The 288,358-nt window shown below is 38.6% G+C and overlaps 7 protein-coding genes across 10 annotated transcripts; 1 reads left to right on the forward strand and 6 right to left on the reverse strand.

Moving 5' to 3' along the window:
• Positions 1–212: 212 nt before the first annotated feature.
• On the reverse strand, positions 213–1,274 carry LOC307123028 (5-hydroxytryptamine receptor 4; the record flags this gene model as incomplete). Its single annotated transcript, XM_079811399.1, has 1 exon — positions 213–1,274. One exon carries the CDS (start codon positions 1,272–1,274, stop codon positions 213–215), a length of 1,062 nt encoding a protein of 353 aa, XP_079667525.1.
• A 21,616-nt stretch (positions 1,275–22,890) lies between these two features.
• LOC307123805 (atrial natriuretic peptide receptor 1) lies at positions 22,891–48,102 on the reverse strand. Its single transcript, XM_079812523.1, has 27 exons — positions 47,884–48,102; positions 47,492–47,686; positions 47,283–47,404; positions 46,881–46,970; positions 46,647–46,792; positions 44,762–44,883; positions 44,515–44,661; positions 44,251–44,405; positions 44,015–44,150; positions 43,666–43,757; positions 43,444–43,573; positions 40,021–40,099; positions 39,519–39,618; positions 37,825–37,917; positions 37,603–37,680; positions 37,409–37,513; positions 36,670–36,741; positions 36,427–36,589; positions 35,371–35,523; positions 35,066–35,240; positions 28,151–28,294; positions 26,324–26,447; positions 25,604–25,672; positions 25,357–25,531; positions 23,629–23,727; positions 23,354–23,445; positions 22,891–23,005 (listed from the first exon to the last, which is right to left on the reverse strand). Exons 1-27 carry the CDS (start codon positions 47,888–47,890, stop codon positions 22,958–22,960), a joined length of 3,111 nt encoding a protein of 1,036 aa, XP_079668649.1. The 5' UTR covers positions 47,891–48,102; the 3' UTR covers positions 22,891–22,957.
• A 5,515-nt stretch (positions 48,103–53,617) lies between these two features.
• Positions 53,618–78,891, reverse strand: smox (spermine oxidase). 2 transcript variants are annotated; one of them, XM_079813404.1, is made up of 7 exons: positions 78,617–78,891; positions 70,250–70,484; positions 69,917–70,143; positions 68,302–68,475; positions 65,833–66,532; positions 61,630–61,790; positions 53,618–56,566 (listed from the first exon to the last, which is right to left on the reverse strand). In XM_079813404.1, exons 2-7 carry the CDS (start codon positions 70,455–70,457, stop codon positions 56,414–56,416), a joined length of 1,623 nt encoding a protein of 540 aa, XP_079669530.1. In that variant the 5' UTR covers positions 70,458–70,484; positions 78,617–78,891; the 3' UTR covers positions 53,618–56,413. The 2 variants fall into 2 exon arrangements, with proteins under 2 accessions (XP_079669530.1, XP_079669531.1); XM_079813405.1 differs by lacking the exon at positions 68,302–68,475 and having other exon boundaries at positions 55,760–56,566; positions 78,617–78,792.
• A 25,097-nt stretch (positions 78,892–103,988) lies between these two features.
• On the forward strand, positions 103,989–138,426 carry rnf24 (ring finger protein 24). Of its 3 annotated transcripts, XM_079812285.1 has the most exons (7): positions 104,005–104,394; positions 108,233–108,286; positions 119,947–120,096; positions 126,156–126,198; positions 126,386–126,427; positions 134,421–134,500; positions 137,274–138,426. In XM_079812285.1, exons 2-7 carry the CDS (start codon positions 108,270–108,272, stop codon positions 137,413–137,415), a joined length of 474 nt encoding a protein of 157 aa, XP_079668411.1. In that variant the 5' UTR covers positions 104,005–104,394; positions 108,233–108,269; the 3' UTR covers positions 137,416–138,426. The 3 variants fall into 3 exon arrangements, with proteins under 3 accessions (XP_079668413.1, XP_079668411.1, XP_079668412.1); XM_079812287.1 differs by lacking the exon at positions 108,233–108,286 and having other exon boundaries at positions 103,989–104,394; XM_079812286.1 differs by lacking the exons at positions 104,005–104,394; positions 108,233–108,286 and adding an exon at positions 105,860–106,018.
• A 14,124-nt stretch (positions 138,427–152,550) lies between these two features.
• On the reverse strand, positions 152,551–229,548 carry fbxo41 (F-box protein 41). The gene is made up of 13 exons (XM_079813001.1): positions 229,454–229,548; positions 212,224–213,211; positions 185,702–185,909; positions 181,856–181,929; positions 174,468–174,835; positions 169,163–169,398; positions 167,293–167,408; positions 165,627–165,779; positions 164,465–164,560; positions 164,183–164,301; positions 161,269–161,427; positions 159,527–159,642; positions 152,551–153,993 (listed from the first exon to the last, which is right to left on the reverse strand). Exons 2-13 carry the CDS (start codon positions 212,940–212,942, stop codon positions 153,931–153,933), a joined length of 2,427 nt encoding a protein of 808 aa, XP_079669127.1. The 5' UTR covers positions 212,943–213,211; positions 229,454–229,548; the 3' UTR covers positions 152,551–153,930.
• A 30,142-nt stretch (positions 229,549–259,690) lies between these two features.
• On the reverse strand, positions 259,691–261,283 carry LOC307123534 (uncharacterized protein; the record flags this gene model as incomplete). The annotated part of the gene is made up of 2 exons (XM_079812085.1): positions 259,691–260,949; positions 261,127–261,283. The coding sequence occupies 2 exons, from the start codon at positions 261,281–261,283 to the stop codon at positions 259,691–259,693; spliced, it is 1,416 nt and encodes a 471-aa protein (XP_079668211.1).
• An 8,316-nt stretch (positions 261,284–269,599) lies between these two features.
• Positions 269,600–277,797, reverse strand: mogs (mannosyl-oligosaccharide glucosidase). Its single transcript, XM_079813649.1, has 5 exons — positions 277,712–277,797; positions 275,991–276,392; positions 275,644–275,867; positions 273,370–273,563; positions 269,600–273,042 (listed from the first exon to the last, which is right to left on the reverse strand). Exons 2-5 carry the CDS (start codon positions 276,337–276,339, stop codon positions 271,278–271,280), a joined length of 2,532 nt encoding a protein of 843 aa, XP_079669775.1. The 5' UTR covers positions 276,340–276,392; positions 277,712–277,797; the 3' UTR covers positions 269,600–271,277.
• Between the last annotated feature and the right edge of the window lie 10,561 nt (positions 277,798–288,358).

Here is a 288,358-nt window from a genome sequence, read left to right on the forward strand (position 1 = left end):
AATAAAAAAAATTATATATATATATATATATATATATATATATATATATATATATATATATATATATATATATATATATATATATATATATATATATATATATATATATATATATTTTTTATTTTTTATTTATTTTTTTTCTTGCTGTGTGGGCTGGACAATAACAAGTTTGGAGCATTTTATTAAAACAAATATACTGCCGCTACAGTCTACTAATTGTCTGTGCGCTCACTAGCATCTCTTTTTGAGTGAGAGAGGTCTGTTCCTTGAGCTGTGCCATACAGACATATCCTGCAACCCATGATCATGAGGAAAGCCCTCCGGAATGAACGGTTGAAGAAACCGTAGAGAAAAGGGTTTAGGGAGGAGTTGACGTACCCCAACCACAGGAACACATCCCATATCACACCAGCAGTCCCGTATTCAATGAACGGATCAACGATATTGACAGTAAAGAAGGGCAGCCAGAAGAGAAGGAAAACCCCCATGATGATGCCTAGAGTTTTGGCTGCTTTTCTTTCCCTCCTTATAGAGTTGCGATGTTTTTGTTTCTTACTCGAGTCCTTGCCCACACCAGCCGCCATCTGCGCTTCCATTGCGCTTATTTGCATGGCTTGCCGCTTGGCTGCTTTGTAGATCTTCCAGTAGGCCACCAACATGGTCACCATAGGGAGGTAAAACGCAACAAGGGATGCCATGACAGCATAAACGCGGTTTACTAAGAAGATGCACACGTTCTCAGGCAAAGGAATGTCCACGCCAAGCTTGTGCAGCCCGAGCAGGATTGGGCCGAAGGAGATGAGGAAAGGAATGGCCCAGCAAACCACAATCAGCAGACCAACACGTTTAAGGGACATCTTAAACGAATACACCAAGGGGTTGCAGACGGCGTAATAACGGTCAAAAGCGATGCAGCTCAAATGGAAGATAGAGGCCGTGCAGAGCATAACATCCAAGCTGGAGTGAAGATGGCAGAAGGTTGGACCGAAATACCAACATCCTTCAACTGTTCTGACCATACTGTACGGCATAACCACAAGGCCCACCAGGAAATCAGCGACAGCCAGAGACATGACGAAATAGTTAGTAGGGGACTGCAGCTGTTTGAAGTAAGCAATGGCGAGCACCACCAGGAAGTTTCCGACAACGGTGCAGGCGATACCAACGAGGATGAAGATATAGAGGGTGACTCGTGAACCAGAGCTCCTCGACGTGGAACAGGGCTCGAAATCGGCGTCAAGTGAAATGTTGCTCCATTCCGAGGAGTTTTCCATGCTGCTCAACCTGGTGATAAACAAGACACATGCAATCAAGATTTAGTCCCATGCTCATTGATTAATGCTTTGTTTGATCTCACAACATGCTGTGTTTTAGAAGACCAACAAGAATGCTTGTTTGAGATATTGTCCAGTGTCGCTAATAAACCGCCATACTGATATATGAGAACAAAAATGACTGTGTCGTTTCACCACACAATAATAATCAGTCTATTTCACCATTAATAATTTTTGCTAAGTGACAACTGCCCCTGAAGCTCCTGTAAGGCTGGGAAAGCAGAACAGACTGGGAAAACCTAAGCCAAATCGGCAATAAAAACAATATTTTGGATCCTTTGGTTCTGGGTATCTGCCAAGAATCATAAAAAGCCTCTCAACTCGACCTTGTCTCAGGAATTGTATCCCTGCAGTGTGCCCCATCTTGACCTTTGGGATTATACTTAACACGCATACGTAAAATGTCATCAGCATTGTTACAGTTGAACTTAGTCCCTATTGGGATGTGAGCAAAAACACAAGTTTGAAAGCATGCAGTCTGACACATATATTTTTCATTATCGGAAACAAATCAAAGGGATGGTGTAATGTGTTACATAATTAATGGCATTCTAAAAATAACATATTTGAGATGTAATGAAGAAACCTGCCATTGCGCATTCTTCATGTATAATGTATGCCGTGTTTAACTGAAACCACCAATGAATTATCTCAAATTCAGTCAAGCAGAACAGAGTGTCAGTTCCTAGTGAGTGACAGGCATGTTTTCCAGCCCATGACAGAACCTGAAAACAACATCTGGGGATGTTTGACGGAGAAGAAAAATGTGCCAAAAAAATGGTTTTAGTTCAGTAACAATAAACATTTAATTACCACCAATGGGACCATGTGACAGGGAGAGAGGTAATGTTCTAGGTAGGTACTAATATCCATTAAAAAAAAGATATTCTATTACAATTTAGTTTTTTTATGGCTCCTGTGCGGAGATTAGCAGTTGCTTATTATAATTTTGTAAAGTATTTTTTACTGTCCACATTAGCACAAATAGAAAAGTTAGAAAGGTAACACTTTAGTATGGTGAACATATTCACTATTAACTATGACTTTTGCTTCAATAAACTCCTAATTTACTGCTTTTAGTTTTTGTAGCATTTAAGTTTAGGTATTGGGTAGGATTAAGGGATGTAGAATATGGTCATGCAGAATAAGGCATTAATATGTGCTTTATAAGTATAATAAACAGCCAATATCCTAGTAGTATGCATGCTAATAAGCAACTAGTTAAAGGGGACATTGGATGCCCCTTTTACAAGATGTAAAATAAGTCTCTGATGTCCCTAGAATGTGTATGAGAAGTTTTAGCTCAAAATACTTAACTGATGAGTTTTATGAAGTTTATTGTTCATCACACAAAAGATGAAGTCATGCCCGGTTCCAGAATCAAATCACTGAGGGTGCTCTAGTAAAGTGCAGGCTAAGCAACGGCTCCACCATAGCTGTGTACAGTGAGAAATGAATGGTTATTAATTTACAAGTTATCACTTTTACCAATAATTGGAATTTCAAAAATATTTTGCCTCAAATGTTTGTCCATTAATCTATTAATCTGCCTTTACATTGCTTTAATGCATAATTGAATGTGATTTATTTAGGTCATTACATTGTTTGGACTGGAGCATAAAAAATAAATGGATAATAAACATAAAAAAATCCTATGTTATATTCTATATCCTCTGCTCTGTAGAGGACACCAGAACTATTTATTGAGAAAATTAAAAGACATGAATAGACAAAAACAATGGGATTTTTTTTCATTCACCAATCAATTTGTATGCTTCAAGCTTCTTTTTTAATCCAAACTTTGTATAAAGATGATTCTCAATGTTATGAAAGATACAGAATCATTTGATATACCATTTTACTTTATGCAATATGTGTGTAAACATGGCCATAAATGCCATTCCCATTCTATGCAATGCATCGATACACTGTATCTAATTAGCATATTAATGTGTTTTGAGACAATATGTCATGTAAAAAGACGTGTAATAATATTTTTATAAAAATGTCTCAAATTGCATAAGAATATCCAGACTTAAAACTGTGTATGTTGTCAGACAAATTCGCTAAATAATGTCCTCTACAGAGGCAAAACCTCTAATCTGGGTCTCAGGAGGATATTTCTATCTCGTGCAGAGTGTTATTTATATTTAGATGTCACTTCCGAAACTTTGGTCGTCGGTCCTCTTAGCAACAACAGTTTTATTCAATGAATGTTAGCCTCGAAAGTGAGCCAAGATCGCTATACGATCACTAAAATGCTGTTGCTTTGTCAGTTCATCGCGTTCTCACAAAGTTATGTTATACAAATGTCAACAATAAATCTCTAACTTAAATCCTGTCTTGACTTTGATAATGAGAGGTTCCACAAGCCTGCATTATCTCAGCACTGAATATAGACTCTGATCGCGTTCAAGAGATCAACTGTGTTTGGCTACATTACTCACCCCTGCAAAAACACGCTGCAGATGCATTTGACGCTCTCCAGAGCTTGGACACAAATATGCAAATCTGCCCAATCTTTTTCGCCAATATTCTTACAGTATCAACTGAGGGTGCTTTTGCTTGCGTTTGAGGGTGCTTAGCACCCCCGTAGAATCGGGCCTGGATGAAGTGTCAGTTTTCACTCCAGAAAATCACTGTAAGAGCTGAATAAAACACAGTACAAGAAGTGTGCATTAAAGTCTTGTCCATAAACACTCTCTCTCTCCCTTGCATTATCATCAACATACACAGCGAATTACACAAAAACACTCCTTACAACTAACAGTAAACAAATATATACAGACCATATGCCTTTTCGGGGTAACTGGTGCACTTTATATCCGTAAAACAACTCTGATGAACTGTAATAATGTGCGTGCTCTCCCTTTTATTACTGCCGTCACCAGTATCGCTCAGGAGACTATAAGCTGGATCACGAACATTTGGTACTGATCCATCCAACTTTTTAGCAAAACCTGCCTTGAATTGTCCCTCGTTCAGGCAATGCACCTGTTACTTACCAGGTGAGGGCACTAATAGTCGAGGACATACCGTGAGAGCGGTGACGAATAAAAGCAGTTGTTATTGACCTACATGGCGTTCAGTCTAACTTATTACAGCACCTGCATTGCTTACAAGACATTGTTGTCGCTACAGCAGCTCAAGCGCGGAGAAAATGGAGGACAGTGTATACAACTGGCTTAGGGCGGAAACTATGCTAATATGGAACAGTCCGTCAGTGCCGTGGGTGGAAACGTCCAGATTAAGGGCTGGTAATATAGATCCCCTTCCTACGTCAGAAGGGGAGAGAAATCTGAGCGGCTTGTTTTTTCACATGCTTGCAGAAAAAAAAGCTTAACAAAACAAAGTTACTGGTTTGTCCTTTTTCATGTTTTCTGGGTTGGTAGATGCACTGGGGACCCGATTATAGCACTTAAATACATAAAAAGTCAGATTTTCATGATATGTCCACTTTAAAGGTCCCATGGCATGGATTTTTTTATTATTTTATAATATTTCCTGAGGTGTACTCATATTGTTAGTATGGTTTTGACATTAAAAAATTTCCTATTTAGAAATAAAAGGCATTTTTTCTATACTGATATTAGCCCTCTGGCTTCAATGCTCTGTTTCAAGAGGAGTGTCTGCTGTGAAACTTCAGTGAAAACGGCCACTGTTGTGATTGGCTGACATCTTTGCATTTGAAATGAGTATTAGATTATGTGGCGGAGGGTGCGTGGTTTAGCGAGACACCGTCAGACTCTGCAAGCACTGCCAGTCCAGAGAGAGACGGACTGGGCACTCATGGAGCAGAGAGACAGAGAGCTGGGGAAAGATAGCTGAGAAAGTTTTATTGTACCGAGTTTTTGAGAAAGCAAGTTTATTTTGTATCTGAGAGCTCTTAATAAACACCCAGCCATCCCAGCCATGCGACCCTGTCTTCTTCCTCCTTATTGGGTGTCGAATCCATATGGTAAAAGCCTGTGATGACATTGCGACTGATAAACTGAATCCATTTTCTCCAAATTCTCTGGGCGGGCAAAGCAGAGGAAGGGGAGGTAACCTTTCCTGGTATGACGTCATAACAGGGAAGATTCCAGATCGACTCGCCTGAGCTCTCATTTTCTCAAAGGCAGAGCATTACAGCCAGAACTAGGTTTACACCTATCGAAATTTCTAGCCACTTGGGGACCATATACAGGCTAGGGGAACTCATATTAATGTTAAAAAAAACCTCTACTAACTAATCCCTATAGTAAAGTGTTACCAAAAATTCACCCAAAAATATTAATTCTGTCTTTAACTGTTTGCTGTTTTTTTTCCCCCAGTGGAACACAAAATCTTTTTTTCACATTTCTTTCGATATACAGTAGCAGTTCATTAGTGACCACATCTGTCCAGCTCCAAAAAGGACAAAAAACAGCATAAAATGTATGACTTTTTTATGCTTTCACTCCACATTTTGAATATGGAATATAGCACACAGCAAGTCGTATGGACTAATTATGTGGGGGGTTTTCTTTTTGGTGCTGCCAAAAATGTCATAGGTGCTTTTATGAAAATCTGCATAAAGATTATTTCAAAAATCACCATATAATATAACAGCATATACTGGTTTAGAACGACATTAGACCGGCCTACATTTTCATTCATCCGCGGGCTATTGTTTTATCGTTTAATGAATAATACAATTTGTGCATGCTGTAGACGTGTCACTATAACAAAATCTTAGCGACTGTATAAAGAGTATAAAGACTGGCTATAAAAATAGAGGAATGCCAAATGGCCTTCTGTGCCTGAAATATTGCACGTGTTATAGGTCAATTTACACTGAAAAGTAATGGGATGAGAAGAATGCTAAATGATAATAATAGAATTCTTTCTGTTCCCTTGTTTTATTAGAAATTTCACAAAATGACAGAGGTTAGGACTGCAGACACTGTTCAATTAAATACATTAACAGATATGTTCACAAACACACTCTATCCCTCTGGCCACTCAGACACAGCAGGCGAACATCCTGTACAGACACTCTTGCAGTAAGAACCCTTGAATATCAAGACAATTTTCTGAGAACACAGTTTAAAGATACTCTAAAAGGAACATAGGGAGAAACAGATACTGTACAGGTGTCTTCATGTGTGGTCGTTCCCCATTTCAGACACAACCAATTAAACTCAACCCTGTGCACGCTTCACATTAGAGATGTAAACACTGACTAATTCTAAGTGCATAATAAAGATATGGGGCCAATTTTGATCCAGTTCATAAAGACATGCAAACCATAACAGAGCACTCAACTGTTCCATAACAAAATCTCTCCCTCGGTTATCATGAGAGACAATACCCAAACACTTTTCATTTGTGTATATCCTTGAACTTAACTAACCACTACTGGAGTTATTACAAATGTCTTGCCATTCATCCCTTTGATCACTATATTTAAACTAAAGCCACTGCAAATCCAATATGATTGTGCTATCATTTGCTTTGTTTGTTATTCTTGAACAAAACCATTCTCTGGAGCGTTCCAAGCTAAACAATTGACCCAAATCAAACCGCTGCATTCTGCCAACTCACTTAAAATATGTTTTTACTTTACTTTCAAGGAATTGGAGGGAGAGACTGGACCGGCCAGAAATGACCATTTGAGTCAGACATATTTATTATCTAAAAAAAAGGGGCCACATAAAACTCACCTTCCCACACTAACAAGGAGACAAACAAACCTGTCAATCATAAATGGGATCAGAGAGAACATTCAGGGACCATGATTATTTAAACTAAATAAAAATAAAAATAACAGTGCTGAACACTGATATAATTGTTTATTATTATTATTTTTTTATTAATAATAATAAATACTATAAAGTAGTAGTAGTATTAGCATGATTAAATACCCCATACAAATACTGGAATCATGGGAGAGTTATAGTAATAATAATAATTTAATATTGTTACTGTTTATTATTATTATTATTATTATTATTATTATTATTATTATTATTATTATATTTAGCATGTTAAAATCACAATCTAGTTTTACATGTCAAATCAGAGATGATCTACTCACCTAAATGGAAGTGTTTCTTCTTTCTTTACAATGCCATGTTTATCTGACTCTTCTTGTTTCCTCCATTTCTTCTGGATGAATAGACGAGTGGCAGCTCCATCTGTAAAGTAAGGATGGTAAAGTATCTGTGCGTGTGTTATTTTGAATACGCCACATTAATAAGCACTAAAACGGTCCTCTTGATCAGAATGTAGGCGGGGCGTGTGTGTGTGGGTGCCTGTGTGTTGGGTATTAAGAGTTGGGCATTGTTATGCAAATAATCCTCACAACCGACAGATTTCCTGCACTGTTCACTGTTTCTCAGTGTGGCTAATGCAGACATCAAAGTCACGGGGTAATAAACAGAGAGGTTACATGATTTCTAAATTGTGCTTGATGTTTGAATCAGATGAAATAATTGCTTTTCCTAAGCTGTAGGATACATTCTGCTGTGTTGAGATTCTGGATTTGACAGATAACATCAGTAAACACGCTGCATTCCGCTCTGATCTCAGGATGAGTTTAGTTCCAGGCCCATACAGAATCTGTGCCCACACGACTCCACAGAGATCTTGTCGGATTATTGTCTGGATCTTTAAGTTATCCGATAACAATGAATACACACATTTGGGTAACTTTTGTGGGGCTTAAAGTCTAAAATATCCAGGTGTGAATATCCACATCTGAACCACTAACACACACACTTAAACTAATTCTGCTTTATATTGTGCATAATGGTGAATAATGCATCATTTTTGTCTAAGGATAGATAGATAGATAGATAGATAGATAGATAGATAGATAGATAGATAGATAGATAGATAGATAGATAGATAGATAGATAGATAGATAGATAGATAGATAGATAGATAGATAGATAGATAGATAGATAGATAGATAGATAGATAGATAGATAGATAGATAGATAGATAGATAGATAGATAGATAGATAGATAGATAGATAGATAGATAGATAAAATATTCTTTTGGATCTATTGTGAACATCTGCTCATGGCAGCTCTTCTCTACAACAGTGTCATAGGTTGGCTGAGCAGACAAAATTTGCCGTAGATGGGATGAGTGCCAGTGGTCCTTTTTTTAATGCATTATCCATTAAAATGTCAAAAAGCAAAAACAGTCCATAATACCACCAAAGTGCCAGGCATTTAAAACAATCCACTTTCAAACAGTGAGAGTGTTTAAATATACAAAGAAGATAACTAAAAAATCAGGCCATTTTATATATATATATATATAAAATGTGAACAAGATGTTCAGTTATTGCATAAGATGCCAATGTCAAGCAAAGAACACAGAGAAACACTTTAGAAAAATGGTCTGTCATTAATAGGCATTTAAATAATGCAGGACAAATGAGTAGTTGTCACATGTCTGTCTGTTTAGTTTAGCTTTCAGTTGTGTTTTGATTCTGTCACATGTTCCTTTTTCTTAGTTTCCCGTCACTTGTCTGTTTCCTTGGTTACCCTCATTAGTTAAGTTCTGTTCAACTGTGTTTAGTTAATTATCTCGTTTCTGTCTCCTATTTAAGTTCCTCTTGTTCACTGAGGCCCTGTCCACACGAAGCAAGAGCTTTCCCAATCCAATCTTTTTTTCACTCGTTTCAAGAAATATCGCTTGAATATTTCAAGTACGCAGCAGCGGGTCAGGCTGGTGCTGCCCTACACACGATGGCGGTGTTGCAGGCGTACCAGGTGGATCTGCTGGGTGATCTCGACCAGGGGTCGGGGCTGTCCCATGAGGTGGTCGCTGAGCTGCGCCGCACCACAGATCTGGCTCTCCGGGCCACCAAGCAGACGGTTTTGGCATCTGAACTTTTCGGCACCTCCGTGGAGGCGGTGGTTGGGAAGTTCAGGGAGGCGAAGGCGCGCTCAGCTGCATTTAAGACATGCATACCACTGAGATCCGCGTCCACACCCAGGCAGGCGGGGCCTGGTCCTTCATGGCCCGAGGGCCGTAGGCAGGACCAGAGGGCTAGCGTCTCCTCTCGTAAGCCCCCTCCGTGGAGGAGTAAGGCTTAGAGGAGACGGGATTCCCGCCGGAAGAAGGATTTGAGGGATGTGATCCAGGACAAACGCGGTCGGCATTGGTAATGGATCACCTCCCTTGAGGGCGTTTTATATCTTAGCCATCTCCTTCTTCCATTTTAATCTCCCATTTTATTCCCAGGTGCTTCTTACTTTAGGCCTGAGGTGGGCCTATGATGAGTGGAACTTTGTTCTGATGGCCCGCTTTGGCTTGGTTAGTGAGAGCGCCGCTTTCCGGCATGCAAGTGCGACAGAACACCGCGGTCATATGAGAACTGTGTGTGAGTCTTTGCTCTACATGCCGCAGGTGAGATGAGTTGGTCTATTTTGTGTGGATAACACTAAAAATATGTATTTCTTACAGACCTTCGTTCCCTGTATAGAGTATGGGTTCTGTCACCGTAGGAAGGTAAGAATAAAGTTGGGCTAACTGAAGGTTTCCCTTGTTGGTGACTGAATACAGCGCCAGGATTGGGCTGTGTATGTGAGTGTGTGTTGGCTTTTCCCTTTGAGGATTCACGGGGAAGGCCACCGCTCATGTTGTGGATGTGTATGTAAACTTAGGCTTCCTCTCATGGCGAGAGTTATGTTGAGGCCGCCGCTCATTTCCACTGGAATGTTAGCAGAGTACTAAGCGGTAGAATGCCCTTCTAGGAGAATGGAGTGTTTTTTGCTACTGCTTGGGGTGTTTTACTAGGTGTCTTCGCTTCCCTTAGCCACTTCAGGTTAGAGTAGTTTGTCTCTTCTAGAGTGTGTTTACTAGAGACTGACACTGGATTTTCAGTTAGGTATGTTGGTTTAGTTGGCCTAGGCTGTTAGGGATAATGGAGGTGCGTTGCTGAGGCACTGTCACCTCTGGCTGTTCACTACGTGAATTTGAGCTCATCTACCATCCCTGTGTTGTCAGCTTGTGAGAGTGAGAGTCATTTGGTCAGAGCCCGCCCTCTTTCTCTGTCTGGCATGCATAGCAGTTGCGACCAGGTAGCTAGCCTTGAGAGGCCTCCTGTGGGCAGCACCAGTTTTGTGTGAAATGCGTCCCAAGGACTTAGGTTTTTCTGGAAACTTGTTACCAGCTAGTAGGCTCTACGAAGCCTCCCTGAGGACGAGTCTCCATCAATAGGAAATGTATTAGTCAGCCAGTGGTCAAACTGTCAGGGGTTCCTATCAGTCAGTTGTAACTTGCTACCAGGTGGTAGGCCTCACCAGGCCTCCTTGAAGGCGAGTGTCGATGTGTGGCATCTGGACTGCAATCCTGACTGGCTATCAGGTGGTAGGCCTCACCAGGCCACCTTGAAGGCAAGCCCCCAAGGTCTTGTTGGTTACCTTGACAATTTGCATAAATTGCTATCAGTTAGTACGCCTCACTAGGCCTCTCTGGAGGGGTGCTCTGAGTCTCAGTCACTTTGACAGTTAGCATATGTTGCTAGCTGTCAGTAGGTCTCATCAGGCCTCCCTAAAAGGCTTGCTATCAGATAGAAGGCCTCACTATGCCTCTTTGAAGGTGAGTTCCCGAGTCGGGGTGCTCGGGCAGCTAGTGTGACTTGCTATCGGGTGGTAGGCCTCACTAGGCCTCCCTGAAGGCAAATACCAATGTGTGGCATCTGGACAACTAGCCTGGCTGGCTGTCAGGTTGTAGGCCTCATCAGGCCTTCCTGAAGGTGAACTCAGCTGCTTGGGGGGTCAGCATGCATTGCTGGCAGGTAGTAGGCCTCACTAGGCCTCCATAAAGGCGAGTTTGGATGCTCTGGCAGCCGGGATGAATTGCTATCAGGTGGTAGGCCTCCCTTAGGCCTCCTTGAAAAACTTGCTATCAGGTAGTAGGCCTCTCTGGGCCTCCTTGAAGGAGAAGTTCCCCAGGTTAGGCACTGAGTATTGCTCTCTGGGATACCCGTCTCTGAGATTCGGGCTGAGAAGGACTGCCAGTTTTTTCAGTCCCTCAGTCTGGATGCCTCACTGAGGCATGGTGTCCGGAGGCTCTGTTTCTGAACATACAGGGTTGGCCAAACCGAAGTGTCCAAAATGAAGGGCACCAGGTCAGGCCTCCCTGGTGGCATTCGGGTGAATATGTTGTGAATATGAATATGTATGTGTGTTTGCAAGACGCCCTTATATACTTCCGGGTCGCACGTTGATGACGTCATCGGCTGTCGCTGGTCAATAGGATTACCGTGATTTGATAGTGACTTCAGACACCTGACACGCTGTGATGCTACATCCCATAGCATCGAACCGACGCAGTGTCTCGTTCCCTGTTCTCAGGGAACATAGGTTACATATGTAACCTGAGACCGTTTTCATGCCATATTTATGGCATATTGCATGATATAAAGTCAGAATTGCGCGTTATAAAGGCAGACTTGCATTTTATAAAGTCAGAATTGCCAGATATAAAGTCAGAATTGCGTGATATAAAGTCAGAATTGTGAGATATAAAGTCAGAATTGTGATATAGAGTCAGAGTTGCATGTTATAAAGTCAAAATTGCATGATATAAAGTCATAATTGCGAGATATAAAGTCATAATTGTGTGATATAAAGTCAGAATTGCGTGTTATAGAGTCAAAATTGTGTGATATAAAGTCAGAATTGTGAGATATAAAGTCAGAATTGTGTGATATAAAGTCAGTATTGCGAGAGCAATCAGAAAGCTATACGAGCTGTCCAAGCACTGTGAATTTGGCGCCATGAGGGACGAAATGATTTGTGACTGCATCGTGGTTGGCATCTTGGATAAAGATCTCTCTCAGAGGCTGCAGTTAATCACCGATCTCACATTAGCACAAACAATAAATGAAATGAAGAAAATGTGGCTAGTGCGGAAATGCTGCGCATGCAAGTGATGAGCGCTTCCCTGCCAAGAAAGGTAAATGCCACAAAACCGGACACTTGGCCAGAGTTTGCCACACTAACAGGTCAGTGAGAGAAGTCACAGAATGTTTAGACCAACGTTCATATTTTCTGGGTTCAGTTTATAATGTAAATAAACTTGAAGAGCAGTGGATGGTGCAGCTCCTGATTGGGGCGACCACTGTAAAATTCTAAATAGACACGGGGCCGATGTAAACATTGTGGCGGTAGAAACTTTCAGCAAATTAGCCCCAGTAAATGCACTAGAGCCAACTAATTTTACACTGGATAACCCTGGATTGAAGCTAGTCTGCCTGGGTCAGTTCTAAACCACTGCAGTGTACAAAGGACAGTCAAATCCATTGTCAAATATACCCATTGCCTATGTGGTCCGTGGATACAATGTAAATAACCTGTTGAGTCGGATTCTATCCGCTGACATGAATCTTGTAAGGAGAGTGGAGGAGGCAAACAGAGTGGCCCTTGAAAATTATGATGCGTTTGGTGAGCACGGCACACTAAAAACAGACCCCGTCAAAATTCAGCGCAGCCATGTGCAGTACACACTGCGAGGCGTGTTCCAATACCAATGCTGCAAAAGGTGAAAGAGGAGCTGCTGAGGATGGAGACAAATGGCGTTATTAAGAAGGGGACAACCAACTGAATGGTGTGCGCTGATAGTTTCCGTTCTGAAGAAAAATAGCAAAGCATGCATATGCATTGATCTCAAAAGTCAAGACTGCATGAAGCAGTAAAATGAGAACGGTGCAAAAGTTATCTTCTTTAGAGTCCTTGGAGTCTACAGAGTTAAAACTGAATCCTGAGAAATGCACATACAGACAAAGCTAACTTCGGTTCCTGGGTCACCTTATTAATGAGACAGGGGTGCGGCCAGATCCAGAAAAGGTGGATGCCATCGGACAGCTGCCACCACCCCAAAATGAGCAGGAACTGAAAAGGGTGCTAGGAAAGAGCCCCTGATCTCCACACCACTCCCAGAACGGCCCTAGAAAAGGATTGCAGCTGATCTTTTTGAACATCGTGGACAGAATTTATAATCGTATCTGATTACTATTCTAGATTTCTGGAGATTCTGATTCTGAAGACCTCTACCCCCTCCAGCCCTATGGAAGATCTCTGGAGCACTCGAGATCCCAAAGGGAAGCCTACCTTCCACAACGAAATTTCACGTCACACAAAAGTTGAAGGCTATCTTTGCCATTGGACAGCTGCCACCACCACAAAATGAGTAGGAACTGAAAAGGGTACTAGGCATTGTGAATTATTTGGGGAGGTACGAACTACTCCGACAGAACAGTTTGTGGATGTGGACACACACGCAGCAGACAGCGCTTGAAACCATCAAAGAGCTGCTCATGAAGGCACCAGTTCTCGCATATTTTGATGTCACTAAGACCACTGCTGTCTCAGCTGATGCAAGCAGTTGTGGACTTGGGGGTCGAAGGTTACCACGGCCTTACAAAGTCAAGAGAGAGAGGACAGGAGTCAGTGTGGTGGCCAGGAATTCGGGATTGGTGGATGAGATGAGGTGGTGAGGCGGATGAGGTGGTGAGTGACATCGGCCCTCAGTTCTCTAACTAGCTAAGCGACTGGATTTCAAACACATTACTTCAAGTCCTCACCATCCTCAGGGTAACGGTCACATTCAAAGGGCTGTGCAGATTGCAAAAAGAATCCTGAAGCAGACAAATCCTTTGGTAGCTCTAATGTGATACCGATCGACCCCCTGTGCCACTATAGCATTGTAAAAAGCGCTATATAAATAAAGTTGACATGACTACAGGAGTCAGTCCAGCAGAGCTTCTTATGGGAAGCCTAGAGAAGAATCTTCAACCCAGGGGGCCAAACAGGAAGTCTGTCATGCTGAAAGACAAAATGGAGAAAGACAGACAGCTTTCTATTACAATCGTCGTAATGGAGCTAAAAATCTGTCAGCACTGAGACTAGGTGACACTGTTCTTACCAAGCTGGACCACAAGAAGGTCTGGGCTTCACCGCCAGTGATCAGGCAAGAAAGAGGCAACACCTCGTTCCTATGTTATCAGGACGGAACAAGGAGCAGTACTGAGACGTAACCGATGTCATCTTCAAGCAGTGCCAATACCAACACTGACAACAAAACAGACTGTACACACACATTCACCACAAACAAAATCGACTGTTGCCATTCAGCCTACACCTACTGATACAACAGAGACTATACCAACCCAAACAGGGACACATTTCCTACTCCAAAGCATGGACTGATACTTAATAGGTCTGGACGAGTCAGAAAAACCTGTTGTCAGGCTTGACCTGTAAAGAACCAGGAAGCTATGTGCACAGTAACTAGTTAAGTAAAGGAGTGCAGTTTTCTGAAAATGTAACTGTTTGTTCTGTTATTACAACAGTAGAAGACTTTATTTTCAGAAAAATGGGGAGATGTCATGTGATGTGATATTGTGTACTGTTGCACTGTTGCTTTAATTCTGAGTGACGAGACGCAACGGGGGGTGTCTAAGGGGAACATGAATATGTCAAAGTTATAGTGGTTGCTGGTTGTTAATAAACGTGGTGTTTATCCGAATAAACTACCTCTTTACGGTCATTTTACAAGACATATGCAATGTTGTTGAAATAAATATTAATTTAACCATCGTTTAAATCATTAACAGCTTCTAAATGCATAACAAAATCATTGTTGAAACATTTGCAGTTAGCCTACTGTATGAATAAAAACAATACTACAGCACAACCTAAATACATAAACACAACAGTACAAGGCCATTAAAGGTTACAAGGCATAAATCTTTATTCCGATTTTAAAATGCGCACTTTGACATTTGTAATACAAGGGTGCCTTGTCCGCCCGCCGAGCTGATGTTCCCTACTGTAAGGAATATGAACGTAACTTTTTAATAAGCAGGGGAAATTCCCGACTTTAACCGAATAAGCATTTACCTGCTCAGGACGTTTGTGCTGTAAGAATGTACAGGGAGACTTAATATATAAAAACGGTGTCTCCTTAGGCAATGTTTTCTCAGTAAAATCATATAATTTCCTATTGATTCAATAGAACGTGTGAGCTTACTAGGGACTGCCAATATGGTGGCGCGGCGGCGTCACTTTTTTTGACGCCATGAGCAATCCAGTTCTCTATAGATCAATGGTCTGAACACATTTTAACTCAAAAATTTTACTATTGGCTTAACTTATGTTTACACATTTTCCAGATAAAAAACAGAATCTAAACTTGTATAAAAAATACTGTATTTGCCAAAAGAAAATGTGTGAATTAATTAAAAGGAATGCTGGCACGCTCTCTGTACTCCATACACATTCACATACATACTGTACTATATAGCAAATCTCTGGGCCTCAAACCTCTCAAATGCCTGATTTTAATTTAGTCACAAAACCCAACTATATTATAACCCAGCTCTTTATAGAAATTCAGTTTTTCTGTAAAGCTGCATTGATAAATTTGACTTGGCTTGACATGTATATTTTATCCAGCAACATGTAACCCTGCTTATCATTCCCGCCATCTCATCTACTCATGTAATTCCTTTAGCACACAAGTCTCTCTCACCACAATCAGAATATAAGAAGCCAGACATACACATGAGGAGCTATGCGTGTCCCTCTCCCCTCCAGAACACCCTGCTGAGCTACATCTGACAGGTGAAACTGCCCTCCAGATACCTGGAGCGTCTGTCTGTGCTCAAGTCCTTCAAGTGTGTAGGATGAGCTTTAATTAAACATGTGGGGTTTTCAATTGCTCCCAGATAAAAGGCACACTCACTCCTTGGCCAGCGGCGTCTCCAGCCCAGTCATTCATATGTAATGTGAGTGTTTGTCAGGAGAGGCACAGAGCATCTGCGCTATTGAATAAGCAGATTGAGACCAACAGGCAGGGATGTGTTGCACTGAGCCCTGCATAATGAGAATTTTGTTAATTATGAATATGATTAAGGATACTGTATGACTATAAATCAGCAGAATTCATTGACGGTAATCACAGCCTATATTACATTGTTGCACACACTGATCTATCTATCTATCTATCTATCTATCTATCTATCTATCTATCTATCTATCTATCTATCTATCTATCTATCTATCTATATATCTATCTATCTATCTATCTATCTATCTATCTATCTATATGTTCGTCCATCTGTCTGTCTATCTATCTGTTTGTCCGTCCGTCCATCCGTCCATCTATCAGTGGGGGTCCTGTAACCGAGAAGCCCCTCCAGCCCCACTGAAAGGGACTGGGGGACTCTCCCAAGGGAAAGACACGGGCTTTCGTTTAGGAGCGACCGTGGAAAAATATATGAGATCCCCGCAGGGTCACTCATATAACCCCAGCCCAGTACCGGTTCTCAAGGATTCAGCGGCAAAGACGTTCCGTCACGTCTGGCACAGTGGGTGATGGAGGACTCGACAGAGTTTGCTTCTGGAGAATATAGCGTCATAGCGCAGCAAGCCGACAAGAGCGAGGGCCTCTCAGTGCTTCTACCCGTTTAAGGTGAGAACAAAGAGAACATGAGAGGAAACCGGCTCTACACGTAGGCTATAGAATCTAGGAAACGTGTTGGGTGTCACCCAGCCCGCATCTCTACAGATGTCTGACAGCGAGGCGCCATGTGCCAGCGCCCAGGAGGATGCAACACTTCTAGTAGAGTGTGCTCGCACCCTGAGCGGGCAAGGCACACCTTGTGCTTTGTGCTTGCTATCCACGGGGCCATCCTCTGCTTGGAGACAGCCTTTCCCTTTTGCTGACCTCCATGACAAACCAATAGCTGATCTGAGGTCCTGAAGCCTTGCGTTCTATCCATGTACAGCCGCAGAGCGCAGACAGGACAGAGCAAAACTAGGGCTGTGTCTGCCTCCTCCGGGGGCAGCATTTGCAGGTTCACTACCTGGTCCCTGAAGGAAGTGGTAGGAACCTTGGGCTCATAGCCAGCCAGCCTGACCGTGCGCATTCTCTCTCACGAAGGAGCTCTCTTACCAGCCGTAACGGCTTTTTAGCACTCTCCACCTAGCGCACCGAACCAGCTGTGAGAACAGCCTTTGTGTTTGCTCTTACGAACAAAAAAGAGAGACAGTATGAAAACCATGCGACCCGCTGCTGTGCTGTCACACCAACACCGACTGAAGAGATTCACTTCCAAAAGGCAGGCTCAGTCAGTTCCACTGCTTTGTAGATAGTGATATCAGGACGAACCATCCACCACTCGGCTCTGAAGCAAAAAGCTAATTTGATGCAAGCACCTGTGCCTCATTTATACCTGCGCTGTGTGGCATGAGCAACTGGTGCAATCATTGCATGCCAATGTCCAGTGGCTCGTTTAGTTACACTCGAAGTAGATTGGCTCTTGCAAGCGAGAGTCCTATTCGTCGGTCTCCGACGTGGCATTGGAAGTGACAGAATGAATGGGAACTGTAAGTATTATTTAATTTGTTTAAAAAGAAATGGTAAAAACTGATTAAAATATGTAAAATAAACACAGCTATTTGATCAAAGAGTCAATATATAAAATAATTTTTGGCATTTCAAAACCGTATTACCGTATGTGTTATTATGCTCTTAGTAAATGAAAGATGTATCTTGGAGCTACACTGCAAATGCAGCTTATACAAGCTTCAAAGAAACTAAGTGTTACAAAAACTGCACATTGTGCATTATATCTTTTTTTCTTTCTTTTGTTTCTTTTTACAATAACAATAACATTGACAATCTTTGCCTTTTACTGGCTGAAGAAAGCAGGATATCCTTCAATCTGCTCCAGGATGTTTGGGTTAAAACTCTCCTGTTCAGTTGCATCTATGTAGCAAGAACAATGATCTGCCCCAAGTATTTAAAACCACTCACAGCAGCCGCTTATCAGGGTCATCACAGAAGTAAACAAACCCATAATTGTTGAATGGTCAGCAGGGAGACATTGACAGTCTTGATGGGAGCCGGTCACAGGTCAGCCGGGAAAGCACAGGCCCGTCTCCTACAGAACCTTCTCACTGAACACTGCTTCAATCATATACAATATGAATTAATCCCGCCTATAATTCCTCATCCAGCCAATGATTGCCCAGAGAATGCCAGTGCCAACCAGGCATAAGGCCAAAGAAAACATACTGCACAAACCGTTTCTACTGTAAACATGACCTGTATGATGCTTATAACAACAATGACCACCAACACAACAGGGTGATCATGAGGAGGAAGTTACCCCATCAGCACTTTCAATGCGTAAAACAATTCACCCATTTTGGGGTCGCGGCTCATTGCAAGAAAGCGCCTCTCAAAGGACACTGATCCAACTTCCGTGACAAGAATCTTAAGCGGAGGGAAATTGCTAAAGTGGTCTTGGATGAGTGCCGTTGACACTTAAGTGATACATTACATACTATATTGCAGGAAGCAGGCAGCAACCTGAGCAAGAAATGAATTACAAGACAAACATGATTAACTTTGAATTCTGAACAGCAGCTCACATTGTATCTTTAAGTGATATAAATAAAGTATTAATGAGGAATTTGATCTTTTCCAAACAGAATTTGTGTATATTAAAGTATATTATTATTTTATATATTTAACATGAACATTATAGTACAATTTTTTTTTTATGAAGGTAAAAATGGAAAATAAAATTCTGAAGATCAATAATATATGTTACATTTTATTAAATATTAATAGAATAGCATTATGTGTAAAAAGAAATGGTATATAAAAAAACTTAAGTTAATTAAACTTTGTAAAATAAGCTATTTAATCAGGCAAAGAGCCAGTGTTTTACTTCATTTTTGGCATTTTAACAGTATGCCTTATTAGGCTTTTAGTAAATTAAAAATATCTTGGAGTGACAATGCAAGTGCAGCTTATTTTTAAGTGATATGAATAAAGTATTCATGAGGGATTTTAATTTTATTAAGTATTCATGAGATATTAGAGTCAAAATACTTGATTTTGGATGTCTAAAAACTTCACAAATAGTGGCATGTCAGTTGTGCATCAGTAAAACGTCAGAAAATCAACCCAATCTCGTGTACTATTTTAGGAGGTGACGATTTCATATTAAATCGCACAATGTGATTTGCATTGAGACATATTCACCTTCTTCAAAGAAAGTCCACCCCCTAAGCCTAATCATCAATGAGCAGATCGTACAAAATTTTACAAATTAGCCATCAATTCATCAAAATAACAGTTGCAAATTGCCATGTGAATGTTTTGGAGAAAGTAAGTTAGCAAAGTTACAACATCTTAGTCTTTTATCAAAGCCTAAAATATAGTGAAAACCCTTATTCATGTTTTACTTTAATCAGTTCTAATCCCTAATTTACCTTTTCAACATCAAATATAGCCTGACGTCGTCATACTCAATTCTAGTCAGAATTTGAGTCTGATACTGCTCCGTTGGGCTGTGATTATGGGGCGTGTTTCAACCGAACCAGGAAAGACCTCAATTGGATAGACCTACAACCAATCAGAGCAACGGAGCGACGCATAACGTTAGTTGTCAAATGTCACAGAACTGCACTGTGTTGCCCAAGTCCGTGGGTTGATGCCACCCCAATTATGTGATATACAGACCCAGGAACGCGAATTTTAGCAGGCAGCCCAGCCAAGATAACACATATTTTACCCCCCAAATGCCATTTTTTTCCCGGAGAACCCCCCTGGAAAGCTATTGGGCTTGTTTTTGGCTAGTTTTGAGTAGCAATTGGGCGGGTTTTGTTGTAAAAACTTGGCAACCCTGTCTGCCCGCACGCTGGAATAATGCTGCCTTCACGTGATATCGGAATTATCGTAAATACGAGTTTCCTAGGTAAAAATAGCACATGAACGCCCTCACATTGTGAAACTTTAATGCAATGAGCTCGTAATCACGACTTCAGAAGTCGGAATTATCAAATTTCCGATTGCACGTGAAGGCAGCGTAAGTCACGTTAGAAGAAGAAGATGAGTGTAAACAATCTTTGCCGGTGTTGTAAAAAAAGAATTTAAGGATACACGAAGTACTTACCAACACGATCATCATTTCTGAGAGAAATAGTAAAGGTGAATGCATATACAAACAAGTTCTCCGTTTAGGATGAGAACAAATTCAACCCAAGCGCCTTTGATGACGCGGATGATTACGTTACTGTTTATCATCTGTCCATCATCGTCTAAAGCCCGCCCTGATAATTTAATTGGTCCGAACAGTTTCTGTTCGGGCATAATTACTTCTCTATGGATCAAGTCCAGACCGGCTACATCAAATATGTTTGAATCCCCAAACTTTGAACAAAATTTCTGATGAGATAATTGTTTGAATTAAAGATTATCTGCAGAAACAAATTCTGGTGAAGACAGGTACGTTTCCTATTAATTCTAAAATAGCAGACAGTAAAATGATAATACTTAAAACCTTTTTTATTTCCTCCCTAACAAGACAAAAACAGCAGTTCTACACAGCAAAGGCTAAATAGTCCGTCTGTGACCCCTGTGATAAATTATAGTTATTGAAAAGGTAGCAAAGGTTATCAGAGAGCAAGAAAAAAGCAGTACCGGTGTGGACAGTCCCTTTCAGCGATGGTAATGTGTAAACCGTTAAGATTGAATCTTGAATTTTTACAGGTTTGCTGTCAATATGGCACAACAGTTAAAGGCTTTTAGTGAAAGCTCCAGTGGCAAGATAGGGATCACTGGTTAAAAGCTAGAAGGGGGAATTAATCATTGAGGGTCAACTGTGGAATGGGAGAGCTATTAATGTAATGACCTGCTCTCAGCAGTGTCCATATAGGTGACACAAAATACAGTCCAACAAAATGTGCAGTGCTAGAATTGATTTATTAGTATTATTTTATGTGCAATGAGTTTTAAAATGCAAATAAACAGTAACAAACAAATGAATAAATAAAAACTGAAATATATGTTTGGCTACTATTCTCCTTTCCATCACAGTGCCCAGTCAACTATGTGAATAATATAAAGATAAAACTAGAATATTATAACAATGCATGTATATATATATATATATATATATATATATATATATATATATATATATATATATATATATATATATATATATATATATATATATATATATATATATAAAATATAAGTAAAATTTCATTAAAATGAAACAGAACACACTGAACGTGATGGTAAGGACACCTTAAAAAATGTAACTTTTCTTTCTTTGAAATAAATTAACCCTTTTATTTTCTTTAAATTCTTAATTTTCTATTATAGAACACTAAATGGGGGCAATAGTATGGAAATGCAAATACTTTTTTCCATACTTTTCAAAACTGCGTAGGAACCCTGCTAGAAATTTTCTGAAAACACTTAAAGAAAACACTGCAAACTCGAAAGAAAAGTAACATTAGAAATACACTCACCTAAAGGATTATTAGGAACACCTGTTCAATTTCTCATTAATGCAATTATCTAATCAACCAATCACATGGCAGTTGCTTCAATGTATTTAGGGGTGTGGTCCTGGTCAAGACAATCTCATTAACTCCAAACTGAATGTCAGAATGGGAAAGAAAGGTGATTTAAGCAATTTTGAGCGTGGCATGGTTGTTGGTGCCAGACGGGCCGGTCTGAGTATTTCACAATCTGCTCAGTTACTGGGATTTTCACGCACAACCATTTCTAGGGTTTACAAAGAATGGTTTGAAAAGGGAAAAACATCCAGTATGCGGCAGTCCTGTGGGCAAAAATGCCTTGTTGATGCTAGAGGTCAGAGGAGAATGGGCCGACTGATTCAAGCTGATAGAAGAGCAACTTTGACTGAAATAACCACTCGTTACAACCGAGGTATGCAGCAAAGCATTTGTGAAGCCACAACACGCACAACCTTGAGGCGGATGGGCTACAACAGCAGAAGACCCCACCGGGTACCACTCATCTCCACTACAAATAGGAAAAAGAGGCTACAATTTGCACGAGCTCACCAAAATTGGACAGTTGAAGACTGGAAAAATGTTGCCTGGTCTGATGAGTCTCGATTTCTGTTGAGACATTCAGATGGTAGAGTCGGAATTTGGCGTAAACAGAATGAGAACATGGATCCATCATGCCTTGTTACCACTGTGCAGGCTGGTGTTGGTGGTGTAATGGTGTGGGGGATGTTTTTTTGGCACACTTTAGGCCCCTTAGTGCCAATTGGGCATCGTTTAAATGCCACGGCCTACCTGAGCATTGTTTCTGACCCTGTCCATCCCTTTATGACCACCATCTACCCATCCTCTGATGGCTACTTCCAGCAGGATAATGCACCATGTCACAAAGCTCGAATCATTTCAAATTGGTTTCTTGAACATGACAATGAGTTCACTGTACTAAAATGGCCCCCACAGTCACCAAATCTCATCCAAATAGAGCATCTTTGGGATGTGGTGGAACGGGAGCTTCGTGCCCTGGATGTGCATCCCACAAATCTCCATCAACTGCAAGATGCTATCCTATCAATATGGGCCAACATTTCTAAAGAATGCTTTCAGCACCTTGTTGAAACAATGCCACATAGAATTAAGGCAGTTCTGAAGGTGAAAGGGGGTCAAACACAGTATTAGTATGGTGTTCCTAATAATCCTTTAGGTGAGTGTATAGTGTAGTATGTTCTAATAAAAGTTAACAGACATTTTCAGCATTTAAAAACAAACAAAAATTAAGTGGGACATCTGGTTTAGTGGTCCTCTCCCGAAAGCCAGAATGTCCTCACCAAGCCCTTTCCCTGAAATGGAAGAGAACAGGGGCAGTTCCGAAGCTTTGAAAACAGCTGTGGCTCATTACCGAAGAAATATTTCAACTCTTTCTGAAATTATGTTGCTATGTATACATAACTTTTCAGATATCAATGTTTACATCCTTGATTGTAGTTATGATGTCATTTTATTACATTATGGCTTTTTAGCACAATGGATTTGTCAGTGTTAGTGCAAATGTTGAAGCACCAATCCTAAAATAAATATGTGTGAAAAGAATCAGCTGAGCGAATCGGATTGTTGTGACGTGGTGAGACAGGTGAGATGAATGCAAGATAGTGTTTTCTGAGGTGAAAGTGACAGAAACTCCTTTGTACCTTTATGTGGATGTCACCTCGAAGTTCACAGCGGAAAGTCCTGAAAGTGTCAAGGAGAGACTTGGTGGAACTGCTCAGATGGATCTTCAGTGCTGGAGAGGGAAAAGTAAAACGTAATGACACCTGTCTACACTATTACGCAATCATCAAATACATTATGCTTAGGTCCAGGCAGTGGCAAGATCATGCAACATCAATCACATGGGTTTTATTTGAAATTCTTTGCTGACATTTTACTAATCTACTGTCGACACATCCTTCATGAGTGATCTTACGTAATCCATACGTCTCCATCCTGGAGGCCGTGTTCACAGTGTCCCCAAATAAACAGTAGCGTGGCATTTTCAGGCCCACAACCCCTGCGACACAAGGCCCTGTAACAAGCAATATGATTTTTTTATGATTCTGCATTTTTCCTCAACCTCTAGTTCACAAGTTCACACTTACATCAAATTAAATAGAGTAAAGATTATGTGTATTTGCCGTGCTCCGAGCTCGGAATTTTGGCCTGAACCCAGAGTTACCCCCCGATGATAGAACTAGACTGCATTGTATTATGGATTGCGTTGACGTCTAATAAAAGTTTATTAAATCAAAGTGAGGAGATGGGGTGGTGGAGGGATGCTAAAAAAATTCAAGGAGGTAAATCTGCTATATATATACACCTCATATCATTGATTAAATTGATTCACTTAATGTGCTCCACTCGTGTATAATTAGGTTTAGTTATCTGAACGTGCTCATCCCGAGATTTGTTAATAAAACATCACTAGTTTTAACAAACATATTTCAAATAAAGCTTCTTCTATTCCTCTATCGCAGTAGTATGGTTTGCATGCCTAAATCAGCTCTTGAATGGTGGTGTTATGTAATATAATGTACAATGATGTATTTTATTTGAATTTTTCTTATATGTGTCATAACACAAGTTGGCAAGTTAGAATCACGGCCCAAATGCCAGAGCCGCAGACAGCGTAAACACTCCTCTTATGCGTAAATTGACCAATCAGAATGAATATACAAATGTGTCATTGGTTTTCTACAGCAAACACATCTGAAAAAGGCAAGAGAGAGAAGAAATGAAATGTACTGTATAATCCTTTTGTATAAATAACAGTCATAATCAAATATATTTATGAAAAGTAGTCTCTCATACCTGTAGATGGCACGGCATTTGTGTTTCCTACACTATACTGTGACATATTGTGAAATATTACAATTTAAAATAATTTTAAGTTTTTTAATAATATATTGTAATTTATTCCATTGATGGAAAAGCTGAATTTTCAGCATTACTCCAGTCTTCAGTGTCACATGATCCTTCAGAAATCACTCTATATGCTGATTTGAAACATTTCTTATTATTATCACAGCTAAAAACAGTAGTGCTGCTGAATAATTTTGTGGAAACCATGATTGATTGATTGATTGATTGATTTTAACAGCGTAAAAGTCTTTACTGCCACTTTTGATCAGTTTAATGCTTCTTTGTTGAATAAAATTATTATATATTTTTTAAATCCTACTACCCCCAAACTTTTGAATCACAGCACACATTTTGTGTGCATTTTGTGTGCACATTTTGTGAATTTGCAGGGCGGAAAATCAAGTGGACAAATGAGAGGCGGTAGTACCGAACACTCAAATTTGAGTGGCAACTTTTAAGTTGCACATTTTTTTCCATGTACAAAGCTGTGGTGGAGGATGAGGGAATTTTTTAAATATGTCTCTTGCAGACAAAAGAAAATTGGCATCCTAGCTCTTGAACTACTGCGAAGGTTGAGCACCACTGATCTGTTGTATACTTCATATTTTAGTAAAAGAGCACAAAAAATCGTCTACATGAAGGTTTACTCTGTTATATGCAACATGATTTACAACCCAGTACCAAAGTACACTCATATCCTGAGCACATTTCTTTTTCCTGATTGATCAGGGTCATTGCAGGCAAGTGAATATACAAGAATAGCCCAGCCAAAGAGCTGTCACCATCCAGTTATTACCTGAATGGACTCCAATGCGAACCCTCAGCTGCTGCTCTGGTACGTGCAGACTGTAGAAGCTCCTCATGCCCTGCACTATAGCTAATGACATTCTGGCTATTTCTTTTGCATGGTCGTCTCCATTTCTTATAGGCAGGCCCGACACTACCATGTAGGCATCACCAATGGTTTCTACCTGGATACAGCAAATGAAACATGAATCAACCCATATCCTACAATGGAACGGTGAGGCATTCAAATTACGTACCTTATAAACATTGTGGTTGTCAATGATATTGTCGAAGTATGTGTACAGATCATTCAGCAAGTTCACAACCTACAGGAAAGGAAACAAGTGCGGTCAGTTTAAAGTCAGCTTATGGATACAATGATCAAAGTTTCTGTAAGGTGACAATAGTTTTCCGTTGTGGTTCAGCTGTGGGCTTCAGTATGGTCTAAAAATAGTCTCATGTGAATGTATTATTTCCACTTTAAGACTCAGACGACCTAGCGAGCCAACAGCTATGCTAACAGACGCCTGATATTCGTGACAGAGTGGTGTTTTCGGCACTTGAGTCATGTGATATAGTAATGTCAGGAGCTCTCGTAGGACATATGAGACCCATTCCAGAGCTTACTATGTGGGTATTTGATCTTACAACAAACCCCTACACAAACAGACACACACACACACACACACACACACACACACACACACACACACACACACACATTGTTTAACAAGTACAGGGTATTTCAAAGTCTTAGACAACTCAAGACAGCAGCTCCTCAAGCCTGCCCAAATGGCTCTGGACAGATATATTTTTCAAAATATGATCAAAATTCGTACAAATGACCCCCCATAGGACCTGCATTTTTTTTTTAAAACCTTGATGTGAAATGTTTTTAAAATGCAGCCAAGTGCACTCAGAAAGTACTGGGCAGAAACTCTCTGAGATGCTGTTTGAGTCTTGGTGTTTTTCATCACCTGCATTGGTGTGAGGGATGCTGACATGGCTGTGAAGCCTTCAATGTCACTGAAATAGATGGTGACGCAGTCATAGGTCTCTGCTCTCACTGTCTTTCCCGCTATGAGCTGAGCAGCCACAGATCTAAAAATATGAGAAAAAATACAGGCACTTTTCAAAGGCAGGCTTCAAGTGGAGGCCTTGGTGATGTTTATCACCAGTCTGGTCACGTAGGCTTGTTGTTAGGCCAGGTGCAAGCAGGTTTTTAGTAACTGTAGTGTTGGGGACGAATTCACTGAACACTCTTGCGCACGTCAAAACAAAAACATGCATCTTTATTCACTAAGCATCCAGTTTAACTAGGTGTTAAACCCAAAACTGAAAACTCATTATTATTAACTCACCCTCATGTCATTCCAAATCTTTCATTCATCTTCAAAACCCAAATTAATACTTTTAGATTTAGAATTTTTGTCTCTCCATTGAAATACGGTACAGAGAAGCTCAACCTCAAACCTTGTGCGTTCTTATGCATCAAGCAAGTATGTTTGAGCTTTCGTTCACCGTTTGATGTATATGTATGTGCGTTGATCAATGTCTATATGTGAATAAAAGGCAATTAAAGGGTTAGTTCACCCAAAAATTAAAATTAGCCCATGATTTACTCACCCTCAAGTCATCCTAGGTGTATATGACATTCTTCTTTCAGACGAATAAAATCTGAGTTATATTAAAAAAAGTCCTGGCTAATCCAAACTTTTTAATGGCAGTTATTGTGGCTCTGTTTTTGAAGTCCATAAAAGTGCATCTGTCCGTCTTATAACGTGCTCCAAACGGCTCTGGGGGGTTAATAAAGGCCTTCTGAAGCAAATCGATGTGTTTGTGTAAGAAAAATATCCATATTTAAAACTTTATAAAGTAAATTATCTAGCTTCCGGCCAATCGCCTTCCATATTCAACTTACGGAAAAAGGGTTGTGAGTCAAATGACAGACGAGTGCATTAAAGCCCAAGCATATGAAAATTGCTGTTTCAAACTTGTATGAATTTCTTTCTTCTACTGAACACTGAAGATATTTTGAATATTATCGGTAACCAACAGTGGATGGACCCCATTGACTTCCAAAGTATTTGTTGTCCATGCTATGGAAGTCAATGGTGCCCATCAACTGTTTGATTACCCAATTTTTTCAAAATATTTTCTTTTGTGTTCAACAGAAGAAAGAAATTCATACAAGTTTGAAACAACATGAGGGTGAATAAATGATGACAGAATTTTCATTTTTTGGTGAACTATCCCTATAAACCCAAGACACAACAATACGACATAAAAAAAAAACTAGCGGCAATGACAGCCGACTGTGGTGAAGCCTCTTGTCGCCTGTGTCAGGGACAAAAACCTGCGCTTGAACACACCGCAAAGACTAAAGCCTACTGCCAACTAGCACATTCTTTCTGCGCCTGTATGAGAGGAAATAACTGTCCATACCAGCAGGCTGTAGTGTGTATTCATCATTCAAATAGGCAAGCTAGCATTCTGTGTGTGTGTCCTCTTGATATTGTCATTTGCATGCTTGCTTCACTTCCATTTTTAATCTTGTGCACTGGTTCACTAAACTGAACAGACAATCAGAGTTATTCAACATGCTACATTCATGAAAATCTGCCAATGGGGGTTCAATTAGTGTCAACGGTGTGGAACATACCACAAAAAAATAGGATAGATGCTCAACAACGGCCAACCGTTGGCTTGGTGTGTCACGCATATTTTCTTTAGCGAATTTCTTTCTTATCTTTTGATAAAATACTTCTAAGCAGCATTTTTTTGGTTATAATCTGGACCATTACCGTGGCAGCATCTGCGTGAGTAGTCCCTCTGCCCGCTTCTTTTCTTCCTGGAGTTCAGCGGTACGCTCACTAACTATATCCTCAAGATTACACGCATACTGCTCCATACGGGACAACAGGTTATCCAGAATGTGCTCAGACCCCCTGTGAACACACACACACACACTCACACACACACACACACACACACACACACACACACACACACACACACACACACACACACACACACACACACACACACACACACACACACACACACACACACACACACACACACACACACACACACAAACGATTAGCAAAAGTAATATAATATTACTACTATTAACTCACTTCAGTTCTATCACATTAAATGAGCAGTAGCAATCCTTTATTGTCCCTTCAAGGGACCATTCTTTTGCAAAATAATTATTATCAACATACAGTACTCATAACACAATTGCTATTTTAATCTGTCTTTCTCTCTCTCTCTATCTTTCTCTCGCCCTTGCTCTGCGAAAGGCCAGTATAAATGTTTAGCGTGATACGTTGTGACAGTGTTGTTCTCACGAGACTCTGTGCTCACTGGGTTGTGTGTCTCTTGTCCCCGGAGTGCTCATATCCTGTGTGTTTGTCTACCTGATTAAGCACTGTTATTGTAAGTGTAATTAATGATCCTCTGTGTCCCTGCCTTGTTGTTCTTTATTACCTCCAAAGTGCTCATTAGTCAAAACTGCCCTCATTTACATAGCTGAAACAAACACAGAGAGGAAGAATGTGCAACTGTTACAGTATCAAGACAGCATTAGATTGGAAGGGAGAGATAGCTGTACACTAGTGATGTCTCAGCAGGGCTTGTTTAAAGTGGCTTTAATCAGACTTATCTCAGTGTTAACACTGACTTCACTTGGGAATCTTACTCTGCAAGTGGGGAAGATTGTATCAACAGAAACTCGAATAAAAGTGCAGACTGCAGAGGATCATAAATGTTGGAGAGTCTGTGGATCTCCTTGTTTGGTTTGTGGTATGCAAGTGCCAACTGTCAGTTGCCAATTAAAGGTTTTTTTGTTTGTTTGTTTTTTAACTGATTAAACAGTCAAGGCTTAAGCCTAGTCCCAGACTTAAATGCATATTTTAACCAAAAGCAACTTGCACTGACATATCTTAACTATATTGCCAAAAGTTTTGGGACACCTGCCTTTACATGCACATGAACTTTAATGACATTCCATTCTTAATCCATAGGGTTTAATATGGAATTGGCCCACCCTTTGCAGCTATAACAGCTTCAGCTCTTCTGGGATGGCTTTCCACAAGGTTTATTTTTGACCATTCATTTGTGAGGTCAGGCACTGATGTTGGGCGAGAAGGCCTGTCTCGCAGTCTGCGTTCTAATTTTTCCCAAAGTTATTCTATCGGGTTGAGGTCAGGACTCTGTGCAGGACAGTCAAGTTCCTCCACACCAAACTCGCTCATCCATGTCTTTATGGACCGTGCTTTGTGCACTGGTGCGCAGTTATGTTGGAACAGTAAGGGCCCATCCCCAAACTGTTCCCACAAATTTGGGAGCATGAAATTGTCCAAAATGTCTTGGTATGCTGAAGCATTAAGAGTTCCTTTCACTGGAACTAAGGGGCCAAGTCCAACCCCTGAAAAACAACCCCACACCATAATCCTCCCTCCACCAAACTTTACACTTGGCACAATGGAGTCAGGCAAGTACCGTTCTCCTGGCAACCGCCAAACCCAGATTCGTCCATCAGATTGCTAGACAGAGAAGCGTGATTTTTCACTCCAGAGAACATGTCTCCACTTCTCTAGAGTTCAGTGGCGGCGTGCTTTACACCACTGCATCCGATGCACTGCATAAGGCTTGAATGCAGCTGCTCAGCCATGGAAACCCATTCCATGAAGCACTCATGGCACTTTTCTTGAGCTAATCTGAAGGCCACACAACATTTGGAGGTATTCGATCTGCATAAAGTTGGCGACTTCAGTGCACCATGCACCTCAGCATTTTTCATGGCCTACCACTTCGTGGCTGAGTTGCTGTTGTTCCCAATTGCTTCCACTTTTTATAATACAACTAATTGTTGGAAGGATGTACCAATATTTTTTGGAAATGTAGTGTATGTCAGTGCCATTCTTTTGTCTCAAGATGCACATCAATTATGTTTTTTTTTCTTTTTTCTTAGGCATGTCAAACCTGTGGGATGGTCTCGTATATTAAAATCAAAAACCAGTGGGGATTTTTCTGCAGCATTCAGTGAGATTGCTGGAGTTTGTGACGAGCATCTCCATGATTTGAGTGCAGCTGAACACCTCAGCTGGTTTAACACTGCTTGTACCAATATTTTAGATGAAGTGGCCCCTTTGAAAGCTAGACATCAATAACTCAAGCCTGAGCCATGGATAAATGAGACTGTTCAGGGGCTTAGACGGGCTTGTAGGCGAGCAGAAAGGAAATGGAAGCAAGATAAACTACAGGTCTCCTGCAAACTTTTAAGGAACGCTCTTTCTTAATTCCAACAGGCTATGAGATCAGCAAAGTCTAAATAGTCTTTGCTGACCTCATCAAAAGAAATTGTCATAATTCAAGAACTCTTTTTAAATCCATAAATGCTGTCGTAACCACTTCTACAAGTGCATTCCGTCACTGTGAGTCATCGGCCATGTGTGAAAAATTTCATAATTTTTTGGTTTATGAAATAAGGTATATAAGATTGAATATCATGCCTTCAACATATGATCCAATTGTGCTTTCTGCATGTCACTTGGTTTTCAATAAATTTACAGCAATTTATCTCATTTCTGCAGGAAATTTTAAATAAAATGAAACCCATTGGCTCCTCACTTGATGTAATTCCTCCCCGCCTTGTTAAGTATGTTTTAAACTCAATAGGGCCCAATCTTTTAGAGTTTATCAATACATTTCTTGAATCAGGAACGGTACGTGATTATTTGAAACATGCCTCTGTTCTCATACTCCTTCTTAAATGGGCAAATTGTCTTTCAGCAACTGAACAATTTCTTTTGTAAGAAATTTTTATTTTTTAAGTTTTTAATTCGGGATTTAGGAAACAGAACTTGTTAAGATGATAAATTATGTCATGTTAATTGGTAATACCAGTAGCTCTGTCGTGCTCGTGCCGTCCTGTTTTCTTGCTTAGAGAAATGTGCAGGCATCCAAGGGAAAGCTCTGAATTGGTTTCAGTCTTTTCTTAAAAATAGAACTTTTTTCAGTGAATATTGGGGAATTTGTATCAAGTACAGTTCCACTTACAAGTGGAATCCTTCAGGGTTCCATTTTGGCTCCGATGCTATTCTCCATATGCTTCCAATAAGTTCAGTTTTTCAGAAATATGACATCTCCTTTCACTGCTACACAGGCGACACTCACATTTATCTCCCCCTAAAAAAGATTTTTAAAAATGTATAGATTCTCTACTAGCCTGCCTTACTGATTTGAAAACCTGGATGTCGGTAAATTTTCTACATTTAAATGAAAGACAGATATTATTGTATTAAAAAAAACCATCTAATTTTAACCTTGGCTCTCTTTCCAAATATGTTAAACCTTGTGTGGATAGTATATTTGAATAGTGCCCTTAAGTTTTATATACAGGTCAGTTATGTGGTCAAATTTAGTTTCTTCCATCTAAGAGCACTGGTAAAGGTGAAGATTTTTTTTGTCTTTTTAGAACTTTGAGAGGGTGATTCATGCCCTTATTACTTCAAGGCTCGACTACTGTAACTCACTAGGGATTAATCAGGCTACTCTTTTTCTAGACTTCAAGTGGTTCAAAATGCAGCTGCCAGGCTCCTGACCAGGGTCAAGAAACATGAACATATTACACCCACGTTGATGTCATTACACTGGTTTCCGGTCGGCTACAGAATTTATTTTAAAGTTCTTTCCAAATCTTTAAATGGCTTAGGGGTTTGTAGGGTGCTCCTACCTCACTAATCTCTTATTGGAACATTGCTCAGGGAGGGATCTGGGAACCTCAAATCAGGGACTACTACTGATTCCAAGGGCAACATGAGGTGACCGGGCTTTCACAGTAGTGACGCCAAAACTATGGAATAGCCTGCCAATTAGTATTAGAAATGCCACAACAGTAGAGAATTTTAAATCAAAATGAAGTCTTATATATTTATCATTGCTTTTAGCTAATGATGTTAATCAATACATATCATATAATGCTATATTATGTACAGCACATTGGTCAACAGTTGTTGTTTTAACAGGAGCTTTATAAATAAAGTGATATTGACATTGTTTATAAAAGCTACTTAAATGTCCTAATTTAACTAAAGCCTACTCCTTAATCTAAGCCTTGTCTTAAAGTTTATAATGAATTACAGTTTTTCTCAGTCGCTTTGGTACATTTCTCAGATCAGAATTGAAATTCTCAAAACTACCTGTTCAATTCTCATATCATTGTGTCACTTGTGCACATCAAAAAAGCAGTTTTTCATTTCTTTGAACAAGTTGCAAATGCTTTTGTACATCCATGCAAATGATTATGTACAATTTTCTGCTGTTTCCTACATTATCAGTTGCTTATGTCATGTTGATCAAAATGTATTATATTGGGTCTCTGTTGAATAGTCTCACCCCCCACAACATTTAGGCATTAGTTCATAGCATAAGTCTTTACATGCAAAATGGTTGAACAAGTTGTCGTAATATGTCAAGCATATTTCTATGCATTTCCGTTAGACGTTCATATTTCTACTTTTGTTTTTCTTTTTTTTTCCTTTGTGCTATGCAGTGCTGTCTTTTTCTCTCTGTATCGCAATGACATGGTCTTTCAACAAATTACAGTACAAACAGTAAATGTGAATCTTGAATCTAAGGTGTAACCAACAATTTACAATAATTGTCATCAAAACTTTAGCCATAGTTTACATCAGAACATCCCTCCAGAGTACACTGTTATATTGACAACATGACTAAGCAATTTGACTGTCTTATCCGTACACAATGATACACGGACTTGTCATTCTGATGGCACTGACATGTTCATTGACACAGATATTTACTTTTGAGAGATGAACTAAGGATTTTGAGCAAGAGACTGGCTTTTGCAGGTAATCCATGGTGTTTTGCTATTTGTACGAATTGTTTTGAGAAATGCACTTACTGTTTTGCAAATGTCGAGGATGATTCGAGAAATGTACCAAAGCGACTGAGAAAAACTGTAAATGAAGTTACCTGTGGTATAAAAATAATAGCATACTCTTCCGTGTTATTTAAGTATTATGTATATTATTATAGTTTTATAGTAGTATAATATCTTTTAAGTTTTAGCGATTTTGCTGTGTGCTTTTGTCATTTTAATCTGTTTAATCTTTTTTTGTGTAATTTTGAAAAGTAAAGTTACTTGCCATGGCAACATTCCTAATAAGTATTTTAAGCTTAAGTTTTTCATCTTATATTTATATGTATTTTAACAAAAAAAAATTTTTTAATGATTGTAAAAAAAAATATTGTTTCTAACTCAGTCATACTAAATAATATTTTTTTTAAATTGGGGGAAAAATGAATATGTCAGTCCTTACTAGTACTAATTTCTTTAATAATAATATCAATACCAATAATAATAATTTTTAAACTTTTTAGTTTAGGGTCTATTTCTCACTATTAAGTTGCCATGAATATTATTAGGATATTGGCTGTTTATTAGTATTTATAAAGCACATATTAATGCCTTATTCTGCATGACCATATTATTGTCACGGTTTCACCAGGCTCAACCACCACGCCCATTCAAAGGTCACAGGCTGCGTCCGAAACCTGGAAAATGCTGCCTTCGGAGGACACATTCTGAAGGCATCAAGGCACGTCCAAATCTAATGTTAGCTTCACTTCCTGTCTCCTGATATACCTTCATCTGATCCATTTTTGACGGCAGCATATATGTATCCTTCGCTTTGATATCCCACAATCCTGTGCTTTCCATTCTGAGACAGTTGAGCTGGAAAAAAAAGACGGCGTCCGAAATTTCCTTTTGCTGGTCAGTTTGTGTGTAAATGTACGTTTTTAGCAAAATTTTCCACTTCAGATGTCATTTCTAGCGAGAAATTACTAATGTAGTAATTAAATATTTGTTTAGTTCTCACCAAAGCTCTCTCTATTTTGCTGTAGATCATTAAACTGTTACACTACCTAAGAAGTCTGTCTGAAATTAGTTTCGTGAGGTGCCTTCATGCACAAACGCATTGTCTGATAAGGCAGCGAGGCAAGCTGCCTAGGTTTTCGGACGCAGCCACAGTCTCCAGAATTCTAACCAGCCACACCTGTTCCTCATCACTGCACTCACCATCCTCCCTATATATACACACTCACTCATTCCTTTCCTTTATCGTCTGGTCTCCCATGTGGAAAAGGACTCTTTATTTACCTGATCTTCGAACTCCTAAACTCCAGTATATTCCCTCCTGTTTATCCTTGTGTTCTCCAGTGTCTCCTTTATCCCTCCTCTTCTACTACATTACCCTGGTATTCAGAAAAGACTGTTGTTCAGCTACCATCATCACAGTACAGTACGATATCTCTGCTACCTGCCTGTTTCACGTCATTTTACACCTGTTTAATAAATACTACCTGTCTGGTTCAGTTTAACCCCTCTCTCCGAGTCTGGTATCCATTGCAATTATACATCCCTTAATCCTACCCAATACCTAAACATAACCACTACCTTACTAGTAACTATTAATAAGCAGTAATTACGAGTTTATTGAGGCAAAAGTCATAGTTAATAGTTAGTTAATAGTAAGAATTGGACCCTAAAGTGTGACCAAATAATTATTATTTCAATAATTCTGTGAATGAACAATTTCAGACTTCCCAAGGCTACAAAAGAAATGTAGACAATGAAAATCTGAGATTATTGCAACACATTATTGCTCTGCTTCATAACTGACCCGTTGGGACACATTTTTTTGATGGCAGTCCTGAGAGATGAGAAGTCTGGTCTCTCGGCAGGTTTCTCTCTCCAGCAGCTGACCAGGAGACCCTCCATTTCCTCTACACACTCTGCTCGGTCTATGTGCGGCCTCAGTGGGCTACAGCCCCCCGCCCTGACCCTCTCCACAATCTCTGAAAAAAAAAGACAGGGAAAGAGTCTTTCACAGGTGTCCATCTGCAATGGTTTACTTTATGTTATAAAGAGAGGCTTTAATAAAAGAAAGGGGGTTATGGAGAGAGGGGGAGGAGTGTATTGCCGTACCTCTAGCACTGAAGTGGCTGTTTGGGATGTAGAAAGGCCCTCTGCGATATACCACCTCTTGAGCGATAATGGCAAAACTGTAGACGTCCCCTTTTTGAGTGCCATTAGCATTCATGAACTGTCTCAGCAGCTCTGGTGCCCTCCATAGCAGAGCTTAAAATGCGACACACATATTTATTTAACGAACTGACAAAAGGGTGAATTCCAATCGGAAGTGAACCTCCCTATGCCCTACTCACTCCGAAGGACAGAGCCTTTGAAGTGGGCACTTTTGAGGGAGCAGGGCACATTTGTGTCACAATGTAGCCATTTAGCAAGGGGAGCAAACTGTAATGTTACCATTAGCTGTTCGTACAACAGGAATTTCTAATAATTGCGCTTAGTTATAAAATGTATATTTATTTGCAAAAATGTGTGTGTGTGTGTGTGTGTGTGTGTGTGTGTGTGTGTGTGTGTGTGTGTGTGTGTGTGTGTGTGTGTGTGTGTGTGTGTGTGTGTGTGTGTGTGTGTGTGTGTGTGTGTGTGTGTGTGTGTGTGTGTGTGTGGTTCTGGTATTCCCTACATAACACCAGTACATTTTGACCCTGTGGGGGCATTTTTTTCTTGTACCCATGAGGAAATAAAGCTTATAAATCATACAGAATGAGTTTTTTTATGTAAAAATGTAGAAAGTTTTCTGAGATGGGTGGTTTGTATAGTATAAAAACCATTATGTCTGGAGAGTCCCCACAAAGATAGCGAACCAGAAATATGTACCTATTATACTATTAAACTTATTTTTTACCTATGAAAATGTAAACTTAATATTCATTAACAAACTCTCCCGCCATTCCGTGAAGGAATTCACTTTCACTTGGAACGCCCCTACAAATGGCATCCCCTTCCCGAAGTGCCCTTCAAGGTGTCAAAACGCCATTTGGAATTCACCCTAAAACTATAAAAATCGGTTTGCACAAAAACATTTATGTGTTTAATGTATTGAACTCTAAATCAGATATTACTTTTTCTCTCTCTTATTATTAAAAAACTTTCGGAAGTTCCACATTTCCAGCTTACCGGCCCAGGGGTCAGATCCAGGGCTCTGCTCTGAGTCTGAACGCCTCAGTGCGTTAAGTCCAAAATCAGTGACCTTCAGGACAAAGCGGCTGTCCACCACACAGCTCGATGATGAGAGGTGACCGTGACAATGGAGGGGACTACGGTGCAAATAGTCCATGCCCTACAAGAGTCAAAATTTGTCCATCACTGTTTTATATTCTACTGTCAGCAAAATAATATGAGACTATAAGACACAGTGACCTTTACAATGTCCAGCATGAGGGAATACTTAAAAGTCCAGTCCAGCTTGATCGACTCATTTTTCAAAATGTCCTGCAAAGTTTGGGGACAAAAACCTTTTGTTTCAACATAGTTGGTATTCTGACTGCATAGCATATTGCTAACAGTTTTACATTTTCAAAACAGTTTTGAAAATTATGTAGAACTAGAATTTTTACGCAGAGGACAAAACTAATAGCAGACAGATTTGGAATGACATGAGGCTAAATAACGACAGAATTTTCCTTTTTGAGTGAATAATTCCTTCAAACAAATTATTTGATTTTAGCCATACAAAAAAGGTAACAATGAGAAAATAATGATGTCTTAACTGTCTGTCAATAGAGCCACTAAGCCATGACATTAATTAGTAGGTAAACCCGGAAGGCTAATCTGCCCTGAATTCGCTCTGGAATTTTCCATGTTTTTCTTTTTACATTAATGAGTAAAAATTACTTGAAGATACATTGCCGTTTTATTCTACAACACAAATTACACACACCCATACCTGAAACATTAATTTTGAAACTCCCATGTATGTTGCAATCATGTAAAGACTACACTAAATTTACACTTATTTAATTCATAAATCCAAAACTTCCATTATTAAAAACCCATTGGGAAAACCTGAGGGAATGCATGGTTCAAAAATGCCATTTCCCATTTTCTTCCTTGTAACTGATAGAAAATAAACAATTATCTTAGTGTTGTGCAAGAGCACCTGCAGACTTCCTTTAGGGCAGTACTCTGTAAGGACGAAGGGTTGATGGGTCTCCACGGCCGCTCCAATAAATTTACAAAGGTTATAGTGGGTCAGATCTCTGCACTGAAACACAGACACACCCATAGAGGTGTCAAAGTTTTGTTGTGACAGACTAAAAATCAATGTTTGTCAATGTTTTAAACAGTTTTCACCTGTTTGAGTTCTGCCAGCAGCTCGCTGTTCAGATGAGTGCTTCTTAATTTCAGATAGCAAACAGAACAAATTGTCCCCTGATTTAGAAAGAAAAACAATTTAAATAAATGGAATATGAATAGTTTTATAGGGCAACTAAATGTTTTGTAGCATAAATTGTCTTCTGCATGTCACAATGCAGTGATGTAAATGTTTAATCACTAAGATCCCAAAAACTTCACTTTGTAGACTGCGGTTTTGTGTGCTGATGGCTTGTCTTGCATGCTGCTTATGATAGATTCCAAAGAAGTCTGAATGGGTTTGGATCTGTTGGACTGAATCAAAGAGAGAGAGAGACTATTAATATAATAGATTCATTCATAATGCATATTAAATACAAAATCAAACCAAAACAAACAAAAACCCCAAACAACAGCATTGGCCACCGTAAGTAATGATTGAGGGTAACTTTTTAACCCTCATCCCTCTCTCGAACTTTGTAACAAATCCTTTGTAATATATCTTTCTGCGGGTCGAAAAAATATAGTGGTATAGTTTTTTCAGAAAGTGTATTTCTACGGAAGCCCTAAGAGGCCATGGATTATAATTTCTTTCTTTCAACAAAAGTTGTTTTCTTGTGATCACGACATAACACACTGCACTGGAGTCTACTGTTGCTAAAGCAACGAACACAACTTTCATCGGCATCTGATCGACGGATAAACCGTGCGCTCTTATCTGTTGTGGATTTTCAGCAAAATGTTTGCTTTGCTTAATAAACATTTTATTATTGTAATTAACATGTTTAAATTATCAACAGAGCATTCAACAGCTCAAGCGAAAAACAATAATAATCCATGGCCTCTTAGGGCTTCTGTGTATTTCATTTGATTTTGATAATATTTTTTCTTTTTTTAATGTAACTTTTTGGAGATATTTTATTACATTTACCTTTAAATTACTAGATTTTATCAATAAATAAATAATCATTTAAGCACATTCTTCACATTCTTTCTTAAATTCAAAATAACTAAATTTCATGCATAACCCTTTTAATTCAGCTCAAAATATCTTACATTGGCTGTCTTTGCAGACCTCTTGTGGAAAAATATTAATATAACATGATATTTCATGACTCTTGCCACTAGATGGCCTAATAGCTCTTTATGGAGCAAATGAGCTGTTACGCTGGGTCCTAAAGTCAGTTCTTTTAAGTAAGTACACAAGTTTTAGCATTTTTAGTTTGTATTTTGAGCCTTTTTAGGTTTCAATGTATCCTGAAGCATTCCTCGCATTCCATTCATTCCTATGGGGGTCAAATTGATACTTGAGGGAAGGATTTGTTACTTTTTTAAATTTCAACCACAAAACTCTAATTGTTTGTGTATTCGTGGTTGAAGTACAATAAAAGTCCTAGGGTCTTGGACAACTCCGATGACCACTCAAAATGACCCTGAGGGAACGATGAGCAAGTTCATTACATTGTATTATTCTGACAATTACTATTAATACTTATATACAAGTATGTACTTATGTATGAGTTCACACAATACTTGTATGACAAAATAAAGTGCATGACAAGCAGAAAAAAATAGTAGGCTAAATCGTGCGCACGATTTACTAATTAGTTCCCTCGATTTATAGATCATGTGCAAGATTTTCTAATTCGTTCCCGCAATTTTCTAAATCGTGTGCACGATTTAGAAATCGTGGGGAACGAATTAGTAAATCGTGTGGACTGTTTGGCAAGTCGAGGGAACAAAGTAGTAAATAGTCCGCACAATTTAGCAAATCGAGGGAAAGAAATTGTAAATTGTGTGCATGATTTATAAATCGAGGGAACGAATTAGTTAATCATGCGCACATTTTTTTTCTTGCACGTCATGTGAGGGGCTCCATACTTAATCCACATATATTCACTAATTCATCTCAAAACCTTTGCTGGCATGGTTGAGGAGTGATGCTCCATCATTATGACATCATCAGCATTGACTGTCCACAACATATTGGAGGCTTCCTCCTGGAGTTTGTACTTCCTGGCAATAAAAATGAATTTAGTCTGGAGACTGGAGAAACTTTAAGGATGTATTTCAATCAAATAAAGCCTAAAAGGAAAAACTAAAGAATTGCGGTGGTTTTGATTGATAAAGGCCTGCATTTTTGGACATCAGCTCGAACGTTTTAGCTGAATTTAGTCTGGCATTCATGAACTACCAAATCAACAGAAAGTTTCAACATAATTGCAGTATTATATGCAAATTTTACATCCAAAATAAATGAAAATGGTGTAACTAGCAAAATCAATTTCTTGGAATGGAAAATCAAAGTATATACAGCACATTTATGCAAATGATCTAATTTCGACGCTTGGTTCAGCAATTCTGAAGGTGCAATCTTAAAGTTAAAGAGCAGTCAAAAATACACACTTTGACTATTACCTGTATCGAACACAGATTGCAAGTGTTCCTGCAGCCACCAAACCAGCAATAATCCCCAAAGCAATCAAAAATTTTCTCTCTGAAAATAAAACACATACATTTGTAATCTGCAGGTCTGCTATGTGATTGGTGCACACTCAGTGTCAACATCCAACTACGTCCATTTATAGACGTATGATACAGCAAGACTTGAAGCCGCCAAGGGTAATTCTGAAGGAATGCAATAAGTCACCTTTTCAGAATTTTGATAAAAGGATTATATCTGGTTGCATAAGACTGTCCTGACTTTATTGCTTCGACCTGTTAGCTTGGGGGAGATACAGTCAGTGAATAGCTGAGAAATCTATATTGCCGTTGAGTTGAACATTTGGGTCTTGCAGGCATTGGTACATTATTCAAGTTTTTTTTCTCCCCTTTTTTAATCAAAGTGAGGGTATGAGGCAATGCCAAAAACTCAAAATCAAGGAGTGGGAAAACAAGGGCTGTATGGTAGGGTGTGAATGTACAAAGGTGGGCTTTTAGTGCCCCCTTCTGGAAACAAATGTACTGCACTATGGCCTCTGACTGGCCCCTTGAAGAAGTTGATAAGTAATAACAGCATGAACACGCTTCCAAACTTCATATCATGTTGCTGTGTGCTATTACCACACAGACACTTTACAAATTAGTGAAGAGTGGGCCAATGGTAAAATACATTCAACATCCTTGAGGCCTTGAAAGTCTCAAAACCAACATAGGCTTATTGGAAAAATGTGCCTCTACCTACATTTTTACAAAATTCCAAAAACTTACATACAATTCATCTGCACAGTTTTCAGCAGAAATTAAGACTTGTGGCAGTAAAACACCAGCTATCCCTTTTCACACAAATTATGATTACAGGGGCAGATTATGAATTAAATTAAAGACTTATTTGTATGTGGTTCCTTGAACATGTAATGACCACAAAACACTTGTATCATAGTGTTTCATTTGTAAACTAATACATTTTGATGTCCTGTGAATCACAAGTCATTATAAAAAGAGCTCAAAAAAGTAAGCTAAAATGGCATGGCTGCTTCAGCAAATGCGTCTTTATCTCATGTTTTCTTTCTTGAACACTATTGGTTGGGTTTAATATACACTATATTGCCAAAAGTATAGGGACACCCATCCAAATCATTGACTTCAGATGTTCCAATCACTTCCATGACCACAGATGTATAAAATCAATGACTTAGGCATGCAGACGCTTCTACAAACATTTGTGAAAGAATGGGTCGCTCTCAGGAGCTCAGTGAATTCAAGCGCGGTAACGTGCCACCTGTGCAATAAGTCCATTCATGACATTTCCTCACTACTAAATATTCCAGGGTCAACTTTTAGTGGTATTATAACAAAGTGGAAGCAATTGGGAACAACAGCAACTCACCCACAAAGTTGTAGGCCACGTAAAATCACAGAGCGGGGTCAGCACATGCTGAGGCTCACAGTGCACAGAAGTCAGCAACTTTCTGCTTTCTCACAGACCTCCAAACTTCATGTGTCATTCAGATTAGCTCAAGAACAGTGTGTAGAGAGCTTCATGGAATGGGTTTCTATGGCTGAGTGTCGAATGCAGTGGTGTAAGGCACACCACCACTGGACTCTTGCAGTGGACACGTGTTCTCTGGAGTGACGAATCATGCTTCTCTGTCTGGCAGTCTGATGGACGAGTCTGGGTTTGGCGGTTGCCAGGAGAACGGTACTTGCCTGACTGCATTGTGCCATGTGTAAAGTTTGGTGGAGGGGGTATTATGGTGTGGGGTTGTTTTTCAGTTGGACTTGGCCCCTTAGTTCCAGTGAAAGGAACTCTTAATGCTTCAGCATACCAAGACATTTTGGACAATTTCATGATCCTAACGTTGTGGGAACAGTTTGGGGATGGCCCCTTCCTTTTCCAACATGACTGTCCATAAAGACATGCAAGTTTGGTGTGGAGGAACTTGACTGGCCTGCACAGAGTCCTGACCTCAACCTGATAGAATAACTTTGGGATGAATTCGAGCGGAGACTGCGAGACAGGCCTTCTCGTCCAACATCAGTGCCTGACCTCACAAATGCGCACCTTGGAGAATGGTCAAATATTCCCATAAATACACTCCTAAACCTTGTGGAAAGCCTTCCCAGAAGAGTGGAAGCTGTTATAATGCAAAGGGTGGGCCAATTCCATATTAAACCCTACAGATTAAGAATGGAATGTCATTAAAGTTCATGTGCATGTAAAGGCAGGCGTCCCAAAATTTTTGGCAATTTTTTGTGCTATTAAAATAACTTAAAATATATAATAACAATGAGGCAATAATAATAGGTTCAAATAACGTATATCAAAAGCAATTAATCATATGGTTTTATTGAACAAAACTCTTAAAATACAAAATGTAATATACAAAATATAAACAATCAACTTATGTATATTAAATGCCTGCAGAGGGTGCCAACGACCTGGTGATTGTTGTTGTTATACCTTACAGCATGATCAAATCCTGAATTCAGAACTGCATATTCTAGCATTATACTCCTACTATTTCTGCCATAGAAATATATAGTAAAAGAAGTAAGAGCAGTATACTCGTATGCGGTTCCGAATTCAGCACTTGTTTAAAATTGGCAAAACAACATTTATGTTGCAGCCTATGTTTTGAACAAATATGTAGTGATCAAAACATTCAAACTCAGAGAGAGGGTTTAAACTTTTATTTTGAAATTACGATTAACAGTTTGCATATTCAAAAGATAATGATGTATTCTCCTATGTTGGCGAAGGTTTATAAGGATTTATCTTACAAATCTGGTGAAATGGCGCAGATGAACGTTAAGAAACCCAAAATTTTGAGACGCACTCCACACATGTAAATGATAACAGGTAAATCCAAACAAATAGCATTTACTGTGAACGGGCGCTGAAAGAAACACGTATAGCAAGTTTCACGCATTTAAATAATTAAAGCAGCACATACATTTATTTAACTGCATAGCAGCCTTTGTGATTTCACAATAGCACAGTGCTTTATGATTTTTAAATGGTTAAACGATTTTAATGCAATCTAATGCATTCATGAATTCTGGTCCATGGAATGCAGCATTTCTGGTATTAATAATCACACAGTAAATTGCAATCAAGAATTTTGAGTAAATTGAGTACTCTAATTTAATCGAGGAATCGTATAACAGCCCTATGTGGTACATTATTTTGATTCGCAATAGAGCCTTTTAGCTCCACTCCCAATTAATAAGTCTCTATACATACCAAGTAAATAAAACATTGAAGATTCAAGTTCATCGGTTTCAGCTAAAGCTGAACATGCCTTTACTGACACACTTACTGGACATTTAAAGTGTTGCAAAACGTGCAAGAAGCAATGTAAGACATACAGCCTTCAGTGAGTCAGGGGTGCCCAATACCTAGATTGATGCAGAGTTCTCCTCGAAAGCCACAATCTGGAGAGTCTTTGGGAGGAGTTGTCCGTCCTCCAGGCCAGCGGATGTGAACCCCTTTTACTGCTTTATATGTCCCAAAATAGTTTGCAATGACCTGTGTGGAGAACCCAATGACCCCTTTGACAAATGTAATTCAGAATAGCAGAGCATGGCTTCCATTGGTTGTTCTTATGGTCGATCCCTCACCTGACTCTGGTTACTACTATCTTGAATCTGTTTCATCATGTAGTTTAACTCACGATCTCCATTTGCATCAATAGTTACATCTCCTAGGATACCTGAATAACAAAAAGTCACAAAGCATATGCTATAATAAAATCCTGTTAACTTGGTGGCAATTTTATTTACAATAGGAAATGACATTAATTGTAGGTGTGGGATGGAGAATGCACAAGTACCCCTTCAACAAACCCAAACTAGAAATAGGCTATATACCTTATAACTCTAAGGTCTGGGAAAGAGTTAATAATTACAAATTTGCACAGTGTTTGCTACCCAATTGGGAATCACTAGATATAGTTTAAGCTCTACAAACCTGTAATGGTCCTGTTCCACATTCGTTTAGTGATGGCCAAGCCATCATACGGGTTTCCACTTTCTGCCAAAGTTTCATTTAATGCATGGGCATACAGCCACACAGTATCATGGGCTATGGCAGCAAGCACTGTCACCTGTTGAATTAAAACAATTGAACTCATCATTGAACTCATCAACAATTGAGCATCATTGACATTAGACTCATGTGTTCATGTCTATAATGTAAAATCCAACCTTTTCATTAGGGGCATATGTATATCCAAAGTCTTTTTTGGATATTTTAGTGACATTCTCTGAGAAGGCCTGATACCGTTTATCACTGGGTTTATACAGAGACAGGAAAAACAGAGCCTGATAAGCTTCCTTGGCTGCTGAGTCATATTCATCACCTGAGAAAGAAGAAAACCATGCACTGTAAATAGAATATGGCATCATATTCCGTAATATCTCAATTTATTAGGTTAGCAAAGTCATTGCTTTTGAGGATACGCAACACACCTTGTTTCCAGTCAAAACTGCCAAACAAGACCTTTTGCTTGTACGGCTCGAAACAAAAGAAAATGAAATCTCCATTAGTCAGGCCTTTCTTGTGAGCTTCAATTAGCAAGCTGCGGACCACCTTGCCATGTGCTGATATCACAATAACTGTACAGGGGAAAACACAAACAATGGTTTCATTGTTTAGTTCCTCACAGGTTTTGTGAGAATAAATTCTCATTTCATTCAAAGAGGGAATTTCTCTTACTGCGAGAGACTTGAGCCACCTCAGTTAAGACCCAGGACCAGGTCGATAAAGACCCTTGGGAGAGAGAGCCATGGATCTCTTGATACCTGGCCACTGTGATGTTATTGTGCTCTGCTTGATACCTTTGAAGAAATGAGGTCTAATAATGAAATAAAAAATTAAAGTGATAACCACTTTTCTTAAAGGAACTTCTTGGCTTCATAATAACAACTATAAATATGCTTAAAAACTTGGTAACACTTTACATTAAGGTTCCCTTTGTAAATGGTTTATAAAGGTGTTTGTTAATGACATATAAACTCATTTACAAATGCATTATAAATCGTTGATAAGCAGTTATAAATGCATGAATAAAAATAGTGACTTTAACGCAATGCCTGCCAAATAGTGAGTCATTTTTAACTCGCATGTTATAAATGCTTAATAAATGTATTTATTCACACTTATTTAACTCAATACCAAATTCCTGCTTTATTTCATGATGCAGCAAAAATATCATACTGAGACTGAAGGGTGTTGTATTTGTGGTTTTCTCATTAATATCTCATGACTGCCACTTTTCTTAAAATGTTCCTTCCCAGAGGTTACTGTCTTACCCATGATATTCCACAAAAAGCTCATGATGCCTATCCACAGCAGTGTCAAGATGAAATTATTAAACTTTATTTTGAAAAAACAAACAAAACACAAGAGCACAACAATAACGTGATGAGATATTAATAATGAATATTTTAATTCCAATATTAGTTAATAGTGAACCTTAATGTAGGGTGACACTTGCAAACCAAAAATTAATGAGTTACAAACATTTATAACCTTCACTTCCGGAATCAGGAATCTGGTATTGAGTTAAATAAGTGTGAATAAATACATTTATTAAGCATTTATAACATGCGAGTTAAAAATGACTCACTATTTGGCAGGCATTGCGTTAAAGTCACTATTTTTATTCATGCCATTATAACCGCTTATTCAAATTTACAATGCATGTGTAAATTAGTTATTAGTCATTAAAAACACCTTCATAAACCCTTTACGAATGGAACCTTAATGTAAAATGTTACCCAAAACTGTAATGGTCTTAACCATTTTAATCACAAATCACTGGTCAGGAAATTAGAAATAATTGCACAAATAATCTAGATAATTTAGCACAGCCTTGTCGACAGCTTTTTATAGGAAGACAGTTCAAGTAGTTGAAAAATATCTGCCAGTTAGTTCGAGTTTAGTGTGAGACCAAATTTAAGAAAAACAGCAGTTGTGGTTGCCAGAACTTTACCGTAAAAAAAGGTGGTCGCAACATTTTAAGTTTTACAGATTTCAATTAAATTCACAGGGAAAAAAAACATATAGGCCTATTTCATTAACCAAATTAATGTAAATATACCAAATTCCTAAAATATTTTCTTCACCTTTATCAAAGTCTGACAACCACCTTAAAAACACAGGTGGTAAAGAGAAAGAGAAAGCCATATCATGAATCGGCTTTTCCACTAACTGAGGTAAATAAATACTAATATGTAACACCATCATGATAACACACGATTCTAAAAGAATGAAATAAACTTTAATTTAAGAACATAAGATGTAGCCTAAGAGTAAACTATTTCAATGAAAAAACATAAAATATGAGCTGTCACACAGAATGTCAATTCACGTTTTTCCACAGTAAACTCTAAGATGATATGTTTCACAGTATTTTACTGTAAAATTACTTGGCAGTTTTACACAGTATAGGGTAAAGGGAACTTACTGTTAACAGGTTTTTTGACCATGTGATTTTTAAAATCTTTTACTGTTAAAATGATGATAATTTGTATGGTGTACGGTACATACAGTGTATAATAAATGTAAATATACATAGATTGAGTTTCATGGTACATACTTGATCCCCTCGGCGGGAATAGTCCAGGAAGGTTTACTGTCATGGATGATGCCTATGCGCTGCCAGCCAAACTGTTTACAGGTTTCCACAACAAAAGCTCCTAGTTTAGTGAAAGGTCCAAACACTCTTGTTAAAGTCGGATAGGCCTGAATTCAAAAGGAGTCAAAAAGACATTTAGCAACCAAAAGGCATTTGCGATACACGCATAATGGTAACATACACATTACAACCGACCTTCTTATCAAGAAACTGTTGCTCTGCACATACGGGACTGATAACAGCAATGTTCCAATAAGCTGCTAGTTTAGCAGTCACGGCACAGACCTTGAATAAAAATTAGCAATAAATGATAATACTCCATTTCCTACACAACGAACGTTAGTCTTGTAATGATGATATTATCTTGTGACAAATGAGATTATAACGAGTTTAGTAATTACTTTTTGATAGCCCATCATGCGTTAAAAGTCGATTTTAAACTTTAATTGGAACTGTGTGCTTGTAGAAGACCTTAATACCTTAATTTGAAAGTCTATTGTCTGAGTAATGATATAATGAGTGAACTAGCTGTATTTTAATTTTTTCTTTATTTTGACTTTCAACTGTCTGGGAAGTGATGCTAATGCAAGCACGTACATTTGAGCAAGACGGTCCGATGAAAGCGCTGTAATTGTGTCTTTGGTAAAGCGCCACAATCTTCCCTGGGCCACGTAGATCATTGCATTCATCATCCACGTAATGGTAATCCAGAAAATGCCCTGAGACAAATCATTCAACATATTACACTAAAGGTGATATATAAATATTGCTCATCCTTTTATACTTGGTACAAATAGCTCACTGACCTTGCAGTAGGTCCGGACTGTTGTTTACAGAACTGATAGCGACAAGAGCTCCAGCCCCAATCCGACCAACGCTGAAAGGAATGGAGGTGTTGGGCATGGAGATCAGCAAGGTGAATCTGGTGCCCAGACTGAGAGGAACCAGAGCCATCAAAAAGAGCAGTGAGCCAGGAACTCCCTCGAAGTTTTTCATTAACTCTAGATGACATATTAGTCAAAATGTATATTCGTATTTTACAGTACGCAAAATATACTGTATCAATGTCACAGAGAATGTAAACAAACTATAGATGTATTTGCATACATCTTATCTAATTTTAGCATCGTCAGTGGCAAAATCCCTTGTTCTACGAAGACTAAATGAGCTCGTGAAATGAATAAATTGCTGTACTTACCACTCATTCCTAAAGAATAATTCCAGCTTCAATTCAAAATTTGTCAAAACAAATTCAAAAAGTGACCTTGCATCAGAAACTACCTGTATCGAGGATGGGAAAATATCCAGTGGTAAACTGTTGCCATATGGTTTAGCTCTGAAACCAGCCATCCACAACAGTGATCTCCCCAGAGTGACTGTAAATCAAGGGTCTCATATTAATACTGCTCTGTATCTCAAGCTGTGGTGCTCCTCTGACGTTTGTTTATAGCTAAAAAAGCATTCGAGTAAACACTGGTCTGCAGATGTCTATGGGAATTCTCATATCTATGAGGTCTGGACAAAAGACAAATGTGTTTGTCTGTCAATGCTTTGAATTCTTTGAGTATATGCAGCTTTTTGTTTAGACATAGACATAATGGCTCTTTTCTAAAATGTGAATGTAAGCATAAGGCTCTCCTTATGTTTAATAATAGCAAGAAAGTAATGAAATATACTGGTGTGATTGCCAACGTCCTGTGTCTCACAGAAAAATAGCAAGAAGTATATAAAGTTTATACATAGCACATTAATTAACAATTATAGATCAAGGATCAACCAGGTCAAGAATGAGTGTTCACTAAGCTAAAGTTAAAATAAGAACAGTGTCAGCTCCCTGCCTAAGGCTTCTATATCGTGGGAATGCCCTCTAGTGTCAGTCCATTTCACATGCCAGAAAACATTTGAAACCTCTCTCAATACACCAAAGCTGAGCATCATGACAAAGAGAGATAAATGTTGAGGACATTTTTACCCAAACAATGTACTTAAAAACAACAAATTCTTTTTTGGGGTCAGTTTGTGTCACTGCGCAAATACGTAGGGGAATAGAAATATTATACAGGAATAGTGGAGACATTTTTTTGCGTCAAAATCTGGGATTTATAAGGCTGTTAAGCTCAGTTCACATTTTCAAGGGAAAAAATAGCATTTTGCCTAACACGAAAGATATATGAAAATTTACATACGAATATGTGTATTGTGTTGCTTTTTCCTGTGATTAAAAATACATGTTTGTGTTTGTTTCCTTTCAAGCTTTTTTTAAGCTTCTCTTAAAGTGTTCACAAATATATATATATCATATTTTTTCATGTCATTACATTGTTTAGAGCATACGAAACAAATGGGAAACATAAAAAAAAAACATTTTGAAAAATTATATTTTATTTATATGTTATCGTATGTCCACGTAATTGGACACCAAGACTCTTTTCTTGGAGCAAGCATATATAATGGAAAAAGTAGTGTAATAATGGATAGTAATAGTTAGCAACATTTTCATAATAACATCTAATATAGGAATATTGATATGTCATTTCTTTCCCTATTCACTTGTTGTGTCTCCTAAAATGCCTGATAAACATGATTTACAGTTTTACTCAATGGATTTGACACATTTCTCCAAATGAATGTAGTTGCTCTCAACACAATTAATACAGCAAACTAAACACACTCTTATGTTGGCAAAACAGTTCAGTATTCACTGCATAATGAAGCACTGCAGTTTATTCTAATAATGCATTTATCAAAAATAAATATCCTCAGCTCTTCTTGCTTCTCCTACATCCTCAGCTCTTCTTGCTTCCCCTACATCCTCAGCTCTTCTTGCTTCCCCTACATCCTCAGCTCTTCTTGTTTCCCCTACATCCTCAGCTCTTCTTGTTTCCCCTACATCCTCAGCTCTTCTTGCTTCCCCTACATCCTCAGCTCTTCTTGTTTCCCCTACATCCTCAGCTCTTCTTGTTTCCCCTACATCCTCAGCTCTTCTTGTTTCCCCTACATCCTCAGCTCTTCTTGCTTCCCCTACATCCTCAGCTCTTCTTGCTTCCCCTACATCCTCAGCTCTTCTTGTTTCCCCTACATCCTCAGCTCTTCTTGTTTCTCCTACATCCTCAGCTCTTCTTGTTTCTTCTAAATCCTCAGCTCTTCTTGCTAATCATACATCCTCAGATCTTCTTGCTTCCCCTACATCCTCAGCTCTTCTTGCTTCCCCTACATCCTCAGCTCTTCTTGTTTCTTCTAAATCCTCAGCTCTTCTTGCTTCCCCTACATCCTCATCTCTTCTTGTTTCTTCTAAATCCTCAGCTCTTCTTGCTTCCCCTACATCCTCAGCTCTTCTTGCTTCCCCTACATCCTCAGCTCTTCTTGCTTCCCCTACATCCTCTGCTATTTTTGCTTCTCTTACATCCTCATCTCTTCTTGTTTCTTCTACATCCTCAGCTCTTCTTGCTTCCCCTACATCCTCAGCTCTTCTTGCTTCCCCTACATCCTCATCTCTTCTTGTTTCTTCTACATCCTCAGCTCTTCTTGCTTCCCCTACATCCTCAGCTCTTCTTGTTTCTCCTACATCCTCAGCTCTTTTTGCTTCTCCTACATCCTCAGCTCTTCTTGTCTCTCTTACATCCTCAGCTCTTCTTACTTCCCCTACATCATCAGCTCTTCTTGCTTCCCCTACATCCTCAGCCCTTCTTGCTTCCCCTACATCCTCAGATCTTCTTGCTTCTCATACATCCTCAGCTCTTCTTGCTTCTCCTATATCCTCAGGTTTTCTTGTTTCTCCTACATCCTCAGCTCTTTTTGCTTCTCCTACATCCTCAGCTCTTGTTTCTCCTACATCCTCAGCTCTTCTTGCTTCTCCTATTTCCTCTGCTCTTCTTGCTTCCCCTACATCTTCAGCTCTTCTTGCTTCCCCTACATCCTCAGCTCTTCTTGTTCCTCCTACATCCTCAGCTCTTTTTGCTTCTCCTATATCCTCAGCTCTTCTTGTTTCTTCTACATCCTCAGCTCTTCTTGCTTCCCCTACATCTTCAGCTCTTCTTGCTTCCCCTACATCCTCAGCTCTTCTTGTTCCTCCTACATCCTCAGCTCTTTTTGCTTCTCCTATATCCTCAGATCTTCTTGTTTCTTCTACATCCTCAGCTCTTCTTGCTTCCCCTACATCCTCAGCTCTTCTTGTTTCTCCTACATCCTCAGCTCTTTTTGCTTCTCCTACATCCTCAGCTCTTCTTGTTTCTCCTACATCCTCAGCTCTTCTTACTTCCCCTACATCCTCAGCTCTTCTTGCTTCCCCTACATCCTCAGCTCTTCTTGCTTCCCCTACATCCTCAGCTCTTCTTGCTTCGCCTACATCCTCAGCCCTTCTTGTTTCTCCTACATCCTCAGCTCTTCTTGCTTCCCCTACATCCTCAGCTCTTCTTGCTTCCCCTACATCCTCAGCTCTTCTTGCTTCCCCTACATCCTCAGCTCTTCTTGTTTCTCCTAAATCCTCTGCTCTTTTTGCTTCTCTTACATCCTCATCTCTTCTTGTTTCTTCTACATCCTCAGCTCTTCTTGCTTCCCCTACATCCTCAGCTCTTCTTGCTTCCCCTACATCCTCATCTCTTCTTGTTTCTTCTACATCCTCAGCTCTTCTTGCTTCCCCTACATCCTCAGCTCTTCTTGTTTCTCCTACATCCTCAGCTCTTTTTGCTTCTCCTACATCCTCAGCTCTTCTTGTTTCTCCTACATCCTCAGCTCTTCTTACTTCCCCTACATCATCAGCTCTTCTTGCTTCCCCTACATCCTCAGCTCTTCTTGCTTCCCCTACATCCTCAGCTCTTCTTGCTTCCCCTACATCCTCAGCCCTTCTTGTTTCTCCTACATCCTCAGCTCTTCTTGCTTCCCCTACATCCTCAGCCCTTCTTGTTTCTCCTACATCCTCAGCTCTTCTTGCTTCCCCTACATCCTCCGATCTTCTTGCTTCTCATACATCCTCAGCTCTTCTTGCTTCTCCTATATCCTCAGGTTTTCTTGTTTCTCCTACATCCTCAGCTCTTTTTGCTTCTCCTACATCCTCAGCTCTTGTTTCTCCTACATCCTCAGCTCTTCTTGCTTCTCCTATTTCCTCAGCTCTTCTTGCTTCCCCCACATCTTCAGCTCTTCTTGCTTCCCCTACATCCTCAGCTCTTCTTGTTCCTCCTACATCCTCAGCTCTTTTTGCTTCTCCTATATCCTCAGCTCTTCTTGCTTCCCCTACATCCTCAGCTCTTCTTGTTTCTCCTACATCCTCAGCTCTTCTTGTTTCTCCTACATCCTCAGCTCTTTTTGCTTCTCCTACATCCTCATCTCTTCTTGTTTCTCCTACATCCTCAGCTCTTCTCGATTCCCCTACATCCTCAGCTCCATCTCCTCTTCCTTTACCATCTATTGCTTTCCACCTCTTCCACTGTTCATCTCCCTCTCAAAATTACCCTTCCTCTATATCCTCTCCAAAACCTCTCACACTTACACCTCTTCCTTTTCACATTCTTGTTCTTTTTCCCATTTGACAGTTTTTTTAATTGAGATAGCTGTGTTAACAATTAAGAAATTTGCATTTCCAGTGTTGTGAGAATTACTAACTCAGCAGATATTTATTTGGGGATAATTGAGATCCTTCCAAGCGCAACTGAGGATTTAAAAAATATCAGAGTTTGTTTGTTGTGTTTGGAAAAATTGTGCACAAATGATTGTGATTTTTGTAAAACCAATGAAAATAGCTGCAATAGTTTTTTTTCCTGATACATAACATTTTTTGTTGGCTGTGTGAACTGTTGTGAACACATTTGAGAATTGTGTACACAATGTTTTGAGAACATTATGCATTTGATTTGTAATTTGTATGAAATGAATGAAAACGTACAATCTGTTTAGGACAATTACAAAGTGTTCAGATCACTAATGTTAATTGTTTTGAGAGCAGTGATCTGAGTTTGGAGAAGTGTGTGAAATCGACTGAGAAAATCTGTAAGTTCCGGTGTCCTCTATTGATGACATGAAATCCATGACCTGTTTTGCAAAAGAAAGTCATATTTTGATTAGAAACCAACATAACATTTTCCTCAGATGTTTATTTATAACTAACAATTTGAAAATTAGTCAGATTTAAATAACTACAAAATATTACAAGATATTATCATATTTCCATAAGAGTGCTAAATTTAACCATTCAGCCACCTTTAAAGACCAAGGAGAAGTTATTGTCCTGGTGAAACCTCAAAACAAATGGTATCTCTGAAAAGCCGAATGTGCTCTTTACAGGACATCCAGACATAAAACTGAAATTCACTACATGTAAAATATAATGTCCTCGTACGTGGACAGTGGCATCCAGGAGGTTACATTTTTTGACAAAGTCTTTTTGATGTTATACATGTAAACAACAAATAAATTCACATACCACGTAAGCTTTATTACAGCCATTTAATTATCCTTAGGCTACATCTCGCCATAAGAAACCACGTTGTCAAATTGCTTCATCTCTATAACTGGCTCAAGGTGATCAGTTAATTAACCTCCGAGTCGAATTTGAGACTTCATGTTAGTAAGAACGATTAAAAAACACCTAGTTTAAATTTAATCTGCCGTCTAATTTAGAAGGTAAGCAGCAATCTCATTTCTTTATATTAAACATGTCTTTCGTCTGCAAGCAATATTTCGTTATTTAGAATGTGATCATGCCTCTGGGTGTTTTACAAATATAAAGATAAGAAGTTAAGGTTTTATAATAAAGGTTTTCTGTTTGAAAAGTTAGGGGAACCCTAATTCTTGGACATGCCCAACATGGAACATTGGAAAAATCTAGCAAATAACAAGCCACTAAATGTAATTTTTTCCTGACCAGAAGATGGCAGTCAATACATAAAGCTCAGAATGAACATTTCCACACAACAGAAAATGGACCAACACTTTTGCTTGGCTCTGTATTAGTTTGTGTTTAATATAGCCAGAAACCGTCTACAATAGATGGTCATCTGGTGTCTTGGTGATTTATGTACAATGGCCTAATTAAATCCTGTAAAGCTAAAATATTCACTGACAATATGGCCCAGCTGCACAAGCAAGACACAACTACATTTCACTTTACTCACATTAAGAATCTTGTATCATTGGCTGTGTCAGAAAACTAAATGCTGCCTTTGGAGGACGCATTCCAAGGTAGGAAGGCATCAAGCATCTTTCATATGTAACCCCCTTTATTTTTTTAGACAAAAAGATTTTCAGGTGACACATAGTTTGAACTTCTTTTGCCTAACTTCCAGTTTTCACCTTTTTTGTTATATGCTGTGCAATTTTAAATGACAATTATCACAATCAATTATTACACATTGATTAGAAATGTTTGTATATCTTATCCCAGTGGAGTTTTAAAAATCTTAATTTTCCAGGTCAACACTGCCCTCTTTGGGTCGGTAAGGAGCATTTTCTTTGTTTTATGGCTTTAAAGGGGTGGTAAACCACGATTTCACTTTTCTAACTTTAGCTAGTGTGTAATGTTGCTGTTTGAGCATAAACAACATCTGCAAAGTTACAACGTTCAAAGTTTAAAGCAAAGGGAGATATTTGCTTTTAAAGAAATCAATTTCTAAGGACTACAGCAAACGGCCGGTAGGGACTACCAGACATTCCTCCAGGGTCTCTGACATCACCAGCCCCAATATTTACATAAACCCCTCCTCCGAGAATATTAAATAAGGGGGGGGGGGGCATTTTGTATCGCCGCAGGGAAGCGTTGTTGTGGTATAGTTAGTAGGCTTGAGTGTTGTTGCCGCAATGCCGACGAAACGCTGTTATTTTCATCCGGATTGCAGGTCCACTTTGTTCAGCCTTCCTAGGGACTGGGGTGGGTTGCAGTGCGTTTAACATACAACATGTTATATGCACAACAAGCGTGCGCGGCTCCCGCTGCACATTTCACGGAGGAAAGCTTCCACAATCTTCGCGAGTTCAATGAAGGATTTGCACAACGGCTTGTCCTGAAAGATGATTTAAAAACAGAAGCTGTTTAAGGGCCACAACCTGTAAGTATGATTTATTTAGTTTTCCTGTAATAGTTCGTATTGTTAATTGTACGTTGTAGCAAGGAAGTACACAGATGACAACGCTGTTTGGCTCTGCAAACCAGTTTGTTAAATGCTCATTCATACTTAACGTTATCCGACAAACACCTAACGTTACAAACTTTTTTTTAAATCTCAACTGCGAACTTGGCATTAGTGTAAATTATTCTTTGATTAGAGCTTTTATGTATTGTTTATCTACAGGCATGCTAAACATGGTTCTGTGTTTGATTTGGCTACTATAGTAAAGCCAATGTTTAGTGTTCGTTTTGGGTTAATAGTTCTTGCGACAGATATTTGGCTATAATCGTTCTAAAAATACAGAAGTAACAGTGCCATTCAGTAGCGATCACTATAGATCCACAGTCTTTACTCTTGAGGACTGAACAGGTTCTGCTCGATCATCTTCACTAAAATTGTCTGGGTCTGATTCAGGCTCAAATTGGTATGGTTTTATTGACGCCATTGTTTCTAATACTACCCAAAGCACAGTCTACCGGTAAAGGTAAGGGGCGTGACGTTTCCGACAAACGTGCACTCGGCGGTTAGCGAATCAGAACACACTGGGCCAGCTAACCAATCTGAGCCCATTGCGTATTTTTGAGGGACTGGCTTCATACAACCATCAGACCGTTTTTACAAGGAGGGACAGAGCAGTGTAGAATAAAGGTAAAATATATGAAAAATAATGCAATTTTTTAAAAACGAAGCATGAACACATGTTACAGTGCACCCCACAAACACAATCAAGCCTTCGAAAGAATGTGTTTTACCACCCCTTTAAAGGGTTAGTTCACCCAAAAATGGAAACTCTTTCATTAATTACTCACCGGCACCGCCGTGTTGTTCCAAACCTGTAAAACTTTCTTTAATCTTCAAAACACAAATGAAGATCTTTTTGATAAACTCGGAGAGCTTTCTGTCCCTCCATAGACAGCTACGCAACTGACACTTTGAAGCTTCAAAAATACCATTAAGAGATCATAAAAGAATCCATATGAATTGAGTGGTTTAGTTAAAATTTTATTTTCATTTTTGGGTGAACTATCCCTTGTGGTGTGTTTCAAACTAGAGCAAAGCACTAAGAGCACTAACACTTCATAGTCATGCACAAGTTCTTCTTTAGTACAGAACCAAAACTGTAAACATTTTATCATTGTATTAAAATTTGAGCTGCAGAAGGCCTAAATTTCAGAAGTTAGCTAAATCATATTTCAATATTAAAAAAAAAAAAAGATTTTTAAATAATAAACAGAAACAGACTTGGAAATAAAAGTCATGCTTATTGACATTAACATACACTTTATTCATATCAAGTCTTTTTTTTTGTTGTTAAATTTTTAAAGACATAAAATTAAATACAGAAGGCACTTACAAAAATTGTTAAATTATAGAAACATAGTAACATGGATTAAAAATAATCTAAAAAAAAAAAAGGACCAGAGATAGCGCCACATGGCAGCCTTGTACAGTACATCTCAAGTAAAATCTACAGAGCGCTAATCTAAGTACAGTATAAAGAGGATTTATTGTTATTAGTTTAATGCCCCTACTAGGTTTTCATACATAATTGAATCATTTGAAATACAGATAGCACATAACACATTTGTTTTTGTCACTAGTAAGTGGTTCTTGTTTTTGTTGCGATTTGTTTTAAACATTAGGCTTTGTGGTTTCTGCACCGAAGGAGTACTGGTACAGCTCAATCAAGCGGTTGGCCTCCCTCTGTCCTGACAACAAAGCACCATGGGTAGTGGAATAGTATTTTCTATGAGTGGCCTCCCCAGCAAACAATACCTGTAGAGGCTTTGGATAGAAGAAAAGAAAAGAACAACAAAGTTAGCTTGACCAAACATATGCTCTACAACATGACTGCCCTAGGGCCCAGTAGGCTATTTTTAGCATGAGTCTCAATCTTTCCGATATAGAAAAGTGAGGTCTCCACTCTCCAGCCTCTTGTTCTTTTTGTGTGCTCTGCGGGATCAGACTGTTCCTTTCAGACATTTAATTGGCCTGAGCATGTTGGTGTGAGTATATGTGTGTGTGCTTGTTTGGCCCGTGTACAGCCCAACCTTCTCACCTGACTCAAATTTCAGTCTCAGCACTCCACAGCTCAATATGACACATTTAAAAAACGACCGCGCAAGCCACTTGGGTCAGCCTGACTTTAGAGCAGTCAAGGGAAATCTGAACAATGCCAAGAGGTGAAGGGGCCATGTGTGGTTCTAACAAGATGAAAATGTCTTTGAGTAAAATAATCAGAAACAAGTCTGAAAGAACTTGAAAGAAGAAAAACGAGACAGTTTTGGATGGTAAAAACTATGACGGGAAAAATCTTCTGTCATTTTCGTCAACGAATAAAGACGAGACTGCACTGTTAGGGAGGGACGATTAGGGAAGAGCGGTGCTGTTGTGCGTTCTACAGGCTCACGAAACAACGCTTCAGAGCGGTTCGCAATCCAGCCTGCAGCACTCCTGTAAATAACTGAAGCCTACGCGCCTCGATCGCCCCCAGGTGGTTGGTCCCAGTATGATTCTAATTCCGTGAAAAGTCAGCGGATTCTAATTAGGGTTGGGTATCGTTTGGGTTTTTTTCGATTCCGGTGCCAAACCGATACTTATAAAACGGTACCGGAGCCTAAACGGTTCCTAAAGCGATACTTTAAAAAAAAAAAGGCCACAAAACGAGGTGGATGACATTAAATGGCTTTTTATTTTATTTTTTTTATTTAAATTGAACCATTTATTAAAAGTTTAATGTATACTTAAATGTATGAATATAAATAAATACAAAACACAATTTACTTATTTACAAATTATTATTGACTTATTCACAGTAAAACCTAAGCCACCTAACCCAACTACAACAAGCCTAATATAACTCTAAATAACAGTTACAGTAATAACAGCAGTCGTCTGTGTTCTTGCTCTGCTACAAACCAGCTTCAAGCTTCAGCTTTATTTTGAAATATGATCATATTCTCTGGCTAAATATTTTAGAACGCATCGCCTTAATGTTTCTCACATGACACACAGCAGCCGCAATAGCGCTGACAGCTCAGCTGTATCGGGTTTATTTCGTTTTTTCTTTTTATTTAAAATATTCACAAACTTCTTAACTGTGTCACAAACTATCTGATATTCGAATGTGTGAGTGAATGTGTGTTAGTTGATCTATAAAGCGCAATGGGCGGCGCCATGTTAGTTTGCGCCTCAGAATCGGATCTGTCGGATTTACAACACTTGAGTTCATTCTCGTCTCACGAAATACATGAAAGTAAGTGACCAGTGAACTGGAAGAAGAATAGAGTAAACTATATAGTTAGGCTACTATATAATGTGCATGTATCTGGTGTGAATAAAACACGTAACGTAGTCAAGTTATAACCGTCTGAAAGGATTGTCATAGCCGCTTCCATAGACATCAGTGTGTGTTTTTTGCTAGTACTTATGAGCATTTAAATGTCTGAAACCTGAAATAAACATGATGTGGTTGAAAACACTGAATAGTTGTCATGAGTTTTGATGTGACCAGCGCTGAGCGTCTGTCTCTGGCTCAGCCAAAGCACGAAAGCACGTTTGAATTTGGTACCGAAATGAGGAACCGAAATCTGCGTTCTGATTCGGTCCGGTACATACCGGTTATATGAGTACCGGTGCTATATTGGCACCGGGTTTCGGTACCCAACCCTAATTCTAATGGACGCGAGATAAACTAAACAATCAAATTACACTTCATATAATTTTTTCCCAAAGTTGCTTTCTGTCATTTTAGGCAGTTTTTATCACGATGATTTCATTTCAAGTATTCGTTTTTTTAAATAACTTTGGGGGGGATGTGACGTCATGATTAACAGCTGAGATTGACGGCTTCTCTGAATGAAGTTGTCACTGAGGCACCAACTGACTTTTTGCGGGATTTTCGGGAGGTGAGTGGAGCTTTAGCTTTAACCTCTACATTTCCATAACTGTTTATTTCCCACCAACATAATGAATTATGTGTGGGCGGGCTTTTGATATCGCGCCTCTACTTCCTGCTCTCTATTGCGCAGATTCCGGTCCCGAGATCACAACTGCACAGACTCTGTCCCAAATCTGCGCAAGATGTCAGCGCCATATTCTGACATCCGGAGGCTTCAGTTACTTCAGCGGAAGCCAATGAAGTTGCGTCGTCCATATTTTTTTACGGTCTATGCCAGGGGTGTCCAAAGTCCGACCCGCGGGCCCAATGCGGCCCGGGGATGAATTTCAAACGGCCCGCTGCGTGTCTATTAAAATATATTATATGTGGCCCGCCATGGATAATTTACAAATCGTGCAGTTTCACGATGTCAACGCAAGGTGGCAGTACTAGATTTTAGGCCAGGGAAACAGCGCCCAAAGTGGAACGAAACAGCGCTGCTTGTGCTCTGCGCAACTCGCAAGCTCTGACCGGCTTGACTCTGTCTGAACAAATGTGTTTACTTGCTGAGTGTCTCGATTACGCGCCCACTAAACAGCCCGTGAGAAGTGTTCGAGTTCGGCGCAGAGGTCTCCGGTACAAGCTGCGAATCTCTCTATGATTTGATTTGATTTAAATCCAGTTAAACAGCACTGACTTAATCAACAACACTAACGTGCAAATCAGCTGAGCCGATTCAGTTAAAATACTTTTCAAACAACAATTCGGCAACATTTATCATGGATTTACTGTGGTAACACCTGTAACCGTGGTAATTTGTCAGAAATGTAGGTTAATATAAAATTTTATTTAATTTGTAATGTAGACATTTATTAAATGAGTAATAAAGGCCAAATTGCAGACTATTTTTGTCATAAACTTGCAGTTTTGTGCATTTGTATTTATATATTATGTTTATAGACTAAATACCTTAAAGCCATTCTAGATATAGAAAGATATTTTTTTTTTTTTACTTTTTGCCTTGTGTGCACTGCAAAAAATGCTGTCATTTAGTATTTTTGTCTTGTTTCTAGTCTAAATATATCTAAACATTCTTAAATCAAGATGTATTTACGAGATAAGTTAAATGATATTAGATATTTTTTCTTGTTTTCTGGAAAATAAAATGAAGCTGAAGTGAGTTTTTGTTTAAAACAAGTAAATATATCTGCCAATGGGGTAAGAAAATTTGTTCTGTTTTGAATCTTGTTTCTGTCCCAAACAGAAACAAGATTATTTTTCTAATCCATTTGCAGATAATTTAGTTTGTTTCAATCAAAAACTCAATTCATTTTGATTTCCCCCCCCCAGGAATCAAGAAAAAATATGTAATTTTCCTTAGTAAAAGCATCTTGATTTAAGAATTTTTAGATATTTGGACTGGAAAAAAGACAGAAATACCAAGTAAGAAAAGTATTTTTTGCAGTGTGGTTTTACCTAAATAGAGCACTTATTAAAAATAGAGCATTTATTAAATTTAAATAAGAAAAGGGACTGGCCCCAGGGTATGTCCACAACATCGAATCTGGCCCCCTTTAAAAAAAGTTTGGACACCCCTGGTCTACGCGATCAATGAATAGCGTACATTTATGCCAGATCTTTTCCTTCCCTTCGCCTTCTCTATTAATGTGCTCGGACACAGAGCTCTGTGAACAGCCAGCCTCTTTTGCAATGACCTTTTGTGTCTTGCCCTCCTTGAGCAAGGTGTCAATGATCGTCTTTTGGACAACTGTCAAGTCCCCATGATTGTGTAGCCTACAGAACTAGACTGAGACCATTTAAAGGCCTTTGCAGGTGTTTTGAGTTAATTAGTTGATTAGAGTGTGGCACCAGGTGTCTTCAATTTTGTACCTTTTCACAATATTCAAATTTTCTGAGATACTGGGATTTTCCTTAGTTGTCAGTTATAATCATCAAAATTAAAAGAAATAAACATTTGAGATATATCAGTCTGTGTGTAATGAATGAATATAATATACAATTTTCACTTTTTGAATGGAATTAGTGAAATAAATAAACCTTTTGATGATATTCTAATCGTATGACCAGCACCTGTAGATGTTTTTGTGTTTTCGTGTTTTTGTGCGCTTGAACGGTCAAAAACACAATTTTTACGTATTCAAGTAACAGTCGGTTATGTAATGCTTAAATGCTCAATTAATGCATTACAATTGAACTAAACTCATTAGAATTTAGTCGACTAAAACCATTCAGGTGACTAAAATATGACTAAAACTAAATGGCATTTTAGTCAAAAGATTATGACTAAAACTAAATAAAAAATTTGCTGTCGAAATTAACACTGGTGAAGTGCCTATTACAAAATTTGCTTTAAAGGTGCAGTAAGCGATTTCTGAAAATACTGAATAACTTTTTTAACTGTTATAACTGTTTTTCTATTTTGCTTTCATAATTTATTTCACTTATACAATAATCTGCCAAGTGTCTTCTTTAAAACAAGACCAACCTCAGGTCTATATTCCAAAGCATTCTTGAATTACAACCATTTAAGTTTAGAGAGACATGAAAATGCACTATGCGCAAAAAAACAGTTCTTCTCAAAATTCCATTCCTGAAAATCATAGCGATCAGCCAAATTCAGATAACCATAACTTTTGTTTTAGACAAGCCATGAAAGAAATACATTTGGAAAGGGCTTGACCCCAGCTTTCTAAAGCTGTAAGAGGTCAAATTTCATAGATCACATCCTTGTTGTTCATTCGTCATCTTCACTTTATTTTCTGCGAAGCATTATTTTGCTTTGCTTTTGCTATGATAAAATGACATCCACTCTTGCATTGTGGGGGGGGGGGGGGGCAATTAAGGGAGGGGTGTGTTTGCTCGGGTTGATTTCAACTATCAACTGTTCAACAATGATTCTCAGAAATGGCTTGCTGCACCTTTAAACTCAGTGGAAATTTCAACTCACCGGAGCCTTAGTGTTCTTAATATAAGGCAGTGGCTCAGCTAGCCTCTCCACATCTCTGCCACTGGAGCCCACTTGAGTGAATGAGTAAGAACCTCGGATATAGGGGTTACTGCCCCACGAGGAGCGCAGGATCCGCCTTGGCTTAGGAATATTCTGGTTCCCTGATGGAAACATCAAACATATGAAAATAAATGGACCATTGATTACTATACATTACTAATTGATTTGTTTGAAAAAAGAGTAAATATGTGCTTGGTAAAATGTAAATTTGCAGAGAGTTTGTACAGAGATCCATCTTTTTAAAGTGTACGTTAAAAGTGTTTTATGCTGATCTGTGTTTGTTTTAGTGGTATGGATTTAGTAGGCATGTGTTGATTGATGAACAAGGGTAGTTAGTCTTAGGTCATATAATTACAGAAATTAGGGGACCTTTCAATTATCTGTGATAAGGTGTGACCAAATCCAATTTCAGGGGAGGGGAACCTGCTGTGGCTCTGGATTAAAACAGACTGACCTAGTTAGGGGGCATTCCAGCCTGTTGACGTAATCTACAGAGAATGTGTGCATTGACCCTTATGTCTGACTAAGTGTTCTGTCATGAAAGGGTTACAATAGAAGAGAAACCAGAGTTGTTTACAGTACAATGTTTCACACAACCCTGGAAACTTTAGAGCCCTTGTCTACTTTACCCTGACTTTAACAAAGGTCCTTTTTATGTCCTTATTTAACAGGTGCATGTGCTTTCTTGTCACTGAGAAATATAACTTATAAGCATGACAAGACGACAACATTAACTCTTTCCCCGCCTTTTGCCAGCCAGCGCCAGCGTTTTTGATCATTTTCACAAAAGGCCCCGAGAATAATGTTGTTTTAGGGATATCTGAACATGCAATTTATCAAAAGGAAGAACAGAGCTGCTGTTTTTTAACAAAATTTTAGCTATTTTTAATTAATTAATACCTATGGAAGTTGAGTGTTACCAGCTGAACACTGGTAACACAGACTATCGAAGCAATCATAGCAGCCCCACTTTATATTAAGTGGCCTTAAGTACTATGTACTTACATCAAAAAATAAGTACAATGTACTTACTGTGTTCAAATTGTTTTGCAAAACACGCTGATATTGAGGTGGGATACGGGTAGGGTTAGGGACAGGTGTGGTGGTATGGGTAAGTTTAAGGGTAGGGTTAGGTGTAAGGGAAGTGTCAACTGTGTAATTACAAATGTAACAACAGAAATAAATTACAGATGTAATTACACGCAGGTATTTTTTAAAATGTAAGTACAATGTAAAAACATGTATGTACACAATAAGTGCATTGTATCAAATTATTAATTATAATGTTAGTACATAGTAGTTAAGGCCACCTAATATAAAGTGGGTCCAGCCTAGCTATAACCAAAATAAACTAAGCCGGCCGACGCTCGTCCCAGCCTTTAGAGCCAAAAGGTGAGAAAATCTTATTTTTTTTGTCATAATACTTTGTCTTGATCAGATTCAGGACAATGATCAAAAGATAGATGGAGTCGATTGAGTCAAAGCTCATCCTGGGTCGACATTTCATTCAGTAACATTAGGCTGTTTTTATTCATTTGCTGTTTAATGATAATCACGTTATTTTACATATGTAGCTGCTTACATTAGGGCTGGTCTGAATACCATTTTTTGAGCTTCGAAGCTTTGGTAGTAATCAACATCAAATACTCTAAGCTTTGGAGGGAATGGGCTGGGCATATTCTTCTCTCTAATAAAGGCAGGAATCTGGAGAAGCGGCGCACCTCACGCTTATATGCTCCGAGAACGGACACTGACGCGCACTCACTAGATACAAAACACACAGGTCTGTTATGTCCCAGTTTGATACATTATAGTAGTAAAAATAATTTTGTTCAGTTAGAGAACAGATTAACTACAATTAAAAACTGAGCGTGCAGTGTGAGCCGAACGAGAGTCGCTGCACAAACTGCAGCAGGAGTCAGATTTCATTCATCACGAGAGTGAGGAGCTGAATGACAAGATCATCGCGGAAGATTTGGTTTCAAAGCGGAATGTAAAAGCGCATATTTAAGGGAGTTTGTCATTGTACTGTTTTATTGTTGTGTTTTTCATTAAGAATAATAGGCTAATGAACCCACAATTCAAGCAACACGCCGAATTGGCAAACCGAAAGTAAACTGCGCACGGCTGCACTGTCATTCGTTCACAGCCGCTCAGTCCACAAGCACTGCAATGTGACTGTGAGGGAAAATGTTCTCACCGTCACATAACTAAAGGATAAAAAGGCTAATACATTTTGATTCTATTGTTCTATTTTCCACAATGTCAAACCAACGCAGCTTAACCCAAAATACAAGCTCAGGCTTGCGCTTCTTCCATATAAGCTTGTGCAGTTGTGCGCTCTAGACAGAGAATACTCCGTTGCAGGGAACACTAAGAAGAGGCAAATATATTTATTAAATATAATGAGGTTGGGTTCCTATTTAACTGTCCATCCTATAAAAAAACTGCTAGGCTATAAAATAATTGTAAAAAAAAAAAGAGCTTACATATGCTATCGCTTGTTTCTGCTTCTTTTTCTTCACGTCTTTTGATTGTGAGATTCAGTACTCTTTCAGAAGATGTGTCATAGTGCCCCCTTCCGTAAAACAGTGAGAACACGGAAAGGCGGAAAATGCCATCATTGGCGGGGAAAGAGTAAATATTAGGGGTGGCACGGTTCACAAAACCCGCGGTTCGGTTTGTATCACGGTTTTAGGGTCAAAGTTTTCGGTTCTGTACGGTTCTTGTTTGATGTTTTTTTCTACTCCAGAAATTTACTTCAGCATATGATATATAGCTTAATTATCCACAATTTAGGATACAGTATTTAAAAAAAATGGGTATATCATGTAGAAGTTGTTTCCTAACTGGCTGTCTCCTGTTTACTCTGTCTACCGAGTCTGACACATTAATTTTGATCAGAACAATGCACTGTGGCTGACCTGATTAACATGAAAAATAAAAATTTCACCATGAAATCATGTAGTGAAGTGTTCCGTGTGTTTCACAATCACCCTGACATCCAGCGCTGTGAAAAAATTATAAAATACAAGAAAACACAACACTGCCAGAAGTTTTTGCCCAAACTTCAAAGGCCTGTTTAAATTATTAAAACTAGAAGCATATCTTAACTTTAATGTTGCATTTATCATGTGAACTACTTGTATGTGAACTATGTTATATGCATGTGTGTTTGGGACAGAGGGTAACACGGTCGCATTTGCAGCAGATATGCTGCCCATCATAAATCAAAGCACGACACAGACAGGGGTCGGAGGAGAACACCGGAAACTGTGACAATGGACAATATTCGTCTGTATTTGCAATAGGCCTATACGAGCGGCACGAGCTGCGGTTCAGCTGCGCGAGACAAACGCTGCCAGTGTGTGAATGCACAACGGGCATGCGCGCGGCGCCCGCTCTCCGTGTGAAGCCGTTTTACGACGCTGGTGCATCCTCCAACTCTGGGCAGCCTTCCTTATCTCTCCCACTTGCCATTTCTACACGTGACGTGACCTGCAGCACTCCACTTTTACTGTCTTTTACTTCTTTTACTGTATGTCCAGACATATTCTTATTTTGCGTGAAAAGGACACCCGCTGTCTGAGGTAACATACGGGCACGAGGCTACATTGCGCATGCGTCGAACCGTGCCGCACACACGCTCCGAACCGAGACAGGCGAACCGAACGGTTCGGATGTTTTTTCCTGTACCGTGCCACCCCTAGTAAATATAGCCAGTTAAATGTGCAAAACACTTGACTCTTTGTTTGGATGACAAACTTGATTACATTAAATTGCTAAACCCAAATCTCCTGTCAGCTGGAAATTATCCACCTTGATTGTTATCCAAGTGCAGCTCTTGCAGACATAACAAAATGGGGGATTATAAGAATAAGGGATTCATTATGCAAACCACATTAAACAATGGTCTTTTGTTAATGACAAACGGCAAAAGAACTGTCAACAATAAGTCTTAGTGGTGGGAAACAGGGAGTCTGCAATTCAGTGAGAGATTAAAAGAGGTGTAATTGTCTTGCTTTGTAACACCCTGATTAGAGATCAGTTTAAACAGGATTTCACCCAGATACTAAGAATCTTGGATAGTATTGTGGAAACTTGTATAATTACAGTGAAAGAATTAGTGTTACACTTGCTGACCTGTGAACTGGCGTAGTAGTTCAGTGCATATCTCCGCCACAGTCTCGTCGTCACACCTTTCCATGCGCAGAGCCTCTTCACCGCAGATCCAGCCGCTCAACATGTGGCCATAGCGCTCAGGCGGATACAGCACATCAAAGCTGCAGATCTTTCGATACCACAGCTCTTCTGGGTATGCCTGGCTCTCCAGTTGTGCCTCGTCCTCCCAAACAAACTGAATGCTGTTGCACTCGGGGCTCCAGAAGGGCTCTGCGAACTCCAGAAAGATCTTGTCGGTGGTACTAATGCCCAGTTTCTGGATGGCCTGTGCTTTGTCTTGTGGCAGGCCCGGGGAGAAGAGAGTCTCATGAGCTTTCTTCAGGAACCCAAGAGAGGCCGTTACGATCACATGGTCTGCCAGCAGACACTCTGCGTCTTCGCACTCCACACAGACTGGAGAAGGGCAGGGTCGTTGGTCCTGGTTATGGTCAGCCTGGTCGTCAATTTCCTCTGCATCCTGGGAGCTGCAGTTCCAATGGATGCGGCGGACAGGCTTGCTGAGGCGGAGGACACGACTTGGGATGTCCTGAGCCAAGATCTCAACGACTTTAATGAAACCAACAGGAATGACATGGTGAGCGCCGGGAATCTCTGTCCACTCGCCAAACTCGCTTAGAGACACTTCATCCATGCTGGGGGAACTGCTTTCACAGCTTTCCACCTGAGGCACAAAAGAAGATATTAAGAAATAAATTGAGCATAAACTTGTCTTACCAGCATCTTGCTGTTAAGGTACTTCTAGCCAATAAAACTAAATATCAACATATTTAGGTAATGTGACTATTCACTTTATGTATAGCCTTGTATAGCTTCATTTACTGCTTGCTAAACACCATATACTCTAAGGTTACTGTTTCAAATGATATTGCTGTAAATAAACACAAGCAGACATAGTCTAGAAGGCATATAGCCAGCTGAGTGCTTTTTCTGGTCCTGCCCCTTCTTCCCAGAACCTCTAGCATTACAAGATGACATTCAATATCTGTCCTACGTTTACGTCAATAATCCAGAGCTTTTAGTACTATCACAATTTCTATGAATAGCCTGACCAAACAGTAGTGTGAGATTTTAAGTTTAAAGGATTGGTTCACTTCAAAATGAAAATTTCCTGATATTTTACTCACCCCCATCATATCCAAGAACTTTCTTTCTTCTGTCGAAAAGAAAGTACGTTTTTTGAGGAAAACATTACAGGATTTTTCTCTCCACCATTGACTTCCATTGCAGCCAAAATGTTGAAGGTCCAAATCAATGCAGTTTCAAAACGCTTCGAAAGGCTTCAGAGGCTCTGCGCGATCCCAGGCGAGGAATAGGGTCTTATCTAACGAAACGATCAGTCATTAAATTATTATTTTTTTAAATGAATATACTTTTTAACCTAAATTAGTTGTCTTGCGCTGCTCTGCGCTCGCCAGTGATTGCGCAATGACGTTGAAACCATCACACTAGATGTAGGCGGAAGTACAGCCCCAAACGAACGTGCGAGGACTAATACAAACACCCTTTACCAAAAAACACTCCATCTTCAACTTTAAAATCATCCAACATCGTTGTTTTACCTTTTTTTTTTGCTACAGGGCATTTGTATTAGTCTTCGCACGAGCACTTTGTAAACACGGGGCGGTGCTTCCACCTACGTCTAGTGTGACTGCGAGCGCAGAGCAGCGCAAGATGAGCAATTTAGGTTAAAAAGTATATTCTTTTTTTCCTTTTTTTATTGAAAATGACCGATGGTTTAGCTAGATAAACCCTATTCCTCGTCTGGGATCGTGCAGAGCCTCTGAAGCCTTTCGAAGCGTTTTGAAACTGCACTGATTTGGACCTTCAACATTTTGGTTGCAATGGAAGTCAATGGTAGAGAGAAAAATCCTGGAATGTTTTCCTCAAAAAACGTATTTTCTTTTCGACTGAAGAAAGAAAGCCATGAACATCTTGGATGAGATGGGGGTGAGTAAAATATCAGGAAATGTTCATTTTGAAGTGAACTAATCCTTTAAATCATACAAATTGTGAATACAAGCCAATTGTGAGTCTAGGTCAAAGTGTGGGAAATTATTAAAACCGTAGTATTTTTGGAATCCACACCTCTGTGGGCAGACGTCTACAGTTTTGCATTTCACAAGACAAACTTACTGTTGCAACAGAGTGGGAAGTATGCATGGCAGTAAGATTGACATCAATGTTGTTTTACATAGGTTAGGACACATGCAGTGTGTTTCATGTTGTCATAGATTTGCAATAAATCTGCATATGACAGGAATTCAGCTATTTCCTGGAGTGGCTTGTTACGGAGATGCAAATGTGATGCCACAAGTCTAGTTGCAAAATCAGATTTAGAGAGGAATATCTTGATTTTTAACTATCCTATGAGTAAACAAACCATGATTTGCTTATGAAAAATCTCTCTTAAGACATTAATGCCCCGCCCACCTTGAGGTACTGTTGTAGCATAGATAACTTAAGTTTCTTGGTGCTCTCTGAGTCATAAGGATCGAGCATGATCTTCTTGCGCAACACATCTCGTGTGAAGATCCCCACACTGTTTTGACTCTCGGCTCCAACAGGCTTTCCGTTCTGGAAGAACTCTTGAGTCAGCTCGTACACCTGCTCAAAGGAGGTTGTTCGACAAGATTAAGAGAGAGAGATCCTAGAGTCAGATCATGATCATGGAGCTGTCCTTACCACAAACAAGGGTTTTATTGCATTAGTTAAGCTGGGGCCACACTAAAAGATTTTTAAAATCGTATAAGAAATCATAGATTTAACCGTTTTGTGTATAGAGTGCCACGATGTGATCAGGAAAGCACACCACACACTAAAAGATTCCATTCACAAACAACAGAGAATCTGTGAATGAATTTCGTCTGTGAACACGGAAATCTCGCAAAATCTCTCACATCAAATGTGATTTTAAAGTAAACGAACATGGCAGACGACCGGCTAGAAGATGCTTCTGCTTATAGTGTATGGACTGTTTTTTACAGGAAATTCCATACACTCTATGGAGGGAAAAAATTTAAATGTTTAGATGAAGTCATGGAGATGGTGTGAACATGGACTTTATATGTTACAGTCAGCTCACTTTCTGATATTGGGTATTGTTTCGTTTCACTTGATAATCTCCAGAGCGTGCACGCGTTTGTCCTTCAGGTTCCCCCCACACAATAGGATTTCTGACTCGAGATTGACTCCGTCGTTCTCCGATTCAGTCAATCAGTCACACCACAGGAAAATCTGATAAGATAATCTGTAGGACCATCAAGATAATCGTGACTTTACCTAGGAACGTCGGAAGGGGAGAAATCGGCCCAAAATCACCACGGATATCTTGTAGTGTGTACCCAGCATAAGTCTGGATGGAATACACTATGGTCAAAAATATTGCATTACTTTAGGGATAGTTTAACAAAAAATTTACTCATTATTTTGTTTTTCCGAAACTAATATTTTGAAGAATGTCAGTAAATCAAACCGTTTTTGGTGACCATTGTATGAAGGAAGAAAAAAACAATACATTTTTGGCTGAACTATCCCTTTAATTAACTAGCCAAAATATAATTTTCATGACACTAGATGCAAAATATAAGAAATATTAGTCCCAAGCAAAAGACAGGGATCTTGCAAAACACTGTGAGAACAGCAGCTCAGGATGAGGTAACAACCACAGAACAGATGCAGTGCTCAACGCAAGGGTTTTTTTTCTACTGGCCTGGAATCCCCCCCACCCCTACCCCTCACCCCTATTAAACTTTGCATGCCGTCCAAGCTCCCCACCCCTGTTAAAAACGCATGTGACCACATTTGTCGTGGAAATGCTATACATTCTGAAGGGGTGCCGGACTGCAGTAAAGCACTGCATGCTCTTCATGTTAGCTGCTTAATACAAATGGAAGCAGAAATGCATCTTGGCAGACCACTTGTGATTAAGTCATTAAAAGCATGTTTTAATACCAGGTGAAAACAGGGCCATGATGCGTGTATTTATTTAAGGCTTATAATTCACAAGTGCTTGCACAAAACCAGGCACTCAGCTCTCTTTCATCACCTCATTGTACAGGTCACTGAATTCCTCCACCAGATCCTTCGGGATCCGCTTGCCGTTGTTGGTCTGGTAGTGGGCCACACCATTCTTGGCGTAGAGGCTGATGCGGCCCACACTCCTCTCCTCCTCTGTGGTGTGCTCCAGCAGCCCATTTTCCTCAGCCAGGTGGTAGATAGGGTTCCCATTTGCCCCATGTATCCAGGTTGCTCCGAGTTCCAAAGTGGTTTTACCTGTCGATAGAGGGAGATATTTTCTGATCTGAAAAAGGATGGCGATGAATTTGGACTTAGAAAGAATAAAAAGGATGCTGTCATATGACAAGACGGTTGTTCTCACCGTGCTGAATGCTTTGCACCCTGCCTCCGATACGGTCTGAGGCTTCTAGCACCGTGACATTGGTGAAGCCGTTTTCCAAGAGGGTTTTGGTGGCGGTAAGGCCAGCCAAGCCCGCACCAATAACTACTATTCGCGGTTGTCGATGTCTGCGTAGGGCTCTACTAAGAGGATCATCAGTGCTGTCTGAAGATATTTCGCAACTTTGCATGCCGTCCAAGCTCTTCTTCTAGGGAATCTGGGGAAGGGTGAGATGAGGAGAAACCATTTGAGCAAACACCAAGCCCTCAAGCAAGACTAATAATAGAGATTATTCACAGGAAAAGAACACATCAAAGATGCAGAACTTTACATCTTCGAGCATGTGGTTCAACGGACTGACTGCAACCTTAAATAACACTATTCACAAAATAATGTGTCTTATCTCCAACCTCTTGTGTATGAGGTGTGAGTGATTATATTTCCACTGCCGTGCTGAATAAGAATGCAGCTGAAGTGTAAGTTTGATTCTCGTTTTGTCTTCACCCACCTGAGAACACTGTGTCGGACAAGGCAACAGACTCACAACAACAGACTAGAGAATGTAAAATGTCAATCCATTACACAAGTGAATGGAAAAGCTCTGTATGTGGCTGTGAAAATAATTGCACTGTGATAGCCACAAGGAAATGAATGTGCTCCTCACATTTCCGTTCAGGCTTTTCAGGCAAGGTCTCCACACAAACACACCAGCTTATGTGTGACAGCCAAAAGAAAAAAGATGCACCTGATGTTGGACAGACCTCATAAAAGGAGTTTATTGTTTTAAGGACCTGAATGTGGGAAGAGTGATGATAATGGAACATTGTTATAGATACAGGATGTTATTATGGTGGACCAAACGGAACTTTTACTGTAATCTTTCCTCACATCAGAGTGAAAAAGTAATGTACCACTCTGGATCCAGCCACATGATCATACACAACCACTACACACACTCCTTATCTTTCAACATTGTTATTGTACCCAGTAGGCATAGACGCTCATATGCAATGAGGAAGAGATTAACAACTGTGAATGATTATGATTTGAATGAATGAAGTTGTGGCTACTATAGTCTCAGTCAGCACACACTACAATAACCTCCGGTTGGGAGTTTGCACAGGCCAAATTCTTCAACACGGTTTGTTATCAGACTGCAGGAAGGACAGGAAGGGCTGCCTGCGGCTTCTCTGACGCACAATGACAATCAGAACACTTATGGCGTTTTTTCACTGCATGGTATGGCTCGGTACGGCTCACTTAAATAGTACCACCCTGGTCGAGGTTTCAAGCGAGCTGTACCAATAATAAAATGTGATGAGATCACTGATCGGTCAGAGAGAATCGTCACTACCAGCGCCATTGGATTTGCGACACGAGACACCAAACCCGCTAGAAACAAACTTCTTCGTCTTGCAGATAAAATACTAATTCTTGATATCAACAATTCAATTTCAACTAGTAAAAACTCTTAATTCTTGATATCAGTAATTGTATTTTCACTAGTGAAATGTCACCATAGGCTGCCATTCAAATTCAATTCTTGATACCAAGAATTCATATCCTGTGAATGAATAAAAGTCAAAACAGCTTGACATACATCCACATGCAGAGAATCAAGAACACCATTCCATCGATATGCTCCATTGCTCCTGTGTTGTGCGTTTGCGTTGCGTTTATGATGTCATGGCAGCCAAGGGGGCGCAACTATAACGATCAGTCTATAATCCCACCCACTTTGAAGCCGTACTAAACTGCAGTGGAAAAGCAACCCGAGCCAAAGTAAAGCGAGCCGAGCCATGCCAAGCCGAGTCGTCCCACGCAGTGGAAAAGCGACATTAATTAACAGGTTTGCTAGCATGATGCATTGCATTGTGTGCTACTATATGAACGGCTTGTTTCCTTCTTAAAGGGTAACTAAACCTAACTAAACTTTTTTTAGTTAATGATCTGCAAGACTGGGGCATTATTAGTGCTGTTCATTGATTCGAGTAGGGCTGCCACTAACGACTATTTTTATATCAATTAATCTATCGACTAATTTATCGATTAATCTATCGACTAATTTTACTTAAAAACATTTAATTTTACTTGCAACGTTGGCCTTCAGTAGTGTACTATAAAAAAAGTATAAATGTAAACAAGCCCTTGACAAAATGTAAAACTAAAAGAGAATTTTTTTTAAAAGGTACAAATTTGTAAACCAACATAACAAAAAAAAGAGAATATCAGCAAAGGATTTTTTTTATATAGAATAGTGTTGTCACGATACCAAAATGATGACTTCGATACGATACCAGACTAAAATACCTTAATACTGAATCGATACCATGGCAAAAAACAGTAAAAGTAATTGAATAATATGACAGAACTTACTATTCATTGTTTTATCATTGTTTTAGGGTTAAAAAAACCTAAAAAGTCACTTGACCGGCATGTTCCTGCCCTGCCCTGCCCTGCTTCACACAGAATATTAGGTCCGGCCCTTTAAGAGCTGCACGGACCAAATTCATTGTAACACCCGATTTCTCATTCAACTCTGTATACGTTCACTAAAGACATATCCGACTGCGTTTACCCGAATACTCAGGAATATTCGGAACCCCGAATACCCGAATGTGCATTTTTACTTTTTTTTTTTTACCATTCAAACCCAATAATCCGCGAAACTGGCGCCGCGTTCTGTCTGAGTGAAAGGTGGCTGCGCGCGGTTCAGGTCGGAGTCCGGCAGCGTGCGCGAGCACGTCCCGGCCGCGCCGCACTTTTCTGTTGCTTTCTTTTTCCTGAGCTGCGCGTATATTAGACTGTTCTGCTTCGATTGTTTAGTGAATGGTGGAAGCAGAGCTCACACACGTTCTCACTCCTGCTGTCACACATCGATGCAGATTAAGAAATACTGCTTATTGTTTGCTGTCAAAGAAGTACTGATACTAATACAATTTTATATCGTACCCAACTTACCCAGTTGACTAAAAATATTGACGTTGACTAATTAAGAGCGTCGACCCAGTCGATTGTATCGACCAATCGCGACAGGCCTAGATTAGAGTAAATGCTTTGTTTTGTAAATGTTTTTGAAATATGGTGTAAAAACATCTGAGTGCTGCCCTCTTAAGGTTGAACGGTGGCTACTGCAGTTGAATTTTCCTATTGGACGTTGTTTGCCATCGTGATGTATGATGGCCCTTCAACGGCTCACTACCCACGCCCCTGGCACGAGCTCACCACTCCCTAATAACCACCCCCCCTACCCCCTCCCTCCCACTCAGCCCCGCCCTTGGTTCGGGACCTCTGTCTCTGCTGGGCTCTGCCCACTTTTCCAGTATTTTTTAAATATTGCCAGTGGGTGGAGTTGGGTTCTGATCAGGGGTTGTTACCCTTTAGAGAATTCACCTCAAGTGAATTTAGCCACGCATTTTAAAGGGTTAGTTCACCCAAAAATGAAAATTCTGTCATTAATTACTTACCCTCATGTCGTTCGACACCCGTAAAACCTCCGTTCATCTTCGGAACACAAATGAAGATATTTTAGTTGTAATCTGATGGCTCAGAAAGGCCTCCATTGGCACAATGCACGGTTCACTCTCAAGACCCTTAAAAGGTACTAAAGACGTTGTTACAAAGTCCATCTCACTACAGTGGTTCTACAATAACTTTATGAATCAACGAGAATAGTTTTTCTGTGCGCAAAAAAAACCTAAATAACGACTTACATAGTGATGACCGATTTCAAAACAATGCATCATGAAGCTTCGAAGCGTTACGAATCAGCGAGTCGAATCATGATTCGGATCGTGTGTCAAACCGCCAAACTGCTGAAATCACGTGACTTTGGCGATTCAACCGCTGAATCGACTTACTGATTCATAACGCTTCGAAGCTTCATGATGCATTGTTTTGAAATCGGTCATCACAATATAAGTCGTTATTTAGGGTTTTTTTGTGCACAAAAACTTTTCTCACCGATTCATAAAGTTATTGTAGAACCACTGTAGTGAGATGGACTTTGTAACGATGTCTTTAGTACCTTTTATGGGTCTTGAGAGTGTAAAGTGCATTGTGCCAATGGAGGCCTTTCTGAGCCCTCGGATTTCAACTAAAATATCTTAATTTGTGTTCCGAAGATGAACGGAGGTCTTACGGGTGTCGAACGACATGAGGGTAAGTAATTAATGACAGAATTTTCATTTTTGGGTGAACTAACCCTTTAAGGCCTTGAATATCAGTGGGTTTTAAATGTGTTTTGTTAAATATGTTTATGTTTCTCCTGGTTTACATTAAATATTCTGCGCCGAACACTTCCCACTAGATCTTGGAGTAGCGATGTTATTAGTGTAGTAACTGTGTCACGTTTTCGAGATAAACGGTCCGCGCAGGTCAAATGAGTAGAGCGGTTCTGTTCCGCTTTCGTTTGCCCTTTGATGTTTCTCATATATAACAGGACTGGCAGCTCTTCTCATTTGGGCACTGTGATGGTCACACCAGTGCGACCTCTAACAAAATATTGTCACACCAGCAGGAAAAAAGGTTGCAAAATGTAACCCTGTACTCTGAGCTTCAGACGCAGACATACAGTGAAGCAAGCTGGAAATCTCTGTGTGTGTGGCCTACAGCTTAAAAAAACAGCTAGACTATAGAGAAGCTTTCCGGCTGTATATATCCAAAATTACATGGTGAAGGCCAGCTTCAACTTCACATTTTTAAGCTGACCTTACACTATTTTTGTAATTTATTTTATGACTTAAGCAAAGCAATGCTTTTAAAGCAGCTTTTGTAAAGTTAGTTAGTTAGTGGCAACAGTGATAGTATGGTAAATCCCTGATTCTTGGATTAATACTTGTCTAGTGAATGGGTCCCTGTGCGAATGTGAGAGTGTGATTTCATCATGTAGGTCAAGGAGACATTTCCTGTTGAACTGAGAGAAGCAGTGAGGCATTTATCAATGACCCACAACCAGAAACTCCAATAAAAAGGACACTCTACAGCAGGGTTCCTCAAATCCGGTCCTTGAGGGTCACTGCCCTGCAGAGTTCTGTTACAACCCTTAATCAAACACACCTGAACAAGTTAGTCAAGTTCTTCAGAGTTAAAAGAAAATTGCAGGTAGAAATCAAATTGAGTTTGATCAGGGTTTGAGCCAAACGCTACGGGACAGTGGCCATCCAGGACCGGACTTGAGGAACTGTGCTCTACAGGGAGGTGGAGAGGTTCTTTGATGGGGTCCTGAAATGGAACGTTTTGGATAACCTCAGTGCAGCTGCAGGTCCTAACAACACCCGTTCCTATCTTATGCAGGTGAAAGAATGTGTGTGCAATGTTGATAAAACATTGGGCTTTTGTTCATGGAGCACATCAGAAGTTGCTGAAAGCATTAGAAACAGCTGTACCAAATAAAACAACTACATACGTTCACCTTCTAACCCTTTTTTCAATACAATGGTCATGGTTGAGAGGGTTTGTGTACGAAACACTGTATGCATGAGAAAGTCCTTGCCTTGTGGTACGTCTGGTTTCAAGGCAAATCCATGCGGATTCCATAGCGGAAAATGAGATAAAGTATGCAAGGCATGGTTTCCATTGTTCTGATCCTACATTAGATGACCCATATAGGGCTTTTTCTCAAACTTTTTTCAACAAACACTTATGCTCTGTGTTAGCATCAACTAGAAGTTTTGATGTTGAGTTCACGGTTGCCTCATTCCCATTAACTGGGGCTTTCGGATGTTTTCAAAAGTCTTATACAAAGATTGTGATATAATATGTTTGCACCATTTCTAAACAATGCTTCTCCGTCTGGTGATTTTGACCTTATTCACAATGCGTTAAGTAAAAAAACTAATCCAGAGACATTGCCTAACATAAAAGAGAAGTAGCTGATGTATCTTGGAATTCTCCCGTTTGAGCAACCTCAAATGGCACTATTCTTACTTCACTGTGGCTCAGATATGTTCTTGTTTTGCTGAACTACAGCCTGAAGCAATAGTACTTCTGCTTGATGGGATTTTTTTCCTTTCAGAACTCTTTTCACCTCCAGCCATCATGGACTTGAGTGTGATCCTTGTAGCAATATAATAACCACATTACATGTCCCGGCTCCTCACTTGCCGCAGATTAAGGGTGGGCTTTGGGGAGGGACACACTCTACATGACCTAGAAATCATAACCTACATCCTCTATAATGCCTGCCACTCACACATTGTAAGACATGTATGTATATCAGCACTGTACAGTTTTCCCCATATCCCACTCCACATCATCAGCATGGCGCATTAAAGGGTTAGTTCACCCAAAATTGAAAATTATGTAATTAATTACTTGTCGTTCCAAACCCGTAAGACCTTCGTTCATCTTCGGAACACAAATAAAGATCTTTTTGATGAAATCTGAGCGCAATTTAAGTACCACTTTCAAGGCCCAGAAAGGTAGTAAAGACATTGTTAAAATGCCCATGTATATCCAGTGGTTCAACCTTAGGTCAGACTCTTACTGTGCGTTCACACCGCCGCCGGCGAGAGCGTCAAAGTGGCCGGAAGTCATTCATTTTCAATGGGAGCCCGGCGGCGAGCTCCGTTTTGGACGATTTGAGCATCGAGGAGAGTTGAAATTAGGTCATCTTTATGGTAATGAGCTATGACGCGGTTCGGCGGCAACCGGCGGCAACCAATGGGAATGTAGTAGTGCTCCGCTTGAGAGGATTCCAGAGAACGCTGTGCTGTAAACTTTGGTTCCGACCACATTAGTTCCCAAGCAAAATAGAGGAGAGGTTGATCATGGCTGGTGTGGCGGGTTTGATAAGAAGACGCGCAACATTATTTATACACCACACAAGTGGCTTTTAATTGGTTTATTTCATTAGCAAACATGTAACTATAATTGTTACGTTCTTTCCATCGATCTGCTTTTTTTAACTTTCACATTTAAATGATTTCATGAGGTTATATTATACGGTTATACCCTACCTGATGTCAGTCTGCACAAATGCCGATCAACATGATTGTTTGCTTTGCAGCCCCTTTAAATGCAGTTTTAAAAAAGAACAAGCATTCGATCTACGTCAGAGCGGCAGCGCGTCCACGAATCTTTCTACAGCGGCGATGGCAGGGCGGCCAGAGCAAAGTTTGACGCTCTCGCCGGCGGCGGTGTGAACGCACAGTTACGCTGTTGATGTAGTGTAAACAGTGTTTCCAGATCGCTGGCTTACCATTGGCCGACACTGTTCACGTAAGCACCACGACGCATGCGCACGAGGCAACACTACGTCAACAGCAGTCTGACACCGACTAGAAGAAATTGTTCTATAAAGTCCTTATTTTTGTTTGTTTTTTTGCACACAAAAAGTATTCTCGTCGCTTCATAACATTAAGGTTAAACCACTGGAGTCACATGGACGATTTTAACAATGTCTTTACCTTTCTGGGCCTTGAAAGTGGCAATTCAATTGCTGTCTATGGAGGGGTCAGAGAGCTCTCGGATTTCATCAAAAAGATCTTTATTTGTGTTCCGAAGATGAACGAAGGTCTTGCGGGTTTGGAACGACATGAGGGTGAAAAATAATGACAGAATTTTTATTTTGGGGTGAATTAACCCTTTAAAGCAGATTGGAATTTTTAGAAAGACTTGCAGTCGAACTACAGGAACTATCTTTTTCGAGAAGATATCCTTCACAAAGCTGGCAGAGGTATTGCTATCCTGATGAGATGGAGATCTTGTAGCTTACAGGTTTTGAATACAAATCAGTTATTTAGCTTAAATTAGCCTATTATTATTATTATGCTCATTTAAAAAATATATATAGCCAACGATAATAATTAAAAAAAATAGCTGAGCGTTCATAAAACCCCGAAGCACTGGGTCATTTGAGTTGAGATAGCCTAAGTGAAGTTCGAAACAAAGTGCGTCCAGTGGAATCAGCGCTGCCACGTAACTACATACTGTCGCGGGCGAGTGGCCTCCAGTGATACGAAAATAAACGTCAACCTATGACATTTACCCAATACTATTTTTTTTATTTATTAAATCAACCTTTACTGTACCTTTTTCAGCTGACTGAACATTTGTCATCATTTATGTCCTAATATAACAGCACATTATAAGCTGCTGAATGAAAACTGAAATGACTGACAATGGACTGTGCTTTCAAGAAAAAACAACGGAGGAAAAAAAACGAAAAACACTGAAAGAAACACGTTCTCTCCAATATGAAAACGCTGATCAGTCCAACGAGTCAGTTTTGTTTACAATTGTTTGATTCACCGTAGCCTATCTCTGTTAACACGCACCATCAAAACACGCAATAATGTAGGCTAACGGTAAAAACACACACATCATCATATTTAGTATGGTCTTTACCTGACTTTATCGTCTTCAGCGTAAAGCGGAGAGAGATCCTCTGTTCTTTGTATAGCCTACTCGCAGCGTCTCGCTTTGTATTTATGTCTTGAAACCAGAAGCAGCCAGTTTAGCCGATGCCGCTGCCTCCTCGCTGAATAAATATGAGGATATGTGACGCTACCGCCACGAAATCAACACCGGCGCTCAGTCTTGGCGTGACTCACTGTTTGCCTCAGGGTCGTATGAGCTACACACAAAGCCCACCCTTCCTGTAGTGATGATCGAGTACAACTGGTTTTGTTCAGTCTTGTTAGATTACGCCAAACGCCTATACTTAAGCAAACAACCCAAATAGGCCGGTTGGATGAATCAATCAACAATTAAAATGATGTGTTCTGAAAGTAGGCTATAACATCGTTACTTTTAAGTCATGTGTAGTAATCTCTACATCAGTTAGGCTAATGATTCTGAAGTTATTAGCTAATGCAATTCATTCAAATATGCCATTAATAGCCTACTTTTATGATGAATATTTTCTAGGCCATATAGGCTAGGCTAACCTTAAGAAAAAAATATAGGCCTAGGTGATATTCATGATTTAAATAATCATTATATTTGTGAAATTATTTTTGCCTTAAGGCACAATATGTAAGATTTTTGGATTCAAATATCCAAAAACGAATAAAATGATACACCAAAGACGCTTTATTTTATGTGTTTTATTAGCCAGGTGAGCAACTGTTTGGATGCATTCATCGACAGAAGACTAACCATTGTTATGTAGCTCAACACAGTTAGTCTTTTTGTTTAAATCTGTTTTTCTGGTACCATGTTTTACCATGCCTAATATCGATCTAGCTTACTGCAGTGTGCAATAGTGTCTCATATAGCCGCCGAGCGAACGCACAGACTAGCATTATAACATTATAGCATAACAATAGTATTATAAAGAAAAATATGTAGACCACTTTTCAGATGTGGATTAAATGCAACCTTTGGGACTAATTTAATCAAGTGGCAATCTTATTTTAATGCATATTTGTATCTTTAAAGGGATTAATCCCATCAGACTTGTATTAATTTTGTATTGCTCTCATCTCTTGTTAGTTGTTCTAAAGAGTTTAGCAGATTCACAGCCTCCCTTTTTTATGGTTAGGGATTAGAATCTTATGTTTGGTCCCATCTCTTTAGGAGAGTTCCTGCTGCCCTAATGCAAACTACAAACTACTTTCATGAAAGTACCAATAGAACACTGTGTCCTTGTTGTGACAAAATGTTGGTTGCTCATTTTGTCATGTCTCTACAATTCATGGTTAATCCTTACTCATTTATCTTCTAAATGCAAGTAAAATATGATGGTGATTTAGTTCTGGATGCTTTGGTTTATGCTTTTATATAATCATTTTACACACAAGTACTGTAGACTGTTCTTTGTACATCAGGGTTTTTTTTCTTCTCAATTTTCAAAAAAAAAAATTTTATATTTTATTTGTGATTCTCAAACTAATTTTGTTAAAAAAAAAATAATGAAGTTTATCCTTGACATAGTTCAGCATGCACATGCAACAGAAAAGGAATTAGTATGCTTGTTTTGTACAGAAGAAAGATATGCTTGGAAAAATGAAATCTCACATTTTAAAAACTTACAATGTTCTTCAAATCATGGAATTATATGATCATTATTTACAATTGAAGGATACTTGTATTAGAAAACTTGATTTGATAAAGGCCTAGTGTATTCCAGTGCCGATTTTAAAGGCCTGCTTTCTGCAGGCTTTGGTTTAAAAAAAAAAAATCACAAGAGGATTAGCATTGGCCAGTATGTTTCTGAGATGTAGTCTCAGGAGAATAAACTAAATCTCATTCATGAATGGGTGCCAAAGCACAACTCATTACAATTAAAACACTGAGGATTAGAAGCGTTCCATTTGGGAATTAGAAAAATCCCAGATATAGTTTTTTTGTTTTGGTCCAATGTCAGCCTGTTTTATGATTGTTTTATTATATACATTGTAAACCCGAATAAGTTGGCAAAACTCAAAACAATTGAGGCAGTCAGTTGCCTTTTAATTGTTCTTAACTTGAACTGTTTAAAAACTAATTCATACATTTAACTTACAATTTTCATGTAACCTCAATGTGAACATTTGTATTAATTTAAACTTAGTATAACATTAGCATAGCAAAATATTAATCGCTAAATCTTAAACTTAACATTAATCTTGCACAAAAAAAAAAACATTATATAACACTTCATTTTAGCCTCTCCCTTCCGTGTGCCATGAACAAAAGGATGCTGGGAAATAGAAATCCCAGCCCAGTTTCAGTTCAACTTAATTTCGTCTAAATTAAAATAAATAATTTCCTAAAACTCAAAACAATGAAAAAGTTCAGTTTACTTAAAATATATCAGTTTTGTGAAGTTGAAAGAAAAAGAAAGAGCTAAATACTCATAAAAGTTAGTTTGCTTGAACTAATTTGTTTAATTTAAACTTGTCCTACTAAGTATTTTGAGCGTGTTTACAGTGTAGATATATAATTTGTGTTATTCAAAGGTTTATTTGTCTTAAAAGTTTTAATATAAATAAAATTATGTTGGTAACACTTTAGAAATAGGAAACACTATGAGTTTCCCTCAATAAACTCATAAGTAAGGTAGTTGTAGTGGTTATGTTTATGTATTGGGTAGGATTAAGAGATGTAGAATATGGTCATGCAGAATAAGGCATTATATAAGTATAATAATATGCTAGTAATATGCGTGCTAATAAGCAACTTAATAGTGAATATGTGTTCCCTAAGTGTTCTTCATTCTGTTTTATATTATTCAAGGTGGGAAAACTGTGAGAAGTGCCGGGTGGAGCATAAGTGGTTGTTGAAATTATAATCTTCCAATTTAAACACTGGTCAAATTCCTCTGTTTTGAAAACACTGCATACACCTCATTAACATTTTCTGTTTGTTTTGAGAAAAGCCGTTTGTATTTTACTCAAATACACAGATTAAGCATCTCAGACATGCTTCTTGTGCTGTTTTGTAAATTCTCCAAATTTGTGTTGACTGGATGGAAAATGCTTATCCACTGACGAGTCTATTTAATTACACACAAACACATACATTTGTGCGGGCATGATTACCCATAAACATAATGAATCTTTCTAATCTCTCAGAAATCACCTGTTTTGAGTCACCTAATTGCTGAAAGTACGGACTCGCTTTGAAACGAGTCAGACACATGTAAAACACTGTGTCACTGGTTTCAGTAGCACATGGGCTGCACTTTGTATCTGTTATCTTGATGGTTTCAAAGCAAGCTTGGCCACATAGAAAAGCAGCCATTATTAGGCCAGCACGTGGATGGACACAAGCCTTGTGAATAAGTGGAACAAAGTGGAATGTGGTAAAAGGCCTTCGCCAGTGGACCGGTCAACTAGAATGGCTCTTCTGTTGGCGACTTCAGTGGGGTGCATAGCCTGCACATTGTGAATTCTGTCCGCCTAGCCTCAGTTTTCTCTAGCAGTCCAATTGGCATTGGCCATGTGCCTCGACAATACAAAAGAGAAGAAAGTGTCTTTTCATGAATGGGAGGAGAAAGCAAGCACAGGAACTGGGTGGAAGTGTTCTCATCAGGCAGCTTTAATGTGTATGTTGGCAGTGGTTAACTTGTGGGCTGAACTAGAAGATTTTGTGTTCTTTTACTTATTAAAGAGGACATATTTAGCTTTTTTTTTTTCTTTAGTGTTTAATGTTGATGTTTAAAAGGTCTGCAGAGTTACCAAGCACAAAGTCCACTTGTTTTGTTGGCATATCAGCACGTAAGAGCATATAATGTAAGCAACACCGACATATAGTGAATCGAAAGTTATCCAGGGACAATGAATCAGTGTATCAAATCAGCAGTTCGAAGTGCCAAAGTCACGTGATTTCAGCAGTTTGGCGGTTTGACACGCAATCCGAATCATGATTCAACACGCTTATTCAATACGCTCCAATGCTTCATGAAGCAGTGTTTTGAAATCGTCATCACTATATACGTCGTTATTTCATTTTTTTGTCGCAGCAAAAATATTCTCGTCACTTTATAATATTAATATTGAACCACTGTACTCACATGAACTGATTTAAATATGTTTTTAGTAGGGGTGTTCGATTCCAGGTTTTTTGGAGTCGACTCCCACTGTAGGAGTCTATGGAATCGACTCCTCGACTCGACATTTACTTTACATCAAAACAGGGTCAGAAATAAGACAAAATTGCAGTAGTTACACACTTAAATTATTTCTCCCCCGACACAAAGCCTTATAATCCTCTTATTATAACCGCGCTCCTTTTAGCGTGATTGTCCAAATTAGCCCAATTTAGCGATGACTCGATGAGTGGCTATCAACGTTTCTACCTAGCTTTTGCCGATAGCCTACCTAATTTTACTGAGGGAAAAAAAAGTCATGAAAAAAGCTGTTGTCGAGTGATGGGGCTAAACGCACATGATCATTGTCTTAAAAGGTGAGTTAAAGATATAAATATAATAATGTACACTTATTCATGTGTTTCTTCTTGATGTGAGTTTTTTAAATGATTTAGTTTAATGATTATGAACACAAGGTTAACCATAGAAAACCAAATTTATATTGCATTAATATACTATCAATTAAACTAAAGCTAGCATGGAGGAAGCCTATGTATAATCACAAACTAAAGTCGCTGTGACTGTTTTCAATTTAAAAGTAGAATTGCACTCAAATAAATGTGTGTGAAAGTTTCTGCAACGCGACAGCTCTCTGACGCGATGTTTTATGTCAGTGTCTAAATTCCTCGCTTCATTTCATTCAATCCTTGCTTATAGTGCACTCAACTGCCATGCACTTTATAGGGATTAGAGAATTATTAAACAAGTGAGCGATTTCGGACACAGCAACAGAGTCGACACAGAGAATCGATTCCTGTGCTGGAGTCGTCCCCGACTCTGGGGCTATTCAGAGTCGAGGAATCGACTCCCCATCACTTTTTAGGACATTAATGGATCTATAGAGAGGAAATGTCATTGCTGGCTATGCAGGCCTCACTGAGCCATCAGATTTCAACAAAAATATCTTCATTTGTGTTCCGAGAATGAACTTGCGGGTGTGGAACGGCATGAGGGTGAGTAATAAATGACATTATTTTCATTTTTGGGTGAACTAACCCTTTAAGCTTACAATCAGGGTTAGGTGCTTCTACATCAGTGTTATTCGCCAATTATTTTCCTCTGATTTTAGGGATAGGTTTAGCCTGACGTCATCATACTCAGAGTTAGAAAATGAGTCTGCTCCATTGGGCTGTGATTATAGGGCGCGTTTCAACCATAGACTGTAAAAAAAAAATGGACGTTGTGTCCTTGACGTCACCCATAGGATTCTGATGAGCAGTTTTGAAGCGCAAAGTATGGATAAGATGGCCGTTGCCATCTTGGCAGCGCGCCATCGCACGTCACTCCCGGATAACAGAAAATGGGCAAAAAGGCGGGACGTGGGCGGAGCTGAAGTGACTTGATAACTAACAGACAGCAGATAAATGGCTATCCACCTGTCACCCGAAGTGGCCACGCCCTTAATTATGCAGAACTTGAATGCTTTATATAATGTAAACGAATGAGTTACAAAAAAATTCACCCCGCTCACAGTTGTCATGAAGGGCAAAATTAGCCGTATAGACCAAAACCACAATTTGTACCAGGCTGTATACGTCTTATTCTGCTGTAAAGTTGGGCATTTTAACATGGGGCTCAATGAGATTCTGCTCCCTTCTGGAGCCTGTCTCTACCGGCCAGTCGATGAATTGCAGTATCACTTCCGTATTGGCTTCAAGAGAAACTGTGGGAGGTTGCCGCTTGGTTTCAACCAAACCAGGAAAGAAAATGCCTCCGCGCTCAATTGGATAGATCTGAGCAACGGAGTAAGTGACGTATGTTGAGCGACGCATAGTTGTCAACAGAACTCAAGTGCACGCAAGCTGGAAGAAGTAGAGGAAGAAGATTAGTGTAAACGATCTTTATCGGTGTTGTAAAAAAAAAAATTTAAGGATACACAGAGTACTCACCAACACGATCATCATTTTTGAGAGAAATAGTAAAGGTGATTTTACCTTAGGTGAATGCATATATGAACAAGTTCTCCGTTTAGGATTAGAACGAATTCAACCCAATCGCTCTTTGGTGACGTGTATGGTTACGTTACTGTTTATCATCTGTCCATCATCGTATAAAGCCCGCCCTGACAATTTGATTGGTCCAAACATCTCTGGTTCGAGCATAGTTGCTCCACAACGGATCAAGTCCAGAACGAACTTCCCGACCTCAAATGTTGTGGGCGGGGCTAAATTCGGCTGCCATCCAGGCTAGGATAGGCTATGGGAAGGGTTAGGTTTTAGATTAGATTAGATTAGATTCAACTTTATTGTCATTACACAAGTGCAGGTACAAGGCAACGAAATGCAGTGTAGGTCTTACCAGAAGTGCAATAGCAGCAAGTGCAGGATATACAACGGTTGCATAAGTGCAGGACATGGATATGTACTGAATATATATAGAGATGGCTATTACTATAAACAGAATTTACAGGTGAATATGTACTATGAATATAATATACACATGGCTATTACTATAAACAGAATTTACAGATATATATGTACTGAATATAATATACAGATGGCTATTAATATAAACAGAATTTACAGGTGAATATGTACTATGAATATTATATACAGATGGTTATTACTATAAACAGATATTTACAGATAGATATGTACTATGAACATAACATACAGATGGCTATAAACAGAATTTACAGATAGATATATACAATGATATGTTAGGCTAAGATGAGCAGAAGCAATGGATTTAAGGTATTGCAAATAAAGTATGGACAGAAGCTATCTGAGTAAAAGTGCAGTGGAAAGTGATTGCATATTACAGTTAAGGTATTGCAAAATGCATATGTAAACAGTTGGTACTGTAATAAACAGTCGGCAGTGCAAATGAGCTTATTCCAGTTAAGGTATAGTAGTGCAAGATGCATATGTAAAGAGTTGTTACTGTATTAAACAGTCGGTTTAGGGGTTTCAGACAGAAGAGTTGTTCCAGGATCAACAAAATATGTTAATCCAGGAACATATCTTGGCAAGATCACAGTGGCTGAGCTATAACATTTACACTACTGTTCAAACGTTTGGGGTCAGATTTTTATTTTTTAGTAAGAAATTACCACTTTTTATTCAGCAAGAATGCATTAAATTGATCAAAAGTGACAGTTAAGACTTTTACATTGTTACAAAAAAAATCTATTTAAAACGTTCTATTCATAGAATCTTGAAAAATGTATCACGTTTTCAACTGTTTTTATCTGTGATAAGAAATGTATCTTGAGCAGCAAATCAGCATATTAGAATGATTTCTGCTGGACACTGAAGACTGGAGTAATGATGCTGAAAATTCAGATTCACCTAAATAAAATATATTGAAATAGAAAACAGTTATTTTAAATTGAATCAATATTTCACAACATTTACAATATTACAGTGTATCAACTCACTCTGTTCTGCATGTATTATAACATTTGTAAAGTAAAACCATACTCAGATAACCTAAAAAATGTGTTTCATTTAGTAACATCTAAATTAATTAGTTTTATTTACATTTATTCAAGATCATCACAAACAGACTAAGGTGAAAAATCTATATTTTTTGTGTGTGTAATATAAAGCATGGCAAGCATAGCCAGCTTCTAACATGCTGTACCTAAAGTGAGAGGAATGTTAATTGACTGCATATAAAGACTCTGTTCTCTGCAACAAATGAAAGAGTTACAGTCTGACCAGGCAAGCCAAGACAGACATCGCTGTCTGCGCTCGTTCGCTATCTCACTCTTGCTTCTTCACCAGCTCTTTTGTATGCTTTCCTTCACAGCTCTGGTTGCGCAACACTCTTGGCTGGAGAGATGGGTTTCTCCTCATTGTGGTTATGTGACACAGTGCTCTGTTACCATGCGTTACGAGTAAATCTCGTTTTCCAGTGTACTATAACTCACCGGGGCCGTACACACTCCCACTTTAAGCTGCTTACGTAAAGAATTAACAATAAAAGAACAAATCAGTTATTTAAGAACCTGAAACCACATTTTGTGCTCAAGGCATTTTTTGTTGTTGTTTTTTTTGTGCTACACCTGTGATTCAGCATTCAGCACACCTAAATGGTATGTGTGGTTTGTAAGATATGATGAAATACCTGTTATCCTTATTAAAGATTAAGTAAATAGAAACAGGGCTTGGGTAAATAGAAAATTGTTGTTGGTTCAAACAATACATTTTTTGGAATGGCCTCTGCTCTGAGATGCTAAATCTACTTATCACTGTAAAAATGTTGATGTTGATGTAAAAAAGTACTTACTTCAGAAAAAGAAGATTGTTAAATTTAATTTAAACAAAAATAAAGAAAAGCCATAAACTCTAACACAAAGAACCATTTTAACATAAAATGGTTCTTCAGGACAATATGGTTTGCCCTCCAGGGTGGAGTATATAACTGTTATGTAAAGAACGTTTAACCCTCTGGTGCTGTTCATGAGGCGGTCAAAAATGACAGATTTTTTTTTTTTTCATTGAAATGAATGTACTATTTGTAGTCAGAATTTAGGAGATTGTATGGTACTAAATTATATTTATGGAATAGTTATGATCCATTTATTACCTGTTAATCAGCACTTTTTGGGAATAGACATAAAATTGAAATTTCCCAACTTAAACTGTCATTAATCTTGAATGCTTTGGAGCTTTTCTTTTTAAAGAAGACTTATGACAGATTATTGCTGAAGTGAAAGAAAAAAAAAAAAGATTACAAAAAATAAAATTAAAGAAGTTTAGGTTCACTATAATGAAACATGCATAAAAACTATGTTTAGATTTTAAATGAAATATATATTCCAAATTCCAAGTTTTAATATCATCTTTTAAAGGGAGAAAATCAATGCCAAGTTGTGTTCCAAATTTGAGGTTGATATCACAAAAAAAAGCTTTCAGTCAGATTTTGTTTTGGACGCTTTTTCGTTTCCAATGCGGCCTTTTTTGACTGCGAACAGTACAAGTGTGGCTATTTTTTTTTTCAGGACCATTTACATTTCTTCAAATCTGGTGTACAGGTATGTGGTTTATAGGGGCACAAATGTGTATAATTACACGGCTATTGCAATGTAAACATGGTTTATGAAGACACTTCCTGTGTCCTTGCAAAACAAATGGCTTAAAACATACTAAACAGTTTTTTTTTTTTTTAAATGCTGAAAGTTTTCTGTGATGGGTAGGTTTATGGGTAGGGTTAGTGTAGGGGGATAGAATATACAGTTTGTGGAGTATAAAAATCATTACATCTATGGAGAGTCCCCGTAAACCACATATTCAAGTGTGTGTGTGTGTGTGTGTGTGTGTGTGTGCGTGCGTGCGTGCGTGCCTGCGTGCGTGCGTGTGTGTGTGTTCACAGCAAGGGGTGAAACCTTTGCCAAGTTTCGTTTGTGCCCTTATAAACCAAATATACCGGTACACAAGATTTGAAGAATGGTAAATGGTCTTGAAAAAAATAGCCACACTTGTACTGTTCGCAGTCAAATGGCATTAAAAAATCTGTTTTTAGTGGTGTAGTTGCATCAACATTCTTTATTATAAAAAATAATAATAATAATAAAAGTGAATGCTTTAGGATATACACCAATGAAGTGGTCTTGACTATGAACATTGGAAGCATCATCTCCTTCCACTAGCCATTGTATTCCTTATGCTTTCCGCCCTGTTATTCTTAGGCTGTGGTACTCTGGGTGAGGTGACGTTGGGCGTCTGTCCTTCTGTCCTGTCTCACTTTGGGTGTGTCTGTAATAACATGGCCCATATCCTCCTCTCTGAATCATAGGAAGGAAGCCTGTGACAAAGATGGACCTAAACAATTCATGCATACTCCTTTCAGGTCTTTCCTCCTCAGAATGGGAAAGACATGACCGGAGAGGGTGGGATGGACTTGATTACCTTCATCTGTCTTAGGTCTCTGTGGGGGCTATGGGACACAGGTTAATTTTGCAAATGTGTCCTGGGGTGAGTTCTAAGACCCTCTGCATATCAGGAATCCGGTTCAGGTTTTTTTATATTGTTTCATATTTTTTTGTGGTTTAATATCAGGGATCAAGATTGTGTCTGGGAAGTTTTAGGTTGGTAATCAAATTTGTATTTTAATTTGGATTAAATATGGATGTTTCCTCAACTTCATGGAGTCTTATGTCCGAGGGGGGGATTTGTATTAAAATAAAAACGTTTGAACTTTTAAATTAAATGAAAACTGACTTGTTAATTAAAATACTCTTTATGTATAATTGCATTGTCTTCATTATAAATCTTAAACTATGAAATTGTTGTCATAAAATTGAGATCATTTTAAATAAAATCAGTCATTTTTATAAAATATACAGTATCTGTCAAATTTTGGAATAATTACGATTTTTTTATTTGTATTTAATACGTCTCTAATCACCAATGCTATATTTATTTGATTTTTTTATTTTATTAAATACAGTGAAAACAGTAAAATTGTGAGATATTATTCCAATTTAAAGTTATTAATTGTGTATGTTTGGAATGCATAACATACTAGTGATGAAATAATCCCCAAAATGCAAAATGTTTAAATTATAAATTTCATAGCAGAATGTTGCTAAACACAATAAATAACTTTAGATGTGGTTAAAATCGTCCAAAGTTGTTTTGCACCATTAAAAAAATAAAAAAAATAAAAATAAATAAATAATAATAATAATTATTGCCAATGGGATAACCAAGACTTACCGTTTAGCTCAAGTAGATGGCAGACCAAATTTAAATGTCTAATGTTTCCATGACACCTAACTGAAATGAATATCTATAGCAAAAACACAATACAGTAAAAGGTAGGCTACAGTCTGTGTTACTTGGATATCTATTAGCAATTTGATTTATCACCAATATGGAAGCATGGTAGTTGATAACACAAATCAGCAGAGTGCTGTAATACTAGCAGAGATGGTTCCCTTCCAGGTTTCTTACAGCGGAACACTTGACCTTCACAACAACAAATATGTCACTCTCCCACAAAGTCAAACTGCGCAAATACAGCCGTATTACCCGCTGATATCAAATATGTACTCATGTTTCAGTAAATAAACATTTGATACCAAGAGCACCAAGTGCTTTGAAAAGAAGGGGTTGTTATCTTTTATCAAAAAAACAACAAAACCAGTGGAGAGGGTAATTGTGGATGGTTATTAACGTCAGAGGCTACAGGTTCACACTGTTCTTGCCCCCGCCTCTATAGTATGCTGTAAAATGATACTGTAAACAGTCCATCAGCTGGGTTAGTCAGCATACCTTCACTGCCAGACAGTCAGAACCCGACTGAGAGACGAGGATCATGTTATACACCAACACACTCACACCCGCAGTAGTCTGAAGTTAGTAATGAATTAAAGTCACAGTGAAATCAGAATTTACAATTATTATTTTAATTATTATCGCCATATATATTATACACCGATCAGGCTTAAGATTATTGTGTTGGTCCCCCTTTTGCTGCCAAAACAGCCCTGACCAGTCGAGGCATGAACTCCACTAGACCCCTGAAGGTGTGCTGTGGTATCTGGCACCAAGATGTTAGCACCAGATCCTGCAAGTTACGAGGTGGTGCCTCCATGGATCGAACTTGTTTGTTCAACACATCCCACAGATTCTCGATTGGATTGGGAAATTCGGAGGGCAAGTCCACACCCCAAACTCGTTGTTGTTGTCCTTCTCAAACTATATCTGAACAATTTTTGCTTTGTGGCAGGGGACATTATCCTGCTGAAAGAGGCAACAGCCACCAGGGAATAATGTTTCCATGAAAGGGTGTACATGGTCTGCAACAATGCTTAGGTAGGTGGTACGTGTCAAAGTAACATCCACTTGGATGGCAGGACCCAAGGTTTCCCAGCCGAACATCGCCTAGAGCGTCACACTCCCTCCGCCGGCTTGCCTTCTTCCTTAGTGCATCCTGGTGCCATGTGTTCCCCAGGTAAGCGACGCACCCGGCCATCCATGTGATGTAAAAGAAAATGTGATTTCATCAGACCAGGCCACCTTCTTCCATTGCTCCGTGGTCCAGTTCTGATACTCACATGTGCCCACTGTTGACCCTTTCGGCGGTGGACAGGGGTCAGCATGGGAACCCTGACTGGTCTCGGCTATGCAGCCCCACACGCAACAAACTGTGATGCACTGTGTATTCTGACACCTTTCAATCAGAACCAGCATTAACTTCTTGAGAAATTTGAGCTACAGCAGCTCATCTTTTTGATCGGACCACACGGGCCAGCCTTCGCTCCCCATCAATGAGCCTTGGCCCTTGTCAAACTCGCTCAACTCCTTGCGCTTGCCCATTTTTCCTGCTTCTAACATATCAACTTTGAGGACAAAATGTTCACTTGCTGCCTAATATATTCCACCCACTAACAGTCCCACTCTAAATTTTTTCCTTGTTCTGGAAGCCGTTTCGCTCAGATATACGTCACAATAGGGAAGAAAAAACTATCTCAACTTCCGTTTCATGCTGACTTTAAAGGAAATTTGTGTCATTTTTAATATTAAAATAAAAATATAATGTTTACACACTTTAGCTTTAAAGGGATAGTTCACCCAAAAATGAATAATCATTCAACTATTTTTACCCGTATACAATAAAAGATAAGGAGGTTAAAAATAACATTGGACCCAAATAATCAAAAAAATACATTGAGACAGAATAACATCTTTTGTGTTCCACAGAACATTTGGAACCACATGAGGGTGGATCACGACAGAATTTGTGAACTATTCTTTTAGGCTCTAAAGAACACAAACAGACACTCTGGAGCCTGGATTTAGTGGATTCATGTTTAAAAAACATTTGCTCTGAGATTTCACTCATTCATCTTACATTATAATCTTACAAAAAAAGAGTGGAAACATTGGCCAAATTCCAGCTGGTTTAATTTGAATTCCAGTGTTTTAAAGAGAAAAGGAAACCCTCTACTTTTTTGTTTGTTTGTTTGTTTGTTTTACATTATCCCTAAAATAGCCAGCATTGTTATAAATAAAAAATTATTTGAATAGGTGTGTCAGTCTAACAAATTGTTTCAGATTTGTTGGTTGGACCCCCTGCATTTACTTATTTTACAATGATCTAAGACACAACCTGCTGGTCCTTTTTCCAGTAATGAATATTAGTATGTGTTTGGTGTTGGTGGGGCTGGTCTCAGATCTGTGCATACTAACCACACTCACCCAGAACTGATGATTTCACATTGTCATTCATATTTTCTGTCTGTCACACAGCAGATGGGCCAACAGCTGTGCATCTCACAGATAACATGCTGTTATTCTCCAGCCCGCCAAGATTTCCAAACAGTCTCAGATGACAGAGGAAAGCACACTGCAGATGTACAGGTTATCGCTAACATTTTCAGTCCCAAAGTTCTAGTGGATTATGAAGGGGAAAACAAAAGATGTATGCTAAATATTTTTGGCTTGTAGGTTAAATATTCTACTTATATTGTGACGTTATATTTAATATCATACATTTCTACACTTAATATCATATATTTGTATGACAATTTTAAACCACCAGGGCAACCTATTAGGGCGCCATCTCTTGGGGGGTGTCGATTTAGCCTATACCAAGCAAATTTCACAAAACATGCCGAACAAATCCCCAGTAAAATGTTACAGATAAGTGTGTTAATAATATTCATGTGTGTGTGTATGTATATATATACAGTATATAATGTAATGCATTAAATACTTTATAGCCTTTACTTTATCATTGTCTAATGTTAAAATGAATGTTGATAATGTAACCTTCTCCATTTAAATACTTAATAATTTATGCAGTTTTATATTATTTATTTGAAAGAATTAAAAGAGCAGTTTCATGTCTATCCTGTATTGTTCAACTGGCGGGATTTAGATAGTAATTAGTAATAATGCAATGCTTTTTAGAGAGAGGAATTACAGTAATCTATTAAACTGTTTTAGATGTTAATTAGTAGCTAGTAATTAATTACTTTTTAGAGCAACTTACCCAACACGGTATACTATATCGATAGTTACTGAATACATAAAATAATTATGTAATCAGATATTAAAAAATGAAGCAATTGTAATTGGATTGTGTTATGTTTTGAAATTCTCAATCACATTTTTATTGATTATGTGATTGCATATTCATTGATTGTCCCCAAATCTTCTTCTTTGGCTATAATTTCATAGAAAATTGAGAGGCAATAGCAATTGGCCACTGAATTTATAGTAATCATTTCACTTTTAAGGATTGTATTTCTGATATTCCATATCTAATCAACTCCTTATGAACACATTTTAATTATTATTTGAATTATCTCTCAGTGGGTTATTTAACTATTTATAATAATGTCTTTGGAAGGCTTTTGTTGTTCAAGCACTTTAAAATGCACAATTTCATGTCATTTTTACATGTAATGCAGGCAGCCATATTACCCTGTAACCAAAGACTGGTTTCCCACTGAAGCTAAGCAGGGCTGAGCCTGGTCAGTACCTGGATGGGAGACCTCCAGGGAAAACCAAGTACACTCTAAAAAATGCTGGGTTAAAAACAACCCAAGTTGGGTTGAAAATGGACAAACCCAGCAATTGGGTTGTTTTAACCCAGTAAATGGGTTGTTTACCCCAGCGGTTGGGTTGAATGTTTGATTAAAACAACCCAATTGCTGGGTTAGAACAACCCAATCGCTAGGTTTAAACAACCCGATAGCTGGGTTTGTCCTTTTTTAACCCAACATGGGTTGTTTTTAACCCAGCATTTTTTTGTGTGTATTTGCTGCAAGAGGTATTATTAGTGAGGTCAGCAGGGGGTGCTCACCCTGTGGTCTGTGTGGGTCCCTGTGGTCTGTGATGGGGACACTATACTGTAACAAGCGTCCTTTGGATGAGATGTTAAACCGAGGTCCTGACTCTCTGTGATCATAAAAAATCCCAGGATGTCCTTCGGAAAAAGAGTAGGGGTGTAACCCCGGCATCCTGGCCAAAATTTGCCCATTGGCCTCTGTCATTCATGGCCTCCTAATCATCCCCATATACTGATTGGCTTCATCACTCTGTCTCCTCTCCACCAATCAGCTGGTGTGTGGTGGGCGTTCTGGCGCAATATGGCTGCCGTTGCATCATCCAGGTGGATGCTGCACACTGGTGGTGGTTGAGGAGATTCCCCCCTTCTATACGTAAAAGCGCTTTGAGTACCCATAAAAATATAACAAATTATTATTATTATTATTCCTAAACTTTTTGGCCAGCTGAACCTCTTTTGACCTAATATATTTAATTAAGTCAATAATTGAACGACACATTCACATATTCACGATTCTCTGATGTTGATTAATGGTCCCATGCAGGTAAACAACTTAAATCTTTTTTTAGTATGTGTTGATTTGTTTTTATCTATTTTAATTTGATATTTTCATGATTTGATTAATCTTTAGCTTTTCATGAACTCACCAACCCCCTGCAGTTCCTTCACAAACCAAAATTTGGGAAACCCTGTTGTAATGTATTTAGTATGTTACGCTTGTGCCTCCGGCCTCGCTCCGTTCCCACGGCTCTGTGCCCCGACTCACTTGTCACAGTAATCTAAAATTAATCAAAAAGTAATGTACAGATTATGTTACTCACTATAATTTCATCATGTTTGCAATCTGTAATGGACTACAATTTGTAAGTAATCTATCAAGCACTGTAATTTATGTGTTGCTAATATGCAGAGCTACTGATTGATCTGACTGCAGTGCACATGCATATGAATGCAAAACTTTGTGAATTGCAGAGAGCGATTGACAGCAGTCAACACGGGTGTAGGAAAGTCCAAGAGCTCAGTGTTCACATCTCTTCATTAGCAAAAGAGGCCCTGTTGATGTGTTATGCAACTGTTCTCTAGCTGTAAGTAATGCCACGGGCTCGACTGTGAAATTTCTGGAGTGAAGTGTCCTCTAACGGCTAGCAAACAACCGATTACTTGGGGGTTATTAAAATGGCATCTTCTTTTAAAAGTGCATTGAAGAGGACAGGAATAGTCTTTTTTAATATATCTGACTTAGATATGTGAAAATGACAGCTGTCTTTGCACCAGACCTGTTTAACCACAGTGACCAATTTCTCAATCATACACTGTATTGCCAAATGTTTTGGAACGCCTGCCTTTATGTGCACATGAACTTTAATGACATCCCATTCTTAATCCGTAGGGTTTAATATGGAGTTGGCCCACCCTTTGCAGCTATAACAGCTTCAACTCTTCTGTGAAGGTTTTCCACAAGGTTTAGGAGTGTTTAAGGGAATTTTTGACCATTCTCCTAGGAGCGCATTTGTGAGGTCAGGCACTGACGTTGGGCGTGAAGGCCTGTCTTGCAGTCTCCGCTCCAATTCATCCCAAAGGTGTTCTATCAGGTTGAGGTCAGGACTCTGTGCAGGCTAGTCAAGATCCTCCACACCAAACTTGCTCATCCATGTCTTTATGGACCTTGCTTTGTAAACTGGTGCGCAGTCATGTTGGAACAGGGCCCATTTCCAAACTGTTCTCACAAAGTTGGGAGCATGAAATTGTCCAAAATGTCTTGGTATGCTGAAGCATTAAGAGTTCCTTTCACTGGAAGTAAGGGGCCAAGTCCAACCCCTGAAAAACAACCCCACACCATAACCTTGCCTCCACCAAACTTTACACGTGGCACAATGCAGTCATGCAAGTGCCGTTCTCCTGGCAACCGCCAAACCCAGGCTCGTCCATCGGATTGCCAGACAGAGAAGCGCGATCCGTCACTCCAGAGAACATGTCTCCACTGCTCTAGAGTCCAGTGGCGGCGTACTTTACACCACTGGATCCGACGCTTTGCATTGCACTTGCTGATGTAAGGCTGGGATGCAGCTCCTCAGCCATGGAAACCCATTCCATGAAGCTCTCAACGCACTGTTCTTGAGCTAATCTGAAGGCCACACAAAGTTTGGAGGTCTGTAGCTATTGACTCTGCAGAAAATGTAATCCACGCTTGAATTCACTGAGCTCCTTAGAGTGACCCATTCTTTCACAAATGTTTGTAGAAGCGTCTGCATGCCTAGGTGCTTTATTCTGTACACCTGTTGCCATGGAAGTGATTGGAACACATGAATTCAATGATTTGAATTTACCTCATCCTAAAAAATGTATCCTCATCCTTAAAAAAATCCCTATTTTTTTCCTGTATTCCCTCCCTATTTTAGCTTATACTCCAAAACTTAATATTTCAGGCACTTTTTGTGATTATTTGCCTCTTCATGATGGATCACTTCCTGTATTCCTCATTTGTAAGTCGCTTTGGATAAAAGAGCCTGATAAATGAAGAAATGCAAATGTAAATTTAAAGGGGTGTCCCAATACTTTTGGCAATACTTTTTAAAGTAAACAAATACCAATTCAGATTTTTCAAGTAAATATCTAGTGAAAACTGCATAAACGAAAAACAGAAAAACAGAAAAACAGAAAAACAATGAAATAAAGTATTTCAGGCAACTGAAGTATATTGGGGCTTTTGTGATTTTCAAATGGGGTAAAATAATTTAGTGGTTGAGAGTTTTGAGAATTTTACAAATATATGTTTCTTATACATATATTACCATGGTGTTCTATGTAAAGTGCTTAGAATAATAGTTTCTCCAACAAATAGATGGTTGAGCAGTGTAGAAAGTATCCTTGAAACTGTTGAAAGAGTACATTTCATCTAGTCATAGCAGTTATAGCTGCCTGTGATTGCTTGTGTAGGAACTTGAATAATCTGTGTTTTATCTTCTACAGAAACCATGGAAACTTCATACATTTTCTCTAGCTTCTGAAAGAGCGGATCAGTCATTCACACTTTTTTCTCTGGTGGATCATTACCATCAGTGCAGCTCCAAATGAGATGAAAATGGACCATGTGTGTAATGTCTCTTGCTGTCAAGACATTACTATTACTTGCAAAAAACTACCCAGTTATATCAAATATGCTAATCCCATCTTGTATAAAATTCATAGCCATGAAGAGTATTTTGCTGCCACCTAGAGGATACATAGATGTGGAACAGAAAACAGAAAGCCTGTTATGAAAAGTTCTTTATTTGTGAAATTTTGGAGTGACATGAGGGTGAGTGAATTAAACTGTAATCAGCAAATGTTCACTCTCCTCAGCCTGCAGCACTGGTGTTCCACAGGGATCGGTGTTTGGACCCCTATTGTTCTCCATCTGCAACAGATAACTCTCTTAACCATTTTCTTAATATTTTATTTGAATTTCTGAGTGCCTCTCAGACACATCAAACTAAATGTTCACCCTCAAGCTTCATCTTGGCAAGATTGAGCTCCACTTCTTCTCAGCCATGCCCTCTGTCAAGTCTCTCTCTATCTTTAAAGGTCAGTTGTTGCCTTCAGGTGCAGTAAATCACATTCCCAATAACTGTTAGAACAGCTGATGCTCCAATCAAACTACAAAACAACAAACAAAAATTACACTGCCCGGGGTGTATTTGTTGTGTCAATTCATCTTTAGATGATCATATTTGGCAAATAAACACAGTGATTAGTACTTTAACCCATTGGTGCCAAGATTTTTTCAGAGATTTCGTTTTTATTGATGGTTTAAATATGGGCACTTTAGTTTACAATCTGATGGTTACATTACTGTTTTGTTGAGAAATGAATCATTTTATTCAGCAAAAATACATTAAATTGATCAAAAGTGACAGTTAAGACAGTGATAATGCCACAAATCTTTCATTCTTTTGAATTTTTTATTTATCAAAGAATCTTGAGGAAAAAAAATGCATCACGGTTTCCACAAAAATATTAAGAAGCAAAACTGTTTTGCTGATTTGTAAATAAATATTTCTTATTATTATCATATTAGACAGATTTTTCAAAGGATCATATGACAAAGACTACAGTAATAGCTGCTGAAAATTCAACTTCATAGTGATAGGAATAAATGACTCATAAAAAATATATTAAAGTAGAAAACAGGTATTTTAATTTGTAATTTCCTAACAAAAAAATTAAGTAAAACAGTAAAATTTGGAAATATTATTACAATTTGAAATAATATTTGACCATATTACTGTTTTACTTTATTTTTTTGATCAAATAAATGCAGCCTTGGTGAGCAGAAGAGACTTTTTTCAAGAAATCTTGCCAACCACAAACATTTAAACGGTAGTATCTCTATGTAAAAACCTATAAAAATGACAAACCTATGCATAGATTGAGATAATATGGGGTTTTGTCTTTAAATTTTATGTGTAAAATGGCAAGGACATTTAGCTCTTAATCTGAAGGCTACACTAATAGTTGTGGTAGATATTATGTTATGCGACACAAAATGTAAATTTTGGGATAAAGTTTTTGACAAACCTGTTAGATGCAAAATCAAGTTTTGTCACTGAGTCGTAACAGTTTCCAAAGGTACACCTTTGTCCATTATTTACTCTTAAAGGGTGTAATTTAGGGTGCATATAATACACACCCTTTAAGGTGTAAGGGTTTATATACCTTAAAGGTACATATTATTTCCTAAAGTGTACATATTAGTAGGCTACTGAAATTGGAACTGTCCTAGTGACTGCTTTTGTACCGTTCTAAGAGTGTAATAGCAATTTCCAAACACTAGAGGGCATACACATACACTTCAGAAGTAGGTTTGCAGTAAGATCTGGGCCCATATGTATAAGCCTTCTCAGATATGCTCTTAAGAATAGTCTTAAGCTTTGAATTAAGTGTCAAAAAATTCTTAGTAAAAAGTAGGACTCGTCTAAGAGACTTTTATAAAGAAGCTAAAAACAACTTTCAGTAAAGTCTAAGACTGATTCTTATAATTGCTGACTGAGGTGGAAATTTGAGCTTTGACATTTTGCCCTACTATGGTAGTCAATGATTGCTGTCTCTGCTTTGTTACAAACATTCTTCAAAATATCTTCTTTTGTGTTCGTCAGAACAAAGAAACTCATACGGGTTCGGAACAACTTGAGGGTGAGTAAATGATGACAGAATTTTCATTTTTGGGTGAACAATCCCTTAAGACACTGAAACTCTAACATTTAAATTTATTTTAGAAAATTGCTTTGTATTGTGCAAAATTATTATGAGTTAGTATTGATGCTGTGAGATCCTTTTCTATTGATATACGTCTCCTCATTTACAGCCGGAGCAATGATACAACATGAGTTCCATCAACGTTTCCTACAACTCCAGGGAAGCCCGAAACCCTCATGTTTTGAATTTTTGTTGGGAAGTCAATGAACTGCCATACAATAGTGATCAAAAGTGATGCCCGGCCTAGGAAAATGGACATCTTCACCCTTTATTCAAATATTATTAAAAATTTGTTAAAGATTTTGTAAGCAAATTGCAAAGTTGTGATTGGAGTCAATTGTTTTATATGTGATATAGCACAATGAAACAGGCCAAATTTTACGGACATAATTTTGCAGGCTGTCATACAAAGAAATTGTGAACACGTGCAAAAACAAGAGAGGACCAATGAAGTATTAATAACTGATTATGTTGCAGTCAATGTATGATTTTGTCCTGTGAGCTTTTTTGTTTTTCTAAAACAGTAGAGTGGGAAAAGTTATTACATTTTTTACTTGGTCAGTTACAAAAACAATATCTTGACAATCAAGCTTGTATCATTTTATAAACTCCCTGCCCCCATTTAACTCCAATACATTATATTTTCGTTGGAACGTGTGTGTCTCCTCCTCTCTGCTGCTATCTTGTTACTCCTAACTTGGTTAACATACCTCTCCAGCTCTCTTAAATAATTTAGGAGCTGAGACCTAGTCTTCTTAACATTCGGAAACTTTATGAATCACACTTATTCTTAAAGGTGGGGTAAGTAGTATTTCAAAACTGCTTTAGAAAAGAGTCTCGGGTCGAGTACCAAAACAAACTTATAGCCAATCAGCAGTAAGGGGCGTGTCTTCTAATGTCGGGGAGAAGAGAGCGCTCAGTGCACGTCATTATTCAAAAGACACGACACACAGGACGGACATTAGCCGAGCGATGACAGAAAGAGAGAGATGGCAGATAAAAAACAAATGAGGAAGATGTCTGTGGATCAAAAGAAGGCTTATGATCAGGCAAGAAGTAGGACCCGTTAAATATCGGATCAGCTTTCCAGCACTGGAGAGAACTCAACGAGCGAAGGCCGAGGTTTTTTATTTATTCTCTGTAATTTAGGCAAGTAACACTGGTTCTGTTTTGTTTCACAGAACTTATATGCAGTGGGGTAAAAAAGTATTTAGTCAGCCACCAATTGTGCAAGTTCTCCCACTTAAAATGATGAGAGAGGCCTGTAATTTTCATCATAGGTACACTTCAACTATGAGAGACAGAATGAGAAAAATCCAGAAAATCACATTGTCTGGTTTTTAAAGAATTTATTTGCAAATTATGGTGGAAAAAAGTATTTGGTCACCTACAAAAAAGCAAGATTTCTGGCTCTCACAGACCTGTAACTTCTTCTTTAAGAGGCTCCTCTGTCCTCCACTTGTTACCTGTATTAATGGCACCTGTTTGAACTCGTTATCAGTATAAAAGACACCTGTCCACAACCTCAAACAGTCAGACTCCAAACTCCACTATGGCCAAGACCAAAGAGCTTTCAAAGGACACCAGAAACAAAATTGTAGACCTGCACGGCAGAGTCCTGCACGGGTCCGATTTTGAAAACCCGCACCCGCCCGTACCCGCAGTGCTTAAACCCGCATCCGACCCGTTTTCCGACAACAGCACTAATTAAAATCCGCACCCGACCCGACCCGCTTAAAATAGAACCGACACCCGACCCGCACCCGCAATAAAATCAGTTTAGCATATCACATTATTGACACACTTACAAAAATGTTTATTGCCAGCATACAGAAGTTATTACGCGACCATTAACACAAGGACAACTTCTGCCGGGAGCTTAACGTGGCTTAATGTACTGTTATTAAGAGACCAAACTCAGTAAACATAATACTAATAACGTATACTATGTACAAAAAATCAGATGAGCCCAGAATATGAACGCACCGCGTATAATTACACGTTAAACGTTTTCCTACCATAGAAAACCATTATAAAAAAACACTTAACGTGGCTTAATGTAGGCCTACTAAGACAGTGTTATTAAGAGACCAAACTCAGGAAATATAACACAAATACTGTTCGATTGAACTGCGTGTGCTTGGTTTGTTACCACAGTTATCTGCGGGTACCCGCTCCCGTGCAGGACTCTGCTGCACGGCTGCACCAGGCTGAGAAGACTGACTCTGCACTTGGTAAGCAGCTTGGTGTAAAGAAATCAACTGTGGGAGCAATTATTCGAAAATGGAAGATATACAAGCCCACTGATAATCTCCCTCGATCTGGGGCTCCACGCAAGATCTTACCCCGTGGGGTCAAAAGGATCACAAGAACGGTGAGCAAAAATCCTAGAACCACACGGGGGGACCTAGTGAATGACCTGCAGAGAGCTGGGACCAAAGTAGCTAACAAAGGCTACCATCAGTAACACACTACACTGCCAGGGACTCAAATCCTGCAGTGCCATACGTATCCCCCTGCTTAAGCCAGTACATGTCCGGGCCCGTCTGAAGTTTGCTAGAGAGCATTTGGATGATCCAGAAGAGGATTGGGAGAATGTCATATGGTCAGATGAAACCAAAATATAACTTTTTTGTAAAAACGGAGCTATCAACATAGGGGCGTGTTTGTTTGGTGATTTGAAATCAGCATCGGTTACCAGAAAGCACTTACCCCTTTAAGTCTAGGAATAAGAGTAAAATAACATCATTCTTAAAATTTTGAGACACTTAAGACTATAATTTTACTCTGAGCAGCTTAATACATACGGCCCCTGGACTTTAGATTGCAGCTTCTATGGTGACCATGGAGATAGACTAGATTAAGCTTCCCAATGTCCTGTTCTCTGTTCATTTGCTCCAAAAATGATTCATAGAACTACCTACACATCCTTTGAAAATTCAAGAGGATGCTTTCATCAGTGGCCTCTTAACACAATTTTAGGCAAAGTGTGCATCGAGTGGAAAAATGAGTGTTTCAAAGTTTCCTAGAATTCTGATCACAAGGGTCAATAGATCCTTTTTCTGTAAACTTCATCAGCAGTCTTTGACTGACATCTCTACTATCATGTGGGCTGTATTGCAAATCACAAGCTATGAAAAAAGAATGCCACAGCTAAGTGCTTGGACATTTTGTAATTTGAATCGCATTGAGAAATCAACACTTATGTGTCCATAAACGTTTAATCGCTGCACATTGAATGGAGATGTGAATTAACAGATTCTAACAATAAGGAAATTAATTCCTTTTGGCTACTGGAGAGATTCAAAACATATTAATAACCTCAATAGAAAGAGAAGCACTCAACACACGCACTCAACACACCTAATGTTTACATACCCCTCAATCTCAAAGTCATAATTAAAAGACAAGCATATAACATATAATTTAGAGCGCTGTGTGTTAAGGGGACGCCACACCAATACTTTAAGAATATGTTTAATATTGTGATCAGAATGTGGTCAATTTGGTCAATGACTAGGATCACGAAAAAAAGGGCAGAGAGATTGCTTTGTTTACATGCCTGTGGTGGTTGTCAAAGAGATCACTTTATCCGTCATTCCAGAGGACTAGATACCATAGGCCTTTAGTGTAATACTCCATTCTATATCATTGGCCTGTACAAAAGATAATGCTTCCTGCCTCCTTGCACCCAGTCTAGCGCCCGGTGTGTCGGCCTCAATAGGGCTTTGTAAGCGCTGCCATCCTGGTCTCCCGACCCACCCCCAGGCAGCTATTCATGGGTTCCCATGATTCCGCTCAGTTGGCTCTGGTACAATATGTGTCTGTCAGTGGCACCTCATTGGCATGCACTGGCACACGCGCATAGGCTATGTCTCAACCAAGTGTGCCCACTCACTGTGCTTTCCAGAGATGGTTGAATCCATAATGGTTTGCACTGGGCACGGATTTGAACTTTCTAAGACTGCCCTAGATTTATCAAATATGATTGCTACTTTCATATTTAAATCCCAAACGTTTTCATGTTAATTAAAAATACAAAGAAAAAGATTATAACGATAATATTATATTATATATTCTCCAAACTGCTTGGGTTGAGTTTATTAGGTTATTAATATAGTATTAAGTAATGTTTTGTGTTATATGTTTATGTTATGTATGATAATTATATTCATTCTCCAAATTGCTTGGGTTGCGACTTGCGAGTGTATTAAGTTATTGTAACATATTATATTACAGTATTATTATCTATTCTCCAAACCGCTTATTCTCTGAGTTGTGACTTGCGAGTGTATTATATTATATTATATTATTATATTATATTATATTATATTATATTATATTATTATATTATATTATATTATATTATATTATATTATATTATATTATATTATATTATATTATATTATATTATAGTCTATATTAAGTATATTATATTTATTATATTATATCATATTATTCATTCTCCAAACTGCTTGGGTTACGACTTGAGAGAGTATTAAGTGATTATAATATATATTTTATTACATTACATTATATTATATAATTATCTATTGTCCAAACCTCTTATTCAATTGGGTTGCGGGTGTATTATATTATTTTATAGCCTATATTTTATATTATAAGCAGTATACAATATGGACAAAAAGGAATTGCTGGATCTCAGGAGGATATAATGTCCATAAAGTCTTTTTTTTTCTTCTTCAGAAGATACAAATGTTTCATATATAATGCTTAAAAAAATTCCATAGCATCATAAAACATTAATAACATTTTAACATCAGGTATGGCATGAACATTAAGGATAACATTCATATCAAAGATATTACAGAAAAATACTTACATATTAAAGAGGAAGAAAAAAAAATAACAGAAAAGGGTATACGTGTATAATCAAATGTAATTGTTTGTAAATGTCCATTGTTCTTATTGCTTTGCGGTTTGAAAGGTTTCCAAATAAATCTCCATGCATGTCAGCCTTGAAATGTGTAATATTGGGTATCCTTTCAGACAATTTACATTTGTGCATGTTAAATTTACCAAGTAATATTATGAGATTTAACATAAAAACATGACTCTTGTATCTCAGTTTTGACATGTATATTTTTTCTTCCATATAGTCTATGTAAAGAGATACAGCAGGATTACGTAGCTACGCATCTACCCCTCCCTCTCTGAAAGCATCCGCATCATCCCTCCCCACCGGCACCCGCACACACTGGACTCCCCTCTCTCTGTGATGAAGGAGGAGGGACCTGCTCGTGTCGTGAGCTACGTGCGGAGTTCACATTCACCACAAAAATTCTCAATCTACCAGCCCATACAGACGTATACCAGGAGAACACACACTTCACTACAGCCTCAAGCCACCTGGGAAGCGATTTTAGTTTGTGTTTTACAAGCATCTGTGAACTTACAGCCTACGATGCTTGTGTTTATATGATTATTGATTTGTTAATATCGCGCTCGAATTGCTGCAGATTAAAATACTTGATTGACTGATTTATGGTCGGTTGTTAGAAAAAGGTTAGAGCTGAATTACACTGCGGAGGTGCTGCATTTGGGCTCTTTTCATCTGTTTGGGTCTGAGATCGAGCAGGAGGGAGGAGTGGCGGAGAAACGGCTGGTAAGTCCATAACACTGCACCACATGAGCAAATAAATAAATACAGTCATGTGGCTGTTGCACAATTATAAACATACATTCTTCTTTGGCATAATTTATTCCTCGAGTGCACTTATTAAAGCGCGAGACTTAAACTGACGGTTAAAACACATAAACTGATGTCTTGTATTAGACTCCGTTAGCCTGCTGGTTAGCGATGTCCGGATCCTTAACGAATCGTTCTTTTGAGTCGGACTCGTATAAAGATTTGGTTGAGCCGTTCACGTCTTCACGAATCGGACTGAATCGGTTCGCTCTTGAATCAACTAGCCGACTCATTGAAGCGCGAAACGCCTCTTTCGAACATTCATAATCATATGCGATAAAGGATTTGGGATGAAGCGAAGATTATGAAAGTTGCTTTAAAAGCTTAAATGTTACTTATAAATGTACTGGATATATAAAGCCTCGCTTTTAATAAAAAGCACCTTATCGAAACGTGAATAAACCTCTCAGTTAAGAGATTAATTTATATTAGAGATTGATATTAGTAGTTTGTAGCAACTCGTAATGTAATAACTGCACATAATGTAATACAGTATTATTATTGTAATAAAATGTTCATAAAATGTAATAATTTTCTCAAAATGTAATAACAATTTTTACATTATGAGAAATGTATTACATTATAAACTCACCAAAAATATTGTCATAATTATAATAGCTTTACAATATATATATATATATATATATATATATATATATATATATATATATATATATATATATATATATATATATATATATATATATATATATATATATATATATATTAAAATATATATATATACTATTTATATATATTACAAAATAGTATTTCCTTACAGTACATTAAAACAAATCTAAATCCACTCTTAATCTATCTGGGAAATGCAACATTTAAATATTCATGAAATTATTATTAATCTTATATTTTTATTAAACATAAAGCATTGGTATTCCTTTACAGTACATTTAAAAAATCTAAATCCAGTCTTAACCTACCTACAAAATCCAATATAAAATAAATAATAATGAAAATAATAATAATAATAATAATAATATTATAATTGCATGAATATTTAAATCTGTTGCATTTTGCAGGTGTATAATAGCCTACTGGATTTAGATTTTTTTTTTATGTTAAAAGCTATGGCTTTTTTATGTAATAAAAATGTTTACTTGACAAGAAATGTATTACATTATGAGTTCAAGATTTTATTACGTTTTGAGAAAAGTATTACATTATAAACATTTTATTACAACAATAATGTAATACTTATTACATTATGTGCAGTGCATTTAAATTCAACATGCAATTTATGTTGCCACTGCAATTACTGCGAAACCCTTGGGCGCACTCAATTACAATACTGTTATTAGTAGGCTATTAATAAAATGTAACAAAAGCGTAATAAACAGTAATATAATGTGCTTATACTTTACAGCGGATGTCAGGGACCACGGGATGACTACGTCATAACGTAAAGAACGCTGAATCCCTTTTATCTGATTCTTTGAAACGAACTGTTCGAACGAATCGATTCGCAGAAATGAGTCGGACTTCCTATTACTGTTGAAGATAGCAGAATGGCGAGTGAGCTAATGTAAGTTTCTCTAAGTGTTTAATGGCGGCTATAGACGTATAATGTTTATGCTAATTCAAATTAGACATATGTGGTTTCGCTTCTACAAGCAGGGAGCTTTCATTTCTCTGTACAGTCTCAGATGACAGAGACACCGCCTACTATCAGACGAATACAAATATAACCGGAGTAATACATCCATCAGTGGTTTAACTAATCGAATGCAAGTCTGCATTTTGGATTTCCGCAGCACTGAGGCCTTTTATCTTGTGTGTGTGAGTCTGCCACTGCGACCAGCGCTCTTTTGCTGAATGCTCGTTCCTTCATTTGTGTTGTCAAACTTCTCGACGTCATAATAATAATAAAGAAAGCGCGTGGCAGAATGTTCTAGGCGCGTGCTGGCTGACCCCAGCTGTTTGTTTTCCACGTGCTCCTGTTACACAATGTAAACACAATAGTAATCGCTGCCCTTCATTATGAACTCCAGCGCTGGATACTGTTTGCTGCATCGACACTTTATCTAATTTTGCCTTGGGATATATTACATTGCAAATAGGCTATGCATTGACATTATTTTCATACGTCTATCCAACGTCAACTGTATTTTGGAACTTAGTTTTTTTAGGGATGAACATATTTGTGACCCTGGACCACAAAACCTGTCATAAAGGTACATTTTTTGATATTGAGATTTATACATCAAAGGAAAGCTGAATAAATAAGCTGTCCATTGATGTGTGGTTTGTTAGGGCTTTATTTGGCCGAGATACAACTATTTGAAAATCTGAGGGTGCAAAAATATCGAATTATTGAGAAAATCGCCTTTAAAGTTGAATAAATGAAGTCCTTAGCGATGCATATTACTAATAATAATAATACATTTTTGATGTATTTACGGTTGGAAATTTACAACATATCTTCATGGAACATGATCTTTATTTAATATCCTAATGATTTTTGGCATAAAAGAAAAATCAATCATTTTGACTATATATATATATATATATTTGTTTTGTTTTTTGCTATTGCCACAAATATACCCGTGCGACTTATGACTGGTTTTGTGGTCCAGGGTCACATATGTCCATGTTATATTTACCTGATATGGTTACGTCTACTAAGTGAACGCCCAATTTGCTGTCCTATTGCATTAACAATTATAGCATGTTATTTAACATTTGTTTTATGTCAAACGTCCGTGACCCTATCAGAACAGACCTGCAACCCATTTTGGGTTGTGGCCCACCTCAATTTTGGGTTTGTTTTGTATTGTGAACCACGGATTTTCCACAAAAAAGTGCACATGTAAACTTTAGCATTGCCTCTAAACCAAAGAGCTCCAAAGAACAGAATTCTTCTTAATTTGTCATGCCAAGAAATTAATTTACTTTTAACTGCATCTCTCACATCATCAAGCAGGCAGGGCTGGTCTCTGGTGTAATACACAGCTTAGCATGCTGTTTTTCAGGATGAACGACATGTACGGCACGTAATAAGAACTAATCAGGAACTTGTTTTTGTGCACAATGTCCAGAGATGTCAGTTTGCCTTATGCCATCCTGGCTGCTCGGTACTAGACAATGAAAAGAACGGCCCCCTATGGCGGAGAGGTCAATAGTGTGACCTAATGTGGAGCAGTTCTCAAAAACTATAAACATTTGCCCACAGCTCACTGTTAAAAGCAGTTTATTCATGGGCAATTGACCCTCGAAATCCATCTGTTTTCACTGTGCGTTCAGATACACGCAAGTTTATTAATATTTCAACATGCTGACGTTTAAAACCAAATTGATCTTTTGTGATGTTTTTGCTTTGTCATGTACAAAATGCTTGTATGTTACTGTATGCTTATGACTAACAAATATTCAGCTTTGCTAATATAACTTTGAGGCTACTTAACATGCAAATGAGCTGCTGATCAGATATTGGCCTGTCTTTGAGTCGTACATGATGCTTATGAGTAGTTTTACACATTCCAGACTTGACTCATTGGTCATTTGTGGTTGGTGTAGTTAATTCCAAGCCGAATTATTGCTTTCTATTGATAAGTCCGGAAATTGTTTTATATATGTGTGAAAATATATGTGGAATCGCATCCTGGATAAATGAAGCGATTCGTCATCAGCTGGATTTGCATGTTTGTTCCCCTCAATACTCTTTTATGTAAAAAAAAAAAAAAAAAAGATTACATAATTTTCAAAGACACAGATGTGAATTAGTCATCATGTTTTACAGGCTCCTGAATTCTGAATCCTGCCTAAAATCTACAAAGATGATATATCTGCCAGTGTAAGTGTTAACATAATGCTTTACAACATATTTGATAGCTGAGTTGTCTGGTCATTTAAGTTTAATTGATCACCAAAATGCAGTTATATAGATTCTCCATACAATATATTCTAAAGGAATAAAACTGTCTCTGGTTTGAATGATCACTCAGCTGAGATCGCTCGCCTACATAATGTCTTGTATCAACAGCCTGTAAGTCTTTTTAATGAACAGTTGCTCCGGTATTTCCGGGAACTGTGTTTTTATAGACTCTTCGAAAGAAAATCACCCTGTGCTGTTTTAGAAATGCTGATTTTGTAGCATTAGCAAAATATACTTGTGTAATAGTAATACTGTACCTAGAGTTATTGTGTGCATATTTGTGTATGTATATCCATGGCCACATGATGAACAGAAGATGAGAAATAAGACCAAAAGAAAGACTATTGCAAAACAAAATACAAAGTTGTTTATGAGAAAGCCCTGTGGGAGATGTCGTCTGAGAGGGTAAATTAGGGGCAACAGCTGCTGGTGTCACTTCTACAACTTGTTTGTACCATCTCATGTTACCGTTTAAGCTCACAAGACAGGACACTTGCCCTCTTAGTTGATTTAGGTTCACCGAATCCATCATTCAAGCGCCTGCAGATCTGATCTCAAATCAGTTGAACAAGCCAGCTTGCACTTTCAGCACAGCAGAGCATTAGCGAGAATTATTGCAAGACAAGCTATTTGCTTGCATGTACAGTATTCATTCTGGACGTATACATCTTATATTTTCTCTTCCAGTGCTTAGTCAACTTGGCAGTGCATATTCCCTTTCTCACTCTCATGTTGTTCCACACCCATGTGACATTCTTTCTTCTGTGGAACAGAAAAGGACATCATTTTTCCTTTTGTGCTGGTTGAAATAAAGTCATATGGGTTTGGTTTGTCTTCTCTGTCCTGTCTAATCCCTGACCTGCAGTTCTGCTCCTGCCTAAAGTGGATTAATTAGCTGTCAGAGTAACACCATTGCCCTGGATTAACCATTGTATTAGGGGGCTTTCACACTGGGCGTTCCCAAGTTCCCGTTGTTGTACCGAATTCTGACCCCCACCAGATTATATCCCCCCAACTGAGTGTACATTTACACAACAAAAGCAGAAATGTTTTTCCTTTGCTTTTTTCACGTACAGACAACTGCACTTTTCAAAAGTTTGCGTTTTCAGGCCCCCAAAATGCCAATGTTGTGTAATTGAACAGGCAAAACATATAAAACGTTTTCCATTTTTACTTAAAAACTGTGTCATGTAAACAGCCCATCAGTCCATACTAGGGTACCTCACAATACGATACACGATTCATGGCTTATGATACCAATAATATCACGATAATCAATAGGTATTGCTAGACAATCCTATAATGATGTGTCACGATATCAGTCTAAATATGAAAATAAAATGCCTGTTAAAAGGTTAAAGGGTTAGTTCACCCCAAAATGAAAATTAGACCATGATTTAGTCATGGGGCGGTGGGTGAGGGGGGCCTTAATTAAGGCCTTCTGAAGCGAAGTGGCACGTTTGTGTAGGAAAAATATCCATATTTAAAACTTTATAGACTAAAATACTAGTTTGCGACTAGCATCGCAAGCTTTGACGCCTCTCACGGATAGGGCTGGGCAACAAACTCGATATTTTATCGATATTTTGTCCTACCCCTAGTCCCTAGTATAGGTTGGTTTAGGATTAGGTGTGAGCGTGGCTAGGGTTAAGATTAGCCAACCAGGTAGCAGCCTCATCAAGGGGGGTAATAATTGGTTAGGGAGTTAAAATTCGGTACAACACCGACGCCCCCCGCAGCAAAAGTGCGTGGCACGCGGGTTAATGTATTGTTTTTGCTATACATTTAGTGCTATTATGCGCAGCAGAGTGAACGACACTTGGCTGTTTGAACAGTTCGATCACATGAGTGTCTACACTTTGAAAGCAATCCGGTCTAATGCGTTTTCAACTGCCACTGGAAGTGGTCAAAAGTGGACAAGCTCAAAACGTTTTAGACCACGTTTACACTCGCATTTAGCGTTGTCCACTTGTGATCTGAAAATGCATCTTAATACAAGGTCTAAAGAGGGCCTTTGAGCAACTCTAACTTGTCCAAAGTACAATTCAACTTGAAAACTCACAAAGCTTGAGATTAATCTAGTTACCGTGCAAATTTCTACTCACAAAAATAAACACAACACGAATCACGAATTTATGTGCATGCTAATCATCCCATTAATGTGGACATTGCTTGCGAAAGAAACCTTTGCCACAAAGGTTATGACATATAGGCCTACTACCAATTGTTCTTTTTTTCAGGAAATGAAAATTGTACCAAGCACAATGTTCTCTCACCTTTCTATTTCTAACGGTGTCCTCTTGGCTGTCAGAGCAGAAACGAAAGCTGCTGTCCTTTAGATCGGAAGATCTTTAAAAGCCCATAAATTTACCCACCCAGACCTTCCCCTTGAAGAAATCAGGACAGAAGTGGTTAAAAGTGAAGAGACGGATTAAAACACCAGGCGCAAATGGAAATGTGTCTCTCTCGTATACTTGTGATCCAATCGACTAGTACGAACCTTAATACAAGGGCCAAAGAAGCGTCATCATTTTGGATTGACTATAGGGGAAAATAGTGAGAGTATATTTACTCATCACACTGATAAGAAAAGTGTATGTTTATGCTGATGTATGAAGTCACTGTCTGATAGTATCTATTATTCTCTCAGCTGAGTTGAAGTCTTGAAAACATGGGGGGGTGGGGGTAGCATAATTGTGATTTTTTTTACTGCTACTGTTGACATGGTTCTGCAAGACCATCAAATCTTGTTAGGTACTATATGTAAGAAGAAATAACAAACTCGGGATCACATATTCTCTCTGACTTGGCACAGACACTGTCAGGACCCACACCACTCCCCTTACAAAGCTGGAGGCCCTCTAGTTTTGTTGCAATATTAAGTTTCAAATGTGCAACTGGGATAGCCAGGGCTCAAGGCTCAGTGGAAATTTCCACTTCAGATTCAGGCAGCAGCCTTTGTTCTGGTGCAGGGGCTTGCCACAAGCCGCTGGAAATTGGCTTGGGACTCTGTTGTGAAAGAGTGCAAACAGATAGCTTTTTCCAGACATAAAGACAAATAGACAAAAAAAATGCATGATGATAAAAAGAAAACAATCTAAACATCGGTTTCAACTTCTGGCAAAGCATGTTCCTGTTCTTCAGTGAATTGAAGGATATTGAGCAATTCAACTTTTTCAGCCCTTAAAGGTCAGTACTATGGATCTTTTTAGAAACGCAAAATCATGTGCATTGCATAAAAATGTGTTGCTTTCCAACGCCCCTTTTTACTGACAGTCATCAGGAATACTAATTATACAAACTAATATCCCTAACTGATCATGTTTGGAGTCCAGGCGGCTGTAAAAAGGGAGCGATCACCCATGCTCAGTAGGGGCATGTTGACAGAAAAAACATGGTTTTGCAGTTCTTAAGCCTTGAGATATTGAGCTCCTCCTTTGATGGTGGGGGGTAACAACTACCCTCCCTATGATGGAAGATTACCAGAAGTACAAGAGTCATCTTTCTGACTGACCATGTTCCCATGAAGAAATATGAGTTTTAGCTAGGCATAATAGTTAGGTCATGAAAGCAAATATTCATGAGGGTGGAATATATTGTATTTTTATGGGCGTTACACAAGTGTGTCATGTTGTAGATGAGTATGAGTAGTAGAGTTATTTTTGTCTTGTTTTGTTGAATGGATTTTACTCTCTTAGAATGAAAAGCTGAATAAACCGTTTACGTAGAGGAAAGATTATATAGCTTATCATTGTTACAAAACCTAGTAATCTAATGTCTTTCTACCTTATATTTTAGGGAATTATAGGTACACTCTTGGTTTGATGCAAAAAAGTTAGATGGCATTACGGCAAACAGTATTACGTCATTTTTGCCTAAAATCTAAGAAACACTCTTAGATCTAACCTTTGTATAGAAGGCAATACCAAAATTCACTGCGAAAAGGAAAAAAGAATCCTGAGATCCTGAAATCTGATTTCGTGCGAAATGACGTCACATCTGTTCTTGGATTTCGCTTGAATTTTGTCCAATATTTCTCTCGGCTATGCATTTTCTTTGCATGTAAGAGTATTGCACTATTAGCTTAGTGACATGCTTGCTGATGTCAAACGCTATTGGAATCAATTGTGTGTTAAGTGTTTCCTGTGTTTAACATGTGAAGAGCGCTATTGGTGTGATATACAAAACACTTCTTTTGATCCTGCATGCCAGTTAGGATGCTGCCTTAGGTTTAAGTGTTGACGTCCATTTTAATGTCATTTATATATGAGCCACTCAGTGGATGTGTGAAATATCTATGCGTTAAAGTATGCCACTGTGTCTTTAGCTCCCAGACAACGTAAGAGAGGTCATTATAAAGCTGTGTGCTGATGGTCTGCTTCACTAGGTTATGGTATTGCATCACTGGCTATGCAAACACTTTAGCAATCAGGGTTGTGCACAGAGTATGTAATTATAGTTATCTTTACAGCAATAAATGCTTCCTTTTGCGTCTGTGTTGAGTGTCAAAGTGAGACATGACTCATGAGCAAATTTGAAAGTAAAGTTACATTTCAAGTTGCAAATTTGAAAGTAAAGTTACATTTGCAAGTTGCATATCCTTAGAGAATTCAGTATGTAGAATTGTTTTGGTGGCTTAAAGAGAAAGAGAAAGTATCCTATATGTTCTATTCCAAAAATACCAGGGTGCTTTTTCTTTAAACCTCAGGATTTTTTATGCTCTTAGTGGTAACAAACATGGACATTTACTTGGAGTCATAACATTTCCAGCTTAGGATGACTTTGTGCATAGTGAAGACTTCCAGAAAACGGTAATACGATTGTGGTCAAACATTTTTTTTAATTTATTATGAAATGACAACTCTTCTCCTTTAAAGCATGTGGTTGGTGTGGCCTGGTTGTTAAAAATTTGGTAACCAAAAAGGTTGTAGTTTTGAAACCTGAAAAGTTTTCTGAAATAAGTATATTGTACTTAGCTTTTTTCCGATCGATAATCTGCAAAATGACAACTGACTTAAATGGTTAAAATAAAGGGCCCTATTTTAATGATCTGAGCGCATTGTTTGAAGCGTATGACGCAGGTGCAATTAGGGCATGTCCGAATCCACTTTTGCTAGTTTAATGACGGAAAAAAATGGTTGGCGTGCCAGGCGCATGGTCCAAAAAGGTTGTATCTAGTCTCTTAATAAGTCATGGGTGTGTTTTGGGCGTTCAATAACGTTCAATAAACCAAACAGAGTCTCATCTCCCATTCCCTTTAAAAGCCACTTGTGCTTGCGCCAGATTCGCTATTTAAACTGCTTTTATTTTTAATATTTAAAAATGTTTCAGTGCTGCTGCGCGTCCCTGTGTGTGTCACAAGCAGAGTGTACGCACGTTGTGCACCCGCCTATAGGCGCACATTACTAATGCGCCCTTTAAATAACACAAAAAATACTGCGCTATTGACTTTAGACCAGGTTTTTGTTGGTCAATGGCGCAGTTGTTTAGCCTAGAAATCTAGACGCACCCTAGCGGCAGCAAATCTAATTTGCCGCGAGTGTAGTCTAGCAACTCTTGGTAGACCTGAGAGCTGGAAAAACCAAACTCTGGTCAGGCCAATCACATCGTGTATAGAGTCGGTGGGCGGCACATAATGACGGCACGTCACAGCAGAGTTGTGGCGGTTCTGCGTACTACCGCTTGCTACTCGTAAACAAAGAAGCTGGCGAACAGCGGTCTTTCGAATCGGCTTTGGCCGTGACATTGGAAGACTTTGAGTTAAGCCTTTCTTTGAGAAAAGAACAAAGAACGGCACTGAAGTCATTCTTAAGAAAGGAAGATGTGTTCTGAGTTTTGCCGACCGGATACGGCGAAAGTTTAATCCATCAACTAGCTCCACTTCACGTTGCTCTCTGGTTGGTTGTAGCGCTATCCAACCATGTCAATGGTGAGTTCCCAGACCCAACATCTTGATGTGGGTCTGGCTTGTCAGGCTAGCAGTTGTTTTCAGTTGCCTCAATATAGCAATGCACCAACAATGCGCCTAAACACGCCTCATTTTCAGACCTGCATGCCCAAAGGGGCGAACAGATGGACACGAGTGGACGTGAAAATGATAACTGCATCGGACTGAAACTAGCAAAAAACACATTCTCAGCTTTGCCACAGAGGACGCTACAATGGGCATTTGTATAAATTGTAATATTCTACAAGTCACTATTCTCTTTTACGTCAACTACTGCCATAACGAAGAAATAATTTAAAAAGAATCTTGTTTTGAAAGTTAGTTTAAAGTTAGTTACCTACCTGAATATTTTTAGCTGAAAATATATTATTCAGGTTGGCTAGCTACCTGAATAATAGCATTTGTTTTCAAGGCACAGACATTTGAAGTTAACTAATTGCCACTGTATTCAGGCCTTAAAATGAAAGTTTCTTGGGTTGACAGCACAATACATTTCTAAACTTTGTGTATAGATCTTGTGGTTCTAAATTCTAAACCCTGTTCTACATTTAAAGTTAGACGCCTCCTCACCATCTCTCTTTTTACAGAACTCTGAAACGAAACTGTAGCTCAATGCTGGTTTATTTAAAACCACTGCCACCTTGAGTGAACCTTACATACGTTTTCCCCAGATGGATGTCATGGGTGCACTGAAAGCTTCACTATGTTGGTTTAGCATTGGATAAATATACCTATTGTGATCTACTGGTGTGAATGATGACCAGACAGATACTTTTGACTTTGGCACAAGGCCTGCATTGACTTCAGCTGGGAGAATTCAATGTATGTGATGTACGCACTCTATTTTTCCCACTCTGCTGGTGGGTTGTTCTCTCTTGGGTGGTTAATCAGGCTTTTCCTCTGTTGTCTGGCATATACTGTCAGTGTTTATATTATTCACAGTAGGTTTGGAATTACGATTAGAGCTTAGCTAACGCACATAAATTGGAATGTGACATTGTGTCCTAAGATCTTATGTAATAATATAAAGTGGATATTGTTTATAACGAGATGCAATACATAGAACAACAACAGTGTGTACTAGCAGCAAAATTGTTGTTTATAGTTATTTCATGATATCTAATGCAAATGCAAAGTTCATGATGATACTAATATTACTAAAACTAGATCAATTACTGTTGAGCCTTGCTTTCACTCCAATACAATTTTCTTTTCAAGTAGCAATCTTAGATATTTACTAGTGTTGGGAGAAAGTCATCTTGTGGGAATAGATTTGTTTTCTTTAACAAGGGTCCTTTAAGTGCTTTATTATATTTCAAGTGCACCAGTTAGGCTATTGAGTCTATTTTTTTTTGTTGATAATTCTCACTCCTTGGTTGACCCTGAAGCTGAAAAAGGAAATAAAATAGATGGCAAAGATGGTAGGTTTTGTTGCTTTGTTTTATTAAAACCAAAAAGTGCTTTACTGCTTAAGTGCTCATGCCTCACTGTAAGTGAATCATTGTGTTTAGTCAGAACAAGCTTAAGAGCTTAAGAGTTTTCTTTTTATAACCCATCTGAGTATATTAAGGATTGTAACAAATTTTGAACAAGTAAGGGCCACTCCAGTGTTACTCTGCACTTCCTCTCAGCTCTAAGAGTGACTCAGTGCACTATTGAAATGCTTTTCCTCCTCACTGGAGGTAAAAATACCATTTGGCAGTGTTGTAACGGCAAGCTGAGCATTGCAGAATGACCTTGTCTGGTCAGTTCGGTGACATAATGGGAAGTAGGGGTGAAAAAGGACTTGATATTGCACCCTGTTGTATAGAAGATCAGAAAAGAAGCTGTTTAGTTTAACTTCCCTTCTTTTTTGGTGGTAGCAATGGCCTGACAGACACTTCAAAAACCCCTTTTGTGTTTTAGGTTGTTTTCCACAGCAGGACACTGGCTCCGGGATACCATTAGGTGTCTGAGACTCTCTTGCCCAGCAGAAGTTGGTGTGTGAAAAACTGTCACTCTGGTATACAACAAGGTTTCCTTAACAGTGTCCCTGTTGTGACCTCTGTGAGCTTCCCTCTTCTCACTTTTGAGAAGTTGACATGCTTTTAGACCATCTGACCGGCTCACTATTGGAGATTCCCTTTGCAGACAAGGGTTCATGAAAGTTACATAACTTTCTTACTTTGGCCATCAAGAATGAGACAGGAAGGAAAGATGTCTACTGCCCATTTAAGAAACATCTTCTTAGAATCTCAGGATCCCATTTGGGGAAAAGCTATGTGCGAGAGCCAGTTTTGTTTTGAATGGTTCTTTCTTTTTTCTTTGCTAGAACAAACTCCTACTAAAGCAAAATTGGACAAGGAAAGCAGCTGCAGCTCAGACAATAAGTGCAGAAATGAGTTTGCAGAAGCATGAAACACTGTCGTATGAGAACAACACTATAACTGCACTCATTACATTTTTTTATTACCTGCAACAACAAAAAAAAGAACTCTGTATTTCAAATGGCAGCAGCTATTTGCAATTACTAGATGAATTCAAAAATGTTTTACTGATACCAAAAAAGGAATTACAGCACAATATTTGAACTCATAAATTGCTTATTTTGCTTTATGTCTTACTGTTTTTTTTTTGTGTCTCAGTGATGAGACCTTTTCAGCAATACATGACTTGACTATCTGATCTGTATGCTACTTTTACCGATTTCCATTTGATCATTATGACCATATTTCATCAAGTAAAGTAAAAGTATCAGCAACTGTATCGGTGACAACAAGCTGTTGATTATTGGTTATTGATATTGGCCCAGAATCTCAAAATCTGTGCATAGTTTATGATTGTGGTGGATTTTTTAAACCTCAAAACCCAGTTTGCCCTCATTATGGTTGATAAACACAAACACAAATCTCACCTGGAATGCTGTTTGTGTTAACTGGGGTGAAAGTGATGTCATAACAAATGCATACTTTGTCTCCTTGTCTCTGAGCAGCTCACTGTAGCCTGACTTTGACCCTTCCTCAAATCGGAGGCAAACCAATTAGAAGTAGTTGAAACGGTTTTTGCTCACTTATTATCAGCAATGAATACCTTGGCTGATACTGTGAATACTGAAATTTTAGCTCTCTTTTTGTTTGTTCAGGTTAATGTGTCATCAGTCAAAAAGCAGATACGTTTGGTTGGTACAAATATTCTCTTGGAGACCTCAAACATTTGAACAGTAGTGTATACTTTTTCTCATGGTACAAGGAGATACTTTGCCCAGTTTTGTTGCATGGGCCGCATAATGACTACAGTGTTGTCGAGTATGTTGCAGAAGCTGCTGTTTTGGGCCATTTTTTTGTAATTGGCAGAGCTGGTTAAAAGTTCTATTCCTTTTATTCATAGTAATCATTCAGCAACATTAACATGAATAAATTAATTTTCCCCTTATGCCAAATGGTGGAAAAGTAATTGCCTGCAGCCAGTGGAGCCTCTCCCAGTCTTGAAACCATTCAACATGCCCAACCCTCTCATTTATTTTTAATATGCAGGTCCTTCCGGATTCTTTTCCATGTCCTGAACTTGTGAAGTTTTCCCAAGGACATGCGTCATTGTGTTTGAGGGCATTAAAATGTCAATAAGTCTGTGTGACATAAACCGGGCCGCTAGAGCTCAGACGATTAATGCTTGTAAAGCAAGATAATGGAATGGGAAGAGCAGTGAACCGTATTTTGCCAAGGAGGCAAAATGGCATCATGGACCCGACAGATTCAAACATCCAACCTAGCCAATAAAGTAGTACTGTTTACTAGTACATAATGTATTGGTAAGAGTGAGGGATGTTGTTATATCAATAACAGAGTGTGTGGAAAGCCAGCTGGTTATTGATTTTCTGTTTGGATATTTACCCTCATCTGTCAGAAAGCTTTGCATGGGTCAAGCTGTAATGGACACAGACAGAATAAGACAGGCAGAGACGGAGAAGGGAAGTAAACAATCTGTTGATGGTCAGTAAGAATCTGGGTGAAAGTGGGAGCGTTTCTGGATGTGTCAAAGGCCCTCACATTCAGACAGGTCCAGGACATCACATGTTTATGGGGACAATAAAGTATGTCTGTGAGAACAAAGTATGATGGATCACAGCCAGCTGATTGTGCTGGAACGTCACACAGTGGTTCTCCACCTCCCCCTTTGTTTACACACACAGTCTCACATGTGGTGTTACTCGAGTCTTATCTACTAAAGGCATGTCCAGACATGCCCGTTTTGGGGGGAGTAACATCCTGAATGTCCAGTGAAAACTCACTCTCACGCACATAAATAAACAAAGACCCCCACACACAAATATACACTCATTTTTGTTTTTATGGGGATGTGCTATTGAGCCCAGTTCTTAAATTAAGATTTGATTTAGTAAGTAGTAGACTATACTATTATCTATTTTCCATTATTTAGTTCCCATACTTTGAGGGGTTTGCTACTTTCATTTCTGTTTACTCGTAGGCCCTACTTGTTGTCTGATACTGAGTAAATGATCATTTCTTTTGTATTTCCTAACCCTACCCCTAAACTTCACAAAAATCCTTTTGCATTTTTATATTTTAAGGCAAGGCAGACTAATACTAATGCTAAAAACTAATAGTAATACTTACTACTTTACTAATACTAATATTAATAGATATCAGTTGATATCACAATCCCCAGTTGATTAGGCCTAATCATAGTACATTAAAAAAAATTTTTTTGGTTTGCAAATTTTCTGAAATTTAATTAGATAATGAAATGAGTCATTATCTAATTATATACATATGCACTAAATTCTTGAATATGTTCAAAATTCTTGATTGTTATTTCTTTATTAATATTTTACTGAGGGGATTTTGGATAGCTGTTTTTATTACTCCATAAATATGATAATACTGTCAACAGCCAAAAAAAAAAAAACACATTTTTTTTTGCCATACAATTTGAAATATAATTCAGATGAATTATGTTTTTTTTTAAATAATTTGTTGGAAAAATATTACTTACTCTAAATGTAATGTCATTGTATTGGCTATTTTGTTTTCTAATACATTGAATGTAAAATTCTAAGTGTCCAAATACTTTTTAGGGAGACTGTACTCTCTCCATTCCTGAATTTAAGGTTAAAAAGTTATTCATCTCTCTGTTAGGGTTTATTTTGAGTATTTTTCCAGTCAGAAATGAATATATTAAATATAAAAAAACATGCTCATAACAGACTAAATCAAAGCTGCTCTGACTCTCAGTAGATTAGTTAACACTAATTTCCCACAGATAGACAGTGTGGGTATTGCTTAATGGCTCCTGCAGGACCAATGTTCTCAAGCTCTCACCACTGGAATATTACATGCACTGCCCAATGCACAATTTAAGGCATTAATGAGTTTATTCATTGGTCTTTTGGGTAAATAAGAAGTTGTTGTGGAAACAGTACAGAAAACAAGCCAAGCAACATCAAATCACAGTCATATTGATGAGAGCATTCGCTTATACGTGCATCAGCAGACAGGGTGATTATTTTCCTTTGGGATTGAGCTGCACTAATGGGTATGTGGTCTGCTAGCATTTGCACCAGCATTTAGTGTTGTGATCAGTGAACCACTTTCTGATGTTTCTTTGTCTCTTTTCCCTCTCATTCTCTGACCAGGTTATCCATGACCTCAGATTTACAGCATTACACTTTCAGGATGCCGAATATAGGGTTTCAGAACCTTCCCCTCAATATCTACATTGTTGTCTTTGGGACGGCCATTTTCGTCTTCATCCTCAGTCTACTCTTCTGTTGCTACCTGATTCGGTAAGACCACCTGGCTCTTCTATGTGTGCGGCAGCAGAATGTGTTTCAACAAGCCTCAGAATGCCATACATTTGCTTATATTTCCTCTTCAGCCAGTTACAGGGTTTGAACGTCTTGATCTGATCCCTAAACATACAGGCTACAAAACAGTACTGTTGTAATTAAACACCTAAAGCATATTTGAGTGTAATTTGCATCATGATTTCATTCATGACAAATGCAATCGACCCAGGATGCGCAAGTGGGTGTAATTGGAACCAGTGGTGTAGAAGTCAGTGTTGCCAACAGGAACAGTGTACATCATAAAAGTCACAACTATACTTCAAATATAAAAGTAACAGTTATTTAGGAACCTCATGTGCTGACATCAAACTGCCTTAGATTATGCCACAAATGCTGGAACTAACCATGGTGCATCTAGACTAAACTGTTTATTGCATCCCGCTCAAAGGTAAAATAGAAAATGGAAGGGTGTTAAAAAGACTTCCATGAGACGATAGAGGAGAGCTGATGGGAGTGGAACGGAGATGTTCTCTTTCATCTTCACACCGTGTCCATACCATGTGAGGCAGCTTTTATCATGCTCACTTTGAAGGCTGAACCAACTCTGAATTTCAGAGCCATACTTTAATTATTAGTGGTTGCCCAATAAAGAGGTAGGGATGAAAGAGCAACTTCATTGACAAAATATAATAGGGATGTTCAATTTTAGTCTTAGAATCAGCCTTGTTAAGCCATGGGTTCCCTCAGGAATTTTGGATTTAGTTTTGGATTTATTGGGGTAAAATAAGGTCTGCGGTTAACATTTACTTGAAGAGACTTTTGATTTATGACATAAATTACACACAGCCATACCGTAATGGGATTTTTTAACTATAAATATAAACCAAATTCCATTGGGAGCCCATGGCAGATTAGCCTTCAAGGTTGGTCTGCACACCATGTCCTGATGGCATGCCTGAACATCTCTATTGCAATGCAGCATTCCTTAAAAAACGGATAATCAGGACAACAAGGCAACTGTATGGCATTTTGAAGAACGATCCTGATTACTTGTGCCTGAAATGGTTTTGTTACTTTTGATTGTTTGTATGTGCGTGTTCGATGCACTAACAAAGCTTTTCATGAAGAGTGAGAAGGTCACACAGCACAGTTTGGAGAAGCTAAAAGAGCTACTGACTTGATAATCTGAATTGAAACTAAAACCCACCATTACAAGCTCCCCCTGCTTGGATTTGGCTTGAAGTTTCCATGTAGATGGATGTAAAGCTCTTTGTTTGCACATTAACTGAATCCAAAGCAGCTTAGTTGCACAATCACAAATCAATGCATCTTCGATATTGAGGAAACTACAGTACATTGTATCACCAAATTCCTTTATGGATTGAGTGAACTCTACAGCAGCTACATTGATTCACTTTTCAAGTGAGAATGGACATGGTAATGATAAAACAACCAAACTGACCACTGATGATTCAGGGCTTAAGAAACTCTCCATTCTCCATCAGCTACAGAGCTGCGGTTATCCAGTCAAATTTGCCATGTGGTCATTCTTGGCTGTAGAGATACTGTATCTTTAATGTGCAAATGAAATGTGTAGCATCTCTTAATTGAGTCAGTGAAAACCAGCAGCTCTCATCCAAATTCAGCCTAACCAGTGGGGGAGATGGTAAGTTCCTTCACATTCATTATATACTAGTTCTGTTTTATTTGACTTTGCCTCCCCCTTTAATGTATTTTCAAATGTGTACATGTATTGGTAGCCTTTTATAGTCTTATATTATTAGTCTTAACAATGAAAACACTGGATTCTTGAATGAAAAACTGTCAGATTACCAAGTCATCTATAAAAAGAGTTTGTATTCAGCTCAGATTCCAGACTTCTAAAGATGCAGTCTCCCTTGGATTAGATCACAAATATTCATGACTTCCTCATTGATATAACCAGCAAACATTTGTTATGCACCATTGCAATTGCCCTGAAAACTAATTGGACACTTCAGGCACACTTTTGCATTAAATAAAACAACGTCATTTATTTTAGCACGCTTTTCACATTCAACATTTCACAAAAACATGTTAGTTAGGTACAGTAGGGCCACTGTACATCTGAAAACCAGCCCTGAAATATTTATACATTACACCAGCGATTGCAATTTCAGCAGATACCAAAATAGTCGGCTACCTAGCTGCATTTTTCATTATATTTTTAGCTTGCTATTTGTCACCTCCACGTATACCTTCAGCATCCCTGAAACAATAGGCGAGTAGAGTGCTTATTCACAGCTTTTTACAACATTTAAAAATTGCTGTTGACAGGATGGAGACGTCCCTACTGAGAAGACCAACATATGCTGTGTTCTGAATGCTGGTCACTAACATGGGAGGTCTGTGAGCTTGTGTCCCCAACAGGCTTCTTACTTGACTAGTTCAGCCAAAAATGAAAATTCTGTCATTTATTCAAACTCTTGTCATTCATAACCTATATGACTTTCTTTCAACATAGTGAAAGTGAAAGAGGGCTGGGACAAATAAATAATCAGGCTGATCCAGTTAGTCTGACCTGGGTACTGTGCTTAACAGCTCAGTAGACTTCAATTTCAGCCTTTTCTACATGGACCACAAGACACTTTACTATGGAAGCTTGTTTCCACCACAAAATAAAACATTTTAAAAGACCATCGTGTCTTTTTATCTCACAATTGTGAGTTTACATCTCGCAATTCTGACATTTTGCGAGTCTCACAATTGCGAGTTATAAAGTCAGAATTGCGTGATATAAAGCCAGAATTGTGAGTTATAAAGTCCAATTCTGATCAATCACGCAATTCTCTGAAAAAAAAACGAAATGTGAACAGAATTGCGAGAAAAAAAGTCAGAATTGTGAGAGAAAAAGTCGCAATTACCTTTTTTATTTTTGATTCTGTGGCGGAAACAAGCCTCCATACTTTACAATAAGGTTTCATTTGTTGTTTATTAACTACATTAGTTAACATGAACTAACAATGAACAATACTTGTACAGCATTTGTTAATGTTGCAAAAGGAAGTTGGTCTTTCCAGCTGGGATTTTAGTTTAGAAGACACTTTCCTTTTTAAAATCGAGATGAAATGAATGAGTTCTTTGCAGATCATCTCTTGAGCTCCTCGGTTGTCGGATTAAACCGCTATTTTATCATGAACATCAAAGACTTGAATCAAGGACCACCAGATTGTAGAGTCGTGAGACTGTGTGGACATTCAATGTGAAAGATGAGGGAGTCGTGAGTTTAAGTGGACCTGTGAAGGACGTTGTGCTTCAGAGCAAACACACGCAGTCGCACGTTGCAGCCACACACCAGCTCCGACACACAAATGTGAAATGCCCCTGTGACTGGCGAACACACACTTTGAGAAGGAAAGGGGCGGGGGTGGGTGAGTGTTTGTCTGGCACAGTCATCCTCATGGGAAGACAATCGAAATTCACACACACGTCTGAGATTGAGCACTCAGTGTGACATGTTAATAGCTGTACCAGTTATATTACAATGCAGGGAAATGGTCACAAGGTGGTTTTCAACCTGATGAATTGTAACACCTGCCTAATGGTGTGTTAGAAATCATGACAGGAATCAAACAACAGTTCATCTTGACCTAGCCCACCTCAAAAAACTAGACTGAAACACACTCCCCTCACATTATGATCTATTTTCGCTTTTTTGGTAAACATGCTCTAGACGGACGTGTCGCACTTGTATATTTTGCAGCATCATACGCATGACACAGCAGTCTAAAAACACAGCACTTAAAGCCACAATATGTAATTTTTCGCTGCTAGATGTCGCTTATTTAAAACAAAGGTGTAGCTTGATGACACCTTGATTTCGCAGAGCTTTTATTATTCCGCAGACGACCGCTTCCATTTTTTCCAGTCATGCGTATGTGGGGTAACACATACGCATAGTTATGTTATAATGCTACTCTGTGCGTTCGCTCGGCGGCTACTATGAGACACTTAGTTGCACACTGCAGTAAACTAGGTCGATATTAGGCATGGTAAAACATGGTACTCACGGTAAATCAAGAAAACAAGCTTTAAACAGTAAGACTAACTGTATTGAGCTATATAACAATGCTTACTTTTCGAGGAGTGCATCCAAACAGTTGCTCACCTGTCTAATAAAACACGATATATTAAAGCGTCTTTGGTGTTTCCATGGTTTCTACAAAATAAAAGTAATCGAGGGTAACGCGGGTATGATGTCATTAATAGGCAACGCACGGACATGGTCCCTGTCTTGGTTAAAATGGCTTATTTCTCTGGATTTAAACATTCTTAGAAACATTTAGGATAATGTAAGTACACACTTCAACAACATATCAAATGAAACGGTAAATTTTCATGAAGTGACGGTTTATGCGTTCGTATCCTCATATAAATCAAATGATTTGTTCTACTGTTTTTTGGATATTTTAATCCAAAAGTCTTACATATTGAAAAAAACTTTTAAAAAAGTGTCTCTAGACCTTTTAAATGCAAACACTGTTCTGTGATAATGGCCTTTTAGACATCAACATTAGTGCCAGGGCTTTTTGTGGGGGGTTGGTTTGTTTTTGCATATTGATGAGTATAAACCACCAAAAAAAAATGTCCTAAAATACCCATAAATCTCTCTTCCTCACCACTAAATTCATCCAAAGGGAGTATCTGCACCTTTATCTGCTGGTCTCTTTCAGAATGTCAGTTTCTCTCCTAGACTGTGCTGCCTGTTTTACAGGTCCCTCTCACTCTGCTGCGAGAGGTTAAGCTTACTTGTAATGGAGGTAAATTTTACAACACGTCTCCATTTTTTTCACATCTATCCAACTCTCTTTTCACTTGAGACTTTTCTGAGTTTTCTAATACTGCAGTATTGTATGTTCTGTTCACGTGTGCCTTTCCTTTGTACAGGAAGTCATTTTGGTCAGGCTTGAAATATGTTTTGTTGTTGTTGTTGAATTGATTGTCATTTCTTACAGATCATTTAAATGGAAAGGGTTTCAGCAAAACAAACAATCATAATCAAGATGAATGTCTTATATTACTTATGTTCTAACTACTGCTCAGAATGTATGCTCACAAATGTAAGGTTAAACATAGTGTATAGCGTTTGCTGGTTTTCCTTAAATAGCTTTTTTCTTACACTAGAGACTCTTTCATCATGCCTGACACATTCCTGTTATTTTCCATCAGGGTTCCTCTCTCACTCTCTCTCTCTCTCTGTCTATGACACACACACTTGCCCAAGATGAAAATAGTGTTAAATGTAGACTGTCCATTGCTTGGCTGCCTCCATTTCTTGAGTTCATGCCAACAGTATCTGTATGTAGTTCTTTTAAAGGGTCTGGCACCAGTCTGACAGTCACACTCTGTAAAGCATTGCAGCGGTGCAAGTGGGTAATGCCTGGGCAGTCTGGTTCAGACAGACAGTTAAAGTCTGGTCAAGCTTGATGAGACAATACAAGACCTAAATCACCCTAGAAAGACTCTAAAGACAGTTTAAACATGCCAAGGCAGCTCATGGCACTGCTAGAACTGGACGCAGACAATGTCAAAAGAGAGGAAATTCTTTTTTTAATAGAAACAAGCCATGGAATAGGCATTTGAAAGTAGATGGCAATGTGTTTAGCAGGTTGATTTTGTGATCAATGCAGTGAATAAAATTGATACTTTGGTGGCATCCAGTGTAATAAATGTAATATAGCAACACATCAAAATACATTTTGTATGAAATATATGGTGAATCAGTTTTGATTCAAAGTTTTTTAAATGATCAACATGGCAGATTTGTCAAATTGTGATTCAAAAATAAGATACAGGCATGTGTTGACCATATACATCTGGAACATACAAACAGAGGTCCAGAAACACAAACAATGCATTTTTCAACCACTGGCATTTAAAATGGACTGTATTTTAGTCGCATGCTTTAACTTGATGAGTTTGGCCTTTGTTTGTATATAGTTTGGTATCATGAATGTCTCTCCAGCACAGGTTGTTGTGTCACTCTCTGAACTAAAACAATGATTTATTTTGTCTAGGTTACGGCATCAGGCACACAAAGAGCTCTATGCATACAAGCAGGTAAGCTGCTGACTTATCTATTCAAACACTTCACTGTATTGTATAAATCTACATTATTTACTGTATGATTCAAATTGTGTGAACGTCAGTGTTTCTGTTTCTTTCTCGTGCAATTTCAAACGTTACGTTTATAGAGTCTTACTCTAAATACATAACTAATTAAGTTATTATTTTTTTTCATTTACAGGTTATTCAAAAGGAAAAAGTCAAAGAATTAAACTTGCATGAGGTAGGAGTTCACACTTTCATCTAGCTGTGCAGACATTTTTTGGTAACACTTTACATTAAGGTTCCCTTTGTAAAGGGTTTATAAAGGTGTTTGTTAATGACTAATAACTCATTTACAAATGCATTGTAAATCATTGATACTGAGTTATAACTGCATGAATAAAAAGGGACGAATTAAATGCAAAACCTGCTAAATAGTGAGCCATTTTAACTTGAATGCTTAATAAATGTATTTATTCACACTTATTTTACTCAAAACCAGATTCCTATTTATTTTAAGATGCAGCTAAAATAGTGAGGTTGCTGTGCTGTATTTGTGGTTTTCTCATTAATATCTCAAGTTACCCATGATACGTTGCAAAAAGGTCATGATTCCTATCCACAGCAATGTATATAAACTGACTTCTTGTTTATCAAGATGAAATTCAAAAAAACAAAAAAACATAAGAGCATAACTGATGAGATCTTAATAATGAAAATGTAATTCCAGTATTAGTTACCTGTGAACCTTAATGTAGGGTGAACACCTGTGACCATTTATTCCTGAGTTACAAACATGAATAGCCTATGAAAGTGAGCCTTAATGTAAAGTGGACACCTGTGAACCTTTTATTCATGAGTTACAAACATTAAGGGCCTGTGAAACTGAAATACTTAAAAAAAAAATTAAGTTTGATCATTTCATCTTGATAAACAAGAAATCAGTTTTGTATACATTGCTGTGTATAGGCATCATGACCTTTTTGCAGAGTATAATGGATAAGGCACAGAGTAACTTCTGGTAAGCCACATTGTAAGAAAAGTGGGAGTCATGAGATATTAATGAGAAAACCACAGATCGCCCTATTTCATCATGCAGTAATAACTGTTTATCAATGATTTATAATGCATTTGTATATTAGTCATTAACTAACACCTTTATAAACGCTTTACCAAAAGAACCTTGTGTGGGAAAGGGTTTTTTTTTTTTTTTTGTGGCCAATCATGTTAATTATTTACTTGGATGGTTACATGATGTTCAGGCAAGATGTGCTTTCTTGGTGTTAAATGTTCTGTGATGTGGTATATGAGATTTAATGGACATATTTGAGCAAATCATTCATAAAAGTAAATTAATTAACAGTGATTAATATTAATCACCAAACTGAGGCAGGACCATTTTTGCCTAAATATATTTCAGTAGAAAAGAAATTTATGTATCTTAAGTTGTGATAGATCAATGAAACTGAACTTGGACACTTGTCAAGTTTTATGCTGTCACACTAATTGTGTGTCAGCCATGATAAATAATTTAATTTGAGCAATTCCGATTCTGCTAATCGATTCCCAGTTTCGGTTGCAATAAGGTAAAAAAAAAAAAAAATTGGTAAAACATTTAGATATCAAACATAAAATACACAGACAGCAGCAGGTATATTAGGATGCTGTCATTTTAATACCTAAGGAATGGAAAAAATTTACTGATACACATGCATTTTCTTAACTGTATACATTCACTTAAGACAACTTGAACTACCCTCTACCCTGAATGTAGGAACTTTTTAAACATGTTTAATAATAGCATGAGCGTATGACATTCAACCTTCACCAGTTCGTACATGACCGCTATCATTTTGCTAGTGTTAATAGGCCAGACTGACTTCATATGTGAGTGCTAATGAAATGGTAGAGACAATATTGAGGTGTGAGGACACCAGTGCTCTCGTTGAAAGCAGACACTGTTCACTACTGTTTTTATACTCCAAGCAAGGCCAATCTGAAAAAGTATTAATGACACTGAAAAAAGTGTCATTAATATTAACAGCGCTGTCAGTGGTTTTATATTAGTAATTTCTTTTGAAACATTGCCTGAAAAGTGCCTAGCGAATGTCATCTGCACTTGTAAGCACAGTTTTTCATGGTAATCCAATTATTTTGGGGGCTTTTTGTGCCAGCAGTCATGACTCATTTGTCGGACTCAAGGTTTTATATTTGATATTGATTTTGTTCATGAATAGTTGAAAAAAAAAAGATGTTACCATTTCCACATTTGCAGGTGTGCCTGTCTAGGGCTGCACAATATATCAAAATTATCGAAACATATTGCGATATGCATATCGCTTGTGATAACTGGACTGGACACATGACTGTTACATACGTGTGACATGCTTAGTGTTATTAAATGCAATAAATGAAGTACTCGCAAGCACAGAAAGCCGCCTCTTGGACAGCGCATGATCCTGAATACAGTTCGCTCCCACAGCTTATATGACCAAATACACACAAAATTGTCAAAATGCCCATCTTGGTGAGTATTCACGTCTTAAGTGGACTAAACAGTTGAGAAAGAAAGCGTGCGTGTAACAATATATTGGATCCATGCAGATCTTAAAATGACAGCAGCCTAATAAACCTGCTTTGTGTGCTTAATGTTGACCAAACAACAATAGACAAAAGAGAAAATCACTCACTGCTCTTGACTGAATAACTTTTGTAGCTTCAATGTGAATCAGAATATATTTAATTCATACAGTGAAGACTAAGCAGTGTTTTATTTTTACATTTGATTATTCAATTTCTGTTGTTAAATAAACCTAATGTAGGCCTACCTAAAGTCAGTTTACACTGACGTTAAAATTACACTTACTTTTTATGCAATGCTACAGTAAAACCAACATGTCCTCCAACCAATACGCACATATAGGTTGTTTGTCACTTCCCTGAAATACGACCCATAGGAGCGTTTACTAAAGTTGCGCCCCTATCGACAACAGGACACTTTCATTTTAATGCTTTGATTCCTTTTATTTGCGTCATATTTCGGGTTTTGCGAGCATTGCAAAATACAACATCATGTAATCATGTGATCATGCAATCGTGGGTTCGATCCCAGGGAAAGCATGTGGTCATAAAGTCTGTGCACTATAAATCATTGGGTAGGTTTAGGGGTGGGGTGGGTGTAGTTGTTAATAAAATAAATATTTTTGCTAAATGGAAATATGACAAATGGTGGTCAAAAGTCCACACATTGCATTTAAATGAACACGCATTTGGATTGGTAACTACAGTCATACATCATTATTTTTACGCCAGCTAGAGAGCGCATGACTTTAAAACCTAAATATGCAGAAAATGTTTTTTTAAAATCAAATCTAATGTAGGCTTTTTTTGTTTGTATAGGAACATTGTTTAAGACTCAGTGTCAAAGACTCAATACGTTTTAGTGACATTTTTAAATCTAAATTAGGCTGAAACTGTTGAGTTTAACATGAGGTCAGGGTTTTAAATTTTGAAGTTCATATTTGATTTTCTATGTTTAATTGTAAATTTATATAAATATATAGACAGTATATAAATTATATAAAATATAAACTGATAAAACAAAATATACAGGCAAAAAATTGTAGTCTCAGTTTTTATATTGATAATGAAAATGAAAATATTAACAGTTATAACACTGAGATTTGTCATCCAATCTTGCAATGTTTCAATAGGGCTTTTGTTTAACTGAAAATAAATGTGTCAGTAGTCCCCTCGTCTTTACTGGTAATTCGGGATTGCACTTGCATATGTGCTCAGGCAAGAAGCATAGGGGTGGGGGCTGAGCTACAAGCTGATTGGTCTCTCCATCCTGTGCACACAAAAACACTGTTATGATTGTATGCCACAGGCATGGGAGTTTTTCACTATAGTTAAAGGTTACAAACATTTAGCACAGCCATGCACAGCAACATAAATCAATCGTAATTAATTCTTCTGAACTCCTGAGATGTCATAAAACTGTCACATACTACAAAAATTTGAATTCTGCCATTATTTGTTGACTCTTATGTTGTTCCAAACTTGAATGACTCTTTCTTCTGTGGAACACAAAATAAGGTCACACTTTATATTAGGTGGCTTTAACTATGTACTAACATTAAATACCTACAAGACTATGGGATTTACTGTGTAACTACATGTGTTTCCCACATATCCTGCTAATGAGTTTGAGGTATGGTTAGGTTTAGGTGTAAGTATAAGTATAAGGATCTTAGGGATTAGAGTTAGGTTCTGGGGTAAGGGTTTGGATGTTAATTAAATGTTAAAAGCTATTAAATGTAATTACAATTCACCAACGTTTATGTACATAATACGTATATTGCATAAAATGGTTAAGTACAGTACATAGTAGTTAAGGCCACCTAGTATAAAGCATAACTAAAAATTTTTTTTAATAATAAAAAAAAAAAAAAAAATTATATATATATATATATATATATATATATATATATATATATATATATATATATATATATATATATATATATATATATATATATATATATATATATATATATATATATATATATATATATATATATATATATATATATATATATATATATATATATATATATATATAAAGAAGTCAAATATGTCTATACAAAGAAGGTCAATAGGGTCCAAATAAATACACAATCTTCTTGAGGATGAGCAAATGACGACTGAATTTTCATTTTGGGGTGAACAATCCCTTTAACTAGATTCACTTCACTAGATCCAACATTGAATTAAGGAGTGTCCGACCACAGCATGTAGCCTAGGCTTTTAAGTTCAAGCCCCCATGAGTTAGAAAGGTGATCTGCTTGACAGAATTATACAGCCTCACAGCGTTCTATCAACTCTGTCCTTGAGCTTCCATAAGATACAGTGGTCTCAGCGCGAGAAGAGTGAATATAATCTCAGCTATCGAAACATTAAGTACCTTGATTATATACATAGACATACGCATTGTACGGTAGAGCTTGTGCACGGATGATTGATGTGCAAACACACTGATGCAGAAAACTAGCATATGTGCCAGACAGTTGCCAAGATATGGATCCTCAGATGGCAACCAGTGAGAACAGCATGGACATAAATATCACCGCGTCAGTGAGGAAGATATATTGTGCGTAAATCCACCGGAGTGAAACAGTCGGAAATAAAACTGCATGGTTTGTGTTTTATAATACTAAGTGAGAGACCAAAGAGACGAGAGCGGCAGCATGAAACGGACTGAGCAATGCTTATGAAGGTTTATTCCCGTTTGTTGAAAAAGACGCCGGGGAGTCACATTTGAACTGCAGAGGTGGTCCTTTCAATTCAGAAGCCTAGTGGAGAGAAGGAAAAAGAGGGACAGATGATGGTTCAGTCGCATACCATCACTGTTTAGACAATTATGACCTCACTATTCTGATAGGAATGACACTGGCCTGGTTTGTTGGTTGGATGATTGATTATAAACAGATTGGCCTTGCTTGGAGTATAAAAACAGTAGTGAAGGAAAGGTATTGGTTTTTTTTGCAGGATGTACAAATAAAACCTGTAAGGCTGCCCCCCAAAAGTCGACTTAAAGAGGCTAGACAACTTAAACTAGATAAATATGCGCTATTATTAGGCGCATATCCTTAATGCATGACATAAGAGGCGCCGGCGAGATCACTTGGATTTTTACCTGATAACAGCGGAAACAACTTAAAATACTTTTTGTTCATACAGATAAGATTGTCCAACATCATTCGAAACTGTAAAAGGTTACTTTTATTTGTGTAAACTTACAATAACAATAAAACGTTGTGCTTTTGTAAAATAAAGAAAACAAACAGGATGCGCTTTCTGCCGTCTCAGTCTCCGTGCCGAAAGTCAGAGTATAGACTACTTGCCTCACAGACAAGATATATATATATATATATATATATATATATATATATATATAAAGCTTGAAATGTCTACTTTTAAATGAACCAATTCAAATTGAAAACAAATACTCTTTGGTTATGCAATCCGTATGAAGAGAGCATCTCTCTCTAGACGCATACACTACACTGCGGAGATGGTGAGTCAGCATCGTCAACTTCATCTTTGCAGCCGATACTGACTCAGAAAACACTAGTTTATTAATACATAATCAAAATGTCTCCTTGCAATTTTTTCCACCACATTCATGATTATTACTTTTGCCGGTGCCTGTCCGGCAAGCTTCATGCGTGCGCTTGAGAGCTGAATAGGCTATAGGCAGTGTTGGGGAGTAACTTACATGTAATTAGGCTATGTAATTTAATTACAAAATAAATTTAACTGTAATCAGTTACCGAGAAAAATATGTAATTAAATTACAGTTACTTATGAAAATATTAATGATTACAACGGGGGTTACATCTGTTTTCTGTAAAAAGTTTGGATATGTTGAATAATCTTAATTTGTTGCTTTGCCTGTTTTTGATGTGCACGATACCTCCTGCCTTTTAAAGGCTGTTTAGTAAAGCGACGCTATTCTGATGCTTTTGATTGGCAGATTTGCAGCACACCACGTCTGCCAATTACATCAATCCACATTGGCGCTGAAAGCTTGAAGCTAAACCTGTCTGAGAGTTGCCACTGTGGCGAGTGATAAAAATTTGTTTCAGTGCTGGAAAAGAGAAAAGTAATCCAAAAGTAATTAAATGTAATCAGTTACATTACTTTAATAAAGTCATTGAAAAATTACACTACGTATTAGATTTTAAATAGGGTAACTTGTAATCTGTAACCTATTACATTTCCAAAGTAACCTTCCCAACACTGGCTACAGGTATATTCCGCTCCCAGTATATATTTAAGTAATTAAACCAATACAAACATGCGATTAGTCGAGTAACGGCTTAAATGAACGACTACTAGTTGACTAGAAACATCTTTAGCCTGGGGCAGCCCTAGCTACATGTTTAGTGTTATGAAGAAACATGCACACACATGGGCGTATTCTGTCCCTTGTTGGCCCTGTTAATGCCATTCTTTCCTGACAAAACCCAACAGTGTATATTCAACAGACAATTTCTTCTTCTTGCAGTCTCGCTCATCTCAAACAGAGAACCATTGTGTCTCGCTAATTCGCTGACCACCCCCTGGTCAGGGTCAATGACACCTAAAGCACTAGGACTGTATCTTGCTTTATAATACACACACAAAACAGTAAATAACTGTTGTGACAGACACCCATGTGCCCAGGCACATTTGTCCGAAACTCCTTTTGTTCCCTTACAATTACTAGTTGTGCATTTCCCCGCTCCCTTATTTGCTGTCAGCAAGGTTAATGAAATATTTACTTTGTGCACAGTTCTGGAATATGTCCTAGATAATATGAGCTATCTGTTTTAACTTTCACTTGCATTATGAATTATTCCAGCAAGACGTTAGAAACAAATTCAAATTGTGAATTATATCAGATGTTAATTATTTATATAATTTGTCACTTAATCCTGTAGTCAGGATTGTTTGGCTTGTGCCTCTTCCATTCACATAGTTGAAATAGATTAGTCATTTTAAAATACTTTTTTTTATATATATATGTCTGATTCAAGTGAGATACAAAGCACTGGTTTAATCTGTTTACACTGATACACCCTGTTTGGCTTTACCTCAGTTCACTTTGTCATTTTTATACATTCCTTTGAATTTTAATGACAACTTTATCAAAGGAACTAGCTAGTAGCCCTCAACCTTATATGGAATAGCCAGTACAGAGTCTTTTGTCTACCTTCAGATTACATCACAATTTAATTGCGTCCAAATGTTCACAGAATTCCACTCTCTATGTGAGACAGGTTGTTAATCAAAGTGTTTAGTTTGGCTTTTATAGCACCGGGTCTAGACTTTTTTTTTAATTTTTTTTTTAGATGAAATGCCATATCTGCACCCCCACTTGATACACTTCACTGCTAGATTACAAAGGAAACTTCTTGAGTGCAGACCATTTCTTTACTTAAGATGGAGAAAGCCTTCAAGAATATTGGTTTTATAGCCTATCTATCATAAAGTTAGCAATCCTGAATGAATACAGCATTCCTGTCTTCCTGTCTCACTGATCTTTGAAGGTGAAACCATCCATTACTTGTAATTGCATGTTGAGACAAGTGTATTCAATGGAATCGCTTTCTTCTTTGAGGACAAAATGTTTACATTTCAAAATTTGATCTGTGTGTTCATTGGAATATATTGTTTTCTCTCTCCAGATTTGTGCGGTGTGTTTGGAGGAATTCAAGCAGAAAGATGAGTTGGGAATCTGCCCGTGTAAACATGCCTTTCACAGAAAGTGAGTACCCTGGCATATGTTGTTTTCTAAAATAGCAGCACCAAACAAAGTTTTGCTGTCTGTTTGTTTGAGCGACCCGACTGGGCTAAAAACTAACATTAGAATTTGAGGTTGGACTACCTGTTTGACGAACAGTGGCAGACAGGTCGTATTGGACACTTGAAAAAGCCCTTCTGATTCTTCCAGTGGTATATATTACATCAATTACACACTTTCAAAAATTAACCTAAATGCAAATTTGCAATGTTAAATGGTTTCAAGCGTGCTGGATAACTGTGCTCTGCCATTGATCTAGTTGAAATGTGTCTGACTCACCCATCTTCTCATTCGCCCCTTTGTGAAACATTTGCACTGGGCTGTATGTCAGAGTAAATGCCAAAGTAAATGTCAGAGCAATGCTTGGACACTTATCAGAGGGGTTGGGAGCTCTCTGTTTTTTTTTTACATTTTCACATTTTAGTTTGCCTCTCTAAGAATCCAGCCAAATTTTAGAGCATACATGGGTCATTGAAATCATATACTATTTACATTAAGAGTTTAGCATTTACTACTATGTAATATATTAAATGCTATTATTATTAACTGTGATTTGTTAAAAAATAATGTTATGCAACTGTGCATTAGAAGCTTTTAGTGTCATAATTACAGTTGTGGTCAGAATTATTGGCACCCCCTGGTAAATAAGATGGCTGTAAAAATAAATCTGCATTGTTTATCCTTTTGATCTATCATTCAAAAAATTTGAAAAAAACCTAACCTTTCATTGAAGTAAAAGAATGGACAATCGGGGGAAAATCACTCCAAAATACGTTGGCCACAATTACTGGCACCCCTAGAATTTTTTATGAGTAAAAAATCTCTGAACTATATTCCCATTTTTTAGCACACCAGTGTGACTAGGGACATGAAATTGTCTAGCTATGACGTCTTGTTTCACAGGAGTATAAATATGAGGAAGCACAAAGGTCAAATTCCCCTAATCATTCACCCCAATGCAGTGTCTATATTGTCTTAATGCAAGGCGAGGAGGAGAGTTTGAGTGGACAAAGACTCTCCAAGGATCACAGATGGAGAATCGCAGAGATTAGTTGAGTCTTCGGGTCAGAAAGGGTAAAAATCAAACAACCCCTACATCACCACATGTTGTTTGGGAGGGTTTCAAGAAAGTCCTTCTTGCTCATCCAGGAACAAACTCCAGCATATTCAGTTGTCAGACACGATTGGAACTTCACATGGGACGGGTTCTATGGTCAGATGAAACTATAAAAAGAGCTTTTTGGCAGCAAACCCACCAGATGTCATAGGCCTATTTTTTTGCTGGAGGTCCTGGACATCTTGTTCAGATATATGGTATCGCAGAATACCAACAGATAAAAAAAACCCTGTAAAACCTGACGGCCTCTGCTAGAAATCTTATAATGGGCCGTGGTTGGATCTTCCATCAGGACAACAATCCGAAACAAAAATCAAAATCAACACAAAAATGTGTCACTGAGCACAAAATGAAGCTTCTGCCATGACCGTCCCAGTTCCCTGACCTGAACCCTATAGAAAAAGAGTGGCTGAACTGAAGAGAAGAGCTGGGAATATGAAGGATCTGGAGAGATTCTGTATGGAGGAATGGTCTCTAATCTCTTGTCAGGTGTTCTCCAAACTCATCAGGCATTATAGGAGAAGACTCAGAGCTGTTATCTTGGCAAAAGGAGGTTGCAAAAAGTATTTAATAAAAGGATGCCAATAATTACGGCCAACGTGTTTTGGAGAAAAGCATTTTAATTTCATAATATTCAATTATTTTACTTCAATAAAGGTTTGATTTTTGTGAATTTTTTGGAATGGTAGATCAAAAGGATAAACGATGCAGATTTATTTTTTATCTTTGATCATATTTACCAGGGAGGCCAATAATTCTGACCACAGCTTTATGCCACGAGGGTGATAGCTGATGGAAATTAATAGACATAACTACATGAAACATAATATAATATGATACTACATCACATGATGCATATCATTTGCATGTCACACTGTTGGAATGTATGAGTCGCAGGTTATTCCTATTAAGAATCCCCATAAAATTCATCTCAGCTAATCCTGATTTGAATATTTAATATGATAGATAGATAGATAGATAGATAGATAGATAGATAGATAGATAGATAGATAGATAGATAGATAGATAGATAGATAGATAGATAGATAGATAGATAGATAGATAGATAGATAGATAGATAGATAGATAGATAGATAGATAGATAGATAGATAGATAGATAGATAGATAGATAGTTTTTTTAAGGTTGCATAATGATTATTATGGACTGACTGTTATTGAAACTCTCACTCTCATGTTATTATACCTCAGTCAAATCCCCAAAAAAGTCCCTACATCCAGACTGTGTCAGTAGTTAAATGTAGACTTCTGTATCATAGATCTGTTTGTGTACCTGATGGGACCAACACAGCCTAAAATAGAACTGTGCTTACAGTGAATTATTCATCAGAGCAGAGATGCCAACATCTCACTCAGACTAACCTGAGATTCAGTCTCACATACCACATGGGTTTCCTGCAAGGAGACCCCCAGCTTCGCCAACACAACCAGGCCTGAGATATCATATGAGATCACTTTTGACTGTCTACCAGTAGTAGTTTGGGTTAGTGGAGCCTGTTTTTAGTGGGCAGTTTCTCATTCTCTGCCGTGACCTGGGAAATGTTAAGCACAATGTTATCTGGTTTGCCTTTCATCTTCCACATTCTCTGTGTCTCTCTCAGGTGCCTTATCAAATGGCTGGAGGTGAGGAAGGTGTGCCCGCTGTGCAACATGCCCGTCTTGCAGCTGGCGCAGCAGCAGAGCATGTCCGAGCCTGTGCCCCCAACGCAGCAGCCTCTGCCCGGGGTGGAGAACCTGGTGTAACCCCTCCCGTTTCTCCTAAAAATTTGACCACCACTACCTTCACACTCCCTCCTGTACAGGTACACGTTCATATCCAAGGACAGACCACAGGATTTGTGCCCAGAGCTACAGTGAAATGTGACCTGCATATGTTCCTGTCCTGCCTTGGTGGCTTTATAACGGATTTTTTTCCAAATTACAATAATAGATGATTTACTCCATCAGTCTTATTTGGGTTTAGCTTTTGTCCTGTGGGATAATGAAGACGAATTAAGTTCACATGGCCAAGCCGTGTTTAAAGTAACCGTTCCACACCAAAGCACTTTTCTGAGGACACCAGTGAGAGGCAAAAAAATACAAGGACTAAAAAAAAAAATAACAACGTTAAAAAACTACTTTTTAACTGAAGTTTTTTTTTAACAAGCACTTTACACAAAACTCAAACTTAGTTGCTTGTGATAGTAGCAAGATCTTCTTTTATATTTTATGATTTCAAACTTTTTTTTAGTTGATGTACACAGAGCCACAGAGCAAATCATTGGTAATATTTTCATTAGAGAGGGTTATGTTTATACTGTATATTAAAGGGACAGCAGCTCTCCAATGTGTATATGTTTGTTTGTGTGTGTGACGGTCAGTAGAATGGCTGTATTGGTAGATACGGTTCGCTGCGACCTGTAGCTGGTGCCCAAAACAAATGTGAATGCAGAGTTTGTGTTATTAAGGTCAGGATGTGACCCAGCAGTATTTGATCTGTGTTCTGTGGACGCCTTTATATTTGACATGCTTTTTTACCTGAGGGCCGTGTTAAATACACACAAACACACACGTCTGTAGCTTTGGGTTCAAGGCTGTATTTGATAAGAATTTTAAAGTAACCGAAAAGGCTAAATGCAAAAGAAAAGGGGTGTAATGATACATCGTTATATCGCGATATAAATATGCGACAATATGTGTCATTGATGTAAAAGATTCGTGATATAGACTTAGTTTTATCCAAGACTCAGCTTACTGTATTTATTAAGTATAATATAACCCAAAAATTAACGTTTCATGTCGCAAACATATAAGATTTCCGTTTAACTTCTAAACATAAATGAAGATATTTTTTATGAAACCTGAGAGGTTTCTGTACCTCCATTTAAAGTCCATTCCTCTAAAACCTAAAGGAACTCAGGAGGCTCATTTTCCAAGTCCCCTTGAGTTAAACAGTTGAGTTTTGCCGTTTTCGAATACATTCAGCCGATCTCTGGGTCTGGCGGTAGCACTTTTAGCATAGCTTAGCATAGATCATTGAATCTGATTAGACCGTTAGCATCACTCTCAAAAAAATGACCAGAGTTTCAATATTATTCCTATTTAAAACTTGACTCTTTTGTAGTTATATCGTGTACTAAGACCGACGGAAAATGAAAAGTTGCGATTTTGTGTAATACCATTGCGCCTGTGCACCCATGGTACGGCAGCAAAGTTCCTTGATTATTACGCCGGAATGAGAGTATAGTTCCTAGCCATATCGGCCAAGAAAATTGCAACTTTTCATTATCCGTCGGTCTTAGTACACGATGGAATAGGAAAAATATCGAAACTCTTTGGTCATTTTTTTGAGCAAGATGCTAGCGGTCTAATCAGATTCAATGATCTATGCTAAGCTATGCTAAAAAGTGCTACCGCCAGACCCGGAGATCGGCTGAATGGATTCGAAAACAGTAAAACTAGGGGAGTTGGAAAATGAGCCTTTTTTTTTTTTTAAAGTTGCTTTTAAAAGATCCAAAAATGTTAAAAGACATCGTAAAAAATAATCAATCGAGTGGTCTAAGTAATCAATCCAAAAGGGAGTCAATGCCCATTTTTACATCAGACATTTTTTTTTACAGCCTGGCACAAAAATTGGTTTTGGCCTATATAGCTAATTTTGCCCTATATAGCTAATTTTGCCCTTTATGACAACTGTGAGGGGGGAGCTTTTTTTTTTTATAACTCATCCGTTTAAATTATATTATGCCTTAAAGTTCTGGATAAGTGGCATGGCCACTTGAGTGACAAGTGGATTGCTGCTGGTTATCTGGGAGTGACGCGCTGCCTAGATGGCGACAGCCGGCTCCGCCCACTTTGGGCTTCAAAAATGCTCTTCAGAAAGGTACGGATGAAGTCACGGACACTATGTCCATTGTTTTATACAGTCTATGGTTACACCCCTAAACAACACTATTGTCACTCTTAAACTTTATTAGATATTCTAAATAATTCAGATTGTCCCACCCAGTCGAAATAACATGATAATTACAGGCCTATAAATAATACCTTTAATTTTTTAAGGAAATTGCAGACCCCTGCGATACGTATGACTTTGGGAACTGCTGCCATAAACCCCCCCTGTTTCCACTAACTGTTCATAGTTGAAGCATTAGTCAGTTTCTGGCTTCCCCATCCACACGTCTTGCAGATGTGTTATAGAGCTAATCCAAATAGTTGCAAATTAAACAAGGCCAAAATCTGAACAAAATGTCCCAAAGCATGGTTTTGTATCTGATGAATTATTATTGCATAAATCGCCCAGTTTTTATGCCCCAGGTACTGTTGGGATGTATTATATTTTCTTAGGCTCAAAGCAGCAAATGTGTTTGTGTCTGTGTGTTTTCATACTGGCTCTCATATTGTGCTACATAGCTTCCTAAAAATATACTTGGCTTAAAGCCCTAGATCTGTCTTCAACAAATATTAATAAATGTAATGCCTCTCGAGTGGGGCAAATCAAACTAGACACGCTACAGATACAAACTAAGATCTGACTAGAAGTCACTGAGATTGGAGAATGCCTTCAGTACAGACCCAGCTGACATTCACAGTCTAGTCTAGTATCATTCCAGCATCTTTCAAGCTTGTCAGTGAATCAGCCCAGCACTTTGTAACACAGAATCCTCCGCCATTAAGATCAGTGAGCAGCCGGTGGATGCAGTCAGCAGGATGGGGCGTTTTATTCTCCAGAGTAGAATGGAAGCTCTGGCTCTTTCCTGCTGTATAGTACTCGTTTTTTCCCCATCATACTAACCTCCTAGGGTCTGGGTGGGTCTCGGTTCCCTTCATGTTAAGGCAGTCTAGAAAAATATGTATAATATTACATATCTGGGCTGGCTAAAACCCAAGAAATGATGCCAAATACATGTTGTTGCTGAGTAGAGTTATCTGACACAAGTAATGCTTTATAAATCTGCAATGATTTTCTTTAAAGTGCTGTCTGGTCATGGATCGAATGTTTTAATACTCATTCATTGCCAAGAAACTGCCCAACATGTTCTGCAGTGTGGCTTTGTTTTAGTTTTTTTTTTTAGAGATTCAGACTGTGAATTAAGTTAAGCTTATTTAATGAGATGTTATTTTTTATTTATTTCTTTTTTTCTTATTGCGCATTTGCTGAGTGTGTGAAGAAAATATATTAAAAAAACAAAAAACAAAATTAAGGCTTCTTTTGGTTTGCTCTGATACTTTGTCTTAACGAAGTGTAAAACACTGAGGGTTTCCTTTAGACTTGTAATTCCTTATCATGGGCAAATATTGGTAAGCGAGTCCTAAATTAGGATCTCTCCTTCATCTTTTTGGCGTTTGTAACACAGCAGGTCTTAAAGTCTCACTCTGATCACGAATGTATACATATAGAGAGCTGTGGTTCGACTGTGTCATTATAATGTGAAAGTAGTTGATTGTGTCGGAAATCGAGTTATGTCACTGCACTTTTCATATTCTTCCGTTTTGATGGTATTGCTGCCTCTTCCGTTGAGGCAGAACTGAAATGGGGCAAAAAAAATGTCTTATTTATTGTGTGCTAAGGTTAAAAAAGGTTAAAACCCATAACATTTCAATAGTATGTTCTAACAGTTCTAATTTAGTGATAATGCAGATTAGGCGAAAAAAAAAAGGCTTTGTTGACATAGTTTAAAAGCAATTTCAAAATCCAAAATCGGCCTGAAAACATATCTAGAAAGTTAAATTAGTGCGTGTATACAGGAGGTATAGTCCTCAAGCACATTGGGAATGTTGTTAAGCGATAGGTTACATTTTTGCTCTGCATATTCAAACTGTTTTCTTTTTTTGTTTACTGATTATTACTGAGAGTGCCATATCTGGTTGACCAATTGTGTTTTGAAAAGACAAAAATAGGATTTAATTTGCAACTTTACAACTTTTGTTTGTTCCTAACAGGCTTTTTAGACTAGAAAAACAACATTTTATTGTGAACAAAAGGCTGTTGGGAAGAGATTGGCAGTATTTCTGTTGTAAAGTAGTGGTTATTTCGTAGAATGTGGTCAAGAGTCACTGAGGCACCTCATGTAATTCAAACATTGTTTTTTTATTTTATTTTTGATACATGATTACTATCAAAACTAAACTGCCAATTTATCAACTATTCCAAAGTCGTTGTGAACCGCCATGAAACTTTCAGCTTCCTCCTTCCCCACACCACTCTTTTGCTCCATTATGAGATGACCTAATATCACCCCATCCCTCACCATTGTGACCTCACAGATGTAAACATGAGCCCCGACCCTTCCCTTCCCAACACTTGTCTTGTTTTAACACTGCTAATGTTTGTGAATCTCACAAACATGTTTGTATAAGTAAGAATTCTGCAGCAGAATATTTTCTGTATAGTATTTGTAAACTATATTTTTGTATATTTAATCAACATTTTGAAGAAAAGAAAAAAAATGCTAAGATGCTTTTTTTTTTGTTTTTGCTAATTTTGTGTTATATTCATTAAAATATGTTGCATGTGACTGACTTGAATTGTAAATAAAGCTGCCAAGTTTTTGAAATAAAGAATATTTGTTGTCTTTCTTCAGTTTGAAAAACAAATGTCTTCAAGATCTGCACTGTATCATTACAATAAATGTAGATTGAGGGATAGTGGGGTAAGCTGTGCCACACATACTTAAAGACCCCCTGTGATAAAAATCTAGTTTTCGATTGTATGTCTATGTGGTGTTTTTAATATGCTTTAAGACAAACCATGTGCAAATTCATAAGTCAACACCATTGCTGAGTATTTTCTCCTTAAAGCTACACTGTGTAACTTTTTTAGTTTATTCTTAGCTAAAAACACTTAGTTCTTTCAAAAATATATGTGCTCATTAATGTATATTTACTTCTTTCAAGTAATAAAGTATTCTCGTAAGTTTATAATATGCCATTGAAAATACATACGGGTGAGGGGTTCGAATGCGGGTCGCCATGTTGCCCCTCCATCTTGAAAGTACATTAGCCAAAGAGGGACATACCTGTGAATTCAAGCTTTGCCTTTCACATTTTAACACTCTATGGCACTGTGTCGAATGTGGACGAGGTCGAACTGGAAGCCATGTTAATCTTGGACTAAATCGGCCACCGTAGGAGTTAAAACGAAATCGGAATTGAGAGGAACAGAAACTAACCTTCACTGGATGGTCATATACCTTTTAACCGCTAGATGGGGGAAAATATCACACAGTGTAGCTTTAAAACTGCAGTGAACCAAAGACGCTGGTGTTTCTGACGTCACAAACTACCTTGTAACCAATCACATCAACGTGTGGGCGGGCTTCAGCATATCATTAACTAGGATCGCTCTGAAGCAGGGGAGTCTCAAGAGAATCCAGGTTATCCCAGTATATTTTTCTGTTGATATGAAAAAATTTGCACATTTAGCAATTTAAAAAAGTTTTAAGGGATACATTGATTGACTACAGGGGGACTTTAAGTTGTCCTCTAAGTAAGAAATTAGGTTTAATATTCAAAATTAGGTCTAATGCTTTTTCATGCATTCTGATTTATTTACACTGTTAAAGAGTTGGATGTTCATGCTAAACATGGCCAAAATTTGATGGCCATCTGTCATTTTGTTTTTAGAAAACTAAATAAACAAGGCAAGTGTGTTTGTCATAGGTGTGTCAGTAGGTCGTTACAGCTTATCTGTCTTTTGTAAATCTAATAAAACAAAATACTTTTTGATATATGACCTAGGTAGGTCTACTCAAGATTAACATGAGATTGGCAGAAACTGTGTCACATCATCACAACCCACAACAACATCACAAGTTTTTTTACACCTGTATATCTCTGGGATGTACACACATGTCCATGCTTCACACATCACTTGAGGATACGCAGGAAACATCTGGGCCCGTATTTATCAAGCATCTGAGATTTACTCACAAGAACACTGCTTAGAATTGACTTAAGAGTAAAAAAAGACTTGGCTCAAAGCTGAGCTTAAAAGTTAGTTATCAAGCATCTCAATCATACTTTAAGTGAAGTGTAGGACTAAATCTTAAGTGTCAGTCTTAGAGTTGATTCACACAAACAGGATTTTGGATGATAGGTATGAACCAATCACTGAATAGATGTCCTTCACTGAATAGATGTAGAATTTATGATATAATCAGCCACCATGGATTCCAAAAGAAAACCGAACTGGCGGGAGGAAGAAGCGCTACTGCTTGCTGAATTAGTTGAACAGAGGAAAAGTTATAAAAGGCAAGTTCAGCCCATTATCCAGCACTGACAAAGATGATGCGTGCTCTGTCCAAACAATACCGTTTGATTCATTATCAAAACATTTCAAAAACATTCTTCTTCTTCTAAAAAGATTTGCGCACGTCTCTGTCTCCTCAGTGCCATCACAAGCCCCTACTGGCAACTCCGAACCACTTGAGAGACATCTCGAGCTGTCTTAAAGGTGCACAATGTACAATTTTTTGAGCAAAATATCCAAAAACAACTAGGCCAGTGTTTTTGTTCAGTTGAGTACTTATCCCAAATGTTTCCAACTAATTGTAAATCGTGAGAAATTGCTATTTTAACCAAGGAACCGGGACGTGTGAGGGAGTCGCCTGTCGCCCACCCTCGGTTCCCGGTTTTATTTTGCAGAAACGCTTTGCTCTCACTGCAGTGTGAACAAGTGTCATAGCAGCAGCCAAGCGAACGCACAGAGTAACGTCATAACATAATTTTCAACACACTCAGATGTATCTAATATGATAAACAGAGCTGCGTTACCTCACTCATGACCGGAAACCCAGAAGTGGCGCCGACGACTGTGTCATAATAAAAGTCCCGCCGCTCTTCTCATTAATAATCGCTCCAGCGGCCTTGCTTAGCTGCTCCACAACACTCGGTCCTGCTCTGCTTCATACTACAGTAACGTTAATAATCGCATCCATGAACATGATTTCTGCCTGAGTCCTATCCTGATTCTTTTCCACCGGCTGTGAGGTGAAGACTACGTCTTTTCATCAAACTACGCCTTTGTTTTGAACAGGTGACCTCTAGTGGACGGAAAAGTTACATAGTGCACCTTTAAATAACTGGGAGAGTAAGAGTGATTCTTAGCTTTAAGAAATTTGATAAGTTGCTTTTATACTTAAGTTTGAAAGTAGGAGTAGCCTACATTTCATGAATTCTCAGCACTTAAGACTAAAAAGGCACTTTGAGAAGCTTGATAAATACGGGCCCAGGTCCGATTCTTCATTCTCAAGCTCTCTACAGTAGCCTTCCTTCAATCCTCAGTCTCTTATAATTTAATAGGGGGTTTAGAAAATAATTAAATTAGATTTTCTCCCAAACACTATTGTCCCTCACCCCAATGTAGGCTACGTTGGCCAAAGAACGTTGCCTCACATTTTATTCTAATAAATGTAAATATCTAGTTACTAACTCGAGTTAAATGTTTGTCCGAAAGGCCAATAACCCTATTCTGCCCTCCAGCCATATTGACCCACTTCAGTTCACTCTCAGCGTGTTAGCACGTGCTCATCAAACAACACAATTCCCTCTGCAGATAAGCCCACAGGAGAACAAGAGCTTGTCTGAACTGTACACAAATAAATACACACAGCTATCAGTTTCTTTTCTAAATGGAAATTCCTCCTGCGTGATAAAACAAAGTTTATATGTAAACAGTCATGTAGCCATATTATACTAGGTGTAACAATCATTTACTAAAGCAATTGGAAATGACGAGTGAAGTGTAGGGCCTACAGACCGCGATATGTTCTGCCTGCTTAAACTGTAAACTACTGGCCTCTGGTGGACACTGTGGTGTAATCAATGTAAAATTAAGAGTTTCTATATTTTAAATAATATTGCGCAAACAGGACAATGCACAGCACAATGATCAGCCCTCGGCAAAATGCTCATTACACGACAAAATGTGCTTTTAATGAGAAACATTTTGTAGACAACGAGCTGGTCCAAATATAATAAAAGTCCTCTAATGATAGGCCACTGCCTGAGGTTGCACTTAACCTCTCGTTACATTTACATTTTACACTGAATGAAAAATCATTTTATTTGTATTTTTTTTTTTTACTCCGTGTATGTTGAGAGTGAATTTACAACGTCTGTACTTTTAACAACCGAAAATTGGTGCCAAAATAAATGTTTTTGTCATTGTTAGTTAATATTACCAAATGAAGCCTTATTGCAAAGTGTTACCAAATAATCTTTATATCCTCCATGGGACCCAGGAATAGACGTTTGTCCTCTGTAGTGGACATTATATTTTAGTAAATTTCTCTGACACCATACATATCACAGTTTTGTCCTGCATGTAAAGAACACATTCAGGGCTTTTCACAGATACCAAAATGATACCAAATGTTTGGAATTTCACAATGACAACTGCCTCTCCTTGGACTTTAAAAATGACTGACATTAATTTAGAGATAGAAAATGTAAAACTCTTTTGTAAATATGATTTAAATCTGACTAACTATTGAATTGTTTGTCATAAATCAACATCTCAGGAAAATGTTATGGGTTTCTGTTACAAAACAGGAGATACATTTCATACATGTCCACTGTAGAGGACACCGGGACTTAAAGCATGTTCATCAGGCATTTTGGGACACAAAACTGAATAGGGAAATAAATTATATTTCAATATTCCTATGAAATATTAGACATTATGATGAAAATCTTGCCAATTACTACTCCCATTATTACGCTTCTTTTTTTCATTACATGTTGCCCCAAAAACACATTAATATGCAAATTAGATACAATGCAGATACATTTTATCTGATGGGAAAACCTGCTTATGGCCATATTACATAAAGCAAAATTGTATATCAAATCATTCTGTTATATATCTTTCATTAACATTAAGAATCATCTTTGTACAAAATTTGGTATAAAAAATACTGAAACCTAAAAATTGATTGGTGAATTTTTTTTTTTAAATCCCATTGTTTGTGTATTAATGTCTATTCATGTATTTTTATTTTATTTATTTATTAATTTTTAATTGAGTCCTGCTGTCAACTGACTCTCCTCTCTCTCTCTTATGCCATCTGAATCGATCCCTCCTGCAGCAGGACCCAAGCCATCACATGGTAAGATGGTATTAATCACAAACGAAAAAGAAACACATGGGCCAGGTGACTTCATAAATAATGCAGGGTTTTTTCTGTAATTTCTGACCTTACAGTTTATAATGTTAAATTACAAAGAGAGAAGCTGTAAAGTTCAAGGTTCTCATCGTTCTGCACAGAATGCTGCCATCTGATTCAGTGTCTCCTGCAGCAGGATCCAAGCCGGACGATTGGTTTGGAAGAAATCCTGCTCCAATCATGGTTTACTGAGCCTCCAATCAGCTACTAATGACTTTGAAGAAATTATTTTATATGTAATATTTTTCATGCATTCATTTTGAAATGTCGCTTGTTTATTCTGATACAATTCTGATGTAAAATCTCATCTAAGTGTAACGCATGTAGCCAATAACCCTGATTCCTGTATTTTGTTTCAGGCCACCCTTTAAGACAGAAGAAACCGGAAAATGTAAATAGGGCAAATTAAATGGAAATTTTATTTGCACTAGTCTACTTACCACAACAGTTCCTGTGATCCCTCCAAACCGTAGCGCCTTGTTGGCTTAGCAAGCTTGGTAGTGTCTGACACCTTGCCAACATCTCCATGTCATGGTCATCGTGATCCTAGAAGTTCCTCTCATGGCCCAGAGGTTCCTGTCACGACCTCTCCATCCCTCAGCGTAACGTCTGGCGAGGCTCCCAAGCATCTGCCGCATTGGCTTGAGGCAGTAATATATGCATTTGGTTGTATTTGCTTATTTGTTGTCCACATACAACATGAATAAAATGGGACCATGCACAAATTTTGTATACGTATTAGTATACAGTACCAGTACAAAGTTTGGAAACATTACTATTTTTTAATGTTTTTAAAAATAAGTTTATGGTCATTAATCCAGCATTTAGTTGAAAAATACAGGGAAAAAAAATAATATTGTGAAATATTATTACAATTTAATATAACATTTTCTATATTAAAATATAATTTATTTCGGTGATGCAAAGCTGAATTTTCATTAGTCGTTACTCCAGTCTTCAGTGTGCTTCAGAAATCATTCTAATATGCTGATTTGTTATCAATGTTGGAAACAGTTGTGCTGCCTAATATTTTTTTGGAACCTGTGATACCTTTTTTTTCAGGATTCATTGATGAATAAAAAGTTTAAAAGAACAGTATTTATTTAAAATATAAATCTTTTCTAACAATATAAATCTTTACTTTTTATCAATTAAACATCTTTGCTGAATAAAAGTATTATTTTTTCAAAAAAAGAAAGAAAGAAAAATTACTGAGCCCAAACTTTTGAACAGTAGTGTATATTGTTATAAAATATTTATATATATTTTTAACTTGTTATTCATCAAAGATTTCTGAAAAAAAGTATATAAAAAATATTAAGCAGCACAACTGTTTCCAACATTGATAATAAATCAGCATATTAGAAATAAATCTAAATAAAAATAAAATGCTGGGTTAAAAATAACCCAGCTTGGGTTGAAAATGGACTAACCCAGCAATTGGGTTGTTTTAAGCAAATATTTAATACAACCCCTGGGTTAAATCAACCCAATTGCTGGGTTAGTCCATTTTCAACCCAACTTGGGTTATTTTTATCCCAGCATTTTTTAGAGTGTATATATATATATATATATATATATATATATATATATATATATATATATATATATATATATATATATATATATATATATATATATATATATATATATATATATATATATATATATATATATATATATATATATATATATATATATATATATATATACACTCACCTAAAGGATAGGAACACCTGTTCAAATTCTCAATTCGCAATTATCTAATCAACCAATCACATGGCAGTTGCTTCAATGCATTTAGGGGTGTGTTCCTGGTCAAGACAATCTCCTGAACTCCAAACTGAATGTCAGAATGGGAAATAAAGGTGATTTAATCAATTTTGAGCGTGGCATGGTTGTTGGTGCCAGACGGGCCGGTCTGAGTATTTCACAATCTGCTCAGTTACTGGGATTTTCACGCACAACCATTTCTAGGGTTTACAAATAATGGTGTGAAAAGGGAAAAACATCCAGTATGCGGCAGTCCTGTGGGCAAAAATGCCTTGTTGATGCTAGAGGTCAGAGGAGAATGGGCCGACTGATTCAAGCTGATAGAACAGCAACTTTGACTGATATAATCACTCGTTACAACCGAGGTATGCAGAAAAGCATTTGTGAAGCCACAACACGCACAACCTTGAGGCAGATGGGCTATAACAGCAGAAGACCCCACCGGGTACCACTCATCTCCAATATAAATAGGAAAACGAGGCTGCAATTTGCACAAGCTCACCAAAATTGGACAGTTGAAGACTGGAAAAATGTTGCCTGGTCTGATGAGTCTCGATTTCTGTTGAGACATTCAGATGGTAGAGTCGGAATTTGGCGTAAACAGAATGAGAACATGGATCCATCATGCCTTGTTACCACTGTGCAGGCTGGTGGTGGTGGTGTAATGGTGTGGGGGATGTTTTCTTGGCACACTTTAGGCCCCTTAGTGCCAATTGGGCATCGTTTAAATGCCACGGCCTACCTGAGCATTGTTTCTGACCATGTCCATCCCTTTATGACCACCATGTACCCATCCTCTGATGGCTACTTCCAGCAGGATAATGCACCATGTCACAAAGCTCGAATCATTTCAATTGGTTTCTTGAACATGACAATGAGTTCACTGTACTAAAATGGCCCCCACAGTCACCAGATCTCAACCCAATAGAGAACGGGAGCTTTGTGCCCTGGATGTGCATCCCACAAATCTCCATCAACTGCAAGATGCTATCCTATCAATATGGGCCAACATTTCTAAAGAATGCTTTCAGCACCTTGTTGAATCAATGCCACGTAGAATTAAGGCAGTTCTGAAGGCGAAAGGGGGTCAAACACAGTATTAGTATATGGCGTTTCTAAAAACCCTTTAGGTGAGTGTGTGTATATATATATATATATATATATATATATATATATATATATATATATATATATATATATATATATATATATATATATATATATATATATATATATATATATATATATATATATATATATATATATATATATATATATATATATTCCATGTTAGTAAAATGGGCAAGTGAAAAGATCTGAGTGACTTTGACAAAGGCCAAATAGTGGTGACTAAATGGCTCTCATCACCAAAACAGCAAGTCTTTTGGGATGTTCCTAGCATGCAGTGGTTAGTAGCCTAATACAAAGACCTCTTCACACAATATGAGTATATGTATCAGGTTTTTATTTTAACTCATAGAATGCCTGGAACAAAATGGCATGAAATTTGGAATGTAAACAATTCCATCACACTCTTATAATCAGCTTTTCGCAAACTGGAATAACCTGGTCGAAAAGACAATAAGGAATGCTATTAAGCAGGCCACAACAATACAACGAATGAAAAAAAAAAGGTCTGCAGTCAGTATTTCCCACAGGCAAGAAAAGAGTTTAAACATGAACATTTTCCAATAAATATTCAACTTTGGGTGATGAATTGCCTTCTTGTGCAACAGCAGAGAATGTGCAGGGTATTCATTAAATAACATCAATGCAATCTGTTGGTATAAAAAAGCAACACAATTCAATTTATGTTGCAAGATGTTTGAGGTAATGCATGAAAGCAGTTCAGACAGATGGGCATAAAATACAATCATTCAAACGAGAGCCTAAGAGGTAATGACGATGACTAAAGAACACGACAGCACAAAGCTGAACATCGAAGAAGCCATATATCAATAATGCCAAATCAAGGAATGAATGCCAAATTCATGTATATAGTTAAGCAGAAAAAAATACTGTTTGAATTTAGACAGTGAATGCCGTTTCTGTCGTTATTTCACTGCAGCCGATTCCACAAAACGCTGTGGAACAAAAAAACATTCTGGTTGTAGATTTGTCTTTTTTGACATACTTTTAATAATAGGTCCTTGATTTGATGGTTACAATTACAGCTACACATGAATTGTCACAACATCTGGCACCTAACAATAGCTAACACCATTAAAACTGATTATTTCAAGTAGTTCTGTGGTACAAAAACAATGGTTATGCTTACATAAAAGTTCTATTTCTGACTGCTTCAGAAAGTGGCATTCTGTGATCGATCCCATTGTCTTCCCTCCAAGTCATTTTCTAAATCTGTTGGTATCAATTCGAGTTTTGGGTTGGTCACATGGTTCAGAACATTTTCAATACAATTTCAAATTCAAAGCGCTCACACTATTAACCCGGCACATCATCACTTTCACCACTTATTGAAATCAAAGCAAATCAATTAAAAATAAAAACATGATTGAATGTTTTTACATGACCAAGCAATTATATTTATATATATATATTAATTTTACTATGTATTTTTATATTGCAGGTTAATGCTATGCATTAAATAAGACCACTGCAAGGGTTTCATAAAAAGTCACAAACTATTGAAAGGACCGATCACGCGATGAATGAAAAGCTGATAGTCTTCCGGTGCAAAGCTTAGGAAAAGAGGAATTGCACATGAATTATACGAAAGCAACCATCATCTGATAAAAAAAAAAAAAGTGCATTACATATGTCAGAATCTTTAAAAAGGCTCGACGTTAAACAAAATAGAACATCAACAGCTTAATACTAAACATTAGCAGTTACTTTTTTATCATAATAATGGTGCAACGGTTGCTCAGTCTAAAAATGAAAGGCAGCAAGCAGAGCACTCAGATCTAATAATCTAATAACATCTACAGCAGAACAGTTGAAAAGGCAACATGATATATAATGCTCTAGCACAAACATGCCATCATCATAGACATCTCTTTTTTTATAGAAATAAATAGTTGAAATAAACTGTACTCTGTGTTTAAATTATATTTCCATCTCTATAGGACTCTGATACACATTCAATATAAAGCATCTATCATACACAGCATACTGCAAACTCCATACCTTTGAACTCCGGGAAACCCTTTCCAGGCGGAATCCCGTTAAACGCTCTTTCTTGGTTACATTTCAAATATGTACACCGTTTTGTAATTCCTTTCCTATAGAAACAACATATACATATAGTTTTTTTTAAAGTCTTCAGAAGACAAGAGTGCCTGCACACTCGAAAAGTCATTGTGTGGGGTTGTGGGTAAAGTTTGCCCTATTCCACCTTCTTTCTTGTTGAAGATGGTCTTGCAGTTTCCATTCTGGTCCACATTGCTTCATTTTGAACAGCCATCCTGAAGAAACCTCAGGCAGATCATGTGAACACTCCTCTCATGCCAATTTAAGCCCCGTAATGTGTTTTAAGACAGGATGTAGAACATTGCACTACAGAAGTGCTCATCTTGACTAAAGCACTTAGACCGTTTAAACTGTGTGATTTTAGCCCAAGGGGAGCAGAAATGCCTGATGGGTAAGTCGTACAGCACCGAGAGCGGTCGAGACCATTACTTGCATCAGTATTATTGCATCAGCGTGTTTAAAAAGAAAAAAAGAAACGATGAGAATGGCAAATTCTAGTTTCTTTGAATGATTGACTTCTAGCTAAAAACCATTGAAGTGCTTTAACATTCATTTCCAGACCTTCCTAAGCATGGAGTAATATTCCAACAGAAAGCAAAACCTGACATGTCATGCGATCTACTCAAAAGTGCACCAAAAACTTAACAGGAAATCAACTTTTTCTCTTTGAAAACAAACAACGATGTTATTTTGGCCTTGACAGAACAAGGCTAGGAATATTGAATTCAATCTCATTTTTCATTTTCTGGTCTGACTGCACCAGCCTAATATGGCTATTGTTAACGTACTTTAACATTTTAAAGGTCCAAGGAACCAAAGCCTAAACCACATATCCGAAGTGCAGTTCTTACAGATTCTCTGAAGAACCTAACATGACACCTGCATATATTTGTCACACCTTCTACTCAATAGTGCAGTGTGTACATTCAGAACTCGGATTCTCCAACCTTTAGAACATGGAAAGTACCATCTGAAATCAACAGCAGATGGGGAAGTAATCTATTCAGCGCCACCAGCCTGAGTTCCATCAAATTTCTTCCGAAGTTTGAACGGTAAGAGATGGAGCAGTGAGATCTGAGGTGAAACGGTAGGCGTAGATTGGGGTGACAGCACCATGAGCTTGTCTCTATCCCTTAAATTCCCTTTTGATAAGTGCACACCTTGTAGGGGATAACTTAAGACCTTTTATACTCCACTGATTCACTAATGGCACATTGGGAATGACCAAAACTCAACCTTGAAAACAAAATGTCGAAGCTATGGATGGCACATTATGGAGAAGGCATCTGAAATCAGTCTGGAACAACAGATCCAACGATGAGAAACAATGTCTTGCCAGAGAGACCCTGGTCATGGAAATACGGCTAAAAGACTGGAGGGTCTGACATGAAAGAGGCAGCGGAGATTGGCTTCTTCATTCGGTTTGAACTCCTGCTTATGGACACAAGGTATCTGCAAGTAATAGTAGTTACTATGGAGACACAGCATCCCCTGAAGAAGGGTAAGCCATGTTTGAAGCTGGTGAATATGTTATGTCGAAACTGTCCAAGTAATGTGGCTGGCCGAAGCATCCAGGCGACTAATGAACTAATGTGTCTCTTTGCTGAACGTTGGGGAAGCAATCGAGCTGATCACGCAAACACACACTCCCACATTAATAACTTACCCATGTGCATTTAACATTTGTGCTGTTTGGATTTCACATTGATTGTATGTTTCAGTTCAATCTGGAATATGAGACAGTTCCTCCTGCAGCTCTGTGCTCTGAAGAGAGACGTCACGTTCTCCAAGATCTTAAAGTTAGGGCGTTTGGCAAGTAGGAGAAAAATCCCTAGTCTGTAATCGTAACTCGTTTTGCAATTGGGTCTGGTTGTTGGAACGGGATCCAAGGCAAGTAATCATGCCTTCTCGTAGAGTTTGTTCGTATTATCTTTACAATCTCCTCTATTTGGTTGCGTCGTGTCAAAGCTAACAGATGCGTCCGTCTTGGTGTGGTAGACTGGTGTTTAGAGTTCAAACTGAAGCGCAAGTGTTTAATTCTTCCTCATTTCATCAAGGAGAATTACTCGATCAGGTTGAAATATTCGGTGAACCTTCATGTGGCTCTGACCTCAACATAGCAGAGTTAGCACAAGCCATCTGCCTTCACATGGAGGATTTTGGAGAAACCAGGTCTTTTCTTGAGAGCCTGAGAGAAGAAGGCAGAAAGGATGTGAATGAACAGGTGTTCTATTTCTGGAAATATGAATGACATATGGGTAATTCATAGCACAAAGTGAAATGAATTGAAAACTGCACTTACAGCATTTCATTATAATTTAAAAGTGCACTACTGAAGATGGTAAAAATGAACAGAATTACAGAGAGAGCACAATAGTCAGATCTGATTTGGCAGGATATTTCATGTTTGTTTCAAAGTCTCTTCACATTCTGATAGCAACCACTTAGTTAAGCGGTCTAAATGTATTTATTTGTATACATATCGTCTGTGAAAGGTATAGTACCATAAAATTATCATTCAATTAATTGCATTCGGTTCGATGGAATTAATTTGTAAATGGAAATAGTGCTAAAATAACACAAATATTAGATGAAAAACTTGAGAAATCGAAATAACAAAGTTTAAGAACTATGCTATTCTTTAACAGTACATCATAAAATAACACTGTCGAACAATATCGAAGTTGCAATTTTATGTTTCAACCACAGCTGGCGATAGAGAGGTCAAAGTTCCATAGTACTTTGTTAAATTTAAATTCAAATTACAATTCCACATTCTGTTGCTACATCAATTCAAATTCAGTCTACATTAGGGTTGAGTACCGTTCACATTTTAACCGGTTGAAATAAACTGAAATTCGCGACCGGTACCTAATGGTACCTTTTTTCGCTACTTTAGGGATACACTGTAAAGAAACTATAAGCAATTTATAGAAGTGTTATTGACATTATGCCAGAGCTGCCTTGGTCTCTGTCTGCCATTGTCTGTGATGTTTGTTTACTGTAATATTTACCAGTAAATTGTAGGCTACTAGCTACTTAATTAATTGAATTCATAAAAACAACCATATTATTATTATTTTCTTTTTAATTAAATTTTCGATGAAAAGATTTCCCACAAATTCTGTATTGTGTATTTTCTGGTAATCAAATAAAGCCATAAAACATTAATTTCTCTTTTAACTTAATTAACAAACTTTTTTGTCGAACAAAGTGCTGCACAACTGGGCCCGTATTCATAAAGATTCTAAGGGTCCTCTCAGAAAACTTCTAATTTAGCTTAAAAACTTTTACATAGGAGTCTTATCTTAAGAGCTATTTGTGACCGATCTGAGAGCAACTCTGAGCAAGGAAAATACAAAAACTTTTATCTTAGTGAAGAGGCGGGGCTGACCCCGTTGCTATGTTGCATTTCTTTTGAAGACTGTGATTGGTTGGTTGTCCAAAAAGGGGAAAAAAGGAGCGCTTTTAAGTATAGGGTCTATTCTAAGCCTTCACTTTGAAATAACAAGCGCAAATTGTCCTATTTTACTGCTCTCTCTCACTCACACACACACATTATATATATGTATATAAATCCTTTTATCATTTACCATGCTGTTGATTTTCTATAAGGTATTTGATTGGCTTAGAACTATAAACATTGTTCCACTCTTTCCAATTACACTGATTGCTGGCATGTCTATTTAATTGGTGGTTTGAAAGTTGGGTTTAATGCAACAAACATGATCCCTGCACAATCTAATCTATAGCGTCTTATTAAGTCACTGTCATCCATTGTCTGCAACACATTTCTTCTCCCTCTTCGTCTTTCTGCCATTTTCTCCGTTGCTAAAGAAACTCTTAAAAGTCCTCGTCCGTACTCCTAAAAAATTTGACCTTAAGACCTCTTTTAAGGGTTAAGATGCTTTCTGAATTACTTTTTTCTTTACTAGGATTTTTTAGTTAATTTTAAGAGTAAACGGCCACATTTCAAAGAATTTTCTTAGAATTTTGTCACTAGGAGCTACTCTTTGCATTAAGATTCTTTATGAATACGGGCCCTGAGCTTTATCCTGTTCAAATTAAAACATGGAAGAAATATAGAGATTTTTTATTAAAAAATAAAGTTTTGATAATATTATTATTATTATATTAGTGTTATTATTATTACACTGAGACGTATCTAAATTCTACTACACAACAGTAATATATTTGTCAAGTTAAACCAAACTTTTATTTTGACGGGTTGCCGTGAATACCTTTTTTTTCTGAGTTTCTGTTTTTCTCAAATGAAACGGAAAAATGCTCACAAAGTGACTCTCAGAACGGCTCTGGAGATGACGGTCATGCATTCATGTCCTCGTATGAGATGGAAACACGCGTACCGATTGATTTAATGTGAATCGGTACACTGAAGTACCGGCGTAATTCGGTCGGTGCCCTTAAACGTACCGAGTTCGGTACCCAACCCAGGAACTGAATTGGAATTTGAAAGACATTTGAAAACTGATGACGAAAGCGCCTGCTAAGTGTACTATTCTATTTTAATTTTGTTGAGGTTTGTAATAAACTGCTTGCTTTGTTTCTCATTTGTAAGTATCTTTGGATAAAAAGTGGACAAATTAGCAATGAGGTGTTAATGTTACATATTTTGAGATTTTTAAATATCTCTGGATCATAATCATATCTGCACTTGTATTTTGATAGGTTCAACTGATCCTGTGATATTATTAAATGGTATTTGGTTTTTTAAATAATGAATAAACCACATGGAGGAGCCAAAACACTGAGATGATATAGATCTGGGACCGTATACACAAAACATTTTATCTTACCACTAAGAGATCTCCCAAATAGTAGTAAAAGTTTTTAGGTAAGAGTTTCCTCTTAAGCTAAGAGAAAGGGCGGAGTAGACCTCGTTGCTATGGATGATGAGATCAGTGATTGAAGATCTTAGATTTTAGATCTTCTAAGATTTTAAAATAGAGATGTTGCCATATTAAAATGTAGATTTTAAAATGTAGGCTGAGTGTATATGTTCAGCTAATTGTCAGCCTCTTGCATGTCAGCATCTCGAGAGATTGCAGAATTCAAGCGACAAATGTTTTATAAACAAAGTTTGGGAGGAGCGAGTTCAAATGGTCTAATCTAATCAGCTCGAGAGGAGACATACAGTCAAACCAAAATGTTTTCAGACACCTTCAACATGTGCACTTATTCGTGTCTCACAGTTTGGGCATCCAAGAAATGCACACTTTAGCCCCATTTTGATCAAGACCTAAAGCACAATCAATGTAGAATTCAATGTCTACGTATCTATGGGAATGCCGGCTCTACGTGATATTCTCGCGCATGCGCCAATGGTGCTCTGTGAGTTCGCGTCAGAGGCCCAGACGGAAGACAAGAACTTGTTGAATATAGTCATTTTTTGTTTTGTTTTTGCACAAAAACTATTCTCGTCGCTTCATAAAATTATTGTAGAACCACTGTAGTGAGATGGACTTTTTAAGAGCGTCTTTAGTACCTTATATGGGTCTTGAGAAAGGAAATGTCATTGCTGCCAATGGAGGCCTTTCTGAGCCATCGGATTTCAACAAAATTATCTTCATTTGTGTTCCGAAGATGAACAAAGGTCTCACGGGTGTCGAACGACATGAGGGTAAGTAATTAATGACAGAATTTTCATTTTTGGGTGAACTAACCTTTTAAGAACACAATTAGATAATACAAATTTAGGTCAACCAGTTACAGAGCAAATTTGTTCAGTCTGTGGTTTAAAAGGTTGCATTAGCAATTAAAGAAAAAACACTTAAGCAAAACATGGCAGGTCAAAGTGTCTGAATAAATTTGGTCCCAAATTTGTATTAATTTTACTGGTAGTCCACTGTATGAAGATTTTTTGGGTATAATATGTCACAGTTTACTTTATTTTGCTATCCTCACTTATGGAATAGTGCACCCACTAGTAAAAAATTATATCTGGTGTCTGATTAATTTTGGTATACATACACATACAGACATATATATATACACATACAGACATATATATATACACACACACACACACACACACATACTAGGGCTGGGCAAATTAACACGTTAACGCGGGCGATTAATTTTTTCAGCTTAACGCATTAAAAAAATGTAACGCAAATAACGCAGCGTCCGTTTTTATATCCATTTTTGCCTAGCGTTTTACATGATCAAGCTCCTAATCATGCAAATGCTTCCAAGCGCGACAAGACACAAGAGAACGCACTGTATGTCAATGTCCTGTCTCTGTGTGTGTGTGTGTGTGTGTGTGTGTGTCAGTGTCCTGTCACACACACACACACACACGCGTCCATCGAGTTCTCTTTTGCTCTTGAACAAACAAAAACAACGACACAGAGAATTTTGAGTATTCTCATATTAGGAGTCTTAAATTAGTTAAATAACGTCTTAAATGAACTTAAAGAGTTCTTAAAAGGAAATGAGATGCGCGGGACAGCGTGTCAGATCTGCGTCATGTTCGGCAGCGGCCGTTCTTAAAGTGACAGGAGCACTGATGATGCCTGTCATTATTGTTCATCAAAGAACAAAAAAATGTCTACATTGCTAGGGATCCCTACTCTGGGTTTGTGAAAGCAACAGCCACAGGTAATCAGACATTATTTTCTTTTTTATTTACAAATTTATTTTCAAAGATTTATTTTTGGTGTTTTGCCTTTTTATTATGATAGGACAGTGAGTAGACAAGAAGCAAAGTTGGAGAGAGAAAGGGGGGGGACAGGATCGGGAAAGGTCCACAAGCCGGAACTCGAACTCGAGTCCCCCGAGCTGCCCATAAGACTATCAGAGATGATGATGGGAAATTATTTTTTAAACCGCAATGTTTTATTCTCCCTCATTCAATGCATTTTGCCTGTACATTAATAAACCTTTGTTATGTAATCGCAGATTAAAATCTATCAATCAAACTATTCATTGCCTTTATAAATTAAAAGCTAAGCACCCAAGGCTCTATATCTTAGGAGTCCTCCCGACTGCTTCTAACTTTCCACAGATTTAGGAGCTGGTTTTAGCACTAAAATACTTTGTGAAGTACTCTTAACAAAAATTTAAGAGACCTAAATTAGGACTGACAGCCATTATTTTTAAGAGTTTCTCCTAAATCTGCAAGTTAGGAGCTACTTTTAGCCTTAAGATGTTTTGTGAATACGGCCCCTGAACATTTAAGGACACTATAAACCTGCTTCCACACTGCAGTGGAAATAAACCGTGGGCAGTTTCTGAACAAGTACAAAATATTTTTGAGCCTCTTATAAAAAAGATATATACGATGAGCAATGCACTCTGTCATCTACAGCAGCCCATTTCGGTACAGCTTGTGTAAGATATCCTGCGAGTAACTTAAACAGGAGTTTTAATGTGGGTGGGTGTAACCCCACTTCCACTCCCTCTCCCAGCTTATCTAGAGTCAGAACAGAGAAGAGGCAGCTTCCTGCATCCTCAAAGCAAGCAAATGGATGAGATGAATCACTTGCATTTGACTCATGGTTCCTCAACACGGCAGCTGTGAGAGGTTTTTCTGCTTTCACTTACTCATCTTTAACGCTGTCTCAGTCACAGGACACCCCATGGCCCAAGACTATTTTACTACTGAACAGCTTTTGCTGGTAATTTTAGTCTGGCAGATGGATGGGTCAAATTTTTGATGGCATCTGATGTCTCAAAGATTTTGGGCGATGATTCCATACCTGCAGCTTGTTCACCATTTCGTCAAAGAGTTTTCTGGCCTCTGGGCTGTTAGGGTCTTCAAAGTAATCTTCTATACCGATTTGGACTACAATAGACTTCAGGTTACGACACACACCTGTGAAGAGAACGGAGCAGGGAGTGAGTAAGGGAGCGAGGACAGAGGGTAATTCTACAGGAAGTGTGGGAGTATTTCATGCCATTCATAGCTCCAAATCTAAAGATACTACCATATCACACAGTTTTTCTACAACTGTGGACACTTTATAAGTATAATCTGAAATTAATTTAAAAAACAAAAGAATATTCGTTATCATCTTGATTTCATACAAGTGCCTCTATTATGCTTTTTCGAATATTACCTTTCATATGGTGTGTAATATAGCAGTTTGTGAATGTAAAAGGTCTGCAAAGTTTTAACGATCAAAGTCTACAACAAATAAAGTTATTGTCTCCTAAAAAAGAAATAATTGATTCTGAACTGCTGAAACAAGTCGTCAGCAATTCCATCTCTCTTCCTGTTACATACCTAAATAACAATGTAACAAATTTTCATAATGCCAGTCTATGGTCTTCATTGGCTGCCCACAAACGATGTCTACTTTGACCCGACCTCAAATACTATAGTTGTAGCTGAGGCCTGGAAGAGTTAGGTTAGTGTTGTCGAACATGTTGAGAAGACAATATTTTTCAGCGCTGCGAATTCACTTTGCTTAAGGAAGAGGACTCGCGCTGGAATTAATACAAGCCAGGATAGTCATTTGACAAGGCATCTAGTCAATTTGTTAAAATAAAAAAAAAACCTTTACTGTAAGTTACTGTACAAACAACATATTTATGCGCTACCCAGCTTGCTGTTTACAGTTTGTGAATCAAATGGAAGAAGCTATCATTGTAAAATCATACGGTGACGCATTACAATGATTAAAATATGTTCAATGCTAAAAACAAAGCTGTGACTGCTGACGTTATGAGTTAACGTGTAAAGTTCATGTTATATGCTAGCTCACAAGTAGGCTGAAGTTATAGTACTGACGTTACGTTTTGCAGGTCTTACTGAAAATAAATACTAAATTTACCACTCAGAAACATCCATTTACAATCTCAAAACAATTGGTTGTTCCTCAAAATCTGCATCTTCGTCAGAAACAGGATCAAACATATAAGGTTGGATGCATAATCTCTCCATTTTCATGATGGACAGTGTTGATCTGTTTGTTGTCACTGAAGCTACTGAAATCAGCCGCAGTGAAACAGCCAAGCAGAGCAGAACTCTACATTAATATGCATGACCCTTCCAAATAAGGCAAAAACAGACCATTTCATTCTAGGGACAATTTCTGGGGTTGTAAATGGACCTGTAAAACAGTATCTGGACAATTTTGACCCTCTATGTAGATATCAGAGAACAATTTAAAATATTGTTTCAACTCATTCTAGGGCACCTTTAAGTTTTTTTTACCTTGGATGCATGTAAACCTGTTTTAGGAGACCTCCAAAACAAAATTAGGAACCTTTAAAATAGCATAATAGGGGCACTTTAAATGCTAATTATTAAAAATGTAAATTATATAATATATTATTATTTTAATAAAGCATGATTTATAGCTCTTCTTTTGACATTAGACATTAGACATTATTCTTCTTGTGTTTGATTGATACTTGGTTTAGATGTAACCATGCACAAATAGAATTATTCTCCAATAAAATTCTAAACAATAATAATGAATCAGAATGGACTCACTATTGAAGTGAAGCAGGGCTTTAGGAGTAACAGGAGTGGAGGTGAGCACCAGCATCTCCAGACCCTTCAGTCCCTCTCGGCACATCTCAGCAGCCACTTCCTGATTTATTTCACTGACGTGATCCAACTCAAGCACCTGCAGCCTCATGCAGTTCCTTGCTGAAGGTATATACACACAAACAGGGTCATTACAGACTTTGTGGAGAATGCAACAAAGAATATATTTTGCCACACTGGTAGACGACTGCATTACTGATGGTGTTAAAGGAATAGTTCACCCAAAAATGTATATTCTATTCATCCTAAAAAAGAGAACATGAGAACTATATTTAGGTGAATACAGGAAGAGAACCTAAAGTAGTGCACATGTATTATTAACTAAATTCATGATGTGTTTAGTGAGCTTTGTCATTTTGAACTGGACTGGAAAAAAAATAACTGAAAGGTGGATTGAGAAAAACATGTAAAATAACCAATTCAAAAATTCAAAAACAATTTCAGTTTCAGTCTTCTGAGTGCTCTATGAAAAGCTTAGATGAAGCCTTGTGATTTCGAAAGGTCAAATCCATTATATTCTATCTAATGAAATGGTACAGTAAAGTAGGTTAAAAAAACCCAAAGCATTACAGAAAATAGCTATTTTTTTCTTCTTCAAAACATTTCTTTATAGTAGAATGTGCCCAGAAGCATGTTAAAAGTGTCATTTCCGGTGTCTCTTTGTCCCAGTTTTCAATGTGAATAACAAGTTCTTGTCTATACTGGATAGATAATAGGGTTGAGTGATGTTGCCTTGTAATGCTGATCTGAAAACAACTGTATGGTTAGAATAATAACTATTATACGCATCATTTTTTTAGGGATCCTGGTGCTAAATCAGAGTTTTGATATATGGTCAAAACAACTATATATAGGCTGACCAAGACTGCATTTATTTGACCAAAAATACAGTATAAACAGTATTAGTGTGTATAACTGTATTCCATTTTTATATACATTTTTACATGTATTCCTGTGCCCGCAAAGCTGAATTTTCAGCATCATTACTCAGTCTCCAGTGTCATGTGATCCTTCAGAAATCATTCTAATATGCTAAACATTTCTTATTATTATCAATGTTGAAAACAGTTGTCCTGCTTAATATTTTTGTGGAAACTATGATAATTTTTTTCATGATTCTTAATGAATAGAAAGTCTTTACGGTCTACTTTTAAAGGTGCTCTATGTAATTTGCTAGACTGGACGCCAACCGAACTTAGCCCCGCCCACAACATTTGAGGTCGGGAAGTTCGTTCTGGACTTGATCAGTTGTGGAGCAACGATGCTCGAACCAGAGCTGTTCGGACCAATCAAATTGTCAGGGCGGCCTTTATTCGATGAAGGACAGATGATCAACATTAACGTAAGCATCCACGTCACCAAAGAACAATTGGGTTGAATTCGTTCTAATCCTAAACGGAGAACTTGTTCGTATATATATGCATTCACCTTTACTATTTCTCTCAAAAATGATATCTGTGTTGGTAAGTACTCGTGTATCCTTAAATTCGGTTTTACAACACCGGCAAAGATCGTTTACACTCATCTTCTTCTTCTACTTCTTCCAGCGTGTGTGCAGTTGAATTCTGTTGACAACTATGTGTCGCTCGGCTCAACATACGTCACTTACTCCGTTGCTCTGATTGGTTTGTAGGTCAATCCAATTGAGTGCAGAGGCAGTTTTTTCCCAGGTTCGGTTGAAACACGCCTCATAATCACAGCCCAATGGAGCAGTATCAGACTCTGATTCTAGATATTCTGACTAGAATCTGAGTATGACGACGTCAGTAATTTGCTGCACTTTAGCATAAAAATAGCATAATACAGCAGGGGTTTTCAAACTGGGGTCCGGGGACCCCCAGGGGTCCTCCAGAAGGTTCTAATGGGTCCCCAGAAAATTTAAGAGAATAAAAAGACAAAGCAAAAATGGATTAAGTCTACCGAACATTCTAAATGTTTCTCTCCTTTCTTGCCGTGTACATACTTTCCAGAATTGTATATGTTTGCTTTGTATCTTTCTAGTGAGTTTTTCTCACTATAGCCCCATTTTCAAGCAGTATTGTTTTCACAGTACGTAAACTGCTTACATGGATTTATTGTGAAAGTTTCTTATAGAAATATTTTTTTTCTGGTTTATACTTCTTCAGGTTAATACATCCAACATTAAGTATGACCAATTTAAGTTCGGAAACAATGTGTTGTATTTATAATGTCCCACTCACTATTTATCTAACAGTTTACAATGTCTTTTTCATACATAAAAATATATAGATGGAATTTAGGTAGGGGGTCCCCCATAAAGGTTCATCATATTTGGGGGTCCTCAGCATCATAAAGTTTGAAAATCCCTGTAATACAGTACATGTTTGCAGAGTTGTATGAAACATGCTCAAGTTCAAATGCTTGTTTCTCTGAAAAACCATGTTAATTTGAAATGTGCGTCTTGTGTCTGAATGTCTGTTTTTGTTTTGGTCTGTGTGATCCCGCCCACTGCCATTTTACCCAATAGTATTTCCACACCTTGGGTTGCCAGTTGGCAGAAAACACAGTGATGGTAGCCAGCAAACGAACTGGGTCGGAGATTGCAAATTGTACCAGACGGAAATAAAACATTGCAAATGTATACATTAGCTGATCAACTTATACTGTAAGACTTTCCATTGTCAACTACGCTCGTTTCTGTCATGTGCCCTCAATCTGGCGACCCACGTGAGCATCCAGTCTGAGGAGGCAGAGCAGGACAAAAAAACAAATCTCCAATATTTTGAATTTGGACTACAGTACCAAGTTCAACCACTAGCTGTCAATATTACACCTTTAGAGCACCTTAAACAAATTAATGTATTCTTGCTGAATAAAAGAAAATGTTCTCGCTCACCCAAAGAAGCCAATCCCTGTATGCCACAGCCAGCCCCGCCCACGCCCAAAGCTCGCAGGTGTGGCCAGCATCTGCCAATGGTCTGCAAGCACCTGTTACTGAAGCGTGCTGGCTGCTGACTGCACAAAGACAATTTATATTTAAAATTATTTACATTCAACTTTTTTTTTTCTAATGTCAAATACAAATGCTCAAAAATAAAAGCTATCAAGCCATGTAGAACCACTTTTACAAAAATCTACAATTGCCTTTGAAACAATTGACGGTGCATTTCGATCTTACCATGGATGCAAAGGCGCCACCTGTAGTGAGATTATGTCTCTGCAACCAGCTCCTAATGCCCAGATAACCTCCTGTCCAACAGGGTCTGTCGCACTCCTAAAACATAATCGATAAAAGATAAATGTTCTTTCTCTGTCTTTGCAAACCCTACTTTGACCTGCCAACAGGAACTAAGCAACCAAATACATTAATTGACATGTTTATTTCTACTCTGAGCTGCACTGCCCTTTGGAGATAATTATAAAAGCTTTCTGGCTAATATATGTATGCATTTTATTAGTAAAAAGTCAAAACCACAAAAGTACAGGAACATGGTGATGGGGAAATGAGATGGGAGGAAAATTTGTACTTCAATGCATTTATGTTTTCTCACAAAACTATTGAGTTCCCCTGAGAAACTTCACGTTCTCTCACTGTGAAAAACTATATTTCAAGCGTGAGAATGCAAATGTTTTGCGAGCGAATGCAGTTTCTTGGGGGAAGACAATACTTTCACGAGAGAACCCAAACATTTTTTGAGCGATTGCAAAAGCAATGAAATTCCCTTTTTCCTCCCATCTCATATCTTTTCCCATCACCATGTCCCCTTAGGGACTCCATACTTTTATGGTTTTGACTGTGTGCTTATAAAATTCATACATATATAGGCCAGAAAACGTTTTTAATTATCTCGAAGGGCAGAGCAGATCAGAGTAGAAATATACATGTTAATTAATGTATTTGGTCGCTTAGTTCAAGAACACAAAAGCATTAAAATATAATTGTTCCGCCCATCTTTAAAGATCACCATGTCCCTTTAGGGGCTCTGAACAAAAATGAGTATCTTATTACAAGAGAAAACTCATTGTTGTGACCTTAATGCCCTTAGTTAAGCTGAATAATATGTAACTGAAGTCTATGGGTCATTGCAAAATAAACCCCAAAAGGATTTTTGTATCCTTAAACATCATCCAATTTATGACTGCTATGATTATGATTGCTTACTGAATAGCTGAATAGACATGAACAATTCATTCGAATCTATATTATTTTAATCACAGCTATGCAGTAAATCTGACTGCAAAGTTTTGCAATTAACCATTAATCAGAATGGAAGTGTATCATGAAAATTGTGCGCTAAAATGAAATTGGTATACTAAGCAGTGCTCCCTTGTGGACCAACCTGTATGTGACAGCCTGTAGAGCCCTGCAATAACAGCTCGCCAACCACAGAGAGCGATCAGTCAACAGATTTGGACAATGAGACACCTTCAGGATGAGCAGATTAATGCCGGTAGCTTTCAACATAGCCTCCAGACCCTCCTCTAGACAACCACTAAACAAAAAAAGAAAGATAATCTATTAATATTTCAGTTTATGACTACAGTCACCAGACATCGTAATAAATTTAAGACCTGCACTGTAAAAAATAAATCCGTGAAATTACGGAAAAAGTACTGACAGCTTATTACCTGGACATTATCCAGTAATTTTACGTTATAATACATTTCCGTTGACCCTAACATAGAATGCATTGAAGTTCAAAATTCTAAATGTAGGTAAACCACCTGTAAAAAAATAAATACGGAAAATTCCATTAAATGAATACAGTAAATTGTTCCCAATTTTGTGTGATTTCAATATCCTGGGTTGCCATTTGGCACAATAATTACTATTATCTTTAATTTGACGGCTGTTAATAAATGTTTTATGAATGGTTTGTCTCAGATATTTTAATATAAAAAACAAGCTTTCTGCTTTACAGGTTTAGTCCACCCAAAAATAATAATTCTGTCATAATTTTCTCACCCACATGTCATTCCAAAGCCGTAAGACTTTCGTTCATCTTTTGAAAAGAAATGAAGATATTTGAATGAATTCTGAGAAATTTCTGTCCCTCCATGCTACCACTTTGACGCTTCAAAAAGTTCATAAAGAGATCATAAAATTGAGTGGTTTAGTCCAAATTTTCGGAAGAGACACGATCGCTTTATATGACCAACAGATTGAATTTAGGCTTTTATTCACATATAAACATTCATCAGCAAATATAAAGTGAAGCTCAACTGTACTGGCATTGACGCGTGAGAATGAACCTCATTGGTTCTTGTGGAAGCTCTAACTGCATAACACACGAGAATGAACTTCATTGGTTCTTTCACGTCAAGCGAACATGCTTGAGCTTCTGGTAAGCATATCTGAAGTGCGCGTTGATGAATGTTTATATGTGAATAAAAGCCTAAATTCAAGTTCATCATATGAAGCCATCGCGCCTCTTCAAGCGCTCAATACATGTAGATTAGTTTTACAATCTTTTTAAAGCATCAAGTGGTAGTTGCGTAGCTGTTAATGGAGGGACCGAAAGCTTTCATATTTCATCAAAAATATATTAATTTGTGTTTCGAAGATGAACAATAGTCATACGGGTTTGGAACGATATGCGAGTGAGTAAATGACAGAATTTTCATTTTTGGGTGAATACTTTTCAATCCAACCAATATTAAAATTCTTAATGCAGAAAAAAACCCTGCAGATTTCTTTCATGAGGTTTTCGACTGGCACTCTGGTTGAGGTGATTTAGCAGAGCAATTAACAGGCCGCTCATTCTGTTCCCTTCTCACACTGGATCTCTGAACAAGCACTTCACAAGTGTCAGACTGTGTGAGTGAATGAGTGTGTATCTGTTTGGTGTGAAAGAGTGATGAGAGGATCAGGGAAGAGCGCAGAAGGCAATAAAACAGCGACAAGAGGAGGAGGAGGTGCGTGGAGCTCTGGGAAGGCAGTAGCCACACACACAGCAGGGTCAGTATGGTACAGTAAACAGCAGGCGCAGTGGGAGACCGTGTTACCGTGTGCTCTTCAGATATTCCTCCTTTGTTTCTTTTTTCCCCCTCTGCCGGGGCTTTAGGTTCTGGAGGATGAGGGAATGCGTCTGAGTGCACCACTGAGACAGAGTGCACAAGAACTAAACAAACATAGTGAGAGACAGAGTTAGAGAGCTTGGCCTTTGTCAGGACTTTCAACAGCCAAAATACATGGGCAGCAGGTCATTATTATTATGCATCTCATTCAGATCTGTTAAATGTCTTTTGGGTTATTCCTACAATGTAGTACATTTCCATCATTGATTTTTCAAATTGGAAATCACATTAGTTTGTTTACTTTTACCACAATATTACACATTTTAATTATTAAATTTTTCAGAAAAAAAAAAAAATCACGTACATAAGTATTGACAGCCTTTGCTCAATACTTTGTTGATGCTTCTTTTGCTACAAGCTTGGCACACCTATTTTTGGGCAGTGTCTCCCATTCTTCTTCGCAGGACCTCTCAAGCTCCATCAGGTTGAATGGGGAGCGTCGGTGCACAGCCATTTTCAAATCTCTCCAGAGATGTTCAATCGGGTTCAACTCTGGGCTCTGGCTGGGCCACTCAAGGACATTCACAGAGTTGCCCCGTTGCCACTCTTTTGTTATCTTGGCTGTGTGCTTTGGGTCGTTGTCCTGTTGGTCTGAGGTCCAGAGCGCTCTGGAGCAGGTTTTCATCAAGGATGTCTCTGTACATTTCTGCATTCATCGTTCCCTCGATCCTGACAAGTCTCCCAGTTCCTGCCTCTGAAAAACATCCCCACAGCATGATGCTGCCACCACCATGCTTCACTGTAGGGATGGTATAAGCCAGGTGATGAGCGGGGCCTGGATTTCTCCAGACATGACCATTGCCATTCAGGCCAAAGAGTTCAATCTTTGTTTCATCAGACCAGAGAATTTTGTCCTTCAGTTGCCTTTTGGCAAACTCCAGGTGTGCTGTCATGTGCCTTTTACTGAGGAGTGGCTTCCGTCTGGCCACTCTACCATACAGGCCTGATTGGTGGAGTGCTGCAGAGATGGTTGTTCTTCTGGAAGGTTCTCCTCTCTCCACAGAGAAATGCTGGAGCTCTGTCAGAGTGACCATCAGGTTCTTGGTCACCTCCCTGACTAAGGCCCTTCTCCCCTGATGGCTCAGTTTGGCCGGGTGGCCAGCTCTAGGAAGAGTCCTGGTGGTTCCAAACTTCTTCCATTTACGGATGATGCTCATCGGGACCGTCTATGCCGCAGAAATGTTTCTGTAACCTTCCCCAGATCTGTGCCTCGATACAATCCTGTCTCAGAGGTCTACAGACAATTCCTTGGATTTCATGGCTTGGTTTGTGCTCTGACATGCACTGTTAACTGTGGGACCTTATATAGACAGGTGGGTGCCTTTCCAAATCCTGTCCAATCAACTGAATTTACCACAGGTGGACTCCAATAAAGTTGTAGAAACATCTTAATGATAATCAGTGGAAACAGGATGCACCTGAGCTCAATTTTGAGTGTCATGGCAAAGGTTGTGAATACTTATGTACATGTGATTTTTTTTATTTTTATAAATTTGCAAAGATTTCAAACAAAATTTCAAATTGTCATTATGGGGTATTGTTTGTAGAATTTTTAAGGCTGTAACATAACAAAATGTGGAGAAGTGAAGCGCTGTGAATATTTTCCGGACAAAAAATACATTGAGAAAGCCAAGGGAAATTCAGACTGATTTCATTTTAACATTCACAGTGAAAATGAATTAATAGTTAATTCATTCATTAGCAGTTTGTCTATTTAAACTGAAAAAAGTGGGCGGTCAGTGCCCAAATGTAACAGGAGTACTACTGTAAGCATGTTTGTGTGAATGGTGTTAAAGACCTTCGAGGAGATGCGAGCGTTCTCCAGCAGAACTCTGGTCCACACCGCTGGGTGACGAGCCACAAACTTCCAATCCCGGCACACCTCGGCTGCCCGCAGGAGTGTCTTCGTATCCAGGTAGGTAAAGATACAGAAGAGAGCGGCCCGCATCTTCAGCACCTCAGGACTGATCACCTCATTGATTTTAGAGGGGCTTTTCTCATGGCGGCAAGACTTGTATCCCCCTTCAGAACGACCTGGTGACAGGAAGAATAAGAGATAAAGAAGACTTGCTTGACAGCCGTAGTCACCACTAAGATTCACTGCATATAAACAGAAGACATTTACCAATTAGAAAATCACATGGTTTTCAAAAGCACATAGCAAAATATGACTTTTTTTATTTTTATTTAGGGTGACTCTTTAACTGGCTCCATGTACGTCCATATGGTGGCGCCACAGTCAAATAAAAAAAGGACAGTTCTGAGCCTCAGTTCACTTGTCTCAGTGCCTCCCACAGGTTCTGAACATCTTCCAAATCATACCATCAGCAGGCCATTTCTATCTCACAGCTCCAGTTTGACAGACACAGGTCTCCTGAGTCATCCACAATTTGTTGAAAATCTAACGAGATTGAGACTGAAGAAAGGGGTGCTGGCAGCATTCGCCTACATTTTTAAGACACTCAGAATCTAATAAAGCAAAATCTGCCAAAAGTTGTGACTCAAACAGGTTCTCAAATAACTGGGTTCTAATGGTGCTGACAGAATGGAGCTTGGCCTTCTCCTGGCCATGGCATGGGTATGATTGTGTACTGTATGCATACAGTTAAAGACAAATGCTAGCAGTAGAGGATTCTCTTGGGATAAACTAACCATGACTGCTGGTCCAAAACCAAACATCAACTAGCAGTAAGATGGGAAAAGATGACTCTGGATCAGTGGATGCAGGCAAGTTCATCCCACATTGTTTGCTGCAGAAAAAAATGTCTTGATTTCTGAAAGTATTACACAATTTAAAATGTTTTAATCAACAAAATCAATAAAAATACCAAAATATCAACTTTTAAATACAAATAAATAGAGTAATTTGTGGAATAAATGGTATTACATTATATTAGTATTTAAAATGTGTTCATCCAAATGTGCAAAAAAGTATTTGATGAAATAATCAATTAAATACTACAAATATATAAAATAATAATTAACAAACATGTATTTTTTTATTATTAAAAAATACTCAAGTGTAATTGTGAAAAAAAAGTGTTAAATTATACTAATATTACATTTAATTTATTTTATAAAATGATCCATTAAATAATAAAAAAATATATAAATTAATAATATATATATATATATATATATATATATATATATATATATATATATATATATATATATATATATATATATATATATATATATATATATATATATATATATATATATATATATATATATATATATATATATATATATATATATATATATATATATATATATATATATATATATATAGATATATAGATATATAGATATATATATATATATATATATATATATATATATTTATTAATTTATTTAAATTGCATTCATATCCACATTTAAACTAAACAAGTTTGCACTTAAAAGGATAGTTCATCTAAAAAAGAAAAAATTGTGTCATCGTTTACCCTCAAGTTTTTTCCAAACCTGTATGAATTTCTTGACATTCTTCAAAATATCTTATTTTGTGTTCAACAGAAGAAAGAAATTCATACAGGTTTGGAACAACATAAGGTTGAGTAAATGATGACAGAATTATCCCTTTAAATAGTGGGATTGGAAAAGATGACTGTTTATCAGTCTGGCAACTTTATCCCGCATTGTTTGCTGCAGAGAAAAATGTTTTGAAATTATAACACAATTTAAAATGTTTTATTGACATTATTTTTAGTAATAAATGGCACAATAATAATTATTTATAAAAATATGTAGTTTAATTTGTGGAATAAAAAGTTCTGAATGTTCATCCAAATATGTAAAAATATTTTATAAAATAAATGATAATTTAAATAACAGATACATATAACTACATATATATTATATATATATATACATATACATATACATATACATATACATATACATTTATATATTAGTGCTGAGAGTCGATTAAAAAACAACAACTAATTAATCAAAAATTTTCTGTAATTAATCGCACGTTTTTAATATTTTAATTTTTTTATATTTTGATATTGCAATAATTTCAGTTACTCTCCAAATTAATGTAGAAACAATTTAAAGACAGTACATTTTAAATATGTGTTTTAATGGCATCTTTTTATGAATGAAGGCCAGTATCACTGAAACTAATGTCTGTATGAAACATTAATGACGTTACATTACAGTATAACTGAAAGCTCCTAATTTCAACATTTATTAGGCTTTAAAAAAACAACATTTAATTTAAGTGAACTTAAAACCATCTTTACATAAACCCATTATAATAAATGTTATTTTTTACCTGTGCCTTTCCTGTTAGAAATATACAGAAATGTAATAGTTATCAAACACCTTTCTTAACTGCATAAATAATAAATTAAATATAGATTAATCATCATTAAAGCTACACTTGTCTCTGTTCCCATTGTTCTGTGATGAACATTAATGACGATGTGAGCATCCTGTCACTTTAAGAGCGGCCGCTGACGAACATGATGCGGATCTGACACGCTGTCCCATGCATCTCATTTCCTCACAACTCTTTAAGTTCATTTAAGACGTTATTTGACTAATTTAAGACTCCTAATATGAGAATACTCAAAATTCTCTATGTTGTCGTTATTGTTTGTTCAAGAGCAAAAGAGAACTCGATGTGAGCATCCGTCTCACACGTCGAGACTAGTGTGTGTGTGTGTGTGTGTGTCAGAGTGTCCCTCGATTAGCAGACATAAGACGCAGCCACACAGACAGGACATTGACACACACACACTCACACACACACACACACACACACACACACACACACACACACACACACACAGACAGGACATTGACATACAACAGTCTTGTCGCGCTTGGAAGCATTTACATGAATAAGAGCGTGAGCATATAATGTAACGCTAGGCAAAAATGGATATAAAAATGGACGCTGCGTTATTTGCGTTAAATATTTTTAATGCGTTAAAGCTGAAAAAATTAATCGCCCGCGTTAACGCGTTAATTTGCCCAGCCCTAATATATACATGTATGTAAGAATGCATGTATGTGTGTGTGTGTGTGTGTCTATATATATATATATATTATATATATATATATATATATATATATATATATATATATATATATATATATATATATATATATATATATATATATATATAAATAATATATATACACACACACACACACACACACACACACACACACACACACACACACACACACACACACACACACACACACACACACACACACACACACACACACACACACACACACACACACACACACACACACACACACACACACACACACACACACACACACACACACACACACACACACACACACTATTGAAAAATGTTAATTATTAATTACATTCATATCCTCATTTAACTCTTTCCCCACCAAACACTGAATTTTTTGTCTTTCCAATATTTGTGAGAAAATGCTTCCCTGCCAAACACGGAATTTTCTGTGTTTCCGTGTTTTCACTCTTATATGCTAGGAGGCGTAATTACGCATCTTCTGAATGAGAATCTCCTGATCAAAACACAAGCGAGGAAGACGCAAAAAACAAGCGATCATATGCAAGCAGATGCATATGTAAAATAACGTGATCATCAACATTAAAGATCATATAAATCAAAACTATCTAATGTTACTGAATGAAATGTCGACCCAGGACGAGCTCTAGGACTGTGCAAGTATTAGGGCTGTTGATGGACTCTGATGGAATCTACTCCCTCTGTGTTTGATCACTGCTCTGAATCTGATCTGGATGTAACTTAACGTTAGTCTTTGACAAAAACATGATTTTCTCAGTTTTTTGTTCAAAAATTTTTTTAAGTAGAGGGTCTGCTCTTTCTTTTGATATATTGCATGCTCAGATATTCATTCAACAAATATTCTATGGGCCATGACATTTTTGTGAAAATTATCAAAAACCGTACAACGACGTGACTCGCTGCTCAACTACCATAGTACAATACATCGTTGAAGAAATCAACTAGCTAGTCATAACTGTTTGTTCAACCACGTTGGTAATGTCACGCACTGGAGGAGTAATAACTTCTTTGAAACAATCAGTTTGAGATTGAATTAATGCTAGATATTTTGCTATACATTTCAGACATGGCACCTAAGGACTAATTCTTATTTATTTCCAGATTAAATCATAGGCTCATTCTTACGTAGACTAGAGCAAGTAAACACATGCGTATTCAAAAAACGCTGCTTTAAATCTCTTGACAAACTAAAAGACGTATCTAATCGAAATAAAAGATACAGATTGTACTGAATGTCAGCTTGCTTATTTTGCTCAAGCTAAGGATTTATTAAGTCCACATGTCATGCAAACAATAAACTACGCATCTAACCACAGGTCGAGAGCTGTCGTTCCAACCACTCAACTTGCAATGCTGTTTACGAATGTTTGTTAGATAACAGGTGTTGGGAAACACTAACTGGTTGAACTATGCTGTTAATGACAGAGCTTGCAACCATAGTTGGTAAACAATGCTTTGGGGAAACACACCCCTGAACAGCACAAATGAGCCTTAATCAATGTATCATGGCCTTAAGTCACACTCTGAATGTAGTATGATTATTTATGCAAGCATATAGCAGACTATTGGTTACTCATTTCGCTCTTCCCACAATGACCTGTAAGTCAGTAGGTGGAAAATTGTGTTCATTACTCTTTGCTCCATGACACACACTCTCTACTGCTCTCTGGCCTGTGTTCCTAGCGGCAGTTTGTTCACGTGACCTATTTTCTCTCAGCTTGCGTCCTGGTCCTCTGACCTGACTATACATGACCTTTATTTGGAGAGTGAGTACTATGGCCTCGGGCCTGCTCTACAAACTGTTAACTCATAAACTTACATATTGCTAAATGACATTTGCAGCCATAGCAGCATTTGCGACAGAGCTTGCCCATTTCTGCCCCAGATTATATTTTAAATGATTGACAAGCAGAAAAGGACATTTGCATTTATGCATTTGGAATTAGGTTCCCTGAGAGATGAGCCATGCTCTTCCACCAACATTTCGAAATAAAAAATAATAAACCCTGGGACAAGTTTCTATGCTCATCTTGTCCAAGCAGGTCAATGACGCACCTGTAGCTAGTCTGTATCCTCCCCGGTTACCCCCGTGCTCTGCTCTCCTGTCTTGCTCCCACATTTCGGCCTCGGACTCTGTAGTGCGGGATCCTACGTCAGACACGTCGCCCTCCTCTCCTTCTGTGCTGTTCCGGTATGGGCGACGCTGCCAGTTCTGGATGGCCTGTTTGCGGAGACCCCAGCTCCGGGAAGCACCTGTCCTTTCGTATCCTCCTCCTCCTCCTCCACCTCCGCCTCCCTCCCCAAGTCGGCATTGGACGTGGTAGTATTGAGCATCAGGGCAGTCCTCCAGAGCATGGAGGTCCACACTGTCACTGTCATAACCTCCTGAACCCTGGGACGCAGATTTTCCTCGTCCTGATGCACTGTTTAGCAAAAGCACAAGGGGAAAGGGAAGCAAAGAGAAAAGCAGTCAGGCACAATGCTGTGGTTAATTCATGAAAGGAATTACTGGACTAGTGGAGACCAAACAAAGAATCATAATTGTTTAACCTACAAAAAATCCTTAAAATAAAACACTGAAATAAAACAATAAAATACAAAAAAATTATTGTTCAAAACAAATAACAGTGGCTGTAGCATTTCTATTGCAAATACGTGACCGAATATTAAATGTAAAGTGGACATTTGAATTAAATTTAGTTTGGCCAATATTAAACAACGATAAGATAGTGCTGTAAGGTGTAACAACAATCACCAGGCCGTTGGCGCCTTCAGGCATTTGTTATAATATATAATGCAGTGTTTCCCACACATAGACTAATTCGTGGCGGTGCGCCACAGAATCAACACCGGCCGCCACATATTGCGTGTCGTTACTCATTAACTTTTTTACGCTATTTAAAACACGCAGCGTGTTTGTTCATTTCCTTTCCCCGCTCTCCCTCAATCTCTCTGTCACTCATGCGTCTCTTGATATTAACCTGCTTTTGATATTAAAGTCTAAGCTTTTAAAATTTGATACAAAATGCAAACAATAAATAGCGTTTTGGTGCTAATGTGTAACAGTTAAAGCCAGAGGCGTTGAAAAACAGAGGTGCGACCTGCTCTCATCTCCCGGCGCGCGGTCACGTGGTTCACGGAGCGATCAATAGTTATAAACAAACCCGCGCTGTCAATACATTTGAATGGCTTAAGCCGCGGATACACAACATTTTCACTGTACAGGTGTTTGCATCAGGTTTTGGTACAGTACAGCATAGTGTGCATTGATTATTACATCAACAACATTTACAGGAGCATTTTATTATGAAGAGTGATGATAGACCCACCATTGTTACATTAATGTCAATGTTTTTCTTGTATTTAGCCCTCATTGCTTACTAATTGTTCACATCATCCTCATTGGTGGTCAAATGTGACCATACACCTTAACTATTTTTTTATTAAATAGCCTATATATGCTATATTTTAGTTTAATAATATTTATTTAATATTTTGAGGATATATTTTGGTACTAAATAGGCCTACTATTTGTGCAATAATTGTGGTCCACTAATGACCACTTAAAATATTTTGTATTATTTATATTACAATTAGTGTAGTAATTAAGGTTAAAATAGAGAATTCCAATGCAAAGAGGCCTGTGTGGCTCTTTAATAAATATACAGTACTAATAAATAATATGTATCTAGTTGCTCAAAGTATTGCATATCATATCTTCTTACTTATTTTTAGGTTTTGCATTTGAATAAATATTTATACATGATCAAACACTAGATTTCTTTTAATGTGAAATTTTAAAAAGTTAATAACTTACATCCTAATATTTTGAATAATACTTAAGCACACAAAAGTGAATATTATTTGAATGTGAGCAAATATAATTTCAGAAAAGTTTAAAATAGTTAAACTTATTTTTCCTTATATGTACAGTAGGCTATATAAATATGAATTGATACTGAATCAAGATTGAAATCGATATTCGTGGCAATCACTGAACCCATCCCCTCCACCCGCCCCATGCCCCCGCCCACCACCACAAATTGGTTTCCAATCTGTGGGAAACACTGTAATGTACATTACTTGATTATATTTATATTGTGTATTACATGATGTACTTTAAGAGTGTTGTTCAATAAGATATTAAGATATTTTTGATGAAATCCGAGAGTTCTCTGACCGCTCCATAGACTGCTATTTAATTAACCAGTGGTTCAAGCTTAATTTTATGAAGCGACGAGAATACTTTTTGTGCGTAAAAAAACAAACAAAAACATCGACTTTATTCAACAATTTCTTCACGTCTGTACTATTTAGTCGACTAAAACTAAAAACAAGTCAGGTGAATAAATTATGACTAAAACTAAATGGCATTTTAGTCAAAAGACTATGACTAAAACTAAATAAAAATTTGCTGTCAAAATTAACACTGTTTGAAACGACATGAGGGTGAGAAATGAATGACAGAATTTTCATTTTTGGGTGAACTAACCCTATAATAAAGACAAAGGCACATTACAAAATGACTAAAAATGAAACTAAAACTAAACATTTTATTTTGATATCCTAACTATAAACAGTTAGAAGGTTAGTTGCATTTTCATATTAGCATTACTTCTTATTTGCATCCTATGAGCCTATTGGAAAAGTCTTGCAACCCATTGTATGGGTCGAAAATCGACATCCACCAGTTGAAAACCACTTTAGGATACAGGGTTTATGTTCACAGTGTCTAAAAAGAACAGTGAGAGTTAACCAGGAAATATGATCAGATCTGTCTAGACACACTTCCTACAATACACACATCCTCTAATTTAGAAATAAGAGACTTTGTTCACTTCACTTGTTTCACTTATTTGGAAGAAAGATTAATAACTTGCAAATATTATTTTTGAGCCTGAATAAGGAATGGGTTATTTCCTTATTGCACATACAATAGTGACTCTCTGTTGTTTTCTATCAAAACACTCCTCAGAAGAAGCTCTGGGAAAACAACACTAAATCAACACTTTTAGGGGTGTTATGCACTTCTGGTGCAATCATGAAAAAAAAAAAAAAAAAAAAAGAGTTTTAACTACTCAGTATATAAGAGCTAATCAGCAGACCTTTATAGTGTATAGAAAAGAAAAGCTTTGACATTTTAAAGCAAATTATCTGAAGAAGCTGTGACTAAATTGGCTGACTAAATTTAGTCAATGCATTATTCCTGAATCCTTTTTACCTTCAAGAAATATGCAACTCAATTTCAGTTTAATTGAGTATGACACTTCTGAACACATCCACTGCATAGAGACCTTCCCTTAATCATTACAAGATAGATCACTAAACTCTGGGAACCGTTAGGGCATAAGCATAGGATTGTGGGTAAGGAATGTTCTTCTCCAAGGCTTAGCAGGGACAGAATTTCCACAGGGGATTCCAGCCAGACATTTAGTCACTCTCCAGATGTTACAATTCAAAAGCCAACCCTGAGAATAAAGAGATACTGTGCTACTGCTGTCAATAGTCACTGTAGGCTCCGCTGCAGGCAACCGACTACAATGACAGACTTACTTTTCTATTTTACTAGAAATGAAGCAGACACATTATAACTGCCATAGCCAGCCATGCATTACACATTCCTACTGTGTAAGCAGAGATATCAAAAGCCATTCATATATTCAAAAGAAAAGGCTAAAAAGAATTTATATGTAAAATTTCTGACATAAAAAAAATAAATTCAGGAGATATTTAAGGCAGAGTGCGGTCTCTGTATTGTATCATATTGTTTCATATTGTATCATATTGTAATGTTTCAGCACCCCTTACTTCATGTAAGAACTACATATTTGTGCCTTTCTTTTGAAGCCAAAAATAGAGATGCTGACAAAAACAGAGGGATGCGATGGCTAAACACGTCCGCCTCTTAAGTAAGCCTTAAGCCGATTTACAAACTCTATTGCAAAATGGACTGCTGTGGACCGTAGGGCAGTGATAGGATTAAATTCAATGAAATTAAAAATATATATTTTAAAGTCGTCATGAAATCAAAATTGACCCTATTTACTTTGTTAGCGCACATTGCTAGTCATGGTGAACAATTAATCTGTGCAAGTTAATAGACAAAATAATCCTTACTCAAAATCTGATTGATTTTATTTCATATTTTCACATTTAATTTTTATATTAAAAGTATGGTAAATACTGGTCAAATGCACCAGCAACCACATTTAGAAATAAACATTTTATGGCATACCACAAAAATAACCTGTGGTTCTCATTTCCAGTAGATTCCACAATCACTGCTTTCTCACCTTTTTTATGCACAGTGACAGATTTTGGCATGTCAAAAAAAAAAAAAAAAAGGTGTTTGATCCAAATTACCCATCTAATCCAGGGGATGTTTTTTCCTTAGGCTGATCACCACACAGAGAAAAAGGTGCAAAACAGCTTGCCACTTAGGCAGTACCCTTAAAAGGACATATTTGAACCTTTTTTACCACAAAAAGGTTCATAGTAGTATCTTATGGTACGTAGTTGTCGCACTTTTATGAGTAAAAAAGGTACAAAGATGTCAATCAAGACTAATTACTGTTAATTTCCTGTACATTTTTTTTAGGGCCGCGGTAATTTTAAATTGTTATTTTTAATACAGCCTTTTTGGCCTCACCTTCTTCTAACATTACACTCTGACACACCGTATTTCTTGGCTGCTTAATGAGAGTTGTTTGATGACGCTGCGTTTATCAGTCTTGGGCGGAACACACGTTTTACTCGTATTTGCCGCTACCTATTGTGGCAGGTGTATTATTGACATGTAAAAGCCTAGACCCTGAATATAAAAGGAACCCATTTTTTCAGATGTATTTCCAAGTTAAAAACACTAGGTCTCATTCACTAAGGATGCGTCCGCACAAATTTGTGCGTGAAATGTGCGTACCAACGGTTTTAAGAATAAATCATAATTCATCAAACAATTCGTTCTCATGTTTTGTTTTGTTTTTATACGAAAAAATATAGGAACAACTGAAACCACACGTACGCAAAAAGAACTTACTCTGTATGGCTTTATAATCGTGTTAAGAAGTTATACTTCATCCATCTATATAATGAAATTATTAAATAATAACATTTAATTTCATCTTAAATACATTCAATCATCTATAGTTAAAGAGTAGGAAAAGCTGCGTTATAGCTTCAGCTGCAAGGTTTCTCTGAATAACGCAGATATATGCGTATGTATTTATTTATTTATGCATTTAATGCATCCTTACAGAATAAAAGTATGTATTTCTTACTGTTCCCACACTTTTAGTGCCACTTGTTTATTTAAATGTCTTTATAATTGACTGGATGATGTTGGTTATGCAATAATGAAGAAACAGATCATTTCAATCCTCTCCCATCTGATTTAGGAGGAAGACCTTTGGAGACTGTGATGTCAATTTAGGGACAGCAGACTCAGGGCAAACCCACGCTCCTGCTTTCCTTCCCTCAGAGCACCAAATGGTTCGATACGGCCCATGTGCAGATGCACGTACACAACAGATGGACAGCGCTGTCTCATTCACAGATCAGAAACTTGTTAAAAGATCAGCCACAAAAATGTTAGTTATGGTATGTTACAGGGAATCGCATAAACGGATGATGACCTAAAAATAAATATGAGTGTTTGTTATGCATATTAGTCATGCTTATTGACTAGTTGAGACAATCTCACTAGATTAATATTACATCTTAAAAACAGTGGTTCACAATATGTTCAAGGTGTCTACCTTTTTTTTTGTATCTGTTCAATTAAATTCTCATCAAACAGTATTTATAAAATGGAAAACTGTATATTGTCAGTTTTGCCTGGGTTCTATGCTGCATCCACGCCATTCATCTTTGTACGCTTTTGTGGTACTTTGACATTTTAAAGCTAATTATCAGAGACACCAAGTCGAACACACCTTAAATCTGCAGTGTGAAGTCAATATAGAGTGTGAAGGTACAAGTCATATCTCTCAAAAAATTATTTAGTTTACACGTTGTAAAGTTCTACAAGTGTGAACACACCTCTAGTTTGAACTTTGAGTACTGTTCTCAGTTCAGTTTCCTGTGTTTTCTTTGTTCATGCTCTCTGTTGCCAAGGTTTTTGATATTCCCTCATGTGTCTCACCTGTGTCTTGTTAATTATCTTCCCCTAGAGTTAAACAGTTGAGTTTTGCTGTTTTCGAATCCATTCAGCTGATCTCCGGATCTGATTAGACTGCTAGCATCTCGCTAATTTCTGACAGATTTTCTAGGCCTATACTCTCTATACTATACTATACTCTCATTCCTGCGTAATAATCAAGGAACTTTGCTGCCGTACCATGGGTGCAGCGGCGCAATGATATTACGTAGCGCCTGAAAATAGTCCCTAGCACACTCCCTGTGCAAGCAGGTTGTCACGTTCGTTATGATGACGGAAGTATTTTCAGGTGCTACGTAATATTTTTGCCATATTGGCCTAGAAAATTGCAACTTTTAAATTTCCGTCGGTCTTAGTACACAATGTAACTACAGTCAAGTTTTAAATAGGAAAAATTTCTAAACTCTTTGGTCATTTTTTTGAGCGAGATGCTAATGGTCTAATCAGATTCAATTATCTATGCTAAGTTATGCTAAAAGTGCTACCGCCAGACCCGGAGATCGGCTGAATGGATTCTAAAACTATTTTCCCATTTTCAAAAAAAGTTGAGTGTTCCTTTAAAACATTATTTTATTTATTAAAAAAAATGAGAATTCTGTGATTTACTTTGTTTCATGTCATTTTTTTTTTTTGGGGGGGGGGGGGGGTGATCTATCCATTAAAGTTTTAGGTTTTACTATTGCTGGGAATTTTGGTCTCAAGACTCTCCACTATGTAGGCAAAACCCGACCTGACACTAACATGCTTTCAATACAACACAAAAAACAAGACTATCAAAGGATGCTGAGCTTAAACAAATGTGTTCACCACTATTCTTCTAGAGACTTGGGTACTGGTTGTTTTCGGCCTTGTGCTTTTAGGCACTTTAGGCACAGCAGTGTGTTTATGTGTGCGTGTCTGTGTGCAACAGGACTCTTTTCACATATCTTCTGCATGGCTGAGAGATTACAGACTGGTTTAACCCTGAGGCAAATGCAACAATCTAGCAATTTTCCCTAGACACATCCCAAACCAGGCTGACTCCAACATACCCATGGCTCACAGTAGATTAAAAAAAACATAAACTTGCTGCTCTGCAGTATCATTGTTCTCTAGGACTATAGGTAGAACCAGAGAATATGCAGATTAATAATAAATACACAAATTATTTATTTATTTTTACATTTAATATTTTTACATATTAATTTATTTTTACATATTAATAAATTATAAATAAGTTATATACAAGTATAAAAATGCATAATAATTGTTAGAGCATTTGGCAGAATTCTACTGTCCTGAGACTTACGCAGTGCTGGGGGAGGAACGTCGATCGGACACTTGGTACATTCCCCTGGATGCCCCAGAGATACTGGAATTTCTCTATGAGAGAAAGAGAGAGAAAAAAAGTGAGTGTGTATGAGAGAGAAAGATGCTCCAAAATGTCACACATCAGAGATACTGTAGCTCGACATCAGCAGGTAAATATAATAAAAAGAATCAAAGCAGATAAGAGAGGTATAGCATAGTAAACTAAGCTGTCTCATATACAGTACATGGGAAAAACATGTCCCATTTTCATCAAAACTTTATTGACGAGGTTACCACTAACTTGCTGTAGCATCATTATTCATGCTTTATGACAACTAGGTTTAGTCTAGGTCAACTAACACTAATGTTGCAAAACTCTCTGAGTACAAAATAACAGCACAGCCCAAAGAGACAGCAGGTTGCTTTGCATCACTGATTACTCATTTTGCTAATTACTAATTTGTCATTTAGCTACTTTTATGCAAATTGGCTTAGCGTACGTACACTAAATACATGGGCAATCCCCCTGGTGCAACCTGCGTTTCTGTGCCTTGCTGAAAGACTCAACCAGGCCAAATAATTGGTAAAATTAGACCAAACTGTTTACTGACAATCATGCTCACTTGATCGATTGTGTCAGTTTAACAAATTTACTGAGAGCCTTTTCAAAGGGTAATTTTTAGAGAAAATATTGTCTAAAATCGGGTTCATTTAATTTCAGCCATCCTATGTAAAGTAAACATTTGAATAAAAATTGCATTTAAGGGCTTATTCACAATAGACCCTTTTCACATTTCCGTGTTTCTCAGAGCAGAAATCATCATAGTTGCGTTAACTATTATAGCTGTGCATGAGAGAATACATTAAAAAAAAAAATGTGCCCATTTGCTAAAATAGCTAAATAACTCCACAATAGTGATTCCACAACTTTCAAAAAGAGGGAAAAAATAAAGTGAGATTGATAACGGCATTCAAATGACAGAAATATGCTAATTTTACCATCACTCCCATAAACGCTGTATTAGAAACACCCTCACAGCAGCGGTAACTTGATTTTTGTAATTTGATGCAAAAGTAATAAAATACAAAGTATTAGTGTTATAAATGTACCTATTTTTAAAAAGAAATGAAAATACAAAAAACGTTGCCGGATTTACGTTAAAACAACCATTAAAACGTGTCATCACAGTCTGTGAAAAGGGTCTATTGTAGGATCTCAAAATGCAGTGAAATTTGGTTATTTTTCTTGTTTTTATAAAGTAATTTTTGGTGCTATGAGTGAAAAAGTGAAAACAGCCTGGCCTACATTCATTGATTTCCATGTAAAATTCTGAACACAGTACTTTTATTCACTACTAATGACTTTTATTCATCAGACGTATGTATTAGACTCATACAGGAAATAGGAAAACTGTGCCTTTAAATAACTGCTCTAGCTGGTTAGGTGATACACCAGAGAAAATATGGGCCAAGTAAGGTGCCATAGTGATGACAAGGCACACACACATTCACAAGCACACACTGGGCGCAGTGCCGGCAGAAATGGGGCAGAAAGAGAAAGCAGCACTATTGATTTCACAAGCAGTGCACAGCATTAACTGCCCGGGATTGTGGGAAATGCTTGAGACGAGAACAAGAAATCTGCATCTTTTTCGTTCTTGCTTACTTTCTTTCTTTCTGTTGCCATAACCCTGCACAGTGCCTGTCTATGCTCTAATTTAGGCCAAATGTCCCGAATCACAGCATCCATGCGCCTGAAACTCTGTTCCCTTCTTCTGACATCACTGAGTGTACTTCCTCTCCAGATAGTAGGAGACCGGAAGGCTGTGGCTGGCATTTGGGAACACAGGCTGCGTGTGAACTCAAGCTGAGTCAACGGTGCTGTGTGCAATAGAATATATGAGTAAATGACAAATGTAGATTGCTGTTTCCATGGTGACGAAGGGGTCCCCAATGATGTAAGAGCAGGGTGAGATGTAAGGGTGTTGCCTGAATGTGCCAGCCACAGTCAATAAGAAGCCTAAAAATGACAGTGAGTAACCGTGGAGTGCACACATACACACTGAATTAAGCCCAAACCTGACATAATAGATAAAAAAAAAAACACTTTGTACATACTGTGTTCAAAACTTCATTGCTACATTTCGTTCACTATTTCTGACAAAAGGCAATGCATTCATACTCAGTGGCACCGCTGAGTAACCAACCACAGTTTAACCCCCTCTGGATTCAAGAAAATAGGACTAGTGTACCAGTGCAGTTTATCAACACTGTAAAAAGTTCTCTGGAGCTTCACAGACCAAAGATGTACATTGATGAGTATTTAGTAATAGACATTTACTGAGCGCTGCATTAAGATTTATTGTATATCTTGCAGACAGAACTGCAACCATGACAAAGCACTTTCAGGCATTTTCCACTGCCTACCCTCAACCTGTTAGAAAGGCCATGCACAATTCTCTAAAAGATTCTCTAAACAATTTCTCAGCATGCCCGGGGTTTTAAAGTGAGTACAGTTGACAGTTTTTCTCTGGATGTGATGATAAATGTTTCTGTATTATAAAGACTTAATCTTAAAAAAGGGTTTATTTATTTATTTTTTTAAGTGAATGTTCTTGTTAAGATAATGCTAATAGTAATAATATATTTGGCTGATTACATAACTATCTCTTTGATTCTTGCAAATCTATACACATGCTGTATACACAACCATTCAAAAGAATTTATTTGATAAAAAAATTCAGTAATACGGTGAAATATTATTACAATGTAAATGACACTATTCTATTTTAATATAATTCAAAAGGTAATTTTTGAAAAAAAAGATGATTTTTCAGCATCATTACTCCAGTCTTCAGTGTCACACGATCCTTCAGAAATCATTCTAATATGATGATTTGCTGCTCAAGAAAAAAATGTTTTATTATCATCAATGTTGAAAACAGTTGTACTGCTTAATATTTTTCTTGATGGATAGAACGTTCATTAGAAAAATTGCAGAAATCTTTACTGTTACTTTCGATCAATTTAATGTGCCTTGCTTAATAAAAGTACTTGCAAATGACTTCAAAATATCAAGCCAAATTTAAACTCATTTTAAGCTGCAGTCCATAACTTTTGGCGCTCTAGCAGGTTAATAAACAGAACTGCATGCGTCTCGATGAAGAACATTGCAGCCGGAGCCACTTCTCTCTGTTTACGTCTATGGCGAGTCACGCCGGGACTGTGCTCCTCCGCAGCGTTTCCTACCAGACTGGTCTGAAATAGTCCCAATATAAACACTTATTATAAGTGTACCATAATGATTCAGGGTAAGACAAAAACACGGTTTGGAAAATGGATTCATGTTGTACATTCACATTATATGATTTTTGTAAATCTTGAACACAAAAAAAGTTACGGACAGCAGCTTTGTATTTGCACCATAATGAAATAATTCACATTTTGTTCCCTCAGAAAAATGTAATTTGTCATCAAATATGAAAGGCCATGTGAAGGTAAATGTGTAACCCTAACAAATGTATTACTCTTCAGGATTGCACCTTGGGCACATATACTTATAGAGATAATTGTCTTCCCTTTTTTCACCTATAATGTACATGACTACCAGATCCACACTTTGCATTCAATATATGTTGTAAGTTTTTTTTAGAAGCAAATTGAATGGTTATTCCATGTAGATATCGAAACAGTTAGTGATTTACACGATGGATTTTGCATTGATAAAAAGCCCAGTCACATCAAAATATGCATAAATGACTACAAATACAGGTGTAATCTCTGAATCGCTCCAATGTCATGTTTTTTTTCTTCTTCTTTTGTCTCTTTCTCTCAGTTACCGTACCTGTCGTCCATTATGTTTGGATCCTTGCAGACTGCAGTGTCCCAGGCTGCCGTTGGGGGTGGTGGCACAGCTGCTGATAATCTGGAGCTGTTTCTCAGCACGGTCGGCTCGGTCCAACAGCTCCTCGATGAATTGCTGAAGACGCAGTTTAGCATTGGCTTCACGCGCAGCTGTTTCCTGCAGGAACTGGTCGATCTGGGCCACCTCTCTGAGTCAGCAGGAAATGAATGAAAAGGAGAAAGAAATTTGTGACAATTACAATAAGCGAATTTAGTGATAGCATTGTCAGTTTGATCAATGTATTCAAGATATTGAGTGTGTTCAGAGTATTAAGTGTGTATCTCTAACAACATGGCAGTTTAGTGTGGTGTATGTATGACCTTATGCATCACAGCATTCCCTCTATATACCCATATAATAAAAATAATAATAATTTGTAACATTTATATAGTGCTTTTCTGGGTATTCAAAGCGCTTTACAATGATGGACAGAGGCCAATGGGCAAATTAGGCCAGGATGCCTAGACCTTGGTTTAACGTCTCATCCGAAGGACGGGGACAAAGGACTTTATGAGGATATTATGCTCTTTTGCAAAGTTTTTGGGGTCTACTGGTATAGGTTTTCATGCTTGAATATTCAAAAAAACAAATAATTTTTCATATATTTACATTGTTGCAGTACCTCTCTTCCCAGTCTGTCAGTTACACTCTGTGTAGTTACAGTCTCTATGAAGCCCCTCCTTCGGTAAAGCATAATGTGCTCTGATTGGCCGGCTGGACCAGTGTGTTGTGATCGGTCAATCGCTTCGAGCATGTTTCGGAAATGTCACGTCCATTACCATAACCACGTGTTTCAACACACTAACCCAACTGAACCAGGCCTCTCCCCCCTTTTTGGTGTTTGTCTTTGGCAGGAATTATTTAAATTAGGAATATTGTGCAGGTGTACATTCCCGGAAGAAAACTCAAGACTACAGTTGAGACGTTTCAGAGAGTTCAGAAACAGAGCTTACTGATATAGAGGAAAAATCCCTTTGGAGTGGACTTTGTCCTTTGTAACTTTGCAGTGCTTTTTAATGTTTCCACAGATCACATCAACGAAAGTTAAAAATGTACAAAAGCTTAATAGGTCCTCTGTAAAGAACTACAGACCATCCAAATTTAAACCGGTCACACCTTGGCAAAGGGGAAAAGGGCATCTGATACCACCTTCTCCCTCTCATTTGTCCCTTTTCTCATGCTTGTTTATCTCCTCTAGCATTCTGCAAATCCCTGGAGCGTGCGTACAGCCAATGAAAGCACGACAACTGTTATCTCGGTGTAGGAAATGTCTCTGTACACATAAACACTAGCTTGCGCCTCTGTCGACACCATCACCTCAGCTATTCTAAGCTTCTCTCACGCTCTTAGCAGATTCTCACACAGTTGGACTTTTCATTTTCATACGCCAACAAATAAAATTGAGATACTGGCATCTTGAGTATTTCATCAACATAGGTTGCAAACAACGTCACAGGACAAAGTGAATACGCAACAGTTACTGCGCTCAAGGAAGAAGCTTTAATTATCCACAAAAATGAAAAGCGCCATTTTATAAAGCAGGAAAATGAATGTGCGTAAATGTGATCTCGCTGCCATTTATGTAATTGTGTAATCTCAAATGATCTTTTAAGTAAATAACAATGATACAGATCAGGCTCTATTAAATTATCATGTCAGACAGACTGTAGTCTGCGGTGCAGCCTTTTTTATAATTCATGGATCTGGTGTACATCACGTTACTTAGAATTATTATTTCCAGTATGTTTCTCGTGCAATAATTAATCTTCAGCAAATCAAGACTTATTTCATGATCAGTAGGGAAATCAGGGACAAAAATGTACAATGAAAAAAAAAGAAGAATTTAAATATGTTCTCTCCTTTTTACTGTTGGTAGTAAGGTTGTACAAGGTTGTAAAGATGTAATAATAGATGGTCTAATGCTTTGAACACGATAACTAAATAGAGTTGGAGTTGGAAGAGTTTTTATTGCTCACTAAAACTAAAACTATCAATAATTTTAATTTTTAAAGCTTTAATTAAAATGAAGCTAAAATAAAAATGCAAAAAAAAAAAAAGTGAAATGTTCCCTTGGCAAATAATTGAAATAAATATGTTTGAGTTGTACTAAAATGTATACAAATAAATTACAGTGATATTAAAGTGAAAAAAAGCACATACTGTACAATGGGTAAAACTTAAACTAAAATAAAAAATGAAAAATGAAAAGAAAAAATGCTAATTCAAAATATAGGTTAATATACTATGTAGGTTTGTAGGTAATAGTATATCAATAATACAAAAAAAGCACTGCATGGAATAGAGTTCAAGTCATGTGAATCATTTTATGGTGGCTTTGTGTCCTTTTTGAGGCATGAAGGCTTCAGTCATGACACCCCATTCATTGTAACTTTGAAAAAGAACAACCAAAAAAAGCAACCAAAATATTCAAAAAAAGCTCCTTTTATGTTCCACAGAAGAAGTCACATAAGTTTAAAATGACCTAGGCTAAGGGTGAATACATATGAGTTTTTGGCTGTACTGTTCAATTCAAAAGAGTTTTTCAGTAGCTTGTGTAATCACTTCTTGAACAACTGCTCTCTATTCATTTGCCTGCAGTATTCTTACTGTAGTAAAGGTCAACACTGTTTGGAGGAACAGAGACAAACAGAGTACTAGGTACATAACAGAGAGAATAACAGTCAATCAACACAGTGTAAACGAGACTAATTACAGGCCCAGTAATGTGGAGGCTGGGAAGAGCAGTGTGCGTTCACTGTGTGCTATACCACACGCACATCCGTATACATGATGTCTGCATCTGCCCCACACTGTATCTTGAACTCTAGTAATTAAAGGGCTGGCACCTAATTTCTTCGGTCAGCTTGATAAATCTGTTTATCTACCATAATGTGTTTGGCCTCTCAAGGGAAAGTAACACTGTGATCAGTGTGTGTTTGTATTAAAGACCCCATGGAATCCAAATTTCCGTTTCATGGATTATAGTCCATGTGTATATCTTAACGTGAGAATATACTTATTAGAATAAAGAAAAAAAATTTTTTATGCAAATATATGTTCTTTTATTAAAATAACAGTATTTCTCTATATGAAAAAAGGACCAAAAGTAATGATGACTCACAAGGGCGTATGCAAATTCTACATAAAATGCTATAGCTCCTGTTCACCTCAAGAACGATAACCTAACAATAACTACATTGGCATCCACACCAACACACAATAACGTTCTGTTTATGAAAAGCGCACTGCAGATATGCTTGAGCTCTTCAAAGCAGGATGGATTCTGATCGGCTGTCATTGTTTTTATTATTCATCAGCTGGAAAAAAATATCTTTCTGAAAGTGATTCCAACAATATTGCTCCTTTGTGTTGTTATCATTATAGTTGTGGTGTGGACTCTGCAATTCTTTTAAATTTGCAAACAGGTCTTTAAATCAACATAAATCATTATTTAACAATTATAATAATTTCTGACAATTATCCATATTTATAAATTAGTTGTAATTACTTAGAGTTTAAAAAAAATAAGGTTTTAGTGGAAAATTATTGGTAATTGTCACTTTTTTTCTTCACTAATCACTGACGGTCTTGACGCAAAAGTTGAAATATTGCAAGATCCGAAAATTCTGCATATGCAAAGTGGAAATAAATGACTTCTGCTCTGTCAATGATAGTGGAAAGGCTGCTTAAAGGGATAGTTCAGCCACAAATTAAAATTCTGCCATCATTTACTCACCTTCAAATTGTTCCAAAAACTGTATACGTTTCTTTCCTCTGCAGAACCCAAAAGAAGATATTTTGAGATCTGCTCGGTTACAAACGCCAAATATCTTCCTTTGTGTAAATCAGAACAAATACAGGTTTGGAACAACTAGAGGGTGAGTAAATTATGACAGAATTTTCAATGTTGGGTGAACTATACCTTTAAAAAGGTCCCATGGAATAAAATTTTCATTTTATGAGGTTTTTCAACATTAATATGAGTTCCCCTAGCCTGAATATTGTCCCCAAGTGGCTAGAAATTTTGATGGGTGTAAACCGAGTTCTGGCTGTCTTTCTCTGCCTTCGAGAAAATGAGAGCCCAGACAAGCTGATCTTGAATTTTCCTGTTATGACGTCATAACAGGAACAGTTACCTCCCTTTCCTCCGCCCAGAGAATTTGGCACGGCCATGCGAGCACCATATTTGTTTGTCCTCGAGAGATCATGGCTTGTGAACGAGTGAATGCTGGCAGTTTCTCAGTGTTTGGATGTACAAATGAAAACAGAAGTCTTTTTTCAGTTCCTTCTGATCTGTGATCAGTGATTTCTGATGTGTGGCTAATTATTCAAGTTCACACAGAACTTTATTATTCGTGCTGCGGCTTCTCTCTCTCCTGACAGAACGGTGTTTTCTATCTTGTGAGTCAGTGTTTTTGTACGTCCTCGTCGCGTCTATCTGTTCTAAAATGTGCATACAGTCGTGAGTTTCTTCTCAACATCGGCAGAGCCACATCTTTAGAGATAAAATTCACAGACGCCGAAGCTCTGGCTGCACTGGCCGGTCGGCCTTCAACATCACCGACCCCCAGTACTGCATCTGGCCCACAGCGGAGGCACCAAACGTGGCGCGAGATTAAGCAGAAGGGGGGTAAGCGTGAGGGCCTCCGGGCTAGGCTAGCCAGCTATCCCCACCACAATAAACTGGATTACATTCGATTACTGCACTGTTGTGTCTTTTTTTGCACTGTGTACTCAATGCATGTCAATGACGCTTTTCATATGATAGGAAAATATCTAAAATGCTATAATCAACACATACTCGTAACTCGTTCATCTCCTGTAATGGTACATTACATGTGTTACAAAGTAGGTTTTAAGGACGAAGACGGGCTCGGCGTGACTGGAACTCGTGTTTATTCAGAACTCTCAGATACAAACACAATAAACTCACGCTGACAGCGCTCTCACAACTCAGTAGTTACAATATATAACTTTGTTAGCAATCGCTCCGTCTCTGGTCCATTGATGTCCGGTTTGCGAACGAATCGTTCTTTTGAACCGGTTCTTTTTAGTGAACCGGTCAAACCAGTTCACCAAATTGGACTGAATCGTTCTAAACGGTTTGCGTCTCGAGTCAGCGCTGATCCATCATTTACTAAAGTTACTAACTTTCTGACATGAGTGACAGTCCCTCCGACTAGAAATAAACTAATAACCTGAAGTATATGCTAGTAACTACAACAGTTCACTGAACTGAGACGTGCTGAGAGAACTGATGAGAAGTGACATCCGTCTCTCTGGCACAGCCTTGTGCCTCGTAGACCTCGTTAAACCACGCCCCCTCCGCTCATTTCAAATGCAAAGATGTCAGCCAATCACAACAGTGGGCGTTTTTACTGAAGTCTCACAGCAGACACGCCCCTTGAAACAGGGCATTCAGCCACAGGGCAAACATCAGTATAGAAAAAATGCCTTTTATTTCTAAATTATGACATTTTATGATGTAAAAATCATACTAACAATATAAGTACACCTCAGAGTACATTATAAAATAAAATAAAAAATCCATGCCATGTGACCTTTAAAGAGAACACAAATAAAGGGATAGTTCACCCCAAAAATGAAAATTCTGTCATCATTTACTCCCCCTCAAGTTGTTCCAAACCTAATTTTTGGGTGAACTTAAGTAGCAGAATCAAGCAAGCACAATTAAGTAACCTAAGCAACTCAACATATTTTAGTGTGCCTCCCGCTGTCTGCCCTAATCAAAACTCTCCCAGTGTAGCTTACAGTCTTGGAGCTGACTGAACCATCTTCACAGGGAAACATGAATACAAATAAGACCACCAGCCCAAAAAGCTGATATCTAAATTCCAATATGCTACAAGCAAAGCACACTGAGAGAGGGAGCCTGGCTTTCAGATTCACACTGTGCGAATTCTAAGTTTGACTGTAGAAAGTGCTCTGCTAGAGAACTAACATTTCTCTAGTGTACACAAACCTCTATAACCAAGAACAAATCTCAACTCGAGGTCATACCTCATGGTTTAATCTGAAATGTATGACAGAACTCAGTCCGAGAGTGTGTGATAACCTCTGTGCCAGGTTAGTTCCACACAGCCCTTATCTAAAAGCAAAGGATTAAAACTGCTCAGATATGATGTTGTTGGTGTTGTGCAAGATACGATCCCCCCAGAAACCAGTTTTGCTTGGACTCCAAGGGGTAGCCGTTTCTCTTGCCTGATCAAAAGCATATGATGTTCTCAAAATAGCTGGTTGTCAAAAAATCCATCAGGTGTTGTTTTTATTGGTAGACATTAACATCAAGATATGGTAGGTAAGCAGAATAATCAGTTAGCACTAAACTGTAAGCTAACCAGTAAGCTTTGTAAGCATTTTAATACATGTATGCATTTGGCAGACGCTAATCCAAAAAAAGCGCAGGTGGGAGTGGAAATTTAAAGAACACAGACGCCGATCTACCAAGAGCAGCGCAAATTAGCGTCTGGTTTATGACATGATTTTTTGGGAGTTAAATAATGGCACAAATACCAGTAAATTGACTAACGCAAACACTAATAAATCACCTTGCATGAATCATTTAAATACTCTCCTCCCATAAATTTTGCATCTGAAAGGGAAACTCCTACAAATGCATTTGCAATAAGGTCAGCCGCAAAAATAACCCTGTCCATGCATTTTCAGCGCTAATCTTTCAATGCGTGTCTTTAGTAAATCCTGACAGTAGGGGTTTTTTTAATGCCAAAAGAGGGTTTGCGCTGGCGCAAGCTGTTAGTAAATCTGGCCCAAAGTCTTAATTTTTATGTCATTTCTAATCAGGCACCAAATTGAATACCCATAAAAAGTTATTTCAGTCAGTCTGGTTGTTAAGTCATCAAGCGTCACAGTTTCCGGCTCCAAGCAGGTCCAATAAGTAAAAAGTGACTGATACAAGACTGTGTACTTAATGGCTTTAATGAGGGGAAAAAAATACAATCCCATGAAGCATTGCGGATGAAATAATCAAATTAAATAATTTACTGATTATTTAAAGATGTTGATTATATAAATACAAACTAACTTTATCTCTACATATCATGCATACATATTTAGGTTGTCTGAGAGAATGGGGAAACTGACTGGGTGGGCACTAAAGTTTTCTTTTGGTGCGATTTGCTTGTAGTGATTCTCTGATTGGTGGCGATTTCTTTGCAGAATCGTAGGTAATGTAGTTTTTCACGAATAATTCTGCTCTTGAGCATGATAATAAAAAATAAAAAAACATGTTGAAATAATGCAGGCTGATGGCTTAAAGCTTATGCCATCGATTAACAACCTCAACCTCATTCAAAATCACTTCCCCTATGGAGAAAATGCATGGGATTTTTACTTCCAGAACCAAACTGGTGCATTTAAGATCTGAGGGACTATATTCTATGGTTGTGCTGCTCAACCTTGCAAGACACCAGTGAGGCTGGCATACTAGGTTCAGCCTGTATTCAGAGAATTCTAAAAAAGGAGGAATATGATTAAAAAGAAACCTTGATCTTTCAATGCATAAAGATTGGTTTCTGGACTAGTTTCCATGGGAACAACTATTGGTTGGCTGTCAGATATGTCTTTAAACAATAATGTATTGCCAAAACAAAGAATGTATGAATAGTGCATTGAGAGTTTTAAAGAACATTTCTACTTTAAAGAACATTTCTACTTAAAATTAATTAGCCATTTCATTCAACTTATAATATGACAGGTGAGATGACTAATACAAGTGTTATGGAATATTAGCTGCACAATACATAATGAAATGAATTAGTACAGAAGCAATGAGTGAATATGAAAGTCGAAATAAAAAAATTGATATTTTTTATACATTGCATGCTATATTTAAAAATTATGTTACAGTGCACAGTATGCAGCACACTGTATCTGTTAAAGGGGTGGTAAACCACGATTTCACTATTCTAACTTAAGCTAGCGTGTAATGTTGCTGCTTTAGCATAAACAACATCTGCAAAGTTACAACGTTCAAAGTTTAAAGCAAAGGGAGATATTTGCTTTTAAAGAAATCCATTTCTAAGAACTACAGCAAACGGCCAGTAGGCGACTACACACATTCCTCCAGGGTTGGTGACATCACCAGGCTCAATATTTACATAAACCCCTCCTCCGAGAATATTAAATAGGGGGGGGTGAGGCCATTTTGTATCGCGGCGCTGTTGTGGTATAGTTAGGCTGGAGTGTTGTTGCCGCGATGCCGAGGAAACGCTGTTATATTCATCCGGATTGCAGGTCTGGGGTACTTGCTTTGTTCAGCCTTCATAGGGACAGGGGTGCGTTGCAGAGCGTTTAACATACAACATGTTATATGCACGTGTGTATGAGACAGAAGGGAACAGGCACGTGCGGGGCTCCCGCAGCACATCTCACGGAGGGAAACTTTCAAAATGTTCGCGAGTTCAACACCGGATTTGCACAACGTCAGCTGCATAAGACAAACACTGCCAGTGTGTGAATGCACGACGCGCGCGGGGCTCCCTCCCGCAGCACATTTCACAGAGGAAAACTTTCACAATGTTCGCGAGGTCAATGCAGGATATGCACAACGGCTTGACCTGAAAGCTGGATTTACAAACAGAAGCTGTTTACGGGCCACAACCTGTAAGTCTGATTTATTTTTCATCGATGTGTTTTCCTGTAATAGGTTGTAGGAAGTAAACAGATGACAATGTTCTGCAAACCAGTCTGTTAAATGCTTATTCATACTTAACGTTATCCGACGAACACCTATCGTTACAAACACTAACGTTAAAATCTCAACAGCGAACTTGGCATTAGTGTAAATGATTCTTTGATTAGAGCTTTTATGTATTGTTTATCTACAGGCATGCTAAACATGGTTCTGTGTGTGATTTGGCTACTATAGTAAAGCCAGTGTTTAGTGTTTTGGGTTAATAGTTCTTGCGACAGATATTTGGCTATAATCGTTCTAAAAATACAAAAGTAACAGTGCCATTCAGTAGCGATCACTATAGATCCGCAGTCTTTACTCTTGAGGACTGAACAGGTTCTGCTCGATCATCTTCACTAAAATGTTCTGGGTCTGATTCGGGCTCAGATTGGTGTGGTTTTATTGACGCCATCGTTTCTAATACTGACCAAAGCACAGTCTACCGGTAAGGTAAGGGGCGTGACGTTTCCGACAAACGTACACTGCGGTTAGCGAATCACAACACACTGGGCCAGCTAACCAATCTGAGCCCTTTGCGTATTTTTGAGGGACTGGCTTCATACAACCCGGAAAGCATCAGACCGTTTTACAAGGAGGGACAGAGCAGTGTAGAATAAATGTCAAATATATGAAAAATAATGATTTTTTTTAAAAAACGAAGCATTAACACATGTTACAGTGCACCCCACAAACACAATCAAGCCTTCAAAACAATGCGTTTTATCACCCCTTTAAAGCCACAATACTGTATGTAATTTTTTCGCCACTAGAGGTCGCTTATTCAAAACAAAGACGTAGCTTGATAATTTAGCACAATTCTTTATTATGCCGCTGACGACGCTTCCGCTGTTTTATCATATTAGATACATTATTTGAGTGTGTTGAAGGTTATGGTATAATGCTAATCTGTGTGTTCGCTCGGCGGCTACTATGAGACCCTTGTTGCACACTTCAGTAAACTAGATCGATATTAGGCATGGTAAAACATGGTATTTGCGGTAAATCATGAAAAAGATATTTAAACAAGACTAACTGTGTTGAGCATTCTTTAGAAATGTTGGCCCATATTGATAGGATAGCATCTTGCAGTTGATGGAGATTTGTGGGATGCACATCCAGGGCACGAAGCTGCCGTTCCACCACATCCCGAAGATGCTCTATTGGGTTGAGATCTGGTGACTGTGGGGGCCATTTTAGTACAGTGAACTCATTGTCATGTTCAAGAAACCAATTTGAAATGATTCAAGCTTTGTGACATGGTGCATAATCCTGCTGGAAGTAGCCATCAGAGGATAGGTACATGGTGGTCATAAAGGGATGGACATGGTCAGAAACAATCCTCAGGTAGGCCGTGGGATTTAAACAATGCCCAATTGGCACTAAGGGGCCTAAAGTGTGCCAAGAAAACATCCCCCACACCATTACACCACCACCATCAGCCTGCACAGTGGTAACAAGGCATGATGGATCCATGTTCTCATTCTGTTTACGCCAAATTCTGACTCTACCATCTGAATGTCTCAACAGAAATCGAGACTCATCAGACCAGGCAACAATTTTGCTTGTGAGCTCGTGCAAATCGTAGCCTCTTTCTTATTTGTAGTGGAGATGAGTGGTATCCGGTGGGGTCTTCTGCTGTTGTAGCCCATCCGCCTCAAGGTTGTGCATGTTGTGACTTCACAAATGCTTTGCTGCATACCTCGGTTGTAATGAGTGGTTATTTCAGTCAAAGTTGCTCTTCTATCAGCTTGAATCAGTCGGCCCATTCTCCTCTGACCTCTAAGCATAAACAAGGCATTTTCGCCCACAGGACTGCCGCATACTGGATGTTTTTCCCTTTTCACACCATTCTTTGTAAACCCTAGAAACGGTTGTGCGTGAAAATCCCAGTAACTGAGCAGATTGTGAAACAATCAGACCGGCCCGTCTGGCAACAACAGCCATGCCACGCTCAAAATTGCTTAAATCACCTTTCTTTCCCATTCTGACATTCAGTTTGGAGTTCAGGAGATTGTCTTGACCAGGACCACAACCCTAAATGCATTGAAGCAACTGCCATGTGATTGGTTGATTAGATTAGGGCTGCAACTAATTATTATTTTAATAATCGATTAATCTGTCGATTATTTTTTCGATTAATCAATGCATCAGATAAAAAAACTGAAAACATTAATTTCCAATCCTTTATTCAAAAACAGAACTGACAGTGCAAATTCACAAAAAATCTTCAGAAAGTGCACAGGTAGCTACAATAAATCTATCAATCTTTCTTTTTCTTTTTTTTTTTAAAGAAAAATACAAATCAGAAAACTTAACAGGATGTTAGAACTTGTTCTCTACACTACACACTACACAGATGCACACACTCACAAACAAAATTTAATGGGTTCAGTTAAATTGTAATGCATTAAGAATTTCTCTAAAATGTCCAAACCCATGATATACTCCTGGATAAAACATCTACTGTATTAACCTATTAATATGAATTATATTAAAGTTTAAACATGCAATACAGACACAGATATAACTGCTGTGACATATAAAAAAAAATTATGTAACAATTAAATAAAACTACTCCTCCTAAAGAAGAACACAATGTCTTATTTTCAGTGAATGATATGCATTCTTTATAACAACTTGCATACAACATTCCTTATAGATTAAATATGGATTAAATAATTAATGTATAATAAATATAATGAATCCTTATTAAAACTAAAGAGGTGATTGTCTCTGTCTGTTGTTGTTTGATTAATATTAAGAGCACAAATGGAAGCAGGTAAATGGACTGCTGTCACTTTAAAACTGAATGCTGACCGAAAATAGATATTAGTCATAGTTTTTGTCATTCAAAGCTGGTTTTGATTTTCGTCTCGTTTTTGTCTGTGAAAAATGTTGTTGATTAAAATATTGACAAATTATTTGTCAACGAAATTAACATAGCAACAGATTGAAAAATGAATGGGCGAAAAAAAGGCAAGTGAATAAAAACGTGTCTTTAGTCTTGCAAACTATACCACCCCTGCTTTACTACTGTTATTAACAAGATAACGCTAACTTGTCATGCTGGATAACGAGCAAACAAGCACCAGAAGAGCTACTGGAGGGACGTCAGGCTTCTCACTTCGAAACGGAACAAAAGTGGGATTTTGTAGTGACTTAACGTTGCCCTGCTGCTGAACTCCCTTCCTCTTCATCAAGGACTCCAAGATGTTTTCGTTTTAGGTGCTGAATCACCACTGTGGGTCTCCCGTGCCATGCCATGTCGCGTCACTTTTGCTGCAATTAACACACTTTTTCGATTTATTAATGGCGCTTTTCGACTGGTAGGGTTCGGCTCGGTTTGCTTTTCTGCTGCGGGGTACGAGGGGTACAGCACGGCTCGCCCGCTTCTACTCTGCTTTGTCCTCAACCGTGCTTTTTTATACTCATTCTCCACGTCTTATTGAGGGGCATAATAGTCGAGCGACACAACAAATCGATAATGAAATTCGTTGCCAACTTTTTTAATTATCGAATTTTATCGATTCGTTGTTGCAGCCCTAGATTAGATAATTGCATTAATGAGAAAATGAACAGGTGTTCCTAATAATCCTTTAGGTGAGTGTATGTGTATATCATACAAATTAGCTAAAACAACTTGTTCATGCTAAAATTCATGCTCATGCGGTCAGTTAGTAGTCTTAACAAGACTAGCAAATTCTAAGCAAATTCTCTTTGAAAACATCTGCATTTTATATTTATGTTTGCAATAAGCAAATTTGCAAAGTTTAATGGATGAGACTTTCCAAATCAAACAGCATCAGAATCAAACAGATGAGAATACAGAGATGTCTACTGGAAATAGGAGCCATACATTTGACATTTAACATTCCTCCACATGAATGCAGTGACAATTATTTCAAGCGCACATAAAAATAGCAGTGAAGGGCTAATCAACAGCTCACTGTATTCAGAAAAGTAAATGATTATGTAAGGCTGTAAGCAACACACAGTCTCCAGACAATATGAATGATAATTAGATACAAGAAGAAGAGTGGTTTAATGAGATGAAATTAGAGAAGGGGAAAAACAGGGTCTTGGAAAGCTTGGAAGTATTACAGATTATTAGTTTGACTAAATTGGTTTAGATTACACTGCAGAGATGTACGTACAACAAGGGATGCATCGATATGAACATTTTGGCTGATACTGATAATTCTTTATATTTGAAAGCTGATAACCGATATATGGGCTGATAAATGTAAATACAAATTTTTATCAACTTTGAGAGCCTGATTACACAAATAAAAGGCTCACCATTAAAATTCATGTCGCAAACACTTAACATAAATCAAACACATTATGTTTGTGGCAGAGGGGGCGTGGTTCTGCGAAGTCTGTAGCGGGAGAGAGGGATCGCGGAGACGAGCGGTGAGTAAGTAGGTCAAGTGTAGATCATGAACACCTGTGTCTCGTTCCAGTAATTGGCAACTGGAGAGACCGTAAAAGCCGCTGTCGGGAGAGAGAGAGGACAGAGATACCACGACTGGGACTGCAAACGCCTGCTATCACGTCTGACTGCCTAGAGAGATATTGAGTTTGAAGTGCAACGTTACATGTTCTGAGTGAATGGTTTTGAGTTTTGAACGCACTGAGCGCCTGACAGTTTTTAGGATCGTGAGATCAAATAAAGTGCAGTCCCAGTTACGCCGACCCCGTCTTCTTCCTTCCCACGTCTACACGAACATACACTATACTGGTGCCGAAACCCAGGAAGGGAGAAGAGTGCCGCCGCTATGCAGACCCCGCCAAAGACGCTGCTTGCGGACCTCGTCCAATCGCTCGCCGGTCTTCACCAACAGACCCACGAAGACCTGCTGGCCGTGAGGGCCGAGCAAGACAAGCGCTTCGAGGCCCTCATTCGGGCCCAGCATGAAGACCGCGAGCTGTCCGCGAGCTGTTCCAGCATGAAGACCCCGTCTACCACCGACTTGGCCGCTACCATCCACCTCTCCCCGAGGATGATCCGGAGGCATTCATCGACCTCTTCGAGAGGTCCGCCGAGTCCCGGGGGTGGCCCCGGTCGGACTGGCCAATGCGGCTCCTGCCGCTGTTGTCCGGAGAAGTGCAGGTAGCCGCACACCAACTGCCAGTCCAGAATCTCCTGGCCTACGAAGACCTGAAGTGCGCCATCCTGCAGCAGGTCGGCCGGAGCCCAGAACAACAGCGGCAGCGGTTCCGGACCTTGACCCTCAGCGAATCCGGCCGACCCTTCACCTTTGCGCACCAGCTCCGGGACTCGTGCCGCAAGTGGCTGATGGCCAACGGAGGCGACGTCGAGGGTATCATCGACCGTGTGGTGCTGGAGCAGTTCATCGCGCGGCTTCCACAGAAGACCGTGCAGTGGGTCCAGTGCCACCGCCCGACGTCGCTGAGCCAGGCCATCCAGTTCGCGGAGGACCACATGGTGGCGTGCCACGGGGTCGGCGAACCCCTACCATCTGCTTCTCTCTCTCTCTCTCTCTCGCTCTCTCTTTCTGTTTCTTCCCCTTCTCTCCCCAAACCTGTTCCCCTTCCCAGGTCGCGTGGGGCGTTGCCACCTAGACCAGCCCCAAGGTGGAGGACGGGCGGCCCCAGCGATCCGACAGCATCGCCCCGTCCGGTCCAGAGGGGAGGGGCGACCGTGTCGGATCCCTACGCCTCTTCCTCTATCCCAGCGCTCTCTCCACGCCAATCGCCGGACCTACTTCCGGCCACTAGGGCGGCGGGGAAGTCTGGGCCGGCTTGCTGGCGCTGCGGGGATCTGGGACATTTCATCGACCGCTGTCCCGTCATGGAGGTCGGGACACTGGTCCGGGTCCCCGACGCTCCACAAGCCGCCCCCGATCAAGCTGGATTGTACCTAATTCCTGTGAGTATCAAGGGGGGTACTTATCAGGCCTTGGTCGATTCGGATTGTAACCAGACCTCTATCCACCAAAGCCTGATTCACCCTAAGGCATTGGGTACTAGCCGCACGGTTACGGTGAGGTGTGTGCACGGGGAAGTGGTGAACTATCCGTTGTTGCCCGTGGATATTCTATTTCGGGGTCAAAAGCATAGTGTTGAGGTAGCAGTTAACCCGCACATCCGGCATCCGCTGATTCTAGGGACCAATTGGCCAGCGTTTAATGATTTATTGGGGCACTTGTGTGCGGATGCTTTTTGGGGAAACCATGTAAGCAGGAAAGAGTCGGTTGCTCAGGTGGGAGGTGGATTTGGGACCTCTGGGAGCTGTTCCGGGGGAACAGAACGGTCTTGAGATGCCCGTTCTCACAGACCGCAATGATTTTCCCCTGGAACAGTCCTAGGACGAGTCACTTAAATATGCGTTTAGTCAGGTCCGTTCCATCGACGGCCACCTACTCCACCCTGACCAGCCGCTCTCTTATCCCTATTTTTGTATTTTAAAAGATAGGTTGTATCGGGTGACCCAAGACGCCCAGACAAAACAAGATCCAACCCAGTTGTTAGTACCTAAAAGCCGCCGGGAAATGCTTTTCCAGGCGGCTCATTCTAATCCGATGGCCGGGCATTTAGGACAAACGGCCACGCTCAACCGTCTAATGGCCGTTTCTTCTGGCCGGGCATTCATGAGAATGTACGCAGGTGGTGTGCGTCTTGTCGTGAATGTCAGTTGGTGAGCCTGGGATCTCAACTATGAGGTAGTGCGCTATGATAGGGAGGGAGCACGTCAAATATACCACCTCAACCTTTTAAAAAAATGGTCAGAGGCGGAGTCAGTGTTGCTTGCGACGGTGGTGAGTGGAGAGGATGATCTCGGGCCGGAGGCGATTCAAAAGCCTCAATCCCTCGCTCGGGCCCCGGGGGGGGGGGGGGGGGGGGGGGGGGTCATCTCTCGCCGTCTCAGCTCACTGACGTTAAAACATTACAAGCCGAGTTTGCTGACGTGTTCTCGCCCCTGCCTGGTCGCACAGACCTCATTCAACACCATGTTGAGACGGAGCCGGGTGCGGTGGTTCGCAGCCGGCCGTACCGTTTACCTGAACACAAGAAGAAAGTCGTTCAGGCTGAATTAGAGGCTATGCTGGATACGAGGGTAATAGAAGAGTCCAGCAGCGATTGGACGAGCCCGAAAGTTTTGGTCCCAGAACCTGACAGCTCGGTTCGTTTCTGCGTGGACTATAGAAAAGTGGACGCGGTGTCGAAATTTGATGCATACCCAATGCCAAGGGTGGACGAATTGCTTGATCGGCTAGGGACCGCTCGCTTTTATTCGACGCTGGACTTAACCAAGGGATATTGGCAGATCCCCTTGTCACCAATGTCCAAAGAAAAAAACGCTTCCACCACAGCGTTTGGATTACACCAATTTGTCACCCTTCCTTTCGGCTTGTTCGGGGCTCCCGCGACCTTCCAGTGTCTAATGGACAGGATTCTCCGGCCGCATGCTGCATATGCCGCTGCGTACTTGGATGATATCATCATCTACAGTGCGGACTGGCAGCGGCATATGCAGCACCTGCCCGCTGTCCTGAAGTCGCTGAGAAGGGCGGGGCTCACGGCCAACCCAAAGAAGTGTGCAGTTGGGCGGGTGGAAGTAAGATATCTGGGCTTCCACTTGGGTCATGGACAGGTGCGTCCCCAAATTGACAAGACTGCAGCCATTGCGACCTGCCCAAGGCCCAAGACCAAAAAGGAGGTTAGACAGTTCCTGGGGCTAGCGGGATATTATAAAAGGTTTGTGCCTAATTATTCGGACCTTGCTAGCCCGCTGACTGATCTAACTAAAAAGGAGGTACCAGATACAGTTCAGTGGACGGAGCGGTGCCAGCAGGCTTTTACCCAGATAAAGGCCGCTCTGTGTGGTGGGGCGCTCTTACAAGCTCCTAATTTCTCTCTCCCTTTTTCCCTACAGACCGATGCCTCGGACAGGGGGCTGGGTGCGGTCCTGTCCCAGGAGGTGGAGGGTGAGGAGCGGCCGGTGCTGTACATCAGTCGCAAGCTCTCTAAGAGAGAGACGATGTACAGCACCATAGAAAAAGAGTGCTTGGCCATCAGGTGGGCCGTTCTCACCCTCCGCTACTACCTCCTGGGGCGGGAGTTCACCCTCTGTTCGGACCACGCCCCCTTGCAGTAGCTCCACCGCATGAAGGATACCAACGCCCGGATCACCCGTTGGTATCTAGCTCTACAGCCTTTTAAGTTCAAGGTGATCCACAGGCCGGGTGCTCAGATGGCTGAGGCTGACTTCCTCTCCCGGAGGGGGGAGGAGGGGGGGGGGGGGGGGTCGGAGCTGCAGGCCGGATGGCTCCTCGGCCTGGTGCGGTGGGGGTATGTGGCGGAGGGGACGTGGTTCTGCGAAGTCTAGAGCGGGAGAGAGGGACTGCGGAGACAAGCGGTGAGTAAGTAGGTCAAGTGCAGATCACTAACACCTGTGTCTCGTTCCAGTAATTGGCGTGGAGAGACCGTAAAAGCCGCTGTCGGGAGAGAGAGGAGAGAGAGACCACGACTGGGACTGCAAAAGCCTGCTATCAAGTCTGACTGCCTAGAGAGTTGAGAGGTGCAACGTTACATGTTCTGAGTGATTGGTTTTGAGTTTTGAACGCGCTGAGCGCCTGACAGTTTTGAGGATTGTGAGATCAAATGAAGTGCAGTCCCAGTTACGCCGACCCCGTCTTCTTCCTTCCCACGTCTACACGAACATACACTACAATGTTGTGTCGCAAACACAACATAAATCAAACATAATACAGTCAGTAGCCTAGTTTGAACCAGTGTAACTTTTCAAATTAATTTTACACTCCTATAGGCAACTTACCTAATTTAAAAAATGGTAACACTTTACAATAAGGTTTAATTTTTGTTAGCATTAGTTAACCAACAATGAATGAACAATACTTATGCAGGATTTATTAATCTTTGTTCATGTTAATCTCAACATTTTCAGATTCAAAAGTTGTGTGTGTTAACATTAGGTAATGCACTGTGAATGGACTGTTAATAAACACAAACATTTTATTAGGGGTGTAACGTTACACGTATTCGTATTGAACAGTTTCGGTACAGGGCTTCCGGTACGGTGCACGCGTGTACCGAACGGTTATGAATGTAATGTTTAACAGTTAACAGTCGGCTTGTTGTAAGCGCGGAACACACTTCAATCCGAGTTCCCACACGAACATATTAAGTATTCAGTCCATATTATCATGAAATTCAAACTATAAATGACGTTTTGATGCTCTTTAATGTGCGTGACTGATCAGTGATCACTAAACACATTTCAAGTGGCCGCGTGACCGCGATCATTTGTGAACGGTGCACGCGTCGAACGGTTATGAATGTAATCTTTAACAGTTCACTGTCGGCTTGTTGTAAGCGCGGAACACACTTCAATCAGAGTTCCCACACGAACATATTAAGTATTCAGTCCATTTTATCACGAAATTCAAACGATAAATGCCATTTTGACGCTCTATGTGGCGTGACAGGTCCAAGCCTGTAGTGCTCCAGTCAGAAATTGAAGCTTTCGCGCCTCGATCGCCCCCCGGTGGCCGGTCCCAGTATAGCTCCTAAACCCCGCCTTTCTATGTATTTGAATGGGCGCGAGACACACTAAACAATTTAATTACACTTCAAATAATTGTTTCCTAAAGATGGTTTCTGTCATTTTAGGCAATTTTTATTACAATAATTTAATTTCAAGAGTTCGTTTTTTAAATAAGTTTAGTTTTAGTGAGTTATTTCATGCTATAAAAACCGGGGGTGTGACGTCATGATTGACAGCTGAGATTGACGGCTTCTCTGAGTGAACTTGTCACTGAGGCACTAACGGACTTTTTTCTGGATTTTTGGGAGGAGATTGGAGCTTTAGCTTTAATTTCTACACTTCCATAACTGTTTATTTCACACCAACATAATGAATTGTTCTGCATCTGCGAGAGTGTGGGCGGGCTTTTGATAATCGCGCCTCTACTTCCTGTTCTCTACTGCGCAACTCCGGTCCCGAGATCGCTACTGCGCAGACTCGGTCCCAAGATGTCAGCGCCGTGAGCGGGCCTATGAAAGCTTCAACTTTGGTCAGCGGAAGTCAATGAAGTCGCGTCGTCCATATTTTTTTACGGTCTATGGACAGGTCACTGATCACAGTTCAAGCGGCCGCGCGACGCGCACGCGCGTGAACGCGATCATCTGTGAAGGCGATCGATCATCTGTTACTAAAGATTCAAGAATAAACATGAATGACGATCTGAAGGTATGCTGAGGATACATTACAATTTACTGTCATGTATATATGTGGTGTAATCGCTAAATCAGTGTTTCAACTGCGGAAAGATGTCAATATAACTGCTTGTGAACTAAACAATGTCATGTAACGTTAGCATCACATTTACCTCAGGCAGTCATTCAGTGTCCACAGAATTTTATTCACTAGAGAAATCAACTCTTTCGCTAAATATATGCTCTATATTAGCCGTTATATTCATTATATTCTACTTAACCTGTTAGTGATGTCTTGATTATTTCATGCATGTTAAATAAACCTGTCATGAAAATGACAGACACTGTATATAAATTATTATATTTCAACAACGATTTGGAGAAAAAAACTATTTTATAATTAGATTTAGAAGTTAATGCAAAAACTGCCTTATGTGAAGTTTACATATTTGCACACAATGTGTTATTTGAGTGTTGATTATTATACCTAAAAATAAATAGCAACTGAATTTAGGCTAATAGTTTGGGCTCTGTTTTGAACCTTTAATATTAATGTACAAGTAAGGGCTCACTATATAATTTACAGAAATATCTTAAATAAACTTTTAGATATAATTTAATTCATTCAAGGACACTTTTTTCTCCAGTAAACCTGTTAAATATAAACCTGTTAAACCACTGTTAAATATAAAAAATAAATAAAAAGCAATTTTGTAAATCTGCTGTACCGAACTCGTACCGAACCGTGACTTCAAAACCGAGGTACGTACCGAACCGTCAGTTTTGTGTACCGTTACACCCCTACATTTTATTACTAACATGAAGGGGTGATGAATTGAGAAATCAACTTTCCCTTGAGTCTTTGATATATAAAAGTTCATCATGATATAAGAATATCCTAAATTCCGAGCTGAAAACGTACTTGTTAGTCAAAGAAAAGCTTATATTGACACCAGGCCCAGAAAACGCTCAATCTCAGAATATGTCGACCCTTGACATCATCGTATGCTGAAACGCCGCTCCAACCGATAAATATGTACGCCTGATTCTGTAGCCCCGCCCACCGACTCGTGGAGCTAAACAGATCGCGCTACCGAGCAATAAACATGCCGAAGATAGCAAGATTTTGTGCTGTACCTGGTTGTGGAAGAACACAGTCGCTGCATAAGCTTCCTTCGGATTGTAATATTGGAAATGTGTGGTTGAACTATGGTTGTTCACTCTTGACGTGATATTTGAAGGAAAAATACAATCGCAGAAGTTTTGATCAAGCTGTCTGCAACGTACTTGGCGCATGTATATCCACCGATTGGGTGGGCCAAGTTATATAAAATAATATTCATATTAATCACGGGTGGATGAGAGATAAATCATTGTGTTTGTTTGATAAAGACATTTTGCGAGCCCTGAGGGACAAATCATTCCGGTTGCTGTTTCCCCACACGGTTTCAAAACAATGCCTCATGCATACTTATGGGGGAGCCGAAGTGGGCGTTTACTTCCAAGTCTTTAGTACGGCACGCCCATTAAAACCGAGCGTGTCTTGAGAGAGGCTCAAAACCAGGGCAGAAAATAGCCTATTACTTATTCATTATGATGCTTTTTAATGTAAAAACTACTCAAACGTCACAAGTAGACCTCAGACAACAGTATAAAAAAATAAAAAAGCCAGTTCATGACACCTTTAACAAAGGTTTTTGCTCTCTGTGTGTTCGTGTTAGTTAATGTATTAACAAATAAGACCTAATTTGTAAAATGTTACCAAAAATTATATTGCCTAACAAAAAAATTTAAATAAAATACATAATACTAATGCAAAGTCATTGGACAACATTACTTAGCCTGCATATAAAGAATCAAAATGCACGTGCCATGCATGAAATTGCCTTCCCCGGACAATAAGGAAATTATTTTAATCAAACCATATTGATCAATAAAAGTGCTAGTTATTAATAATAACTCTTCAGTGTTTTTGAAAAAAGAAAAGCTTAATATTACAGTAATAGTAAACATCTTTAATATTTAGTCTATTGTTTCAAGTAATGTTGCTGTTTGAACTGCGTGCGCTGAAGCTAAAGACCGGTACAATGAAGCGCTTTACTGCATCGTTAATTAACTGAACAAAATGCATCCTATATGAGATTAATCAGATATGCACAGAATAAATATAATATTACAACTTACAATGGCACAAAAAGCTGCGAATGCACAAGCAAACTTGACTATGCTTGTCATGAAAGTGTAACTCCGTGGACGCGCTCTTCCCTCAACAAACACGCTGAAACACAACGTTCTTTTTACAAGCGTGTTCTCATTAGAATTGTATGTAGCCTATATGTCAGACTTGCGCTGCACATGTTGCACATAACTGTATTTTCCTTTCCGAAGTGATTCCAATCATATTTGAAGCAATTCAAAACCATCATGACGGACAGTGCGTCTGAAGTGCCTCAACTGATGGAAATAATACATTTCGTAAAAGTTTCTTATCGGATCGATAACATAAATTATAATTTATCTGCCGATAGCGATATGTTGCCGATATATCGTGCATCCCTACGTACAACCTATAGAGTCACTAAGCTGACCCTCATAAAAGTGGTAGATTTATTTGTACATGCTACAAAGAGATGTCTAGAATAGATGATGCCAACAAGTTCACATCCTCAAATTGTGGCTGTCCTGTAATTCTGAGATCGGTATGACAGGATAGGTCACAGAGAAAGACAGAGACGGCAGAAGGAGAACATTAACAGAGATTTGTATGCAGAGAGGTTATTATGCGAGCCTCCTTATGAACAGAATACTAAACACACACACACACACAGTATATCGATCTGTCATTCACAGCTCTGCCCTCTATAAGATGGATACTATGGTAGGGCTGCATGATTTGCGCATGCGATTTAAAATGTGATTTTTTTTTTTTTACATTTTACATTTTTTTAAGCTTCAGGTTTGTTTATAGGGCTGCATAATTTGGCCAAAATTTTGTGATAAAATGATGATGATAATATTAATAATAATAATAATAATAATGATTATTTATTATTATTATTATTATCATTATTATTATTATTATTATTATTACAAAAAATATAAAACAAAATAAGACATTTTTTTGTAATATTTCACTGTAAAATATTTATAAAAATTTTACAATTCTGAAATATATTTCAGAAAAGTAATATGTGACCCTGGACCACAAAACCATTAATAAGGGTAATTTTTAAAAAATTGAGATTCATACACCAATAGAAAGCTTATTTATTCAGCTTCCAGATGATGTATGGTCTGTTAGGATTTGACAATATTTGGCAGAGATTATATTATTTCCAGAATTGAAAATCTGGAATCTAAGGGTGCAAAATCGCCTTTAAAGTTGTCCAAATGAAGTCCTTAGCAATGCATATTACTAGTAATAATACACACATATACATATATATATATATATATATATATATATATATATATATATATATATATATAAAAAGAAGGCTTAAAAGAAAAATCGATAATTTTGACACATACAATGTATTTGTTGGCTATTGCCACAGATATACCCATGCGACTTATGACTGGTTTTGTGGTCCAGGGTCACATATAATGATAATTTTATTTTACGATACAACTGTAAAATTACAAATGCTGCAAGTTACGTTCCCAAATGCATGTTATGTGACCCAAACCCATGCACAGATTGATGTGTAAGAACATGGTGGCATGCTTCGTTCTGAAACAAACAGAGCATATATTTATTTAATTAAATTGCAACCTTTGAGATTTGATAATTGCACTAAGGCACATTGCAATTTTGGTTTTATTTTGATTCATTGTGCAGCCCTATTCTATGGCATCACAGAAGGGTTCTGATTGCAAGACAGATTAATTTATCGTGATCCACAAACCTACGCTTGCATAATGGCTGCCATGGACATTGGTTCTATGAATATTCACATTTAAAACAGCTGAATAGGACATTGTGACACAAATGAGAACCCAATTAATTCAAAGATTATCTGAAAAAATTGATATGCCATGACAAAGTAGTTGTTGCCAACAAAGCAAGCCTAGCCTTGCCTAAAAGCCTTGATGATATAAATTTGGATAGTTATCTAATAGCACACTAAGTCAAAATAGTCTGAAGGTCTGTGTTTAGCTTGAAAGCTCCAGAGGAAATACACATGATAAGCAAATAAAGCAAAAACCAGGTGAGAGAAGAAGCCATAGTCAGTAGAAGAAGAAACAGTGATCAGACAGTGCTAACAAGATCAAGGTGACAGTGAGAGGGAAAAAAGAGAGAATGGAAGAAGGGTACTCAGGGTCAAAAAACAGAGAGGTGAGAGAGCGAAAAGAGAAATTAGGCCTTTTTCTTTCTACCTGCCAACAGTGCGTGACCGGTTTCTCAAGAAAGCTCTAATCCACAGGCAGCTACAAATCAATCACTGCGGCTGTATATTTCAGATGAAGTCCTGCTGAGAATACCCCACTCCACATGAGTCTCTAAACTCAGACCACTCCACAAGCTCAATTGGCCCTCTCTTTTGGACTTTAATATTCAGTATATGAAACGAAAATCCTTTTGGGAGAAGTGATATTTTACTTGAATGGGAGGTAGAAATTTAAGACCCTTGGTGACCACTTTAACCTGGGGCTTTAACAAAGGGAAGTCATTTTACTGTAATTTAAAATTTTAAATCATTTATATTCTATATTGCTATTATTTCATAATACTCTGATACCTGAAAACTGTCATGGCAACAGCAACTGTCAGGCTGTGTATATAATATTCTGGTTTTTGGTCAAAAAGGAAATCAGACGTTATGAAATGCAACCATCAAATGGAATTAAAAAGGCTTAGTGATATGCAACCTGCCCAAAATATTGCATTTGATGCCTTCACACTGCTTAGCAATCATGATGATTCATGAGCCGCAATGAATTACACCAAGTTCAATAATGAAAACTCTCTGAATAGTTATAGGATGTTATTGAATATGTTCATGTATTTGGTCTTGGCGGACTAGATCTGCTACGCTGCAGCTGTATTTTTGCAGCTGGAATTGCTACTGCTAATAGATACAAAGGCATCCTGCTGTGAGCGTGAAAGATATGCTGCTGCTTCATAAATAGACATAAATAAATCGCATAGCAGATCTAGGCAGGTGGAGCTAGGGAGGTGGAGGGTTTCAGAGGAACTCTGATAGTGTGCTTCAGCAGCTTTATAAAAATATAAAAAATATATTTTTTATATTTAAAAAAGTTTGTGTGCTGCTGCGTGTCCCTGTGTGTGACTTTAGACCAGGTTTTTGTTGGTCAATGGCGCAGTTGTTTTCAGTTGCCTCAAAATAGCAACGCGTTTTCAGACCAGCATGCCCATGGGCGAACAGATGGGCACGAGTGCATTTGCTATTTAAACGTTTCGCTGGACACGAAAATGATAACAACAGCTAAACTGTGCAAATATTTGTTATGCTATTAAAAAACAACTGAAACAGCCATGAACATGAAAAGTCTGCCAGAGAACAGATTAAATCTGACTGGAGACATACTACAATGATGCTACAGTTGCTGGTTGTTTCTTGCTTTCCTGCTCAATTGCCTTGTTTAAATGAGGCTCACCTGCGGAGCTGTCAAAAGCGAATCTAGCATTTCTTTTTTTGTGAAAGTCCGGCTTGCTTAACAAACCAAATTCTGTTTGAGAACTAGGGCTGGTCCGAATACCATTTTTTGAGCTTTGAAGCTTCGGAAGTAATTAACATTGAATATTGGAAGCTTTGGAGGGAAGAGAACATATTCTTCTCTCTAATAAAGGCAGGAATCTGGAGAAGCGGAGCACCACACACGGGCAGGGCTTATATGCTCCGAGAACGGACACTGCACTAGTAGTGATACATAACACACAGGTCTGTTGCGTCCCAGTTTTGATATATTATAGTAGTAAAAATTATTTTGTTCAGTAAGAGAACAGATTAACTACAATTTAAAAATAAACGTGCTGCGTGAGCCGAACGAGAGTCGTTGCACAAACTGCAGCAGGAGTCAGATTTCATTCATCACGAGAGTGAGGAGCTGAATGACAAGATGATCGCGGAAAATGTGGTTTCAAAGCGAAATGTAAAAGCGCATATTTAAGGGAGTTTTTGTCATTGTACTGTTTTGTTGTTGTGTTTTTAATTAAGAATAATCATTAAGAACCCACAATTCAAGCAACCCGCCCCCGAATTGGCAAACCGAAAGTAAACCACGCACGGCTGCATTCGTTCACAGCCGCTCAGTGCACAAGCACTGTATTGTTACTGTGAGGGAAAATGTTCTCACCGTCACATCCCTAACTGTGCGTTCACACCGCAGCCGGCGAGAGCGTCAGACTTCGCTCTGGCCGCCCTGCCATCGACGCTGTAGAAAGATTCGTGGACGCGCTGCCGCTCTGACGTAGATCGAATGCTTGGTCTTTTTTTAAACTGCCTTTAAAGGGTCTGCAAAGCAAACAATCATGTTGATCGGCGTTTGTGCAGACTGACCACAGGTAGGGTATAACCGTATAATATAACCTCATGAAATCATTTAAATGTGAAAGTTAAAAAAAAGCAGATCGATGGAAAGAACTTAACAATTATAGTTACATGTTTGCTAAAAAAATAAACCAATTAAAAGCCATTTGTGTGGTGTATAAATAATGTTGCGCATCTTCTTATCAAACCCGCCGCACCAGCCATGATCAACCTCTCCTCTATTTTGCTTGGGAACTAATGTGGTCAGAACCAAAGTTTCCAGGACTGCGTTCTCTAGAATCATCTCAAGCGGAGCACTACTACATTCCCATTGGTTGCCGCCGAACCGCGTCAGAGCTCATTACCATAAAGTTGACCTTATTTCAACTTTCCTCGACGCCCAAATCGTTCAAGACGCGCCGGGCTTCCATAGAAAATAAATGACTTCCGGCCACTTTGACGCTCTCGCCGGCGGCGGTGTGAATGCACAGTAACGGGGTAAAAAGGCTAATACATTTTGATTCTATTGTTCCATTTTCCACAATGTCAAACCAACGCATCTTAACCCAAAATGCAAGCTCAGGCATGTGCTTCTTCCATTTAAGCTCATGCAGTTGTGCGCTCTAGACAGAGAATACTTTGCTGCAGGGAACACTAAGCAGAAAATATATTTATTAAGTATAACGAGGTTGGGTTCCTATTCAACTGTCCATCCTATTAAAAACTGCAAGGCTATAAAATTATTGTATAAAAGAGTATTGTATTTTGTATTTTATAGTATAGCTTGCATATGCAAGCATGAATGAGAACCGTTTCGAGGGGGATGCCAGGTGTGCGCAAAAAAAAAAAAAGAATATTCCAATCCCAAATTTGAAAATCGAATACCAACCCATCGAATGAATATTCTGGTCCAGTCCTATTTAAGTGAATCAAGCATTTGAGCAAGTCTTAGCAGTCAAGCACATTTCTCATAATTTCTAGAAAAAAATCAAAGCCACTTTTTCTGAATGTAAGAGGTAAGTCATGAAACAAGATGGACGGCCGTAACTTACTGTTGTTTGTTTGAGAGCTCCTGCTCCTTATTAACCAGATCCTGCTTAAGGCTAGCCAGCATGTCCACTGACACGTCCACTTGCCGTGAAAGCTCTGTTGCCTTGTCCTCCAGGTCTTGCTTCTCCTGACCGAGCCTCTCGCTCTCCAGCTTTGCCTTTTCCAGCTCCGAGCTTTTCCTCTCCAGCTCCGCCTGCAGACGGCCGACACGCGCAGCGATTTTTTGCTCCACCTCCTCTGACAACTTCTCCAGTCTCTCGTCCAGCTCGAGCCTCTCAAATGCTCTAGCTTTCAACCGAGCCAAGCCCTCCTCATAAGCTGCCTCCACAGCACTAGCGGCCACGTTAGCAGCCACCGCCACAGCGTTGTTCCCTGTGGAGGACAAGGCGTCGCCGGAGCTCATGGCTGTCTTCACCAGGATCTCACCCAGGGGAAACTCCACATTGGGCAGGTAGCAAGCAGTAGATGAGGGGGCAAGGCCAAGCTCTTCACCAGAGCAGGGCAACTCACGGTACGGAAAACGAGATTCTGCAGCGAGGGCTCCGTCGGCCACTAGGGGGAGCAGAGCAGCAGCATCGCATACGCTGTTGGACTTGGACAGCACATACAGGGTCTCGTAGGTGTGGTTGTACTCCAGATGGGCTCGTAGAGAGGACAGACTTCGAAAGCGCTTGTGTTCCCCACAGCGAGGACAACGGTATGGCAGGTCCAAAGAGGCCATTCCACGGTCCCGTGGCTGCCACGATGGAGCAATCTGCTCACGCCACCAAACGCTGCCAAGAGCAAGCAGGGACAGCGGCCGGGCACCACAGAGGACCACTCATCTCAGACCCGCTGGGTTTGCTACAGGCTGAGCGAGGAACAGGGGATCATCACACATGCTCCTTCTGAGTCACAAGTTCTTGAATTAGTTCTTCAGTAAGGTCTTGACTGCTGTTAGGTCTCTTTCTGGCACTTAATCTGTCTTCCACAGGGTCCTAACCTCTTGTCCTAGTAGAAGAGGGAAAAGGAACAACACAAAAAAAAAGAACAAATATTAACTGGGTATGCATACAGTAAGTTTTTGGCATATAAAGCAATACAATAATTAAATTTGTGTAACTTTACATTTACTGTATAGCGCTTTTAACAATAAATGTTTTTAAATCAGCTTATCAGAAATTCGTTATGTTAACTTCTTTTTTAATACCGTAACACCTAATTGTTAACATTTACTCTAGTAGTTTAGAGCTAGGCAATAGGATAGTAAACATATATAAACAATCAAGAGATTTGCTATATAGTATAAATAGCTTTTTGTGAAACCATATATACGCTTCCAAATCAGTTTTTTCATGTTTGCAGCAATGCAACAGAAGAACCATTTTTGGTTCCCCAAAGAACCTTTCAGTAAACAGTTCTTAAAATAACCATTTTGTCTCAGTGTAAATAAAATTGTATTAATCTAAAGAAACTTTTTTCACTATAAAGAAGCTTTTGTGCAATGGAAAGGTTCCACTGATGTTAAAGGTTCTTCATGGAGCCTAGGCTTGCTGCTAGTGTTACAGTGTTTGGTCATACACCAGTACATTACTTGCATTACACGACACTGCCCCAACTGTCGTTTTGCTTTTTTATACAAATAAAAACCATTTAGTTAATTGGTCAACGGATGCTACAATAATAAAATGAAAGCGTCTGCTCTGCTCCATACAGCATGAGCTGCAGAGTTGCAGCAAGAGTCTGATTTCACTCATCCTGTGACGAGAGTAAGGAGAGATAAGATGACTGACAGGACGATGATGAAAGATTTGGTGCGCAACAGATCCGAGCAGGATTCAAACCGTTGTCACCGGTGTGGGAGGTGGGCATGCTAACACGGACGCTAAAGACTGCAGCAGTCCCTAGCGTGCCTCTTGAGGCCAGAGGAGTGTTGCACTCACAGCTCTTCCTATGTCTGTTACACGAGCACCCCAAACCCTGGTGTTATCGGTAAAAAGAAAGTGTATTTACTCACTGTGACATCCCTAATGGAGCCATCAATGCCAATAAAGAACCTTTGTAAGAGTGTATAGCAATTACAAGTTATTAATTCATTATGGAGGACTGAAAGGTACGGAATCTGTCAAGTTATTGTTTAATTTATAACAATTGTGTGTAGTGACAATCTAAATTATGTTTGCTTGCAGATAAAACTGGATATATTCTTATCGAGCAATAAATTACAAATACAAATGTAGGCCTACTACTATGAACTAAATATAAACTTATAGGCCTAGTTATTGTCTGTGTGCCATCATAGATAAAACAAATTATTCAAGCTGGGAGTTAACATTATTTTATTTGTGCTTAATAATATGTAGCCCAACTAGAACTATCCTATCATTTGGCTGTAATTTACTTAGACCAATGCAGATGACATTAAAAGTTCACATTTATGGACCGATACCAATATGACTACCAATTTCCCAATTTCAATTTGATTTTGTAAGTACTGGAATCTTCTGTCACAAAAAATATCTTGGGAGTATGCAGTACATGGCTGATAAAGCTTAGTACAGTGCTAAATAAAGCATGAGTTGAGTAGTTCACGTTTTTAAGTCAGCTAATCTCAGGAACTGAGAATGGACTCACAAAGAGCTGATTTTGGCTGAATATGCATTTTTATGCGCTAATGGAAATTAACATACTCTGTCCGGACCTCTATCAACACTACACGGTCATTACTCACTGTATTGTTTGGCAATAGATCAAGGAACAATCTCTTAACAACACTGAAACAGACAAGGAGGCACCTATTGTGTGAAATTAATGGTAGTAGTTCACGTGCCATGATAGTTCATCTAACTATTCCCAAAGAGACACTTCGTCAACATAAAACAAGTCTTAACGTGTAATAAATCCCCATTAGTGTTCCCCAGTCTCCGCTACCCTTTTCATTCCCACGGTATTGCGAACAATGCAGACAAGAGTGGGAATGAAATGGAAATGATGAGCATTTATTCAGCATACATGATCCTGAAATGAATTTCAGCCAAGGCTCCAGTGAAAGAGAGTCATATATTCATTCATCTGGTGATTAGACAAGCACAATTCCCCAAAATTAATGCAATAAGTGCATTTAACAAGCAATATCATAGAGTACAATGGCCACTGCTAAACTGTCCAGCAATCTTGGCAACAGAAGTATATTTCTCATTTGTGTTCTTAATAGAAATTCTTCATAATTTTTTTAAGCCTAGATCCAAACTAATCAACTGAGAGATGGATCACAAAATAAATTTGATTCAACGTTAAAAAGGAATGAATGAGCAGTCATATATAACCAAAGGAAACAAATCAGCAATAATACAATATAAAACTAAAAATATATATATTAAAAAATAAAAACTATTAATAAAAATTAGAGATGCACCGATTGCAATTTTCTTGGCTAGTTTCGAAATCGGAAATTGAAAACTGCATATACAAACAGTAAAAAGAAATGAAATAAGAACAAATAAACAAATTACAAACAACAGCACAAATAGATGCAATAGAATAAAGAGAGACAGAAACAGCTTTTAGTTTTTTAAGATGGGTCAAATGCTGCGTTCCAGTCAGGTTTTTGAGCCCGTGAGGTACGACTTCAAACCACGACTCACAACTTTGTAGCGTTCCAGGCAAAGTCACGCCAAACTGCCTGAGCGCAAGGAATTGTGATAGCTGGATGTAAACAAAGCATGGCGGACTGTACGGGGATTATGCTCATTTACAATCATTTATATCGCCAAAGGTGCTTACTCCTTACTTATTTGAGGGAAACGGAGGAGAAAAAAATGTCACATAACGCAAGATAAGCTGTTATGCTGCGTTCACACCGAACGTGAATAGAGCGTCTGGCGCGAGTGATTTCCATGTTAAGTCAATGGAAAGGCGCATTGACGCTCGTCTGGAGGTCCTGCGGCGCGATAGACACGTTTCGCGTGGCACGATGGACACAATTCTGCCTCATTCGCACGTCCAGTTCGCGCGAATTGGACGCAAATTGAGTGTCTTGCGCGATACGCGCGAGTGGTGCTTTTTGTGCATTCACGCGTTTGAAGCAAATTCGCGTCTGACGCCCGAGTTGAAAAATCTGAACTTTGGCGTCAATTCGCACCACGTTAACCAATCAGGAGCCTGCTTGCTGCTGTCATGTGGTAAAGTGACGTGATGAGAAACCCTGCATAAATTAAAAATACTACTATTGTGTCACAAAATGTAGTTTTAAGACTTTTTCAGGTGGGAATGTAGTTGTTTAACCCCCTCGAGTCGGCGATCGGCTCTCTTTTTTTCTTATCAGTGCCAAAGAGACTTAAATAACTCTGTCGTTTTTTTATCATTCATGCAAGTGTTATACATCATTATATTCTGTTAAGTTTCTCTTTTTTTATGTACAGTCACAATAAAAACAAATTGTTGTGCTTTTTGCAAAATAAGGGAAACAAACATGATTCGCGATCTTCAGCCTCTCTCTCAATGATGTCTAATCTGATTCTCTTTAGAAAACGACCTAGCTTTGTTAAACCTTGACACAGAAGAAAAGTTGAAATGTCAGGTTTTAAATCATGTAAATCAAAACGAAAACAAATATTCTGTGTTTATGTAATCTGTGTGAAAAGTGGGAGATTTCAGTCAACTCATTACTGCCTCATTACCCGCTAATGCGGCCACGGCCACCGACCATGCGCTCTTTCAAATTCAAATACAGGCAATCCTGTATTTGAATACAGAAACCATGTAGGAAGACACATCTTGGCCATATTCCAGGATGACAAACTGTGAAATAATGGTTGGGAGGGAGCATGAAGAATCATTTTCACACATGAATTGGCACCACTGAGTGCAGAACTTAAATTCATTGAAAGTCTTTGGTATGTGCTGGAGGAGACTTTACAGAGTGCTGGACTCTTGCATTGTCAATACAAGATATGGAGCAAAAATTGATGCAAATAAATCCTCTTGATGGAAATAAATGTTGTGGTGTTATTTCCATCAAGAGGTGCATCAATGTTTGCTCAAGAGGTTGTATTGACAAAGCAATAGTCAAGCAAAAGTATGCATATTAATATATTTAATCTGCATTAAGTGACAGTAAAGACTTTAACATTGTTACAAAAAATATAATGCAGCACAGCTGTTTTCAACATTGATATTAATAAATGTTTCTTGAGTGCCAAATCAGCATATTAGAATGATTTCTGAAGGATCATGTAAAAGTAATAATGCTGAAAATGCAGCTTTGTCATCACAGGAATAGATGACCAGATAGAGATCAGAAAAGTTCATTTTATTATGAATTTTCATCAGACAACACCCTACTGACAAATGATTTTAAACCACCAATCTGATTTCCATTGTTCATGGTGGTCTGTTATGAAGGGTTTAGACAGTTTGGGAAACATCCTAAAACTGCTAAAACCAGTAAACCACCTTAGCCTGGTTTACAACTATTTAAGTGACCAGTGCATACTCCAGGAATTTAGTCTGAGGTAATAAATGGAGTGTGATTTCAGAGTGACATTGAGCTGAGTTGACTGGACTAGATCATTGCCGAAAAAGTGAAAGGAAGAAAACAAATCTGACAGCATGCTTAAACAATCATGTCAAAAGTAAACATAGACCACATCTGCTGTCCTTGGGTCCTTACTTAGTGGTGTTTCTATCCCACGGGGTATCCCACGGGGTACAAAACATGGGCTCTTGCCTGAGGCTGCTTGCTGATTTAAGGGCATCATCATTATATTATCTATTGTGACATGCATTTTAAAGTGCAGAAATACACGAGAATCCTCAATCTGTGCAATCAGATTCATTATGTGGATGTCTTTACATGTCATTCTGTCAGGAGTGCACATCATTATAGGTACTTGGTATCGTTCTTGGTCTGTCCCTATTGTGCCACAAATGATCTCTGTCTGGGTTTGTCTCTCAATAACCTCCTTCCTCCTTTAGCTGAGGAGACAGAGAAAACCTTTTCATTACTAAGAGGGCTTGAAGACTCTCTCGTCTCAGATCTGTAATGGGATAACAAAAGACTTTTGATTATGGCCTTCTTAGCAAGCATTAGCAGCAAAAACATAAACCATTAAAGGGCTCTTTTAACAGCAGCCATTTAAGGCTGCGATATAGCCCGGTGCTATCAGAGGTTATGAAAGAGCGGCTACATCACGATCAACATTCTTGCAATCAGCTCTGACCTTGATGACAGAGAGCCGTTTGAATCTTCCAGACAAACTGCTGCTTTCAAGATGGAGGTCCATTGTTGCCACGGATACAAGCTCAGAATGTGAAGCACAGTAATAAATGGATACAAACAAGCCAGCCGGTAATGATGAAACCTCAGAGAGAGGTAACAAGGAAAAGGAGGATGGGGTGGATAAGTCAAAGAATGCAGGACGAATGCTGGAATGGACTGAGACAAGAGTAAATGACAGTGGTTTAGTTTTTGTGGAGATAGGCGGATGCAGAGAACTCCAAAAGAATATGTTGCAATCATTGAAAGAATGAGAATATTGTGAATATATACAGTAAATACAGATTAGGGTGTGTTCACACTTGTAGTTCGGTTCTGTAGGGTCTTATGGTTCGGACCAAAACCTCGAGATACACACACACACACACACACACACACACACACACACACACACACACACACACAAAATTGCTTTTATGGTGTATATTTCACGACGTAATTTACTGAACATCTAACAATGCTGTGTGCTGGCCTAAATGCGCTCGTTGTTTGTGCTTACTGTACATATGATGGTATTTTTACCAACAGAGAACTCATGAAGAGCTTATAAAATGTGTAAAGGAGGTAAAACAGCAGCAGGAATCCCTCCGTTACACACATAGGCTGAATCCGAAATCACCCCCTAAACCCTCCATCACTATTTCCTACTTTAGTCCACTGATACAGTTCACTTAAAGGAGTGAATGAAAACAAGTGAGCGAATTCGGACAGCCGCTGTGTGTACACTCTCTATTGCGGTGCAAGGTGGGATAGAATGAGAGCACTCAATAACGTCCACTATGGTTTCGGACACCACTACAAATGGCTGTCCCCTCAAATAGTGCCCTATTTAAGGGTATAGGGGGTTTCGGATTTCGGATTTCGGATTCAGCCAGGATCTGCTGTAAATTGATGCGCTTCCGACACCTGTACATCATAAGTATAATCGAAAAAACCAGGCAAGATTGAGCCTTCTGTCCTTTTTAGGCTCACATCTGATATCACGTCCTGTTTTTGATTCGTTTAGAGGTCTGTGTTGCGTTCATATTTCAGTCAAACGCACCCATGTTCGTTTAGAAGCAGACCCTGACCCACCTCTTCAGGGGTCTCGGTCCGCTTGTTTGGGTGCGCACCAGTGTTCGGATGTCAGCGTTCACACTTATTCAAATGAACCGCACTAACACAGCAATCGCACCAGAGATCATTTTAATCAAACCACATGCCAAGTGTAAAAATACCCTTAAAAAGGTACAATTTAAAAATGCTAGTAATTTAACAACATGGTTAAATATAGCCTAATATGTTTTAATTAACTTGTAGCATTTACAATATCAATTGTTTTGTTTTTTTAGACAAAATATAACAAATTAAAAAAGCATAGACTTTAATTTCAGCTATTTATCAGTTAACATTACCCCAATCATACTGAAAATCAGTGCATCTCTGATTTGCAAGGCAGAAATTTGCATAGTTTGTTCATGTTCCTGCTTAAAGTTACACTACAGGATGTGTCCGAAATCACCCCCCTATACTATAACTATATAGGAATCCATCCATCCATTTTCCAAATCTCTGGTCCAATGTGGCTACAGCGTAATATCATACGGGTATAAATTCCTTTTTAATTGGTTATTAAATTGTTTAATAAAGGTGTAAAGATAATTTCCATGACAATCTTTTCATTACTACTGGAGCTGCTAGTTTGCTAAGTTTCAAATGAGTATTAAACATTTATAGGGGGCGATTCAGACACAGCTTTTGTCTTCCAACAAATGAAAGTAGTTGAAGTATTTGACCCAACAAATCTAAATCTCATTGAATCTCTTGCTCATGTTTAATAAACAAAGCACATGGACTGGAAGTGATTGAAGGAAAGCCATAAAAAAGTGGCATCTAAATCTTCAGGGAAATCGTGAAATTACGTGTCACAAGAAAGCACGCAAAATAATGAGGCCTTATTTGTAGTGTTCTGATTGGCTGCCTCGTTCATAACTTTTAATTTGTGGATGGAAAAAATATCTTGTTGCATCAACTGGTTGGGACACAGTTTTAACCTAACTGAAAGGTTCATTCATACGCAAATCACATGTGTCCACGTCATTAGGCATTATTATATCAGGTCATGGTGAGCAATGTTCTCTGTATTTTTATGCCACATCAGTCCATTACATAATTTTCAGGATGACAACTTTGATTTCTATTCATGGAATAGAAAGAGACTTTGTACAAGCTGAATGCTGTCATTTCATCCGTTGAGCCAACACAATGACATTTATTTATTTATTTACTTTTTATGTCTAGGAAAATAAACTGAACAGTCATATTATTGTAAGCCTACAAATTATTCATATTAGGCCAAGAATAAATAATTGTCTGATCCTTGTTACCTAAATGTATAATGCATAATCCATGCATTTCACTCTCATTTATGAAGTGAGTTCTTAGGCCAGTGAGTGACCTCTCTTTAACTGCTACATCGATTGCTAATCACATTCTTGTCTCTGGAACTGCTGGTTTCTCCTCAGTGAGTAAAACCAGAAATGCTAGCATGATCACACAATGCCCCTGTGACTTAACAGTAGTAGCCAAAATAACCATAAAGTCCATTGTAGTTTGGATCACAAATCTAGATTCAGCAAAAGAGTGACAACAAGCAAAATAACTCTGACTGTATAAAGAGACAGCACACTCTAAAAAAAAATGATGCTATATGGCACTAAAATCATAGGGGAACCACTTTTGGTGCTATATAGCACCATATCTTAACATGTTCTGTATATGGTAGCAGTGCTATATAGAACCTCAGTCAGCGGTGCTATATTGCACTGCTACCATATACAGAACATGTTAAGATATGGTGCTATATAGCACCAAAAGTGGTTCCCCTATGATTATGAGCCAAGAACCATTTTTAGTGCCCTATAGCACCATTTTTTTTTAGAGTGCAGAAAAGCAGTCACTGCAACTCAATTCCACTAGCATATTAACATTCAATAAATATACTGTTATGCCTATGTTTTCATTTTTAAAAGGTACACTGTGTAACTTTTTTGAAGCAATACATCATAATGTGTTTTTGTCTTACCCTGATTCACTATAGTTATAAGTTGCAGCTATCGATTCTTTTTGTAATCGATTAATCTAGCACTTAATCGATTGATTAATCGATTAATCGGATAAAAAAAATTCACATGTTTTTAAGCAACCAAAACAAATAATGCATAACGAAAATGAAGAGGAAAAGCAATTTAATTTATTAATATGCACAACAGGTTTGATGCTGTAATCTAGCCCTGACATCAAAGTAAATATATTTTATATAGATTTCTACACCTGCAGCATTTACCATTAGATTACTAACAAATAATATATCATTTCTGGGGTGAGCATATTTGCTATTGTAACCTAGCAACCTGTGTGTGTGTGTGTGTGTGTGTGTGTGTGTGTGTGTGTGTGTGTGTGTGTGTGTGTGTGTGTGTGTGTGTGTGTGTGTGTGTGTGTGTGTGTGTGTGTGTGTGTGTGTGTGTGTGTGTGTGTGTGGCTTCATTTCAGTTTGGTACAGCAGAAATACATACATTCATTCATCTTTAATACATACTATTAAAGTTGGAATTTTTCCAACAAATGCAAAAAGCGCATTTCTTTGTGATTTTAAAATACTTGAAGGAAACGGTTTACTTTCAGCAGTTATTGTCTATGGGGCAGATTTATGTTTGTTTTACATCAGATAGGCTACAGATAAATTAACACAGTAGGCCTACATTTATTTGAATGCATTAATGAGAGAGAGATTACTCATACCGTCTCTATTCATTATAAAGCTGTGGTTTGTACTTACTTCAAAGGTATTCAAATATATATGCCTATAACGGTTGAGTTGAGTTTCTAAGCTACTTTAGTGACTTTACTTTAGTCACAGGATGGCGTTGACACTGCATTTCTGCGCTGCTCTCTGCGCGCGATCTTCACGTGAAAAGAGGACTGCCTTCAGGGCGCGCGCACGTTGTCAGAGACGCGACACGGCTCGGCTCTCTGTGTCACAGAAAAAAGCTGAGCACTGAACGGATAAGTTTTCCATATTCGCTTCAATGTTCAAACTGGCAAGGCTTTAAACGCATTTACTTGACAAACTTTATGAGGACGAAAGTGAAAGCGATCTGGCTTCGGGGCTTGCGCGCACCGTGTGTGTGTGTGTGGCAGCTATAAGAACGGCAATCAATTTACCTGTATAAACTGTGTAAAACATGCAGTTACTATAGTGATTCTGGGCATCTAGAATCTAACGTAAACTAAATTCAAAATGTATCACGCGCTATGGTGTGCTTCCTGAACACTGAACAGCGGTCCGTGTGAATCAGATCCCTGCGCGTATAGTGCGCGTCAAAGGAATTTAACGAGGCTTCGAGGCAGAATTTTTGCCTCGAGGAATTTTTGTAATCGAGTTAATCGAGTAACTCGATGAATCGTTTCAGCCCTAGTTATAAGTGTTTAAACTTTATAGTTTTGGGTGGTTTTCACTCGCCCATGCAGGTCTCATCATAGCTGTAAATATAGAAAAATTACTCCGGCTACTTTGTCACAATGAGCGAGAAAGGTTGACAGGGTGAGAATCCCCCATTTTAAAAAACGCAGAACAGAGGAGAGTCTGCAAGCAAAAAAAAAAGAAAAAAGAATGTGACAGAGCTTGTAATAAAACCAGAATCAACATTGGCTTGGCTTTTTGGAGATGGCGAGAAATGAGGGACTGGGAATGTAAAAGCGATGTGGACTTGTGGAGATGGTGTTTTTATTTCTCGAGAGGTAAGGTATTATTTTGAACAGATAAATTGCCATACGTAGCTCTCTAAAACAGTTGATTGTTAAGCATTATCTATTGTGAAGGGTCATTTCATTATAAGTTGTTGTAGTGCTGTGCTGGAATTTATTTTCAAGGAAGTCTAAGGGTGTGAACCTACACTGGTCTCACGGTTCAGTTCGATTATGATTATCATGCCATCGATTCGGTTCAATTCGATAGCATCACAATGCATTGACGATGCACTGCATCCTCGTGTATAAAATATTGTCAGTCAGTTATATATGAACTGAACCTTTGCCTGCTCAAAGAAAACACGCTTCTTGAATGTATCAAACAAAACTCAAGTCTGGGCACAGAAGACAACAGGAGCATTTAGAGAAAATACACAAAATACTAAAAGCCACTTCAGGAGGTGGTCGGGGCCGCATTACACTCAAAACTAAAGTCTAAATGCATCTGGCTGTTGAAACCACACATGTAAATTTTACTCCTCGCAACAATGCTAAAATTTTTTACATGTGAGAGCGTGTTATGGGCTATATGACATATTATAGCCAGATATGACAACACTACAGAAGCACGCATTGCCGTAGACGAGCAGCTACGAATCTCTTCATCAAGCCAGCGCACAAACTACCGAAAGGAAAGTCGTAGGTGCTCAACATACAATCATATTCATTAAAAGTAAAGAAACTGAATGATCTTACCAGTGCTGTTGCCACGCTCGCTCCTATTGCGGTCTTTGATTTTGAAATTAGCTGATGATCAATAAAATGCAGCTAATTTCTGTTGTTTTCAGTGACGTGAACTCCAATAAATCTGCATATAGTGCGGGAATTGAAGATCGGATTTATATCCTTTTGGCAGAGATACATTTATGTGCCCAAGTGTAAATTAAATCGTTTTGATAAATCAGACAGCTTTGATTTACACACAGCGCGTGTGTTCTCCAGGTCGTGCTTAGCAGGTTGTTCATAAAAGCCGAAATGTGCCCAGATGTCGGCTTTTAAAGTAGTTAGAGCATAATTACTCGCACTCGCGTCTCGCCTCCCTCTGCCATTGTATCCAACCGCGACACAGCACATACGCGACAAATGACAGAAAAGAATCAGTACATTATAATCGGTTATGGTCTATTACTGAACCGATACTGAATCGTCATCGTCTGCATCGCGATGCATCGAAGAAACGATTAATTTGACACCCCTAGGAAGTGCAGTGTTTGTTAATGGGTATAGAAACAGTAATGTCTACAGCTAGTCAGCTTGAGATCCTCTCCATCTAAACTGGTTATATATCTTAAGCCTATTATAATGTTTTATGAGCAATAGGAAATTCTTTCTCTCTTTTTTTTAGTTATGAGAAAGAACTAGCCCGGCGTTGTCATACTCAATTCTAGTCAGAATGTGAGCCTGATACTGCTCCGTTGGGCTGTGATTATGGGGCGTGTCTCAACCGAACCAGGAAAGACCTCAATTGGATAGACCTACAACCAATCAGAGCAACGGAGCGACGCATAACAACGTTAGTTGTCAAATGTCAACAGAACTCAACTGCACACACAGTGTTGCCAAGTCCGATGTTTTGCCGCGGGCTGTTTTTCCATGTTGAAGCGACCCCGATTATATGATATTTAGACCCAGGAACCCAGACAAAAAAAACACATATTTTACCCCCCAAATGCCGGAAAGCTATTGGGCTTGGTTTGGGCTAGTTTTGAGTAGCAAAACTAAGGGCTAAGTTCGGCTGGCATCCAGGCTAAGAAAGAACCATTTTCAGTCGAAGCACAACCAAAACAATGTTCTTCCGCATAATGCATGCAGTTTTGTTGTTTAAAGGCTAGAGGGACAAAAGTTACATAGTAAAACTTTAAGAACTTATTTCTCTCGTGGTATAATAAAAAAAAAATAAAAAAAAAATCAACAGAATTACTGCCCCACCCAATCTTATAGTTTGCATAGAAATAAAAAAGAAAACTACTCGTCAAACATTTGCATGGGGTCTGTAATGGAAATTTAAGTATGCAAATTTAGGGCACAAATTGTGTGTCTGAAATTCAATTTACTTAATACAATTCATAATAGATATTCATGATCTTACCGTGCACAATCAATCAAAATCAAAAAACTTGTTCTGTCACTGCAATAATTTTCTTGATATAGTGCCAATCTGTCTTATTTTTCGAATCAATTCAATCAATTCTCAATTAATAAAATCAAGTACCCGGAAATGCATTACAGAAGGGTGAATTGATCTCAAGTGGTCCAAAAAATTGTAAAGTTGGTTGCATGGCCATTTTTAATTTTCCATTTTTTTTGTGAGTGATTACCTCTATGTATTGGTATTGCAAAAGCACCAGTTTTTTTTTTTTATTATTATTAATCTTGGTTTAACCACAGCAGCCGTTTTTGTGTTATACAGACATTTACAGAAATATCTCAGATCTGGATGGTCCGAACCTCTTGGAACGAAATGGACTAAACCAGAAGTAAAACGAGTTGTCAATGCCAAGTATAGGCAAGAAGGTATAAGCTTGAGGTAATTGAAGGAACATAACATGAAGGAGCACAACCAGAAGAGCCGGATGGCATAGTATTAGAATCACAAGGACAATGCTAATGCTTTACGAAGCGTGCAAAAAATTCTCATAGCTGCCTCAACAAAACTGAAGACACTGAAGGCTAAGGCTACTCGGGATGGCCGATTCCAAAAGTTGAAGCCCCACTGGCGAAAGACTTGTCTGGCTCCTATTGATCAATGGGATTTCACTGAGCCAATTACCCCTCATTACCCACAGCTCATCACATGCCACTAGTCTGGGAAGACATCCCAATAAAGCACTAAAGGCCCTCTCACACTTGCATTTCTGTATCACTAGCTGATGCAGGCCAACCGATTTCACAATTATGTTATTTTCCATACAGGTTAGCAAACATTCACATCCACTGAGAGCACTGTTTGCCGTGGTTCAGTTGTTAGGAAGGACGCTCACTAAAATAACACATTATTATTGTGTTAACAGACACAATTAACAAACATAACTACTGCATTATCTCGCCTCTGTGTGTTTTCCATTTAGATATTTGAGTTTAATCACCATCGGTAGCCTGTGGTCAATCCTCTGTGCACTTTAAACACTGCTCTCTGAAGCACACTGAAAAACTTGAGGGATTTACTATAAAAACGATTTTCACTCAGAAATTGCTAGTAAATGTCACAAATAACTTCAAAGAAATGGCAGCTAACACATTGAATTAAACATAAAATATTTAAGTAGACTGAATGGAATAGTATTTTCTTGTAAAACAAGAAGAAAAAAAAAGTACAGTGTAGATTTGGTTGATTTGAACCATTATGCAGATTTGTGAAACACAAACACAACCAACTGGGAACTCTCTGGAATTACGCATTGTGCAGTTCTGCTAAAACAATAATTATTCCATATTTTTTTCGCCAGCTAAATTGATTTAATTGAGTCTGTCAGGCTTCCTAATCAGCTAACTAAAAGGGGCAGAAATAAAAATACTTGTATGACCCTGTTTACTAAAATTCATTTAGAATGATCTGATCAATGTGGTGTGCACTAAATGCAGTGTATAAAACGTTTTGTGATCTGATCACTGAAATGTATGTGACCACATGGCATTTGTAGTGTAAAAAATCATTGCATCCAAGACCAACTGAACGATGCCCTACTCACCTGTCAATCAATAAATGCACTACTGCATTTAAATGGTTTTAAACTTTGTATAGGGCCAGCCTCGGGCCTACTGATAAATGTGTAATTTGAAAGCACTTTGGAAAGCATAAGTCCTCTAACAAATCAGTAAATGCAATGTATGGCCCAAGATTTAATAGTATGTGATTAAGGATGCACCGATATGAAAAGTTTGGCAGATACGATAACCGATTATTCTTTATATTTGAAAGCTGAAAAAACGATATATTGGCCGATAAATGTAAATCCAGATTTTTCTATAATTTTTGAGAGCCTAAAGTTCACATATCGCCCAATACCAATATGGTGGTATCCTGGCATGTGATATTAAAATGTATCTTTACTAAAAATAAAGGACTAAACTAATTTTTTGCACTAAACACAAACAGGACTAAACACATTTTTTTGCACAAATGAGGACAACAATAACTGACCAAATAGCTCCTAGAAACCTGCAGTCAAAACTTACTTCCTTCAACCAAAAATGACAAAATTCAATATCCTTACAAGGTCTTATAATGCAAATATTTTTTTTATTTGTTTTGTTAATTTTAGAAAGCAACTTGTTACACATTTCCTCGACAGAACACATGAAATCTGAGAAAACGTGACTCCACACAGGAGGTAAACAAACCAGTATTGGGTATGTTTGAGGTCAATAGCAGATCAGACACAGGGGACCACCAATGTCTGAAGCAGCAAATAATACTATGTCTCATTGTCATTTCTCGTTGACTCTTATTAGCATCATGCAGTGCTAAAAGAGAGGCAGCACTGACAAGCATGGACTTCTTTGCAATAATAAGGGGAATTTCATCTACAGTGGCTCTCACAGTCTCACTCAATGTTCTTTTAACCGTAATTCAATTCAAATTGGACAAAATAAGTAGAATAACATTGCAGTTTGTAACTAAAAATGGACAGATTATCATTTGGACCAATATTTTAAAAATACTTTTCTATTTGGTTATCAGTTCTTTATTACCAGTAAATACATTGAGAGTCTAAAAAACTGCATTACAGCTCTTACACCATTTAAAGGGATAGTTCGCCCTAAAAGGACAATTCTGTCATCATTTACTCACTCTCAAGTTGTTCCAAACCTGTAAAACTTTCTTTGTTCTGCTGAACACAAAGGAAGATATTTGGATTAAGCAGATCTCGGCAGCCATTGACTACCATAGTGGGGGGAAAATAATGGCTGCCGAGATCTGCTTGGTTACAAACATTCTTCCAAATATCTTCCTTTGTGTTCAGCAGAAAAAAAGAAAGTCATACAGGTTTGGAAAAAATTGAGGGTGACTAAATGATGACATGATTTTCATTTTTGGGTGAACCATCCCTTTAACAGGAAACAACAGTATTGACAAGTAAAGTGTTTTATTATATTAATTGTTTGCATAATTACTCAACTTTTTACAACCATGCATTTCAAGCTTAGCAGATACAATATAAAACAAACAAACAGAAATAAATTAGCATGAAGTGCAAATTAGCTATGCTTTAATGTAGTTTAACAAAAACTTAGTTATTACTAAAATATAATATTTAGTGATAACTTTAGTATTTGAGTTGAAAATGGAAGGCATCAATTAAACTTTATACAAGGTTTATATTTTAGTGTGCTGATTATTTATTTTTCAGATCAATTTTCCACCATATAGCCTAATGAAACATTGCAAAAGCAGCCTAGTCAGTGTATTTAGGAGAAAGTATCCATGCCAGTTAGCCTATCAAAACAAAAGTAGGTAGGCATAAAAGGCAATCATCATGAATGATTACAAAACGGATTGGAAGTAAAAAAAAAACTGCAACAAAAAAAGTGATTAAATCACTATAAACTGTCCACACTATCTAGAATCATCCAGAAAAGGAAAAGGCCGGCGACATTATGGCCATGTTTACGTAGATAGCTGAAAATGCTGCCTAGTTAGGCAGCTCACTGGGTTTTGAGCCACAACCTATCATTTCACAGGGGATCTATCCCTAAATAATCAGGATTGCGCTCCGTGTCATTGACAGCTGATGCGGTCGTGGGCAAACATGTCATGTAAGATAAGGGTGGAGGCAATAAATAATCAGAAATGGAGCTCATGTTCTCATTCTCTTGGGTAGGCTACGTGGATGTGAGAAATGATACCGCATGCGGCTCTACCTCTTTTAATGTTAACCGTGGAGATGACACATTTTATGAGACTAATAATAACAATGCCTAACGCAATTCAAGCATACCAGTCACGGGCATATATTTGGAGGCATATTACCTCCCTGCAAATTCGTGCCCGACGGCGCAAACACCGTTCAACAGATTTTCACCATTTTTCTCCAATAACGTAGGCGAGTCGCGGTACAAATCCGTCTTCTCTAGACCTTTACATGACCGCCGCTTGCTAAAGTCAACGATGCCGATGCCTAGAAACACGCCGTTCCCATTGTCACCATCCAAAGCATGTTACATGTGTCAGAAAGTGTGCCTCTCACCTCGCAGATCTGTGCCCATTTTCCGCCCGTGCCCAGCAGCCGCCGCTCCAGCAGGATGACGTCACGAGCGCCACTCTGCAGCAGAAGACGAGCGCGAACACGCGTCGCGTAGCGCAGGGAAATAATACAAAAAGGGGCGTGTGTGACGCTCACCGCAAAGAGCAGAATGCATTCCCCATCTATGGCATGCCCTGCTTGTCCTGCCTGGAGTCGGGGTTATAGGTGACTGTGATTCAGCTTTTCTGTTTAGCTGTGTATTGAAAGATTTCATTGCGGATTGTTTTACCACGGTTAATTATGAAGGTACGCTACATGTGGCTATTTATGTTTATTCAATCAGTCGTCATCCTAGAGGTTTTGAACTTTTAGCAGACTCCCTAATGACTTAAATATGATAGTTTCTTGCATAAATCTATTTACTGTGTAAGGAAAATATTAAATGTGATATGAAGACAAAATCAAGTAGGCTAATGGCTTTTGTATTGTCGTTAGAGCCAAATCAGATTATTCATTATCTGGACAGTATTATCTTTTTTTAAATATTTTTTTTCCCTTTGTAGTAGGCCTAAGTTGATAGTGTGTATTTTTTAAGAGTTGGCCTAATGTAATGCTATAAACATTAATATAAGCGTGTTCATTTCAGTTGAAATTTATTGGGTAGCACAGCATTACAATCCACAGTGTGGATATAGAAACTTGTTAGCTCAACTGTATAGCATGGCGCTTGCAAACGCAGGAATTCGTTTCCCGGGAAAATAGGGAACATACAGGTTAAAATAAAAGCTTCCACAAGAACCAATGAGGTCCATTCTCGTGTCTTACACAGCACGTTTGAGCTTCCACAAGAACCAATGAGGTTCATTCTCATGTGTTACACAGCACGGTTGAGCTTCTACAAGAACCAATGAGGTTCATTCTTGTGTGTTTACGCAGCTCGTTCGATCTTTCGCAAGAACCAATGAGGTTAATTATCTTGTGTTACACAGCACTTTGAGCTATACCGCGAGAACCAATGAGGTTCATTCTCGTGTTACACAGCACTTTTAGCTACTGCGAGATCCAATGAGATTAATTATCCTGTGTTACGCAACACGTTTGAGCTTCTGCAAGAACCAATTAGGTTCATTCTTGTGTTACACAGCACACTTGAGCTTCAACAAGAACCAATGAGGTTCATTCTCGTGTTACTCAGCACTTTGAGCTACCGCGAGAACCAATGAGGTTCATTCTCTAGTGTTACACAGCACTTTGAGCTTCAACAAGAACCAATGAGGTTCATTATTGTGTTACACAGCACTTTGAGCTACTGCAAGAACCAATGACGTTCATTATCTTGTGTTACACAGCACTTTGAGCTTCTGCAAGAACCAATGACGTTCATTATCTTGTGTTACACAGCACTTTGAGCTACTGCAAGAACCAATGAGGTTCCTTCTCTTGTGTTAGACAGCACGTTTGAGCTACTGCAAGAACCAATGAGGTTCATTCTCGTGTTAGACAGCACTTTGAGCTACTGCGAGATCTAATGAGATGAATATTATCCTGTTACGCAACACGTTTGAGCTTCTGCAAGAACCAATGAGGTTCATTCTCGTGTTACACAGCACTTTTAGCTACTGCGAGATCCAATGAGATTAATTATCCTGTGTTACGCAACACGTTTGAGCTTCTGCAAGAACCAATTAGGTTCATTCTTGTGTTACACAGCACACTTGAGCTTCAACAAGAACCAATGAGGTTCATTCTCGTGTTACTCAGCACTTTGAGCTACCGCGAGAACCAATGAGGTTCATTCTCTAGTGTTACACAGCACTTTGAGCTTCAACAAGAACCAATGAGGTTCATTATTGTGTTACACAGCACTTTGAGCTACTGCAAGAACCAATGACGTTCATTATCTTGTGTTACACAGCACTTTGAGCTTCTGCAAGAACCAATGACGTTCATTATCTTGTGTTACACAGCACTTTGAGCTTCTGCAAGAACCAATGATGTTCATTGTGGCGAGGTGGACGAGCGAGAGACATGGGAGGAGCGAGCGAGATCGGTGTGCGTGATTGAGAATGAACGTCACCTGCGAGGCACACCGGTCTCGAGTCCTCTCATGAGGGAGCACGGAGACATAAAAGGACGAGCGACTCAAATGAAGGAGGAGAGAGGACCAGGCCTGGATTTTAATTTGTGTTTTATTTATGTTTTGTTATGTGTGTGCAGCAGTCGTCCGTGAGGGGCTGCCGCTTTTTACTTTCACTTTGTTTGTATTCTTTTTGATTAAAGTATGTTGTATTGTTCGCCAGTTCCCGCCTCCTTCTTCCCACACGAACAAACTTTACTACATTCATTATCTTGTGTTACACAGCACGTTTGAGCTTCTGCAAGAACCAATTAGGTTCATTCTTGTGTTACACAGCACTTTGAGCTTCTGCAAGAACCAATGACGTTCATTCTCTCTCTTGTGTTACACAGCACGTTTGAGCTTCTGCAAGAACCAATTAGGTTAATTATTGTGTTACACAGCACTTTGAGCTTCAACAAGAACCAATGAGGTTCATTCTTGTGTTACACAGCACTTTGAGCTACCGCGAGAACCAATGAGGTTCATTCTCTTGTGTTACACAGCACGTTTGAGCTTCTGCAAGAACCAATTAGGTTAATTCTTGTGTTACACAGCACACTTGAGCTTCAACAAGAACCAATGACGTTCATTCTTGTGTTACACAACACTGAGCTACCGTGAGAACCAATGAGGTTCTTTCTCTTGTGTTAAACAGTACTTTGAGCTTCTGCAAGAACCAATGAGGTTCATTCTCGTGTTACACAGCACGTTTGAGCTACTGCAAGATCCAGTGAGGTTCATTCTCGTGTTAGACAGCACTTTGAGCTACTGCGAGATCTAATGAGATGAATATTATCCTGTTACGCAACACGTTTGAGCTTCTGCAAGAACCAATGAGGTTCATTCTTGTGTTACACAGCACTTTGAGCTACCGCGAGAACCAATGAGATTCCTTCTCTTGTGTTACACAGCACTTTGAGCTTCTGCAAGAACCAACAAGGTTCATTATCCTGTGTTACGCAGCACATTTGAGCTTCCAAAAGAACCAATGAGGTTTGTTCTTGCACATCAAGCAGGTTCGGCTGAGCTTCTTTTTATATTTATTGATCAATGTTGATATGTGAAAAAAAAGCCTAAATTCAATCTGTCCATCATATAAAGTGATCGTGTCTCTTCAGAAAATTTGGACTAAACCTCTCGCTGGATGCAGCAAGGTGCGCCTTTCAGTGTGAAAAATGTTCCGGACAGTTAACTGTCACTTTCCCAATTGGGCCAGCGCTGCATGGTCACTAAAGTTTATAATTTTCGCATGTTTTTAAGCCTTGCCAATTTAAACATTGAAGCGCAAGTAGACGTGAAAGAGAATTTGCGCACGTCGCGTGAGAAGTTTTGTGTGCGCACACAAAAAGCTGCATGTCTCAGACAACGTGCTCTCTTTCACATCTCCTTGTGCTTGAATGGTCAAATCCCCCCCGCCTTGGCGAGTATCCTAGTAAACATAATCGGTTATGTCTTAAGTGAACGTAAAAAATTGAGAAAGACAACACATGAATCTTTTTTTTAAATGTGGTTCATATCGATTCTCAAAAGCTACGAATCTATCTTTTTTAGTATTTATTTACACAAGCATTGAACATAATATCAGATTGACATTAATCTTATTACCAGTCTTCTCCACTAGATGTCATACTCTTATTTACCTTGCACAATGTTACATTCACATTTAGTTATTTAGCAGACGCTTTAATCCAAAGCGACTTACAAATGAGAGCAATAGAAGCAACTAAAACAATCAAGGGCAACAATATGCAAGTGCTGTAACACGTCTCAGTTAATCTAGCATAGAACACACAGGACAGAACTTTTTTTTTATTTTTATATAAATAGACAAACAGAAAATTTATAATAGAATGATAAGTGCTATTCTTAATTGGTCAGGTGCTGCTGGAAAAGATGTGTCTTTAGATGTTTTTTGAAAATGGCTACAGACTCGGCTGCTCGAATTGAGATAGGCAGGTCATTCCACCAGGTGGGAACGGTCTAGGAAAAGGTCCGTGAGAGTGATTTCATGCCTCTTTGGGATGGCACCACAAGGCGCCGTTCACTTGCAGAACGTAAGTTTCTGGAGGGTGTGTAAGTCTGAACGAGCGAGTTTAGGTATATTGGTGCAGAGCCTGTGGTTGCTTTGTAGGCGAGCACCAGTGCCTTGAATTTGATTCGAGCGGCTATTGGCAGCCAGTGCAGACTAATGAAGAGAGGCGTGACGTGCGCTCTCTTCGGCCCGTTAAAGACCACCCTAGCCACTGCATTCTGGATCAGTTGCATGGGTTTGATAGTGCATGCCGGAAGGCCCGCTAGAAGAGCATTACAGTAGTCAAGTCTGGAGAGAACAAGAGCTTGGACCAGGAGTTGTGTGGCCTGCTCTGATACGAAGGGTCTAATCTTCCTAATGTTGTATAGTGCAAACCTGCAGGACCGGGTTGTTGCAGTAATGTGGTAAGTGAATTTTAGCTGATCATCAATCACAACTCCAAGGTTCCTGGCTGTCCTGGACGGAGTTATGGTTGATTTACCTAGCTGAAGGGAGAGATTGTGGTGAAGTGCTGGGATGGCTGAGACCGTCTTTGCAGGGTTGGATAGCAGGTGATGTTCCTTCATCCAGGCAGAAATGTCTGTCAGACAGGCAGCAATACGAACACCAATTGTAGGATCATCTATGTTATAAAGGGGACTCTTTTAATCAGTGCATAGCAAGGTGTAGGCAGCCAGGTGCACCTTTCAGCAGTAACAGTATATTGTAACGCAGTCCGTAACTTTTTTTAGTTAAAAATGATCCAAAATCAATTTTTGAGGAAGTACATAAACAGCCAGTGTTCAAAACTATCTCCTTACCTTAGCCCGATTCACAACGGTATAAGCTTGTAATAATGTGTTATAATTTGAGTGGTACTGGTGGATTTCCGCAGGAAATTCGAGCATGTCTTTGCGTCATCACGTCACATCTGTATACAGGAAGAAGGAGTCCGGCTAGTAGTAGCATTGCATGTGAGGATGCTGCAGGTGGTGGATCATTTATAGCCTTTTCTCACAGCAGCTGGAATAATTAAACGTATCATTTTGATGGCGGATTGTAATCCAGAAAGGTCCAAACGACCATCATCAGTGACAACTGGAGATTCACCCGTAGTCAATTGCAAAAGATTAGACTGTACGAAAATTGAAATATAGGTAACGCTAATACACACTAAATACACGTAGTCACGCAATGCTGATGTTGTTAACATGAACAATCATTAAGTGATCATTAGATTTAATCACCGTTGATAGCACGATTTATTGTAATGCTTTTTTTCTCAGTTGGTCAGAACAAAAGTGGCAGACATGTTACTTGTTCAAATTACATTTTCCAGTGAAAATTCTTATTTTTGTCATACTTCCAAGACGTAGAATCTGTGATTCCGTGGTACAGTATCCACACCGGTGCAGTGACTGACAGTCACACTTACTCCTCAAAACATTATATTCATCTACGCTGAGGAGCCGATGCCGATGCACAACCCACGTAAAGGTGATAATTCCGCAAATAACTGCTATTGCAGGTTTCAAATGGAGATGGCGACAAAGAGGCAAAACTTGCGGACTGCAGCTTTAATTTTTATCTTTGTTCCATTGTATTTATTTTTGTGTTGTTGCTTATAGTTTGATTATTTGTTCTTTTTTATTAGTGGCTGTTTACTTGTCTCTAATAATGTAGTTTTAGCTGTGGTATCGAAATTGGAATCGAGAATTGTGAAATTTCACCTTGTTAATTACAATACGAGGATACAGCAAAAGCAACAAACACAAAAACTATATTATTAATTTATTCCTTTTTTGTGGTGGGGCCAGTGAAAATGATTCACTGAATCGAAAATCAAATCGAATTGGGACATCTGTTTCGCTACCCAGCCCTAATTAGTTTTATGGTCTCTTTATGAACTTTTTGAAGCGTCAAAGTGGCAGTTGTGTAGCTGTCAGTGGAGGGACAGAAATCTCTCTGTCAGTAAAAATATCTTGATTAGTGTTCCGAAGATGAACGAAAGTCTTACCGGTTTGGAACAGCACGAGACTAAGTAATTGGGCTAATGGCATAATATTTTTTTTGGGGGGGTGAACTATCCCTTTAAAAATTTTTTTTTTTTTTTGCAGCTGAATCGAAAATCATGTTTCAAAAATGTCTAATCTTTGGCCTGTTGTCTCCATAAACAGGTTCCAGAGGTTTGTTGTGTGACAATGTTAAACAGCTGATCAAATGTGTAACAAGCTCAGTGCAGAGTTTGAGAAGCAACCTTACAGTCTGAACCCTGAAACAAGAGATGAGACATGGAAGACATCATTACAGTAAGACATTAGCGCCATCTTGTGGTTACATTATAAACACGCACAAGGCACCCAATATCTATCTGTCTGTCTGTCCGTCCGTCCGTCCGTTTATCTATCTATCTATCTATCTATCTATCTATCTATCTATCTATCTATCTATCTATCTATCTATCTATCTATCTATCTATCTATCTATCTATCTATCTATCTATCTATCTATCTATCTATCTATCTATCTATCTATCTATCTATCTATCTATCTATCTATCTATCTATCTATCTATCTATCTATCTATCTATCTATCAAGCCACTATGTTTGATCCCACTATGAGCACAACATGTCATAGCAGACATAACCTACATAACAGACATAACCTAGTAACAGGTATTTCATCAGACCTTCATCAGTTCCCTTAAACTCATCCGTTCCCTTACAGATAACAATGTTCTATCTTGTTATCTGCAAGGGAATATTACATGGTTGTGTGTATTCTGTTGTCCTCGAATAGCCTTTTTAATGAGACCAGTAATTCCTAAACACCTGCTGCAGATGAAACGCTGTCATCTTCAGCACTGCTCAATTAAAGGAAGTGTTCTCCCACTAACCCTTCCACGCGCACACACACACACACACACACACACACACACACACACACACACACACACACACACACACACACACACACACACACACACACACACACACACACACACACACACACACACACACACACACACACACACACACACACACACACACACACACACACACACACACACACACACACACACACACACACACACACACACACACACACATTCTCTCTACAGTCTTTTTAATTCAGCCATTTCAAAAAGTGACAACCACACTATGGGCTAATTACTAGCCTGTCATCTACCTTTGTATTTTGATGGATTCCATTCATGACATGCTGTGCTTTTCGTATAGCTTTTTAGCAATAAATGCTTACTGAGGATATTATTAGCTTCTGTTTGCTTAGCAACGATAGCATGTGTCTGAAATTTCCGTTTTTCCGCTGTAATTTAAACACTGAGAAATTCGAGACATGCAGGATTGGAGCAAAGCAAGACATTAGAATGAAATCTCCAAGCATAAACTGAGCATGATTGTGTATATGTGTATAAATGGTATGTTCCACGTGATAATAAAACGTGCATTGCTTGAAAAGCCAATAGGAAATCAATACACCTGCAAATAATATGCATTACTCACATCCTGTATTACAAGAGTACTATCAACAGGGGACAGCAAAAGATAGAGCTTCTCAAAGGGGGCAAACAACTGCATGTTCCACAGCCACAAAAGGGCTGTTGCATGTTGCGTTAATGAGATTATGATAAAATAAATATGAATTTATCTACACACCGTACAATTACTTCAATATTGTGCACTAGCAAATATAATCAACATAATTGTACTCCATTCAATCATTGTCATTACCATTATATTTATCGCAGGAAATATTTGTTTATACCCAGTAAATCAAATTAAATACAAATGCAAAGTGTAAAGATATTGTCTATTGCATTCTTTTTTGGGGAATTTTTTGAAAGATAACTGCAATATTCACATAAATATTTGTCATAAAAAGCCATTACAAATCTAAAAATGAAATAAATTAGTGATGTCTAATATATATATATATATATATATATATATATATATATATATATATATATATATATATATATATATATATCCATAGATTCTGAATTCACCTAAGAAGCTGCATTTAAAATACAGCAAACACTTAAAGTTTGTTTTCTCTGTGAAAAATGTGTGATCCAAACAATGAAAAGGCAAGTGTGCTAATAATACAACTCAAGTGGCCATTGAGCATAATGAGAGGATAAAACGAACAAGCAAGACTTAAGAGAAGGGTATGATTTTATCCGCCATACAATATGCATATCAACCCAGATTAGGCACTAAATGCACAAAACCAGATTTCAAAGATTGTTGGCTTACTGAAGACTTTGCAATTTCACAGGCAGAATTTCACAGGCAAGCTTGTGCACAAAAAAAGTCCAGTAATCTTTATCCGTTAATGACACTGTGCAGATAAATGTGTGAAAATCACGTTCAGCAATGACAATATTACAGACCTCTACATTCTTAGCTTGAGCCACAGATGTTGCCATAGTAACAGAGTATATCTTATCAAGTATGGCTCTTGTGTGTGTGTGTGTGTGTGTGTGTGTTTTTTCTGGAACTTATTTGGGCTTTCAGTGTAGGTATGACAACAGGCTGTTGAGTTGTTACACTGATTTGCATGTTAATAGATTTAGCAGCTATAGTGTGTTTGTTTAACCTCTAGCAAGGGTTCGCATCCATAGCAGTTATATAGCCTGAATTAAGATCAATATGGGCTTTTATGTAAATGGTATAAGATACTTGTAAACTAAAAAAAATCGCTTCAGATGGGAGCGAATCAATGACGATTTAAACATTAGGGTGGATATGGTTGCCAGTACAGTACATTGAGCCAGTACTTTACCAGTTTTTACACCTCATACACATCCAGTTTCTTAATGTGCCCGTTTGCATCCTGAGGGAACTGACAATCCCAGGCAGGGATGATTGACAGGTGAACCTGTTCCAATCCATGGCTTTGACGCTCATGCATTTCGCCGTGAGCTGTAAGGCAACGTTCATGAATTTCCTCTTTTTACCCCTTAATTCAACAATCTCTGCATAAAACAAGACAGGTGGCCCTTGCATGTCCATAAAGACTAAATTGTTTGAACCTGTTAGACTTTATAGCCCCCGCTCTGCTCAGGGAATCGCCTGGCACACATCACATTGTCAAATATAATGAGGGTGTTTGATGTTAGGGTACATAATAAGGTGTGCATAAAAGTACATCTGGCCTATGCTGGACCGCTACAGGAGCAACTTTGAGCCCTGGTGGCCTGGACAGAATATGTGGGCCCATTTTAAAGCAGATCTGATTTGTATAAACTACAATAACGGATGCATACGGTATTTAGAGGAAAAGCATCAGCTGGTTAAAAAACACACTTGGATCCTTTCATATGGTGGATTGCATATCTCAGTATTAATTTAACACTCTCGGACACATGAATGAAATGTTGAAGGAATAGTTGGATTCTCAAAAGAAGATATTAAAGAAGAAATGTTTTTGTGCATAAAATGAATGTTAATGGTGTCTAAAACAACATTTGAAGAATTGACTTTTATTGTACACTGTAAAAAAACTTTTTACAGATGTTTTACTTGTATTTTGAATGACAGTGCATTAGTTTGTGTTTTAAGGGTTAACGGAAATTTGTAAATGTACTGGCAGAAAATTACGAGTGAAATTAAGTTTTCATTTTTTACAGTAGGTACAAAAAACATGAGGGCATTCTTCAAAATAAATTTTATCTTTTGTTTTACAGGAAAAAAGAAAGTCATACAGGATTGAAACCTGAGATACAATGTGCAAACATTCACTGTGAAAAATGTAAAAATTCTAAAGTGAAAACCTGTTAAGTTACCTTGAAGTTCCCCTGTAGTCAATAATTTTATCCCTTAAAACTCATCTTTGATCACCAAAATGACAACAAAATTCCCCCCAAAAATGTAAATAGCTTAAAATAGCTTGATTGTAACTCTACACCCTTCATTTAGTATATGCAGACCCATGAATATGCAAATGAGCCCCGCCTCCACTCACTCATACAGGCTACAAGTCAATGTATCAGAATGGTAATGCGTTTTATGTATCGCTCAACGTAGGCAGGCGATTTTTTACGCCGATAATACTCGATAATACATGTGTTGACATGAATTTCAACATGGTTTGTCTTAAAGCATATTAAAAACACCACTTTGACATATAAACAACATTAAAAACTTGATTTTCAAATTGTGAAAACTTTCATTTTTCTTTAACTGCGAAAAATGTCAAATGGTCCATATACAAGCTTACAGTAAAATACTGTAAATTTGATGTTTTTTTTTTAAGTGAAAACAACAAATTACCACATACCATATTTACAGTGAAAAACAGTATAACGCCATTGCAAGAAGTCCCTGCTTGTCACATCACATATGTGACCCTGGACCACAAAACCAGTCATGAGGGTCTTTTTTTTTTTTATTGAGATTTATACATAATCTGAATAAATAAGATTTCCATTGATGTATATGGTTTGTTAGGATAGGACAATATTTGGCTGAGATACAACTATTTGAAAATCTGGAATCTGAGGGTGCAAAAAAATCATCTTTAAAGTTGTCCAAATTAAGTCCTTAGCATTGCATATTACTAATAATAAATGTTTTATATATATTTATGGTAGGAAGTTTACCAAGTATCTTTATGGAACATGATCTTTACTTAATATCCTAATGATTTTTGGCATAAAGGAAAAATCTATCATTTTGAACCATACAATGTATTGTTGGCTATTGCCACAAATATACCCTTGCGACTCACTTTTTTATGGTGAATTTCTGGCAACCATAGCTGTAAGTTTAATGGGATATCTATCAAAGCTCGGAAAATACAGTGTGATGTTGGAGTATGTAGATCCATCACAGGCAGAAATGCAGATATCTATCACTGTAGAAATAAAGATGGACGACGGACATCATGCCTATGGAGATCTTTGACGTAGTCAATTGTTAGACCGAGCCAACAGGATGCCCATAAGTTTTACTTCAGGCATCCTGATACACTGTATTTGGTTAATATTTAACCTGTACATCCTGCCACCAGCCTGTTAGGCACAAAGGAGCAAACAGAGTAGATCATCCCAGTGAAGGAATGGGGTTCCCTCTTAAGACAGTTTCCCTCACTCAAGTGATCGCCAATGGCAGTTGGCTGACACTTCATGAATGCATTGAGCCATCAATCCAATCTGCTGTCAGCGCTCACTTAGAGAAGGACGAGAGAAACAGGATTGAGATCTGTCTCCCACTGACTTCCAATAGATCTGAATGGCCAGCCAACTCTAAGAGGATGTAAACGGTATCTAACAAGCGCTGAACATCAAGAGATCAAAGGTGCTCCTGCTGGTTGATGTATGGCACTATTTTAAGAATAGAAATACTGTCCAAAACTCTTTGATTTGTCAGCAAAATGAACTAGATTAAAATCAAAGTCGTGAAAAATACCCTTACTGTGAGAAAATATCACATTTACCTAGGTGAAGATTGTGTTGTGTCCAGGGAGTGACATTGTCTTAGCTGGGTATTTATATATCCTAATGTAATTTTCTACAGGAATGAAAAAGCTAAATCTCTATCGGAAACACTTCCTCTCAGTAGTAAATGCTGATAATTACTGTAGAGAAAAGACTATATGTGTCTTCCCAGTGGTTCACAAACATCTCACCTTATACGTGGCCTCGTGAGGATAAGAAAACTAGGTTTCTAAAAAACAGAGCAACTATTATTTCCTGCTCTGCTTTAAAAGGTAATGTCCTTTTTAATTTGCACATACACCAAACATCCAAGCATGTCGTCTCAGTAATCGACATGCTTTAGAGTCAAATAATTACACAATTTCTAACGGCCTGGTAATTAAGGGTATAATTGAAGGGTTTTTCTAAGTGCTCAAGCACTGTAGGATACTAGTGGAGGTCAGTTTCATCCTCCGTCATGGTGTTGCCTAATGATCAAGTAAAGTCCTTAAAGAGCTACTGTGTTTTCACAGCAAGGTCCCCAAAAAGACAGACCACCTCCCACATTTCATGGTCCCCCTTCACTCTCAGTGACAATCCATTTTCAGTAAAAAGCCACAGTGGGAGGGAGTGTACCACAATGTGAAGGAGAGGGGGTGGGGAGATGACAAGGCTTTTACAGTTTCTGCTCAAACAGAAGAAGAAAAAAAATCTTAGTTTGTTTCACAATGCCCATTCCCCAAAGACCAATAACAAATAACACAGCTTGAAAACAAGCCGAAAATGAAACCGATTAAACAAAGAATTTAATATTCTTGGTCATCAGTGTGCACCAGACGGTTAATGAGGTTATAATGGTCTTAAATCTTCCATATAGTGTGTAACGAGGATAACAAACAATTATAACATATTACTTTTGAAAGATTTTACTGTTTTTTTAAATGGCTTATACAAGAAAAGTGGTACTTGAGGCCGACTCAGTGAAACCATTCATACATATACCTAATCTTTAGAAGTCTGCAAAACTGCAAGGACATTATCTGCTTTCCAATTGTAAAACAAACAGGGTTTTTTTTTGCAAAACGTTAAACACAGTTCTCAGACACATCATTCAAAACTAACAGCTCTTGTGTTTCATTTGGGAAACACTGCAATTTAAAGGGTTAGTTCTCCCAAAAATTTAAATTCTGTCATTAATTTCTCACCCTCATGCCGTTCCAAACCCGTTAGAGCTTCATTCATCTTCGGAACACAAATGAAGATATATTTGATGAAATCCGGACCCCTCCATAGACAGCAATTTAAGTACCACTTTCAAGGGCCAGAAAGGTAGTAAAGGCATTGTTAAAATCGTCCATGGGATTATGGTTCAACCTTCATTTTATGAAGAAAAATAACAACTTTATTAGACAATTTCTTCTGTGGGTTTCAGAGGACCAGGTGTTGGGCAAAGCTGAAAACAGGACTCATCCGAGAAGATCAGAATCGGGCAGATCCGTCTTTGTGAGGGACGCATGACTCAAGCCACGTAGGTTACATGGTTATCCTGGAAGAAAGCTTGATTCCTTCTACTTTTCCCCCACAGGACAAAGCTACACAGCCAGGACAATAAAGGTGTAGATGGAGGAACACCAGATCAAGACCATGTCATGGCCATGGCCATCTCCAGACCTGAGCCCCATTGAAAACCTCTGGAATGTGATCAAGTAGAAGGATACATGGTCATAAGCTGTCAAACAAAGCCAAGCAGCTTGAATTTTTATATGCCCAACAGAAATGTGACCAACTGGAATGAGAGTAAAACGCATGAAAGCTGATTGAAATTCAGAGTTATTCCACCAAATATTGATTTCTGAACTCTTTCTGGTTTAATACATTAGCATAGTGTTGTTTAAAAATGAATATAAACTTTTTTTTTGCATTATTCAAGGTCTGAAAACATGGCGTCATTTTGTTATTTTGACCAGTTGTCGTTTTATGCATTAGACACATTCAAAACTAACAGCTATTGTTTTTTATTTGGAAAACACTGTCATTCAAATGCCACACTTTTCAATTACCTAAAGCCGATGATCATGTGTGAAAACACTAATTGTTTTACACTTCGAAATCAAGACTCACTGTTTTGAGAAAGAAATAAATTTCCCCCCTTGTATTTCTATTTAAAGTGTAAATATACCTAATTCGATCACTTAGAAATCACATTTTTCACCCTTACATTTCTGAATATTTTGTAAATATATACTGAATATGCTTTTCTTCATATGATTTTTCTATATCATCATCTTCCACCAACACTCTGAGTCAATTTGAACCTGTAACGCTGCCTGATTTGCACAATATTGTAGACCAGCTCAAACCTTCTGGATCCCCCCTTGACGCTCTTCCCCCACGGTTTTTTAAACAGATTTTTGAGGTGATTGGACCTACTGTTCTAAAGATTATGAACGGCTGCCTTGAAACAGCTATGGTACCAGATGACATGAAGCATGCCATTGTTCGTCCACTTCTCAAAAAAACTAATTTAGATCCGACAGTTGTGTCAAATTTTAGGCCAGTCTCAAATCTCACTTTTATGTCTAAAATTTTAGAGAAAATAGTGTTTCACCAACTACAGAGCTTTCTGAATGAACACCAGATTTTTGAGGTGTTCCAATCAGGTTTCAGGAAATACCACTCCACAGAAACCGCTCTGGTAAAAGTTTTAAATGATGTGTTACTGACTCTGGACTCTGGTAGGTCCACGGTGTTAGTGCTGTTAGATTTGAGTGCGGCGTTTGACACAATTGACCACTCTGTTCTCATCTCACGTTTGGAGCACTGGGTGGGCATTCGGGGAAATGCCCTTAAATGGTTTCAATCGTATTTGATTGGTAGAAGATTCTCTGTTAGGATTGGTGAATCTACTTCCAATGCGTCTCCTCTCATGTGTGGTGTCCCTCAAGGTTCTATTCTTGCTCCGGTTTTATTCTCTTTGTATATGCTCCCCCTGGGGGCGATTTTTAGGAAATATGGCATCTCCTTTCATTGCTACGCAGACGATACTCAAATCTATCTGCCCCTGGGAACAAATAACGTTGGTTTGGATACCCTGTTGGCTTGTCTAGCGGAAGTAAAGGCCTGGATGTCCCTGAATTTTCTTCACCTCAACGAAGGAAAAACAGAGATTATAGTTTTTAAATCCTCAGAAGCTGCTAGCTCCCCTAGTGCTAATTTTAGTTATTTGTCTTCATGTGTGAAACCACTAGTAAAAAATCTGGGCGTGTTTTTTGATAGTGCTCTTAAATTTGACAAACAGGTTAATAACATTGTCAAAACCAGTTTTTTTCATCTTCGAGTACTGTCTAAAGTAATCATTTCTCTCGTTCAAGGATTTTGAACGGGTGATTCATGCTTTTATTTCCACAAGGCTGGACTACTGTAATTCCCTCTATATGGGTTTCAATCAAGCATCTTTGAACCGTCTGCAGATGGTACAAAATGCAGCTGCCCGGCTCCTCACCGGTGTTCGTAAACGTGAGCACATTACTCCAGTTCTGAGATCCCTGCATTGGCTCCCCATTCGTTATAGAATTGATTTTAAAGTTTTACTGCTGGTTTTTAAATCATTGAATGGATCAGCTCCGGTATATATGTCAGATTTACTATCGATCCAAAATTCTGGAAGGTCTCTTAGGTCAACCAACCAGAGACTGTTAAATGTTTCCCGGTCTAGGCTGAAACTGAGAGGAGACCGTGCCTTTGCCATTGCTGCACCAAAACTTTGGAATAGTTTACCTGTCTCTATTAGAACTGCCTCTACATTGCACGAGTTTAAAGCAAAACTCAAAACTTATTTTTTTTCTCTGGCTTTTAATTGTAGATGATTTGTGCTGTGTCTGGTCTGTTTTGTGTCCTAATGTATGTTTTAGCCTACATGGTGCTATATTTTACTAATATTCGATATAATGTACAGCACCTTGGTCAACAATTGTTGTTTTTAATGGTGCTATATAAATAAAGCTGAGTTGAGAGTTGAGTTGAGTTGCAAGGCAAGTCACCTTTATTCTATAGCGCTTTAAACAATACATTGTTTTAAAGCAGCTTCACAATAGTAACTAATTCAAATTCTGCTGTAAAGCAGCTCCAACAAACCAGTAGTGTCATTATTCAGCGGAAGTCTGTTCAATGTTGATTCAGTTCAGCTCAATAACTGTAAAGTTCATCAACGTTCATTTGGAGACATTCATATTTTTTATGTTTTTTTGAAAGAAGTCTCTAATGCTTATCAAGCGTGCATTTATTTGATCACAAATACAGAAACAAATAATATTGTGATAGTAATAATTTGAAATAATGGTTTACTATTTTAATATACTTTAAAATATAATTTATTTATGTGATCCAAAGCTGAATTTTCATCAGTCATTACTTCAGTCTTCAGTGTCACATGATCTTTCAGAAATCATTCTAGTTGTGCTCTTTAATATTTTTTATAACCTGTGATATTTTTTTCAGGATTCATTGATGACTAAAAAGTGAAAAAGATCAGCATTTATCCAAAATGGAAACCTTTTCTAACAATCTAAATCTTTACTATCAATTTTTTATCAATTTAATACATTCTGAATAAAAGTATATATATATATTTTTTTTAAGTGAACGGTAGTGTATATTGTTACATAAGATTTTTTATTTATCAAAGAATCCTGAAAAAGCATCACAGGTTATAAAGATATTAAGCAGCACAACTGTTTCCAACATTGATAATGAATCAACATATTAGAATGATTTCTGACACCGAAGGCTGGAGTAATGATGCTGGAAATTCACAGAAATAAAAAAAAATTCTGTATTTTTGATCAAATAAATGCAGGCTTGATGAGCATAAGAGACTTCTTTAAAAAAACATTAAAAATAGTTATTACTATATAATAATGTAATACTATTTCCAAACGTTTGACCGGTACTCTATGTGTGAGTATGTATTATAATTTGGAATATTTAGATAATTATAGATTACATAAGTCAAACACACCAATGTTTTTTTTTGGAGATTGCATTAATATGAACATAAACTACCGTTAAAAAGTTTTGGGTTGATACGAGTTTTAATATTCGTATTTTAAGTATTTTATGTTCACCATTTAAAATAGCTGTTTCCCATTATAATATATTTTAAAATGTAATGTATTCCTGTGATGACAAAGCTGAATTTACATCAGTGTCAGGGTCCTGCCCTGTCAGTCTTGTCTGTCTTGTGTCTGTTCAATGTTTCTTTGTTTGTCTTGTGTCTGACCACATGGTTCTGTCTTTGTTTGTGTTGGCCATGTGCTCCTCTCGTCCCACCTCCTTGTTTCCCTTTACCACGCCCCCTTGTTTAGTCCTCTCTAGTCCTTGTTTGATTAATTGTGTTCACCTGATCCTCATGTGCTCTTCCCTTTTATATTGAGCTCATTTCCCTCTTGTCCTTGCTGGTTCGTTGTGTGCTTTTGTTGTATGCCTCGTGTCTAGCTAACCTTGTCCTGGTGATAGTAGTTTATCTCGTCTAGTATAGTTTTTGGTTACTTTTTTCCTATCCTTATTTTCTCTCTCTAGTTTCCTGCAACATTACAGATTTAGTTTCTAGTTCCAGTTATTTATTTTTAGTTTTTATTTATTTTGCCTTTTCTCTCTTTTGAGAAATCTTTCTTCTGTTTTCTGTTTTGGATTCTAGTTACTTTGTTGGCATTTATTCCTATTCTTAGTTTTTGCTTTTTGCTCATGTTTGTTTCTCTTGTTGTCTCGTCTTGAGTCTTGTGTGTTGTCTTGTGGTGTTTCCCGTCCTGCATCCTGTTCCACCCTGGTCACCCTGGACTCTCCTGGCCTGGCAACCAGTCTGGTTTCACAGCAAGTCACATCACCTACTGTCAAGCCTGGTTCCTCGAGCTGCTGCCTCGTCTCCATCATTGGCCATCCCATCCCTGCTGTCTCTACCCTGACCAGCCACTTCTCCCATTGTGTCCTGCCCCTATTGTTTGGACTTTGTTCCTGTCTCACCAGTCTTGTCCTGTGTCAAATATTGTTAATAAATTTCACCCCCTGCTCATTCTGCATCTGGGTCCTCACTCTCAGTATCCTGACAGAACGAACCAGCCACGACAGGACCCAGCAATGAGCATCCGTGTTTCTCCCCCTGCGACTGCCCAAGAGAGACTGGCATTCCAGAAGGGATTGTTATCGCTTCGCCAGGAGGACCGGGAGGTACGGTCCTTTGCCCAGTTTTTCTGGACCTTGGCAAGGGGCCTGAAGTACCCTGACTCAACCCTTAAAGCGGCATTCAATCTCTGCTTGAATGATCCCCTACCACAATGGGAGATGGATCAGCTAGCGGTACTGGACTATTGGAATTTTGCTAATTACCTGCACCACCGCAAAGACTGGCAGATCCTTACGCCCCCGGAGTCTGATCACAGTGGCCAACCCGCTCTCCCACCCTCGTCGAGTCAAGTCCCAGATCATCATCTGAGTCCTACTGAGCAGCGACGGTTGAGAAGGAAGAGGGCGGCTCGGACTGCTGCATCTGTCTCTTGTTCCACCAAGTCAGTTCCGGCCATTCCTGCCCGTCCAGAGACCGTCGAGTCTGACGCTGCAGCCAGTCCAGAGCCAGTCGAGTCCTCCGCTCCTGCCAGTCCAGAGTCCGCTCCTGCCAGTCCAGAGTCCGCTCCTGCCAGTCCAGAGTCCGCTCCTGCCAGTCCAGAGTCCGCTCCTGCCAGTCCAGAGTCCGCTCCTGCCAGTCCAGAGTCCGCTCCTGCCAGTCCTCAGAAGCGGAGGAGAAGGAAGGCCAATGTTGGCAAGTCAGATGCCCTTCTAGAGGCCCCTAACCTGTTGGTCCAGGAGGGCCTGAATCAAGAGGCTCCGGCCCCAGAGACCAGTCCAGTGTCGGCTCCAGCCCCAGAGACCAGTCCAGTGTCGGCTCCAGCCCCAGAGACCAGTCCAGTGTCGGCTCCAGCCCCAGAGACCAGTCCAGTGTCGGCTCCAGCCCCAGAGACCAGTCCAGTGTCGGCTCCAGCCCCAGAGACCAGTCCAGTGTCGGCTCCAGCCCCAGAGACCAGTCCAGTGTCGGCTCCAGCCCCAGAGACCAGTCCAGTGTCGGCTCCAGCCCCAGAGACCAGTCCAGTGTCGGCTCCAGCCCCAGAGACCAGTCCAGTGTCGGCTCCAGCCCCAGAGACCAGTCCAGTGTCGGCTCCAGCCCCAGAGACCAGTCCAGTGTCGGCTCCAGCCCCAGAGACCAGTCCAGTGTCGGCTCCAGCCCCAGAGACCAGTCCAGTGTCGGCTCCAGCCCCAGAGACCAGTCCAGTGTCGGCTCCAGCCCCAGAGACCAGTCCAGTGTCGGCTCCAGCCCCAGAGACCAGTCCAGTGTCGGCTCCAGCCCCAGAGACCAGTCCAGTGTCGGCTCCAGCCCCAGAGACCAGTCCAGTGTCGGCTCCAGCCCCAGAGACCAGTCCAGTGTCGGCTCCAGCCCCAGAGACCAGTCCAGTGTCGGCTCCAGCCCCAGAGACCAGTCCAGTGTCGGCTCCAGCCCCAGAGACCAGTCCAGTGTCGGCTCCAGCCCCAGAGACCAGTCCAGTGTCGGCTCCAGCCCCTGTGCCAAGTCCAGAATCTGTCAAGTCAGCTCCTGCCCAGGAGTTCACTCAAGTCCTCCCACAGTCGATTGAGACGGTTGCAGTCACACCAGAAGCGGCCAGTCATGCGCGGTTCTGCCCCCAGAGGAGAGGGCATGTTGTGCAGTCAAATGCCCTTTTGGAGATCCTAAACCCACTGGTCCAGGAGGGTCCGGTTTCAGCGGTCTCTAATCAAATGGCCCAGGAAGACCCAACCCTGTTGGATCTGTATCCAGTGATTTCAGAGGCATTTAGTCTGGTTGAACCAAACTCTAAGCCACCTACTTCACCAGCTATTCCTGTGCTGAAGGAACCTGTGACTGCGCAGCCTGAATCACTTACCAGTCCTGTCATGGCCAAGCTGGGCATTCAAATCAACACCGCTACCTCAACGGAAACTGTTCCTGACCTGGCCATGGAGGCTACCTCAGAACAGCTAGCAAGCCCATTTGAGCCCTCAGAAACTGATGTCTGTCATGTAATGTTCTCAGAGACCATTCCTGTTTGTAATGTCATGTCCCTTGAAACCGTTCCTGTTCCAGCCACAGAGGCTTCTCCAGAGCATCCATGTCTTCCTGTTAAAGTCACAAGGACCGTCTCAGGGATATTATCCAGTGAAATCATGCCCACAGAGACTGACCCTGTCAGTCCTGTTATTTCTCCTGAGTCTGCTTCTGACCTGGTCACGGAGGCCATTTCAGGGCATCTTTCTCTGCCCGTTATAGCCACGGAGGCCACCTCTGAGCTGCTCACCAGCAATGATTCGCCTAATGAAAGACTTCCTGCCAGTCTCGTCATGCCCACTGAGACTGTTTCTGCCACTCTCGACTCAGCCAAGAGGTCTGCTTCAGCCCTAAAGTCTTCAGCAGGGTGTATTTCTTCTAAATCTGATAAAGCCCTTGAAGCTGTTCCTGACATCACGTTTGTCCGGGAGTCGTCAAAACAGTCGTCATTACCAGCCAGTGCCGTTATGGCTCCTGAATTCATTCCCAAGCATTCCCCTAATCAAGAGACTTTCCCTGCATCTGTTCCTGACCCCAAACCCTGCTGGAGGTCCCCACCAGTGAAGTGGCCCTCGATCTCTAGAAGTGCCACTAATCAGTTTCCCGTCCCTCCCATCCCGTCTTTGGTGTTGCCTGGCCGTCATGTTCCTCCAAAGCCAGCACCTCCATGGGCAGTTCCTAACCATACCGCTGGATTGACTCCTACCCTCCCTGCTCCACCCCCTCTGTTTCCTGGCTGTTATGGGACGCCGATGTTTACACCCCTCCTGCCCTCCCAGTTGCTACCCCCTTTGACTCCTTTGCCTCGTGTGGACGCCTGGAGGCGTCCATTGGGGGAGGGGTACTGTCAGGGTCCTGCCCTGTCAGTCTTGTCTGTCTTGTGTCTGTTCAATGTTTCTTTGTTTGTCTTGTGTCTGACCACATGGTTCTGTCTTTGTTTGTGTTGGCCATGTGCTCCTCTCGTCCCACCTCCTTGTTTCCCTTTACCACGCCCCCTTGTTTAGTCCTCTCTAGTCCTTGTTTGATTAATTGTGTTCACCTGATCCTCATGTGCTCTTCCCTTTTATATTGAGCTCATTTCCCTCTTGTCCTTGCTGGTTCGTTGTGTGCTTTTGTTGTATGCCTCGTGTCTAGCTAACCTTGTCCTGGTGATAGTAGTTTATCTCGTCTAGTATAGTTTTTGGTTACTTTTTTCCTATCCTTATTTTCTCTCTCTAGTTTCCTGCAACATTACAGATTTAGTTTCTAGTTCCAGTTATTTATTTTTAGTTTTTATTTATTTTGCCTTTTCTCTCTTTTGAGAAATCTTTCTTCTGTTTTCTGTTTTGGATTCTAGTTACTTTGTTGGCATTTATTCCTATTCTTAGTTTTTGCTTTTTGCTCATGTTTGTTTCTCTTGTTGTCTCGTCTTGAGTCTTGTGTGTTGTCTTGTGGTGTTTCCCGTCCTGCATCCTGTTCCACCCTGGTCACCCTGGACTCTCCTGGCCTGGCAACCAGTCTGGTTTCACAGCAAGTCACATCACCTACTGTCAAGCCTGGTTCCTCGAGCTGCTGCCTCGTCTCCATCATTGGCCATCCCATCCCTGCTGTCTCTACCCTGACCAGCCACTTCTCCCATTGTGTCCTGCCCCTATTGTTTGGACTTTGTTCCTGTCTCACCAGTCTTGTCCTGTGTCAAATATTGTTAATAAATTTCACCCCCTGCTCATTCTGCATCTGGGTCCTCACTCTCAGTATCCTGACACATCAGTCATTATTCCAGTCTTCAGTGCCACATGCTCCTTCAGAAATCATTCAATGTTGAAAACAGCTGTGTATTTTTCCATATTTATTTATTTGAAATAGAAATCTTTTGTAACATTATATTTGTACTGTACTTTACTAACACTGTCTGAGACACCCATACAGATTTTACCTGACCATAACATAACCTTTAAATAAACGTTTAAGATTGCACAGCGGGCCACTGTCCTACATTTTGTTTAATCTTTGTAAATGGTATTTGATGTGCGAGTCACTTTGCAGTGTTTTTACCACAAACTTGTCAATCCTCAAGCAAAAACCAGTGTTAAAATGTCAGCATAAAAAGCAACATGTCTGTTCAGACACAAATGATATATGTGCATACAGCTCATGCACATATAATGGCACCATGATTCACAGGCAGTGTTGAGGTATAGTACAGCAAGTGTACGTATAGACTACTCCTGCTGAGACCTGACAGTGTGAGTTAAGCACAGCCAACCCACTCATTTGCTAATGCCCTTTTGGAACAGGATTTCAACTATTACATTCTGATAGTGTGGGGGTGGTGGGGGTTGGGGGGTGGTATAAAAAAACGGATAAACATGCAGGAATCTATTGCCATATAGAAATATAATCTACAAACAATATTAAGCTAAAAAAAAATCTATTAACTCAAAATACAGAGGCTTAAATAATAGGTTATAAAAGACCAAATCTGTTGGAAATGGTCACACCGCATGCGGCCTGGATCTGATAGGGATTCCAGATGTGGTAAACTTAATTTGAGGTAACTGTTGCCTCACTGTGGGACTCAATAGTCTGACATGGCAGGCGAAACCATTGGCAGTGGGGTGACTGTGACTGACCACATTGTTTTCTCTCTCACGCTTAACAATCTCAATATCTCTCCATATCCCAATGCATGTCATGCTGTTTCTTTCTTTTCATCTTAGCCAATTTCATCGTCTCTTTCTCTTTCTTTACCTCTTCCTCTCTTTCTGACACACGCTGACATGGGTGGCCAAAAGTGACATAGCCGTTGCTGGCCAAGCCTCATTACCGCGGCACAAATGTCAGCCACACCACAATCACTGTCCCGCTGAGGACAGGGTAACGGCCTCTACACAAGGCTTTTTTTGACTACAGAATGTGTGCTATGAATGCATGGGTATTTTTGCATTTTAGCTTAATGTGTTGAGCAACCAGGATGATTATCTTATTATTGGGTTTTGATAACTTGTATACTTACAACAAACTGGAGCAAATGTCAGTAAATTGATGCAGGTTTATTGAAAAAGTTGATTGCATAGGTTTCCCTCTCACACATTTATGTTTAACTTCTTTTTTAAATTAAATTTAGAATTAATATGGATCACATGTCTGTCATCAGGGTTTTTTTTTTAGGCATGTTCGCACCTCAGGAACTGGATGATTTTAGTTAAAGGAACGCCTTTTTGGGGGGGACTAAATTAGCTCCTAATTTAAAGTAGGGTCTAACCAAGCACAATAGGAACTACCAGTGACGCAAGTGTATGTTGATTGGTTGAACGCATGCCATACGAAACACTGGCACTCACCATTTTTAAAAGGTAAAAAAACATTTAAACACACACACTCTTAAAGGGATAGTTCACCCAAAAATGAAAATTTGATGTTTATCTGCTTACCCCCAGGGCATCCAAGATATAGGTGACTTTGTTTCTTCAGTAGAAAACAAGTGAAGATTTTTAACTCCAACCGTTGCAGTCTGTCAGTCGTATAATTCATGTGAATAGCAACAAAATCTATGAGAGTAAAAACAAAACGTGCACAGACAAATCCAAATTAAACCCTGTGGCTTGTGGCGACACATTGATGTCTTAAAGGATTAGTTCACTTTTAAATAAACTTTTGCTGATAATTTACTCACCCCCATGTCATCCAAGATGTCCATGTCTTTCTTTCTGCAGTCGAAAAGAAATTAAGGTTTTGGATGAAAACAGTCTAGGGTTTTTCTCCATATAATGCACTTCAGTGGGACCCAAACGGTTCAAGGTCCAAATTACAGTTTCAGTGCAGCTTCAAAGGGCTTTAAACGATACCAGACGATGAATAAGGGTCTTATCTAGCAAAACGATCAGTTTCTGCGAGAAACCGAGCAGTATTTATGCTATTATTTTACCTCTTAACAGAGGAACGTGATCGCCTCTGAGCTCCGCCATTACTTCCGGAGAGTGAGGTCAAATATGATCGTGGTCATAGATGTATACGTAGCTGCCTCATTAGCGACTGCACGGATCAGTAGAATGAGGCATCTACTATCGATATATCTATAACCACGATCAAATTTGACCTCACTCTCCAGAAGTAATGGCGGAGCTCAGAGACGATCGCGTTCCTCTGTTAAGAGGTAAAATAATAGCATAAATACTGCTCGGTTTCTCGCAGAAACTGATCGTTTTGCTAGATAAGACCCTTATTCATCGTCTGGTATCGTTTAAAGCCCATTGAAGCTGCACTGAAACTGTCATTTGGACCTTGAACCGTTTGGGTCCCACTGAAGTCCATTATATGGAGAAAAACCCTGGACTGTTTTCATCCAAACCCTTAATTTCTTTTCTACTGCAGAAAGAAAGACATGGACATCTTGGATGACATGGGGGTGAGTAAATTATCAGCAAAAGTTTATTTAAAAGTGAACTAATCATTTAAGACACGAAACGATCGTTTTTTGCGAGAAACCGAACAGTATTTAAAAAAATTTACCTCTAATACACCACTATGTCCAACAGCCTTCAGCGCGCGATCACTTCCAGTAAGTGAGGTCTGTACTTTAATGTTTTTGTGACTGGGTATGTTTAGGCATAAAGTGATAATTAAACAAAAATGAGTATCCTTAACTGAGCAGAGCTGCTCACTTAAATGTTCTGTAAAACAAAAAGAGAAAAAAACATGATTGGTAGAAAACCAGTTACAATTTTTAAAGTTAAAATGTATAGACATTTTTAAAAAGAAATAATTTACCTGTCGAGAGTGTGTTGACAGTCTGTAACTGAGCTCCAGAAAATCACTAATGAGGTGGCTTTGACAGTTACAGATTTAAGAAACAAGAAGGCAAGAATAAAGAACCCTATACCATTTCAGCGTTTAAATGGTTCTAGGAAGATACAGTTCTAAGTAGAACTGTTGCTACATATAAAGAACCATCTTTTGTTTAGAGAGCAGTTTATACTTACTCCACAAACATAGATGGACCAACGCCAAAGTCCAGGCACTTCTCAACCTTTACACTATGCAGTTGTTGATGTTGTTGAATACCGCACAGGTGCCCTAGTGAAAGCCCCTAATGTAATAATGGAAGCCATTTGACATCACGTCAGACGCAGGTCCTAAATTAATGCTGAAAGTTTGTTTAGTTCACTATTAGAAAGCTACACTTTCTAGAGAAAGAAAGCAACAAAGTCCTACACTTTAAACCTCCCACCACTTAGCTTTCTACTTTGTTGACATATCTAAAATTATGCTGGTCTTATGCATTTCTTAGATTTGTTCAGTCTTCTGCACCAAATAGTTACGTATTACCATGTAATGCGTAAATAAACTTTTTGCACAAGGTATTTTTGAATGGACCCTTTTCACAGACTGTGATGACGCGTTTTAACGGTCATCAATATCGTAAATCCTGCAAAGTTGTTTTGTATTTTCCTTTTTTTTTTATGTATGTACATTTATAACACTAATACTTTGTATTATATTACTTTTGCATCAAATTACAAAAAACAACATACCGCTGTGAGGGTGTTTCTAATACAGCGTCTATGGGAGTGACGGTAAAATTAACATCTTTATCAATCTCACTCTATTTTTTCCCTCTTTTTGGAAGTTGTGAAATCACTAATGTGGAGTTTTTGAGCAAATAGGGACACAAAAAATATATTTAATATATTTTCTCGTTCACCGCTATAAAAGTTAACCCAACTATGACGACTTCCGCTCTGAGAAACACGGAAATGTGAAAAGGGTCTATTGAGCATGGCTGATATTTTCCTATTTTTACTGTTACACATTCCAGTTATTTAAAAGATGGACTCTTTATAATTTTATACATTTATAATGTAAAGATAGATGTGGCCTTACAGAGCAACAACATTTAACAAAGTCCCGTTCGTTGGTGCACTGCACACTATCAAAACTAACACAAAACACTAATATTTAAAAATCAGTATTTCCTTTCTAGCACATAGTGTAACCGACAAAAAAGACATGCTTTATTTGTTTGTAAGCACCATTCTGCTGCTTCAAAGCTCACATTATTATACCTACAGCATTGCATTAACTCCTAACAGTTTTAAATGAACTGTTCTGGGGTCTAAAGGCTCTTTGCCTCCACCGCACCATCAAGGACAGCTCTGAACTGTTCTACCATGTGATTGAATTGCTTTCAGGCAATTCATCTCACTCAAAATGTTCACCTCTCCATTCCGTTTTGGCGCACCGTGACGCTTAACCCTTGTTGCCATAGTGATGTTTCACCGTGGATAACAGCGGTAGCCTGGACAAGACTCCTTGACCCCTTGGATTAACTTGCCATTTAGTGCGGAATAAAAACACCTCGGCAAGTTCTCGAATCCATCCACTAGTGTCTACCCTGACCAGTAATACTAATGAAGAAATTCGCTTTCCGAACAATGGTGAGAATCAAACACTTAAATGTTTGCATAACGAGCTCTTTTACCTCGCCACTTCTCCATCTTAATCATTTGCACTCTCCAAAACACCCACACCCTTCTTCAGGATCAGAGACAGGACCGTCGGGCCGGGGAGCCATCCGACGAATTAATCCGCTAAGGCTGATTGCCATCAGTAGCTTATGATTATGCACCCTGATTACGAAGCCCACCCGAGGACCACGCTACGCCGGCTACACATCGTCAAGGTGGATATAAAATCACGCAATGATTGCACTGGGACGGATCAATCTAGCGGCCGCATCGTCTTTTAGCTTAGTCTGAAGTGCAACTATGATTAATAAGGTGTACTTGAGACCCATATAGCTAGTAACACTTAACGAGACCTCCGGCTTTTAAAAGTCGGGCCTTTACGCGTCATAAAACAAACACTTAATTTGACGGACATGGAAAATTTCACTGGCGGTGCACAGTGGAGGAGTTGGACGGACTGGCAACAGACAATGAATATATGTAGGCTATGACTGCCTGTTAATAAGCCATTCATGAGCTGAGTTTAAGACCACTTAACTAACATTTTGTTTTACTGTAAATAGTTGACTATGTTGACAGAAAAATTTAGTTTCTGAAGTATTTATGTACAATTTAACGGCCCAAATGACTTCTAATTTACAAATAGCTGGCAATGTATCTGCAGTGTTGACAAAAACCCAATAGGCTTTTGGATCATTGCAGAAAATAAGCTCCGTGACTAACAAAAGTTTATTATTCTAACACATTTTATTCACCATGACAGTCTTCACAAATGAACGCAACTTTTATGAATTTTGAAGCCTAAATACAAAAACTAAACATAGGCAATAAACAGTCACATTAGGCTACATTAATTTTATATATATATATATATATATATATATATATATATATATATATATATATATATATATATATATATATATATATATTCCTTGAACGTTTAGGTTAGGAATTGAATAATTTGCAAGAACGTGATTTTAAAAACACAACGTGGTTGTGAAAGCAGACTATTCAGTAGATGAGTTTTCCTCTTTAGTCCCATTTAGACACTTCTTAGCAACTGCCTTTTTTTAAGCAACACTTTATTTTAAGGTGACACGGCTACACTTATATAGTAATAACAGTAAATTATGCATAATTATAAGTAAATAACCCTAAACCAACCCCTAACCGTAACTCTATAGTAAGTACATGTAGTTAGTACTTGAGTAAGTACAATGTAACTACATCACCTTAAAATAAAAGGTTACACTTTATTTGAAGGTTTCATTGTTATAGTGTAATTATATTTTTAAGTACTGAGTAATATTGATTAACAACATACTTACTATAGGGTTAGGGTTTGGTTTAGGGTTAGTTACTTTTAATTTTGCATAATTTCGCAGTATTACTATCGTAAGTACATGTACGTCTAACAAGAACATGGTAAAATAAAGTGTTACCAAATAAAGTGTAACCAAAAAAGGGGGTATTACTGACGTATTTTATGTCGCAGAGTAAAACGTGAAAATATCCTAAACTTGTGTTGACCACAGACATTATTTTAAGCATTTAACCAACAACCCCATTGACATTCACATTTCCAGGTTTTGGCCTACAAAAATACGCCATCCCTGCAGCACTCTATTACAATGAAGACTCTGAATTATTCGGAGACACCAATTATGTGGCTGTTGATATCTGTATAAGACATATGGCTGCCTAACGTAGGCTGTGGCTTTTTTAGTAACATGGAGCCACATCAACCCCCCCAAAAAACTTTCAGCAAAGTTTGTTTTAATAGGGTTTTTTTCTACTTAGTGAGGGAGGTAGAATGAGTTGAACTAATGGAACTAGGGTTTCATTTTGATTTTAGCTTAACTCCTATTTTCAAATGTGGAAAATTGACTAGTGAGACTTGGTTCTATTTATAAAAGAAGATTGGTATCCATGAAGAGCCTTTAACATCAATGGAATCTTTCTATTCCACAAAAGGTTATTTATAGAAGAAAATGGTTCTTTAGATTTGTAACACTAAGAAAAAGTGCTCACTGAAAGCTTAAGGAACTGAAAACACTTTATTTTTTTATGGCATTGCTGTGCAAACCCCTTTATTTTTAAAAGTTCATGAGTGGTTTCTGGTTTGAATTGGCTTCCATCTGTTCTCCTCCTTGTTGAAACTAGGAATGTCATTCAGAGATGAAGTGCTGCACTATAACTATAGCCAGTAAAGTACAAAGGCAGCACTTAAACACTTATCATCCATGACACACCCTGTTCCAAAGAGGACAGATCTATGCCACAGTTTGATCAAATACATTATGGCGTAATGTAATGCTGTGCAGTCCATTGCATGCTGATGAATGTCAGGGAAGCAGCTCCGGCTCTTACGCATTGGAGTGGGAGCCAGTGATGTACTGCCAGCGGGACGCGTCATGTGTACAGGGCAGCCTACATGCTGAGGAGTCCCTATCGCTGCTGCTTAGCACTTTGGCGACAGATTGCAAGATCTCAGAGCCAGTGTAGATGTCTGCATGAGATGGACAGGACAGATGGGAGGGGTGTATGCAAAATAACATTTATAGCAAATGCTTACCCGTATCGTTTGAATGAGCATTCTCAGAGAAAAGCGTTCTCCTTAAACACCTCAAGAAATTGTTTTATTCATAAATATTTGTCATAAAAATAACAAACATCAACGTTCATCCAAAGTATTGCGTATAAACGGTCTTGATATGTACAAAATCATTTCTCCAGTATAATTATTATAACTTAAGGCAAGTTGACATTTTCTACATTTTCCCCATACCTCTTGATTAATTCAGCTAGTACAATACAAAAGCTTTCAGACTGAAAGGCATGTCGAAACTGTTCTAGTATCATGTGAAAGAACTACTGAAGAAGAACTGCAGCACTCGACAGCAGTGTCGAACCCTGTGCTATTCTAAAAAAAAATGTCTCATCACATCACAAAATATAGGGGCCATGTGAACTGGATGATTCATAATTCATGAATTAAGGTCACACAATAACACACAAGTATGATCTGGTAAAAAAAGAAAAAAAGTGGGAACTGTTATTCAATTGCAGATACCTAGAGCAGACAGTGGTATTAAAACTGGCTTAATACATTCAGATATTCTATTATAATTGTGGACCGAAGAAATTCAAGACATATTTTGTGTAGCTTGTTCTTTCCATAACACAAGGGACACATCAAAAATAAGGATATAAATAGTCTTTCAGTTGAAAATAAAATGTAAAAAGTAGCACTTGTTAGAAAAATACAAATGATCATTGGCATATAAATGTATTTATTTCTTCCCATTCGCTGTGTAAATTTGACAACATTAGAACTGGATTCTTGGATTGTACAACACAATTACTATTCGCTAGAGCATAGCAACAAAATGAAACATATATAAAGGGGAAAATACGCTGTAAAAACCTTGGCACGAATGAATCAATAATGCCACCATGTTGTAAAACGAGGTAAATCTGACTTGTGCTGTGAAGCATCTATCGGTGATTATTAATATCACGTAAACATATACATGCATTATTTTTTTTAAAGAATTCTTAAACAGGTGACAGCGTTAAAATAGAAAAGACCAAAAAGCACAAATTAAATCAGTTTTAAGTTCGAAAGTGGAGATAAGTGCAATACATTCCAGCTGTGCGTTTTACTGCCGCATTACAATGCAAGGTCGAGGTTGGAGCTGTTCCGTAGTAAAAGTGCTGAACTGCAGTTCATGTGTTCTGCAAAACACGCTCCTCGGTTAAGAAATACAATGGTCGAGGAAAAATATAAATAAAAAAAAACACTTGTTTTTAAGTTTATGCACTTGCTGAACACACCTCAAGCTGCACGCAAGGTTCATTGTGGGAGGTCCAGTGTTAAAATTCTATCCCCCGTTTCATGAAAAGGGGATCCGTTACCTCAGTGGACCTTTACACTCATGCGGGTCGCTTGAAGTCAGTTGCCACGACGTTCACTTGAGCTTTGGAGTTGTATTCTGTAGTAGCCTAAGCAACTGTTTTAGTAAGCTTGAATCTTCCAAGACGGTAAGATTTGACATCACGCACAACGAGCGCTCATTTTACGCCTTTCTTAAATGGCCTCTGGCAAAGTAAACGGCCACGCGTTGACTACTTGTGGCTTCAGCTCCATCTTTTCTTTCTGTTTAAGATGCACCCGGCCGTGCCGTTTCCTTTCGTCGCTCCTGGCAAAGCGTTTGCCGCACACATCACAAGAAAAGGGTTTCTCACCGGTGTGAGTGCGGGTGTGTGTGGTGAGATGGTCGCTTCTGCTGAAGCTCCGCAAACAGATGCGGCACTGGAAAGGTTTGTGTCCCGTGTGTATGCGGATGTGCCTGTTGAGCTCATCCGACCGAGAGAAGCGCCGGTCGCAGGTCTCCATCGGACACGTGAAGGGTTTCTCCTTGGCCGGCCCGGTAGAGGAGGCAGGGCTCTTTCTTACGCGGTTAGGTTTCTGAGCCCGTGTATAAGTTTGACTGAAAGACTCGGGCAATAAAGATGAATACAGAACCGAGTCTATTGTGGAAGTCGAGTAGGTTGTGTCGCAACTGGACTGGAGTTCAATGTTTGGATAGATGGTCGGTTTTAAAAGACTGGTGGGTGGGATATCCATAGAGGAGTAGTTGAACATGGGAGCGCTGAAGCCCTGTGTGCAAGTATCTCCAAAACACTGCTCCTGTTTTAAAGTGCTCTCCACTTTGAATTCGGTCTCTGGGTTTGAGCAAATGGGGGAATACGAGTCTAAAAGTTCTTTCACGTCCACCTGTTGTTGATCAGCTTGAAAACTATTCGACATGGAGAATGGCTCTGACTGGAAACCAGCATCCAAATAAGACTTATTGAAGCTCCCCCACTCGTAGCAGCTGCTCTCGAATTCATTCTTGATGACCACCGGGAACGTGGCGCTCTCTGACAGCGGCTCCGCGTCTTGCGCAGAGGAGCCAAAGTTTAAATGCGATGAAGCGGAGTCTTGGGCCTGCGCGGCGGTCTGGGAGTCCGGGTAACTGTGACCTGTCTGTCCCGGGGAATACAGCGGCGGGGTGGTGCACGTGGAGGCCTGCGTCTGGACCCCCTCGTCGCCAAAACTGCTGCGGCTTGCGTTCATCGTGCCGTCTGCACACTGATGCGCATCCGACACAGGGGTTGTCGAGATGCCAACGATCTCGGTGATCATGTTGAGCAGTGTTTCCGTGCTGCAAGGTGTTCCTTGAGATGTTTCCACATAGAAGCTGCCTGAGTAGGCTAAGGAGGTTGCGTAGCTCTCTTTCGGACCCTGACAAGAGTTATACTGATCTGTGCTCGTGGGCTCCGTTTTGGGGGTAATAGGTGGACCTGGTATGGAGAGGAAAAAAGCAGGCATGCGTCAGTGCCTTCAGTGAAATGTGCAACCAGTTACATAACTATATAGTTTCGTGAGCGGCTTGAATTAACGTGCACTATATATTATATTCCATGCAGCTGTACTATAATTAACAGAGCTAGGGTTTTGAAAATCTGCCAGAAACTCACCGTGTGCAAACTGGGCAGGTGCTGTCCTTCCAGAATCCATGAAAACATCCTGGCTGTCTTTGGAGCCGTGAGTTTCCATCGCTATCGCAGAACTGTTACAGTTTTCAAACTGCGAGTAGAAAGAATCTTGAGAGTTCAAATCCATGTTGTTAAGCATCTTTCCGCAAATGGCTTTCCAATGGCTGTCAGTCCGAGCAGATTATTGATATGGGGGTATTGCAAACACAAGAAAGAGCAAAAGCGGATCCGATAGTTAAGTCCGTGAAGGCGTTCGTCCAAAAAAGAAATGTAAATACTTTGGAATTCCCCCTTTTTGAGATCTGCGTCAAGGTAATATAGCTCTCCGGCTATCTGTAGATGTGTAGATCTGTTGATTCTCACACCAACGGCTTCCCTTCGCTCGGCTTTTATACACTCCGTCTCATCGACCAGCCCTCCTCCCCATTCATTGTCTCCAGTGAGAGGATTCCCCGCTGCGTGTCATCTTCGTGACCATATATGGACAGAGGATATGACGGGCTTCCCCAAAAAAGGAGAGTTACGGTACTGACGCTTCAACAGGTCTGTCGTTAAGTGTAAGGGAACGAAGGAGAGAGCCATGGCTCCAGCCTTCAGCTATGTATGTTTCTTCGCTAATTCAAAATGAAGCCCTATGCATTAGATTGCGTTGTTGTTTAGCCTACATCTGCACGCGTTCCTGACGGAAATAAACGCAAAGTGTTTAATGAAGTCACAGCATGCATGTCATTTTCATTTTCAGTGTCTGTCGAAAAAAACAAACAAAAAAAATTCACTATTCAGTCCATGTCCTATGTTTTCGTTTTAGAACGTCTGGTAAAACGACTAATTTACAACTTGAAATTTGACAAACTTTCAATAACACTAATAGCATTACGAAACATTAACTTCAGCAGTTAACTGACTGTGAACGTAGACATAATTCAGTGTGCCATGTAAATTAATGACGAGGTAAAATGACATTGCGGTGCTACAAAGCAACTCTCATTCATATCTACCCACTTTTATAAGCAAAATAGTAACACCTTATTAACTTGCTAATGCTTTGCCATTCCCTTGACCAAGTCCTGGTCCTAAAAATCTTGTTTTCCTGAACTCGAGCTCTAGCCTACTCCTTGTAGACTATATCATTTGATACAGAAAAAAGCCCACACGTGTTGGGTCATAATGAAATGAATAGAAAATAAAACTAATTATTGTGTACAACATTAAGTAAAACGGCCCTGAGACGAGGGTGAATACTTACCCCAAACAAGTAGCTAGGTTGTGGAGACGCTCTGGCATCCGTCGCGCAGAGCTGGCGGTAAAAGCGCAGTGTTGTCCAGCACCATGGAGAGCGCCACTTGAAATAGCAAGCTACTTCATTCTACAATTATAGTTCACGGCCTGCAGTCTGTGTACGAAGCCATATCGGTGACATTCTTGCTATGGGTTTAATAGAACAGTCGGACAGAAAACGGTTATTTCGAAAATTGTAAATTAAGTCTTATCAAAATAAAGAAATGAGTGCATAAATTGGCCTAATAATTCATTATTTCTTTAAAAAAAAAGGCAGTCACACACACACACACACACACACACACACACACACACACACACACACACACACACACACACACACACACACACACACACACACACACACACACACACACACACACACACACACACACACACACACACACACACACACACACACACACACACACACACACACACACACACCTGTAAGATTTTATAAGTCTCTTCTGCTCACCGATGCTGCATTTATTGAATTTGAATACAGAAAAAAAACATTATTATTAAATATTAAATAAACTAATATTATTACAATATAAAATAACTGTTTTCTGTTTGAATATATTTGAAAATTTAATTTATTCCTGTGATGGCAAAGCTGAATTTTCAGCATCATTACTCCAGTGTCACATGATCCTTCAGAAATCATTCTAATATGAGGATTTGCTGTACAATTTTTTATAATGTTACAAAAAATTCGATTTAAAATAAAAGCTGTTTCTATTCATCAAAGAATCCTGAAAACAAAATGTACACAACTGTTTTCAACCTTGATAATAATCAGAAATGTTTCTTGAGCAGCAAGTCAGCTTATTAGAATGATTTCTGAAGGATCATGAGACTGAAGACTGGAAGAAATTCAGCTTTGCATCACAAGAATAAAGTTATTTTAAGTATAATAGATAAGATATTTTAGATTGTAACAATATTTCACAATATTACCGTATTTTTAATCCAATAAATGCAGCCTTGGTAAGCATAAGACTTCTTTTAAAAAACATTTTAAAAAGTAGCGATTTGAACGGCAGTGTATATGACTGCTTATATTTGTATTAAAAAAAAAAAACACACAAACACACTTATATTAGACCCATTTTTTACATTCACAAAAAAATGAAACGCATTAAAGTGTGTACTTGCATGTATTCAAGGGGCAAAAAATGTGCTTAGAGTTATTCTTGGAGTTATTAACTTGTTTGTAGAAAATGAATGTTGACTTTTTACTACTATTTTTCTTTCCACTTTAGACCTAATTTATCATTGACCCATGTTCTGCTGTCAGATCCAAAGGTGTTGAATCTAGGCAAATTTCTAGGATTTTGCCTCTTCAACAAGAAATTACAGCAATATTGAAAGTTATTGAACAATATATTTTTTTTTTTCTAAAAAGGCATTTGAATGTAATTGTAGCCTAGAATTAAGGTTTCAGATTAATAAAATAAAACAAATCCAAAGTTATGTTTTGAAGCGTCTTAGCCAAATGTTCTAAAAATTACCAAAAGTTGCACATGGGAACTCCTACACTGGTGGCTTTACTCTCTACAACTACAATTCCCTGTTGCAAAAATCCAGCTTAATCTAGAAGCTGTGTTATGGAATTTGGTAGCTGGTTGACAAAATATACGTTCAAAAATAGCTTGAACTGCTGGTACCAGCTTGGAGCAGCTAATGACCAGCTATCATGTTCCAAAACACAGCTTCCAGCTTAAGCAGAATTGTATGGCAGGGTTCGCAAAACCCCTCTGAAAGAACCACAGAAGTGGTACAATGATGTCCAGGTGGAAAGTTTATGATCACCTCAAAATCACCTGAAAACTGTGGTTTGCCACATCCAGCTGTGCAGTAATAGCTGTGAATGCCACTCTTGTGCACTATTACTTTGCACAGACCACTGGAAGAAAAACAAGATGAGGAAGAATATGTTGAGCAGTGGGCTGAAAAAAAGCGAGGCACTCATTTAGCACATGCCTACTCAAGTATCCTCGGCTCACCAAATCTATTTATGTATTTTTTAATGGCTTTTTTTTATTAAACAGCATGTGCATTAAATATTTGCAGTTGCAGTATTTTTCATTTATTTTGGAACAGCCCTGAATAAATAGATTGGCCATGTAACCCATTTAGGTGTACAATAGGTTTCCATAAATACATATGCACGATGACAAAGAAGCGTCCGTTTGCATGATGGAACTGGGTTTGGCGGTGCACGAAATATCCCTTATTATGATGATACAAAATCGCACTTAACAACGAGTTTGACATTTTCTGGAGGTTCGCGTCACGCTACTTTCTCCTATTGGAGGCCCTAATATCCCCCACTCCAGTGGTCTCTCCCAGTTGACCTAAACCTATTAAAAAGCTCTCCTCTTAAAGAGTTCATAACACTGAGACGCTGTTGTGATAACTGCCGAGTAGCGCTCACCTCTCGCCTCTGCAAAATGCCACGGAGCTCAGTAATGGATTTATGTAATTCCTGCACTTACCAAGATTATTACACCAAAGAAATGCATTGAAGGTAAAAGTGTAATGAGACCATCGATGTGTCGGTATTTTCTTGAAAGTTTGTTTGAAAGGAAACATCGGATGATAGGAGCCGTCACTGAAATATCTACAGATTTCGAGTCCATTCGGTCATTGCATTGAGAGCTTTAAACAATCGAATGGCCAAATATAGGAGATAATATTGGTCAGTAGAAGCTCCTGACAGGGCAAAGCATGTGAAAATGAAATGAATACCGCATCTCTACTATGTCTTCACTCATTTTCTTTTCTGCTTGTGATCCATCTGTTCATAGCAGCATTTTTGTAGAACGCTCAACGACACCATTAACAAATGGTATAATGGTATCCACACATGATTTGACGAATTCCCAAGGCAATGACTGAGCTGAGGGAAGAAGCGGCACTGCAAAAAGAAATGTAGAAAAACATTGCATCGATAAAAAGCAACAACAAAGATTCATCTCAAATAATTTACCATTGCAAAAAGATCTAGCTTGTGTGCTTGCTATGCATGAAAGATGTATTGAAAAGAGAGGCTTTATAGTACTTTCAAGAATGTCTGGTAGGTTTTCAAGAGGCAGAAGAATCATACGCCCTCCACATCACATTTCTGCAGTATATGTCCCATATTACAAACCCCCAACGGCACCGGATGAAGGCTCATCCTCCTCAAACCATAGCAACAATGAGAAACCGAAAAAAGGGATTGGGAGCGCTAACATCAGAGATTCCACGACCGGAAACACGACTCAATGCAAGCTTGCATCACGCTGCCAAATCATTTTGACTTATTTTTCCCTTTCACTCGCAATCCCATGCATGAACCCCTTTCATGCAGCGAGGCTCTTTTGAACCAGCGACTTTTCGCTCTCCTCCATCTACGGAGTGTGGGAGTGGGGTTAGGGAAGCCCGATTGCACAAGCAAAACCCCACTCAGCGAGCTGCAGGTTTCCCTTGCAGTTCCAGAAATACACCCTTGTGCTCGCCCACCCTTGTCCCCGGACAACCATCCTCGCCTTTCAGGCCGGGAGGGGCCGGAGCTTCGGCTTTCTTCCTGATCGTGACTGCGGAGGGTTCCAGCAGCTCCCCGCCCGCTCAGACTGACTCCCCCACATTCCCAGCAACCTCTTCTCTACTCTGAGCCACAGCTCCAGAGCACACCAGCAGGCCAATCTGGCTCTCCTCCAGCTACCTGGAGTTATCTAATCACAATAAATGAGGATAAATTAGCTTAGCAACACAGCGACAGGGCTCACTTCATGGTACGCAGCAGGGTGCTCAACGTTTTAGCACTCTTGCTTGTTCTGGGGATGAGGCCCATTACTTTTTCCTCAACTCCCAAGCTGCCACCTGAGCCATTTGGAGAAATCAACTAACTTGCCATGCACTCGCATGGCGGTTCTCTCCCTACTGTGTAATTTGAGTAGTTAGCACTGCGTATTTCTTCACCAGCCAGACTTCATAACGACTGACCCCCATCAAGGTGATTCAATAAAAGCCTATAAAAGAATTCATCACCTTTTCTGAGGGACAACTACAGAACTGAAAAGGGATGAGTCTATTCAAACAGATTGCACTGCTGCTATGAGGAAACAAAATAAGAATGTGGCGTCTCTCTCTCTCTCTTTCCTCGCTAACATAAGTAACTATGGTAACAGGCGCACTGCATGGCACTGCTTCCACAAGCTCTCCAGAAATAAAACTGTTGGGCTAAGAGCGAGCAGGTAAAGACAAAAGATCCCGGGCACCACTATTTATAGAGGCAGGCTTACATAATCTTCACACAGACCAGCGCTGGCTGAGGGAGGTTGGGTTCGGGGTGAGCGGCATTGAGGCCCCGGCCCTAGAATTGAGTGCGCGAGAGCCGTGTCTGGAGGTTACGCTGTAGATTATGAGCAGGCTCGAAAGGCTACAGGAGGGGGAGGAAGTGGGAAAGAAAGCGAGAGGGGATGGCGGATTGGATTTGATGGTTGCACTGCCAAAGGGTGAACGCTTTGCATGCGCTTGTTGATCAGCAACCCAAGCTCCCATGGGATGCATATCAGCCTGTGGCGGTGGGAGATGTTCGCCATTGAACGTCACTGTATCAGCGATTACATCACCACCCGACTCACTGAGGTAACAAGTGCTTATGACAGATGGAAAGAACGCTGTCAGGGATAACAAACACAAGAATTTACCCACTGGCACTGTGAGCCACGCTCACTACATTCCACACAAAATCAAGAGAACACAGCCGAGGGCCTGAGATGACAATGCCACAATCTGTTTGGCTGATAGAGGAAAGAGGTTTAACTGACAAGTCTTCTATAGTTGACAGCTTAAAGGCAGCATTATCAAAACACATCTTTTGAAGCACAGAGAGTGATTAAATGGCTCCCCCTAGCAGTCGTATGCCATTATTACACTCTTCACACTATAATATTGATTCTTTCCAGCTTGACTGAACGAGGTGTGAATGAACAGCTCCATTCTTATCCTTTGGTTGATATAATCAGCAAATTAAACCTTCACGTAAAACAGGAAGCTTTGAGAATTTAATACAATAATTGTCCCATTACAGGGCAAAAGAAAGTGTGACTCACGTAAATATGCCCCAACTACTCTTACCAATGGATGCAAATAGGCTCAGCTCAGGATCTCATCAATGCGCAAATGGAGGAACTCTGACTCATCTATTTATGCCTGTGCGTTAGATCTCGCTAATGCTGTTTTGGCTATTATCCCATTGTACCGTGGGTCTGAGGAGAGGGAGGGGGGGATTGCGCATTGAGTGTTTTAGTCACACCGAAAAACCAAAAACTACTAAGGCTGTGAGATGTATTTCAAATGGCAATAGCTATGAGGGCACACGTGCTATGAAACCCAAGGGAATGCGAGGAAGAAGATGTGTGTTTATCTCCTCTTTGACCATTCGTCAGATTGCTGACGTTGCCAAATGGTTCTGAAAAGATGAAGTAAAAAAATTAAATAGAATAAACACCAAATACAGCATGACTCATCAACAGGCAAGTCTCCAAAACACCATTGACGCAACCAAGAGTGTGTAAACAGAGGGATGTCAACATGTTTGAACTTTCCCTTCAATCATCATCATCGATACACTTTTAAAACAATCCCATTTGATCTACAAGCTTCTACCTTTCATCTTGGAGGCCCCAAAACAGTGTTGCTTCATCGGATAAATTGAATTTACTTAAAAGAAATTGAGGAAGCCCTAAAAAAATTAAGTAATCTGAACTTAAAAATTTGAGTTAATTTAACTTAAAATAATTTGTAATATCAATTACTTTGTAGTTAATACACATAGTATATTTAAGTTCAACTTACTAAGTTAGTTAAGTTTATATAAAAAAAAAATTTATTTGTTATATCAAATAAAAGGTATTTTCATACAATTTTCTGGTTTAGTTCAGTTCAATTCAATTCCAAGACATATACACTGTAAAAACAAATTTGTTCAGTTTACTTCATTCAATTGTGCAAACTCGTTGCCTCAAGTTGTTCTTACTTAAACCGTTTAAGTTTTGGCAACTTAATTCTATCTGTGATCTGAGAAAGTGTACTCCCATTGCGGAGTGCATTGCGGCATGAATAAATTAATTGCTTTTTTTTTTTTTTTACTATTTTTGGCTTTATTTTACAATTTGTCTTTTGTCAATGTAACCCCAATAACGACAGCAAATAAAATTGTAAAGGTATTATTAATAATAAAAATAAATAATAAGAAAAAACCTTGTCACCATTGTTGTGTTTTGCATGCTGAATGTTGAAGTCTGTGTGTGACTCAAGCAGTGATTGGTCAATTGCAAGATATTGTCACAAATATAGAGGGATTATATCAACCCAATTAAAAGTTTATGCCATAAGTGTTAGCAAAAGAAAAATGTTAAAAGTCCATTATTTGACATACAATATAGTTATATTATATATCATTGATTCACTTATACACATATATATACACACTATTTATTACTTCCCTTCCTTTGAAATCAGGTAACTGTGATTTATTGTTGCATCGCTGCATCAATAGGAAGAGAATTACAATAATATGAATGAAGTTCCAAGTGCCCAACCAAAGGGAAAACTTATCACAATATTGGTGAGAGGAAGTGGAGGAAACGAGTGAAAAGTCTATTAAAAATTGCTCCACCTCAAAAACCTTTTGCCCGCCTGTTTTTTTTTTCTTTGCCAAAATGGTACTCAACCCAGTCAAGTAATGTTTTCGAAGTAATGAAGTCATAGCATGTTAATAGTTAAGTAAGTTAAACAAATTATTGGACATTAAGTAAAGTTTACCAAAAAAGTCTTAGTAAGATCAACTGTTGGATTTTACAGTGTACGTACATACTGCATATTATATTTACAGATGCTGCAGCTCAGTTGAATGAAAGCAGGAACACACCAGGAATAATCAACTGTTTTAAGCCATGCTACATAATTAATATGTGACAGTTTTATGTGTTTAAACTTCATCTGAATTCAAGACAAAAAACAGTGGTCAACTATAAGATCCCCGTTTTATCAATTGGGCCAGTAATTTTCAGATTTTGAGTTGCCTATTTGTTGAATGTTGTCTTCTTTTTAGCAATATATTTTCTTTATTTGCTAAAATAGTGACACATTAAATGTAATTAATCTTTATACTTTATTTACAAAATGTTTTTATTTTTTATTTATTTATAACTCCCGGAAAGCTGGACATTTTTACAGTGCTACAATTTAACTCACAAGTTCATACACTTTATCTTAATGACAAATCATCAGAATTAACAGAAATTTATAATACAGGACGTATTGAGCATAAGCCTTAGAAAATGGATGTACAAGGTCAAATAATGTGAAATTTTCAGTGGCAAACCAAGACTGGCCAGAAAGGGAAAGCGGGTGATCTTTCAACTGGCCTGAAATGCTCTCACACTGACAATGGCTCATCAATCCATCCCTATTGTTAAGCCCTTTTTAATATGGCACCATTATTAAGTGCTCTGTAAAAACAGATTTTAGCTTCAGTACATGAAGCAGTTCAGTGTAAAGAACTTACTCTTTGTGTAAAGGTGTAAACACTGGTCTAAATTTGACCATGTGGCATGAAATGTTGACTGGATTTCTGCACACACACTCACCTTCATGTTCACTAATCTCTGTGATTCAATGAAAACTGAGACTGTCTACCTGAAACAGAATAAAAATACATGAAGAGACAGACTGTACTCAGAATATACACTTTCCTGCAACACAAAACAAAAGAAACTTTAATATTTAAAGAAGCTAACTTGAATTGTTGTTGTATACGAACAGACTTTTCTATATACATTACAGCTAACTGTAAACAAAGTACAATTCAACTGAATTTTATTTAATATTTGTAATTGTCGAGACCCTTAAAGGAACACTCCACTTTTTTTGAAAATAGGCTCATTTTACAAGTCCCCTAGAGTTAAATAGTTGAGTTTTACCGTTTTTGAATCCATTCAGCCGATCTTTGTATCTGGCGGTAGCACTTTTAGCATAGCTTAGCATACATCATTGATTCTGATCAGTCCATTAGCATCTCATTCAAAAAATGACCAAAGATACTTTCAATATTTTTCTTATTTAAAACTTGACTCTTCTACTGTTACATTGTGTGCTAAGACTATTTAACTCTAGGGCACTTGTAAAATGAGCCTATTTTCAAAAAAAGTGGAGTGTTCCTTTAATGTTGACTTGACAACCTGAAAAAAAGCCTTTAAAGTTTAAGTGTGTGTAGACCTTATGAACAGAAAGAATGATATATAGATTGCAATTCAGTATATTCCTGTTATTGCAATTCAACTTCCATGAGTTGTGACCAATTTATATTCCAACACATGAATTACATACAGTACAAGGAAGCAAATCTTGGCAATAATCAGAGTAAAAAAAAAATCACATAATGCTTTTAAAAAACACTATCCATAAAGAGATATGATTTGAATATTTAAATATTATAAGATTCAATTCAACTGAAGAAAGATTGTACAAGAAGATTTCAATTTATTCTTTTAAATGAAGCCAAACAGCAATGGACGAAAAAGTGTGCACTGTCTTCTCCTGGGTCAAACATATGATATTGTTTTGTCTGATCCAGAAAAAGTGTACAGTTCTTCAAACCTGAGGATATAAATCACATTGAACCAGATGTAAAATTGAAATATTTAAACAGGGCTCTTAATTATTATATTAAATGAGAGAATTAAAAAAAAAAAATCCACCAATTATCACTTAATTACATAAAAATGAAATACACTTTGTAGTAACAAACATATGGCACCATTTGAGCATCATGAATTCTGGCTTGCTACTGATTTTCAATACTCTTCAGCCATTATCAGTACAGTCAGAGCCGACCAGCCAGTAAAGGGGTGGCTACCCTGCCCTCTTCCAGTGCTATCACTGTACTGTTCCCAGATGTATCCAGTTTCCAGATACTGTTTGTAAACATTATTGATGAGGTTAGTCCTGAGCTCTTGGTAGAGGGTAGCTGCCTTCTCTTTGTACGGCCCTTCTGTGCTGCCATAGTGATGCAGTGCTCTAACAGCCAGGTAGTTGATGTTGATCCAGATCGCTCCTCGCCAGTAGGGGGCATCATGTTCCGTGTTCCTCTTCATGTAGATGGGATCTGCACGTGAGAGTGAGCGCAGGCCATAGGGCGTCCAAAGGCGTTCAGGGTCTTGAATGTCTCGCAAAATATGCTCCATCTTTGGCGAGTCTGGTGTCAAAATATGAAGCAAGAACGGAAAAAGGCTAACATAACCTAACGCATTCACGTACTGCAGCTTAGGGGCTCTGCGAACGGAGCGAATCAACCGTGAGACTGGGAACTGGTGCCGTGGTTGTCCAGGGGGCACAAACACTTTCTCCTGCTGAAGTGAGACAGACTGGGTGTGATTGCCGTAATCACTGAAGGTGTGCAGATTCTCGGACCAGTGCAGTTTGTTTAACAGATCGTTATTGCTGAGAGTACGATGGGTGTTCTCGTACACTTGGTGGGGTTCTCCAAGTATTCGTGCCACGTTCGCCATGATGCCAGAGGCAAGGGTCATCCAGCAATACAAGTCTACATGCCTCTCATCAACAGATGGGTGGGAAGCCCGTGGGTAGTCGTCCAGGCCAGATGTCAGGGTTTTGGGATTTAGGAAAAGGTTGGTGTCTTTGTCCCGGCCTCGCCAACGGTAGGAGTTGGCAATGGGTCCAGCTTGCGTGGTGTTAAACCACTCAAACCAAATCTGCAGTCTTGGGTACAACCTTCTCAAGAAAGGAAGCATGGTCTGAGAGGACAACGACTCTGGTTGAGCATCCCGCTTCTCCAGCAACTCCTGTAGGGCCAGGAAGAGCGTGGGAGGGTTTGCGTTTTCGTTGTGCTGCACTATAAACTCGGACGGGACTTTGCTGCGTGCTTCATCATCCAAGATTTGTTCACGTGGTATCCAGCCCTCTACGTTGATAAGATCGAGCCAGTGCGCAACGACCTCCTGTGTTAACTGACTGTCCCATTTGTTGAGGAGAAGTTGATGAAATCCTTCATCCCAAAGAAAGCCCCTTGGAAAGAAGGATCGCGATGGTACCGCGGTAAACAGTGGCCCCTCAGGGTAAAGCACAGGGTGCTCATTATAAACAGACTGCACAACAGACTGGCCAAAGAAATATCCCATGCCCCCAAGCGTGTTGCTTAAAGCTGCCTTGGCAAATTCAATCTGGGAAGATGTGAATCCTTTTGCTTGGAGGCCAAAAGTACCCTCAAACTTCTCATCAAATGCCATCTTACGCTTCTCCAGCTCGTCCGTAAGCACAGAGCCCACAAGTTGATTCGGTCGTTCACGGAAGCTTCCGGATTCAAACAAAACCTCAATCTGGAAAGGGGTTTGAACGGTCACCTGATGCACCACAAAATCACTCTCCATCTTGGGATCATTCTGTTGATTCTGGTGGTTAGTGACTTTGTAGGAATCCACGGCAAAATAAGATCTTTTTTCACCTTTGGGGGGATTGAAAACAAATTTGTGATTTAGGCTGTTTTTCACTATATCTGTCAGCTTATCAAGGCCAGGGCTCCTAGTTTGCAGGTAATTATATCTGAAAAGAAAAAGAGTAAAACAATACAGTAACTTGTTGAAATAACATGTCAGCATGTCATTAACTTTCCTTAAACCTCTCCACTCTGTTCTTCTGAGCATCATATGCTACTAATAAACTTCTGTGCTTGAGAAGCAATTGAAGATTTCCTATATGTTGAAGTGCACTTTCAAAATTAAAATGTACTATAACAAATACTGTTCTACATTTAATATTGTTATACTTTTTACTCTGAATAATTGTAGCTAAAAACCTACAATCCTCCCTATTTCTATTGTTCACAATTACTACTTATTCCATAAAGTGAGTGCAATAAATATGAGATACCTGGCATATTTTCCCCCAGCACCTTCCCCTGCAGTGGGTTTGCCAAAAGTGATCTTGAAGTTGCCAAGCTCCTCAGATGTTCCCGTCACAGAGCTCAAACGGTTTTTCTCCTCTACATGAGCCTGCAATGAACCTTGAATATCCGTGGCAGTGTAGAACATCAGCGAGATCACAGGAGCTGAGGAAGCAATGCTCTGAAAACAAATCAAAAACAAATACAGACTTAGCCTTGATGTAAAGCAATTTCAATAGTGAGTAATATAATTATCTCTCTCTCTCTCTCTCTCTCTCTCTATACATATATTTTTTATTTTTTTATTTTTTTTATTATATATAGACCAGGCATAACATTATGACAGGTGTAGTGAACAATACAGTAATCTATCAAGTGCTCCAAGGAAGGAATAGTGGTGAACCGGCGACAGGGTCATAGGCAGCCATGGCTCATTGATGCATGTGAGAAGCGAAGGCTGGCCCGTGTGGTCTGATCAAACCGACGAGCTACTGTAGCTCAAATTGCTCAAGAAGTTAATGCTGGTTCTGATAGAAAGGAGTCAGAATACACAGTGCAGCGCAGTTTGTTGTGTATGGAGATCAGTCAGGGTGCCCATGCTGAACCCTGTCCACAGCTGAAAGCGCCAACAGTGGGCACATGAGCATCAGAACTGGACCATGGAGCAATGGAATATGGTGGTAAATATGATAAATATGAGGAAACCCAAAGCCCAAATTCCCTTAATCATTCCTCACAATGAGTAAAACCAAAGAATATAGTTCTGATGTGCAAAAGATTGTTGTGTTCGCAAAATAGAAAGTGGCTGTAGGAAAATAGCTAAAGCATTGAAAATTCCCATTTCCACCATCAGGGCAATAATTAAAGGACAACTCCGGTGAAAAATGAACCTAGGGGTAATTAACACATGGTTACCGAGTAGATTGTTCTCTGGGATGCGTTTTCATGAAAATCGAATGTAAATTGTGTTATCTCTAAAAACAGATTAGCTTATAACGCGAGTAAACGGGGCACAGAAAAAGTCAAATTAAATCGCTAGTTAATACCACTAACAAGGCTCAAAATAGCCTCACACTAACACGGTAGCATAATGAGGGTCCCTACATGCAAACCGAAGCATTGAGAACTTTGTAAGTGTACAAACAGTTTAATAAGAAGATACTTTATAAAGACAGAACATTAAGCGTATACAGACAGGAGCCATCTTGGAAAACAGTCTCGACAAGTCGAGCCACGAACGCTGTGCTAAGCTGCAATAATTCCTATCGACCAGCTCACTTAGCACAGCGTTCGAGGCTCGACTCGTCAAGACTGTTTTCCAAGATAACCAAGGTATTTCCAAGGTATGGAGGAATGGTCTCTGATCTCTTGTCAGGTGTTCTCCAAACTCATCAGGCATTATAGGAGAAGACTCCTATCTTGAGCTGTTATCTTGGAAAAAGGAGGTTGCAAAAAGTATTTAAAAAAAGGGTGCCAATAATTATGGCCAACATGTTTTGGAGAAAAGCAATAATATCAATGTGATTTACCCCCCACTTTGAATTATTTTACTTCAATGAAATGTTAGATTTTTGTGATTTTTAAAAAAATAAAAGATAAAAAGGACAAACGATGCAGATTTATTTTTACAGCCATCTTTGATAATATTTACCAATAATTCTGACCACAACTGTATATATGCTCAAATTTCATCCAAATAAAAATTATTTTATATTGGTAGGCAAAGGATAGTTTGGCCTTCATTCAGTGACTGTTTTAAACACCTAAACCTGTACATATATCAAGGTTACACACAACTTTTAACATACATTTTCATGACAATTCCAGTAATTTATAATTACAATTTCTTGCCAATAAAATATTTCAAAGGTTAAGATATATTTTACAATAATGAAACTTTATAGTAAGTTTAATTATTTTTTGTGAATTATTAAGATTTTTTAATTTTCATGACTTCATGACACAATTTATTATTTACCTTGATATTTCCAGGTTTTCCATAACTGAGAATTGTGACCTTAAATCCATATTGTTTTAAGTTTTTTATTTTAGCAGTAGTTTTTTTTTTAAATAACTTCACATATAAGTATTTAAAATCAAGCAATATTATGATAACATGAAATAAAAGTCTTCTTCGTGAAACCAAGAAGCACATTTTCCCACAATGTGGGAAAAAAAAGTACATTAGAATTTTTATTTATTTATTGTACATTACTCCCATTATATTACAATAAAATATCCTTATATTATTCTTTACTTACATGTTGTTTTGCAGTAATCCTCCAAGTCCAGTCTCCACCATGATCTCCACCCATACGCTTCACAAACTCTGTGGTCAGTGTGAAATCACGGTCATGGATCTCCTGGACTCCAAAAGAGACTCCATCATGCATTAGCCATCCGTAGCCCTGCAAATGGTCGCCTTGCTCACAAGTGTGCCTAAGATTTCCATCCATATCAGTGAACTGACGCATCCACATTAAACCTAAATAAATCAATAGAAAAGGCATGGTTGTAATAACCTCACAAAGACATTTTTTTGACAGACACAATAATGAAAGAAAGCAAGTGATGCATAAAGACAAAGTGTGAATCTGAAGCACCCCACCTGTCACAACAGATCTAGGACTTCTTGTTTTCATCCCGAAGTACACCTGGGGCCGGTAGGAGCCCCAATATCTTTCGGGAGACACAGAAGGGCTTGAGCTATTAACATCCAAGACCCGTGGAGACGGGTGCAAGGTCACAACCCTCCTGGCCAAGGATGAGCGCATATAAAGGGCATAGAAGAACCAGATGAGACTGAAGATACATAAACCGATGGATATATTGATAAACACCTTCCCAATGTCAGTTTTCTTTTTCTTCTCCTTGCGTGGTGGAGCAGGTGCTTTTTCCTCTTTTCTTGGGCTAGGTACTCCATCACCAGTTGCAACCCTCTTCCTCCGCCGACCCATCTTTCTTTTGACCTGACCAAGCCGGTCCGAGGATGACAATCATTCAAATGAACCTGCAAATCACGAGAAGTCAAGAGGTTTTGTCTACAGGTTTAGACTGTTGACAGCGAGTGACTGCAGCATAAGAAGCTCATAAACTAAAGGCATAGGCTATAGGGGAGCGCGGGGCACAACCTAACGCGGAGTTAGTTGTAACACACATGGTTTAACACTTTCCACACATGCCAGAATGACGAAACTTAGTGTATTTACTAGTTGCCATATCAACATTATTTAGAGAAAAAATAGCAGCCTTAACAAATCTTTAGAAGATATTACTGAACATTTATTTAACCATAGAAAAAGTAAATTTCTTACTTAAGTTTTTTTCATCTGTTTTTTGTTTTTTATTTAAAACAAGACAAATCTGATATTATTTTAATCTTATATCTGTTATTTAACAGTTGAGATCGTTCTTTAATGTTGATCTAACAGCAGAAGACACGAGCCATGGTTGAAATCCCAGTTGTGCAGGTGGGGTGCGTCGTAACACTGCGTTACAATGAGCCCCTATTAGAAGAACTATGCTATTATATTCTATACTTTTATGAATTCTTTTGAGAAACCATGATAAAAGGGTGAATAATGACTGAGAGTAAATATTCAGAAATTATTCATTATCATTATGTTTTTAACTATGCTGTTTAGCTGTATTTAGCAGCGTTTGTTGTCAAACTCAAAAATCAGTATATTTTCAATGATTAAAAAATGCAATTATTTTATTTTAAAAAGTTATTAATTGTATTTTATTGACAAAATGTTTTAGTTTGTTTTGTATATATTTTTTTTATTATATCAGGTAACATTTTAAGCTGTCATTTCATGTGGTCATGTTACAATGTACCCCACCTAAGGGGCATGTTGTCACATTTCACTTCCAATCTTTCGGGGTAAATCAAGAAAAAAAAGAATACACTGTATCAATGAAACAAAAACACATATTTGTATTAGACATGTGGGGAATTAATGTGAGAAAAAATAAATACTCTGAACCCCAAGTGGATTTACACAAACTCGCTCTCCCTTACATTTCTGTCTTATAGTATTGCATTTACGGGAATACACGATGCCCCCAAAAATTGGTTATAATGTTAGATCTGTCTATGTACAAGATTCTGCAAATTGATCTGGCTTACTGAAGAAGAAAAAAAAGAATGAGGAAATGAATGAACGAACGAATGAATTGACGAATGAATGAATGATTGAGATTGCTCGTCCATGTATATATTTAACGCGTCTGCAACGATTATTCTCTCTGCACTAAAGGTGGACGAATCAATTAAAAAATTGACGATAGCAAGGCAAACACAAATTATACTAATGATCACGTTACCTTATGTACGTGTCAGTCCTCTACTGAACATTGTAATCAGCAGCACGGACACTTCCGCCTTTCTTTGCGAAGCTGACAACAGTCTTAGATGCAAATTCAAAATAAAAGTCCGCTAGCGTCATATTGCTGGCGACAACCTCTTCTTCTTTTTTTTTTATTGGCAGCCGCACTAAACAGTGCATTACTGCCATCATATGGTAGCTTGGCTCAGAAACATTTTCTAACTACTCTTAACACTTTCTAACCCCCCACAAAACACACCGGAACCCTGGTGTTGCGTGTTCAGCTCCAGTTTCCAGTTTGAAGGCCTACTTCTACATTCTCTTTATTAATCCTGTGTTATTCAGAAATTGAAACAACACATTTACCATACTATTTCCTCTGAGTCTAATAATACATTATTTAATGTTAACTCTTTTCCATCTTTCTTCCATACTTCTTCTCTTAGCACTTCTCTTTCCTGATCATATTCCTAATAATCACAGGTTCTACAGTTTCACTCTGTCCACATTTCTCACACAATCAAGTCAAGTCAATTTTATTTATATAGCACTTTTTACAATGCTGATTGTTTCAAAGCAGAGTGTCAATCGCATTGCACAATCGCATTGGATGTTTGAATATTAAATGTAGGCTAATGTTTTATTCAAACCGGTATGTGACATTCTTAATCTTGTAATTATGGGTGCGTCTCAACCAGTTCCCTAGTTCAGTAGTCAGGGCACTGTCAAAAGGCTGACTCCCTGATCAGTTCCCTGACTACTGAACTAGGGAGCTGATTGAGACTATGTCTCCCTCCTTTTTCTCCCACTCTTTCTACCTTTTCCCACTTTCTTTTGAATTGCATGTAAATGTCTCCCTTTATATTAACCCAACACTGTTGCAACATTTTAATCACTTTCTCTTTTATAAGGCCTATTGGTTTTATTTCTCTTATAGGCTCTTTTCTTGACCAAGTCTGGCCTTGGTTCTGACTTTTAGTTATCAATACTGACTATTGCTGAATATGAATCGTAACATATGACCACATTTTGAACTTCATTTTCCTTAATTTGTTGTACTGCAAGCAGAATAGCCATCAGTTCACCCGTACAGTATTCTAAAATTGTATCACTTATTTCTAGCTTTTTTGTTTATCATTTTGAAGCATCTGTGTATATCCGTATATTATTTTACTTACGCCCTAAAAATTACTTTGTTCTCATTACTTCCATACCATATCATTACTTCCTTCTTTTTGTCTTATCTTCAGTAATGTTAAATCTAATATTGCTGAGGAAGAATCCATAAATGGTTATGTGGGTACATCACTCTTGGTACACATTTTTGCTCTCATTCAACAATCCATCCAAAAGTCTTTTGTTTGTTCATTCCTTGTTCACAACATATTCCTAGTATTTTCTTTGCTGGATGTACTTCATCCTGACTCTTGGATGTACTTTATCCTGACTCTTTTCATTTATTGGAAAGAAAACGCATTTAATTTATCTCGACTTGGTTTGCTGCAATAGGTGTTGTTGGACATGCCCCACAGCAAATTGTCAATGCTTGTGCTTGAATTCTATCCATCTATCCATACATCCATCCATCCATCTTCTTACGCTTATCCGGGGCAGGGTCGCGGGGGCAACAGTCTAAGCAGAGACGCCAAGACTCCCTCTCCCTAGACACTTCCTCCAGCTCTTCCGGGGGAATATCGAGGCGTTCCCAGGCCAGCTGGGAGACATAATTTATCCAGTGTGTCCTAGGTCTTCCACGGTGGGACGTGCCCAGAACACCTCCTCGGGAAGGTGTCCAGGAGGCATCTGAAACAGATGCCAGAGCCACCTCAGCTGGCTTCTCTCGATGTGAAGGAGCAACGGCTCTACTCTGAGCTCCTCCCGAGCTTCTCACCCTATCTCTAAGAGAGCACCCAGCCACCCTGCGGAGAAAGCTCATTTCAGCCGCCTGTATACAGGATCTTGTCCTTTCGTCATGACCCTCAACTCATGACCATATTTGAGAGTAGGGACTTAGATTGACTGGTAAATCGAGAGCTCCGTCTTACAGCTCAGATCCTTCTTCACCACGACAGACCGGTACATCGACTGCGTTACTGCAGAAGCTGCACCGATCCGTCTGTCAATCTCCCGTTCCATTTTTCCCTCACTCGTGAACAAGACCCCAAGATACTTGAACTCCTCCACTTGAGGCAGGAAATCTCCACCAACCTGAACCGGGCAAGCCACCCTTTTCCGACTGAGAACCATAGCCTCGGACTTGAAGGCCATCCAATTTCTCTAATTGAGACTTTGCAGCCAGCCCATAGCACATATCTTATCATTTGTAGCACCCCTCTATCTGCTCCCCACTCTTGTCCTGCCATACTTTTCATTACTTTTAAAACACTTAATTACTCACTATCTTTTCAATATGTTCTTTCCATGTAAGTATATCCAGCCACATTCCTAGGAATCTAATTTATGTTACTTGTGCCATATCACATTCTCACCAAACAGGTCAAACGTTGATGTTTGAGGATAATCAGTCTGCTAAAAGTTCACGAAACTGAGACAGATGGCTGGAGTGAAAGCAGTTAATTAATCATTCTGTTTGCGAGTGAGAAGGAATGTTTGAAAAATACACTCTTACCAGAAAAATTATATTAAGCTTGTGTGTATTCCAGTTAAAGCTGTTTAAGTTATCAAGCCATATCATGTGAATTCCTTTAAGTTTCATTTTATAACCACTAGGTGGAGCTCTAAGCTTACTTTGCAATTCTGGTTGCTTTTACAGAAGAAGAGTTGTACATGTTGAGTGAATCCCATATGGCACACTTATGCACTTTCGGTCTTGGGGACATACAATGGCTGCCGCTTGCTCATGTCCGTTACGTCCACGAGACCAAAGGGTGTCCCATTCATCATTTTAGGTTTCAGAAGGGTGCTCGAGAGCGTCCCCTTAGTGGCCGTTATGGGCCCTTGATGTGCACTTCAGCCGAGCTTGCAAGTTTGCGAACTACGCAGAGGACTTTATTCAGCAGTAAAAGCGCCATTACGTCATGAAAGTGTGGACTCAGAGGAAGAACGTGCCTGAATCTGATATTGCCCCCTAAACCCTCATTCACTATTCCCTATGTTAGTCCACTAATACAGTTCACTTAAAGGAGTGAATGAGAAGTCGGACAGCCGTTGAGTGTACATCAGGTCTGCAATGTGGGATTGAATGAGTGCACTCAATAATGTCCACTATGGTTTCGGACACTACTACACATGGTTGTCCCCTAAAATAATGCCCTATTTGAGGATATAGGGGGCGATTTCGGATTCAGCCCGTGATAGTTTAGGGTTCCATTTGGGATCCAGCCTTTGAGGCTCCAAAACTGCTCTTCTGAAACCTATGGGTGATGTCACGGACACTATACGTCCATATTTTTTTTTCAGTCTAGGGCTTAATCCGAAATCGCCCCCTAAACCCTCATTCACTATCACCTACGTTAGTCCACTAATACAGTTCACTTTGTAATAATTTCACTTTTGGGCCCAAACAAGGGACGGCAATTATGTAGTGATTATACCTTCGTCCATCCAAGGACGTTAAGTAAGGTAGTGATTGATACTCACGTCACCGCTGACGTTGTGATTTTTGGATCACATGTCACTTAAGGTGTGGTTATGAGTACATCAGATGACCACCTCCCCCCTCTTTTAGTTTGGGACACTAGTCAAGGTCTTTTGCCTTGGCTCTATGAGAACACTCCAAACAGGAGGCTCTTCAATCATTTTAGATTGAATGTAAAGTGGGGAGAGTTGGTCAGCTGATTTATCTGAAAGATTGGTGAGATTTCTAACTTGTAGAACCTTTTCTGTATTATCAGCACAAGTAAGACACAATTGTAATAAAATAGATTTTATTAACAAAAGATAAACAAGAATAACTAACACAACTACTAAATGAATACAATAAATGATAAAGGAATGAAGTGCATAAGATACATAAAATACATGTGATTAAGTTGAGTGTGGCTATGGAAGAGTTGCGTTATCTTATGGAAAGATAAACTGTTGTTTCTCTGAAACTAAGGTGAAGAACCTTATTATGCATCAAACAAATAACAAAAGATTATTTGTTATTAACTAGCATCAGTTAAATTACCTCTAATGTAAATTAGAAAATCATATACTGATAACATACAACAATGCCAAGGTTTCTGGAAAGAGGTTTGGTTAAGTGATATTTACGTTCCACTTGGTTGAATAAACAGTCCGATGGAGGTGACTTCTCCCACTGGATGTGCTGGGTGACAATGCAGTGGGAAAGGAGCTGGAATCCGTTTGAACACAAAGATGAAACTGTGTGTTGGAAGTGGCGCATGCGCGAGCGGCGACACGGTCTATTGCGCCCCTGTCAGCTGTGTCTATTTGTTCTAGTAACTGTTTTATAATCCTGCTTGTTTTAGAATACTGACGCTTAAATTACGTTTTTTTTTTTTAGATAGATGAACGTTTGGGGCTCAGAATGAAGCCAAACTCAGTTATTTGGCTGGTGATTTTAATCACTTTTTTAACCAATCATGCAAAATTTGCCGTCGGCTACAACCATTATATGTATAGTGGCCAGGAAGCCCGAATCACCTACACACGAGACTTTCTATTAAGTCTTAAATCCCCTGCAACGCGTCTTTATCCCAACGACACATCGTTGTTACCACCAGAATGTGTCAGGGGCAACAACGCCAAAGCAAGGAAACGTGGCAGGAAAGGAGGAATACGGGAACGAGTGAAAGGACAGCCCTACAGACAAGCTCTTCCATCTGTTATGCTTGGCAATGTCCAAAGCCTAAGGAACAAGGCAGATGAGTTGCAGGCCTGCACTCAGTATCTCACCGACTACCGGCAATCCTGTCTTATCTGTTTGACAGAAAGCTGGCTCACCGAGGCGGACCTGGACTCGTCGGTCGACCTAGAGGGCTACACGCTGGCGAGGATGGACCGCGACCTGAACTCCGGGAAAAAGAAAGGTGGAGGTGTGTGCGTCTTTATTAACAATAAATACTGTAACCCTGGTCACATTACGATGAAGCATCAGATCTGCACGAAGGACATTGAACTATTAGCGCTTTGCCTAAGGCCTTACCATTTGCCTAGGGAAATACACCAAATCAGACTGTTTGTTGTGTATATTGCACCTTCCGCTGACACTCTGGTGCTGCCACCACGATTCATGATCTTGTAACAAAAGCAGAGGAAGAGGCCCCTGACGCAGCTAATTTTGTGTTGGGTGATTTTAACTTATGCAGTCTAAAAGAACATTTACCCACATATCAACAATATGCCACTTGTTCAACGCGCAATAAAGCTTGCCTCGTCCATTGTTATGGAAACATCCAAGACGCCTTTTACTCTAAGGCTTTGCCCGGTCTAGGGGACTCGGACCATAATATGATTAAACTGATGCCTACCTATGTGTCCAGACTACGGCGCGAGAAAGCAAAAAAGGTGGAGGTCAAATGCTGGACTGCTTCGGTGACTGAGGCACTTCAGGATTGCCTGGATTGCACGGACTGGAATGTAGTGACCAACGGCACTGATAACGTCAATGATGTAGCGTTCGCTATCTCAGGTTATGTACAATTTTGCGAGGACATAATCATCCCCCAAAAGACTATTAAGGTATTTTCTAATAATAAGCCCTGGGTCACTCCAGAGTTAAAACAACTCCTTAATGAGAAAAAGTGATTGTTTAATTCAGGAGGAAGTAGAGAAGAGAAAAAGATTGTGCAGAAAAAGATTAAAAGTAAGATCAAAGACTGTAAATTAGCATATAAACATAAGCTAGAAATTTTTTTCACAACTGATGTCAGGAGAGCTTGGCAGGGAGTTAAATCTATCACTGGATACAAGCCCAAGAACCCCACTATGGCAGCAGAGAATGATCTTATTATGGCAAATAAATTGAACAATTTTTATTGTAGATTTGACACACATGATTTTAGAGCAGAACAGAATGAAGCCATCATAGCAGTGAGACATATGAAAGGTATGGATATTGACATCTCTTTGGATGAGGTCAAATCTTGTTTTAGACGTGTAAGTTCCCGTAAAGCTTGTGGACCGGGTGGTATCAGCTGCAGGACACTAAAGGTCAGCTGGCACAGCCTTTCCATAGGTTGTTTCAGCTGTCAATAGATACAGGTGTCATTCCTAGTCTATGGAAACAATCCCTCATAGTGCCTGTGCCTAAAAACAATAGACCTAATGAATTTAATGATCTGCGCCCTGTTGCCCTTACCTCTGCAGTTATGAAATGTTTCGAAAAAATTATTTTAAAACAACTTCTCCATGAGGTTTCACCTCTTTTAGACTCAAATCAATTTGCTTATCGCGCAGAGAGAGGTGTTGAGGATGCACTGCTTTCCTTGATTAACAGCACTCATGAGCACCTTGAACATGCTGAAAGCCTGGTCAAGATTGTGTTTGTTGACTTCAGCAGCGCTTGAAGTCAGCGCTTTTAATACGATCCAACCACACCTGATGGTGAGAAAATTGATGCATTTGGGAGTAAATCCCCAATTGATCTGGATCTATGACTTTTTTATTGATCGTAGTCAGCAAGTCAGATTTAATTCATGTATATCATCTTAAATATCAAATAATAAATACAGGGGCACCACAAGGGTGCGTTCTGTCGCCCATCCTATACACATTATACACTAACAACTGTCAAGCTTCTTCTTCAGCCCACACTTATTTTAAATATGCTGACGACACAGCACTGGTTGGTTTTTTAAAATCTGACATCTCGTCTGTGAGTGGATTTGAGAGGGAGTTGCAGGGCTTCACACAATGGTGCTCTGATAATTTTCTTGAAATCAATGTGAAGAAAACAAAAGAGATGGTCATATATTTCAGCAGAAAAAGAATGATAGTTCCTCCCTCTACGATCAATGGCGAATTAGTAGAGAGGGTCTCAACCTTTAAATATTTAGGAGTTGAAATTGATTCCAAACTAACTTTTAATGAATGTGCACTGAACAAATCTAAAAAACTTCACCAGCGGATGTATTTCCTTAGGAAATTGCATCATTTTAGATTGGATAAACACATTCTTGAAATGTTTTATAAAAGTCTCCTTCAGAGTGTCTTGTCCTTTGGCCTTATCTGCGTGTTTGGTAACATGCATGTTAAGGACCAAAAGAGACTGTAGCGCATGATTAAGATGGCTGGTAAGATCATTGGACTTGACCAGGTGTCGGCAGTTCAGCTGTTCAATGAGCTTATCTTAAAGAAGACTGACCAAATTATCAATGACCCTACGCATCCTCTTTATCATAAATTTAGAAAAAGCAATAGGTCAACAGGTAGAATTTTACAACAAAGAATTAGAACAGAAAGGTACAATTAATCATTTGTACCTACAGCGATCAGATTATATAATGATCAAGTACATCACAAACCATTTAACTTTTAATTAGATGATAATATTAGTATTTTTTAACGTCAGATGTGTGATGTTTGATTGTTACTGTCAATTCCTGTTATCGTCTTTAAAACTGTTTATTGAATGTTATATTTATCTTTTTTATGTTTATTGGTTTGATTGAGGTGTCTATGTGTTTGTATGTATTTTTTTTTATTTTTTAGAGAATATGTTGTGACAAGGGCACGTAATGATTGACCAAATGAATTTCCCCTTGTGGGATAATACAGTTCACCTTGACCTTGAGATCTGTGGGATGCTGATCTCCTGGAGCACCAAAAGGGTCCCAAATCTGAAACACGCAGATGAGGCCCTGAAGTAGGTGCAGAAGGTCTTTAATCTGGAACACGCAGACGAAGGAACCTCGAAGTGAAGGTTTTGCTCTCCTGAGCTTAACCTTGTTGCAAATGTCTCTTTGTGTCTTCTGACTCTGTGGGTCAGACACTCAGGACTTGGTCAATCCCCCTTTGTCTCTATGGTATGGAGACTCGGGACGTGCTGAAGTCGTCTCGCTGGACTAAAACTCTGAACGTAGTGGTTGTTAATGTCTCTTTCCTCACAGGCTGGAGGCTCAGAATGTGGTCGCATCTGCTGCTGACTCACAGGCTGTAGACTCAGATCATCAGATCTTTTGTTGTCTATCTGTATTAACCAGAGACTCAGAAATTGTTTAACTGTTTGTCTCTCTCAAGGAGAAACTCAGAACTTGGCGAACTGTTTGTCTCTCTCAAGGAAAAACTCAGAACGTGGTTGCTCTGTCACAGTCTCTCTCAAGGAGAAACTCAGAACTTGGTTGCTCTGTCACAGTCTCTCTCAAGAACTTGGTTGCTCTGTCACAGTCTCTCTCAAAGAGAAACTCAGAACGTTACGGTGTATCTGTTATGTCTCTCTTGAAGGGAGACTCAGAACAAGGTGTGTCTGTTGAAAGGGTACCTTTATCCTTTTCCGAATAGGAGGAGATTGCAATTTGGCGCTTCTCCACTCCAGTGTTGCGATTGGCTGCTGGCATCAGAGGGGGTCCACAGTGAGACTCCTGTGAAACTCATTTGCATACTGTACACAGTTAGAAGTCTTTAAAGTGTCTTTACAGTTTACCAATGCATTTCTCACTTTCCAAACCACCATCAGAATACCCTCTGCAATATTCTAAACAAATAGAAACCAAACATGATGGAAAAAGATTAAAATGTCATGCATCATTGATTTGTTCATTAACAGCTGAATCTGTGTAAGATTACAAATAGCTGTCACTGAGAATACTTATTTCTCTGAATAAGTATGAAATGGATGTGTGTAGCTTACATAAGTCTTAAGTTTTCCAAACATAGTTATGAATAGATTTGGATGTGGTCTTTCTTTCGTCCACAACTGCTAAGGTCCTGTGAAATTTTTATGGCAGTCAAAGACCAGGACACTAGGGATTTGGGTGAAGGGCAGAAACTGCATGTGGACCGATGAGATGTCTTGTCCTTCCTGGGCTTGGTACAAGAGTTATTATTATTGCCCTCTAAGAGGTGTCTGGCTGTTGTCATAGCATCTTTATCTGAAAGCGTTGGACAGTTTGTTTGTGTCAGTCTACCAAGATCCAATCAAAATGTAGCAAACCTTTGTCCACTGTTATGGACAGAGAGTGGCCCAGCTATAAACTGGGCCCTGGAATGTGCTGTTCACTACAACTTAACGGAGTGAATGAAAACGAGTGCGTGAAGTCGGACAGCCGTTGAGTGTTCATCAGCTGTACACTCATTATTGAGGTGCAATGTGGGATTGAATGAGTGCACTCAATAATGTCCACTATGGTTTCGGACACCACTACAAATGGCTTTCCCTTCAAATAATGCCCTATATGATTGTAAAGGAGGAGATTTTGGATTCAGCATATGTGTTGTTGAACACGCAGTAAAGTGTGATGCACTTTTTGTTCTGTGCATTTTTCCTAATAAATAACTGCTCCGAGTCTTTATTACAACCAACAATTTTGAAGCTGCTATTCAACAATCTTAAGAGTAAATTAGTACAAATCAATACATCTGTCTGCTCTTCATTACTTTTGTGGCCATTGGACATCAAATGTGGTAATCGACCTTCTGAGAGGTTGGCATCATAAAAGTATTTTGGTGCAATACAGTTCCTTTCAAACAGCTAGGTTTAGGGTTGGGGTAGGTGTAGACATTAATAAAACACAATCTGATAAGTATCAAATTTATTATATGCCTGAGTTACAACAACTTCCTGTTTCATGTTAATCGCATAGATAAGCACTTAACCAAGTGATGCATGATTTAACGTGTTTCTTGCATGTTTGGCACTTGATGGTTTATTTAAATGTATTTCGGAGAGTAAATTACAGTGTAAAGCATGCCATTTCCTGTTGCAAACAAGTGGCGCTTTGACTAACTGCATAGTGGCATGTAGATGTCTTCAGGTCAGGACTCTTATCAAACATGTGAAATTTGGGGCAGGTCATACATTGTATGCCTGACTTAAAACAGCTTCCTGTTTCATGGCGAAACATCAGATTTTTGTCAGGCCGCTACAAACACGCCCTTCAGCGAAAAATCAATTTTACATCACCAAGGCTTTAAATTTAGACTTAACAAACATTCAATTCAATTAAAATGTATTTGTATAGCGCTTTTCACAATACATATATTTTCAAAGCAGCTTCACGGAAAATGCATGCGTCTAAACTACAATTTAAATTGATTTGTACATGTTATGCATTTCAGAAATGCACATATACAAACCACACAGATTAGAAAACAATCTATTATTAATCAATATAATAACTATGGCACAGAAGTGAAATAAGAATACATGTTGTTAATGAATAGGGTATATAGAGATGAGCATGGGTGTGTGTTGATGCAGATGTTGATGTTGATATTGATGTTGATAAATATGATGTTGATCTGGTTAAATATCTATGAGCAGTTAATCACAGTGTAAAACATGATTTTTTCCTGTTGCCCGCAGGTGGCGCTATGACTGTAACTGAATATTGGCATGCAGATGTCTTCAGGTCAGGACTCTTATCAAACATGTGAAGTCTGGGGCAGATTGGACATTGTATGCCCGAGTTACATCAACTTCCTGTTTCATGGCGAAACATTGAATTTTGTCTGGCCGTCACAGAACGTTGTGGTTTCAACGAAAACACAAGATCTTCGCAATTTAATGTCGCAAAGG

Source organism: Gobio gobio (genome assembly GCF_949357685.1).
Source record: "Gobio gobio genome assembly, chromosome: 3".
NCBI lineage: Eukaryota > Metazoa > Chordata > Actinopteri > Cypriniformes > Gobionidae > Gobio > Gobio gobio.

Excerpts from the sequence above, each read along its gene's own strand:
- LOC307123805 (XM_079812523.1), bottom strand. Across the intron at positions 37,514-37,602 it reads TGCTGGCAGAACTCAAACAG|TGCAGAGATCTGACCCACTA; the intron begins GTGAAAACTGTT and ends TCTGTGTTTCAG. Across the intron at positions 35,524-36,426 it reads TGGATCTGACCCCTGGGCCG|CTCTGCTATGGAGGGCACCA; the intron begins GTAAGCTGGAAA and ends TCGCATTTTAAG.
- smox (XM_079813404.1), bottom strand. The coding sequence starts at position 70,457 with ATGCAAAGTTGCGAAATATCTTCAGACAGCACTGATGATCCTCTTAGT. Across the intron at positions 68,476-69,916 it reads TCAGTGACCTGTACAATGAG|GTGTACGAGCTGACTCAAGA; the intron begins GTGATGAAAGAG and ends TCCTTTGAGCAG. Across the intron at positions 66,533-68,301 it reads TGCTACAACAGTACCTCAAG|GTGGAAAGCTGTGAAAGCAG; the intron begins GTGGGCGGGGCA and ends TTTGTGCCTCAG.
- rnf24 (XM_079812285.1), top strand. Across the intron at positions 120,097-126,155 it reads TTCTGTTGCTACCTGATTCG|GTTACGGCATCAGGCACACA; the intron begins GTAAGACCACCT and ends TATTTTGTCTAG. Across the intron at positions 134,501-137,273 it reads AAACATGCCTTTCACAGAAA|GTGCCTTATCAAATGGCTGG; the intron begins GTGAGTACCCTG and ends TGTCTCTCTCAG.
- fbxo41 (XM_079813001.1), bottom strand. The coding sequence starts at position 212,942 with ATGGCCTCTTTGGACCTGCCATACCGTTGTCCTCGCTGTGGGGAACAC. Across the intron at positions 164,561-165,626 it reads CTACAGGCTGTCACATACAG|GAGTGCGACAGACCCTGTTG; the intron begins GTTGGTCCACAA and ends ATTATGTTTTAG. Across the intron at positions 161,428-164,182 it reads ACAGGGATTGGCTTCTTTGG|CAAGGAACTGCATGAGGCTG; the intron begins GTGAGCGAGAAC and ends ATATACCTTCAG.
- mogs (XM_079813649.1), bottom strand. The coding sequence starts at position 276,339 with ATGGGTCGGCGGAGGAAGAGGGTTGCAACTGGTGATGGAGTACCTAGC. Across the intron at positions 273,564-275,643 it reads GGATTACTGCAAAACAACAT|AGCATTGCTTCCTCAGCTCC; the intron begins GTAAGTAAAGAA and ends ATTTGTTTTCAG. Across the intron at positions 273,043-273,369 it reads GCTGGGGGAAAATATGCCAG|ATATAATTACCTGCAAACTA; the intron begins GTATCTCATATT and ends TTTTCTTTTCAG.